Source organism: Tachyglossus aculeatus, chromosome 21 (genome assembly GCF_015852505.1).
Source record: "Tachyglossus aculeatus isolate mTacAcu1 chromosome 21, mTacAcu1.pri, whole genome shotgun sequence".
Classification (NCBI taxonomy): Eukaryota; Metazoa; Chordata; class Mammalia; order Monotremata; family Tachyglossidae; genus Tachyglossus; species Tachyglossus aculeatus.
The window spans coordinates 52,219,059-52,507,416 of record NC_052086.1 but is presented as its reverse complement, the minus strand read 5'-3'; the positions used below and the strand labels follow the sequence as shown (position 1 = coordinate 52,507,416).

Genomic DNA, 288,358 nt, shown 5'->3' with positions numbered 1-288,358 from the left:
GTTCTGATATTTTCAGCTGACCAGTCTGGACTCAGAACTGTGGAACCTGGGCCTGGTAACAGTCCAACCAAGCCTGAAGAGGACCTCTCAAGTTCATTTCTGAGGCCTGGGGCTGTGTGAGCAGGGTGCATTTAGGCATACACGGTAATCTCTGAGGACCGCCCGGGTGGTCCCAGCCCGCAGGGGCGAATGGCCAGGGATGCCGCAGAGGGAGGACTTGATGCCACTGTGCATTCCCGCACCCGACAGGTGAAATCAGGACAGTGGAAATGGGACTGGTGGCATATAGTAAGCCGGTGATTGCTAAGCCCCCAGCTGGGATCTGGGATACTTTGGAGATGGGCTTTAGAGCAGCGGTTTGGCTCATATGACCAAGATCGAAGCTCAAGTTGAGATGCCGATTCAGTTCTCTCACTTCCCACTGGCTTTCTGCACTAGCAGACGTCCAATCATGGCTCCAACTCTGCACCGTTGCCTCCCCGCATCCAGGGTGCCCAAGCTATGTGGACTCAGGGCAGTGTGCCTAGTGGAAAGAGTATGGGCCTGGGAGGAAAAGGACATGGGATCTAATCCTGGCTCTGCCACATTGTCTGCTGAGTGACCTCGGGCAAATAACTTCACTTCTCTGGGCCTCAGTTACCTCATCTGTAAAATGGGGATAAGAGTGAGAGCCCCATGTGGGACCGGAATTATGTCCAACCTGGTTAAGTTGTATTTACCCCAGCATTTAGAAAAGTGCTTGGCACATAGTAAGTGCTTAACAAGTACTGTAACTATTATTATTATTATATGAACAGTTCATTTACCCTTGAGTTGTATGCCGATGTCAATGCCACACTTGCCTCTGACCAGTGGAGATCTGATACGGGACTGAATGGGAAGAATGGGGCTGGGCTTCCCTGCCTCAGTTTACCACAAACTGGGAAATGCAACAAGGTGAGAAAACTACAAGTGTGAAAAGGGAACCTGTGGATACTGAAAAAGTCTTTAGCCAGCTGAGGCTGGCAACCTATCTTCCTTTTACAATGGAAAATCTGGTCATTTTAAAAATTCCTCACATCTGGTAATTACACTGTGACCAAACAACCACATGGAGCTGGAACTTGTATTTTAAATATCCTTATGGTTCATGGGGCCCTGGTGAAGGCATTTGATTTGTCCATGCAAAGAGTGATAAATAAATTCTACCTACTATTATATCCATTTTTGTCTCATTTCTTGAAAAGTACAAAAGGTTTCAGGACATGCTTACTACTGGATGTTGCCTTTCTTTTCCATGGAAACGTCTTATACCAGGGCAACGAGTTCTGTTTCCACATAGATTGTTCTCTTATAATCTCCCTGAAATGTGGATGTCTATATCTTCCCAGGCTGAATCTATAAATGTAGACAATAAGGCAGTTAAGAACAGACCTCAGAAACTCTGCTTCCCCAAGCCTGACTTGATTATCTCAAAACACAATTACCTGATAAATCAATGGCTGGGAATACTGATGTTCTCCAAAAAGGAATCTACTTCTGATAGAGGTTTACAGGTTTTTGTCTTCCAAGGGATTTTAGCTAGTGAGGTGGTCAATGGTCATTTCAAGGTCCAGCCAATTTCAAAAATAACACAAAATGAAAAATCAGCAAAATGGACTTCCTCTATAGCCAATGACAAATAGTTGATGAAAACCCAAAAAGGAAGGAAAGGTTAGGGAAAACATACTGAATGGAATTACCGCTAGAAAAATTGTTAAAAAAATATACTTATATTTAAATGTACAATTCATGAAGACATCATCTCAACATTTCTTCTTCACTTCATATTCCACAGTGGGCTTAAAGATTTCCTGTAAATTGCTCCAAAAGCCCTTGGAATAAATATTCCTAGATATATGGGGTGGCTTCTCCAGTCGGGGTCCTGAAGTCTGGCATGGATGACACTTGGTTCTGCTTGATTTATACCACTCATTGGAGGTTTGGTTGGTGACTGCCAAGTGTAAGGAGAAACAGAAATATCCCCCAAGCAAGAGGCAAAGTACAATTACAAAACCAAGCATGAAGACAATCCTTGGGAAAGTCAGGAACAGGTGCTGCAGAAGAATAGAAAATTGTGATGTGGTTATTCTAGGCGAACTGTGAAATATTATTCATACTATAAGTCAGTCAATCATAGTTCTTCAACTGAGTCTCATCTCTGCAACTCATCACTACCTGACATAGGGGAAGTCACTTAATTTTAATGTGTCTCTGATTATCTGTGAAAGCAAGCAAATAAAACACAGCCATTTCTAACTTTAAGGGGTGACCGATAGAGAAACAGAGGTTCTGTTGGACTCACTAGTCACCCTATGCAAGATGCACCCAAGAGTGCCCTGGGACTTTTGGGGGCAGAAGCATTGCCACACTTCTTAGGTGAGATGGTCTCCAGCACAAACCTTTGGGATGTCTACCTGCATGCTTCCTTCTAGGGAAGTTCATTCAGGGACAAAAGATGCCAAGAACCATGATGCCTTGGGATGGCCCTGGAAGGGGGTTTAATATAGCTTCAGGGGGCTAGGCCAAACTGAAGTCCTCCTCAGTGAGTGGGAGTAGGGAATGTTGACCCATCTTGGTTCCCGGGTTGAGGAACCTAAAAGGGGTTGGAGATATTTCTCGGATGGTTTCCAGAGGCTGAGTCCCAGCAATTCTGAGAATGTGTGCGTGTGTGTATGTGTGACTACAGTACACAAAGCCCATGAGGTGTACCTTGTTGAAAATCAACAGAGGCCTAGGAATGGAAGCCATGGAGCATTCCAAGATGAAATCTTCCGTGAAAATTTACCCAAGCCTCAGGCCTGAAAGAAGAACATGACCCTCTAGACTGTGAGCTTGCTGTGGGCAGGAATGTGTCTGTTTGCTGTTATATTGTAGTCTCCCAAGTGCTTAATAAGGTGCTTTGCACACAGTAGGTGTTCATTAAATATGACTGAAATGAAATGAAACATACAGATCTGAGCTGTCAGGAGAAGCCATCTCCACTAAGCTGGGCCCCAGCTGTGTGAACCCAATCTAACAATTGGTCTCTGTTCATCCAGGAATGGTTCTGATGATTAAGGCCTTCACTTTCCACTGGGAAATTTCATCCATTTGGAAGGAAACCACCTCCGTCCAATGTAGGCGGTCTCTGATTTGACTGAGCCTGTTTTCTGTGCTATAGGAGACCATTTTCAATACAGGCATCAATCGCCCTCTTTTTAAAAATTGGTACCGACTGGACAGAGAGGGTGTTTGTTCTCTGGAAAAAAGCCTCTGTTTCACCAGGGGAGGATGGTTGGTTCGGAGCTTTCTACCTGGTTAAAGGCAGCTACAGCTCTGACTGGAGTCAGCTGACCCTGGGGTGGTATTGTGTTTACATCTGAATTTGCTGAAGCATTGACCTGAATGTTTGACACTGTTGATAAGTATGGATGAGTTTTTTGTTGTTGTTTTGTTTTTTCCCTGATAATTTATCACTCAATAGAAGGGCATGTCTGAGGTCAAGGTGAAGTATTAATCTGTTTAGCCCATAAAGATGGGCTATTCTGTGCATAATAAAAGTAAATCTAATGTAAGACAGGCAGATAGATATACCTCAAATACAAGACAGAGAGTGATGGAAATAAACCAGTTCAAGATGTAAGGGGAATATTAAAGCATTTCTCGTTATTAGAACTGAGTGATAATAATAATAATGCTAGTAACTCAGCCCAGACTGAGCCCCCTCCTTCCTCTCCCTCTCTTCCCCATCCCTATCCCCCCTGCCTTACCTCCTTCCCCTCCCCACAGCACCTGTATATATGTATATATGTTTGTACATATTTATTACTCTATTTATTTATTTATTTTATTTGTACTTATTTATTCTATTTATTTTATTTTGTTAATATGGTTTGTTTTGTTCTCTGTCTCCCCCTTCTAGACTGTGAGCCCGCTGTTGAGTAGGGACCGTCTCTATATGTTGCCAACTTGTACTTCCCAAGCGCTTAGTACAGTGCTCTGCACACAGTAAGCGTTCAATAAATATGATTGAATGAATGAATGGTATTTGTTAAGCGCTTAACTATGTGCCAGGCACTGTACTAAGCACTGGGGTTGATACAAGCAAATCGGGTTGGTCACAGTCCCTGTTCCATGTGGGGCTCACAGTCTCAATCCCCATTTTAAAGATGAGGTAACTGAGGCCCAGAGAAGTGAAGCGACTTGCCCAAGGTCACACAGCAGACAAGTGGCCAAGTCGGGATTAGAACCCATGACCTTCTGGCTCCCAGGCCCAGGCTCTAGCCACTAATGCCATGCTGCTTCTCAAACACACGTTTAGAAATACACATGCGATTCACAAAAATACAGAATACAACCTTCTAGAGAAACAAAACAAAACTTGGTTAAATTTACTTGGATGCTTTTAAAGGAAAAAATAAAAGGCTCCTTTTAGAGTTGTGAAGCCCCAGGTAAGTAAGAAGTCCACATATTTACCTGAATAAGAAAAACAACATCAACTGCCTTCTCCTGTCCCTCATCATCAATGTAACTTCCCAGAGTCATGTTTGATAAGAACACCAAATGGACTAGAAATGCCGTTGTTAGAATTGCAATATCTGCAGCCAGGGCAGTCAGCGTGAAGAGGTAGAGCAGGAAGTATTTTGCATTGAAGGCTCCGATGCAATTGTTCACCCACACACAGTGGTGATCAAAACGATGCACGCATCTGTCACAAATGCCTAGTTAAAAAGAGGAGGAAAGGGCAACAGATTATTTTGCCTTGAATTGCTCTCCTGGCCTCGGTGTACTTGCTCTAAATTCATTCATTCATTCAATCGTATTTATTGAGCGCTTACTGTGCACAGAGTACTGTACTAGGCGCTTAATGTATTCATGTTAAAAATGATGAAGTTGTGTTGAGCATAAGGCAGGACATGAAATGTTGTGCTATGGCTTGCAGAGATGTAAGTCCTATTTGCTTTCTACCAAAATAATCTGTTTTGTCACAAGGCAAGAATAATAGTAATAACAACGATAATAATAATAATGATAATATGTATTAAGTGCTTACTACATGCCAAACACTGTACTAAGTGCTGAGGTAGATACAAGACACACTTGTTGGATAATCAAGTAAGGATAAGAACTCATAGAATGTAAAGAGAAATGTACTACAGAAAAGGATATCAGAAAATGATTTTAAGTGATAAATGTGCTTTATATCTCAAACCATTCACTCAGTGGGTAAAGAAACTCAATGATTAAAATGAAATATATTTTAGGATAGACGCTGTCCTCTCAAACAAGAGATCAGACACCAGCAATTCTTAATGAAAATTGGCCAAGTGCACCTGGTAGAAGAAGTGTGGCATAGTGGAAAGAGCACAGACTTGGGAGTCAGAGGTCATGGGTTCTAATCCCAGCTCCGCCACTGACTAGCTGTGTGACTTTGGACAAGTCAGTTGACTTCTCTGTGCCTCAGTTACCTCATCTGTAAAATGGGGATTAAGACTGTGAGCCCCACGTGGGACAACCTGATTACCTTGTATCATCTCCAGTGCTTAGAACAGTGCTTGGCACATAGTAAGCACTTAACAAATGCTATTATTATTATTATTTCTAACCCATCCGCAAAGCCTGACGTTGGGATTTCCTTGATTGGGCAATAAGCAAATGTTCTTACTGCAGTGTTTGGACCTAGCTGGTTTCTCCAAGTTGCAAGTTGGGCACCTTGTGTTTTTCTGAAACATCACTTCATCATATTCATATGCACGAAGAAACACTGCCTGATTTGATTTTGTAATTGTACCTGTAAATGAAGCAAAAGGAAATAACTGATTTTCTCAATCTTAAAGCAACAAGCAGGCACAAGGAGATAACCTTGAGGGTTAGCAAGAAGTTTTTGGGCCAACATTTTGAAGAATCAACATTCCCAAGTGAAAGATAAGTGGTTTCAAAGAATGATAAAGTATACAACATAGCACCCTGGTTACGAAGCAAATATAGTAAGTTACCTCCTAGATCACTGGAGTTCATTCATTCATTCACTAATTCATTCAATTGTATTTATTGAGTTCTTACTGTGTACAGAGCACTGCTCTAAAAACTTGGGAGAGTACAGTACAACAACAGACACATTGCCTGCCCACAACAAGCTTACAGTCTAGAGGGGGGGAGACAGACATTAGTATAAATAAATTGTAAATATGTACATAAATGTTGTGGGGCTGAGGGAAGAACAAATGGAGCAAATCAGGGTGACACAGGAGAGCTGGAGAAGAGGAAATGGGGGGCTAGTCAGGGGTGTTCTCTTGGAGGAGATGTGCTTCCAATAAGGCTTTGAAGTGGGGCCGGCGAGAGGAATTGTCAGTCAGATTTGAGGAGGGAGGGCATTCCAGGCCAGAGGCAGGATGTGGGTGAGGGGCCAGTGATGAGCTAGGCAAGATTGAGGCACATTGAGAAGGTTAGCACTAGAGGAGTGAAGTGTGCGGGCTGGTTGTAAGGAGAGTAGCAAGGTGAATTACTGGTTTATAGGCCTTGGGCAAGTTGCTTAACTTCTCGGGCCCCCAACTCCCTCATCTGTAAAAATGAGGATTCCATACCTGTTCTCCCTTCTACTTCAACTGGGAGCCCCATGTAGGACAGGGACTGTTTCTGACCAGATTATCTTGTATCTACCCCAGTGCTTACTTAGTACAGTGGTTGGCACACAATCAGCATTTCAACACCACCATTATTATTATATGCATTCCTTCACAACTCTTTGGGCATTGGTCTATAGGACTAGTGGTCTCTTTGAGTTGAAATTCCAACACCCAGCTTAATTTCTGGCTGGCTTAAGCCCAATCGTTCTCTTCAGTGTGATATTGTTGTCTGGCCTACTCTCCAAAGTCTTTGGAGAGGTACAATTTGATTCTATTACTCTCTCCCTATCACACATCCAAGAACAGGGATGTGGGTTAGGACTAGAAGCAGGAGGAGACTTGAGTCTCCACAAAACACTGCAACTGCAGTCTCTTCTTGTTCCTGGCTGCTCCACTTTTTCATCTTGCTGATCTGGAGGCCTGCAGAAGTTGCAGCAGGGTAGTTGGGGGAGAATGTTGATCACTTCATTATTGCCCGAGGCTCCCACAAATCTTTATGAAAGACTTCCATCTTATAACATGTACTCTCCCAAACACCTAGTAGAGTGAACTGCACAAGGTAAGGGTTCAATAAATTCGACTGACTGACTTTACATGCTGTATTATCTACAGTCTTCCCCTCTGTTGATTTTCAACAGGCTACAGCTCGTGTATCTGGGTGCTTTATATTCATACATACACTTTTCCATATAAATACAGTAGTCCCTCTGGATTGGTTACAGCAACCCTCAAGAATAGGGTGAAAGCTTGAATACCATCTACTCCTAAAGGTGGATGCCCTCAAATCACTAGAAAGTTTAGCGGGCAATTCCTGGTCACCCCCAGGAGAAGGGGCATGGGAGGAGGCTGTGGGTGGCACCAAATAGGTAGGGCAACTGAATAGGGGAAATCAACACAAAAAATGTGTGCATGCCAAGGGACTACTACACATTGCATATGTTGGCGATGTCAGGGTCAGGTCTGTATTGTACGTTTTCTTCTGTAGCTGCGGTACACCGATCTGAATGAATTTCAACTTACCAGGGTTGGTAACACAACTGAGGATGAAAAAAATCAGGTTCACGATGAACAACAGATATGGCAGGAGAAGATAACTCAATGAGAACTCCAACTCTTTGCAATATCCAAATATTTCCCAGGTGTACTCGCAGTAAACGGCCAATTGCAAAGCTAGATGCAGGATGAGGAAAGCGTAATTCCTATAAGGAAATGAGGCACAGCTTGTTTCTTTCAGCTTTCTTACTGCAAACCAAGAATTCTTTGGAGACATTTCAATGCCTGAGTATCTTTGAAGGAAAGGAAACAAAGATCTAAACTGCTGTTTTGGGATTAAAGGTTTTGGCTTTCTTTTGGCAAAGTTCTTTTCCCTTTAGAAAGCCAGCTTGAACCAAAATAGGAAACATCACACAGCTATTATTCCTCCCATTTTTGGAAGGGTCAGGGGGGTAACAGCTACCTCTGGTCTGGCCCAGCAGTCCAGTGCTGATGGGCTAAGTAGCAGTGGGGGAAAAGGAGGAGGAGGAGGAGGAGGAAGAGTCAGGGTAGAAGGAGAAGGAAGAGCCAGAGGAGGAGGAAGGTGAGATGGTGACACACATCTACTATATACAGAGCACTGAAGCAGATAATGGGAGAGTGATAATGAGCTAGTCACCCATCAGATGAGCCTCAGCCCTGGAGAAGATTTCAGGACTGGGAACCTCATGAACTGCAGTAAAAACCAGAGACACAGTTACAAGTGTTCTCTTACCTTTCTCTCCCTTCTCCCCCTTTCCTTTTTTTTCCTGCTCTTTTCCTCCTCCTCCTTTTTCTCTCTTTTCTCCTCTACCCCTTTTTCCTCTCATCCCTAGGAAGCAGTGTGGCCTAGTGGAAAAAGTACAGGCCTGAGGGTTAGAAGACCTGGGCTCTAATTCTGGCTGTTGCCACTTGTCTGTGATGTAAAGGGCCAGACCAGAGGCGGCTGTTACACCTCTGACCCTTCCAAAAATGGGAGGAATAATAGTTGTGTGATGTTTCCTATTTTGGTTCAAGCTGGGCTTCTAAAGGGAAAAGAACTTTGCTAAAAAAAATTAAACCCAAACTGGCAAGTCACTTAACTTCTCTTGGCCTTAGTTTTCTTCTCTTTAAAATCGGGATTCAATACCTGTTCTTCCTACCCCCGCCCCCATTAGAGCCCCACATGGGACAGGGACTGAGTCTAATCTTCTTACATTTTACTTAATCCAGAGCTTAGTTCAGTGCTTAGCAGATAGTGAGCACTTAAGTACCAAAATGATTATTATTTAATGCTTTACCCCAAGTTTATTCAGGCTCAAAATGAAAAGTCACTCAGTGATCAATCAGAATTGCTCCAGGTTTGGTGCCCCAAGACTGTCCAGTGATTCGCTGTCCCTGATCTGTGATTTGGGAGATTTTCATCCCCAAGAGGCATGAGAATACCATGAATATCACTGACAGGAAGTTTACCCAGGGGTTTGCTGCTGGTCTGTCTGCAACGCATTCAGCAGCTGATCGGGGAAGAAAGCCAATGGCTTCAACTTCCTCTCCAAACAATAATGTGTTCTGCCTGAGGTAGTGGTTTCACACACAGACAGACTTCACAAACACCACCTGCCCCACCACCACCACACACCTGCCTTTTTAGAAATTAGATATCAAAGAATTTACTATATACTCAAAAAGTATTCATGTTAGAATCTTCTTTAGCTGGAGAGTAGCAACAGTGATTTGGCAGAAAGGATTTTAAATGAAAATTCTAGTTTAACCACAGATTAATCCTAGTTTGATACTGGCTCATGATTTAACTTGAGTTATTCCCAAAGCTAGCAATATCCATTTATCTTTTCTCCTCAAAGAGGCTCCCCACCATGGATTTTCTTCTGCAGCACAAAGTCATGGCATAGGTCGGCTTTGGGATGGAGCAAGAAACAAAATGGAACCTCTCACCTCTGTTGCCCTATTTAACTTGACCTTCTGACTCCTCCCCTCCCCCCTTTTGTCCTAGTACTCTGGGACAACAGCTGATGTCACCAAATGAGTGGCTCTCTCTGAGAATGATTAACAGGGCACAAAAATCAACCTCTCCTGAGGTCAATGGCAGACAACAATTACCTTTCTGCCGATCTGTGCCCAGACCATCACAACAACCAGATCCTTTTCTGGCTCACTCCACCAGAAAAAGGAACCTTAGCATCAACTGCAAAGTTCTCTTTAGCGTTTTAAGATGGCATCACTAACCCCAAACTAAGAAACAAGCTCACAGGTTACTTTGAAAATACCACAACCAAAGAAGGATCTTGGAAAAACAACACAGCTCTTAACAGAAACTTTGCTGGAGCTAAGGAAAGTAATGACTAAGGAAAAAAAAAAGGAAATACAGAATGGGAAAAAGAACTGCACAGTGTGAAATACCGTGTATGGAGGAGATGATGAAGCACCTTTTGTGCTGCTCTCTGAAGCCATTCTGGAATTACACATGAAAATACCTGGAACCAAGAGAAAAAGGAAACTCAGATCTCTTATTCCCCCGAAAAACTTATCATGCAATTTTAGTATCCTTCACGCTAATCTCCTCAGCTACTTTATTTCCAGGAACCACCCTAGAGTTTGCAAAAGAATCAGGCTGAGTTGTGTCCAAAAATAGTAATCACCAAGTCCCATGTTCTCATTTTTATGCACATATCTGTAATTTATTTATTTATATTAATGTCTGTCTCCTCTCCTCTAGACTGTAAGCTTGTTGTGGGCAGGGAATGTATCTATTATTGTATTATACTCTCCCAAGTGCTCAGTACAGTGCTCTGCACAGAGTAAGCACTCACTAAATATGATTGAATGAATTTTTCAAATTAAGGAAGTTATATTTGTGCCATTTGACAGACTCCATCTACTTTTTCAATTTTTCCCCAAACTCCTCTGTGGTTTGATTCCTGCAGAAAAATCTCTTTTAGGCCTTGAGAGTGGGGGTTTTGTCATTATAATAACAACAATAATAATAATTATTATGGTACCCATTAAGCACATACTATGTGCCAAGCACTCTTCTAAGCCCTGGGCATTTAAATGCTCACTAAATGCTAAGTGCTGGAATAGATACAAGACGATTCAATATTTTTCTGCTGCACTCCAGATAGAAAAATGTTTCATTAATAATGGGTAAAGTGTTGAACAAACTTACATGCTCCTAGATTTGTTTTAGAACCAAAACCTAGAGGCTACGTATAGAACTCAGGCAATAAGTACTCTCTTCTATAATCCTAAACAAGAGTAGTTCTAGTGAGTTAAAGCCCAATGGTACAAAACAATGTCTGAAACCCAAGGTGAAATAGAACAAGCTCATAATTAATTTGGTGATCAGTATCATCAGTGGTGTTTACTGAGTGCTTTCTATGTGTAAAGTCAGACAGTCGGTCAGTCTTATTTATTGAGTGTTTACTGTGTGCAGAGCATGGAAGGGTAAAATAACAATATAACAGACACATTCCCTGTCCACAATGAGCTTACAGTCTAGGGGGGAAGCAGAGCACCATACTGAGTGCTTGGGAAAGTATAGAACAACAGAGTTGGTCGACACACTTCCTGCCCCCAATAAGCTTACAATTTAAATATAGGTGATAAAAACATGTGACTTCTACTTGGGGGGTCCTCACTAACTGGGGTTCCACTAATGCCTGGGAGGAGCCCAAGGACACTGCTAGAAGAGCCTCAGTCTCTGTTTTGTCAAGGGGCCAGGGCCAGGATCTTGCCACAACCCTCCCGTGATCATTCCTCCAGCAAACTCATTTCTGCTCCCTTTGCCCTTATCTGGTTTGACTGGTAAAAACGACCGGGTTATTCCACTGAAAGCTAGGCAAGTTACCTCCTCCCCACCAGACTGCCGAGGGAAACCAAGGGGTGGTCCTGCCACCTTGCCATCATGACATCCAGGACCCCCTCTCCCATCTGGCCTGGGCCCGGGGATTTTAGCAGGGGGACCTCGGAACCTCTACAGATTTACAATTTCCCTATGGGTCCCCTTTATCAACAGATTGTTGGACTCTTCCCCCTCTACATTTGTATCTTGAATTGTTTGTATCTACCCCAGCGCTTAGTACAGTGTCTGACACATGAGTGCTCAACAAATACACTATAAAGACTGTAAGCTTGTTGTGAGCAGAGAACGTTTCTGCCGACTCTCTTCTATTGTACTCTCTCAGGCTCTTACTGAAGGCCTATGCAGAGTAAGTGCTCAATAAATGTGACTGACTGACTCTGTACTCTTAAACTGTCTTTTACATTAAACCTCACTCTGCCCAATTTTTAGGCTGTGCTGGAATTAGAACCCAGATCCTTCTGACTCTAAGGCCCGTGCTCTGTCCACTAAGCCACAATGCTAAGGAGACACATGGCCCTAAGCGCAGCATGGAGATCTACAGCCTCTAATTTTTTAGTTTGCCATTTGCGGTTTTGCGATTGCTTCATGCTGAGAACATAGAACAGGAAATCAAAAAGATCCCTGAAGAACACATGAAACCACAAACAGCAAGACTTACCTATAGTTCATTGAAATCAACGAGCTTTTTTAAAAAAATGTTTCTCATCTTTTTGCTTCCCCTTCCACCGCCCCCGACCCCCCAAAAAAGTGATGCTTCGAAACCAGCTGAACCTAGTGAAGAACAGATGATAGTCTCATTTAATATTGTCGCATATTTGAAATGCTCACTGGCCTAAGAAATTGGTCTTGCTCCCTGCCTCTCAGGTGATGCCATCTCTATGGCAACCTTCTCCTTCAACAATGGTTAAGCCATCCATCAACGGTAGAACTGTTAAGGGTGGAGACAAAAAACTCAAAAAGAATGCATATATCAGAGTATTCAAGCAACATCAAGACTTATTCTACCTCTTTAATCACATTTAAGAAATGTCAGCCTGATCTATTTCCCTTCCTCCTCCAATGCCACTTTGGCTCAAGAATTCCCTGGGTTTCAGAGTGCTTTCTGCAGATGAGCAATTGCTTTCCACAAATTCAAAAGGCTCCCTAGAACAGCTAGTTCCCTTTAGGGTGCCTACAGGGCAGGATGCAGAGGGATATGACTGCCCTTGGCTTCCAGAGCAGCATGAAAAAGAGGACAAAGCGAGGGAGGGAACCCGTCACAAGACTAAGAGCAACTGTGGGATTTGAAAGGAAATATGTCCACACATGCCTTCAAGGGGACTTTCTGATAGGCTTATGAAAAAAGATGAAAAGAAATGAACATTATCACTAGGGCTGATTAATAATGGGGAGTGATGAGGGAGGGAAAAGGGGGACAAATGGGGGAAATTCAGAATACAGAGAATCTGTGGTTGAGTGGGCAAAATTATGAGTTCAGCTTGCAGAAGAACAACCAAACCCATCTCCAGAAAGCTTTCTGTGGGAGGTAATGTGGTTTAGTGGAAAGAATGTAGGCCTGGAAGTTGAGTTACCTGACTGCATCTCGTTTCAGCTCTGCCGCTGACCTGAGTTATTACCTTGATCAAGTCACTTAACATCTCAAGGCCTCATTTATAAAATGGGGAGAATTATTGATCCTCTTTACTTCACAGGAATACCAGGTGACAGAACGATACAACTGAAAGTCAAAAGTCCTTCAGAAAACAAAAGCACTATGCATGAGAAGCAGCGTTGCTCAGTGGAAAGAGCACGGGCTTGGGAGTCAGAGGTCATGGGTTCTAATCCCGCTTCCACCACTTGTCAGTTGTGTGACTTTGGGCAAATCACTTAACTTCTCTTGGCCTCAGTTACCTCATCTGGAAAATGGGGATTAAGACTGTGAGCCCCACGTGGGACAACCTAATTTCCTTGTATCTCCCCAAGAGCTTAGAACAGTGCATTGCACATAGTAAGCGCTTAACAAGTGCCATTATTATTATTATTATTATTATTATTATTATTATTCTAGGAATTGGAGGTATCATTGCTGAAGACCAGAATTAGAATGAACAAATTTAGAGTTATATCAGAATTACAAAAAAGCCATTCTGCTGTAAGGTGAGATAATATTTACATATAGCTAACTGCCTCTAGACGTAACCTTGTTGTGGGCAGGGACTGGGTTTACCAACTGTTGTATTGTACTTTCCCAAAGGCTTAGTCCAGTGCTCTGCACACCGTAAGTACTCAATAAATACCATTGATGATGATGATGATGATGCAACCCACTGAAAATGAACTAATTAAATTAAATTAGAAGGAAAGGTTTGTAAGAGGACATCAGTCAACCAATAATATTTATTGAGTGCTTATTCTGTGCAGAGCACTGTACAAAGTGCCTGGGAGCAGGCAACAGAGTTAGTAGACAAAATCCCTGCCCCCAAGGAGTTTGCAATCCAGCAGGGAGACAAAGAAACATTCACACTCCAAATTAAACCTTTTCTGCCGCATTTCCACCCTTACTGAATCCAGGTTAACTATTGCTTCCTTATAATACTGTCCGTAGGGGAATCCTTTCTTTCTTCAGTACCCAGCTATTGATCTCAGGATAGAAGTGACGCCTACCATTCTATTCACTAGAACAGAGATGGGATTGACTAGTTGGACCACATGGGTAAAATCTTTCACTGGCCACAGCTGCATAGGATTAGGAGCATTGTTTTTGAAAATGGTTTTCGGGACAAAATTCCTCTTTAGACCCATATTTGTCTGGGCACTCATAATATTCAGCATCAAGTTTACACTAGCAGGGTTTGCTCCAAGCAAACAAGACTTGTGGTTGATCATCACTAATCTAGAATGATCACAAGGATCCACCCGACGTGTATGACTGATTAACGGTATTTCAGGCTTTTCGATCCCTTCTCCTTCCCCTGGAGTAACCCTTTTGGCAGTCCCCAGGATCCTGGTAACAATAATAATAATAATGATAATCTGTGGTACTTGTTAAGCGCTTACTATGTGTCAAGCACTGTTGTAAACTCTGGAGTAGCCTCAAGATAATCAGGTTGGATACAGTCCCTTTCCCACATGGTGCTCACAATCTAAGAAGGCCTTAACACAATGAAACAAAGCCTCCCTAGGATTGGGGAATGTTTCAGCAGCTGTAAACAAGGACTAATGCCTGGGAGATGTGAACCTTCTGGCTTCCCCGGTTTAATTCTGTTTTAGCTATTATTTTAATGTTCGTTTGGAAATGTTGAATTTAATCTGCTGTTATTTGTTGTTCATAAGTTCATCTTATTGTTCTACATGCCTATCTTTTCTCCACGGAGAGAGATAGGGTCTGTGTCTAAATGATTTATCTTGTATTTACCCCAGGTCAGCACAGTGCTTAACATACAGTAAGTGCTCTATAAAGGCAAATATAAGGCTGAAACTGCTATCTGCTCCTACTTTTTCTCCTTACATGGAATAACAGTGCTAATGCCGAATAATAGTAATAATGATGGCACTTATTGACAGCATAGTTCTAAGCGCTGGGGTAGATACAAATTAATCAGGTTGGACACAGTCTCTGTCCCACATGGGGCTTACAGTCTAAGCAGGACTTATTGAAACAAAGCTTCTCTAAGATTTTTCATTCATTCATTCAATCAATCGTATTTATTGAGTGATTACTGTGTGCAGAGCACTGTAATAAGCGCCTTCCCAAGGACTATTTAGTGTAGTGGGAAGAGTATGAAACTAGTAGTCAGGAGGCGCTTGGAGAAGCAGCATGGCTCAGTGGAAGTGGCTTGGGAGTCAGAGGTCATGGGTTCTAATCCCGGCTTCGACACTTGTCAGCTGTGTGACTTTGGGCAAGTCACTTAACTTCTCTGTGCCTCAGTTACCTCATCTGTAAAATGGGGATTAAGATTGTGAGCCCCACTTGATCACCTTGTATTCCCCCAGAGCTGAGAACAGCGCTTTGCACATAGTAAGCGCTTAACAAATACCATCATCATCATTATTATTATTATTACAGTGCTCTGCACACAGTAAGTGCTCCATACATACGACTAAATGAATGAATTAATGAATGAACTCCGCCACTGGCCCGCTGTGTCGCTTTGGGCAAATTTCACTTCTTTATACCTCATCTTCCACACTTCTAAAATGGGGAGAATATTATCAGCCTCTGCTCACCTCACTGATGGTGTGAGGGGAAAATGAGATAACTGTTATGAAAGCTTTTTTGTGGGGGGAGAGAGAAATGCAATACAGATTCAAAGGACTATTATTACCACCTCCTACCTGGGGAATGTTAGAGGCTAAAAATCTCTGGAACAAAGTCTTACTGATCTTTGGGGATAAGCGCAAAAAAGAAAAAAAAATCAGCATTCCTGGGCAGCACCTGCCAAACAGGTAGGTTTGGAGACATATTCCAGGCCTCAAATCTCAAACTTGAACAATCCCCTTCCCCCAAAACTCTGAAGAGGATCTCAGTCATATGGATTTCAGTTATTCCTTGGTAATATGTCACATATCACACACATTGAAAAATTCCCTTTCATTGGGTTGAAAAACAGGTCACAAAAATTTGTGTCATTAAAAGACATTTTCATCCTGCATTTTTTTTCCGTTATATTCTGTTCAAGGAGACATTTGTTTTGCCCTGGGCGACTCTGCCTTTCTGCTATGGTTCAAACGGAGACTCATCAAAAATTACATAATGGATTTTACACGGGCAACAGTTTAGTTAGCAGGCCAGTGAAAGGCATTTTAGCATTGTGTTTTTTTTCGTTTTGCTTGTTTGTTAATAAAAATCTCTTTTTAAATGAAAATCTCTGTAAACAGGAAAAGATTATGCGTTTTCTTTGGTTTTCACCTCAAAAGAATAACACTAGGTGTGCAAAGCTCTATAAAGTGGATAGAGCATGGACGTAGGGGTCAGAAGTACCTGAGTTCTAATCCCCACTCCGCCACATGTCTGCTGTGTGACCTTGGGCAAGTCACTTCACTTCTCTGGGCCTCAGTGACCTCATCTATAAAGTTGGGATTAAAAGTGTGAGCCTCATATGGGACAGGGACTGTGTCCAAACAGCTTAATTTGTATCTCCCTCAGTGCTTAGCACAGTACTTGGCACTTAGGAAGTGATTAACAAGTACCATACTTATTATTAAAGTTGTAGGGTGAATAATTTTAAGATTCGGAACCTCAGATTTCTCCTCAGCATGTTCAATAAAGGCTCTAAGATTCTGAGAGGAAAAGCATTTCATGCTAAATATTTTAAATACGACATAAAATCATTCTTAGTAGAGATAAATGCTCTATTGCCATAGTATTGTTGCTCAATAACTCACAAATTCTACAATGATTGATTAAAGATAAGTCCCTTTTACACCATCTGGTTCTTAGGAGTGTGATGGATGACAGACTTTCACTTACTCCACAGCAACAATGAAATATTTTCAACTATAGTTTTTGTTAGGACTGGTCCACACTTCCACTGCTACTAGAGTAAGAATCAAAAGATTCAAGTTTCATTTCTAGTTTGCCCAGAGACTTTAAGACTTTGTGGCTATTTTTTAATCTACCATGCTGCTCTCTTCATTTTCTCCAAGATATTAGGGAGATGAATGAGACGTCTTTAAAATGTGAATAACTTTGAGAAAGATTCAACAAGCTCCCAGAAGTCATTATTTTCCTAATGACTCATGTTAAGAAGCAGTATGGCCTAATGGAAAGAGCGTGGCCCTGGGAATCAAGAGGACCTCGGTTAAGATCTACCATATGTCTGCTGTGTGACCTTGGGCAACTCACTTCACTTCTCTGGGCCTCAGTTGCAAAATGGGGATTAAAACTGTGAGCCCCGTGAGGGACAGGGACTGAGTCCAACTTGATTACTTTGTATCTACCCCAGCGCACTTCCCACATAGTAAGCGCTTAATTATTGGGGATGACTTCATGACACTTGGATTAAAAATCTAGGGGATCAGCCAGACTCACCCTTTGAATACCAGTTCAAAGAGAAGCAGCATGGCTCAGTGGAAAGAGCACGGTCTTTGGAGTCAGAGGTCATGGGTTCAAATCCCAACTCCGTCAACTGTCAGCTGTGTGACTTTGGGCAAGTCACTTAACTTCTCTGTGCCTCAGTTACCTCATCTGTAAAATGGGGATGAAGACTGTGAGCCCCCCGTGGGACAACCTGATCACCTTGTAACCTCCCCAGCGCTTAGAACAGTGTTTTGCATATAGTAAGCGCTTAACACGTACCATCATTATTATTAGTTCAAAAGTTTATTCCTCCAGGCAAATCATATTCTTGAAATTACCTTTGATCCAGCTGTTAGGACTGCGTCTGCCAAGTTATGAATCCTTTCTGAACGCGTACAGACCAAGATAATGCTACTCAGAATCAACACCAGGTAAATCAGGAAAAGCACCAAAAAATCCATCTTGGGTGCTACAAGAGAACAAACAGTGTGGATCAGTTTTCTTGGCTGAGGTATCCCAGGGTTCCTATAGGCTGTGATACCATCTACTCAAACCCTCTCTTCCACTATTCCATATTTCTCTAATCAATTAGAATTCAGGTTAAAAGGCTCATTCTCTATGGAGGCAGCTTTTTCTGATTGACACGGCTCTGATCATAGCACTAAACAGGTTGGAAGGAAGTGTACTGGTGTCTTTCTTCCATCCATCTTCGTGGTTGGAAACATATACTTGCAGTTCTCCTTGAACATGGGAGTTAAGTTCTAGTAAAACCTTGCATTGTAGTCTGATGCTATGCTCCTGACAAGACAAAGAAACTGTTTCTCCTGCTTCACTCCACAGAAACCAACTTCTCAAAGGTCACCGATGATCTCCTTCTTGCCAAATCCAACAGCCTCCACTCCATCCTAATCCTCCTCTACCTCTTTGCTGTCTTCGACACGGCTTCAACTATCATCTCTACGCTGATGACACCCAGATCTACATCTCTGCCCCTGCTCTCTCCCCCTCTCTCCAGGCTCGCATCTCCTCCTGCCTTCAGGACATCTCCATCTGGATGTCTGCTGCCACCTAAAACTCAACATGTCCAAAACTGAACTCCTTGTCTTCCCTCCCAAACCCTGCCCTCTCCCTGACTTTCCCATCTCTGTTGACGGCATTACCATCCTTCCCGTCTCACAAGCCCGCAACCTTGGTGTCATCCTCGACTCCGCTCTCTCATTCACCCTTCACATCCAAGCTGTCACCAATACCTGCCGGTCTCAGCTCCACAACATTGCCAAGATCTGCCCTTTCCTCTCCATCCATACCGCTACCCTGCTCGTTCAAGCTCTCATCCTATCCCATCTGGACTACTGCATCAGCCTTCTCTCTGATCTCCCATCCTCGTGTCTCTGCCCACTTCAATCCATACTTCATGCTGCTGCCCGGATTATCTTTGTACAGAAACGCTCTGGGCATGTCACTCCCCTCCTCAGAAATCTCCAGTGGCTGCCTGTCAACCTACAAATCAAGCAAAAACTCCTCACCCTGGGCTTCAAGGCTGTCCATCCCCTCGTCCCCTCCTACCTCACCTCCCTTCTCTCCTTCTCCAGCCCAGCCCGAACCCTCCGCTCCTCCGCCGCTAATCTCCTCACCGTACCTCGTTCTCGCCTGTCCCGCCATCGACCCCTGGCCCACGTCACCCCCCCGGGCCTGGAATGCCCTCCCTCTGCCCCTCCGCCAAGCACGCTCTCTTCCTCCCTTCAAGGCCCTACTGAGAGCTCACCTCCTCCAGGGGGCCTTCCCAGACTGAGCCCCTTCCTTCCTCTCCCCCTCGTCCCCTTCTCCATCCCCCACATCGTACCTCCTTCCCTTCCCCACAGCACCTGTATATATGTATATATGTTTGTACGTATTTATTACTCTATTTATTTATTTATTTATTTTACTTGTACATTTCTATCCTATTTATTTTATTTTGTTGGTATGTTTGGTTTTGTTCTCTGTCTCCCCCTTTTAGACTGTGAGCCCACTGTTGGGTAGGGACCGTCTCTAGATGTTGCCAATTTGTACTTCCCAAGCGCTTAGTACAGTGCTCTGCACACAGTAAGCGCTCAATGAATATGATTGATGATGATGATTTATTTTATTTTGTTAGTATGTTTGGTTTTGTTCTCTGTCTCCCCCTTTTAGACTGTGAGCCCACTGTTGGGTAGGGACTGTCTCTATATGTTGCCAATTTGTACTTCCCAAGCGCTTAGTACAGTGCTCTGCACATAGTAAGCGCTCAGTAAATACGATTGATGAGGAGGAGGGCGTGGCCACGGAGGTGGGCGTGGCCTATCAGAGGAGAGCGGGGCCTACCAGAGGGCGTGGCTTCCCAGAAGAGGGCGTGGCCTCTCAGAGGAGGGCGTGGCCGACCGGGGTCCCAAGGCAGAGGGCGCGGGCGGGTCCGTTGGCGGGCTGTGGGGGGCGCTCACCGAGGAGCGCGCGGGGTCCGCGCGGGAAGCAGGGCGACTGACCTGAGCAGATCTCCAGTCACGACCAATCGAGAGCCGAACAGCCGAGCACACGAGAGCCGAGCGGCCGAACAGCCGAGCGGCCGAACAGCCGAGCACACGGGAGCCGAGTGGCCGAACAGCCGAGCACGCGAAAGCCGAGCGGCCGAACAGCCGAGCAGCCGAACAGCCGAGCACACGAGAGCCGAGCGGCCGAACAGCCGAGCACACGAGAGCCGAGCGGCCGAACAGCCGAACGGCCGAAGAGCCGAACAGCCGAGCCGCGCCCCTTGTTCGGGTCCGCTTCGGGTGTGATGCCGCTTTCCCGGGCTGCGCAGTTTCCCTGTCCCGGCAACCGGTCGGGGCAACTAATTACAATAATAATAATAATTATTATTATTCTTACCTCTATCTTACCTCCTTCCCTTCCCCACAGCACCTGTATATATGTATATTTGTTTGTACGTATTTATTACTCTATTTATTGATTTATTTTACTTGTACATATCTATTCTATTTATTTTATTTTGTTAGTATGTTCGGTTTTGTTCTCTGTCTCCCCCTTTTAGACTGTGAGCCCACTGTTGGGTAGGGACTGTCAGGGCAACTAATTACAATAATAATAATTATTATTATTATTCTTACCTCTATCTTACCTCCTTCCCTTCCCCACAGCACCTGTATATGTGTATATATGTTTGTACATATTTATTACTCTATTTATTTATTGATTTATTTTACTTGTACATATCTATTCTATTTATTTTATTTTGTTAGTATGTTCGGTTTTGTTCTCTGTCTCCCCCTTTTAGACTGTGAGCCCACTGTTGAGTAGGGACTGTCGGGGCAACTAATTACAATAATAATAATAATAATTATTATTCTTACCTCTATCTTACCTCCTTCCCTTCCCCACAGCACCTGTATATGTGTATATATGTTTGTACATATTTATTACTCTATTTATTGATTGATTTATTTTACTTGTACATATCTATTCTATTTATTTTATTTTGTTAGTATGCTTGGTTTTGTTGTCTGTCTCCCCCTTTTAGACTGTGAGCCCGTTGTTGGGCAGGGACTGTCTCTATATGTTGCCAACTTGTACTTCCCAAGCGCTTAGTACAGTGCTCTGCACTCAGTAAGCGCTCAATAAATACGATTGATGATTGATGATAATAATTATAATATTTGCTAAGCGCTTACTATGTTGCCAGACACCGTACTAAGCGCCGGGGTGGACGCAAGCCCATGGGGTTGGACGAAGTCCCTGTCCCACGTGGGGCTCATGCTCTCCATCCCCATTTGACAGATGAGGCAGCGTGGCTCAGTGGAAAGAGTGCCGGCTTGGGAGTCGGAGGTCATGGGTTCGAATCCCACCTCCCCCCCACATATCTGCTGTGTGACCTTGGGCGAGTCACTTCACTTCTCTGTGTCTCAGTTCCCTCATCTGTAAAATGGGGATGAAGACTGTGAGCCCCACATGGGACAACCTCATCTCCTTGTGTTCCCCCCCAGCGCTTAGAACAGTGCTTTGCACATAGTGCTTAACAAATATCAACATTATTATTATTATTATTATTATTATGAGGGCACTGAGGCCCAGAGAAGTCAAGGGACTTGGCCAAGGTCACACAGCAGACAAGTGGCAGAGGCAGGATTAGAACTGTAAGCACTTAGTACAGTGCTCTGCACACTAAGTGCTCAATAAGTACGATTGAATGAAAGAACTAAAATGGGGATTAAGACTGTGAGCCCGTTGTTGGGTAGGGACCATCTCTATATGTTGCCAATGTGGACTTTCCAAGCGCCTAGTACAGTGCTCTGCACACAGTAAGCGTTCAATAAATACAATTGAATGAATGAATGAATAAATGAAGGTAATTAGGTTGTCCCACGTGGGGCTCACAGTCTTAATCCCCATTTTAGTTCGTTCATTCAATCGTATTTATTGAGCGCTTACTGCATGCAGAGCACTGTATTAGGTAGGTGCTTGGAAAGTCCACGTTGGCAACATATAGAGACGGTCCCTACCCAGAACGGGCTCACAGTCTAGAAGGGGGAGACAGACAACAAAACAAAACAAGTGGACAGGTGTCAATACCATCAAAATTGATAAATAGAATTATAGATCTATACGCACCATTAGTAAAATAGAATAATAAATATGTACAAATATACACAAGTGCTGCGGGGTAGGGAGGGGAGGAGGAGCAGCAGAGGAAAAGTGGGGGGCTCAGTCTGGAAAGGCCTCCTGGAGGAGGTGAGCTCTCAGTAGGGTTTTGAATGGGGGAAGAGAGCTAATTTGGCCGATGTGAGGGTGTAGTGTGTGGGCTGGGATGTAGAAGGGGAGAAGGGAGATGTGGTAGGAGGGGGCAAGGGGATGGAGAGCTTTGAAGCCAATAGCCTTATATCTACTCCAGCGTTTAGAACAGTGCTTGGCACATAAGTGCTTAACAAATACCATCATCATCATTAGAACTCATGACCTTTTGATGCCCAGGCCCAGGTTCTAGCCATTAGGCCATACTGCTTTCAGCAGGGGTTGCCAGGAAGGGAAGGGAAAGAGAGCATCACCAGCAGGGAGCCTGGCAGCCTATGGAGGTGAAGGGGTTAAGTTTCCTCAGCCAAGCGCTGAGCTTGGAGAAGATGGTTTATCAACTAACCAATCAATCAATCAATCAACCAATCTACCAACCCATAGTATTTACCAGGCACTTACTGAGGGAAGAGCATTGACCTAACCTGTTGAGGGAGTTCATTAAAGAGGCACTAATCCTGGCCTCAAGGATTTTACGAAGTAGCATAGGAGAAAGATGCTAAACTAAATGAGTTTCAAGACATTGATAAAGCTCACATGACTCTCAGTGGGAATGAACTTACTACTACTAATAATAATTTAATAATGATGGTATTTGTTAAGCGCTTACAATGTGCCAAGAACTGTTCTAAGTGCTGGGGGGGATACAAGGTTATCAGGTTGTCCCATGTGGGGCTCACAGTCTTAATCCCCATTTTACAGATGAGGTAACTGAGGCACAGAGAAGTTGTGACTTGCCCAAAGTCATACAGCTGACAAGTGGTGGAGCTGGGATTAGAACCAATGACTTTCTGACTCCCAAGCCCGTGCTCTTTCCACTGAGCCACACTGCTTCTCTGACAACAATAATAATAATAATAGTGGTAATAATAAATACTAGTATTTGTTAAGCTATTACTTTGTAACAAGCCACATTGTGGTCGATACAGTACAATCAGATTGGACACAGTCACTGCTCCGACATGGGGCTTAGAGTCTAAGGGACACAGAGAATAGGTATATAGTCCCAATTTTACAGAGGAGGAAGCTGAGGCCCAGTGAAGTTAAATGACTTGCCCAACGTCACACAACAGGCAAGTGGCAGAGCTGGATTCAAACCCAGGAACCCCAAAACTCCTCACAATTAGCTTCAAAGCACTCAATCACCTTGCCCCCTTCTACCTCATCTCGCTACTCTCCTACTACAACCCAGCCCACACACTTGGCTCCTCTATCGCTAACCTTCCACGGTGCCTCCATCTCATCTGTCTTGCCTCCGGCCACTCTCCCACATCATCATCATCATCAATCGTATTTATTGAGCGCTTACTATGTGCAGAGCACTGTACTAAGCGCTTGGGAAGTACAAATTGGCAACATAATCCTGCCCACATCCTGCCTCTCAGGCCTGGAGCACCCTCCCTCCTCAAATCCGACAGACAATTACTCTGCCCAGCTTCAAAGCTTTATTGAGGGCCCATCTCCTCCAAGAGGCCTTCCCTCAAAGCCCCCCTTTCCTCTTCTGCCCCCTTCTTGCTGACTTGATCCCTTTGCTCCTCCTCTCTCCCAGCTCCACAGCTCTTATGTACAAATACATAATTAATTTATATTAATGTCGGTTCCCTGCCCTCCTAGACTGTAAGTTTGTTGTGGACAGGGAATGTGTCTGTTTATTACTGTAATGGACTCTCTCAAGTGCTTAATACAGTGCTCTGCGCACAGTAAGCACTCAATAAATTTCAGAATGAAGAACTTCTGACTCCAGGTTGCATGTTCTTTCCATTACCCAAGCTGCTTCTCCTGGCCAAAGAAGTACAAGGGGAAGATTGCCAGGATAGTAGATACTAGTATTGCCAGGATACTAATGATAACAATAATAATTGTCCTATTTGCTAAGCGCTTACTATGTACCAGGCGCTGTACCAAGTGCTGGGGTGGATGCAAGCAAATCGGGTTGGACACAGTCCATGAGGGGTTCACAGTCTCAATCCTCAGTTTTACAGATGAGGGAACTGAGGTCCAGAGAAGTGAAGTGACTAGCCCAAGGTCACAGACAAATGGCAGAACCGGGATTAGAACCCATGACTTTGACTTTCTGAGGGTGGCAGGCAGCACTAGTCCTTTCTGTCAGGGCTTTGGGGCATACTACCCCCTTCCCTTCCCCGATCTTGCTCCCCCATCCATGTCACCATCAATAAGCAGCAGAGGCATCAGGGGTGGTCTGGCTGAGCCAGAGTCCTTCTCCTATTTAGTCCTCTTGCTCTCAGAAACAACTCTAACTTCTAATTATCTTATATCTGATTATCTTGTACCTACTCCAGTATTCAGCACAGTGCTGGGCCCTCAGTAAGCACTTCAGTACTACGTTCATTATTTTCCATAGTTTCCGGTTCTGGGAAACATTCACTATCAGTTTTAAATTGTCAGGTCCTTTCAACTGATCTGTGAGAAGTAACACAGCCAAGTGGAAGGTGCACGTGTTCTAATCCTGGCTCTGCCAATTGCTTGCTGTGTGACCTTGGGCAAGTCCACTTCACCTCTCTGTGCTTGGGGGGCTAAATACCCGTTCTCCCCGCTGTTTAAACTGTGGCCCCCAATTGGGCCAGGGACTGTGTCCAACCTGATAAACTCTGAATCTTCCTCAGTGCTTAAAACAGTGCTTGACACATAGTAAGCGCTCTGCATTGTAATTATAATGTATTGTATTATGTATTGTATTGTATTATGTATTGTATTGTAATTGTATTATTATGTATTATTATTATTAATAAAGATTGTAATAGCAATCTTTATTAACCTTCTGTCATGTTTTTTCTCTTCCAAACGTGTTTTACGATTCAAAAAATGTTTTCTATTTAAAAGATCAGCCTTCACACCAGCGAACCTGTCAAGTTCTTCTGCTTTTTCTCCATGCTCTGCTCTACACCCTGTATCTACTGTAAAGTAGACATAGAGGGTGTAATATCTGTGAGGGTGAAGAAGCTGATCACCTCAGTGGGGTTGGCACAGCCTCTTGAGCAGGGCAGGTAATTGGCAGCAAGTTTCCCATCCCTTGAGGCAGGAAAGTAGTTGAGAAGGAGCACGTGAGAAGCAGCATGACCTAACAGGTAGAACACCAGCCTGGGAGTCAGAAGGGCCTGGATTCTAATCCCAGATCCACCACCTTGGGCAAGTTGCTTCACTTTTCTGGGCTTCAGTTACCTCATCTGTACAATGGGGATTAAGACTGTGAGCCCCATGTGGGTCCTGATTAGCTAGATCTACCCCAACACTTACTACAGTGCCTGGCATGTAGTAAGTGCTTACCAATACCATTTGAAAAGGACCTGCTGTCTCCTGTTTTCCTCTGCTGGTAGGATGTACCCACCTCTCCACTGGCCTGGCCTTGGGGTCTAAGGGCTACTAGCCCACCTGACCAGGCTGTGTGGGCCTAGCCCAGCTCCCATAAGGATGAGCCATCCAGGACCGATGCTCCCCTTCCTCTCCTCTTCATTACGACTACCGTCACAGTCCTCGACAGCCTGCCAAACCACGCTGGGGAAGCAAAACGTCCCCAGCTTGCCCCTGGAGCCTGTGAAGCATCCTCAGAACCCCTGACAATTGTTTGCCTGGGCTGCAACAAGACCCCTTACTTGCCCCGGACCACCCGCCAGGCTGTATCACTAGCCCAAGAGTGAGAGAAGCCTCCAGTCTGGCCCCAGATCCCACAGCGGGAGGAACAATAATAATAATAACAATTGTAGTTTCTGTTAAGTGCTTACTATGTGCTGGGATGGATACAAGTAAATCGGGGTGGACACAGTCCCTGTCCCAAATGGGGCTCATAGTCTTAATTCCCATTTTACAGATGAGGTGACCGAGGTGCACAGAGAACCCAAAGCCACACAGAAGACAAATGGTAGAGCTGGGATTAGAACTCATGACCTTCCAACTGTCAGGTCCGAGCTCTCTCCAGTGGTTCTAGGGCTGGTTATGGATTCACAACCCACCAGTGAGGCAAAAACCGGAGCCACCATTTTGGCTTCACTCCTAGAATCCACCTGGGTCCAAGGTAAAGCCAAGGGGTTGAAGCCAATGGCTTCTCTCCAATGAAGCCTGTTCCATGGGTGGCAGAAGGAGGAGGAGTCCTCATCCCCAGGCACAGAGAGCGCCTGCTGATATTAACAAGAAGGAGGGGAAATGTTGGAATAGCTTCGGTTCAGGAGAGTAAGTGTTTCAGAGTGTCTGGAGAAGCCTGGAGAACTAAATGCCCAGGGCACAAGCAGCAGAATAGAGTGAAAAACATGATCACATGACTTATTTATAAGAATTTATAAGTTTCTTATCTGGTTTTATCTTCAGTGAGGACACATAACACCCCCAGGTATCTTGATCTAAAGCAATGTACTGCGTTGCGTTCAGTGAGCCATTTTGAAACCCTGAAATAGCCACCTCATCATTATCAATCATCAAAAGTATTTACTGAGAGCTGTGTGCAGGGCACTGTATTATGCGCTAGGGAAGTACAATGCAAAAGAGATGGTAGACATGTTCCCTCCCCACAAGGAGCTTACGATCTAGAGGCAGACATTGCTTTGGAGTTTTGGAAAAAGAGAAAGATAGCTGAATAAGCACTAAGAAGGATACTATTTCAAGTGTAGAGGGCTCAATATACATCCACCAGATTTCCTCTTCTTTCTTTTCTCTCTTTTTCCTCTTTCCTCCTCCCTCGTATTTGACTAGGTAGGTGTATGATTATGGTGTATGGACATTTCTGAATTTGGTGTCCTCTTCAAAGTGAACAGGAGGGGTATACAATAAAAATGAAAACAATGCCCTGGATAAATGAATGGATTTATCATTCCTCTGAGCTCACCGCCGGTTTCAGCATCAAGTCAGACCTTCCTAGTCTATTGGAAGGCCTATTGATAACCCTGAAGAGCATTTATATTAGTCCACCAGAGGTAGGCTGCTTCCAGCTCACTGCAGGGGAAAATTGTATGAAGGCTCAGCAGAACCGTGGATTTAACTGCAGCCAGTAAAGTGACTTGGTTACATAAATAATTCCACAGTTGCAGTTCTAATGGGTCAGTTGCATTGTCACCCAATTTATCTGGTGTAATACCTCCTCTCAGCTCTCTTGGGTACCTGTACTTATTACTTATTTATTTATATCAATTTCTGTCTCCTCCTCTAGACTGTAAACTTGTTATGGGAAGGAAATGGGTCTGCTAACTCTGTATACTCTCCCAAGCACTTAGTATGGTGTTCTGCATATAATAAGTGTTCAATAAATGCCATTGATTGGTTAGTACCATATCCTACAGATGGAAAGTCAGCTGGGATTCTAATTCTATATTACTCTGGCGAGGCGTTGCTCATTGGAGGCCAATGTAACACTTCCACAAAGACCAGGGCCTGGGAGATAGTGCTCAATGATTTCTATTTAACATGGGGTCAACGAGCAATTTTTTTAAAAAAAGTATTTATTATGGTATTTGTTAAGCGCTTACTGTGGGTCAAGCACTGTTCTTAACACTGGGTTAGATACAAAGTTAATCTGGTTGGACACAGTCCCTGTCCCACATGGGGTTCAGAATTTAAGTAGGAGGGAGAACAAGTATTGAAGGAGCAGTTTGGCCCATTGCCATCAGGAGTTTTTAATTGAGCCATGATTTTGTGGAAACAGCATGCATCTGGGAGCTGGGAGATCTGAGTTCTAGTGCTAACCCCGCCCCAGGACTGCTGTGTGACCTTGGGCAAGTCACTTAACCTCCTCCACTTGTCTGCTGTGTGATCTCAGGCAAGTCACTTCACTTCTCTGTGCCTCATCTGGAAAGTGGTGATTAAGACTAAGAGCCTGATGTGGGACAGGGATTGTGTCCACCCTTATTTGCTTGTATTCCCCCTCAGCATTTAGTACAGTACCTGGCACATAGTAAGCACTTAAATATCACAATTATTGTTATTATTATTACTCTGGAGACCAATAGAATTTTGTCCTTTAGAGGAAGAAGTAGTCACTAAGAAGCAGAGTCAGGACTTTTTGTTTTGGGTGGGTGGGATGAGTTGGGGAATGTTTGATCCTAGTAGGGAAGGTCTCAGGAAGTGTTGGGGGGGTGTCTCTGGGCATGAGGAGGGAATCTTAGGAAAGTTTTAAGGGCAGTGGGGAGGGGGGTTTCCTGGGGAAGGGCTCTCCCATGGGCTCTTTGTCCTTCCTTCCTTGTGCCCTCATTCTTTTCTGCTCCATTTCTCACCTTTCGGTGATTTCAGCCACTCTGCAACACTTCCTTTAATAGTTGACATTGATCCTGCCCATTTAATAGAAAACAAAATCTCAGCCTTGCTGCTTGTCTGCAGTGTGACCTTGGGTAAGTCACTTCACTTCCCTGTGCCTCAGTTACCTCACCTGTAAAATGGAGCTTAAATTCTCTTCCCTCTGGTTTAGACTGGGAGCCCCATGTGGGGCAGGGACTGTGTCCAGCCTGATTATCTTATATCTACCCTAGCACTTAGTACAATACTTGGCACATAGTAAGCACTTAGCAAATGCCATTAAAAACAATACATGGTGGTTGTTTTTGTTCCTTCAACATAATCAGTAATTTCAAATCTAAGGGACAAGATGGAGCCAAGGAAGGGATCCCAAAATAATAATAATAATGGTATTCGTTAAGTGCTTACTACATACCAGACACGGTACTAAGCATCGGGGTAGATACAAGCAAGTTGGGTTGGCAGTCCCTGTCCCATATGGGGCTCACATCCCCATTTTACAGACAAGGTAACTGAGGCACAGAGAAGTAAAGGGACTTGCAGAAGGTCACACAGCAGACAAGTGGCAAAGGCAGGATTAGAACCCATGACCTTCTTACTCACAGGTCCGTGCTCTTTCCCCTAAACCATGCCACTTCCCAAAGTAGCTGGGCAGCTAGTCCCTCTAGACTTTAAGCTCATTGTGGGCAGGGAACATGTCTACCAACTCTGCTATGTTGGAGTCTACCCAGTGCTTAGTATAGTGCTCTGTATACAGTAAGTGCTCAATAAAGAGAAGCAGCGTGGCTCAGTGGAAAGAGCCCGGGCTTTGGTGTCAGGGGTCAAGGGTTCAAATCCCGGCTCTGCCACCTGTCAGCTGTGTGACTTTGGGCAGGTCACTTCACTTCTCTGGGGCTCAGTTACCTCATCTGGAAAATGGGGATGAAGACTGTGAGCCCCCCCATGGGACAACCTGATCACCTTGTAACCTCCCCAGCGCTTAGAACAGTGCTTTGCACATAGTAAGTGCTTAATAAATGTCAGTTCCCTCATTTGGAAAATGGGGGTTAAGATCGTGAGCCCCACGTGGGACAGCCTGATCCCCTTGTATCTACCCCAGCAGATACCCTAGCATTTGTTAGTAAGCGCTTAACAAATGCTATTATTATTATTATCATTCTCTGGGCCTCAGTTCCCTCATCTGTAAAATGGGGGTTAAGGCCGTGAGCCCCATGTGGGACAACCTGATCACCTTGTATCTACCCCAGTGCTTAGAACAGTGCTTGGCACATAGTAAGCGCTTAACAAATGCTATTATTATTATTATTATTCTCTGGGCCTCAGTTCCTTCATCTGTAAAATGGGGGTTAAGACTGTGAGCCCCATGTGGGGCAACCTGATCACCTTGTATCTACCCCAGTGCTTAGAACAGTGCTTGGCACATAGTAAGCGCTTAACAAATGCTATTATTATTATTATTAATAAATGCCATTGATTTGATTGATTGTTCTGGGAGAATGTCAGGGTCTGTGTGGGGGAGGGAGAAATTTTCCAAATTAGTCTAGGTGAGGTCCCTGGCCATTCTAAGGTGGAAGGGGAAATCAAGGGAACTGGATTTTGGCACAGACATGGTCTAAGGAGGGAGTGGGATGGGTAAGAATGGTGTGCCCAAGGGAAGTTCAGGGATTTCCATAGCTCCTTGGGGAAGCTCTAAAGGTGGGGATTTGTCACAAAAAGGGAACAAAGCTGATCCCGGAGTAGGGTTTTTTCTTGGGGGAGAGTGGATGGAAAAGGAAAAAGCCTAGGCCTGAGAGTCAGAAGACCTGGATTCTAATCCCAGATCCACCACTTGCCTGCTGGGTGACCTTGTTGCAAGCCTTTTAACTTCTCTGTGCTTCAATTTCCCCATCTGTAAAATGAAAATTAAATACCTGTTTTCCTTCCTAAATAATGACGTCAATTAAAAAAAATCATTTTCATTATAATAGTGGTATTTGTTAAGTGTTCATTACAGGCCAACACTGGAAAGCAGCATGGCCTAGTCAATAGAGCACCGGCCGGGAAGACATAAGGTTACAGGTTCTATACCCGACTCTGCCACTTGTCTGCTGTGTGACCTTGGGCAAGTCACTTCACTTCTCTGTGTCTCAGTTCCCTCATCTGTAAAAAGGCAATGAAGACTGTGAGCCTTATGTGGGACAGAGACTGTTCCAACCTGATTAGCTGGTATCTATCCCAGTGCTTAGTACAGTGCCTGGCACATAGTAAGTGCTTAACAAGGGGGGCCATATAGATGTTCTTGGATTGAAGGAGCCCTGATTGGAGGGGCTCCCTAATCTTTCACCTCCCCATGCTGTTTCCTCCATACTGTGTCACCTAGGCATTCAAGTCCATAGAATTTAGAAACTCACCCCTCTCCCACCCTTTATTTGATGGCCTCTCCTCTCTGTCCATCTAAGCAATTTCCCCATTTTTCTGTTTTTAGTAACCAGCCTTCTGCAGATGAGCAGAGAATTTTTTCTCTTCATTGAACAACTTCGCATCTCATCCTGAGAAGCACCATGGTATAATGGCTAGAGCACGGGCCTGCGAGTCATAAAATAATGGGTTTTAGTCACACTTGTCTGCTGTGTGACCTTAGACAAGTCACTTTACTTCTCTGTGCCTCAGTCACCTTACCTCTAAAATAGGGATGGAGACCGTGAACCCCACATGGGACAGGGACTATGTCCAACCCAATTTGCTTGTATCTACCCTAGGGCTTAGAATAGTGCCTAGCACATAGTAAGCACTTTCATTCATTCATTCATTCAATCATATTTATTGAGTGCTTACTGTGTGCAGAGCACTGTACTAAGTGCTTGGGAAGTACAAGTTGGCAACAAATACCATAATTAATCTGGTAATACCATAAATACCATAATTAAATACAATAACTAAATACCATAATTAAATAGCATTAAATACCATAATTTGTACATATTTATTACTCTATTTATTTATTTATTTATTTATTTCGCTTGTACATAGCTAATCTATTTATTTTATTTTGTTAGTATGTTTGGTTTTGTTCTCTGTCTCCCCCTTTTAGACTGTGAGCCCACTGTCGGGTAGGGACTGTCTCTATATGTTCCCAATTTGTACTTCCCAAGCGCTTAGTACAGTGCTCTGCACATAGTAAGCGCTCAATAAATACGATTGATGATGATGATGATGATGATCTCAGTACAAATTTTGACACCTGCCTTCTAACTGGAAGGGAGAAATTAGTTCTAGAATTTTAAGCCTAAAAACAAACAAAAAAAAACATTTTAGTGTGGGAAGAAGATACGGTTTACATATAAAGCCTGTAACTCACAGTCTTTCTCCTCAGGGTCCTGTTCTCCTAAACGAACACTCCTGGATACATTGAAACTGGACCTGGAGTGTCAATTTCTTAGCCTCCGTGAGATCAGTTGACTGGATCAATCAACTCTTTCACGACCCACTCCAGCCATGGGGAAAGAGGTTTGGAGTTTATTTATTTATATTAATGCATGTCTCCACCTCTAGACTGCAAGCTTGATTTGAGCAGGGTAGGTGTCTGTTCATTGTTCTATGGTACTCTTCTAAGTACTCAGTATAGTGCTTTGCACACAGTGAGTGCTCAATAAATACGACTGAATGACTGCCTGAATGAATGGAGTTCCCTCTCATCATAAATGGGATATTCTGGGCCGGGGGCGGCGAAATGAGGCCACAGCCAAAGGTAAGTGAGATCCTGGAGCTGGGATGGGATGATAATAATAATATCTGTTACATGCTTACTATGAGCCAAGCACTGTGCCAAGCACTGGAGTAGATTCAAGATAATCAAGTTGGACACAGCTTCTGTCCTACATGGGGCTCACAATCTAAGTAGGAAAGAGAGTAAGTATTTAGTCCCCATTACAGATGAAGAAACTGAGGCCCAGATAAATTAAGTGATTAGTCGAAGTCGCACAGCGGGCAAATGGCAAAGCTGGTATTAGAATTCAGATCATCTGACTCCCAAGCCTGTGCTCTTTTCTCTAGGCCATGCTTCAGCATTTATTTTGTCAGTTGAAAGCGTTTAAAAATTCCTGCTCCTGAGGGGAGAGATAATCCTCAGGGAAGGAAGGTTAATGGCCCAGAGGGGCAAGGAGAAAGCGGAAGGATCCAGTTACTAACTGCTCAAGCTCTTCTGTCAGCCTCCCTTCCCCCACTAATCCATCAGACCACGGTTCTCTCTGCCTCCTCCTATTGGCCTTCCTTGATTAACTCCCAACACACTGAGTCCATCGATCATCTCTAGCATTTGTTGATTTACACCTAGGTTCAGCACTTCAGTATCTAGGTATAATCGATTGTACAGTCGATTTATTCTAATTACCTTATTTGTAAATATTTCTGTGTCTCCCCTCTTATGCTTTCATTGTATCCATTCATTCATTCCACTGTATTTTTTGAGTGCTGTGTGCAGAGAACTGTACTAAGCGCTTGGGAGAATACAATAAAAACAATAAACAGACATTTCCTGCCCACAGTGAGTCTTTCCCATGCGCACTGCAACCAGGAACACAGTCCCTGGTCCAAATAGGGCTCACAGTCTAAGAAGGAGAGAGAACAATCATTTAATCCTTATTTTCCTACTACTAGGACTTCCTCCATGAAGAATCAGCCAATTAATGATATTTTTTGAGGGGTTGCTTTGTGCAGAGCACAGAGCTCTGCATGAGGCACTTGGTAGATACAATTCCTGCCTCCAAGGAGCTTATGGTCTACAGCTTGAGGCTGAATCTGGGGTCTGGCCACTGGAACTCAGCTTGGCAGAGCCAAAAATCCAGTTGGTGTGCCTAGCTGGGCTTGAAGAGGTCCCAACCAAGTAGCCTCAAATTTTCAAGCACTTCCTTGGGGGGAGTATTCAGTATCCCAGTGTGCCAACTTATTTCCCAGGCAGCATTGTAACTGCTGATGAAAAAACAAATTATGATGTTTGTTACACACTTACTATGTGTCAAGCACTGTTCTAAGTGTTGGGGTAAAACAAGGGAATCAGGTGGTCCTATGTGGGGCTCACACTCAGTCCCCATTTTACAGATGAGGCACAGAGAAGGCACACAAATTAGCTCACTTCCCCCCTTCAAGCCCTACTGAAAGCTCACATCCTTCCGGAGGCCTTCCCAGACTAAGCCCCCCTTTTCCTCTGCTTCTCCTCCTCTCCACATCACCCCTACTCCCTCCCTCTGCTCTACTCCCCTCCCCACCCCACAGCACTTGTGTATTCTGTACATATTTATTAGTCTATTTATTTTATTGATGTGTACATAGCTCTAATTCTATTTATCTATTTTGTTGCTACTGATGCCCGTCTACTTGTTTTGTTTTCTGTCTCCCCCCTTCTAGACTGTGAGCTCGTTATTGGGTAGGGATTGTCTCTGTTGCCTAATTGTACTTTCCAAGTGCTTAGTACAGTGCTTTGCACACAGTAAGTGCTCAATAAATACAACTGAATAAACGAATGAAAGTTAAATGGGTTGCTCAAGGGTCACACACCAGACTAATGGCAGAGCTGGGATTAGAACGCACATCCTCTGACTCCCAAGTCATGCTGCTTCTTGATAAGCAAATTGGGTTGGACGCAATCCCTATCCCACGTGGGGTTCCCAATTTTGCTCCCCATTTTACAGATGAGGTAACTGAGGCTAAGAGAAGTGAAGTGACTTGCCTAAGGTCACACAGTGGACAAGTGGCAGAGCCGGGATTAGAACTCATGACCTTCTGACTCCCAAGCCCATGTTCTATCCACTACTTCATGCTGCACTGGTAGTCAGGTAGGTCAGTCAGATATTCTCTTCTTAGAGGAGATTATCTGGGAAACCAAATTAACTTTTGCTGTGAGAGCAATACCAGAAGTCTGGAAGACTGAATACCACATCATCTTCCCAGCAGGATATTGTTTGGGAAACCAAATTATATCAGGCATGAACTTTGTCCAACCTAATTAGCTTGTATCTACCCCAGGGCTTAGTATACTGCCTGGCACATGGTAAGTACTTAGTAAATACCATTAAAATTAATTTTAATAACAATAAGATGGCACTATCATCCTTCCCTTCTCACAAGCCTGCAACCTTGGTGTCATCCTCGACTCCGCTCTCTTGTTCACCCCACACGTCCAGTCCATCACCAAAACCTGCCGGTCTCACCTTCACAACATCGCCAAGATCCACCTACTCCTCTCCATCCAAACCGCTACCTTGCTGGTTCAATCTCTTATCCGATCCCGACTGGATTACTGCATCAGCCTCCTCTCTGATCTCCCATCCTCCTGTCTCTCCCCGCTTCAGTCTATACTTCACTCTGCTGCCCAAATTATCTTTGTACAGAAACGCTCTGGGCATGTCACTCCCCTCCTCAAAAATCTCCAGTGGCTGTCTGTCAACCTACGAATTAAGCAAAAGCTCCTCGTTCTCGGCTTCAAGGCTCTCCATCACCTCACCCCCTCCTACCTCACCTCCCTTCTCTCCTCTTACAGCCCAGCCCTCACCTTCCGCTCCTCTGCCACTAACTTCCTCACTGTACTTCGTTCTCGCCTGTCCTGCCATCTACCCCCAGACCACGTCCTGCCCCTGGCCTGGAATGCCCTCCCTTCACACATCTGCCAAGCTAGCTCTCTTCCTCCCTTCAAAGCCTTACTGAGAGCTCACCTCCTCCAGGAGGCCTTCCAAAACGGAGCCCCCTTTTTCCTCTCCTCCTCCCCATCCCCCCCAACCCTTCCTCCTTCCCCTCCCCACAGCACTTGTACAGATTAATTACTCTATTTATTTTACTTGTACATATTTACTATTCTATTTATTTTGTTAATGATGTGCATTAAGAGAAGCAGCGTGGCACAGTGGAAAGAGCAGGGGCTTTGGAGTCCGTGGTCAAGGGTTCAAATCCTGACCCTGCCAATTGTCAGCTGTGTGATTTTGGGCAAGTCACTTAACTTCTCTGTGCCTCAGTTACCTCATCTGAAAAATGGGAACTGTGAGCCCTCCGTGGGACAACCTGATCACTCTGTAGCCTCCCCAGTGCTTAGAACAGTGCTTTGCACATAATAAGTGCTTAATAAATGCCATTATTATTATTATTATATAGCTATAATTCCATTTGTTCTATTTTGACACCTGTCTACATGTTTTGTTTTGTTGTCTGTCTCCCCTTTCTAGACTGTGAGCCCGTTGTTGGGTAGGGCCATCTCTAGATGTTGCTGACTTGTACTTCCCAAGTGCTTAGTACAGTGCTCTGCACACGGTAAGTGTTCAATAAATACAATTGAATGAATGAAATAATTGTGGCATTTATTAAGTGCATACTATGTATGCCAGGTAATGTACTAAGCACTGTGGCTGATACTTTTTAATCAGATTGGACACAGTCCTTGTCCCACATGGGACTCACAGTCTAAGAGGGAGGGAGAACAGGTATTTAACCCCCATTTTACAGATTTGTAACTGAAGTGCAGAGAAGTTAAGGTCACACAGAAGGCAAGTAGCAGAATCAGGATTAGAACCCAAGTCTTGGGACTCTCAGCCCTTTGCTCTTTCCACTTGGCGAGGCTCTTCCCACTTTGCTCTCTTCAGTAATCTCTTGGTCAACATTTCTATTTTAATACTGATCTTCTTAATTTGTATTATCATTAAGCTATTTTGTTGCTTTTCGGCTCCTCTCTCATAAGGATAAGCAGTGGAAGGAAGAGGGGTTGAAAATAAAATTCAATTTTAGGTACTGGTTCCTAGGTATTGTGTCAGTCAGTCAAGTCAGTCAGTCAGTCACATTTATTGAGTGCTTACTGTGTGCAGTGCACTATACCATGCGCTTGGGAGAGTACAATACAATAATAAAACAGACATATTCCCCGCACACAATGAGTCACACAACTACCCTTAGACTGTGCCTTAGACTGTTTGGGTGCTTCCTGAATTCCTTATAACAACCAGAAGCTGTTCCAAATAGTGGTTTGTCAGTGGGCAGTAAATGCAGTTGGAAATTTACAAATTCTGATTTCTGCGGTTGCCCGTGGAGCCTGTTGTCTAATGGAACTGCTTTCTGTATACATCATTATCTTCAGTCTTGTCTTATACCATCAAGTCGTTTCCAACCCCTAGCGACACCACGGACACATCTCTCCCGGAATTCCCTGCTCTCCATTTGCAATCGTTCTGGTAGTGTATTCAAACAGTTTTCTTGGTAAAAATATGGAAGTGGTTTACCATTGCCGCCTTCCGCGCAACTTGAGTCTCCACCGTCGACTCTCTCCCATCTCTCCCATGCTGCTGCTGCCCAGCATGGGTGAGTTTTGACTTGTAGCAGATTGCCTTCCATTCACTAGCCACTGCCCAAACTAGGAATGGAATGGGTAGGCCTGTGCTTGACTTTCCCTTCCCATAGACTGGAAATTCTCCAGGTGCTACCCTGAGATTGGATTATCTCTGGTTCTCCTCCGGACTGTAAGCTTGTTGTGGGGAGGGAATGTGTCTACCAACTCTGTTGTATTGCAATCAGTCCATCGATCAGTGGCCTTTGAGTGCTTACTGTGTGCAGAGCACTGTACTAAGCCCTAGGGAGAGTACAATGGTAGACACATTCCCTGCCCACATGGAGTTTACATTCTAAAGTCAAGTTTACAGTCTAGAGTGTTGTAGGACTGTACATTCCCAAGCCCTTAGTATGGTGATCTGCACACAATAAATGTTCAATAAATGCGATTGATTGTGTTCTTAAAGATCTGAAAGGAATTAAGAGGAGTTTCCTCCCCTTGAAGCACTTCCAAACTAAAAGGAGGCAGCAAGAAGCCATGAGAATATGATGGTCCAATTACACAAGTGCAAAATCCATGAAAGAAATGAGAAGCAACGTGGCCTTGGAGTTAGAAGGACCAGGGTTCTCATCCCGGCTCAGCCACCTGTCTGCTGTGTGACCTTGGGCAAGTCACTTCACTTCTCTGGGCTTCAGTTACCTCATCTATAGAATGGGGATTAAGAATGTGAACCCCATATGTGGGACAGAGACTGTGTCCAACCTGATTGATTTGAATCTACCCCAGGGCTTAGGACGGTGCTTGGCACATAGTAAGCACTTAAAAAGTACGATAATTATTATAACTATTACCTCAGGCAAGTCATTTCACATCTCTGGGTCTCAGTTACCTCAATTGTAAAATGGGGATGACGATTGTGAGCCCCATGTGGGATGTGGACTGTGTCCAAGCTGATTAGTTTACATCTGCCCCAGCGCTTAGCATAGTTCCTGGCACATAGTAAGTGCTTAATAATAATGATGGTATTTATTCAGCACTTACTATGTGCAAAGCACTGTTCTAATAATACTAATAATAATGATTGCATTTATTAAGCGCTTACTATGTGCAAAGCACTGTTCTAATAATAATAATAATAATGATGTAATTTATTAAGTGCTTACTATGTGCAAAGCACTGTTCTAAGCGCTGGGGTGGTTACAAGGTGATCAGGCTGTCCCACGGGGGGCTCACAGTCTTCATCCCCATTTTCCACATGAGGTAACTGAGGCACAGAGAAGTTAAGTGACTTGCCCAAAGTCATAAAGCTGACAATTGGCGGAGCCAGAATTTGAACCCATGACCTCTGACTCCAAAGCCCATGCTCTTTCCACTGAGCCATGCTGCTTCTCTGACAACAGTAATAATAATAGTGGTAATAATAATAACAAATACAAACGAACAAACTAAATAGAGTGGTGTATAGATCTGCACTTCATTGCTAAGAGAACTGAAGTGGTTGATTTGCCCAGGGTGGACAAAGTAAGACTGCTTTCTGATAGTTTTCCCTCACTCCCTGAATAACCAAAGGGTAGGTTGTATATCTGGAGTTCCTGTCCCACAATAACACATTAACAGCAATATTTATATCTCTCTAGCTGTTCATTTGGCACTCTTGTAGCACAAGAACACAGCAGTAGCAACTCATATCTCTCTAGAATTTCTCTCAGGGGACTTCTCTGCTATGAACTCCATGATTACGGTTCAGATTTTACACACATGGAAGCTAGGGGAAAGAAAAAAAGACCTGGGAAAGGATATGAAGCTAAATTTATAGTTCAATATTGAATTCTTTCAGGCTTTATTGGTAGAGCCACTGTTCTCAGCAGCTTTGGGTTCAAAAATTCTCCCTATGGGGGTATAATAATGGTACTCTGGTGTTTCAGGTTGAGAGAAGAAAAGTAGAAACCTCCACTTTAAAAATAGTTGTTTTACACTAATAATTACCGTGACTTTTGTTAAAAGCTTATTATGTGCCAAGCACTGTGCTAAATATTAGCGGTAGATGCAGGATAATTAGATTAGGCACAGTTTCTGTCCCACATGGGGCTCACGCTGTAAGGGGAGAACAGGTTTCATCTTCATTTTTACAGATGAGGAAATTGGTACAGAGGTCAAGTTTATAAGCTCATTGTGGGCGGGGGACATGTCTACCAACTTTGTTGTATTGTCATAACAATAATAATAATGATAATGGTATTTGTTAAGTACTTACTCTATGCCAGGTACTGTACTAGGTGCTACGGTGTATGCAGGCAAATCAGGTTGGACAGAGTTACACATGGGGTTCACAGTCTTAATCCCTATTTTTAAGATGTGGTAACTGAGGCACAGAGGCACAGAGAAGTTAAGTGATTTGCCCAGAGTCACACAGCCGACAAGTGGCAGAGCTGAGATCAGAACCCAGGCCTTCCTTCTCCCAGGCCTGGGCTCTATCCATTAGGCCACGTGGCACTCTCAAGCTCCGAGTCCAGTGCTCTGCACACAGCAAGCGCTCAATAAATACTATCGATGGATTGATTGACTTGTCCAAGGTCACTCTGTAGATCAAAAAGTGTAAAAGCACGAACACGGTATCCGAAGACCACCTATCCAGAAATAACACAAAGAGGGTTAACAGTGGCCCTGGGGGCTGTGCCCCTCCCAAGCCTCTATGGGAGGAATTATCTCCATCTTTTGCCAAACTCTAAAATCGAGAACAGGGAGGCCGGGGAAGGAACCTGCACTTAGGTGAGAAGCAGTGTAGCTTAGTGGACAGAGCAAAGACTTGGGAGTCATAAGCTCGTTGTGGGCAGGGAATGTGTCTGTTTATTGTTATATTGTACTCACCCAAGCACATAGTACAGTGCTCTCTGCCCATGGTAAGCGCTCAATAAATACGACTGAATGAATGAATGAATGACCTGGGTTCGAATCCCTGCTCTGCTGCTTGTCTGCTCTTTGACCTTGGGCAAGTCTCTTCACATCTCTGGGCCTTGGTTATCTCATCTGTAAAGTGGAGATTAAGAACATGAGCCCCATGTGGGACAGGGACTGTGTCCAACATGATTAACTTGTAAGCACTAAACAAATACAATAATCATTATTATCACACACTTTACACTGGGTGTGTAGTCTATCACAATGATGTCACAAGAAACATTTCATGAAACTAATATTAGTATATCCTCCTAAACCTGGAGTATTTCTCTTCCATCGCTCCAGAGCCAGACAGGAACACTCCCGAAGTCCCTATTAATGGGGTGCTACTTCAGCCTGTGAGGTTTGAGGGCAAAAGCTGAGGTGGAGAGAAGCCGGGCTCCCAAAATAAAAATAGCAGACAGGAAAAACCCCTGGTGTCATATTGTTACCAGATAGGGGACCAGACCAAGCGCACACAAGACTGGTATAAAGCCAGGCAAGTGGTCACCTGAACACCGACTGTGACAGAGTTTCTGTTAAGAGCCAGCCCCACGGATTTCTAGTGCCTGCGGCCAACACCGTATTCATCTAAGCTCCCTTTAGACTGTCGGCTCGTTGTGGCAGGGAACATATCTGTTAATTGTTACACTGTACTCTCCCAAGTGCTTAGTACAACAGTAAGCGCTCAGTAATTATGACCAAACGGATGAATGGATGAAAGGGGTGTCCCAAGGGCAGAAGGCAGACCTGCTTGTGGCCCATCATCGGTCAGGCAGTGATCCTGCAGGCTTGCTGATAAAGAGGGGCCTATCGGGTTACTGTGCTGAGAGGCAGTCCGCCATAGAAACTCCGGCTGCTGCCACTGGGATGAAACTGAGCCACAAGGGCTGAAGCTGCTCCCACATTTACACCCGGCTCCCATCCGGCATTCCTTCCTCCTTCAGCTGGCGGCCAGGACCAGCCCACGACAGGTAAGCAGGGCCAGTTTGGGCCCGACCACATCCAAAGACTCAAGCCATAGCTCACAAAAGGAACCAGGTGGGCTTTTTGGCAAACAAGCCCGATAACCCAACATGGCCCTACTAGTGCCTCCTCTAGACTGTAAGCTTGTTGTGAGCAGGGAACGTGGCTGCTAGTTCTGTTGGACTGTGCTCTCCCAACGACTCAGTACTGTGCTCTGCATGTTGTAAGTGCTCAAAAAATATGATTGATTGATTATATTGTCCTATTGTACTCTCCCAAGCACTTAATAAAGTGTTCGGCACACATTAAGCGCTCAATAAATACAATTGATTCATTGATAGGGCAGGGAAGTGTCTACCAACATTTTTGTGTTAAAACTGTATTTGTTAAGTGCTTACAATGTGCCAGGCACTGTTCTAAGTGCTGGGGTAGATATAAGCTAATCAATTTAGACACAGTCCCTGTCCCACACGGGGCTCCCAGTCTAAATCCTCATTTTACAGATGAGGCAACTGAGGCACAGAAGTGAGGTGACTTGCCAAGGGTCACAGCAGATAAGTGGCAGAACCAGGACTGGAGCCCAGGTCTTCCTGACTCCCAAGCCTGTGCCCTATCCACTAGGCTACACTGCTTCTTGATATAACTCTGTTATATTGTATTCTCCCAAGCACTTAGTTCAAGTGCTCTATTTATTTTACTTGTACATATTTACTATTCTATTTATTTTGTTAATGATGTGCATCTAGCTTTATTTCTATTTATTCTGGTGACTAGACACCTGTCCACATGTTTTGTTTTGTTGTCTGTCTCCCCCTTCTAGACTGTGCGCCCGTTGTTGGGTAGGGACCGTCTTTATATGTTGCCAACTTGTACTTCCCAAGAGCTTAGTACAGTGCTCTGCACACAGTAAGCACTCAATAAATACGATTGAATGAGTGAAAGTGCTCTGTACACACAGTCATCAATCAATTGTATTTGAGTGTTTACTATGTGCAGAGCACTGTACTAAGGACTTGGGAGAGTACATTATAATAATATAACAGACACATTCCCTGCCCACAATGAGCTTATAGTCCAGAGTAAGCACTCAGTAAATACTATTGTTTGATAGGGTTTTAAGAGTGGTAAGGAGATGTGCCCTTCTCAAGATCACACCTGGAGTGTTTCCAGTACTCTACCAATCTCGGCTCTGGGAGGGAGAGTAAAGCAGAGGCATACCCATTCCATTCCTAGCTTGGGAAGTGGCTATTGAGTGGAAAGCCATCTGCTACAAGTTAAAACTTACCTGTGCTGGGCAGCAGCAGCATGGGAGAGTCGAGGGCGGAGACTCAAGTTGACTGCGTGGATGAAGGCAATGGTAAACCACTTCCGTAATTTGACCAAGAAAATTCTATGGATACACTACCAGAATGCTTGCAGATGGAAAGTGAGGTGTTCTGGGACAGATGTGTCCACGGAGTCGCTATGGGTTGGAGTTGACTGGACGGCATAAGACAAGACAAGAGAAGCAGCGTGGCTCAGTGGAAAGAGCCCGGGCTTGGGAGTCAGAGGTCATGGGTTTGAATGCCGGCTCCACCACGTGTCTATTTATTTATTTAGACTTTGAGCCCACTGTTGGGTAGGGACTGTCTCTATATGTTGCCAACTTGTACTTCCCAAGCGCTTAGTACAGTGCTCTGCACACAGTAAGCGCTCAATAAATATGATTGATTGATTGATTATTTTTTTATCTTTTAGACTGTGAGCCCACTGTTGGGTAGGGACTGTCTCTATATGTTGCCAATTTGTACTTCCCAAGCGCTTAGTACAGTGCTCTGCACACAGTAAGCGCTCAGTAAATACGATCGATGAAGACAAGGAGATGGGATCCTCCTTGGTCTGGTTCTCAGTCAGCTGGTGATTTCCATTCCTGTTCCCTAGGGTTGGGCAAGGAACCTGGGATGGTACAGGAAGCCGGTGTCCATTTGGAATTCTCAAATATTTTATCTGCTGGAAACTGGCCTGTGGTCCTCAGAGAAGCTACCAGAGGATGATCCAGACAGGGGAATCCAAGAGTCACTTTCTGGGGTGCTCGACAGGACTATAACAATGGAGGTCTGGGGTCCAGAACAGACTAATAATAATAGTGATATTTGTTAAGCACTCACTGTGTGCCAAGTACTGTACTAAATGCTGTGGCTGATGCAAGATGCGAGAAGCAGCATGGCCTAGTGGAAAGAACACAAGCCTGAGAGTCAGAGGACATGGGTTCTAATCCTGCTCCACCATCTGTCCGCTGTGTGACCTTGGGCAAGTCACTTAACTTCTCTGTGCCTCAGTTACCTCATCTATAAAATGGGGATTAAGACTGTGAGCCCCTGGTGGGGCAGGGACTGTTCCTGACCTGATTACCTTGTATCTACCCCAGCACTTAGAACAGTTCTTGGCACATAGTATGCCCTTAAAAAATACTACAATTATATTATTATTATTAAGATAATTAGATCAGGCACAGACCCTGTCCAACATGGGGCTCCAGTCTAAGAGAGGGAGAACAGGTACTGAATCCACATTTTACTGAAGAGAAACCTGGGACACTGAAGTTAAGTGACTTGCCCGAGGTCACACAGCAGGGGAATGGCAGAGTCACATTAGAAACTAGGTCCGCTGCCTCCCAAGCCTGCTCAATTTCTCGTGTAACGGGTATGACACCAAATCCCACTGCTGCGATTAGAGGTCTGGAATAGCTGTGCCGAGCTCTATCCACTCATTTGGGAAGGAGTCAGTGCTATAACCTCTTTAGAACTCTACCCCAAAAATAGGCAAAGACCAACTGTCAGTCCCTCTAGACTGTAAACTCACTATAGGCTGGAAGCGTGTCTACCAGCTCTGTTATACTGTATTCTCCCAAGTGCTTAGTACAGTGCTTTGCAGACAGAAAGTGCTCAATTTTTTAATGGTATTTATTAAGCACTTACTAAGTACCAGGCTCAGGTTTACTGCACAGAAGGCAGAGATGGTAAACCACTTCCATATTTTTACCAAGAAAACTCTATGGATACACTACCAGAACGATTGCAGATGGAGAGCGGGGCATTCTGGGAGATGTGTCCGTGGTGTCCCTATGGTTTGGAAATGACTCGACGGCATAAGACAAGTACCAGGCACTGTACTAAGTACTGGGGTAGATATAGAGAAGCAGCATGGCTCAGTGGAAAGAGCCGGGGCTTTGGAATCAGAGGTCATGGGTTCAAATTCTGGCTCCACCAATTGTCAGCTGTGTGACTTTGGGCAAGTCACTTAACTTCTCTGGGCCTCAGTTCCCTCCTCTGTAAAATGGGGATTAAGACTGTGAGCCCCCAGTGGGACAACCTGATCACCTTGTACCTCCCCAGTGCTTAGAACAGTGCTTGGCACATAGTAAGCACATTTATTATTATTATTATTATTATTATTATTATTATTATTATTATTATTAAGATTGGATGTAGTCCCTGTCCCACAGGGTCTCATATTCTTAATCCCAATTTAACAGATGAGGTAACTGAGGCCTTTAAGATTGAAGTTACTTGCCCAAGATCACACAGCAGACAAGTGGTAGAGCAGGGAATAGAAACCAAGTTCTTCTAACTCCTAGGTCTGTGCTCTATCATGCAGGCCACACTGTTTCTCTGTGCCTCATTAACTCTTCTGTAAAATGAGGTTTAAGACTATGAGCCCCATGTGGGACATGGACTGTGTCCAACTTAACTGGGGTTATCCGGGGCAGCTGCTCTAAAACTCCCTTCTCTTTTGAGTTGGAGCTTAAAGAAACCAGTCAAGGATAAAATGAAGATGTGAATTTAAAGGGTGCACAGCTTTTCCACTTGTGGGGTTCAAAATCTCTTGGGGTTTCTTGCCGGGTTTTTAGCAATCCCCAGGGCTCCACAGAGCACAGGCCAGCCAGCCGGGAGTGCTGCTGGAGGTGGCGGTGGGGCGGAAAGTGTAGCTTGCAGCATTTTTCTTCCCCTGCTGCTCAAGGCAAAATACACACCCAGGCCCTAGAGCTCTCCATCATCATCAATCGTATCATCAATCGTATTTATTGAGCGCTTACTATGTGCAGAGCACTGTTCATGGTTAGTTACCTTGGTTCCTCTGGCCATCACAAGTCAGTGCTCTAGACAAAACATTTCAGCACAAGAGAACTCACCAGCTGTTCAGAGAGGTCTGGGTGTTCATTTACTTAAGGATTTCTCAGTCTAAAACGTCAGCTGAACCCCCAGGCTGGAAAGGAGGGTATAACAGGGAGGAGAACGAGGTTGGGGTAATTGCAATACATCCGGAGGTCCTGAACCACATTTTCCAGAGTCAATCAGTTATTTTTTTTTACTTACTATGTGTCGGCACTGTACTAAATGCTAGGGTAGATACAGGCTAATCAGGTGGAGCCCAATTCATATGCATATAGGGCTCAGAGTCTTGATTCCCATTTTACAGATGAGGTAACTGAGGCACTGAGAAGTTAAGTGACTTGCCCAAGGTCACAGAGCAGACAAGTGGAGGAACGGGTTTAGAACCCAGGTCCTCTGACTCCCAGGCCTGTGTTCTTTCCACCGGGCCACACTGCTCCTAGATTTTAAATTTATTTTCACATAAATTCAGTAATTCAGTAATGACTTTGCCTTCACCCTCATAGTTAAGCAGGTGTTTCCTATGTAGAACTTGTGGGAATGGTTTTAAACACAGGACCAACATCCAGTTTTTCAGCTATTCTTGTGCCATGTGGAATATTTCATTACAAAAAATACTCCAATAAAGCCAGCAATCATATAAGCTTCAAACCAGTGAGTCAGAACCCATTTTAACTAGACCTTAGGCATACACACTATTAATTATTACATGCACCCAATAGAGAAACAGCCTGGACTGGTGGCTGGGGAGTCAGAGGATGCGAGTTCTAATTCCATCTCTGCCACATGTCTTCTGTGTGACTTTGGGCAAATCACTTCACTTCTCTGTGCCTCAGTTACCTCATCTGTAAAATGGGGATAAGAGGGTGAGCCCCATGTGGGACAGGGACTGTGTCCAACCTGATTACCTTCATCTACCCCAGTACTTAGAACAGTGCTTGGCACATAGTAAGCATTGAACAAATACCACAGTTATTATTATTATGCTGTTTGAGCACCCACTGATTGGCAGTGTTTCTGCTCATCAAGGCACGAAGCCTTAGTACACTGATTTCTTGGCTCTGTTTCTAATAAGGGCCACACTTTCCAGGGTTCATGCATGCCTGTAAACCAAAGCTTTGATTTGGGCACCCGTCCGTGGTGGATGGATCCCACATCTCAAGCTGGCTTTGTTTTTTATGGCTGCAACGTACCGTAAAGATTTGAGGTTTTCTCAGGCTTGAATTCTACCAGCTCGTACTTGGCACGCTTCCTCCTTTTTGCTTGGGTATCACTCATGCTTGGATGCCCTAATTTATTCAGAGATGAGCCCTGAGGACTTTCCAGCTTTTAATGATTTCTCTAGCTTGTCAGGTATCCAGATTTTCTTCTACATAGAATTTTCAAAGATTGCGGAGGGGGCTTCCATCAGATTATAATCTAAGGGCAGGATCCATGCACTATACTTTTACTGTGTAATAATAATAATAACTGTGGTATTTGTTAAGCACTTACCATGTTCCAGGAACTGTATTAAGCGCTGGGGTGGATACAAGCAATTCAGGTTGGACACAGTCCCTGTCCCACATGGGGCTCACAATCTTCCTTCCCATTTTACAGATGAGGTAACTGAGTCACCGAAAAGTAAAGTGACTTACCCAAGGTCACACAGCAGACAAGTGATGGAGTCAGAATTAGAACCCAGGTCCTCTGATTCCCAGGCCCATGGTCTGTCCACTAGGCCATGCTGCTACTTCCTCTTAGATTGCAAGCTGAATGTGGGCAGGGAACATATTGGTAATTATATCTGTAACTTAGAGTAATAACAATAATTTATTTATAATAAATGTCTATCTCCCTACATAGATTGTAAGCACAATGTGGGCAGGGAATGTGTCTGTTTATTGTTATATTGTCCTCTCCCAAGTGTTTAGTACAGTGCTCTGTGCACAGTTGGAGCTTAGTAAATACGATTGAATAAATGAATGCTATCTATGTTGTATTGTACTTTCCCAAACACTTAGTACAGTGCTCTGCATATAGTAAGTGCTCAATAAATACTACTGATTGAATCATTACCTATACTTTATTTTAGCCTCTTTCTCACCCTGTTAGAGTTTAAGCTTTCTGGGGGCAAGAATCATATCTCCTATCATCCTCTTGCAAGCACATAACTGCAGTGCTCTGCACATAGTAAGTGCTTAATAGACACTTTTGATTGTGGCTTAGCTGGAATTTCAGGAGGACTCTGAAGATGAGAACAGAAGGGGGAGGGAGTTTCAGGCAAAGTGAAAGAATTGCTAGGGTGGGGTAGCATCTCTGCCCCCCTTGTGAAGCGGCAGATCTGTGACATTATGTTGGGTATGTATCTACCGTGTCTGGTTTTCCCTGGATGTGAGCGTGTGCTAAATATAGACAACTTCCCCATATCTGTGCTGGTTTGTCTTAGATTTCTCTGACTGTCTTTAAATTTGCTAGCACAGCTGGAAATTCAAGCTTCCTGCCTCTCTGGCTGATTTCCCATTGATTCTACAAATCTCCTGGGTGTGCAAATTAATTGAGGCTTTCTTAACCACAGGGAAGATCAAATGTTATGAGAAGCAGCGTGGTCTAGTGGGAAGAGAACGGGCCTGGGAGGCAGAGGACCTGGGTTCTAATCCTGACTCTGCCACTTGCCTGCTGGGTGACTTTGAGTAAATCACTTTACTTCTCTGTGCCTCAGTATCCTCATCTGTAAAATGGAGAAGGAGCTTTTTCTAGTGGAAAGAGCACGGCCCTAGGAATCAGAGGAGCTGGATTCTAATCCCAGCTCCACCACTAGCCTGTTGGGTGACCTTGGACAAGTCAGTTCACTTCTCTGGACCTCAATTTCCTCAACAGAAAAATGGGGATTCAATATATGTTAACAATAATAATAATAAATGTTGGTATTTGTTAAGCTCTTAGTATGTGCCAAGCACTGTTCTAAGCACTGGGGTAGACACAAGGGAATCAGGTTGTCCCATGTAGGGGGTCACAGTCTTCATCCCCATTTTACAGATGAGGTAACTGAGGCCCACAGAAGTGAAGTGACTTGCCCAAGGTCACACAGCTGACAAGTGATGGAGCTGGGATTAGAAACACATGACCTCTAACTTCCAAGCCCGTGTTCTACCTCCTTCTTAGACTGAGAGCCCCTTGTGGCCCAGGAACTGTGTCTGGCCCAATTAACTAGTATCTATCCCAGTGCTTAGCACTGTGCTTGACACATAGTAAGTGCCTAACAATTTCATTAAAAAAAATAATGAGGATATGATATCTTTTTGGGATTCTGGGCTGAAGTACCTTGGGTTGTTTCTCATTCATCTCTGCATCAGAGAGAAATTCCTTATCAATTCTAAGGAATTAATCAACGAATTGAATGGTATTTATTGGACATTTATTGTGTGGGGAACACTTTACTAAACACTTGGGAGAGTGCAAGATAAAAGAAAAATTATAGATGATCCCTGTCCACAAGATGCTTACAGACTAGATGCAATTGACCAGCTTGCTCCTTTTTACCTTACTTAGCTCCTACTACAACCCAGCCTACACATATTTCACTCCTCTAATGTCAACATACTCGCCGTAACTTGATCTCGTCTAGCCCACCCTGGACTTCTCACCCAAATCCTCCCTCTGGCCTGGAACTCCCTCCCCCTTCACAACCAACAGATCACCACCACTCTCCCCACCTTCAAAGATTTTCTAAGGTCATATCTCCTCCCCCGACTAGCCCCTCAGTCAATCAATCAATCAATGGTATTTATTGTGCACTTACTACATGCAGAGCACTATTGAAAGCACTTGGGAGAGTACGCATTTCCCTACCCTATTTTGCCTTCCCCTCTGCATTGGTCCATTGGTCAGGGGAGCTGTTCTGCCAATCCTGCAGAGGAAGGTTAGGAGAAGTTCCCGGAGACACGGACCACTAATGCTGCAGGTCTTCTCCGCATGCCACTTCCCCCAAATGCTGCTGCCGCTGCTTTTGAGAGCTCCTCTCCTGCCTTGCTTCTCTCCACTTACTTCCTCATGATTCAAAATGAGTGCCTTTTACCCACCTTAGGCATTGCAGCTGTGGCTTTACATGGCAGTCATTGATTGATCCAAGCCCATTACCTGGTAGAGCAGGGAGAGAAGGCCACATCTCCTTCCATGCTCTGCCCCAACAGGTGGGCAACCACCTGTCCTCAAGTAGAGCCCACCTCCGCCAATCTCTTCCTTGTTGTTGTATGTGGGATCACAAACAGTCGCTAGTAAGGCAGCTTGTTGTGGGCTCACCGTAGAAATCTTTAAGAAAGGACGATGCAACTATCTTAATTTTCTATTTGGAGACAGGGCACTGGAGGAGGAGGCAGAACAAATTGTCAGTTAATCGATCAGCAGCATTTATTGAGCAGTTACTGAGTGCAGAGCACTGTTCTAAGGAGAGTTGAGGGACACAATCCTGCCCACAAAGAATTTACAATCTAGTGGGGGAGACGACAGTAAAACAAATTACAGCCTAGGAAAGTGACAGCATACGAGGAAAAGCAGCTATCCTTGTGGATTGATTACGGGCCTGGGAGTAAGAAGGACCAGGGTTCTAATCCTGGCTCCCAGCTCCACCACTTGTCTGCTGTGTGACCTGGGACAACCACTTAACTTCTCTGTGCCTTGGTTATCTCATCTATAAAATAGGCAATAAAGACGGTGAGCTCCATGTGGGTAAGGGACTGTGTCCAAACTGATAAACTTGTATCTATCTCAGCGGTTAGTATGGTGCCTGGCACATAGTAAGCACTTAACAAATACCAGGAAAAAAAGAGGCTATGCACACAACTGCTGTGGGGGTAAGGGTGGGGTGAGTATTAAAGTGTTTAGGGAGTATAGACCTAGTCCAGAGGGGTGGGAGAATAAGAAGGGGAGATGAGGGAACCTCCTTCCAGTAGGAGATTTCTACATTCTTTAACACTTGTCTTCCTTGAGCCACTGTAAGGAGGGTCAAAGGGGCCCAAAAAACTAGATTCTTGATTAGTAGGGTAAATTCATGGCATTTCACTGCATTTTTCTGAACAATGCCTTGCTCAGCCACCTCACAGAGGAAGGGAAAGCTTTCGTAATCTTCCTGCGAGTACTAATGGATATTGTCTTCCTGAGGACAAGAAGCAACAGTCAAACACAGAAGCTTTTAGAGTGCTTAAAGGATTTAAAAATCAGGAGAGGCAGGAAAAAAAAAATGCTCACTCACGCAGTCACTCACTCACTCACTCCGTCTCTCTCAATCCTCCCAAAGCTAAAGCTTCTCCCTGCTTCAGAGTTTCTCTGCCCAGTCTGGTTCTAAAGAGTGCCTAGGATTTAAAAGCCTGAGGGGAATTATAAGGGATTAAGAGACAAGTCTCAGAACCATCAAGAACGGGTGGTTCTGAAGTAGAGAAGCAGGACAGAAGGCTATTGGAAAGGAGAGCTGGGACTAGCTGAGCTGCCCATCTGCTCCAGGGGGCAGAGAGGGCAGAGAAAACGTGATACAGAAGGATGGAGCTTGGGAAGCAACTCGTGGAAGCGAGGGCATCTAGGTCCAGGTGGGACCCAGCAGCTGGAGGCCAGCCAGATTGGCACCTGCCCCCGGGCTCCAAGTGTGAGGAGAAGATATCGAGCGTGCCAACTTCCCGCTGCTCAGGGCGAATGCACCCTCGACCACTCGGCTGACATCCGTCTAATCTGCTTCACAAGCTGCCTCCCCAAATGGTTGTCTGTGTGCAAAATCACCACCCAATCTCTACCTTTCCTGGGTTCCTTTATTTCCCCTGAAATTCAGGTCATGGACACTCTATTTGTTTTCCTTGCCAGAAGGAACACTAACTGTGGATCATCTGCATCAGTATTGGTTGGGATTAGGGGCAACTGCTGGTGTATCCCTGTCCCAGGGAGCGGGCAATCCGGTATATCTCTACCCCCAGGACTAGGGCACACTTGTATGCCCCTGTTCCAAAGAGAGGGCACACTGGTACCACCCTATACCAAAGAAAAAGCTCCCTGCTACAGCCTTTCCCCAAGGACAGTATGGCATAGTGGATAGAGCCCGGGCCTGGGAGTCAGAAGTTCATGGGTTTGAATCCCAGCTCTGCCACTTGTCTGCTGTGTGATCTTGGGCAAGTCAGTTCACTTCTCTGAGCCTCAGTTACCCCATCTGTAAAATGGGGATTGAGATTGTGAGCCCCTCGTGGGACAAGGGACTGTGTCCAAATCAATTTGCTTGTATCCATCCCAGTGTTTAGTACAGTGCCTGGCAAATAGTGAGAAATTAACAAATACCAGAATTATTAAGATTATAGAAAACACTGTCCCCAGAGACAGGGCACACTGGGTACACCCTTGCCTCTAGGACAGGGCATGCTAGTACACCCCAGCCCCAAGGACAGGGCATACTGGTTCATCTCCACCCCTCAGACACAGGACACTAGTACACTCCTGCCCCAAGGACAGGGCAAACTGGAACACTCTTGCTCCCGGGAGAGGGCACACTGATACATCCTTGCTCCAAAGAGAGGGCACATTGGGTCACCCCTCCCCCAAGGAGAGGATTCGTTGGGACACCTGCTACTTTCAAAACTTTCCACCTCTTGCCCCACATCTGTCTGCTCCCACCTAATCTTTTGTCCCAGTTCACAGTTGCTGATCCATTCGAACTTGCTTCCTTATAGCCCCCTCCATTAGGCCTTCCCCCTCTTGCCTCTGAGGCTTGGCCCAAATATGGAACAGCTTCACAAATTTCTGTGTACCATCTCACATCCTTCTCCTCCTTTAATACTAGCTTCTTCCCTCCCTCCTCCTCCCCTCCTTTTTTCTTCCCTCCTCCTTGTGGCCTAGTAGAAAGAGTACAACAGTGGGAGTCAGGAGACCTGGGTTCTGACTCCAGCTCTGCTATTTGCCTATTGCGTGACCTTGGGCCAGTCATTTAACTTCTCTGGGTCTCAGTTTCCCCACCTGTAAAGTGGGGATTCAATACCTGTTCTCCCTTTTCCTTAAACTGTTAACTCAGCATATATGATCTACTGGAGTGCTTTCATTCATTCAATTGTATTTATTGAGTGCTTACTGTGTGCAGAGCACTGTACTAAGCGCTTGGGAAGTACAAGTTGGCAACATATAGAAACAGTCCCTACCCAACAGTGGGCTCACGGTCTAGAAGGGGAAGACAAAGAACAAAGCAAAACAAATTAACAAAATAAAATAGGTAGAATAAATATGTACAAGTAAAATAAATAAATAATTAGAGTAATAAATATGTACAAACGTATATACATATATATAGGTGCTGTGGGGAGGGGAAGGAGGTAAGGCGGAGGGGATGGGGAGGGGGAGGAGTAGGAGAGAAAGCCGGGGGCTCAGTCTGGGAAGGGCTCCTGGAGGAGGTGAGCTCTCAGTAGGGCCTTGAAGGGAGGAAGAGAGCTAGCTTGGAGGATGTTGGGAGGAAGGGCATTCCAGGCCAGGGGGATGATGTGGGCCGGGGTGGACGGCAGGACAGACAAGAACAAGACATGGTGAGGAGATTAGCGGCAGAGGAGCGGAGGGGGCAGGCTGGGCTGGAGAAGGGAGGTGAGGTAGGAGGGGGTGAGGTGATGGACAGCCTTGAAGCCGAGGGTGAGGAATTTCTGCCTGATGCGTAGGTTGATTGGTATCCACTGGAGATTTTTGAGGAGGGGAGTAACATGCCCAGAGCATTTCTGGACAGAGACAATCCGGGTAGCGGCGTGAAGTATGGATTGAAGTGGGGAGAGACAGGAGGATGGGAGATCAGAGAGGAGGCTGATACAGTAATCCAGACGGGATAGAATCTGAGCTTGAACGAGCAGGGTAGCAGTTTGGATGTAAGCGCATAGTACAGTGCTCTGCACATAGTAAGTGCTCAATAAATACGATTGATGATGGAGAGGAAAGGGCGGATCTTGGCAATGTTGTGGAGGTGAGACCGGCAGGTTTTGGTGATGGCTTGGATGTGAGGGGTGAACGAGAGAGCAGAGTCGAGGATGACACCAAGGTTGTGGGCTTGTGAGACGGGAAGGATGGTAGTGCCGTCAACAGTGATGGGAAAGTCAGGGAGAGGGCAGGGTTTGGGAGGGAAGACAAGGAGTGCTCGGCACCTTGTAAGCGCTTAAACAATACCACAAGTCACTTAACTTCTCTAAGCCGAAGCTACCTCTTCTGTAAAATGGGGACTAAGACTGTGATCCCCATGTAGGACAGGGACTGTGTCCAACCTGATTATACTATCTACCCCCCTTCTAGACTGTAAGCTTGTTGTGGGCAGGGAATATGTCTGTTTATTGTTGTACTTTCCCAAGCACTTAATACAGGGCTCTGCATACAGTAAGCCCTCAATTAATAAATAAATAATAATAATAATCATCATTATGGTGTTTGTTAAGTGCTTACTATGTTCAAGGCACTGTACTAAGCACTGAGGTGGATATAAGCAAATTGGGTTAGACACAGTCCCTGTCCCGGGTGGGGTTCACAGTCTCAATCCCCATTTTACAGATGAGGTAGGTAGGACACAGAGAAGTTAAGTAACTTGCCCAACACCACACAGCAGCTAGTGGTGGAGCCAGGATTAGAACCCATGGCCTTCTGACTCCCAGACCCATGTTCTATCCACTATGCCATGCTGCATTTCATAAATATGATCGAATGAATGAACTGAATGAATGAATCTTGCGTCTACCCCAGCACTTAGAACAGTGCTTGGCACATAGTAAGTGCTCAACATGTACCACAATTATAATAATAATTATAACATAATATATTATTATTATTATTATTCTTATCCCACCCCTCCCCTTTCTCTTCCTGCTCCCCGATTCTTGACCCCCAAAACAAGGGAAGAAACTGTAAGGATGGTCCTTTCAGGTTCCAGGTCTTGTTTTCTCTGATTCTCAGTGAAGCAGAGTTAGATGGCTTAATCTCCATTAATCGCCGAGAGACCCACTGAGGAGGACAAGGGGGTAGGCGGGAGGTGAAAGTGTGTCAAACACACACCTAAAGCTTGGCAGAAATTACAGAGGGACATAGAAGACTTGAGTGAATCATTTAATCAATAAATGGCATTTACTGAGTGCTTACTACGCGCAGAGTAATAATAATAATAATGATGGTATTTGTTAAGCGCTTACTATGTGCCAAGCACTGGGATAGATATAAGGTTATTGGGTTGTCCCTGAGGCACAGAGAAGTTTAAGGACTTTCCCAAAGTCACACAGCTGACAAGTGGCGGAGTCGGGATTAGAATCCACGACACCTGACTCCCAAGCCCGTGCTCTTTCAATCAATCAATCAATCGTATTTATTGAGCGCTTACTGTGTGCAGAGCACTGTACTAAGAACTTGGGAAGTACAAGTTGGCAACATATAGAGACAGTCCCTACCCAACAGTGGGCTCACAGTCTAGAAGGGGGAGACAGAGAACAAAACCAAACATATTAACAAAATAAAATAAATAGAATAGATATGTACAAGTAAAATAAATAAATAAATAAATAGAGTATATAGAGTTTATACAAACATATATACATATATACAGGTGCTGTGGGGAAGGGAAGGAGGTAAGATGGGGCAATGGAGCGGGGGAGGAGGGGGAGAGGAAGGAGGGGGCTCAGTCTGGGAAGGCCTCCTGGAGGAGATGAGCTCTCAGTAGGGCCTTGAAGGGAGGAAGAGAGCTAGCTTGGTGGATGGGCAGAGGGAGGGCATTCCAGGCCACAGGGATGACGTGGGCTGGGGGTCGATGGCGGGACAGGCGAGAATGAGGCACAGTGAGGAGATTAGCGGCAGAGGAGCAGAGGGTGCGGGCTGGGCTGTAGAAGGAGAGAAGGGAGGTGAGGTAGGAGGGGGCGAGCGGATGGACAGACTTGAAGCCGAGAGTGAGGAGTTTCTGCCTGATGCGCAGATTGATTGGTAGCCACTGGAGATTTTTGAGGAGAGAAGTAACATGCCCAGAGCATTTCTGGACAAAGACAATACGGGCAGCAGCATGAAGTATGGATTGAAGTAGGGAGAGACACGAGGATGGGAGATCAGAGAGAAGGCTGATGCAGTAGTCCAGACGGGATAGGATGAGAGCTTGAACGAGCAGGGTAGCAGTTTGGATGGAGAGGAAAGGGCGGATCTTGGCAATGTTGCGGAGCTGAGACCAGCACTAACCCACTAACCACTTTCCACTAACCCACACTGTGAATACTGCACTAAGCACTTGGGAGAGCACGGTACAACAGAATTTGCAGACCGGTTCTCTGCCCACAGCAAGTTTATGGTCTAGACATTGATATAAATAAGTAATTTAGTAGAAATGCTTTGAAGACGTGTACATCAGTGCTGTGGGGTTGGGGGTTGCGTGAATAGCAAATGTCCAAAGGCCACAGATCATCATCATCATCAATCGTATTTATTGAGCGCTTACTGTGTGCAGAGCACTGTACTAAGCGCTTGGGAAGTACAAATTGGCAACATATATAAAAATCCAAGTACATAGACAACGCAGATGGGAGAGTGAGCTGGGGAAAAGAAGGCTTAATCGGGAAAGGCCTTTTGGAGGAGATGTGATCTTAGTAATGCTTCAAAGGTGGAGAGAATCAATCAATCAATCATATTCATTGAGCGCTTACTGTGTGTAGAGCACTGTACTAAGCGCTTGATGGAGAGAATGGAAGTATAGTCCAAAGAATCAACCAACTATTTCTCCTCTCTGTGAACCTCTTTCTGGGTCAGACCAGTTACCAAAGCTGCATGTAGTATCCTATGTTTTGGCATGGCATGCTTGGTGCATAGAGGGGCAAAATTACACCTTTTGATTTACTTTCAAACATTTACTGATGATGCATAGCCTTTTGATGGCCTTTTTTGGCAGGTGCAATTCATTGTTGTGCCCTTTAAGCCCTTTGATACTCACCTCATCCCCAGTCTCACAGAACTTTTGTACAGATCCTTATATTCTGTTGCTTCCCCCTCTGCAATGTGTTCAATGTGGGTCTCTCCCACTAAATTGTAGCTCCTAAGGGCAGGGATTGTGCATACCCACTTTATTGTAAACTCTCTCGAGCACTTAATTCAGTGCTCTGCCCGGCATATGCGCTCAATAAATACAACTGATTGATTCTCAGAGACCCACTTTCCATGTCCCATGGAGCCCTTGGCAGAGTCCTCCTGACTGACACACACGCACACACGCACATATACACACAGGTTTTCCCTGCCTGTCTCCTAATCCATTTTAATTCCTCAGGTCCTAATTCCATTTATAGGACTTAGGCCTCAAGTTGAGCATTAAGTGTAGCTATTAGCAGCACAGCAGCGGGGCTCTGTGGCCTGAGACTTTATTTAGGGGAAAATGCCAGAACGGGCTACCTCTCAGGAAAACCCAGGATCAAAAAAGTGACATTTTGTTCCCAGTTTAAAGCAACGGAATGGGACTATAAGTAGGATGCTTGCTTCAGTGGATGAGAGAACTTGAGCTATTTAATAGATTCCTTAAATGTCTTTGGTCGAGCCTTTGACCTTACAGGGGTATTAACTGAACATTTCACCAACTCGGTAATGTTGAAACATCGACTTCCACCCCCAGGCCACTGGGTAGGTTTCTGTGGAAACAAACCTTCAGAAAGTGGACCCAGAGGGACGGGATGATGGTTGAACTGGAAGAAATATGAACACTGGATGAAGAAGTCCTTGAGAAATAGAAAAGACGGAGAGTCTCTCATCAAGAACCTGGATGACAAGAAGGCAGTGGTTCCAGAATTCTGTAAGTTTAGCCTCATTTTTCCTTTGCACAGAAATTAGTCACAGAAGAGATCTTTTAGGATCTACTAAGATGGCCCCAGTGAGAACCAGTGATGACTTTTCATCAAGGCATTTGCTTTTTGCAACCCACTGGGATGGTTTATTATTAACACTATCACCATATTTATAATAATAACAATAATATTTGTTAAGCACTTACTACGTGCCTACCTACATCTTACTATGTGAGAAGCAGTGTGGCTCAGTGGAAAGAGCCCGGGCTTTAGAGTCAGAGGTCGTGTGTTCAAATCCTGGCTCCGCCACTTGTCAGCTGTGTGACTATGGGCAAGTCACTTAACTTCTCTGGGCCTCAGTTACCTCATTTGTAAAATGGGTATTAAGACTGTGAGCCCCCCATGGGACTACCTGATCACCTTGTAACCTCCCCAGGGCTTAGAACAGTGCTTTGCATATAGTAAGTGCTTAATAAATGCCATTATTATTATTATTATTATTATTATTATTATTATTATTATTACATGCCAAGCACTGGGATGGAGATATAATCAGATCAGGCACAGTCCCTGTTCCTCAAAAGGATCACAGTCTAAAAGGGAGGGCTAGAGGGCCAGCATGTAAGATTCCTATTTTACAGATGAAGAAACTGAGGTACAGAAAAATCAAGTGGTGTGCCCAAAGTTTCAAAACAAGCAACATGGGCTAATGTTGATAAGCAGCATGGCTCAGTGGAAAGAGCCCGGGCTTTGGAGTCAGAGGTTATGGGTTCAAACCCCGGCTCCGCCAACTGTCAGCTGTGAGACTTTGGGCAAGTCACTTAACTTCTCTGTGCCTCAGTTACCTCATCTGTAAAATGGGGATTAAAACTGTGAGCCTCCCGTGGGATAACCTGATCACCTTGGCACCTCCCCAGTGCTTAGAAGTGCTTTGCACATAGTAAGTGCTTAACAAATACCACCATTATTGTTATTATTAATGAATTAAAGCATGGTCTTATGAGTCAGAAGGACCTGGTTTCTAATCCCAGCTCCACCACTTGTTTGTTGTGTTATCTTGGGCAAGTCACTTAACTTCTCTGTCCTCAGTTCCCTCATCTGTAAAATAGGGAGTAAGAATGTGAGCCCCATGTGGGACAACATGTTAATGTTGTACCTACCCCAGCACTTAGAACTGTGCTAGGCACAGAGTAAGCGCTTAACAAATACCATTATTATTATTATTATTATTATTATTATTATTATTATTAAGACTGTGAGCCTAATGTGAGACATGGACTGTGTCCAACCTGATTAACTTGTATCTACCCCAGTGTTTAGAACAATGTCTGGCAAATAGAAAGCACATATCAAAAACCATTAGGGAAAAAAAAATAAGCAAATAGCAGTGTTGGGATTAGAATCCAGGTCTCCTGACTCCTACTCTGTGCTCACTCTATTGTCTCACTGCCTCTTGTAGCTTCTTCAGATCAATGTTGCCTAGAAGCCAGGACAATTGTCATAGAAGATGCCCAGATCCCTTTCAGACCTTTGATACTATGAATTGAGCCACAGTGATTTCAGTTTTACCACGGAGAGCCATTACTGTTTCTAGAAAATGGAGAGTTGTTTTAGCTAATTCCATCTTTGATTTAACCTCATAATAAAGAAAAAAGTTTTTTTAAATCTCACTTTGGAATTACCCCTCTTAAATAGACACCCACGATTTTCCTGGTGTAAAGCTTTCGGGGCAAAACTATTTCTATGTAGCTATTTAAATTAAATCCTCACAAATCAATTCTTCCAAGTTGATTTCCACCCTTGCTTTCCAGGAGGGGAGAGCAGTTACACAGATTTCTATAATAACAAATGTGTGTTTTCTCTGTTGTTGCCTGACTCCATATTGCCCACACACGCCTCTCTCCCCAGCCTTCCCTCCTCCCAGCAGACCCTTACCGACACAGTTTCTTGCTGCCTGGTGTTTCTTAGCTTTTAGAGACTAATTTTTTTTAGATTACTGGAGTCCTTAGTACTATTGTGTCTTTCCAGAAAAAGAACATTTTTTTTTTCAAAGTGCCTTTTAAAAATGGATGAAAATGACCCTGCCAGCCAATGCTGACTTGGGAGAGTACCCGTTATTCCTATTGCTTCCATTCTTGAGTGTGGAAAAGGGACATAGAGAGGGCAGAAAATAATACTGGGGTCAGGGGGATAGTCAAAACCAAGATGCAGGTCTTCTGACCTCTGCTCCCCTCCTCTCAGCAGCAGAAACTGCCTCTGCCACATGTCGGTTGAGTGACCTTGGGCAAGTCACTTCACTTCTCTGGGCCTCAGTTACCTCATATGTAAAATGGGGATTGACACTGTGAGCCCCTCCTGGGACAGGGGCTGTGTCCAACACGATTTGCTTGTATCCACCCCAGTGCTTAGTACAGTTCTTGGCACATAGGAGTGCCTAAAAAATACCATTATTATTATTATTGCTATTATTATATGCCTTCTCTGCTCTTTAAAGCCCGGCCTTACATTCCAGGTGGAGAAAACACAACCAACATTCCTCAAGGCCAATCCCGATCCCAATCATCAGGAGACAACTGGGATCCAGAGAAGGTCCCTCCTAGCCCTCTGGCACACTGACTCACAACCTCCCTTCTCCCTCCTATATTCTGTGGCCAAGAGAGGCTGACAAAGGAAAAGAATTGCCAAGCCATGTTTGAAAGTCCTTGATCTAGTTGAATGCCACCCTCTCAGTGACAGGGTTTTTCTTTAGAGGAATGAAGCATTCAGGCAAAGTGATTGTCACCCTGACGGTTTTCAGATGAGGCTGCCCTTCTAGCCTTGGAGCCTTCACTTATACAATACCTCCAATCCCATCGCTGCAAGTTGGGAAGGCTCAGAGCTTGTAAACAATTTGTTGGCTTAAACCTGAGAGAGTGGAGATGAGAATTCAGGGCACACAAGGTGCAGCAACAATGAGAACACTTGAAATTTAGATGACATCTTTATTCCAGTCTTTCAACCCATTCTCTTTATGCTCTCTTCCTTTCCGCCTCTTTCCCCGAAACATTTAGAGGGAAGTCGAGGGTTAAGGAGTTCCCATCCTCATCTCACAGATCATTATGATTATTTATTTACTTATGGTATTTGTTAAGTGCTTGCTATGTGTCAAGCACTGCTCTAAGCGCTGAGGTAGTTACAAGTTAATCAGATCCCTATCCCACATGGGGCTCACAGACTAAGTAAGAGGGAGAACAGGGTTTGAAACCCCATTTTACAGTTGAGGAAACTGAGACCCAGAGAAGAGAAGTGACTTGCCCAAAGTCACACAGCAGACAAGCAGAGGAGCCAGGATTAGAACCCAGATGCTCTTACTCCCAGGACCTTGCTCTTTCCGCTAGGCCACACTGCTGCCAGATGAAAAAATTAAGCCCTTGGGAGGGAAAAAAAATTAATAATAATAATTGTGGTATTTGTTAAACGCTTCCTGTGTGCCAGGCACTGTACTAAGCAATGGGGTGGATACAAGTGAATCAGATGGTGCACAGTTCCTGTGCCACATGGGGCTCCCAGTCTCAATCCCATTTTACAGATGAGGGAACTGAGGCACAGAGAAATGAAGTGACTTACCTAAGGTCATACAGCAGACAAGTGGCGGAGCCGGGATTAGAATCCGCGACTTCTGACTCCCTGGACCAAGCTCTATCCAATTTGTTGTGCTGCACAATGTCACCAAGAGGATTGGACAACATCCCAAGGTCCCTTTCAGCATTTCAACTGATCTGATCCCTATTCATTTCAACCTCTACCTTTCTTCTATGGTTGGGAGAAGCTGGGCCGCTTGAAGATGAAAATGAAGATGAAGGTCTTCATTTCCAGCAGCTTTCCAAAGGGGTTGATTAATTTGTAATCAGGCCAAAATCAAAAGGTGCCAGAGATTGATAGAACAAATGTTAGGTTACAAAAATGGATGCCTTCTCCCGACCAGGTTTTCTACCTCTGTTTTCTATTACAGTGCAGAGGTAGAACAAGTCTATTTCTCCGGAGGGTGGAAAATCTTGAGGGAGGATCATGTAAAGGTTAGATAAGGGCCTGAGAATCAGAAGGTCATGGGTTCTAACCCCGGCTCCACCACATGTCTGCTGTGTGAACTTGGGCAAATCATTTCATTTCTCTGGGCCTCATCTGTAAAATGGGGATTGAGACTGTGAACCCCACGTGGGACAGGGACTGTGTCCAACCCAATTTGCTTGTATCCATCCTAGCATTTAGTACAGTGCCTGGTACAAAGTAAACTGTTAACAAATACTACAATTATTATTACAATTATAATGACTGTCCTCTTGAAAAAAAAAAATCTCCAGCCAATCTCTGAAAAAGGCAGCGGAGGTGATGCAGTCTTCCTCTGGGGCTTTTGGTGACGATCATATTTAAGCCCAGGGCAACTGGGAAGTCTAACTTGTGTAAGCTCATGAAGAGCAGGGAATGTGTCCGCCAGTTCTGTTGCACTGTACTCTTCCAAGGCTTAGTGAAGTGCTCTGCACATAGTAAGTGCTCAGTAAAAATCACTGATTGACTGCTTGATTCAACACACCATCATTTGCAGATGGGGAACTTTGATGCTCAAAGAGGCTTCAAGTTATGGCCTATGACTGACAGAACAAGTGGGTATTTACAAAGATAATTTCTAGGGAGAAAACCCACTTGAGACGTCTATCTAAAAGAGTAAGATCAATATCATGAGCCAGCCTAACATCAGATGGAGAATTTCCCTGGTTTTGCAGACACTCACTACCAGTTCTGCTTCAGAGCTTGTCCGGAGAACCTGATGGCAGTATACAGTGAGAGCTGGCAATTCAGACTTTTCCAGGTACAGAAAAGAGTAAGATCAATACTGTAGATGTACTTAGCAGTTTGCTGCCACCATGACTGATCTCATGGCTTTCCCCCAATCCCAACAGCCCTTCTGGGCATTGGCTGCCAATCAGTCTATGTGAATTGACAGATTTCCCGGACTCGTCAGAGTAATAATTACCATATTTGTTAAGTGCTTACTATGGGCCAAGTATTGTACTACATACTGGGGTAGATAAAAGTCACTCAGGTCATATGCAGTGTCTGTCCCACGTGGTGCTCACAGTCTAAGTAGGAGAAAGAATGGGTATTGTGCCTCCATTTTACAGACAGGGAAACTGAGGTGCAGAGAAGTTCAGTGACTTGCTCAAGGTCACAGAGCAGGCATGTGGTGAAGCCGGAATTAGAATTCCCATACTCTTTTCGCTGGGCCACCAAAGCATGCATGGTCACTGCAAATATACTCTATCTATATAGGAGAAGCAGCGTGGCTAAATGGAAAGAGCACGGGCTTTGGAGTCAGAGGTCATGGGTTCAAATTCTGGCTCCGCCAATTGTCAGCTGGGTGATTTTGGGCAAGTCACTTCACTTCTCTGGGCCTCAGTTCCCTCATCTGTAAAATGGGGATGAAGACTGTGAGCCCCCCGTGGGACAACCTGATCACCTTGTAACCTCCCCAGTGCTTAGAACAGTGCTTTGCACATAGTAAGCGCTTAATAAATGCCATTATATATATATATATATATATCTGAGGCCTAGTGGAACAAACACTAGAATGGGACTAAGAAAACCTGGGTCAAGTCCTGGCTCTTCCATTTCATTCATTCATTCAATAGCATTTATTGAGGGCTTACTGTGTGCAGAGCACTGTACTAAGCATTTGGAAAGTACAGTACAGCAGTAAAAAGAGACAATCCCTGCCCACAACAAGATCACAGGGCAAATCACTCAACTTTTCTTTGCCTCAGTTATCTCATCTGAAAATGAGGAAAAAACACCTACTTATCCCACATCTTACACTGTGGACCCCATGAGGGACAGGGCTTGTGTTCAATCTGAATCCCTTGTATCTAGTGTTTATCATGGTGCTTGGCACATAGTAAGTGCTTAATACATACAGCCATTATTTCTGCAATCTACTATTTTTCAGTCCTGCTCTGCTGAACTGTGTCAGAAAATGTTGAGAGCAAATTTCTATCATTAAATTGCAAGTGAGCTGGGTTAAATTAATGCTTTTAAGGGTCAAGTGGATTATAGAACATTTATTCAGCCTGCTGCTCTTAGGTTTGCCTTATGGATTCGTAGCTCTGGTGTTCTTGGAGACATTGCCAATATATTCCATGTTAGGTAGAACTCCAATTCTTATTGTCCTATTGTTTTAGGGCTACCAAATCTCATTTCTGTGGTATAGTAACAATAATCATAATAATCATAATTATGGTATTTGTTAAGTGCTTACTATGTGCCAGGGACTGTTCTAAGCACTGGGGTAAATATGTGATAATTGGGTTGGACACAGTCCCTGTCCCACATAGGGCTCACAGTCTTAATCCCCATTTTACAGATGAGGGAACTGAGGCACAGAAAATGTAGGTGACTTGCCCAAGATCACACAGCAGACAAGTGGCAGAGCCAGGATTAGAACCTTCCCAGGCACATGCTCTAACCACTAGGCCATGTGGCTTCTTACTCTCCCAAGTGCTTAGCACAGTATTCTGCACACAGTAAGCACTCAATAAAAATACCACTGATTGGCTGAGAGAAGTTAGTAAGATCACTTCTCCACTCATGGCTCAATTTCTGGTAATTATAACCTGAATTGCTGTGGCCTAGAGAACCATGGTGCAGGCCCCTTGACTCTATCCTAGCCTCCCATCTCCCTCTTTTTAAAATGGTATTTGTTGAGCGCTTACTATACTTGAGTGCTTATTGCTTGAGAAGTAGTGTGGCTCAGTGGAAAAAGCATGGGCTTTGGAGTCAGAGGTCAGGGGTTCAAAGCCCAGCTCTGCCAATTGTCAGCGGTGTGACTTTGGGCAAGTCACTTCACTTCTCTGGGCCTCAGTTACCTCATCTGTAAAATGGGGATTAAGACTGTGAGCCCCCCGTGGGACAACCTGATCACCTTGTATCCCCCCAGAGCTTAGAACAGTGCTTTGCACATAGTAAGCACTTAATAAATGCCATTATTATTATTATTATTATTAAAGAGCACGGGCTTTGGAGTCAGAGGTCATGGGTTCAAATCCCAGTTCAGCCAATTGTCAGCTGTGTGACTTTGGGCAAGTCACTTAACTTCTCTGTGCCTCAGTTACCTCATCTGTAAAATGGGGATTAAAACTGTGAGCCCCCCGTGGGACAACCTGATCACCTTGTAACCTCCCCAGTGCTTAGAGCAGTGCTTTGCACATAGTAAGCACTTAACAAATATCATCATTATTATTGTTATATATTGAACACTGGTCTAAGCACTGGGATAGATACAAATTAATTGGGTGGGACACAGTCGCTGTCCCACATGAGTCTCCGAGTCTAATTGGCATTGACAGAGGTGGGATTAGAACCCAGGTCCTCTGACTCTGAGGACAATGCTCTATCAACTAGCTGTGGGTTTTCCAGTCTGGGCCTGCTCAAAATGCCTCTGCAAGAACCGGGAGATGATGGAGCAGTGGAGAAGCAGCATGGTGTAGTGGATAGAGCAAGAACCTGGGAGTCAGGTCATGGGTTCTTATCCTGGCTCTGCCATTTGTCTGCTGTGTGACCTTGGGCAAGTCACTTAACTTCTCTGAGCCTCATTTACCTCATCTGTAAAATGGGGATTAAGATCGTGAGCCCCACGTGGGACAACCTGATCAGCTGGTATCCCCCCCAGCGCTTAGAACAATGCTTTGCACATAGTAAGCGCTTAACAAATGCCATCATCATCATCATCATTATTATTACTGTTATTATTATTATTACCTTGGGCAAGTCATTTCACTTCTCTGGGCCTCAGTTACCTCACCTGCAAAATGGGGAAAGAGACTGTGAGCCCCACATGGGCCACAGACTGTGTCCAACTCGATTTGTTTGTATCCACCCCCATGCTTAGTACGGTGCCTGGCACATTGTAAATGCTTAACAAGGGGCTTTGGGAAGAAAGTGGGGAGGCCAGTGCCTTTTGAAAGGAAAATCATAAACTCCAGGCTCACATCAAATCAGAGGCGATTTAGCCTGCAACATTTTTGCGCCTCATTCAGTCAGGTCGTATTTATTAAGAATTTACTGTGCACAGAACACTGTATTAAGCACTTGGGGAAGTACAATACCCCTCACTGGTCCTTAGCCCAACAAGAGCTAGCCGCGTGGTCAGGGTGAGCTCGTTGTGGCCAGGGAATGTTGTACCATACTCTCCCGAGCACTTAGAACAGTGCTCCACACACAGTAAGTGCTCAAACAATATGATCAAGGGCAGCCCGACTCACCCGTCTCTCCTGTGCTTTTCTTTGTCTAGTTTCTGCCATGCCGGCTACTAACCAGGGCTGGCCCGAGGCGTTCGGCTTCAGGATCGGCGGGAATGGGCCGTGCTACATCGTCGCCGTGGAGGATGGGAGCAGCGCTGGCCTGGCGGGGCTCCGGCCTGGAGACCAGATCCTGGAGATGGAGGGGCGGCCCGTGTCCGGCCTGAGCAGGGGTGGCCTGGTGCGGCTGGCCAGGCGCTGCCGGAACGTGCCCCCCAGCATCGGCGTGGTCTCCCGTGTCCAACAGCTGCAACTCCCACCTGCCCCGGACGGCGATTTTGGCTTCGCCCTGCGGCGGGGCAGCCCCCCGCAGGTGGAGCGGGTCAGTCCGGGATCGCCGGCTGCCCGGAGGGGACTGAAGCCGGGAGACTTGGTCTTGGAGGTGGGCGGGAGCCCGGTGAGGCGCTATGAGGCGGCTGCGGCCTCCATCCAGGCCCGCTGTGGGAAAGCGCTCTGGCTGGGCCTGTTGCGGTTCGGGCCGATCCACGAGAGGAGCGGTAGCGGCCCGGAGGGCGGGCAGGGGGTGGACGCCGTCCACCTCGAGAGGAGGCACAAGGCGCAAGAGTTCAACAAGAAGGTGAGGACTGGGGCAACTGACTGGGGTCTCGTGGAGGTCCTAAAATGGAACCAATACAAACATGCTTGATGTTCTCCTTACCTTCCTCCGCTCCGCCCAATGAAGTGTTGATCACACTGGGACAAGCTCCTGTTCTAGAGACAAACAGCCCTAATCAATCATCATCATCATCATCAATCGTATTTATTGAGCGCTTACTACGTGCAGAGCACTGTACTAAGCGCTTGGGAAGTACAAATTGGCAACATCTAGAGACAGTCCCTACCCAACAGTGGGCTCACAGTCTAAAAGGGGGAGACAGAGAACAAAACCAAACATACTAACAAAACAAAATCAATAGAATAGATATGTACAAGTAAAATAAATAAATAAATAAATAGAGTATGTACAAACATCTATACATATATATAGGTGCTGTGGGGAAGGGAAGGAGGTAAGATGGGGGGGATGGAGAAGGGGACGAAGGGGAGAGGAAGGAAGGGGCTCAGTCTGGGAAGGCCCGGTGGGATTTCTTGCAGGAAGCAGTGTGGTCTAGTGGATACAGCCCGGGCCTGGGAGTCAGAGGACTTGGGTTCTAATCCCGCTCGGCCACTTGTCTGCTGTGTGATCTTGGGCAAGTCAGTTCACTTCTCTGGGCCTGAGTTACCTCATCTGGAAAATGGGGATGAAGACTGTGAGCCCCATGTGGGACATGGACTGTGTCCAAATTGATTAGCTTATAACCAGCACTTAGTACAGTGCCTGTCACATAGTAGGCTGTGAGCCCGTTGTTGGGGAGGGATTGTCTCTGTTGCCGAATTGTACTTTCCAAGCGCTTGGAATGGTGCTCTGCTCACAGTAAGCGCTCAATAAATATGATTGAATGAATGAATGAATTGACAAATACCAAAGTAATAAAAAGTATAATAATAAGCAGTTACAGCAGGTATAGCTGTCAGTCAGTAAATTATGTTTATTGAGTGTTTACTGTGTACAGGGAACTGTACTAAGCACTTGAGACAGTACAATATAATAATATAATAGACACATTCCCACAAGCATACTGTCTGGAGGAGCACTGTACTAAGTACTGTAATAAGTACTTGGGAAAAAGCATGGCCTAGTGGAAAGAGCATGACCCTGGGAGTCAGAAGACCTGGTTTCTAATCCCAGTTCTCCATCACTTGTCTGCTATGTGACCTTGGGCAAATCACTTCACTTTGCTGTACCTCAGTTCCCTCATGGGCTAAATGGAGATTCAGTACCTGTTCTCTCACTTAGACTGTGAACTCCATGTGCAGTAGGGACTATGTCAAACAAGATTATCTTGTATCGGCCCCATAGCTTAGTACAGTGCTAAGCACACAGTAAATACTTAACAGCACCATAATCATTATTAATTATAATTATAGGAGCTGTGAATCTTTTGGGCTTGTGTGTTGATTCGAAAAAGCTGTTCTGAGGTGAGGCTGGCTGTCCCAATGGAGAAACTGACTAATGGAGGGCTTCCGGGGTGGGATTTCCCAGAATGGTCCAGGAAGGGGAGGGACATCCCTGAGAGGAAGGAGGGAGCCTTGAGCAGGGGTAGAGATTTGTGAGGTCATTCATTCATTCAGTCATATTTATTGAGCACTTACTGTGTACAGAGTACTGTACTAAACGCTTGGGAGAATACAAGAATGATTGTAACCTAGATTGTAAGCCTCTTGAGAGTAGGGATCATGTCTACTTACTTTAATCAATCAATCAATCAATCATATTTATTGAGCGCTTACTGTGTGTAGAGCACTGTACTAAGCGCTTGGGAAGTACAAGTTGGCAACATATAGAGACGGTCCCTACGCAACAACGGGCTCACAGTCTAGTGAGCTATTATTATTATTACTACAATAGTAATAATAATTGAAGAATTTGTTAATGCTTACTATGTGCCAAGAATTGTACTAAGTGCTGGGGTAGATACAAGATGATCACAGGACTGTGTTCCTTTCACTAGGCCATGATCCTTCCCTGCACATGTACGAAAAAAAAACTACCCCTCCCTTCCCATCCATCATCACAGGTAATTTCCGAACCAACTCTCGCTTCAGGGGAATCAGCTTCCCATACCTACCGGACATTCTATTTTGCTTCTTACATGCTCCACTATTCCCTCACAGCTATATTGTTTTTCTTTTTAGCGTCTGTCTCTCCCCTCGATTATAAGCTATTTAAGGACAGGGGTTGTGTTCTACTTATTCCAAATGCTTAGAACAGTGTTCTGCCCATGGTAGGTACTCAATAGACCCCAGCTCTCCACTTAATAATAATAATGATAATAATAATTGTATTTGTTAAGTGCTTACTATGTGCCGAGCACTGATCTAAGCACTGGGAGAGATATACGGTCATCAGGTTGTCCCATATGGGGTTCACAGTCTTCATCCCCATTTTGCAGCTGAGGGACCTGAGGCACAGAGAAGTGAAGTGACTTGCCCAAGGTCACACAGCAAACAAATGGCAGAGCTGAGATTAGAACCCACGTCCTCTGGCTTCCAAGCCCATGCTCTTACCACTAGGCCTTGCTGCTTGTCTGTGTGACCTTGGGAAAGTTTCTTCTCTTCTCTGTGCCTCAGTTACCTCATCTGTAAAATGGGGATTGAGACTGTGAGTGTCACATGGGACAAGGACTGTGTCCAACTCAATTTGCTTGTATTCACCCCAGAGCTTAATACAGTGCCTGGCACATAGTAAGTGCTTAACAAATACCATCATTATTATTATTCATTCATTCATTCATATTTATTGAGCGCTTACTGTGTGCAGAGCACTGTACTAAGCTTGGGAAGTAGAATTAGGCAACATATAGAGATGGTCCCTACCCAACAATGGCCTCACAGTCTAGAAGGGGGAGACAGATAACAAGACAAAACAAGTAGAGAGGTGTCAATACTGTCAGAATAAATAGAATAATAGCTATATACACATCATTAATAAAATAAATAGAGAAGTAAATATGTACAAATAAGATAGAGTATTATTACTATTGATGGATTGAACCTCCTCTGCCTAGTTTCCACCTTGAAATCCTAGTTCCCTTCAGCCTCTCTGTACCTTCCCAGAGGATCCTCACGCTTGATCTCAACATGGGCAATCGTATTTTCATGGACCACTTCCTTGCTGGAAACAATCGCCTCACTCTTGGGACCTCTGGCTCTTACATCTTGCCACCCACTTTCTCTCCCCACCTCATTCCTCATTCATGGCCTCCCCATCTTAATACACCCCTTTTTCCAACCTGGGATATCTCATTATAATGCACAGTCAGAAGAAATGGGCTAATATTAGTTTATGCAACTTGATGGGGATTATTATTATTAAATAATAATGTTAATGGCAGTATATGTTAAGCACTGGCTCTCTGCCAAGCACTGTGCCAAGATAACTGGGTTGGACACAGTCCCTGCCCGGCTCACACACAGTCTTAATCTCCATTTTTCAGACGAGGTTAACTGAGGCACAGAGAAATGAAGTGACTTCCCCAAGGTCACACAGCAGACAGGTGGCAGAGGTGGAATTAGAACCCAGGTCCTTCTGACTCCCAAGCCCGTGCTCTATCCACTAGGCCGTGCTGTAACTCGCACGTGGATGAAGCGTCTGCAGCACTGGATTCAGTCAGAGATTGTCGGGTAGCTGTTGATCCCCACTAATATTTGAAGCCTAAACACAATACCTGCTGAAAAGGAGGTCCTGGCTTTATGTTCATCATTCTCGAACAGCCTTTTCCTTTCTTTAACTTTCATCCCTGCTGGGCTTCTTACACAGTAGGACATTAGTTGGTAAGTGAGATTAGAGAGCGATGTGAGCTTGCTGGTGAACGGGGGCTGGAACCCAGCTCGGCTGCTCTCCGCCTCGTTGCCCAAAGCCCTCTGCCAGAGAGCCGAAGGGCTCGGCTGGGTTCTCCCTTCATGTCAGACAGCTCTCCCCGGAGGGTGCCTCAACTTCACCCCTCTTTCCCCATTCATGGGGACACAGGGAACGATGGAGGATTCAGTTTGCAAGGAATGAAGGAGACACTGGTCTCTCCTAATAAACCTTAGTTTCACGCCTTCCCCAGACTCCACTCATCGAGAAAGAGGGAATAGTTAAGAAACAGCGTGGCCTAGGGCTTGAGAGTCGTAAGGACCTGGGTTCTAATCCCCACTCTGCCACTTGTCTGCTGTGTGACCTTGGGCAAGTCACTTCACTTCTCTGTGCCTCAGTTACCTCATCTGTAAAATGGGGATTAAGGCTGTGAGCCCTATGTGGGACATGGACTGTGCCCAAATTGATTAGCTCATTCCTATCCCAGTGCTTAGTACGGTGCATGGCACATGGCCAGGATTAGAACCCAGATCCTTCAGACTCTCAGGCCCGTACTCTATCCATTAAGCCATGCTACTTCTCACCCCATTCACTCTCACCTTCTAAAAACACTTGCACCCCCTCTTCTTCCTTCCTTCCTTTACTACCATCTTCTGGGCAGGGACTATATTTACTGTTCTACTCTATTCTACTTGTACCCTCCTGAGTGTTTAGTAAAGTGCTCTGCACACAGTAAGTGCTCAATAAATATGATTGATTGATTGGTTGATCTTCATCGATTCCCTCTGAGGGCTTCTCCCTCTTTCCCTTCAAAAATGTCTACATCTCTCCTATCCTAAAAAATTATTCTCTGGATCCCACGGCCCTATCTAACAATTCCTACCAGCTCTCTCTTTTCATTCCTGGTCACTGTCTCCATTCCTTCTCCTCCAAGTCCCTCTTTGGGTCTCTCTGCAATCCCTTTTCCACCTCATTCCATTGAGACTACTCTCTCCTTCAGACCAAATCTAATGGGCTGTTCTCTGTCCTAACCACCCTGCAACTTCTTGGCTTCCTTTGACACTACAAATCAACCCCCCACCCTTGAAACATTACCTAACCTTGGTTTTTTCAGTATTTTTCTCTTCCTCTAGACTGTAAGCTCATTGTGGGTAGGGAATGTGTAGGGAATGTGTCTGTTATATTGTTGTGGTGTACTCTCCCAAGTGCTTAGTACAATGCTTTGCATCCAGTAAGCACTCAATACATACAATTGATTGGTTGATTCTGTTTTTTCTCTAACCTCTAACCCTTTTTTCCACCTTGTTCAAACTCAGCAGCTACTAGCTGGAACCAAGTTCCTCATCTCACTGGGGGAAATGAATCCAGGAGATCTCTTCCACAGAATTTACTATGTGGAGCCTTGGAAGGGTTACTATTTCCTCTCAGAAGAGATGATTAATAGTAGGATAAGGTAGGTGAGGGTACTAGGGGTGAGGATTTTTCAGGTCTTTAAGCAGGTATTTTGGGAAGCCGTGTGCCCTAGCACGGGAGTCAGAGGTCCTGAGTTCTAATCTAGCTCTACCACGCAGCTACTGCATGACCTTAGGCAGGTTGCTTAACTTTTCTGTGCCTCAGTTCCCTCATCTGCAAATTGGGGATTCAATACCTACTCTCTCTCCTAATTAGACTGTGAGCCCTGTGTGGGATTTGCTTATCTTGTATCTAACCCAGCGCTTGGTACGGTGCTTGGCACATAATAATAGCTCAACAAATACCACAGTAATATTAATAATAATTATGTTACATGACTTAGTTTGATGCAGCCATGGTGAAAGATGATAGAGACCATCATAAAGTTTTAGAGCAAGCCATAACCAGGGTAAGACCGATGCTTTCTCTGCTCTAATTTTTATAACCTTGAAGCATCTGACATTTAGTAGAAATTTCAATGCTGGTCATGTGGCCCCTCCTTTAAAATGATGGGCACTTTGTGATTTAGGATATAGGTTAAAAAAACCTCTCAGAAGCCTTCTAAGTGGGACAAGCACCTAGGGGGAACAACCATTTTTTTCTCCTTTTCTTATGTAACAGCTCTTTGAGCCAGCCATGGCCCATTTGCATTTGGGCTGCTGCTTTAAATGATTTTAAAGCTTTTCATTATTAGGGTGATGGGCAGCCAGGTTGGAGAGAGGGAGGACACTGTTTTTTTTTTCAATAGGTCTGTCGATATAAGGGGACTTGGGTTCTAATCCTGGCTCCATCACTTGTCTGCTGTGTGACCTCAGGCAAGTCCCTTAACTTCTCTGTGCCTCAGTTACCTCATCTGTAAAATGGAGATTAAGACTGTGAGCCCCACTTGGGACAACCTGATCACCTTGTAACCTCTGCAGCGCTTAGAACAGTGCTTTGCACATAGGAAGCACTTAATAAATGCCATTATTATTATTATTATTATTATTATTATTATTATTATTCCCTGTACCTCAGTTACCTCATTTGTAAAATGGGGATTAAGACTGCAAGCCCCGTGTGGGACAGGGACTGTGTTCAACCTTGTATCTATTTACCCCAGGGCTTAGAACAGTGCTTGGCTCATAGTAAGCGCTTAACAAATGCCATAAAAAAAATTGCCCGATCTGTGGAGTCCTTGATTGTGTTAGGTTAAGCATCTGGCTGGCCTATTCTAGACTGTGGATATATTTGAACACTGGAATGGTCACCCACACCCCCCAGGGGCCAGACCCCAATCAGAAGTCGAGGCAGAGTCAGGTGTCAGGGAAAGACGGGGTAAGAGAGCCATTATTTTGGAGGTTGTGGTTTAATAATAATAATAATACTAATGGCATTTATTAAGCGCTTACTATGTGCAAAGCACTGTTCTAAGCGCTGGGGAGGTTACAAGGTGATGAGGTCCCACGGGGGGCTCACAGTCTTAATCCCCATTTTACAGATGAGGGAACTGAGGCCCAGAGAAGTGAAGTGACTTGCCCAAAGTCACACAGCTGACAAGTGGCGGAGCCGGGATTTGAACCCATGACCTCTGACTCCAAAGTCCGGGCTCTTTCCACTGAGCCACCCTGCTTCCGTTTGTTATCCATCCACCATTTTTCTTTCCTCCTACCACCTTGTGAGGGGGAAATCCTTCCAATGCTTCCCTCACCATGGTAATAATAATAATGATGGCATTTATTGAGTGCTTATTATGTGCAAAGCACCGTTCTAAGCGCTCGGGAGGTTACAAGGTGATCAGGTTGTCCCACGGGGGGCTCACAGTCTTAATCCCCATTTCACAGATGAGGTAACTGAGGCACAGAGAAGTGAAGTGACTTGCCCAAAGTCATACAGCTGACAATTAGCGGAGCTGGGATTTGAACCCATGACTTCTGACTCCAAAGCTCATGCTCTTTCCACTGAACCACGCTGCTTCTCCCAGCCTCCATTAGGCCTCCATTAAACTCCAATAAACTCCAAGGCTGGATTCATTCATTCATTCATCATTCAATCAATCAAATTTATTGAATGCTTACTGTGTGCAAAGCACTGTACTAAGTGCTTGGGAGAGTAAAATACAAGAACAAAGAGGTACATTCCCTGTCCACAATAAGCTTATAGTCTAGAGGGGGTGGGGGATTCTGCACTAGTCTGTGCTCTTCATAAGCCCCTTGGCTTAACCAATCAATCGGTGCTATGAATTGAGAGCTCACTGTGGCAGACAACTGTACTGAGGGCATGGGAGAGTACACTAAATAATAATAATAATGGTATTTGTTAAACACTTACTATGTGCCAAGCACTATTCTAAGCAATAGAGTAGATACAAGGTTACCAGGCTGAACACTGTCTCCTTCCCACATGGGACTCACAGTCTAAATCCCCTTTTTACAGATGTGGTAACCGAGGCACAGAGAAGTTAAGTGATTCTCCCAAGGTCAACTAGCAGACAGGTGGCAGAGGTGGGATTAGAACTCACATCCTCGGACTCTTAAGGCCATGCTCTTTCCACTAGGCCATGCTGCTTCCCCAGTTAGCAGACATGATCCCTACTCACAGGCTGTTCACAGTCCAGCATGATAATATTAATAAAAATGAAGCAGAAGGGATGGGGGAGAGATGCTGGTACAGAAGAAGATGTCCTGGAGTGGGAGTGGTGAAGCGTGGGCCGATGCTCCCTGGAGGGCAGCTGGGACAGGCCTGGGCAATTGCTGAAAGATAGTCCCTGGCCTGGCCTGGCCCGAGCAGGCCTCTATCAGATGGGCATAAAGGACTGGGCCTCAGAACTTGATCCTAATAGATTGCTTTTGTGAGGGTGGTAAGGTTAAATTGTGTGAAGCATATAAGACATGAGAAGCAGTGTGGTCTAATGGATAGAGCCCAGGCCTGAGAGTCAGAAGGACTTGTGTTCCAAATCCAGCTCAGCCACTTGTCTGCTGCGTGACCTTAAGCAAGTCACTTCACTTCTCTGGGACTCAGTTATCTCCTCTGTAAAATCATCATCGTCATCAATCGTATTTATTGAGCGCTTACTGTGTGCAGAGCACTGTACTAAGCACTTGGGAAGTACAAGTTTGCAACATATAGAGACAGTCCCTACCCAACAGTGGGCTCACAGTGTAAAAGATGGGGATGAAGACTTTGAGTCCCATGTATGACAGGAACTGTGTTCAACCTGATTAGCTTGTATCCACCCCAGCGCATAGAACATTGCCTGACACATAACAGTCACTTAACAGACATCATCATTATTGTTATTATTTCATCATCATTATTATTATTATTAATAAACACCTATGAGACTCCTCTGATACCTGCCTTTGCAATCACTCTATGCCTCTGATGCAGGCCATTGATATTATCATCATTGTATTTATGAAGAACTTTCTATGGGCCAAGCAGTGGGCTAAAATTGGGTTACATCTGGAAGAATCCGATCAGATTCAGTTCCTGCCCCTCCTAGGGCTGACAGTCTAAGAGCTAGGGAGAGCAGGGCTGCAGGTCTCCCTGGTCAGAGGCTGAAGATGAAGAAGAAGCAGAGAAGCAGCGTGGCCTAATAGATAGAGCGTGGGCCTTGAAGTCAGAAGGACCTGGGTTCTAATCCTGACTCCACCACATGTCTGTTGTGTGACCTTGGGAAAGTCACTTCCTTCTCTGGGCCTCAGTTACCTCATCTGGAAAATGGAGTTTAAGACCGTGAGCCCCACGTGGGACCCGGACTACGTCCAACCTGATTTCTCTGTATCTACTCCATTGCTAAGAATAGTGCTTCCACATAGTAAGTGCTTAACCAATACCACAGGAAAAAAAAAGAATAAAGAAAATTCAGAGTTACATTTCTCAGGTCCACATGCATTCTCTGACCAAGCAAGCAACATTTTCTCCTGTGGGGAGTAAAGGCTGATATAGCAAGAGAACGGTAGTGACCACAAGGTTTGAAGGAGACCAGTCATTTAATGGTATTTATTGAGTACTTACTGTGAGTAGAGCACTGTACTAAACACTAAAAAGGGCACAATAGAGTCATTCATTCATTCACTCAATTGTATTTATTGAGTGCTTACTGTGTGCAGAGCACTGTACTAAGCACTTGGGAGAATGCAACAGTAAATAGACACAATCCCTGCCACAGTGAGTCAGTAGATACTCACCATCCCTTCTTTCAAGGAGCTTCCTGTCTAGTGGGCAAAAAGAGTGGGAAGCCGATAGCTTCCCGAATTCACCATCACGCAGGCCTTTTTGGGGGCGGCATCATTCACGTGCACCTCATTCTTGCCACGTGCAGGTGGATGAGATCCTGGGGCAGGAGCCAGCGGTGAAGGAGAAGGTGTTCACGGCCTTGAAGCAGTACGCAGCCGAACGGAAGGTGGATTGCCTAGCTTACGCCCTCTCTATGGCTCTCACCACTGAGTCCCACCAGCTGCTCATTGACAACATCAGGTACAGCCATGGTGGGCACTGCTCGGATGCGGTTTGACCCTGGGGACGTCCACAGTGGGCCAGGGTGGTCTCAAGGTGAGTGCTGCATGGCCTAGTGGCTAGAACACGGGCCTGAGAGCTAGAAGGTCCTCAGTTTTAATCCCACCTCTGCCACTTGTCTGCAGTGTGACTTTGGGCAAGTCACTTCACTTCTCTGGGCCTCAGTTCCCTTATCTGTAAAATGGGGATTAAGATTGTGATCTCCCTGTGGGACAACCTGATTACCTTGTAACCTCCCCAGCACTTAGAACAGTGCTTTGCACATAGTAAGCGCTTAATAAATGTCATTATTATTATTATCATTATTATCTGTAAAATAGGGATTGAGACTATTAGCCCTATGTGGGACAGGGATTGTGTCCAAGCCAATTACCTTGCATCTGCCCCAGCACTTAGTACAGTGCCTGGCACGTAGTAAGTGCTTAACCAATACCACAGTTACTATTATTATTATGTCCTGATGCCCCACTTCCTAAGGTCGGTTTGGCCCCAGACATGATGAGAATGCCTTCAGGAGCCCTGGCTGGGCCAGCCAATGTTTGGGAAGCAAGGTACAAGGCTACCTGTCCTGAGAAGGCTCTTGCCCAGTCCTCCAGGACAGTCCCCAAAAGTCCCAGGGAGTGAGGGCTTGCAGCCTCAAAATTAAGCAGGGTTGATAGGGACTGCTTCAGATTAGAGAGCGCCCCTTGGCCCACTCCTCCCTCCACCCAGACTCCCTCCCAACTCTGGATCTACACTCCCAAAACTCCCCTGAAGCCAAAGCAGCCTTTGAGAATGAAAGAATGGTGGACTTTGGCTTTTGAGTTTACCATGGGAGTTTGTTTCATGATCCAAAGGTGATTCCAAAGGTGTTGGGATTGGTTTGGAGTTCAAGGTTCATTCATTCATTCAATCGTATTTATTGAGCGCTTACTGTGTGCAGAGCACTAGACTAAGCACTTGGGAAGTACAAGTTGGCAACATATAGAGAAGGTCCCTACCCAACAACAGGCTCACAGTCTAGAAGGGGGAGACAGACAACAAAACGAAACATTTGGAGAGGTGTCAAGTCGTCAGAACAAATAGAAGTAAAGCTAAATGCACATCATTAACAAAATAAATATTATAGTGAATATGTACAAGCACTTACTGTGTGCAGAGCACTGTACTAAGCACTTGGGAGAGTAGAATATAACAATAAACAGACACATTCCCTGCCCAAAACGAACTTACCGTCTGGAGGGGGAGACAGACATTAATAGAAATACATAAATGACAGATATGGACAGAAGTGCTGTGGGGCTGGGAGGGTGGGAGGGATGAATAAAGGGAGCAAGTCAGGGTGATGCAGAAAGGAGAGGGAGAGCATCCTTTCCACCGTTGGGTAATGCAGGTTTGGGGACAGTGAGAGAGGAGGTGAACGGCTTTCAGCTCAGAGCTGCTCCTTCTGGCTCTGTTCCTGATGGCCGGCCAGAGCGCTAGAAACAGCAAGCCGAGAAGATGATGATTGGCTATTTTCCTCCCCGCAGTCACAAGCTGGTCTGTTTCTATCTCTATCCTTTGGATAGGGCCCTCCTGGGGATCCCCCAGCAGCCCGAACCATGGCCCCAAGGACTCTGGGAAAGTGGCTGGTTCCAAGGTCTCTGGGGGTTTGGGCAGCTGTTCTGCAGATCCAGGGGTCCGGGTTGCTCCGGGATCCCCCGTGGCACCCCTAGACCTCCGTAAATCTGGAACACCCATGGGGTTCCAGAATTGACTTGGGTCTCCCCAGACGACAAGCACCAGCGCTGACCAAGGCCGTCCAGACACCCCCGCCCATGGGTCCCTGAACGAAAGGCTAGAATCCCTCCAGGAGCCCCAGGCAGAGCTTGCTGTGAGCAGGGAACAGGTCTACCAACTCTGTTAAATTGTACTCACCCAAGTGCTTAGTACAGTGCTCTCTACACACAATATGCACTCGATAAATACCATTGATGGATTGATTTAATTATAATCATCATCATTGTCATTACCAAAAGCTGTTCTACCTTCACAACATCGCTAGAATCCATCCTTCCTCTCCATCTGAACTGCTGTCCTGTGAATCCAAGCACCTATCCCATCCTGCCCTGACTACTATATCAGACTCCTCTCTGACCTCCAGCCTCCTGTGTCTCCCCACTCCAATCCATACTTCACTCTGCTGCCCTCATCATTTTTCTAAAATAACACGCGGCCTATGTCTCCCACTCCTCAAGAACCTCCAGGGGTTGCCCATCCATCTTCACATCAAACAGAAACTCCTTTACAGCCCTGTCAGCTTGCCCCTCCTGCTTTATAATAATAATAATGGCATTTGTTAAGTGCTTACTATGAGCAAAGCACTGTTCTAAGTGCTGGCACTGTTCTAAGTGCTTTACCTCACTGACCTACTCCAATCCAGCCAGCACACTTCGCTCCTCTTAACCAACCTACCCATTATATCTCAATCTTGTCTATTCTGCCACCCACCTCTTGCCCATGTCCTCCCTCTGGCCTGGCTCTCTCTTCCCTTTCAACTCCCCTCTAGAATGTAAGCTCATTATGGGCAGGGAACAAGTCTACTGACTCTGTTGTACTGTCCTCTCTCAAGTAATAATAATAATAATAATCATGGTATTTGTTAAGTGCTTACTATGTGCCAAGCACTGTTCTAAGCACTGGGGTAATAATAATAATAATAATGGTATTTGTTAAGCGCTTACTATGTGCCAAGCACTGTTCTAAGTGCTGGGGTAGATACAAGGTAATCAGGTTGTCCCACATGGGGCCCACAGTCTTAATCCCCATAATAATAATAATAATGGTATTTGTTAAGCACTTACTATGTGCAAAGCACTGTTCTAAGCACTGGGAAGGTTACAAGTTGATCAGGTTGTCTCACAGGGGGCTCACAGTTTTAACCCCCATTTGACAGATGAGGTAACTGAGGCACAGAGAAGTGAAGTGACTTGCCCAAAGTCACACAGCTGATAAGTGGCAGAGCCGGGATTAGAACCCACAACCTCTGACTCCCAAGCTAGTGCTCTTTCCACTAAGCCACGCTGCTTCTTAGTACTTAGTACAGTGCACTGCATAAGCACTCAGTAAATGCAACTGATTGACCGCCCACCACTCATTCATTCATTCAAACATATTTATTGAGCACTTACTGTGTGCAGAGCACTGTACTAAGTGCTTGGGAAGTACAAGTCGGCAACATAGAGAGACGGTCCCTACCCAACAACGGACCATTCTCCCCACCTTCAAAGTCCTACTAAAATCACATCTCCTCCAGCAGGCTGTTCCCGAACTAGCCCCCATTTCCTCTACTCCTTCTCCCTTCCGCATTTCTTCTGCATTTGTATCTATTCACCTTAAGCACTTGATATTCACCCTAGCTCCTCAGCCCATATGTACATATCATTACACTCTCCATTTCCCCATCTGTCATTTAATGCCCGTCGCCCACATTAAATTATAAGCTCGCTGTGGGCAGGGAATGTGTCTATGACTCTGTTGTATTGTCCTCTCTCACTTAGTACAATGCTCTGCACACAGTGAGTGCTCAATAAATACCATTGAGGCACTGAATTAAGCATTCTATCCCTGTTCCACATGGGGCTTCCAATCGGGGCGGCACCTCTGAGCTCAGGTTTGGAGTGGTCTGGACCATCATTAATATTTCTTTAGCCTGTACTGAGAGAAGAGCTCTGTATTAAGTGCTTGGGAACGAGCAATAGAAGAGAGAAAAAATGGGATGCCTACCTTCTGAGAGAGTGAGGTCTAATAGAAGAGCAATTAAATGGAAATCACAACTATCCCATGGTTAAGGGTGAGTGAATATTAAATAAATTAACAAATACATAAGTGCCAAGGTGGTTGATGGGGAGAGGAGGGGGGATTAATCAGGGAATGTCTCTTGGAGGAGGTAGTCTTTTAGGTATCTGTTATGCACATGTGTGCCGAGCACTACACTGAGTTAAGCACCCGGGAGAGAACAATTTAATATAATTGGTAGACACCATCCAGACCCCGGTAAGTCACTTAAGGTTTAAGATTTTGGAGATAAGCAGAAATCCAGGAATTGCCTTTTGAGTTGAAACTTTTCAACAAAGCTTAACTTTCCATTGCTGATATTCCCCAGGCAAGATACTGCAGAGGCATCGATTTCAAGTACATCTGTGGGGTCAGCTTGAAATCTGGCCCTGCTAAATCCCCCAGGGATCCATCCATGCTGATCTCCAAGCTCTTATTCCCAGCACACACGAGGGTGTGTGCATGATGGAAGGTCACCTTTCAGCCATTTCACTTTCAGCATACCCCTGGGAAAAACTCCATTTTGAAAGAAAAAGCACCTACAGAACCTTCATCCTCTCAGGCTCCTTCTCGGTGATGCTGATTCTTCCAGTGGAAGGGCGGAAATGACACAGGGGGTGTGGAACTATAATTGTGGGCTCAGATTAATAGAACTGAGCTGTGTTTAATGGCAATTATGCCGCATATTAATTCCAAAGCCTTTGTCTCCATCATGCCCCCTAGTTCTAATTCAAGAACAAGGAGAGCTTGTTCACTACTCCACAAGCGGAGATGTTTGCCGGGTGGATATTATTTCCTGGGGTGGATGAGAAAGAATGAGAATTTCTATGCCAACTTCTGTCACATTTCTTCAAAAGCTTTTGAAATAATCTTTAGCCTACAGCTGTCACACTTCTGCAGCAGGGGGAAACTGAAGTGCAGTGAGGGAACATATCTGGCCTAAGGTTATCCGGTAAATCTGAATGGACTATCCTCAGTTAAAACACTTGTCTGCTGTATGAGCTTGAGTAAGTCATTTCTCTTCTCCATCTCAGTTATCTCATCTGAATCGAGACTGTGAGCCCCAAGTGAGACAGGGTCTGTTATGTCCATCCCAGTTTGCTTGTATCCACCCCAGTGCTTAGTACATTCCATCACCAAACCCTGTTGGTCTCAGCTTCACAACATCGCTAGGATTCACCCTTTCTTCTCCATCCAAACCGCTACCATGGTAGTACAATACTCATCCTATCTTGTCTAGATTACTGCATCAGCCTCCTTTCTGACCTCCCAACCTCCTGTCTCTCCCCACTCCAGTCCATACTTTACTCTGATGCCTGGATTATCTTTCTACAGAAACGCTCAGGGCATGTCATCCCCCATCCTCAAAAATCTCCAGTGGTCGCCCATCCACCTCCATATCAAACAAAAACTGCTCACTATTGGCTTTAAAGCTCTCCACCACCTTGCCCCCTCCTACCTCACCTACCTTCTCTCCTTCTACATCCCAGCCTGCGCACTCTGCTCCTCTGGTGCTAACCTTGTCACTGTACCTCCATCTCGCCTATCTCATCGCCGACCCCTGGCTCATGTCCACCTCTGGCCTGGATCACCCTCCCTCCTCAAATCCACTGGCCAGTCACTCTCTTCTCCTTCAAAGCCCTGCTGAAGGCGCGTTTCCTCCAAGAGGCCTTCCCATTCATTCATTCATTCAATCGTATTTATTAAGTGCTTACTGTGTGCAGAGCACTGTACTAAGTGCTTGGGAAGTACAAGTTGGCAACATATAGAGATGGTCCCTTCCCAACAACGGGCTCACAGTCTAGAAGAGGGAGACAGACAACAAAACAAAAATGTGGACAGGTGTCATCAGAATAAATAGAAATAAAACTAAATGCACGTCATTAACAAAATAAATAGACTAGTAAATGTGTACAAGTAAAATAAATAGAGTAATAAATCTGTACAAACATATATACAGGTGCTGTAGGGAGGGGAAGGAGGTAGGGCGGGGGGGATAGGGAGGACGAGAGGAAAAAGGGAGCTCAGTCTGGGAAGGCCTCTTGGAGGAGGTGAGCTCTCAGTAGGGCTTTGAAAGGAGGAAGGGAGCTAGCTTGGGGGATGTGTGGAGGGAGGGCATTCCAGGCCAGGGGGAGGACGTGGGCCGGGGGTCGATGGCGGGACAGGCAAAAACGAGGTACAGTGAGGAGGTTAGTGGCAGAGGAGCGGAGGGTGCAGGCTGGGCTGGAGAAGGAGAGAAGGGAGGTGAGGTAGGAGGGGGCGAGGTGATGGACAGCCTTGAAACCGAGAGTGAGGAATTTTTTCTTGATACGTAGGTTGACTGGCAGCCACTGGAGATTTTTGAGGAGGGGAATATCATGCCCAGAGCGTTTCTGCATGAAGATGATCTGGGCAGCAGCGTGAAGTATAGACTGAAGTGGGGAGAGACAGGAGTATGGGAGATCAGAGAGGAGGCTGATGCAGTAATCCAGTCGGGTTAGGATGAGAGACTGAACAAGCAAGGTAGTGGTTTTCCTCATTTCCCACTCCCTTCCGGGTCATCCTGACTCACTCCATTTGCTCTTCACCCCTCTCCCTACTCCAAAGCACTTAGTTATCTATCTGTCATTTTATTTATTTATATTGATGCCTATTTATTTGTATTGATGTCTTGATGCCTGTTTACTTGTACTGATGGCTGTCTCCCCCCCCTCTAGACTGTGAGCTCATTTTGGGCAGGGATTATCTTTATTGCTGTATTGTACTTTCCCAAGTGCTTAGTGCTGCACACGGTAAGTGCTCAACAAATATGATTGAATGAATGAATGCAGTGCCTGTTACATAATAAGCACTTACCAAATACCATAATTATCACTAAGCCTTCTTTTCCCCTCCTCTCTCTCCTTTCTGCTACATCAATGTACTTGATTTAAGCACATGATATTCACCCCACCCTCAGCCCCACAGCACGTATATGCATATCGGTAATTTATATTAATGTCTGTCTCCCCTTCTAAACCGTAAGCTACTTGTAGACAGGGAATGTGTCTATAAACTGCTCTGCACACAGTAAGCACTCAGTAAATGCCATTGATTAGACAAATGGCAATAACAGCATTTCTAAATTACACCCAGTTTCAGCTTTACAATAAATTGGCTTATTTAGCACTCAGTACAGTGTTTTGCAGACAGTAAGCCCTCAATAAAAACGATTGAATGTATGGTTTCAACAGCAACACTAGACTAAGCCTCCTTTATGACACTAGCTCTGGGGGTGTGCATTTGCTTGGAAGCAGGAGAGTGCAGCTATTTACAGGACTGCTAAAGAGTCACCCAAAAGGGGTGACAACAGCCATGATTTCTGATAAAGTAAAAATTGGCTCCTCTACTGTGGAACTTTCTCTGTCTCAACATCAAGCCATATACATAGTTATATTGCTCATCTATATTGATTAATTACACACTTCTAGGACAATTTTGCTAAAAATAAGGTGTCCAATCCCCCTACTGAGAACATTGTTCCTATGCTAAAATTGTTTCTGACAGCACCTTGACTTGACAAGAGCTTTTTGGAAACAAATTCCATCAACGAATGGAATGTACTGAGTGCTTACTGTTTACAGGTCACTGTACTAAGTGCTGGGGAGAGTACAATACAGTTGGTAGACACAATCCCTGCACTCAAGGAATTTACAGTCTAGCATCTCTGTGTCATGAATATGAAATCTGCTGTCATAAATCTGAAATCTGCTTGAGAGTGCAAGAGTTCTTATTCTCAGGGTTCCAACCACTGCAGGATAACAAGGAAGCAGCATTTATTCTATGCCACTCAGAAGGGAAAACTAAGAAAAATTGATCTTTCAAAGCCACATAAAAAGTCAGTAGGATAGTTCCAAGAGAAGAAAATAGATTTTGGACTTTGGTAATTTCACCTTTCACACAGTTCTTCCATGCTTCAGGTTGGTTGACTTTTACCCACAGAGTCACAGAAACAGTGTTCCTAGGGGAAATGGCTTTGTACAAGGCACAAATATTGGAGGAAGAGTTGCCCAGCAATGTAGCTTGTTCTGTTCTAATCATTTCCCAGGGAGCTTGTTTTCTGTTTTCTCAGTGCATTTTTCTTTGCCAAAAACTGTGCCCAGGACTTGTTAAATCCATGTTCCATTTGTTCAGTCTCAGAAGGGGTCGCTGAGTGCCTACACAGATTGGAAACATGATGTGTGTGTGTGTGTGTGTGTGTGTGTGTGTGTGTGTGTGTGTGTGTGTGTGTGTGTGTGTGTGTGTGTGTGTGTTTGTGTAGGGGATTGGGGGGGAGTACAGGCCCTTTGCCCCAGGGAGATGCACAGATCATAAAAGTGGGCTTCCTGGTTTTTAGACTAGTATGAATCTGACATGAAAGCTACCAGGAAAATTGCTGCACTGAAAGTCCCCTTTTTACTGGAGTGTCAGAGAGAGAGAGACTTCAAAGAGAACCAAAGCATCTTCAGGGGAAGAGCACTGGTTCCCTCTGTTCCATTGATGTGTACATTTTGGGGGAGAATTCATAGCTGCGGAGCCCCTCTCTAAAGAGCTTAGAGCTGACAACATATTTGATGGCTGGCAGCTCTTCTCTCTCTTTATCTCTCTCACTTTAAGGCAGGGGAACCTGAAGCAAGGAACAGAAACAGCAGTTTGTCCCTGCTGTAGCTATGCCTAGAACCAGTACTGGTACGAGGGTAAATCTTTGACTTTTTCCCAAGATCTATTCTGATACAGAGTCACAAAGCAGCCCTGAGGTGAGGGAGTGAATCTGGAAGGAAGCCTGCAGGTGGTGGGGTGTGGGAGGGTTTTTGGAGGTGTGTGACCTTTTAAATATATTTTAGTTCAGAAGTGGTGGGTCCATGTTGTTTCACAGCTTACCTTGCTACTACTCTCAGGGTTAAAGAAAAGTGGGGACAGTGTAGCTTGGTAGCAGAGAAAAGTAAAGGAAATAAATGAGAGGAGAAAAACAGGACCGAATAGTATCTGGAAAAGTCCAAGGTTTTATTTATGTGAGCTTTTGTATCGTTATATAGCTTGGAGCTATCAAAGGTAAATTCCCCTTTTTCCCAGATATGTCATTACCTCTGCTACCTCATTAATTTGCTTACTTATTTATTATTGATCTATTTGTCCACCAGTGTTTATTATTCAAATGTATTTCCTTTGCTCTCAAAGCTTCAGTATGGTATATTCATCAGTTGAAAGTTGCTTTTCTTGTCTTCCCCGATTAGTTTGCAAAGTCAAAAAGAGCATGGCTGAAGCATTATATTCCTTCTTTCTGTTCCCCAAAGACAATACGCTGCATATACCTGTACACACATCATTGCTCCATTGTTTGCATCATTTTTGCAACTCCAAAACAAGGGAGGGAGGAGCTTTTATGGAAATGAGTCTAGCAATAAAGGGAGCTAGCAATAAAGAAGAAAATATAGGAGAGGTGAAGGAAGAGGTAAGCGGACACTGAGTCTCTCACATTAATTGGGAATTAAATCCGTACCTGCTTCCCTGGCATAGTGGATAGAGCACAGGCCTGGGAGTCAGAAGGTCATGAGTTCTAATTCCATCTCCGCCACTTGTCTCCTGTGTGACCTTGGGCAAGTCTTGAATGAATGAATGAAATCCCCCCACCTGCTGCTCCTCTGACTGACTGCCTCCCCAGGCTGGGGATTTCTTTGTTTAAATTAGATGATATAAACATGATGTTTGATTTCCTCCTCCAAAAGTTGTAGGGGGGCAATTACAAGAATAAATTCAATAGCAGGTATTCACTAAATCTTGGTGGTGATAGTGATCAAACATATAAATGGAGTGTTTCATAGAGTGTTGATATCATCATTCGTATTTACTGAGTGCTTACTGTGTGCAGAGCACTGTACTAAGCGCTTGGGAAGTACAAGTTGGCAACATATAGACACAGTCCCTACCCAACAGTGGGCTCACAGTCTAAAAGTGGGCTCACAGTCTAGATCGCCCATCTTCCTGTCTCTCCTCACTTCAGTCTATACTTCATGCTGCTACCCGGATCATCTTTGTGCAGAAACGCTCTGGGCATGTTACTCCCCTCCTCAAAAATCTCCAGTGGCTACCAGTCAACCTACGCATCAAGCAAAAACTCCTCACCCTGGGCTTCAAGGCTGTCCATCACCTCGCCCCCTCCTACCTCACCTCCCTTCTCTCCGTCTACAGCCCAGCCTGCACCCTCCGCTCCTCTGCCACTAACCTCCTCACTGTACCTCGTTTTTGCCTGTCCTGCTGTCAACCCCCGGCCCACGTCCTCCCCCTGGCCTGGAATGCCCTCCCTCTACACATCCGCCAAGCTAGCTCTCTTCCTCCCTTCAAGCCCTACTGAGAGCTCACCTCCTCCGGGAAGCCTTCCCAGACTGAGCCCCCCTTTTCCTCTCCTCCTCCCCAACCCCCCCGTCCTACCTCCTTCCCCTCCCCACAGAACCTGTATATATGTTTGTACAGATTTATTACTCTGTTTATTTTACTTGTACATGTTTACTATTCTATTTATTTTCTTAAAGATGTGCATCTAGCTTTATTTCTATTTATTCTGATGACTTGACACCTGTCCACGTGTTTTATTTTGTTGTCTGTCTCCCCTTCCTAGACTGTGAGCCCGTTGTTGGGTAGGGGCTGTCTCTATATGTTGCTAACTTGTACTTCCCAAGTGCTAAGTACAGTGCTCTGCACACAGTAACTGCTCAATAAATACGATTGAATAAATGAATGAATACAATTGAGTGATTGAGGGCTTTTTGTGTGCAAAGCACTGTACTTACAGCTTGGTAGAGTTCAATGTGCACCCCCCCCCCCACCCCCCGGTCGATTATGTGGAATATCCCTCAATTTTGCGGTACCCCACCATCAATTTTCCCCCCTAAAAAGAAACACAAATTCTTCAGAGCTTTTTGCCCAGTGGAAGTGGGGAAAATTTTTTTAAAAAGTGGCTGCTCTGTGTGGGCAGAAATTTGTGTGTGTGTGTGTGTGTGTGTGTGTGTGTGTGTGTGTGTGTGTGTGTGTGTGTGTGTGCTGGGGTTGGGCGTGGAGGGGAGAGTGTCCAGAGCTTCCAAGTCTAGACAAATCTAAAAATCATTATCATCTAGACTCTAGACTGTAAGCTTGTTGTGGGCAGGGATTATGACTGTCATATTGTTATACCGTACTCTCCCAAGCACTTAGTACAGTGCACTGCGTACAGTAAACACTCAATAAATACAATTGACTGACTGACTAGATTTGTCTAGAGTGATGATCATCTAAACAATAATGTTGATTTATCCTGCATGCTACAGCTGCCCTTACAACAACTAATGGTATTTATTGAGCACCTACTATGTGCAGAATATACAGATGTAGTAGGTACCTTTGAAGTTCCATGTCACCAGGCAGAAAGCAGTTGAAGGGCGCTGCCTAGGTCGATTGATCCCTGCACTCTGTACCTCCCTAGGGGCAGACACTTTGGACGGCATAGTGTTGGATGGAATAAGGTCACAATGCCCCCTGGAAGTCTACCTGCAGTCCACCCATCCCTTCTTTCCCTAGACTTCTCCTCTCCTTCCCACCAAGGACCAGCAAATAAATCAATCAATCAATCATATTTTTTGAGAGCTTATTGGGTGCAGAGCACTGTACTAGGCACTTGGGAAAGTACACCAGAGTTAGTAGACACGTTCCCTGTCCCCAACGAGTTTACAGTCTAACACGTGAAGTTGCTGCTGCTTTGGGTAGGTAATCTGTAACCCACCTATGTAAAGCATAAGGTCAGGGATCATTTTTCTACAAAAACATTCAGTTCCTGTTCCCCTACTCCTCAATAAATAATGATGGTATTTGTTAAGGGCTTACTATGTGCCAAGCACTGTTCTAAGTGCTGGGGTAGACACAAGGTCAGCAGGTTGTCCCACGTGGGGCTCACAGTCTTAATCCCCATTTTCGAGATGAGGGAACTGAGGCCCAGAGAAGCAAAGTGACCTGCTCAAAGTCACGCAGCTGACAGGTGGCGGAGCCAGGATTAGAACCCATGACCTCTGGCTCCCAAGCCCAGGTTCTTTCCACTGAGCCACGCTGCTTCTCCTCTGCTTCTCCTCAAGAACCTCCAGTGGTTGCCCACCCACCTCTTCATCTAACAGAAACTCCTTACCATTGGCTTTAAAGCCCTCAATCACCTTGCCCCCTTATACCTCACTTCGCTACTCTCCTACTACCACCTGGCCCGCACACTTGGCTTCTCTCATGTCAACCTATTCACTGTACCTTGGTCTCCCCTATCTTGCCAGTGCCCTCTCGCCCATGTCCTGCCTCTGGCCTGGAAACCCCTCTCACCACCCATATCAGACAGACATTTTATTACTCTCCTCCCTCCTTTAAAGCCTTCCTGAAAGTCCATCTCCTCCAAGAGGCCTTCCCTAAGTCCTCATTTCCTCTTCTCCCACTCCCTTCTGTTGCCCTAACTTGCTCCCTTTATTCACCACCCCCTCCCCAGCCCCACGGCACTTAGGTACATATCATGTCAGCTGTGTGACTTTGGGCAAGTCACTTAGCTTCTCAGTGCCTCAGTTACCTCATCTGTAAAATGGGGATTGAGACTGTGAGCCCTACGCAGGACAACCTGATTATCCTGTATCTATCCCAGTGCTTAGAACAGTGCTTGGCACATAATAAGCACCTAACAAATACCATCATTATCATATCTGTAATTTACTTATTTATATTAATGTCTGTCTCCCCTTCTAGACTGTAAGTTTACTGTGGGCAGGGAATGTGTCTGGGTACTCTCCCAAGCACTTAGTACAGTGCCCTGCACAAAGTAAGCACTCATAAATATGATTGATTGAGGGGAACCACCAGTCAATCATCAATCAATAGTATTTATTGAGTGCTTAGTGTGTGCAGAGTACACACTATGTATGGTATTTTACTCTTCCTAAGCACTTGGGAAAGTGCAATTCCATAGAAACTAAGTGCTCAGTACAATGCTCTCTACACTGTATAATGATAATAATAATGATGATATCTGTTAAGTGCTTACTATGTGCCAAGCACTGTTCTAAGCACTGGGGGGATACAAGGTGATCAGGTTGTTCCACATGGGGCTCACAGTCTTAATCCCCATTGTACAGATGAGGTAACTGAGGCCCAGAGAAGTTAAGTGGTTTGCCCAAAGTCACACAGCTGACAAGTAGCGGAGCCAGCATTAGTATTAGACCAAGCCAGGGCTCTTTCCACTGAGCCACGCTGCTTCTCATGTATGTGTTCAATAAATACCATTGATTGATTGATTGATACTAAGGATAGACCTGATCCCTGCCCTCAAAGAGTTTACAAGCCAGCCTGCGGGCTTTGGCAAGTCACTGCCATAAATTGCAAAATTTTTGTAGGAGGTAATGGTCATTGTGCTAACTAACATTTCTGCCTTATTGCTTTCCTAATGCTCATTGTGCTTACTAACATTGCTGCCTTATTGCTTTCCTGACAGTGAAGGATGTGAGAGAGTGGAATGGAGACTTTACAGGAGGTTGAGGAATTTGATACCAATCTTGGCAGAGACAGATTAAGGTGACCTCTGTGAATTTGACAGATCTAGAGAGCAAATTTGGAAATAGAGTGCCAGTTGAACATTATTTTTAAAAAACCCAGAAAAATCCCCCAAAATGGATAATTGTGCCTTTATATCTTAAACACATGTTCAAAGCATCTATGGAAAAGTGATAAAGGTTTTGGATAATCAGAACAGAAGGGGGCTAGCTTTTGTGTGAAGTATCAGTCAATGGTATTTGAGCACTTTGAGCAGAGTACTGTAATAAGCATGGCTTAGTGGCAAAAGCACAGGCTTGGGAGTCAAGTGGCTCTGCCACTTGATGCTGTGTGACCTTGGGCCTCAGTTCCCTCATCTGTAAAATGACCTTGGGACTCAGTTCCCTCATCTGTAAAATGGGGATTAAAATTGTGAGCCCCATGTGAGACAGAGACTGTGTCCAACCTGGTTTGCTTATATCTACCCCAGCACTTAGAACAGTGCCTGGCACATAGTAAGTGCTTAACAAATACCATCATCATCATCATCATCATCATCACTAAGGGAAGCAGCATAGCCTAGTGGAAAAAGCAGAGCTCTGGGAGCCAGGGGACCAGGGTTCTAATCTTGGCTCAGCCACCTACTGCTGTGAGACTGGCTACCTACTGCTGTGTGACCTTGGGCAAGTCACTTAATTTCTCTGTGCCTTAGTTCCCTTATCTGAAAACTGGGAATTCAATTCCTGTTCTCCCTCCTACTTAGACTGTGAGCCTCACTGTGGGACCTGATTATCTTGTATCTACCACAGCACTTAGTATAGTGCTTGGCATAGTAACCACTTGAATACCCCAATTACTATTAGGAGCTTGAGAGAGTACCATACAATAGAGTTGGTAGACAACTGTCCATAATGAGCTTACAGTCTATTGGGCTCTATATGGCTCAGGCTTTGGGGTGTCTTCTTGGGTTGGAAGACATTTAAGAGAGATAATAAAGGTGGGGGTCAAATAAGGAAGTTCAGAGCTAGGGCAGGTAGGTCAGAGGGACAGAAGGTGGGGAGGAGCAGGATTTGATGGAATTTAAATTACCTTGTCTCTGTACCTCAGTTCATTCATTCATTCATTCATTCAATCGTATTTATTGAGCGCTTATTGTGTGCAGAGCACTGTACTAAGTGCTTGGGAAGTACAAGTTGGCAACATATAGAGACAGTCCCTACCCAACAGTGGGCTCACTCAGTTCTTTACTACCTCTTGCCTCAGAGACAGGCAGATTAATTTTTTAAAATGTTCCCAAACCATGGGAAGTTTTTTTTATCAATCATGATAAAAAATCGTGATATTTGAAAACTGACTGTGTGCAGAGTATATTGAGAGAATATAAGACAATAGAGTTGTTAGATATAATCTGCGTCCTCAAGGAGTTTACAATTTGGGCCTTTGTTTGCACTGGTTCTGGGCAGGGCCCTCGGACCAAAGGGCTGACAGACCAAGAGATCCTCCCCACTCTGGTAACCTAAGCCTCTAACTTGTCCTTCTAACCCCTACCCATCTGCTCCCACTCTGCTGTTCATTCCTCTTTTCTTATCTGCTGATGTCTTCTGTCAGGTTATCTGCATCCCTCCTCTTGGATGGTTTTCCTGTGGCCCCTTCTGAAGGCAGGGGGAAGGATTCGATGACCTTAAAAGTCCTCTCAGGCCTCAGGATTTTAAGATTCTAGAAGACCCTGTATATCGCAGGATTTGTCCTGTGAAATCTCCCTCTCCCAACTAGGATTATGAAGGTGAGCAGTGCCGATCGCTGGACTTCCGTCCAGCCCCCTTCTGTGAGCGGGCTTTGCTGATCCTGATTTAATCAACGGAGTTGTAGGATGTGCTGGTTTCCATAACAACCGGCCTCCATTCACAGAGGCAGGGAAAACTGGCAAAGAGCATCCCCTGTGGGGATGGAAATGGCTGCATTTCCTGGCCTGAGACCAGCACGGTCCCCCTCCTCACACTCCAGGTTGTACAGTTGCAGCGAAGCCCATGTTCCCAAGGCTTGCCTGGGGCCTGGCATCTCTGCCTCTAAGCACGTGAAACTTCTGAAAGAGGCTGCGCTCAATAAATGCTCCTCCTTGGCTGATTGATTGCTCCCTTCGGAATGCTTTGGGATTAATAGGGCATATGTCCATCTGTACTTCTCCTCTAGGGAGTTAGAGCTGCTGAAGGTGCTGCTGGGTTGCTTGCTTGCTGAGATATCTATATATTTGTAAATTACTTATTTATTCATATTAGTGCCTGTCTCTGCCTCTAGACTGGAGAAACGGCATGGCCTAGTGGATAGATCCCAGGCCGTGGAGTCTTGTACTCTCCCAAGCACTTAGTACAATGCTCGGCACAGTAGGCACTCAATAAATACAAGTGAATTGACTTGAATTAAATCGAGTCAGAGGGACCTGTGCTAATTCTAGCTCTGCCACTTGTCTGCTGTGTGAAGTAAGTCACTTCACTTGTCTAGACCTCATTGTAAAATGGGGATTGAGATTCTGAGCCCTACATGGGACAGGGACTGGGTCCAATCTGATTTGCTTGAATACACCCCAGCACTTAGTACCATAGTAAGCACTTAACAAATACCACAATTGTTATTATTATTGTAAACTCTCTATAGTCAGGGACTGTGTCTACTAATTCTGTTATATCATATTCTCCCAAATCCTTAGTACACTGGTCTGCACATAGTAAGTGCTCATTAAATTTGATTGATTTATGAAATATCTCCTTTATTAATAATAATTATTATGGCACTCATTAAGCGCTTACTATGTGCCAAACACTGTTCTAAGTGCTGGTGTAGATACAAATTAATCAGGTTGGATACAGTCCCTGTCCCACATGGGGCTTCCAGTCTTAATCTCATTTTACAGGTGAGGTAACTGAGGCCCAGAGAAGTTAAGTGACTTACCTAAGGCCACACAGCAGACAAGTGGCAGAGTTGGGACTAGAACCCATGACCTCCTGACCCCCAGGCCCATGCTCTATCCACTATGCCATAAACTGTAAGCTTGTTGTGGACAGGGATGTGTCTGTTATATTGTACTCTCCCAAGCTCTTAGTACAGTGCTCTGCACACAGTAAGGGCCCAATAAATATGATTGATTGATTGATTGTACTCAGCACTAGGAATCCCCAAAGGGGCTTGGCTTTCATTTTGGAATACCTTGGAAAGAGCATCAAGAGCTTAGTAGGTTTCAGCCATGGCACGGTAGGTAATGGGATTGAAAAAGGGAAGAGGACCCCTATTGGGCCAATATCCTAGCCCAGAGAGTTCACTGTCTTCCCTGGGTAAGTAGTTAATAATTATGGTACTTGTTTAGTGCTTATTCTGTGCCAAGCACTGTTCTAAGAGCTGGTGTAGATAAGAGTTAATCAGGTTGGTCACAGTCCCAGTCACATGGGGCTCACAATCTAAGTAGGAGGGAGTATGATTTAATCCCCATTTTACAGTTGAAGTAACTGAGAAACAGAAAACAGAGAAGTAAAGTGACTTGCCCAAGGTCACACAGCAGACAGACACATGGCAGAATCGGGGACCACGGACACCGTGGCTTCAGATTATGCCACTGGTCGAGTCATGGGTCTTGAGAAGAACACTTTACCTACAAGCCGTGACTTCTCTCAGCCTGGTAGGAATCTTTCTTTGGAATAAACACCCTTCCTTCCTCAATTTTATTCCATATTAAACCCGGTCTCTTGACCCAATTTCTCCTCCTGGGGACACTTACTCCTCTGGCATTTCTGCTTCCTGGTACTGTCACATTTTTTCTTTTGACTGACCTTCCCTTGGGAACTCCAAATGTCAAATCTGATAGACCACAGCTTTCCCCATTTCCCAAGCCTTTCAGAAAGCCCATCCCCTCCAGGAGGGCTTCCTCAATTAATTTCTAATCTTTCCTTCTGCCCCGCCTAAATTCTTATGAACTCTCAATGCTCATTGTGGGCAGGGAACGTATCTACCAACTCTGTTATATTGTAGTTTCCCAAGCGCTCAGTACATTGCTCTACACACACAATAAGCAATCAATAAATACGACTGATGGATTGACTGACTCCCAGAGCACTTTTGTTCCTATTTTATGTATCCTATTACTTCAGCAGTAACTCACACACACATCACCTAATTCTTCCTCTTCCTACCTGTAATTTATTCTAGTGTCAGTCTCCCCTACAGGGCAGGAATCATATCTATTAATTCTATTGCATTCTCCCATGTATTTAGTACAGTGTTTTGCACACAACAGATGTTCAATACTATTGATCCATTGAACCCCTTATTCTCTCTTGCTAAGCCCAAACTCAATCCCAGGGAAAATTCAACTGGGCTCTGTTTGGGACATATATCTGGAATTCATCCTTCTGGAATCTCCCATTACTAATGGACACAAGTCTCCATTCAAGTCTTTCTCTTATCCACAAGTCACAGACCATTCTTTTGCCCAGAACATAGAAGCCGTGTGGCTTAGTGGAAAGAGCAGGGGCCTGGGGGTCAAAGGACCCGGGCTCTAATCCCACTCTGCCACTTGTCTGCTGTGTTACCTCGGGCAAGTACTTTGTTTCTCTGGGCCTCAGTTACCTTAACTGTAAAATGAGGATTATGACTGTGAGCGCCACATGGGACATGGACTGTGTTCAACCTAATTAGCTTGTGTATATACCCCAGCCCTTGGAACAATGTCTAGCACATAGTAAGCACTTAGTAAGCACTTAACAGATACCATAAAAAATATGATAAATGACAAAAAATCTCCCCACTCCTTGGATAGACTTTCACTCTAGGTACATCACCCCCATTATTCCCTCTCCCAAGAGACACCTTCTCCATGCCCTTGCTTCTTAGTGCCCTTTTACCCTCTTTCAGAGAAGCAGAGTGGCTTAGTGGAAACAGCTCAGGCTTGGGAGTCAGAGGTCATGGGTTTGAATCCAGGCTCCGCCACTTGTCAGATGTGTGACTTTGGGCACGTCCTTAACTCCTCAGTGCCTCAGTTACCTCATCTGTTAAGCAGGGATTAAAAGTGTGAGCCCCACGTGGGACAACCTGATTACCTTGTATCTACTCCAGTGCTTAAAACAGTGCTTGCCACCTAGTAAGCGCTTAACAAATACCATAATTTTTATTATTATTATTGTTTTCCTGGGTCCTTCTGGAGATTATTAGCTTCCCTTCTCCTCTCCTCCCCACCCCTGCCCCCTAACACATTTCTGCCATCCTGGAAAAAAAGCCTCTCTCATGCCCTCCCCTCTCTCTCTCTGCAAGGAATTGACAAGAACAGACTATATTCAAAGGGACAGAAATCTACAGGTTTCCTAAGGAATTAGTTTTTCCAATATTTGATACAAAAGGTGGGAGGGACTAGGGAGAGGACTTGGATGGAAGACAGAGTAAGAAATGAAGGTCCAAATTTCAAAACCAAAGGAAAAGACTTCCAGCAGATGCTGGTGTCTTCCTAGCGGAATCAAGGAAGGAACAATAAAAGGTTGGGAAGGGCAAGGAATGGTAAGATAAATGTGGGTCATTGGGAATTTAGGAGGTTGAATAGAATTTCAGCTCCTAAATTATTTTTGAAACCTTATCATTATCATGGAATGTTTACTGTTGTTCTCCAGAGGAGGCGAAAGAACTGGAAAGCACAGCTTTGTTTTTTTAATGGCATTTGTTAAGTGCTTACTATGTGCCAGGCACTGTACAAAAACTGGTGTAGGCAGATACCAGCTAATCAGGCTGGACCCAGTCCACGTTCCACTCAGGGCTCACAGTCTTAATCCTCATTTTACAGATGAGGTAACTGAGTCACAGAGAGGTTAAATAACTTGCCCAGGGTCACACAGCAAAGTGGCAGAGGTGAGATTAAAACCCAGGTCCTTCTGACTCCTAGACCTGTGCTCTATCCAGTAGGCCAGGCTGTTTCTTGTGGCCTCTCGGTGAGGAGCCTCCGCTTAGGGCAGAAAAAGTCAAATCCAATGAAGGTGTTGAGCAGTTGTTGCATAGAGCTAATCACACAATTTATGGGGCCCAGGGAAGCAGCGTGGCTCAGTAGAAAGAGCCTGGGCTTGGGAGTCAGAGGTCGTGGGTTCTAATCCCAGCTTTGCCACTTATCGGCCGTGTGACCTTGGGCAAGCCACTTTTCTCTGGGCCTCAGTTACCTCATTTGTAAAATGGGGTTTAAGATTGTGAGCCCCACGTGGGACAACCTGATCACCTTGAATCTCCCCAGCGCTTAGAATAGTGCTTTGCACGTAGTAAGTGCTTAACAAATACCATCATTATTATCATTATTAAAAGTGACCCATGATGTCAGTTCATCACGCTCAGCCTGGTGCAATGTGATGATGTCACTGCACCATGTAGCTGCTTCACAGCAGCAGCTGTTGCTGCCAGTGGGGGTGGGAGAGGGGGAGGAAAAGTGGGGTGGCGGTGGGAGAGGGAGAAGAGAAGCTCATTGTGGGCAGCGAATGTGTCAATTTATTGTTATATTGTACTCTCCCAAGCACTTACTACAGTACTTTGCACACAGTAAATGCTCAACAAATATAATTAAATGAAGGATTAAATAAGGGAGAGAAAGGGAGGAGAAGACCCCCTCCAGGAAGGAGACTTAGTCCATGGCATTCTAGGGCTCTCTACTTACCAGCCCAGTCTTGGGGGAGGGGGCCTGGGATGCTGACAGGGGCTATGGGAGACTATCTAACTCCTACTCCCTTTCTCCCCACCCTCTGCAGCGGTGGGCTGGTCAGAAACCAGCAACCCCATGCCATCTGCCAAGACTGGTAGGTTGTGACTGCAGTGCTGAGTGTAATAGCGGCCTCACCCAACATGGGTAGCTGCGGGGGGGACACCCATTAGCCTGAGCCTTTGCTCGAGAGCTACACCTGGCTCCAAGAAGAGTTACAACTGACCTGAGGGCCAGAGGTTGTGTGTCCTTTGGGAGTAAGTAGGCTCAGTATGCAGCTAGGTGCTAATCCCTGTTGCCTCATGGGAAAGCTCTGCGATCTAATCCAGTGAAATGCATTTTTCAGTGAACATTGCTTTGGAGCCCAGGGTGGGAAGATGGGATAACCTGAGAGTTGTCAGCTTGCATTGGGAAGCAAGGTTGAGTTAATAATAAGAAGAATTAAGGTACTTGTTAAGCACTCACTATTTACCAAACACTGTTCTAAGCACTGGGGTCAGGTTGAGTTGCCGGCAATAGCTCATTCATTCATCTAATTCAATATTTATTATTATTTGTGGTATTTACTCTGGGCAGAGCACCGTACTAAGCCCTTTGGAGAATCCAAGAAGCTCAGAACTAGGATGGAATCAGGTGCAACCAGGACTTGATAGTAGTAACTGTGGTATTTGTTAAGTGTTTCCTACAAAGCACTGACTGGAGTAGTAGATACAAAAGGCCATCAAGTTGGACACGGTCCCTGTCCCACAAGGGGCTCACAATCTTAAGGGGAGGGAGAACAAGCATTGAATCCCCATTTTTCAGATGAAGAAAACGAGGCACAGAGAAGTTAGTGACTTGCCCAAAGTTGCCCAGCAGGCATAGGGCAGAGCGGGGATTAGAACACATTTCCTTTGACTGCCAGGCCTGTGTTTTTTTCACTGGGCCATGCTATTGGAAAGTTAGTTCTCTGGGTAGATTAGTTCTCTAGGTGCAATACTGGACCTTATTCATACTAGACTGGTGTTCTGTTTCCCAGTCTATTCTGTGCTAAATTGATGAAGGCACTGACAAAAATAATATTATACGATCCCGCAACAAGAATCGATCAAGCATACTTATTGAGCGCTTACTATGTGCAGAGCATCCATTCATTCAGTCGTATTTATTGAGAACTTACCGTGTGCAAAGCAAGGTACTAAGCACTTGAGAGAGTACAATATAACAATAAACAGACACATTCTCTCCCCACAGTGAGCTTCCAGTCTAGAGGACAGTACTAACCACAGGAACAGGATTACTTTCTGGCCTTCACCACTGGATAGGTCTGCAAATCTGCAGACTCAGTTTCCCTTCATTTAGTTTTTGTCATTAAAGACTCCCCAGCAAACTGCTTGCTACCCCAATTTCTCAGCTCCCAGAGGGCTGTGTGTTTTCTGCTAGCCCCCAGGGCCAGTACGACAGAAGCAGTTATCCAGCCCACGTTCCAAGCTGCCAAGCAGCAAGACGAGCGTTTCCGTGCCGGCCTTTATTGTTTGCCGAGCGATGCAGCAGCAGATAAATCCTCAGTTTAGCACCTCCCGAAAGCTGCTTCCCTATTGGCCCTTGCACTAGCTCTATTTATTAGGATACTGCTGTTGTCATCAGCCGAGTTCTTCTCCTTGAAGAGCCCTCTCCCTCCCCAGGATCAAACATATTTGCGGCCAGGTGTTTGTTTGAGACCCATCCCCCAAGCCCTGGGATCCAGCACCCACCCCGCTGTCCCTCTCTGAGACAGGCCCCCCCTCCCACCTTCAAGCTCTCCGGATGCTCTTTCTCTACAGAGCCAATGGACAGCATCCCATTGAGCCAGCATTAAGCTCTCGCAGCTTGTAATTTGCTGACATTTCCTCCTCGGTTAGGCTTGCCCAATGTCGGGGATAATGCACATGTCGGGCTGGCCTGGCATTGCCCCCCCTCCCCCGGCCCAGATGGCTGATGCCTGCAGCCAGAGTGTCCAGTTTTAGTTTTGTTCCAGAATGATGAAATCCAGCAGCGAGAGGGAATGATGAGCTGCCTTGGGTAAGTAACTGAGTCCCTGAGTTCCGGGGGAATTCAGGACCCCCCTCCCCTCTGCCCCCCAGTTATTTTTAACCACCTCATTTGGGGAGGTAATTAATGCAGCCCTGCACTGACAAGCTTGTTCAGTGAGAGTTAATTAATGTGTGAACCCCCTCCCTGCCATTGAGCTTTGTGGCAGGGGAAGGTGGTTGGGGAGAGGCAAAGTGGTTAGGAAAGAAGACAAGGAAAGAAAAAACTTTTCTTCCTCCACTTTTACAGGGGAAAATCATTTGGAAAGTGCCAAGAGAGCTTACATGGCCACAGAATCCCCACATCTTTTCCCAATGGGGAGAATCTCTTGCACCGTTTGAAACAGGGAGTGACAATGATATGATGTGAGGTTTTGCTTGAGGTGGGTTTCGCATGACTTTCCCAGGGATTGATTTCATGCCTTTGTTACCGGAGAGCCATGAAGGAGCTGGACTGGCCTGAGGGAAGCCACAGTCTGTTTCTGTCCTGCACCTGTGAGGAGAAATGTCCCTGATTGGGACAGCCCCTGGGATCGAGGGAGTCATTTAAAAGAGCATCGTTGAGGGAAGCGGATCACCCTCTGGGAACAGGAGCGCTCTGTATCCTGTTCCCTCGTTGTGCCAATCTCATTTTCCGTTTCCTATTTCAGATTCTACTCTACTCCCCCTGATTTGTGCCTGTGCATGTGTCTTTGTGTGTGTGTGTGTGTGTGTGTGTGTGTTTTTCCCGAAAAGATAAGTGCAAGGGCCTGGCCTGTGAGACTTTACTTGGATTCTATATCACTGGTTGGAAGTCTGTGTCCAGCTGAAAAGAGTTCTGCTGCTTTTCTAGGAAGTGGGAGTCAGCTTCTTAAACAGTCTGGGCTTGTCAGAGTAAAGACAAAACTCGTCGAGGCCGGCACTCGGTTTGGGGAATGCCGGCCAGGGCCATGGACTAGGCCAAACCAGCTTTCGGATGGTGGTCTGTTTCCATCTCTGGAAAGGGTTAAATCTTCCCCTCCTTAGGGACCCGCCTGTTGTTGAAGAAATCCCCCCCCCCGAGTTCCTTTCAATGATGGCTTAAACACAATCTGTTTTTCTCAGCTTGTAGACCGCCAGGAAAACTGCTTTGGATGTGACAATAGGAAAAATTCCTAATGCCATCTGGAATGCCGGATGGAAAATTTCACTTAAGCAACTGGGAGGTCGGTCCTGATGGTTGTGCTTTTTTGTGAGTGTGGGCCTGGGGAGAAGTGCTTCGATGGGATATGGCAAACATTGGGATGATGTGAAGGAAGATTGCTCCGGTTTCAATGGTCATTTTAGTGCTATTTGGTAATTGAATTCCAGTGAGACAATTGACTGCTCCTTGCAGTCCACTTATACCTCAGTTGTACTCTCCCAAGTGCTTAGTATAGTTTTCTGCACATAGTAAGCACTTAATAAATACCATCGATTGATTGGTACCTCTGATAGGATGATGCAGCTTTAATCCAGCAGCAAGGGACAAAATCCACTTGCCTATAATGCTGTGCTCCCTTTAAAAAGGAATCTCAGACATATATACAGTATATCTGTTTTTGTTTTTTGTTTCTGGGAAGAAATAGCGCTTTGGAAGATGTTGTAATTTTAAGCAAGAAGAAAAACATTCTAGTGATGAAAAGCCCTTTATATTGGGGAAGGTCAAAATGGGTCTGGATGAAAATGGACCAGAGACCAATTTTGCTGTCAGTGGCCAGTAGGACTATTTCTGGGTTTACATGACATTGGAGCAACATTGAGTCGTCCCTGACAGCGATCCCCCTTGGTTTGTTCTCCTCGATCAAAAGGTAGCCAACCAGATTAGACTGTATCTACTCCAGGGCTCAGTACAGTGCCTGGTACATAGTAAGCACATAACGAATAAGATTTAAGAAAAAAAATTTTTCCGGATGATAGAGAGCCTTCCTGGAAGGGAAAGGTGTGGGAAGTTCTCACTTTGTGCGTTCCCAGGAACCACCATGATGGTCACTTCAGGAGTCATGATTCATTCATTCAATCATATTTATTGAGCGCTTACTGTGTGCAGAACACTATACTAAGTGCTTGGAAAAGTACAGTACAACAATAAACAGTGACATTCCCTGCCCACAACAAGTTCACAGTCTAGAGTGGGGGAGACAGATATCAATACAAATAAATGAAATTACAGAAAAATATGGAACGCATGATGAATGGTATCTCTGACTGATCTGTCCACTCTGGTACCCAGCCTGGACATTCTCAACGAACTGCTGGAGTTTGCTAACACAGAAATAATCTCTTGAAAGTTGTGCTTGAGGAGCAAATCCTGGCAACAGAAACTGTAAAACTTGCGTTCAAATCCTGCCCTAACCCGCACTCCCCCATTAGTGACTCGATTTTGTGCCTCAATTTCTCCAGCCATAAAATGGGGGTGAGAAGCTTTTTTTTTTAAATGGTACTTATTAAGTGTTTACTACATGCCAGGCACCCTCTACTAAATAGGGTGGGGATGGGCACTCTCCAGCCAGGGAAGACTTCCTGGAGGAGATGCGATTTCAGAAGGGCTTTGAATATGGGGAGAGTAGAGGTCTAATAGATAGGATGCAGGGAGTGTCAGGCAAGAAGAAAGGCATAAGCGAGGTGTTAATGGTGAGAGAGACAAGGCTGAAGATTCCTTGACTTCCCTATCCTCCCTGACTCCCTTTTTTAGGGTATCTTTAGAGGCAGCTTTTGGCAGGAGACAATAAATTACTGCCTGGAGGACTTGCTGAAGACCTTTTAGGAGCAGCATAACCTACAGGAAAGAGCACAGTCCTGGGAGTCAGATGACCTGGGTTTTAATCCCAGCTCTGTCACTTACCCACTGCAGAACCTTGGGCAAGTTACTTAACTTCTCTGGGCCTCAGTTTCCTCATCAGATGGGGGATTCAAAACCCATTCTCCTTCCTACGTCGGCTGTGATCTCCATGTGAGACATGGACTGTGTCCAATCTGATTATCTTGTATATACTGGTGACTACAGTGATTGGCATATAGTAGGTGCTTACATACTTAACAAATACCACTATTATTATTATCGCAATTATCATAATCATCATCACCAGGATCATCATTGTCATCATTTTACCTTGGGACTGTTGGAAGGGGTAAAGACTGGAGAAATCTTCTTCCAGCATCTTTAAGACCAGGAATTGCTTTTTGTCTGCGATGGGAGTGGAAGAAAAGGAAAAGAGGGCTTAGTCCGGGAAGAGCACTGTACTAAGCACTTGGAAGAGTACAGTCTAACAATGTAACAGACACATTCCCTGCCCACAAGGAGTGTACAGTCTAGAGGGTGAGACAGACATTATTATAAATAAATAAAATTACAGATATGTGTATAAGAGCTGTGGGCCTGGGAGCAGGGATGAATAAAGGGAGCAAGTTCTAGTCCTGTCCGGATGGATCAAACCATTCGCACCACCCCATCCCTTCATCTAGAAACTGGTCTCACCAGCTGAGTGTTACCATCAGCCACACTGAACCTTCTGAAGTTTTCCCACTTCTGTGACATGAGAAAGAGAGAGTGTGACATGCATTTATTTTTAACCCAACTGGGGGAGGAACCCAGTATCACATTATAAATATTTGCCAGTTCGGAAAGATTTTGTAGCCAACATTGGAGGCAGTGTTGCATCGGGGGCTGACTTGTTTCCCAGCTGTCAGCACCCCTTCCTTCACTGCTCCAGTTTCTGCTCTCTCTCCTACCTCTCCAGGGAGGCAGGGAACAGTGGGAAGATTCGATCAACCAATGGTATTTGAGTGCTTCCTGTGTGCAGAGCACTGTGCTAAGCACTTTAAAGAGTCCAATACCACTGAATTAGAGGACCTGTTCCTGTCCACAAGGATTTGGCCCAAAAGGAATTTTCTCTGTTGACCATTATGGGACCTGAAGCTCCCAGGACAGGGATTGTGGGCCAGACAGTTCTGACATGAGCCGTTACTGTGTAGAGTACTGTACTAAGCACTTGGGAGAGACAACGTAACAGAGTTGGTAGACAAGTTCCCTGCCCAGAAGGAGCTTACAGTCACACAGATATCATTTGAGGGAAACAGCATTCAAGTTTCCCTCAAGCAGCGTGGCTCAGCGGAAAGAGCATGGGCTTTGGAGTCAGAGGTCATGGGTTCAAATCCTGGCTCCACCAACTGTCAGCTGTGTGACTTTGGGTAAGTCACTCAACTTCTCTGTGCCTCAGTTACCTCATCTGTAAAATAGGGATTAAGACTGTGATCCCCCCGTGGGACAACCTGATCACCTTGTAACCTCCCCAGCGCTTAGAACAGTGCTTTGCACATAGTAAGCGCTTCATAAATGTCATTAAAAAAAGTGCTATTAGAAGTGTGGCTTAGTGCACAGAGCACAGGCCTGGGAGCCAGAGGACCTGGATTTTAAACCCAGCTCTGCCACTTCATTCATTCATTCATTCAATTGTATTTATTGAGCACTTACTGTGTGCAGAGCACTGTACTAAACGTTTGGGAAGTACAAGTTGACAGCATATAGAGACGGTTCCTACCCAATAGCGGGCTCACAGTCTAGAAAGGGGAGACAGACAACAAAACAAAACATATTAACAAAATAAAATAAATACAATAAATATGTACAAATAAAATAAATAAATAGAGTAATAAATACGTACAAACATATATACATATATACAGGTGCTGTGGGGAAGGGAAGGAGGTAAGGTGGGGGGTGTAGAGGGGGAGAGGAAGGAGGGGGCTCAGTCTGGGAAGGCCTCCTGGAGGAGGTGAGCTCTCAGTAGGGCTTTGACGGGAGGAAGAGAGCTAGCTTGGCGGATGTGCGGAGGGAGGGCATTCCAGACCAGGGGAATGACGGGGGCCGGGGGTCGACAGAGGGAGAGAAAAGAACGAGGCACAGTGAGGAGATTAGCTGCAGAGGAGCTGCGGGTGCGGGCTGGGCTGTATATGGAGAGAAGGGAGGTGAGGTAGGAGGGGGCGAGGTGATGGACAGCCTTGAAGCCGAGGGTGAGGAGTTTTTGCCTGATGCGTAGGTTGATTGGCAGCCACTGGAGATTTTTGAGGAGGGGAGTAACATGCCCAGAGCATTTCTGCACAAAGACGATCCGGGCAGTGGCGTGAAGTATGGATTGAAGTGGGGAGAGACAGGAGGATGGGAGATCAGAGAGGAGACTGATGCAGTAATCCAGTCGGGATAGGATGAACAATTGAATGAGCAGGGTAGCGGTTTGGATGGAGAGGAAAGGGCAGACATTGGTGATATTGCGGAGGTGAGACTGGCAGGTTTTGGTGACGGATTGGATGTGAGGGGTGAACGAGAGAGTGGAGTCGAGGATGACACCAAGGTTGCGGGCTCGTGAGACGGGAGGGTTAGAAGTGCCGTCAACAGTGATGGGAAAGTCAGGGCGAGGGTAGGGTTTGGGAGGGAAGAAAAGGAGTTCAGTCTTGGACATGTTGAGTTTTAGATGACGGGCAGACATCCAGATGGAGATGTCCTGAAGGCAGGAGGAGATGCGAGCCTGGAGGGAGGGAGAGAGAGCAGGGGCAGAGATGCAGATTTGGGTGTCATCAGCGTAGAGATGATAGTTGAAGCCATGGGAGTGAATGGGTTCACCAAGGGAGTGAGTGTATTGTCTGCTGTGTGACCTTGGGTAAGTCACTTGACTTCTCAGGGCCTCAGTTGTCTTTTTTGTAAATTGGAGATTAAAGACTGTGAGCTCCAAATGGCACATGATCTGTGTCCAACCTGATTAGCTTCTATCTACCCCAGCACTTAATACAGCGCCTGGCACATAGTAAGCGCTTAACAACTACAATAACAATAATAATAATAATAACAGAAACCCAGGGGCTGGAAATAGAATCTTGTTTCCCTTCCTGTGCCACCATCAGGACTGTTTCCTGTCTCCCACTATTTAGGTCATTTTTATTCAATTGTAGTTATTGAGCACTTACTTATGCAGAGCACTGTACTAAGCACTTGGGAAAGTTCAATACAACAATAAACAGTGACATTCTCTCCCCATATTTGTTTGAAGGAATGTTAATCCTTAAGACCAAAATGACCACTACAGGTTAGAGCCCAACTTTGAAATTCCATACAACCGATCTGCCATTCAACCGTTTGGGTTTATTATTTTTCTTTGCCCTGGGGTTCGTTCCTTTAATCACTGACAGACTCGAGATTAGAGTTAGGATTGTCCTTCATAATAAACCACCAGTTCTCCATTTTCCCCAGCCCTGCTAGTGACTAGCTATGAATTCTTCATGTTGTTATCTCTCATGACCCTCTTGGCTGAAAAACAACAGTAGCACATAAAAAGCCATATTCTTCTCTGAGGAGTGAAGCCCTGATTAATGAAATAGACTCCTCTAATGCCAGCTTGTTCACTATGCCTTAATCTCATCTCTCTCACCGCAAACCACTTTCCCATGTCCTCCCTCTGGCCAGGAACTCCATATACATCAGAACACCACTCCCCCCACCTTCAAAACCTTATTAAAATCACATCTGCTCCATGAGGCCTTCCCCAACTAAACCCCTATCTCCCTACCTCCCTCTCCCTTCTGCAGCATATATGCATTCGATTCTTTATCCTTAAAACACTTGATACTCACCACACCCTCATCCCCACAGAACTTATGAACGTATCTGTAATTTATTTATATTAATATCCATCTTTCCCTCTAGACTGTAATCTCCTCATGGGCAAGGAACGTGTCTACCACCTCTGTTGCATTTACTGCATCAGCCTCCTTTTCTGGTGTCTATACTTTACTCTGCTGCCTGGATTATCTTTGTACAGAAATGGTCTGGGCATGTCACTCCCCTCCTCAAAAATCTCCAGTGGTTGCCTATCAACCTTCGAATCAAGCAAAAACTCCTCTCTCTCGGCTTCAAAGCTCTCCATCCCCTCGCCTTCTCCTACCGCACCTCCCTTCTCTCCTTCTACAGCCCAGACTGCACACTCTGCTCCTCTGCCGTTAACCTCCTCACTGGGCCTCGTTCTTTCCTGTCCTATTATCGACCCCTGGCCCACATCCTACCCCTGTCTTGGAATGCCCTCCCTCCACACATCCACCAAACTAGCTCTTTTCCTCCCTTCAAAGCCCTACCGAGAGCTCACCTCCTCCAGGAGGCCTTCCCACACTGAGCCCCCCTTTTTCCTCTCCTCCTCCTCCTCCCATCCCCCCCGCCCTGCCCCCTTCCCCTCCCCACAACACTTGAGTATATTTGTACATATTTATTACTCTATTTTATTAATGATGTGTATATAGCTATAATTCTATTTATTCTGTTGGTATTGGCACCTGTCTACTTGTTTTGGGTTTTTTTTGTCTGTCTCCCTCTTCCAGACTGTGAGCCCGTTGTTGGGTAGGGACCGTCTCTATATGTTGCCGATTTGTACTTCACAAGCTCTTAGTACAGTGCTCTGCACACAGTAAGCGCTCAATAAATATGATTGAATGAATGAATGAATGCTCTTCTGAGTGCTTAACACAGTGCTCTAGACACAATAAATGCTCAATAAATACGATTGATGGATTGACTGATTGAAATACCCAGAATTTGCATAATTCCTTTTGAAGTTTAAGTCTAGAGTGGTCAGAACCCTCTGTGGCAGTTCAATTCAATTAAATGAAAATGACCTAAATAGAGGGAGACAGGACACAGCCCTGATGACGGCACAGGAAGGGAAACAAGTTTCTATTTCCAGACCTTGGGTTTCTCTTTTATTATTATTATTATGGTAGTTAAGCACTTACCATGTGCCAGGCACTGTATTAGGTCTCATTTAGAGCATGGGCTTTGGAGTCAGAGGTCATGGGTTCAAATCCAGGTCATGGGTTCAAATCCCTGGCTCCACCAATTGTCAGCTGTGTGACTTTGGGCAAGTCACTTAACTTCTCTGTGCCTCAGTTACCTCATCTGCAAAATGGGGATTAAGACTGTGAGCCCCCGCCATGGGACAAACTGATCACCTTGTAACCTTCCCAGCACTTAGAACAGTGCTTTGCACATAGCGCTTAATAAATGCCATCGTTATTATTATTATTATTTATTACACCTCGTTTATCTTGAGTCCTGTCTTGGCACTGGAAAGGAAGGGATGGTTAGCATTCTCCCCATTTTACAGCCAAAGAGATGAAGGCAGAGAGATAAGGAGACTTTCCCCAAACGCCAGGGTGACTCAACTGTAGCCAAGAAACGGGAAAGAACCCAGGCTTTTGGACTTTCAGTTCCATGATTTCTCCTCTGACCTTCTTCTCTAATTTATTTTAATGTCTGTCTCCCCCTCTGGGCTGTAAGCTCTTTGAGGGCACGGATAATGTCAACCAGCTCTAATAATGCTAATGATGGTATTTGTTAAGCACTTACTCTGTGCCAGGCACTGTTCTAAGTGCTGGGGTGGATATAAGCAAATTAGGCGGGACACAGTCCCTGTCCCATGTGGGGCTCACAGTCTCAACCGCATTTTATAGATGAGGTAAATACCCCTCATCCCCCTCTCCATCCCCCCATCTTACCTCCTTCCCTTCCCCACAGCACCTGTATATATGTATCTATGTTTGTACATATTTATTACTCTATTTATTTATTTACTTTACTTGTACATATCTATTCCATTTATTTTATTAGTATGTTTGGTTTTGTTCTCTGTCTCCCGCTTTTAGACTGTGAGCCCACTGTTGGGTAGGGACTGTCTCTATATGTTGCCAACTTGTACTTCCCAAGCGCTTAGTACAGTGCTCTGCACATAGTAAGCGCTCAATAAATACGATTGATGATGATGATGAGGTAAGGAGGCACAGAGAAGTGAAGTGATTTGCCCAAGGCAATCAGACAGCAGACAAGTGGAGGAGCCGGGATTAGAATCTATGAACTTCTGATTCCTGTGCCTCTGCTCTATCTACTATGCCACACTTTTTCAGTTAGTTCAGTGCTCTGCACCCAGTAAGCACTCAATAAATACCACCAATCGATAGACCACGCTCTCTCCATTCTTCATGGGTTCTGGGAATGGAAGGGACAAGAGGTAGAGCAGCAAATTAATCCTGTTCCTGTGACGGGACCCAGAGGAGAGGGTTGCAGAGAGGTTTGCAGCTCCAAAGCTCCAGGCTTCTATTCTGGTCAGGAAACATGGCCAGAGAAGGATTTTTTTTTAATAGGTTATTTGTTAGGTGCTTACTATATGTCAAGCACTGTTCTAAGCACAGGGATAGAAACAAGTTTATGAGGTTGAACGGAGTCCCTGTCCCACATGGGGCTCACAGTCTAAGTTGAAGGAATGAGGATTTGATTCCCATTTTACAGACAAGGTAGCTGAGGCCCAGAGAAGTTAAGTGACTTGACCAAAGTCGCACAGCAAGCAATTTGCAGAACTGGGTTTAGAACCCGGGTCTTCTGACTCCCAAGCCCGTACTCTTTTCACTAGACCATAATGCTTCTAGGATTGGTGAGTGTCTTCTCTCCAGCATTCAAGAAGAGCAAAAGCAATTATTAAAGTTTTAGAAATCAGGCCCTCGGGGGGAAAGTCAAAAGGAGCTGGCCTTGGTTCAGGTGAGATGGCTTGGGAGGGGAAGAGGCAGGGATGGAAAGGATTAAAGAGCCCGCTGTTGGGTAGGGGCCATCTCTATATGTTGCCAACTTGTACTTCCCAAGCACTTAGTACAGTGCTCTGCACACAGGAAGCGCTCAATAAATATGATTGAATGAATGAATTAGTTAAAGAACTACCTTCTGGTTTTGGAAAGGAAATTGTAAGGTGAATGCTTGTTAGCTTTTGTACATCTCTACAGAGGTTGCATTGTACTCCCCTAAGTGCTTAGTACAGTATTCTGCACACAGTCAGAGCTCAATAAATACAACTGATTGATTGATTGACCAGGCAAGATGAAATGAGCTGCAACTACCATCCATGAGAGCGATAAGCATAGCACAAGAAAGAATCCTGTACCAGGGCTACTCAGGGCCAAAAAACTGGGGTGGGTTCAGGAAAATCCTCCTTAAGGATTTTTCCCAAAGAAGCGAGGTGTGGCATGGACTAATGGAAAAAGCAAGGGCCTGGGGGTTGGAGCACCTGGGTTCTACTCCTGTCTCTGCCACTTACCTGCTGCATTATCTTGGGCAAGTCACTTCACTTCTCCTTGCCACAGTTCCCTCATCTACAAAATGGGGATTCAATTGATGGTATTTATTGAGTGCTTACTGTGTTCAGAGCACTGTACTAAGTACTTGGAAGAGTAGAGGGTTAGTAGATACGTTCCCTACCCAAAATTCATTCATTCATTCCTTCATCTTCTGTGCAAACCACTATACTAAGTCCTTGGGAGAGTACAATATAACAATAAAGACACATTCCCTGCCCATAATGAGCTCACAGTATATTGGATTCAATACCTGTTCTCCCTCCTTACTTAGACTGTGAGCCCCATGTGGGACCTAATTACCTTTTATCTACACTAGCACTTTGTACAGTGCTTGGTACAAATAAGCACTTCATAAATACCCCAATTATCATTATTATTGAAGGGTCCTCTCTGGCCTATCCCAGCATAGCGCACTGTGGGTCTGTGCGTTTTGGGTCCGGGGGCTGGGGTAGCATTTCTGGCAGCCAGATGCTTTGCCTTTGGGAGTGCCACTCCCCCAAGTCACCTTAGCGGGGCAGGAAAGGTGGCCTGAGTCCAGCTGGGGGACCCTGAATCCAGAAACTCTAGATGAATCCTGTTCATGGGCAGTGCGGAAACAGCCTCCCGTCCAGAAATATGGGGAGGGAGTGGGATGCTGTTTGCCTTTAAGACTTCTGGTGGATGATAATGGCATGTAATTTGAAGAGGAACACTTTAGAAGTCAACTAATTAGCAGTTGCAGATGCCTCCCTCCTGAGAGGGAGGGAAGGGAGAGCAGAGAAGGAGGGGAGAGGAGAGGGGAGAGGAGGGGAGGAGAGCTGCCCTGCTTCTCTGGCAGTGGTGCTTCCGAGAGGCAGAGGATCAGGCCGCTGCCGCCTTGCCTGGCGAGTCTCTTGTGAGAGAGGAGGGGGTGCAGACCGAGGGGAGGGGGTGGGCAGGCCCAGCGGCTCAGAGGTGGCTCTCCGGCAAGAGCGAGCCGGCTGGCAGATGGCAGAAGAATCGGCAGTGCGCCAGAAGGAGATGCAGGGAAGGTGAAACTGAGGCGGCCAAAGCTAGGGAGCCAGGAAAGGAAGGAGGCTCCATCCTTGGTTCCTCCAGCCCACCCAGTCCGGCGGGCACCTGTCAGTCAGCAGCGGGCACCAGTCAGTGGTGAGCAGGGGGTGTTGGATTGCAGCATGCCCAAGGGCCAGGAAAGGGACTACTAACTCAACCTCATCCCTGGGGACGCATCATCTGCGGGAAGGGCCGGAGCCATCCTCGGGCTTCTTCCATCCGTTCACGCCTCCAGATGGGAAAGGATCGAAGTTTTTCCCGGCACTTTCGGTAGGTTCTCCTCTCCCTGGGTCATTTTCCTGACCCACGGGCAACTGTGACTGTGGGATGGTGCTGGGTGAAGCGGTTGGGTGGACAGTGGCTTTGGTGGCAGGTTGAGGGGAGATTCTGGGGGTCTCGCTCTCCTCTTTCCATGCACCCTGTAGCCCGGCTCCTCCGGACAGGATCAGTTCCTAACTCCAAACTCCTTCCTTGCTGCCCGAGCAAGAGGATGGGCCCAGCGCTTTGTACAGTGCCTGGCACATAGTAAGTGCTCAACAAATACCATAATTAATTAATTACCAGAGTGGGCTTCCCCCAGCCTGCAGCGTGGTTTAGGGGATAGAGCACGGGCCTTGGAGTCATAGGACATGGGTTCTAATCCCGCTCTGCCGCATGTCAGCTGTGTGACCTTGGGCAAGTCACTTCACTTCTCTGTGCCTCAGTTCCCTCATCTGAAAAATGGGGATTAAGACCGGGAGCCCCACGTGGGATGGGGACTGTGTCCAACCTGATTATCATGTATCTACTCCAGTGCCTGGAACAGTGCTTGGTGCATAGTAAGTGCTTAACAAATACCACGATTATTATGACTATTTTCTGGCAAAGACCCTCTGCTCTTTTTGCTTAGACCAGGGAGCTGAGGTGCACTGAATCTCTCTCAGGGCTGGAAAACCAGATTCCTGCATGCAGCAACAGTTTTGGCTGCTGTTGCTGCTTCTGTTGCGGTACTGCATTTCCAGATTGTGCCAGCCCCCTGTAGAAAGCACATTCTTCAAGGCGGAAAATGGTTCCACAAGCCCCCCACGTTCCCGCAGAAGCCATATTTAACCGGAAATGGACAGTAAGGATCTGGGAGAAATCTCAAGGGAGAAGCAATCTGGGAGCCAAAATATAGGAACGGTTCTTTCCTCTTCCCTCCCTGCTGGCGCAAACCTCCAAAGCCTGATCTTGGCTGCTTTTGTTCCGGGCTACCTTTTTCTGGGTTGAAGGGCTGACCTAGCTCAACGGGGAGGGAACAGGCCTTGACATTGGTACCAGCCCAAGATGGGGACCCTGGGTTCTTCCCAAGAGATCCATCACTCAAACAGTGACGGGGGCATATATATGTATGTATGTGTGTGTGTGTGTGTGTGTGTGTGTGTGTGTACGTGCATGTGTGTGTGAGAGAGAGAGAGAGAGAGACGAGGTAGTAATAATAATAATAATGGTATGTTAAGCACTTACTGTGTGCAAAGCACTGTTCTAAGCACTGGGGAGGTTAGTAGCATTATTTGTTAAGTCACTCAAACAGTGATGGGGGTATATATATGTGTGTGTGTGTGTGTGTGTGTGCGTGTATGTGTGTGTGTGTGTGAGAGAGAGAGAGAGAGAGACGAGGTAGTAGTAATAATAATAATAATGGTATGTTAAGCACTTACTGTGTGCAAAACACTGTTCTAAGCACTGGGGAGGTTAGTAGTATTATTTGTTAAGTATTTATTGCATATAGAGCACTAGTGCTTGGAGAGAATTCCCATGGGAATTAGACATGGTCCCTAACCACCCCCCCCCCCCAACCTTTTTAATGGTATTTCTCAAGCACTTTCTATGTGGCAGGCACTGTACTAAGCACTGAGGTAGATTCAAGTTAATCAGGTTGGACACAGTCCTTGTCCTGCATGGGACTCGCGGTCTCAATCCCCATTTTACAGATGAGGGAACTAAGGCACAGAGAAGTGAAGTGACTTGTTCAAGGTCATACAGCAGACAAGTGGAGAAAGCGGAATTAGAACCCAGGCCCGTGTTCTTATCCATTAGGCCATGCTGCTTCTCAGTAGGCTCCTTGGTGGGCTCACAACCAAATGTGTGAGTGTGTATGTGTATGTGTGTGTCTTCGTGTTGTGACCTGAGGTTTTTTTTTATTTGTTAAGCACAAGCACTGTTCTAAGCACTTTTGGAGAGTTAAGAGCTTTGAGATCTCTACAGCGGTTCTCTAAGAAAGGACGCAGAGTGGTCTCTGAACCATCTTTTGTCTCTGAACTGGGTCTGCAAAAATTGCAGGGGCCTAATAGCCTAATTTCTCAAGTCAGGGAAGTTTTAAACCCTATCAATTCTAAGTGATCCCCTAAGGAGCTGGGACCAGTTCTATCTGTACAGGTGAATTACTCAATTGTGTCTTTTGGGATAGCGTTGTGGCTGAATTCCACTTTTCTGTTCCCTTATGGTTCTGAGTGAGGGAAAGAATGGGGAGGCAGGCAGCTCCAGGATAGGAAGGCAGCTGAGGGGGAGTGGGGTGGCTGGAGGAGGAGCTGCAGGGGCCAGGAGAGGCTCTGGGAAGTGGGGACCCCCGCCTCAATTTGAGGGGGGAATGGAGGTTGGGTGGAAATGAAGGATTCAGAATGAGGACTTATAGACTGCTGCAGTGGGGTGGGAGTGCCAGGGGAACACAGAGATGTCCGACCCTGGAATCCTAGGCAGCTTCTCTTACTTCTTGCACCTCCAGGAGAACCAGGGGACTCTGAGAGGGGACTTGGCAGGGAGTGGGGGGGGAAGGAAGTGTGTGTGTGTGTGTGTGTGTGTGTGTGTGTGTGTGTGTGTGTGTGTGTGAGGTTTTACCCCAAACCCCTAGTGGGGCCTAGAGGTCAGAGGACCTTGGCTCAAACCCTGGCCCTGCCACTGTCTGCTGTGTGACCTTGGGCAAGTCCCTTAACTTCTCTGGGCCTCAGTTTCCTCATCTGTAAAATGGGGGTACAATACCTGTTCTCTCTCCCCCTTAGACTGTGAGCCCCACGTGGGACAGGGACTGTGTCTGACCCACTTATCTCTCTTCCACCCCAGTGTTTAGCCCAGTGCTTGGCATACAGTAAGTGCTTCACAGATACCACTGTTACTATTATTATTATTCTGTAACAGTAACACCATCGTGGCCTATTAACAGAGCCTCAGATTGGGGATGGGTGTCAAGCAGGAAAATAAGGGTCTCTGCCATGAGCACCTCTGTGGTTTCACCACCTACCAAGGCGAGCACCATTTTGAGCAGGGTCTCAAAGATGGGGGGGGCACTGCACTTCCAGGGGCAGAGGCTGAGGGTTCCCCCGCTGCTGTTTGAAAATGGGGATCAGGAAAGAAGGGGAGGAACTGACTTGCCTTTAGGGAAATGGCTTTGGAAGAGTTGTTGGGGCTGAGATGCTGTTTAGGAAAAAATATACCCCAGCTGGCCCCCACCCACTATGAGGAGCTTTCTCTTGGAGCAAATCCTTCATTGTCTCCAAAAAAGTAATGATTGTGGCATTTGTTAAGCACTTACTATGTGCCACACACTGTGCTAAGCACTGGGGCAGACCAATCAATCACTCCATCATATTTATTGAGGGCTTACTATGTGCAAGGCACTGTGTTAAGTGCTTGGAAGAATAACACAATGGATTTGGTAGACAAGTTAATCAGGTCCTGTCCCACATAGGGCTCACAGTCGAAGGGGTAGAACATGAATTTAATTCTCATTTTACAGGTGAGTTAACTGAGGCATGGAGACCTGCCCAACATCACATGCAAGGCAAGTGGCAGAGTTGGGATTGGAACCCAGGTCTCCTGACTCTCAGGCCTATGCTCTTTCCACTAGGCAACACTGCTGCTCAACACTCTGAAGGCTCCAGATGGGGTTTCCTCTCCTAAAACCTCAACAGTCAGAAATCCTCAATGAAGAACCTAATAAGCCCATTATGGATTGGGAACATGACTGCTAATTCTGTTGTATTGTACTCTCCCAACCGCTTAGCACAGTGCTCTGCACATAGTAAGTGTTCAATAAAAACCATTGATTGATTGACTGATCTGGGTCGTCCCCTGGCCTTCAAGCCCAGGACTCTGACACATGCAAAATGGAACCGTTTAACTTTGGCCTTGGATCTTTCCAGGCCTAACGGAAAGAGCATGGACCCAAGAGTCAGAGAACCTGGGTTCTCCACTTCGCAGCTGTGTGACCTTAGGCAAGTTGCTAAACTTCTCTTTACCTCAGTTTCCTCATCTGTTAAAGGGGGATTCAATTCCCTGTCTCCCAAGCCTTTGGATCATGAGCCCCATGTGGGGACAGGGACTGGGTCTGATCTGATTATCTTGGTTCATAGTAAGCATTTAACAGAAGGCTCCTTCCTGACCAAAGGAGGGAGGTTGAACCCCAGAACCTCCCCCCCAGCCCCTCGTCATCTCTGCAGCTTGTGGAGGGATGGAGGGAGGAAGGAAGAGAAGGAGAGGAAGAGAAAGGCAGAGAGATAGGCTCTGTTATTCAAAGCCAGGGTGGCTCACAGTGAACAAAGGGCTTCGCTCAAAAATAGTCTCTGTCAAGGCCCCACATGATCCTCTGTCTGTTGGAAAGACCATGGGGACGGGGTGGTGCAATGACCGGAGCTGACTGATGCAGCTATGTCAGTCAATAAATGGTATTTATTTCAATCAGTCAATCAGTCGTATTTATTGAGTATTTACTATGTGCAGAACATTGTCCTAAGAGCTTAAGAGCAATAGCAATATAACGCAGTTGGTAGACACATTCCCTGTCTACAACAAGCTTACAGTCTAGCGGGGGAGACAAATATAAATATATAATGATGATGACATTTATTAAGTGCTTACAATGTGCAAAGCACTGTTCTAAGTGCTGGGGAGGTTACAAGGTGATCAAGTTGTCCCATGGGGGGCTCACAGTCTTAATCCCCATTTTATAGATGAGGTAACTGAGGCCCAGAGAAGTTAATTGACTTGCCCAAAGTCACACAGCTGACAATTGGCGGAGCTGGGATTTGAACCCATGACCTCTGACTCCAAAGCCCAGGTTCTTTCCACTGGGCCACACTGCTTCTCTATTTATAATATAAATAAATTACGGATATTTGGATGTGGACGTAAGTGCTATGGGGCCGAGGAAGGGGAGAATAAAGGGAAAAAATCCAAATGCAAGGGAGACAGAGAGGGAAAAGAGGAAATGAGGGCTTAGTGGGGGAAGGCCTCTTGGAGGAGATGGGCCTTCAGTAAGGCTTTGAAAGTGGGGAGGGTGATTGTCTGTCAGATATGAAGAGGGAGGGAGTTCCAGGCCAGTGGCGGACGTGGGCGAGAGGTTGGTGGCGAGATAGATGAGATGAGGTACAGTGAGTAGGTCGTCATTAGAGGAGTGAAATGCGTGGTCTGGGTTGTAGTAGGAGAGAAGCAAGGTGAGGTAGAACGGGGCTAGGCGATTAAGCGCTTGCTATGTACAGAGCACTCTCCTAAGTGCTTGGAAGAGTATAATACAACAGAATTAGCAGATACGTTCCCTGCCCATAACAAGTTTACTAGGCTGTAAGCTCCCTCTAGACTGTAAGCTCATTGTGGGCAGGGAATGTGTCTGTTTATTGTTATATTGTCCTCTCCCAATTGCCTAGTACAGTGCTTTGCACATAGTAAGCGCTCAATAAATGCAATTGACTGACTAACTGACTCTAGAGATGAGTCAGTCATCAGTCTACATGCTTACAATCACCCAACTCCCCCAGATCCCAGCGGAGGCAAAGCTCAATCAGGCTCCCTGCTCTAGGCCCACCCTCAGAGTGAGGTGACTTTAGACTGTAAGCTTGTTCTGGGCAGGGACTATGTCTGTTACATTGTTATACTTTACTCTCCCAAGTGTTGAGTACAGTACTTTGCACACTGTAAGTGCTCAATAAATGTTTGACTGACTGCCCCCTGAATTGTCTGTTCAAGAAACGGTGAATCTCTGCAGTCTAGAATCTCTTCTAGACTGTGAGCCCGTTGTTGGGTAGGGACTGCCTCTATATGTTGCCAACTTGTACTTCCCAAGCGCTTAGTACAGTGCTCTGCACACAGTAAGCGCTCAATAAATACGATTGAATGAATGAATGAATGACATAGACCAGGTCAACATTATCTCTTAACTCCACCCTTGGACTTAATAATAATAATAATTGTGGTATTTGTTAAGCATTTATTATGTGCCAGGCACTGTGCTAAGCACTGGGGTGGATACAAGCAAATTGGGTTGGAGATTGTCCCTCTCCCACATGGGGCTCACAGTCTAGGAGGAAGTAAAAATTATGGTATTTGTTAAATGCTTACTATGTGGTAGGCATTGCACTAAGTGCTGGGGTAGACACAAGCAAATCAGGTTGGACACAGTTCCTGTCCCGCATAGGGCTCACAGTCTTAATCCCCATTTTACAGATGAGGTAACTGAAGCCCAGAGAAATGAGATGAAGCCCAAGGTCACACAGCAGACAAGTGGCAGAGTCAGGATTAGAATCCATGACCCACTGACGCCCAGACTCATGCTCTATCCACTACACCATACTGCTTTTTATTACTTCCCTTTGGTTCTGGGGTGTCTTAAAACTCTTAGCATCATAGTGACGAGAGCTGCCTCCTCCCCATCGGAAGGCATTTGATACTTGGGATTCCTTCTCATTCCGTATTTCCTGAAACATCCCCCGACTGTAATTCATTTTAATGTCTGTCTCCCTGGCTAGGTTGTAAGTCAATTAATCAATGGTATTTATTGAATGCTTACTATGCACAAAACACTGTTCTAAGCACTTGGGAGAATACAGAACAGCAGAATTAGTGGACATGTTCCCTGCCCATAATGAGGTTTCAGTCTAGAGGGAGAGATAGACATTAACATAAATACATTATTTATAGTATATTACTTAAATATGTTTACATAAATGTTGTGGGTTTGGGGGTGAGGGAGGAAATCAAATGTCCAAAGGTCACAGATAAAAATGCATAGGCGACACAAGTTTCTTGATTGCAGGAATCATGTCTACTGACTCTACTGAATTCTCTCAGAGCCCTGCATCCAGCAAGGGTTAATGATATGATACCTGTATTTGTTAAGCACTTAGTATATGCCAGACACTGTTCTAAGAGCTGGGATAGATACAAGATAATTGGGTTGGACACAGTCCATAGGACTCACAGTCTTAATCCCCATTTTACAGAAGAGGGAACTGAGCCCCAGAGAAGCTGATTGAGTTGCCCGAGGTCACACAGCAGACATGTGGAAGAGTGGGATTAGAACCCATGACCTTCTGACTCCCAGGCTGGTTCTCTATCTACTAGGCCATGCTGCTACAAATGAATATCAATAAATACCATCAATTGATTAATCGTTTGATTGGGAAAGAACCAGGGCAACTGAAAGCTCAATCGATTAAACTGATTGGGAAAGAGTCAAGGTAGCTGGAAACTCACAGGAATTTCAGGAGACTCATGGGTTTCTAGTCTGGGTTATTTCCCAAATTGTGACGATTAGTTACTGTGCCAACTTGTCGTTTACCTGGAGGTTTTGATGGATCAGCTCCCAGCGGGGGCCTGGTATCCTAAGCAACCAGTCTGGAGGTTCCTCGATCACCCAATTTCCAGGATACCCGAGAGTTGCTCCCTACTCTGATCAATGGATGGGAAAATTTGTCTCTGGAAAGCTCCCCGAAGTCGTTCTGGGGCCAGACGGGGGCGGATCACAGGGTGAGTGAATCTCAGGGAGGGGAGAAGGACCACAGAGAGAGGCGGCTGGGATATTTCTCCAAATGGACCTCTTGGGGAGCAACTGTGGGACTTAGACGTTTCTCTGAGGTACAGAGTTTGAAAGGCTTACGTTCTGGTGCCGATCATCCTAAAGGATCTGGGCCAGGCCGGGGCCAATGTGAGCCTGTCTCTATTTCCCTTTCTGATCACTAGGAAGGGCTTCCTCACTTCCTTCCAGGTTGGCTCCCCTGGGATGAGAGTGGCAGCCTGGACTAGTGGATAGAGCATGGGGCCTCTGAGTCAGAAGGACCTTCTTCTAGTCCTGGCTCCACCACATGTCTGCCGTGTGACCTTGGGCAAGTCACTTAGCTTCTCTGTGTCTCAGTTACCTGATCTGTAAAATGGGGATTACAACCGTGAGCCTCACGTGGGACACAGACTGTGTCCAACCTAATTACCTTCTATCTACCCCTGGCACATAGTAAGCGCTTAACAAATACCATAAAAAACTAAAAAGTCCATCTGGCAGCTAGATAGGGAGAGAAGAGAAGATGTTCCTATGGAGAATGGAAGAGCTCCAGATTGTCTCTGGGATCCCCCCAGAGCTAGCGCCACTCAGCCCCGGCCCCCAGCAATTATTCCAAAGTCCCCCAGTCCCCCAGGACCACAGCCACTTTGGAACTTCTGGCCTATGGGAGTAGCACCTCTGCCACCAGCCTACCCTAAGGGATGGGAAACGGCTGCCTCATAGGGGTGGGATTTACCAGGAGTGAGGAGTGGATGGAAGGAGTTGACCCATTCCACCACTTATCTGCTGTGAGATCCTGGCAAATCATTTCACTTCTCTGTGCCTCAGTTCCCTCATCAGTAAAATGGGGATTGAGACTACATGGAACAGAGATTGAGTCCAACCTGATTTGCTTGTATCCACCCCAGCGCTTAGTACAATGCCTGGCAGATAGAAAGCACTTGGAAAATACCACAATTATTACATAATAGCATATTATTAATTATACGTAATATTAATAATTAAAAAAAAAATGGACGGGGCCATCTTCCAAGCTTGGAAGGCCCTGGGCAGTCATCCAAAGGGGTAGATTTTCATCCAAAAGGGTAGACTTTAGCTAGGATCTCTCAGGTTTCAATTAGCAAAAACAACTCCATCTCGGCACCTTTCCCAAGCATTGAGCATCGAGAATCCAGCCCCAAACTCTAACTCAGAACTTTCCCAACTCACCCCCACCCCTACTTAATGATCAGTCTCCTCTTCACCCAAAGGATAAAATGGACGGTCTTTCGGTCAGTGGTATTGATTGAGCACTTACTGTGCACAGAGTGCTGTGCTAAGCATTTGGGAGAGTACAATACAACAGAGTTGGCAGACATGTTCTCTGCCCACAAGGAGCTCCTAGTCTAGAAAAATATAAAAATCGTCATAATCTAGATGACGAGAATGATAATGATTTAAAAACCTGTCTTCTTCGGTCAGCCACTTTTCATTACCTTTTGAGCTTCCTATTGGCTGTAAAGCAGATGAAGATGCCTCTCCTAAGCTATTAGGATCACTAGCTGCTCTGTTGGCTTCTGGGTAGATGAAGAAACCTTTCCTGAGTCAATTAGAATCACCCACAAAGCAGCAGAAGGGGAGTCGAATGGTGAAGGGAGGGGTGGGTCTTCAATTGTTTGGTCGGTCTCTGGACCCCTCCCCACAACACTCCCCTCCCTGTCCTCGTGTCTGACAGACCTCACTCCCCACCTTTAAAGCCCTGCCAAAATCACATTCCCTCCAGGACACCTCCCCTGGTGAATCTCACAACAGAGGCTTTACAGCCTCACCCACTGCTCCACATGGCAAGGCAACTGTGAAAGTTGGCCACAAACTCACTTGAATGCTAGCCATGCAGAGGTAGCGAACAGGGTCTTAGGCCCCAGATTCTGACTGGACCCCCCCCACCAAACTTCCAAACTTCTCTCTCTCTCTCTCTCTTTCTCTCTCTCTCTCTCTCTCTCTCTCTCTCTCTCTCTCACACACACACACACACACACACACAATCACTCTTCCCCTACTTCTCACATATGAGAGACCCATGAAGCAGCATGGCCTAAGGGATAGAGCACAGGCCTGGGAATCGGAAGGACCCGGGTTCTGGTCCCATCTCTGCCACTCATTGACTGTGTGACCTTGTACAAATCTCTTACCTTCTCTCATTGCCTCAGTTACCTCAACTGTAAAACGGGGATTAATACTGTGAGCTTCTTGAGGGATGTGGGCTATGTCCAACCTCTTAAACTTGTAGCTACCCCAGTGCTTAGTACAGTGCCTGGTACATAATAAGCACTTAACAAATATCTTAAAAAAAAACAAACCCCTTGTACCCATAGACAGAGCCTTAGGCAAGGATACGCACAGCACATATACACACACCCCCACAGGGACCCAAACCCATATGAACTGACATGAGCACACACTCATCGCCACAGAGTCATGACAGGTGTGCAGGACCAGAGGATGAAAGTGGTGGAGCAAGAAGACTAGGAGAGGAGAAAACAAAAGGGAAAATGAGATGTGCAATGCCTACCCTTCAAGGACAAAGAATAGGCATTTCTTCTCATATTTTCTGATGGTAGAAGTCATATTAAAACAGTTCAAATATTCAGAAATGTATGGCATATGGAATGGTGACTTAAAATTATTATTATTACTACTCCAAAATTTGTTACGCATTTTGAAGGTATCACTGATTTAATATATTTACATATTTCAGATTTGTAATATAAATATATTATGTACATACATAAAATACATTATATCAGGGGTGGCTGAGCTGCAGTTGGTCACCCATATGTGGTGGGCTGGCAGTTTATTGTTTAATACTAGATCGGCCTCCTCACTGACCTCCCTGCCTCCGGCCTCTCCCTTCTCCAGTCCATTCTTCACTCTGCTGCCCCGAATAACTTTCTCAAACATCATTCTACATAAATCTCTCCACTCCTCAAACACCTCTAATGGCTGCCTATCCATCTGCGCATTAAGCAAAAACATTGGCTCTAAGGAATTCGATCAGCTCTCCCCCTCCTACCTATTTTTGCTCCTCTCTCACTACAACCCAGCCCACATATTTTGCTTTTCCAAAATCAATCTACTTAATCTTGCCTTGACTTTGTCCCTCTAGCCACCAACTCCCAGCTCACAAGCTTCCTCCTGTCTGGAACTCCCTCCCTGTCCTCGTGTCTGACAGACCTCACTCCCCACCTTTAAAGCCCTGCCAAAATCACATTCCCTCCAGGACACCTCCCCTGGTGAATCTCACATCTTTCCACCGCATTCCCCTCTTACTGCATCACCCATCCACTTTAATCCGTGAATTCGCAGCACTCGGCTACTCGCTCCACGCCTACCCCACAGCAATTATTTTAGTGCCTGTCTCCACCCAGACTCCACCCAACATACCCTCCCCACAGTCTCAGCCATGCATGGCCTGTGGAACCCCCGCCCCATCATGGGAAAGCTTACCTTCATTACTGATCCTTTCCTGGTCCAGTCACTGCTCCTCAACATCACTGAAATCTGGCTCTCCCCAGTTGACCCAGTCTCTCCCCTGCCGCTCTCTCTAGAGAGGACCTCATCTTCTCCCAGTCCCCCAGACTCAATGGGAAAGGGAGAGGAGTCGGCTTCCTTCTTGCTCCCCAATGCAGCTTTCATATGATCCTACCTCCCTCACCCCTTTTTCCCTTCCTTTGAAGCCCATATCACCTGCCTTTACCAACCACTCCAATTACTAGTCACATCTCTACTGCCCCTCAGGCCCCAGCTCCAACTTTCTGAATCATTTTGATCCTTTTCTCACATTCCTTCTCTCATTCTCCATCTCTACATTGATCCTTGGGGACTTCAGTATTTATGTGGATGTCCTCTATGATCCTTGCATATCCACATCCTCTCACTTCTTTAATCCAATGACCTCCTTCCTGCTCCACCCCATCTCACACGCTCACCAACTTGGTCACACACCTCACATGATTTATTATCTCCAGTAACTGTTCAGTCTCTACCCTCACCAATTCTGAAATCCCTCTGACTATAACTTCCTTATCTGCTCTTTATCCCATACACCCACCTCCGACAAATCTGAGACCTCAGTTCTTTTGATGCCCCCCCCCTGCAGTATTCTACACCATCCACCTGTCTACATGTTTTGTCACCTGTCTACATGTTTTGTCACCTGTCTACATGCTTTGTCACCTGTTTACATGTTTTGTTTTGTTGTCTGTCTTCCCCCTCTAGACTGTGAGCCCGTTGTTGGGTAGGGACCGTCTGTATATGTTGCCGACTTGTACTTCCCAAGCGCTTAGTACAGTGCTCTGCACACAATAAGCGCTCAATAAATACGATTGAATGAATGAATGAACCGCTGGACTGTAAGCTCTTTGAGGGTGGGGATGGTGTCTACCAACCCTGCTGTACTCTTCCAAGCACTTACTACAGTGTGCCATGCAGAATAGTTGCTCAATAATTACCACCGAATGGCTGATGAACGGATGGCCTTGGCACGGCAGCAGGCAGCCATGTGTTCGTGTTCCAGCGCTTTTGTGGGCAGCATCTGGACACAGCCCCAGCTCTGACTCCTGCTCATCGTGCCCACCTCCCCCATCTCCCCCCGAGTACATCTGCTCTCTGCAACTCAAGTCCCTGGCTCCCCTGCCCTCCCCCAGATTTGCATTGGCATAGCTTAAATTTGCAACCCAGTAAAACTGAGCAGTCATTTCAAGCCAGTGCCAATGATACCCTGGGCCCCAGTGGGGAGCTCAGACTCCAGGGCTTGATTCCCTCACTACTTCTCTCCCCAAACTGCTCCTGGCACCCCAACGTGGAAGTAGGGGGGCTGGATGTGAGAGCCACTAATGCTCACTCTGCCCTGGGCTCACATTTCTCTAGTCCTGCTCCCTGTTTCCAAAGGAGCAGTGACTCACTGTCCTAGCAAAATCCCTCCGCTTTTTACCACTCTCTCCCCTCCTGCTACGCATATGCTGCTTTTGCAAGCCCCTCTCCAAATGTCACCAGAATACTTGGGAGAAGTCGGTTGTCCCTCGCCAGTCTGTGGGCCGTGGACAAGATACTAGGACTGTGGTTCCCAATGAAATGAAAACAGTTGATCTCTCCTGTGGCAGCTGGACAATGAAATGGGAACAGTTGATACTGCAAATTATACTTGAGTGCACTCTTAAAGAAATAGCTCTGAAATTCTCTTCAGTCAGCAGGAATTCTGATGACGTTGCTTACACCAGGGTAGAGCTTCCTGACAGGGCTTTGGAGGTGACATAATAATGAATAACACTTCGAGTTTATATAGTTCTTTGTTTTTTTCCAAAGCACTTTCACACGAGTTATCTTCTTTTACCCTTACGCTATCCCTGTGGACATGGAAGAGACAGGGATTATAATCCCCATTTTACAGATAAAACAACTGAACAGAATGGCTAATGGTTTGCCTACACAACAGGCTGGTTTCCTGGTTCCTGTGCTCTTTCCAGGAAGTCACACTGCCTTCCTTGCCATGAGGGATCCTTCCTGGTTCTCCTTATATTTGGCACCCCCTAAAGAAGGAGCTGCTCTGCCACTAGCCTGCTGTGTGTCCTTGGCCAGGCCACTTAACTTCTCTGTGCCTCAGTTTCATCATCTGTAAAATGAGGCTCCCCACCACCTCTTAGACTGTGAGCCCTATGTAGGACAGGGATGGTCTAACATGATTATGTTGTATCTACTCCAGAACTTAGTACAGTACTTGGCACATAGTGAACACTTACCAAAAACTATTATTATTATTACTATCATTATTATTGAGCTCCATTCTTCAGTCAATCAATCATATTTATTGACTTCTTACTATACACAGAGCACTGTACTAAGTGTTTGGGAAAGTACGATACAGTAGAGTTGGTAAACGTGATCCCTGCCCAGAAGGAGATGACGGTCTTAACTGTTTTTTTTATGGTATTTGCTAAGCACTTAATAATAATAATAATTATTATTGTTATTATTATGACACTTGTTAAGCACTTACTCTATGCTAAGCACTGTTCTAAGCGCTGGGGTAGATACAAGCTAACCAGGTTGAACATAGACCCTGTCCCACATTGGGCTCACACTCTTCATCCCCGTTTTTTTACAGATGAGGTAACTGAGGCCCAGAGAACTGAAATGACTTGCCCAAGGTCACAGAGCAGGCAAGAAGTGGAGTGGGATTAGAACCCATGACCTTCTGACTTAGGCCCGTGCTCTATCCACTACAACATACAATTTATCTTAATGCCTGTCACCCCTCTAGATTGTAAGCTCCTTATGGGCAGGGAATGTGTCTACCAACTCTGATGTAGTACTCTCCGAAGCACTTAGTACAGTACTCTGCACACAGTAAGCACTTAATTAATACCACTGATTGATTAGACTCATCCTCGGTACTCTTGTAAATATGCTTATTCAGTTGGGCAATGAGTTATTTTGATTACTCCAGTAAATATTTTTTATGTTTCTCTCCACAATTAGAGTGCAAGCCCCTTGTGGAGAGAGAATATGTTACCCCTTTATTCAGAACTTCCCAAGCGCTTAATACAGTGCACTGCACCAAACGGGGACTCAATAAATACTACCAAACCTAATTCTAGGTGCTAACAAATAAAAATCAAAAAGCAGATGAAGGAAGAAGAGAAAGAAAAAAAGAAGCAATAGGACAATCAACAAATTGGATAATTAGCTCCTGAACAATCTAAATATATAACCAAAGAATTGTACTGATCTAGCCTATCTTGTAATCGACTCAAAACACAACTGAATTTCAAGCAATTCCATACTAGCTAGCTTTCTGGAAACAGAACTAAAACGAAGTTTGATTGCAGACAATTAGTTTACTAGCTAGCATCTTTAAATTAAAGAAAAAAAGTCCATGAATATTTATTAAATAATTCCTGAAAGTTGGTGGTAGGATTTGAGAGTAGGCATCGGTACTTGAAGGACAGAGAAGCTGAGCTGTCAAAAGCCTAACAAGTTTAAACTAGCTAAATTTTTTCAATCTTTGACATGCTAATCCATGTACTTCAAGAGAAGTCCTCCATTTCTACAGTGAGAATGAGAATGAGAAGCAGTGTGGCTCAGTGGTAAGAGCATGGGCTTGGGAGACAGAGGTCATGAGTTCTAATCCTGCTCTGCCACGTGTCTGCTGTGTGACCTTGGGCAAGTCACTTAACGTCTCTGAGCCTCCGTTAACTCATCTGTAAAATGGGGATTAAGACTCTGAGCCCCACGTGGGACAACCTGATCACCTTGTATCCCCCCACCCGGGTGCTTTGCACATAGTAAGCACTTAACAAATGCCATCATTATTACACAGTGAATTACAGAAAAACCCCAAACAAAAAAACTACCACCTCATGAAAAGTCCAGGGGTTTTCAGAATCTAGGGGACTGGATATCATTCACAAGAAGAAATAACATTTCAATGAAAATAGAAGGATTAAAAAACTTCCAGAATGCATATTTACCTTTGGGAACTAAATCAACGCATCACCTCCATGAAAAGAAATCTCTTCCTCAGATACAGTAGCTAAATCATACTCTGCTCTGTTAACTATGTGAGCGTCTTCACTGCTAGCCCAATTGAAGGTATCTGTACCCATAATAATTATTATTATCATTCCCCTACATCCTCCAGGAAACTGAGGGCAGAGAGGTTCCATGATAGAACTGTTCTGGGGTCCTGGACCCTCACCCAATTTCTCCAGACCCTGGTAAACTCATTGTGGGCAAGGAAAGTGACTACCAACTCTGTTGTATTGTTCTCTCCCAAGAGAACAATTACTGCACACAGTAAGCACTCAATAAATATGATTGATTGATTGATAATTGCCATTTGGTAGATTCTCTTTCAGTGGCTATAGATTGTGAATGCAAATGAGCCTCGCAGGAAGGTTCTTGGTACCTGACTTGGAATCCCTGGTTCTGCCCCACTCCGAGCGACACTGACAAATCTTGTTATTTCTCTGGTCTCATTTTCTCTGCCTTTAAACAGGTAACAATTGATTGCTCCCTCCCCACTCCTCTCCTATCCTAGGAATGCTGGGAAGGTAACTATGGTTGGGAAAGCACTTGGAGCCCTTAGAAGAAGAGGCACCCTGGAGATAAAAAATGTGATCCCTATTAAAGTGGGAGTGGGGGTTAGGACAGTGCAAGAATAAGTACTAAGGAAATAAGGAATAAGAAAACCCAGATTGGACACTTACTTCTCAATTATCTACTCTCCTCTGCAAAGGCCTGATTTTTTCCTGTGCCGTGGGAAGACAATGGAGAAAAATGCTAAGAGCAATTGCTTTGACGCTCTCTTTTGTATGACCATCACCACCATCAGTATTATTCTGTGCAGGGCAGATTAGGCTCTTGGGAACATAAATGGAAGTAACCTCATTACAATAATGGTGGTATTTATTAAGCGTGTACTTTTTTCCAAGCATTGGGGTAGATATGAGATAATTAGATCACAGAGAATTAGAGAAGCAGCATCCCAGATTAAGCCCCCCTTTTCCTCAACTTCCCTTCCCCACCCTTGCCCCCTTTGCTTTACCCCCTCCCTGCCCCACAGCACTTGTGTACATATGTACACCTCTATAATTCTATTTATTTTATATTAATGCCTGTTTTACTTGTTCTGATATTTATATATAGATCTCTAATTCTATTTATTTATATTGATGCTATTGATGCCTGTTTACTTGTTTTGATGTCTGCCTCCCCCCTTCTAGACTGTCAGCCCATTGTGGGCAGGGATTGTCTCTCTTTGTTGCTGAATTGTTTTTTCCAAGCACTTGGTACAGTGCTCTGCACATAGTAAGCGCTTAATAAACACGAATGAATGAATGAATAAATGGCCTGGTGCATAGAGCACAGGCCTAGGAGTCAGAAGGATCTGGGTTCTAATCCTGCCTCTACCACTTGTCTGTTGTATGATCTTGGGCAAGTCACTTAATTTATCTGTGCCCGTTACCTCATCTGTAAAATGGGGATAAAGACTATGAGCTCCATATGGACAGGGGCTGTGTCTAACCTAATTAGCTTGTATCTAGCCTGGTGCTTAGTGGAGAGCCTGGCATATAGTAAGCACTTAAATACTATTTTTTTTTAAAAAAAAAGAAATGGGGTTTTGCAAAACAGATTTTTGTTCCAAATGATCTTTCAGGCAGCCTGGAACCTTAAGCTTCAAGATCCCCTCAGAGGTGTAGGACAGCAAGTGTGGAATGTTTGTGGGATAATTTCTTGATCCTTTAAGTTCACGTTGGTTTTAGGAGAAAGATTTTCCCTCATGGAAAAAAAAAAACTGCTAAGTGAATCAGAGCTACAGGAAAAATACAAACAGAACCATTCCCCTAGTGTTGGAAGATTTGAGGGAGAAGCTGGGCCTGAGATCTGCTCCAACACCTTTGTTAATGAAATTTTCCCACTGATGAGATTCACAGGAGGGTCTAAATTTGGGAGCTGAGGCCATACCACCGAGATGAGAAAAAAAAACTAGTCCGACAGATCCTAAAATGGTGCTAAGCAAGTGAGGGAAGTACAGAAAGAAAAAGAAACTCGATTCCGTTTAGAAGAAGAGCCACTTGTTCCTACCAGGAGAAGGGAAATCATTACGGAACAGATATTCAGTGGGAGGTAGACGCCTGGAAACCGCAATGCTGAGGGAGACCCAGAGGTGAATGTGGGCAGACAAGGCAGGAATGTGATATGGTAGCAAAACAGGCTGACGCTTTGGGGGACTGCTTGCGGGGGACTGCTTGCGTAGCAGAGTTCTGATCTGCAGCTTGAAGCGGGGAGTCACTGGGGAGGTGACTTTGCTCCTGTTCTGAGCTCCTCCTCACTCCCGGGAAGGTAAAGACCAACTGGAGGGGGTTCAGGAAAGAACAGCCGGCATGATTATGTGGCTGGAAGGAATTGATTTATGAGGAAGATCATTCACTCATTCAATCGTATTTATTGAGTGCTTACTGTGTGCAGAGCACTATACTAAGCACTTGTCGTCAAAAGCCCCATATTACCCACTGTGCATGCACGGCTCGGCTCGGCAAAGGCTGAGGGGGAATCTGAATCCCACTTGCAATTGACTGAGGAGGCATGTGCAGAAAAAGCAGGGTCGATCTGCCGACCCATGGCGAGGTGGCACTTCAGAGAACGGCAGATAAAATTAAGTCAAGGAAAATTGAGGCCAAATAGCGACAACCCGAGGGAAAAGAACTATCAGACGGAGATTAATCATCTAGACCAAAACCTCCTTCAAAGCCTCTTTCCAGAAGATAGTCAGATGGGTCCCAGTGAGGAGCTGAGAAGGAGTCCTGTTAGAACTGTCCTCTGTTATTTTGGCCTGCTTAAAACCTGTAAATATTTTCCATCTGTGCTCCTGAGGGCTCGAGGACTATTAATTTATAGTATTTGATGAAGTCTTATTATGTGTCAGGTGCTGCACTAAGTGGTGGACTAAATATAAGATTATCAGGTTGGACACAGTCTTTGTCCCAAATGGGGCTCACAGTCTTACTCCCCATCTTACAAATGGGGTAACTGAAGCACAGAGAAGTGAAGTGACTTGCTCAAGGTCACACAGTGGCTCTGATTTGCTTTGAGAACTTGACCAATTATCTGGGCACGTTCAGTGGTTAATTCTACGAAGAGTTCAACCTTCCTCCCCTTCTCCTTACTCATCCTCCTCTTGCCTCGACCTCTCATAAAATAACAACTGTGGCATTTGTTAAGAGCCTACTAGGCATCTAGCACTGAACTAAGCATCAGGTCTCACATTGGGCTCACAGTCGGTGACAGAGCTTCAGAAACCAGAGAAATTGTTTTGAATGGTAATTTGCAACTCGTTAGGACCGATTAAGACTCCATGTTGTTCTTCCCTGGGAACGCAGAGATGCGCGTCTTAATTTGTTTTCTATTCCCTCCTCCCCCTCCCCCCCACCCCCAATTGACAGTTGAATTATGAGCCTGAAACTGGAAAAACTGTGTCAGTGTGACCTGGGATTCATTAATGTTGCAGTCTCATTGAGTAACTAAGTGCTCCACCTACACTAATTCCCGAATAATGAAAAGGATGGAAGATTACTTGAGGTAGACCATTTTGTATTCTGAAGCAACCTCTGTCCTAATTACCCTGCAGCTGTGGAAAATAGAGCTCTGAAAAGAGAAATGGCCCTGCAAGAAACTGCAGGATCCCTGAAGGCATGAGCTCTGTGGTGGCCAAGCAGGATTTGCTTACAGAAATATGGTGCTCCCGTCTTCCTCTTCCTCGAGTCCTACTAGAGCTAAGCTGGGGTCTCCCTTTGAGGAGATTTGGCAAAAATACAGCCACCATATTATTTACAACTCTCCTTCTCCTCTGACAGCACCTGGGCAAGAGGATCGTCTGGGGGATTCAACAAGGATTCTAAGTATTCTCAAGCCTTACGACTTCTCATCTCCCCCAGTAATAACCATAATGATAATTGTAGTGTTTGCTGAGCTCCTATTAAGTGCCAAGCACCGGGGTAGACACTAGATAAGTGGATCGGACAGATGGGGCTCATGGACTGAGATGGAAAGAAAATAGGTATCGTACTCGCATTTTACAGATGAGGAAACTGAGTCCCAGAGATACGAAGTGGCTTTGCCCAAAGTCAGATGGCAGGCAAGTGGCAGAGCTGGGATTAGAACCCAGGTCCTTAAATGGGCTCTTCCTGCTCCAGGCATGGGAGGTGCACAGGGTGCGCCCTTGTAATGAACAGACTCAATCTCTCCTCATCCACCAAAATCCTTCTTCAAAATTCATCTCAGAGTCCAACTCTTAGAAAAATACTTCCCCTGGTAGATCCAAAAAGCTCATGTGACTCTCTCATCCTCCTTGCAAAGATAGATTTTTGTGTGTTTGTGTATTTTGTGTATTTGCATATTTTGTCAGAATCTATCAGCCTTAATTCTCTGACTTGGCTTGCCTCATCTAAATTGTAAATTTAGCAGTGGGGTCTCAATCCTAAAGTGGCTGAATTCTCCACTTTTGCCAGGCCTCAGACCTTTCTATGTTCCCAAAAGACTAGGGGACATGCACATTTCCTGTCTCTGATTATGATTGTTTTAAATGTTAATTTGCTAATATGGGAAATTCACAATCATCCAGTTCAGTGAAACATTCAATCACTATTCAGCGCACAATTTGGCTGTTTTTATCCATAAGCAGAAAACATGAAAACAGATATATGTTGCCAACTTATACTTCCCAAGTGCTTAGTACAGTGCTCTGCACACAGTAAGCGCTCAATAAATACGATTGAATGAATGAATGAATGAATGGATGAAAAAACAGTTCAATCCAGTCACACATCTTCTCAATGTTCACAATTAAGAGTCAGCATGGTCTCGTGGATCGAGCACAAGCCTGGAAGTCAGAAGGAGCTGGGTTCTAATCCTGATTCCGCTACTTGTCTTTGTGTGACCTTGGGCAAGTCACTTCACTTCTCTGGGCCTCAGTTACCTCATCTGTAAAAGGGGAACTAAGACTGTGAGCCCCATGTACGACATGGATGGTGTCCAACCTGCTTAGTTGTTATCTGTCTGCACCAGTGTTAAGTACAGTGCCTGGCACATAGTAAACAATTTTAACAAATACCATATTTAAAAAATTCATGTTCTGCAGCACTCAGATATTTGAACATAGTTCTCTTTCAGCTTAGACAATGAAAGAAATATGAAATGTGACCCAAAGAGTGTCCTTTGCTGGTTGGCCTCCTGCTTATCCAAGCTGGATGACGAAGAGTTCTGCTCAAATCTCTGGGAGGCAGGATATATTTTGAACATATTGAAGTCTGCTTTCTCTCTGTGATTTACTTAGAATTTAGATTAAAATGAATCTTCAATGTACAAAAATGTTAATATTATCATTCCCATTCTACAGCATGGCAAAGTGAGGTTTCAATCCATCAGTGATATTTATTGAGTGCTTAATGTGCATAGAGCTGTACTAAGCCCTTGAGAGAATACAATATAACAGAGTTGGTAAACATGCTTCACTTCCTTTTTTTTTACAGTATTTGTTAAGCGCTAATTATGAATGAGGCACTATACTAAATTCTGGGGTAGATACAAGCTAGTCAGGTTGGATATCCTCATGTCCCACATTGTACTCACAATCTGAATCCCCATTTTGCAGATAAGGTAACTGAGGCACAGAGAAGAGAAGTTTCTTGCTTAAGGTCCCACAGCAGACAAGTGGTGGAACCGGAATTGTCTAGAATTACACACTGAGAGGGCAGATTTGAACCTAGGATGGTGAGCTTGCTGTGGGCAGGGAATGTATCTGTTTGTTGTCTGTTTGTTGTCTGTTTGTTGTTACAGTCTTTTAGACTGTGAGCCCACTGTTGGGTAGGGACTATATGTTGCCAACTTGTACTTCCCAAGCACTTAGTACAGTGCTCTGCACACAGTAAGCGCTCAATAAATACGATTGATGATGATGTTACATTCTACTCTCCCAAGCACTCAGTACAGTGTTCTGCACACAGTAAGCACTCAATACATATGATTGAATGAATGAAAGACTAGGACTTTGGCCCACTGGGATAGGCTGTCCATGGATGGATTCACTAATCAAACTCTGAGAACCTTTGGCAGATAGACTCATCAGTGACTGTTGGGAAGCCCGCACCCTCTGCTCCTCTGCCGCTAAACTCCTCACCATGCCTCATTCCCGCCTGTCCCGCCGTCGACCCCCAGCCCACGTCATCCACTGGGGCCTGGAATGCCCTCTCTCGGCACATCCGCCAAGCTAGCTCTCTTCCTCCCTTCAAGGCCCTACTGAGAGCTCACCTCCTCCAGGAGGCCTTCCCAGACTGAGCCCCCTCCTTCCTCTCCCCCTCGCTGCCCCCTCCATCCCCCTGTCTTACCTCCTTCCCTTCCCCACAGCACCTGTATATATGTATATGTTTGTACATATATATTACTCTATTTATTTTACTTGTACATATCTATTCTATTTATTTTATTTTGTTAATATGTTTGGTTTTGTTCTCTGTCTCCCCCTTCTAGACTGTGAGCCCACTGTTGGGTAGGGACTGTCTCTGTATGTTGCCAACTTGTACTTCCCAAGCGCTTAGTACAGTGCTCTGCACACAGTAAGCACTCAATAAATATGATTGATTGATTGATTGATTGCTGATGCTTGACCAGGCTACCATGTCGGTCTGAAGCTCTAGTGCCTTTAAGTGGGTTCATAAACACAGTTCTCTCCCTCATCATCCAGGAACAGGGAGCTCGAGAGCAAGATGGGGGGAAATCTTGGAAGCTATCTCCCCCCTGGCTCCCCAGGCAAGATGGGTTTACCTTGGCATAATGAAGAAGGGGATTGGCCGGGGGCGGGGGGGGGGATTATCATCAACATCATTTTCAGTGGTATTTGTTGAGCACTTACTGTGTTCAGAGCACTGTAGTAAGAGCTTGGGAGAGTACAATAAAATGGAGTTGGTAGGCATGTTCCCTGCTTGCAAAGAGTTTACAGTCTGTCTCTCTCCCTACGGTACTGCACCCTCCCCCTCCAGTCACTACTCGATTACCTGAATACCCATACCCAATTATCGAGATTTCTGGTCTGAACTATCCAGAAAACTGGAAACCTGGCCTGAGAGTGAGATTACCTAGCCAAGGACATGGAGCAAGACAGAGGCTGAAAGGCCTGGATTGTGCCTGCTTATTGTTGTATTGTTCTCTCCCAAGTGCTTAGTTCAGTTCTCTGCACACAGTAAGCACTCAATAAATCCGATTGAATGAATGAATGAATGATTAATTAATGACCTATGTCAGAGAGAGGAGTGGAGATGCGCCGGGGTAGAGGAGGAAGTTGAAGGTTTTATGGAAGACGTAATGATGATTTGATTATTCTGTCTGTTACGCTAAGCCGCTCTTTTGCCTCAGATGCTCTTCCCTTCTCCCACGGGTGGGTCATGTATCGGTGCAGCTGACTCTGCCCTGATTCCTCCTCCTCACCAGAAGCCCCTGCATTCCAGTGCGTTAGTGAAAAATTGACGCATCTCCATGGAACTGCGGAGGGTTGGATCCCAGGGAAAGGTCAAGGCAAATTTCAGTGAGCGTGTGTGTGTGTGTGTGTGCTTTTTTATAGTCCTTGTGTGTTCTTGTATTTCAGCCTTGGAAATTGGCACATCCCCATCTCCATTGTGGACAGAGAATAAAACCCCTGGATAGATGGACGAGTGACTGACAGGGGGCGGGGGGGGCGGGGGGGGGGAGGAGGGTAGGTGGGTAAGGGATGTCCTAGCTGGAAGTCCTGGCTGGAGGCATCCCCAGAGCTTGCTTCCCTTGGGGCCAACTGACTTTTTAAACTAAATCCCTGGAGTAAAGTGGCAATACTGTCAGTTCACTGCAGTCCCAGCATCGCAATCACAATCTCTCACTCTTCCTCTCTCTGCTCAGCTCCTCCACATTCTCACTGAGCTGCTCTGGGCACTGGAGCAGTGTGCCGGAGAATGGCTTCCGGAGAGAGCAGTTTTCCAGATTCTGCGTTTGATTCATCCACCCATTTCATTTAAGATTTGCCCCCTTGTGTCAGTCAGGGGGTGGGGGGGCGGGGAGGGTACCAAGATAGCCGTGCCCAGACTCCTTGTCCGGATGAGGGAATGATGGGGAAAGGGAGGAGGAGTGGTGGGCAGATGGGGTATTTGGAGGGGGTGGGGGGCGGAGTACCTCAGATCACTTCCATGGCGAGGGTCTCAGAGTTCAGTCACGTCTCCACGGACAGTCAGTGAGTGCCTTGGGAAGATTTGGGGTTCTCACTAGTAAAATCATTTTCTCCCTATTCTATCATTAATCTCATCATTATTATTGACAGCACAGACCTTGCCATGGGCTTACAGGACATGTGTCCTCTGAAATCAGTCCATCAATAGAATCAAGTAGATAGAGCATGGTCCTGGGAGTCAGAAGGACCTGGGTTCGAATATTAGCTCCATCACTAGTCTGCTGGGTGACCCTGGACAAGTCACTTCAATTCTCTGCATCTGTTATCTTACCTGTAAAATGGGGATTAAGATGTGAGCCCCACGTGGGACATGGACTGTTTCCATCCTGATTAGCCTGTATCCACCCCAGTGCTTAGTACAGTGCCAGGCACATAGTAAGTGCTTAACAAATACCATAAAAAAACACCTGAATATACATTGGTACATAAGTATAAGGATGGTTGTTGGATTGACACAATTTTGGGGTGGCAAATTAATGTGGGATGCTTTCCTAAAGGAGATAAATAAATAATGATGGCATTTGTTAAGTGCTTACTTTGTGCAAAGCACTGTTCTAAGTGCTGGGGAGGATACAAGGTGATCTGGTTGTCCCACGTGGGCTCACAGTCTTACTCCCCAGTTTACAGATGAGGTAACTGTGGCGCAGAGAATAATAATAATAATAATAATAATAATAATAATAATAATAATAATAATAATGTTGGTATTTGTTAAGCGCTTACTATGTGCAAAGCACTGTTCTAAGCGCTGGGGTAGATACAAGGTAATCAGGTTGTCCCACAAGGGGCTCACAGTCTTCATCCCCATTTTACAGAGGAGGGAACTGAGGCCCAGAGAAGTGAAATGACCTGCCCAAAGTCACACAGCTGAAAATTGATGGAGCCGGGATTTGAACCCATGACCTCTGACTCCCAAGCCCGTGCACTTTCCACTGAGCCACGCTGCTTCTCTGAGATGGGGAGAGTTATGGACTGGTGGATTTTCTTGTTGGGAAAGACATTCCAGGCTGGGGGAATAGTGAGAGCAATAGATGGAGGTGTGAGATCATTCAAAAGGGAGCTAAGAGAGCAATGAAGGGTGCCAATTTGCAAGATGAGGGTGAAGAGAACTTGGCACACAGTAGGCGCTTCACGAATACCCCATTCATCATCATTAGAGCCAGTATGTAAATTGGGATGGATTGGTGGGGCACACTAAAGCCATAAGGAAATGTAGGGAGGAGACGACAATAGCAAAAAACAACAACAACAAAAAACCAAACATCTGGAGGAGATTTGGACTAGAGAAACCCAAGGAAATGGGATTCGTTAAAAGGAATCAATACTGCCGGAATGATACTTTCTGGCTTCAGAGTTACACTGGGATCAGGGTGGTGACGGAATGTAGTAGGTGAGCAGAGGGGGAGGCAGGAGGGGTGGCCGTGACTTCTGCCTTCGATGCAGCAACTCCCACACTTCCCCACGCGTGTGCAGCCCTGCTTGGCTAAGCTCGGTATCGGAGCCCTTTCAGTTGCCAACAGTGGCGTGCGAGTGGGGTGAGGCGTTCCATAATAGGATCACGTGACGCGGACAGATGCCGAGCAGCCCACGTTGTGACGAGCGTAATTCATTCACTCTGGGAGTGTGTGCGGCTCTCCAGGCGCGTGTAAGATACCGAGCCACCTCCCCGAAGGCGCCGGTAGGGAGGCCAGACTCCGCCGCCCGCTTTCTCCTCACCACCCTCATGTTTGCCAGGATCTTCATCCCCAAGAAGCACCGGCAGCGCTTCGATGAAGTGGTGTCTCAGAGCCTGATCAGCAAGATCTGCCGGAGCAAGAGCGAGCAGCATGCCAACAGGCTGAGACGCAGCCGCAGCGAGGACCACCACGAGCGGCTGCTAGTGTCCACCCGGGCCAGCTCCATACCCCGGAGCCAGGAGGACGTGGGCAAGGGCCTGAGGAAGACCACGTCTCTGATCGCCGGCAGCGTGAGCTCGGGAGCTGCCCGCAGGTGAGGCTGGTCTTCTGTCTTATGGGGAGACTGACAGGGCCAGCTGGCCCTAGGGGAATATGGGGCTCTTGAGGGGGTGTTTAGCGGTGAGGACGAGGCAGCTCCGTCAACTGTAAGAGAGTAAGGGGGCCTGAAGATGAGGGAGGGCTTGTGGCATATGCAGAGCTCTGGAGGGTGGGAGGCACCGGTTGTGTGTGTGTCCGCGCATGTGATTTTGGACCAAACGGTTGGAGGCAGGGGGATGGACTAGAACGCTTCCTGAAGTTTCCTCCACCTCAAGGATTCCGGATTCTGGGAAGTGGGTGGGAGTGTGGGTACCTGAATCCACGGAGGACAGAATAGTAAGACAAACAAGTCTTTGCCCAATCTCCCTTTTCAAATCCTGGGACCCACTGCCCCCATCCCCAGAGGGTGTGCATGGGTGGAGGTAGAGCTCGGGGAAGGCCTGCTCCGCCCTCGGACACTGGGGTCCACGGAGCTCCAGGAGTGAATTGCAGCCTTCTCAGGGCTGGGGCCGGAGACTGCTCTAGTCAGTAGCTGAGTCCCACATCCCAGGCGCTGGGCCAGGGCCGAGCCAGGCTCGCTGGTATCCGTCATGCCTGAGCTGACCAGAAACCCAGAGTGGTTCTACTAAAGCAGCTCTAGACTGGAATCCCTAACCCCCAGCCCAGAATCCCTTGGCTAGACTAGAACCAAACAGCCTCCTGTGATGAGACAAGCCAGGTACTCTCCCCTTGGACCAGAGGTGTGAAACCGGGAGATCCTGGGAGGTCGTGTGCTCAAGACTTGGTCTGAATGGCTGTGGTCCGAGCAGGGGGTCTCTGTGTGGGTTCGAATTGGTGGTTGTTTAATATTTACCGCAAGGGTAAGGTGAATCCTCTATATGTTGCCGACTTGTACTTCCCAAGCACTTAGTACAGTGCTCTGCACACAGTAAGCACTCAATAAATACGATTGAATCAATAAATGAATCCGTGCGGTGTCTCTAACCTCTGCATATTAGCATGTGTAGGATTATCCGTGTGTATATGTGTGTATGTTTTGTGGTGGAGGAGGCGGATGGGAAAGGAAGAAAGCCAGGCTGTTTTTTTCACAGAAGCAGAGCGGGACTGAATTCCTACCTTCTGTTTCTGGGGGAGGGGAGAAAGCACTTAGTTGGTGGCTAGTAAACATCCACAGCCTCAGGAAAAAAAATCAACCCTAAGACCGGAGAAACAGCAGGAGGGAAGACTTGCCCTTGCTCCCAACAAGCAGATGCAAGGGAATCCCCCAAGCTTGCTATATGAGACCAATATTATCTGGTAATCTTATCCGCCTCCACCTCACTTTAAAGGTTGTGCCTACAAGTCACCGTTCTGGGTCCTTTTAAAAGCCACGAAGGGGGGTTACCTGGGCCTTAATTACTTTAGCATTTTAAAAGGAGTCCCAGCTCTCAATCAATCCATCAACAGTGCTGAGTGCCTACTCTGCAGAGCACTGTTCTAAGTTCTTGGGTGAACAATCAAACAGTGGCATTCATTGAGTGCTTACTGTGCACAGGGCACTGTACTAGCACTTGGAACAGTACAATATAACAGAGTTGGTAGACATGTTCCCTGCCCGCAAGGAGTTTACAGTTTAGAGGATAATAGAATTAACAGACATGATTTCTACCCTCAAGGAATCACCTTCGCCGAGGGGGATGAGTGTGACACCTTCATCCCTAGTGTCAGTCCAGCACACCCTGCCTTTCAGTGGCCCAGAGCCCCAAACCAATGTCAGAGGGGAGTGGGAGGGTGGGTTGAATGTCCAGTCCAGCCAAAAGCTCTCCTTAAGCAGAGGTGTAAGCTCGTATGGGCAGGGAACATTTCTGCTGTATTGTACTCTTCCAAGCACTTAGTGCAGTGGTCTGCACATATTAAGTGCTCAATAAACTGCATTGATTGATTGATAGCCAGGACCTTGAAGGTCAAGATCTTGTGGTATCAATTTTGAGGCAAGGGAGGGAGGCTGCACCTTTGCACTAGTCCCCTGCCATCCCAGCATCGTCCATGCTTCTTTCCCTGGACTATCCTCACTCTCTTGGGGAGGCCTGCAGCACTCATCCTCCAGTGAATATGTTCACCTCAAGCTCCCAGCAAGCCCCCCAAGGGATGGGGAAGGGCAAGGCGGGGAGGGGGGTGCGTATGTTTGTGTGTGTGTGTGTGTGTGTGTGTGTGTGTGTGTGTGTGTGTGTGTGAAAGAGAGAGAGAGAATAGAACTACTCCCTCAGGGAATGAGAAGAGAGAGCTGTCTGAGGTGGTGGTGAAATTTGGAGCTCTTCCTGGGGAGGGAGAGGATGAAGTGAGAATGGATGAGAAGAAGGGCCCTGGTAGCTCCCACTGGGGTGGTGCTTGCTGTGCCCTGTTCCCCACATTCTTCTCCTAGCCAGTATAGCTGGGAATGTCCCTTATGGCTGGTTGGGGGGCGGGGGGGGGGGGGGGGGGGGGGGGTTGCATCCAATAAATCCCAAGGATTGATTGAACTGGCGGGCTTAGCTCAGAGCTCGCCCCCATCTCCATGCCCACCCCATCCTCTCTTTTTTCTTCCTCCAGAACGGTTAGAGTCTACAAAGGCAACAAGAGCTTTGGCTTCACCCTCCGAGGGCATGCCCCCGTGTGGATTGAGTCCGTCCTGCCTGGTAAGGAGACCTGAGGGTGGAGGGCTCTGTTTGGTTGGACTGGGGTCACAATTCCCTCGGGCCAGACTTCAATCTGCCCCTGTCACATCCCAAACCGAAGGACCTTGCCTTCCTTCTGCCTCCTATGGTTAAACAGGGATCACCATATTTCTTCCACTAGGAACACAAGTGTGTGGCCACAAGCTGTGTGGCCTAATCAATCAATCAATCAATCAATCGTATTTATTGAGCACTTACTGTGGTAAGTACTTGGGAATAAGCGCTTGGGAAGTACAAGTTGGGAACATATAGAGACAGTCCCTACCCAACAGTGGAGGCCTAATGGATAGAGCATAGATCTGGGAATCAGAAAGGCCTGAATTCCAAGTCCAGCTACAGTACTAGTCTGCTGTGTGACCTTGGGCAAATCATTTCTCTGTGCCTCAGTTTCCTCATCTGAAAAGTGGGGATTAAGAATGTGAGCCCCATCTAGGAAATGGACTGCGTCCAACCCAATTAACTTGTATCTACCCCAGTGCTTGGAACAGAGCCTAGCACCTAGTAAGTGCTGAACAAAAACTATTAAAAAAGGGAGGGGGCGGTTAATTCTTTTATCTCCAAGAAAGCTACTCTACACAAAACTGGAAGTCAGCTGTTGTATTGGGACTCCAGAGAAGTTGGGTGGCCTTCTGGAAAGAGCACAGGCCTGGAAGTTGAGGACTTGGGTTTTAATTCCAGTTACGCCACTTGCCTGCTGTGTGTCTTTGGGCAAGTCAATTAACTTCTCTGGGCCTCAGCTTCCTCATCTGTAAAATGGGGATTAAATCCCTGCTCTCCCTCCTCCTTAGACTAGGAACACCATGTGGGACAGAGACTCTGTCAGATGGATTATTTTGTATCTACCCCAATGTTTGTTAAGTGCTTATCAAAACCACAAGTATTAACAAGTAGGCCCAGTCCAAGAGGAAACTGAAATTGGATGGCATCCCAAAAGATCATGCCTCAGTCTGCTGTCTTTGCCCAGACTGAAAGAGAGACCAATCAATTTCCCTTTCTAATAGGGGTTAAGGCCATTCATCACAGTTTTTGCAGGCCTCTATGTTCTACTGACTTCCACAAAGCCCACCATCTGCTTCCCTTCCCCCACCATTCTCCAGGAGTAGAGTAACGAGCAACTTTTAAATGTGATTTCCCATACTAAGTGCTTGGAAAAGTACCTCAGAAGCAAAAGATACATTCCCTGCCCACCTGGAGCTTACACTTAAATGGAGCCATCCAATCCTGGATGCTCTCCCCAGCAGAAGACAATGGACATCATGTCCATCAACCATAGTGAATTCTGCCAAGTGCTTAGTACAGTGTTCTGCCCAAAGTAATAAATACTTGCCCAAGGTCACAGAGCAGACCAATGGCAGAGCTGGGATTAGAACCCAGGTCCTTTTGACTCCCAGACCATGCTCTATCCACTAGGCCATAATAATAATTTTGGTATTTGTTAAGTGCTTACTATGTGCCAAGTACTGTTCTAAGCACTGGGGGAGATACAAGGTAATCAGGTTGTCCCACATCAGGTTGTCCCACGTGAGGCTCACAGTCTTAATCCCCATTTTCCAGATGAGGTAACTGAGGCACAGAGAAGTTAAGTGACTTGCCCAAAGCCACACAGCTGATAAGTGGCGGAACCGGGATTAGAACCCATGACCTCTGACTCCCAAGCCTGCGCTCTTTCCATTGAGCCACACTGCTTCTAGTCTGGACAGCTGGCTGAACCATCTTTCTAGGGCCAGTTGCCCGGAGTTTGGGTCTAAAAGGGCAACCGTCCTGAGTACCAAGGATGCCACTAAAGTTGGGAGGGAAACGGGCACCTTCCGAACCAACGGGTAAGGGGGCTTGTTTGCCACTGAAATCTTGGTAACATCATAATGACTCTTCCAGTTCTCGGGCCATGGGAATCAGGTCAGGTCCGGGGCCAGCCAGAGGACCAGAAATACTCTTCCAATTTCATGAAAGGGAAATGACTTTCTTCTGGGAGTTGGTTGTGGTCCTTGTGCCCGTGCCTGCCTCTGGCAGAAAGGGCCAGATCCCACCTACCCGTCATTCCCTGTACCACTCACGGCTCCCATCCGGTGTTCCACAAGACCTCCATCAGCCATTATTCAACCTGGGCACTGGAAGGACTGCCTAACAGCTGCACTCTCACCCTGCTGGGTCCCAGGCTTTTCCCAGAATTTCTTGCTCTGGCAGCATGAGGCAATGTCCTCACTGAACATCCCAGGATCCTACCCCAGGGATGTCCCATAAGGGTTTTGGCATTCTTGCTACGCTGCGGGGAGTCTTACTTTCATCTGCTTATCCTTGACCTAAATTTCTCTCTCCTCCTGCTGATGTGCTGCTTCCAGAAGGAGGCTTTGGGGACAGGCCTTGGGCTGTGAAATTGGGTTGTGCCATGCCGGGATTAGCGTGCTAAATCCCCATCTTGAAAATGAGGCTCAGGGGAGAGGGAGATTTAGGGTGCGGGTGATTCAGGTTGGAGAAGGCGTTAGCAGGATTGCTTCCACTGACTAGGAAGGGACTCTATGATCCTGGGGGCTGCAGAAGGGATGATGGAGGCGAGGGTCCCTGCAGCAGGTGGGGCTCAGGAGGGAGCTGCACCTTGCTCAGAGCCAAAAAAGGTGGTGGCAGATGTGTCCTAGAGACCAGAGAGATGCGGCAGAGACACCCACACTTCCTCCCCAGGACACCGCTGAAGCATGTGCCTTTTTCTCTTGCTCTCAGGCAGCCCGGCTGAAAATGCTTCCCTCAAGTCAGGGGACCGCATCCTGTTCCTCAATGGGCTGGACATGAGGTGAGAGGGAGACTGACCAGCCGGCGATCACCCAAGGGAAAGGGGCAGGCGGTGATGGTGGGGGAGAATGGCAGGTGGGGGGGAGTGAAGCAAGGTGAGAGAGAGAAGGCAGAGCACGTTGTACCACAGAGAGGACAGGGAGGGCTGTGTGCGTAGGGACAGAGATGAGAGAGGAGGAGGGGGAGGAGAGCGGCATCCTCAATTCTGTCACAACCCTCGTTCTCATCACATGCTTTGGCTGGTTGGCCGTTAGGGAGTTAGGAAATCATTGTCCAATGCATGAGTCTGTTTAGGCCCAGCCTGCCATGTTGCCAAAATGACTTGTACCCCTTCACATGTGCGTCACAACAGGTAAATGTGAATTTTCCTCAACGCGAGGTCTCGCAAGAACACAACTCTCACGTTAAAGGAGGAGTGGGTGTAGGTTGCCAAGGTGGGGGTGTTAAAAGGGGGAGAAGGTGGGACATGCCCAGGGATGAAGTACAAGGGCGAATAGGGCAGGGGGAAGACGAGTTCAGTGGCAGAGTTTGGTTGGCATCAACAGATGTGGCCGGGTTACGGAAACCAGGTCAAGCCCCCTTGGTTAGGGAAAATTGGGGCAATGGCTCTGGGCACTGCACCCTAGAGAGTCACCCACCTCTTGGAGAGGGCATCTCCAGACACCTGCCACCTGTGGGGCTATGGCATCAAAGGGCATGAATGCTCACGCCCCCGTGCCCAGATGGTTTGTGCTCCTCTGCTCCTGCCAACACTACTGATAGCAGGTCTGCTCTCTGAAGAGGTGTCGTGGGGTGCTCTCTGCTGGGGGACTGCCACCAAACAGAAGGGAAGGGGAATTGGGTAACACAGGGAATCTGGAGGTTCAGGCTCTGGGTCAGGAAGGGGATGGTGGTAAAGGCAGCCGACCGCTGGCCCATCAGCCGCTTCCACCCCACCCGCATCATATTTCCTTGATTGACAGGGTGTCCCTTTATGTCCCACCCCCTGCCCAGGGAAGCCCTGCCTCTTGGGGATAGCTATGATCTTGGTTACCACAGTGTCACGTCACCACCCAACTGAGCACTGGAGATAGCTGGCTGAATGATGCTCGGTGGGGAGGAAGATGGGGACTCGTTCCAACCAAACCACTTGGAACTGGGCCAGTGGCAGGGCTATTGGGGGAAGCGGAGAGAGGGAGGTTGTGGCTCTCCCTTAGCTTGGACCTCCAGAACTCCAGGAAAACGAGGTGATCCTGAATTCTCTTGGGGGCCTGGATCTCTGTTCCACAGACCCAGGGAAACCCAGAGAATCCTGAAACAAGCCAGGCCCACCCCCAACTGCCACCCCAAAGTGCCCAGGACTACTGCAGCTTCCGCAAGGCCCCTAGATTTGGGGTGAGACCCCCCAGGGACCCAAGCACTGATCTTCCAGGGGAGCCCCAAGCCAGCATTTTAGAGAGGCTCAAAATTCCGCTCTCTGTCTGCCGCTCCATTAATGATGGCTACAGAGAGCATTCGTGCCACCATGGCAACCCAGAGGATGCAGGTGGCAGGGGAAATGCACGCCAACCAGTCAGATCTGAGCACTGGCTCTCTGAGCTCAGTGACAAATACTGCCCAGGAGACCTTGGCTACAGTTCCGTCTCAAGATGGAAATATATGGTAGCAAGTTGCTCCTGCTGTGGTAAGATCAAAGCTGTTTGGTCTGGAGGCAGAGTAATCAGCTCCTGGTTGAGAGACCTGGAGAAAGCATCCCACCTTGTCTCATGAACTGTTTGCTTCCTTGGGAATCTTTTGGGCCTCCGGGGGGCACGGCAGGTTCCTTTCTCTGCACATAATAGCACATGTGCATGAGCCGAGCATATGGGGTGAATCAACCCTGGTGATTGTGTATCAGTCAATCCATGGCACTTACTGAGCTCTTACTATGTGCTGAGCACTCTAGTAAGCACTTGGGAGAGTACCATGGGTTAAGTAGACCTAACAGAGACAAATGTAAGAATGAGACCAGTATTGTCAAGTGCTTAGTACAGTGCTCTGCACATAGTACTAAGTGTTTGGAAAGTACAATTCAGCAATAAAGAGAGTCAATCCCTGCCCATGCCAGGCTTACAGTCTAGATGTGGGGGAGACAGATATCAAAACAAGTAAACTGATTTTACAATTTTAGATATGTACATATATACACCAGTGTTATGGGTGGGGAGAGGAGGTAGAGCAAAGGTAGCAAGTAGGGGCAATGGAGAGGGGAGGGGAGCTGAGGAAAAGGGGGGCTTAGTGTGGGAATGCCTCTTGGAGGAGTTGAGCCTTCAGTAGAAGTTTCAAGGGGGGAAGTGGGGTTGTTTGGCAGATTTGAGTAGGGAGGGTGATGCAGACCAGAGGTAGGACGTGGGCCAGGGGTCGATGGCAGGACAGGCGAGAATGAGGCACAGTGAGAAGGTTAGCACCAGAGGAATGGAGTGTGCAGGCTGGGATGTAGAAGGAGAGAAGGGAGGAGAGATAAAATGGGGCAAGGTGATGGAGAGCTTTGAAGCCAATAGTGAGAAGTTTTTGCTTGATACAGAAATTGATAGACAACCACTGGAGATTTTTGAAGAGTGAGGTGACATGCCCAGAATGTTTCTGTTAAGATAGTCTGGGTAGTAGAGTGAAGTATAGACTAAGGCAGGGAGAGACAGGAGGATGGGAGATCAGAAAAGAGGCTGATGCAGTAATCCAGTCGGGATAGGATGAGAGACTGAACCAGCAAGGTAGCAGTTGGATGGAGAGGAAAGGGCAGATCTTGGCAATATTGTGGAGATGAGACTGGCAGATTTTGGTGACGGATTAGATGTGTGGGGTGAAAGAGAGAGCGGAGTCAAGGATGACACCAAGGTTGTGGGCTTGTGAGATGGGAAGGATGGTAGTGCTGTCCACAGTGATAGGAAAGTCAGGGGGAGGACAGGGTTTGGGAGGGAAGATAAGGAGCTCTGTCTTGGACAAGTTGAGCTTTAGGTGGCAGGAGGACATCCAAGTAGAGATGTCCTGAAGGCAGGACGAGATGCGAGCCTGGAGGGAGGGAGAGAGAACAGGGGAGGAGATAAAGATTTTGGTGTCATCCGCATATAGTTGAAGCCGTGGGAGGGAATGAGTTCACCAAGGGAGTGAGTGTAGATGGAGAATAGAAGGGGACCAAGAACTCACCCTTGAGGGACACCTACAGTTAGGGGATGGAAGGGGGAGGAGAAGCCCATGAAGGAGACAGAGAATGAACAGCCAGAAAGACAAGAGGAGAAAGAGGAGAGGACGGAGTCAGTCAAGCCAAGGTTGGAGGAGAAGGGGATGGTCCACAGCATCAAAGGCAGCTGAGAGGTTGAGGAGGATTAGGAAGGAGTAGGAACCGTTGGATTTAGCAAGAAGCAGGTCATTGGTGACCTTTGAGGGGGCAGTTTCAGTGTAGTGGAGGGGGCGGAAGCCAGATTGGAGGAGAGAATTGGAGGAGAGGAATTCGAAGCAGCGAATGTAGATTACTCACTCCAGGAGTTTGGAAAGGAAGGGTAGGTGGGAGATGGGGTGATAACTGGAGGGGGCTATGGGGTTAAGGGAGGTTTTTTTTTTAGTCTTTATAGTGCCTTTCTCTCTCATCTCTTCTCCCTCTCTCAGGATGAATTCAGTGTTAGATCAGGGACTGAGAAGCCTAAAGGGACACCTCAGATCCCCCCAGTTGAATCTTGGTGACAAGATTAAACAGGAGGCATTGTGACCTAGCAGAAAAAGCCCAGACCTGGAAGTCAAAGGACTGGGTTCTAATCCTGGCTCCACCATTTGTCTCCCGGGTGACCTTGGGCAAGCCATTTCCCTTCTCTGGGCCTCATTTTCCTCATCTGTAAAATGTGAATTAAGACTGAGAGTCCCTATGTGGGACAGGGACTGTGACCAGCCTATCTTGTAACTATCCCAACACTTAGTACAAGTGCCTGGTACATGGAAAGCACTCAACAAATACCATAAAAAAAAAACCCTAAGGAAGTTCTGCTGTTTCCCTCCTAGGGCACATAGATGGGGAATCCTCAATCAAACACTGGCATTTTGGGGGTGCCTCCGAGCCCTGGGGGAGCCAAGGGGCCAAATTCCAAAGTGACCCTGATTGGCTGGGTTGGCCCCCAGTGTCCCAGGATCTTTTCTCTCTTGCCTCCGCAGGAACTGTTCCCATGACAAGGTGGTGTCCATGCTGCAGGGCAGTGGGGCGATGCCCACACTGGTGGTAGAAGAAGGGGTGGTTCCTTTCCCTACTGGTAAGTTCCCTGGCTCTCATTCTCCAAGGAATTATCATGATGCTCTGTACTGAGCCTTGTGGAAAACTACGCCGGAGCTGTTGGCTTAAAAATAGCGATTTTCTGTATCATTTGGCATATAGCTTGCATCAATCAATCATCATTCTATAGTATTTATTGAGCGCTTACTATGTGCAGAGCCACTGTACTGAGCACCTGGGAAAGTAGTGTACTATGTACTAAGTACAGTGTATGAGAAGCAGCGTGGCTCAGTGGAAAGAGCGTGGGCTTGGGAGTCAGGTCATGGGTTAGAAGCCCAGCTCCGCCACTTGTCAGCTGTGTGACCTTGGGCAAGTCACTTAACTTCTCTGTGCCTCAGTTACCTCATCTGGAAAATAGGGATTAATACTGTGAGCCCCACATGGGACAGACTGATCACCTTGTATCCCCCCAGTGCTCAGAACAGTGCTTATCACATAGTAAGTGCTTAACAAATACCATTACTATTATTATTATTACTACTATTACAATACAGAAGAGATAGCAGACATTCCCTGCCCACAGCGAGTTTACATCAGTGATGTTTATTGAGCACTTACTCTATGCAGAGAGCTGTAATAAGTGCTTCAAAGAACACCAGAGAGATAGCAGACCTAATCCCTACCCTTGAGGAGTTTATAATTTCGCAGCATTAGTTTCTTGGCAAGCACTAAAGAAAGATTCCTCACTTTCACTTCCTATCCCTTAAGGTCTTCCTGGTCCTTATTACCCTCAATATTCCTTACCCCTTCACCTTTGGCTACGTTCTTTCCAAAAAAATCCATCCCTCACAGCTCCAAGTTGGGCTGGCCCAGCCTGAAAGAAATCCTGGCTCCGTCACTTGTCACCTGTGTGACCTTGGGCAAGTCACTTAACTTCTCTGGGCCTCAGTTGCCTCATCTATAAAATGGGGATGAGGACTGTGAGCCCCACATAGGACAACCTGATTACCTTGTATCTACTCCAGTGCTTAAAACAGTGCTTGGCACGTAGTAAGCGCTTAACAAACACCAACATTATTATTATTATTATTATTACTGGTTGGGCTCTGCCTGAGTCTCAACCTCCAAGACAGCACTGGATCTTGTTTGATCCATGAAGGGGTCATGGAATCATAGATCTTAGTGACTGCCCAAAATGCCATTTTTCCAGGTTCTCCCTCCTGCTCTCCCCGGCCCCAAACTGAGCATTTGGAGTGGCCCATCCCATCACCACATGGGACCCCCCACAGGCTAAGAGCAATCAATCAGTGGTATTTATTGAGCGATTACTGCGCGCAGAGCCCTGTACGAGTGCTTGGGAGAGGACAGAGTTGGTAGACACTTTCCCTGCCCATTCTGCTGAAATGCCCTCTGCTTCCGCTGACATTTCACCTCCTGGATCCCAGAATGTTTTGGGTCAGCATGGCCCCGGGAGGTGCCGACTCCTAGGTTTACCCATCCATCACGGTTTCCTCTCTCCCCTCCCTGACCCTGGCAGATTCGGACTCCACAGACTCACCGAACCCCTCGTCGGCCCTGACCTCCCTTCAGTGGGTGGCGGAGATTTTGCCCTCCAGCATCAAGATTCAGGGCAGGACTTTCAATCAACAGCTGGAGCATCTGCTGACACCCCCGGAGCGCTACACCATCTGCAAGGCCCTGGAATGCTTCTTCCAACACAGGTAAGCGCCGGCGGGGAGGGGGAAGCCTGGAGCCAGAAGAGTCAATCAATAGTATTGACGTAGTGGTTAGAGCACAGGCCTGGGAGCCAGAAGGTCATGGGTTCTAATCCCGGCTCTGCCACTTGTCTGCTGTGTGATTTTGGGCAAGTCGCTTCGCCTCTCTGGGCCTGTTTACCTCATCTGTAAAATGAGGAGTGAGACTGTGAGCCCCACGTGGGACAGGTACTGTGTCCAACCCTTTTCCTAGTATCCACCCCAGCACTTAGTACAGTGCCTGTAAGTGCTTAACAAATCAATCAATTTTTATGGCATTTATTAAGCGCTTACTATGTGCAAAGCTCTGTTCTAAGTGCTGGGGAGGTTACAAGGTGATCAGGTTGTCCCATGGGGGCCTCACAGTCTTCATCCCCATTTTACAGATGAGGGAACTGAGGCACAGAGAAGTTAAGTGACTTGCCCAAAGTCACACAGCTGACAATTGGCGGAGCCGGAATTTGAACCCATGACATCTGACTCCCAAGCCTGTGCTCTTTCCACTGATTCACGTAATCAATTATATTATTGAGCGCTTACTGTGTGCAGAGCACTGTACCAAGCACTTGGGAAAGTAACAGTACAGCAGTAGAGACAATCCTACCACAGTTACTATTATTATTATTTATTGAGTGCTTACTGTGTGCAGGACATTGCATTAAGTACAGTATGACAGAGTTGGCAGAGAGGCACATCCTCAGCCATGAGCCCAAGGCACCTCCTTTTCCTTCCACGCCCCCTGGGTCATCCCTTTGGAGGAAAGGGAACAGCGTGGTCTACTGAACAGAGCATGTGACTGGGAGTTAAACGCTCTGGGCACATTACTCCCCTCCTCAAAAATCTCCAGTGGCTGCCTGTCAACCTACGCATCAGGCAAAAACTCCTCACTCTCGGCTTCAAGGCTGTCCATCCATCCCCTCGCCCCCTCCTACCTCTCCTCCCTTCTTTCCTTCTCCAGCCCAGCCCGCACCCTCCGCTCCTCTGTCGCTAACCTCCTCACTGTACCTCATTCTAGCCTGTCCCGCCATTGAACCCCAGCCCATGTCCTTCCCCTGGCCTGGAATGCCCTCCCTCTGCCCATCCGCCAAGCTAGCTCTCTTCCTCCCTTCAAAGCCCTACTGAGAGCTCACCTCCTCCAGGAGGCCTTCCCAGACCGAGCCCCCTTTGTCCTCTCCTCCGCCCCACCCCGTGGCCCTACCTCCTTCCCCTCCCCACAGCACTTGTATATATATTTGTACAGATTTATTACTCTATTTATTTTACTTGTACATATTTACTATTCTATTTATTTTGTTAATGATGTGCGTCTAGCTTTAATTCTATTTGTTCTGACGACTTTGACACCTGTCTACATGTTTTGTTTTGTTGTCCATCTCCCCCTTCTAGACTGTGAGCCCATTGTCCAGGAGAGACCATCTGTAGATGTTGCCGATTTGTACTTCCCAAGGGCTTAGTACAGTGCTCTGCACACAGTAAGCACTCAATAAATATGATTAAATGAATGAATGAGTTAGAAGGACCTGGGTTCTAATCCCAGCTCTGCCACTTGTCTGCTGTGTAATCTTGAGCAAGTCATTTTAACTTCTCTGGGCCTCAGTCCCCTCATTTGTAAAATGGGGATTAAGACTGTGAGTCCCGTGTGGGACAGGGACTGTGTCCAACCTGATTAGCTTGTATCTACCCCAGGCTAAGTACGGTGCCTGGCACATTGTGAGCACTTAACAAATTCCATGAAAGAAAAAGAAAGAAAGAAAAAGAAGGAAATAAGAAGAAAGAAATAAAAAGAAAGAAAGAAAAAGAAAGAAAGAAAAAGAAAGAAAGAAAGAAAGGCCTAGAAGTGGTCTGACTGCAGATCAAAGGGTCCAGAGACTACTTTTCCCAGGGGCTGGGAAAATGTAGCCCAGGCTCAGAGACCATCCCTTTCCTCCTCCTTCCTGAGGGATCAGCGGGGTGGGGCTGGGAACCAGACCACACCTTCTCTCAAAGGTTACAGGTCAGCTCCACCAATGCCTCCCCTGTGCTTGGCTTAGTGGATAAACTAACCTGACTCTGCCACATATCTGATATGTGACTTTGGCAAGTCACTCCACTTCTCTGTGCTTCAGTTACCTCTTCTGTATAATGGGGATAAGAGTGTGAGTGGGGGACTTTGTTCCACATGGGGATCACACTCTTATCAACATTTTACAGATGAGGTGACTGAGGTACGGAGAAGACATAATCCTTGTCCAACCTGATTAACTGGGCACAAATTAAGCACTTAACAAGTGCCATGATTATTATTATAATGACCCCACTCCTCCTGCTGTTTCACCCATGAGCAGATGGTGAATTTAGGGGAGTGGGGATGGAGAAGTTACATGACTTGCCCAAGGTCACACTGCAGTCAAGTGGTGGAGCCAGAATTAGAACTCATGACCTTCTGATTCCCAGGCTCGTGCTCTATTCACTACACCATGCTGCTTCCCATGAGCAGCTTCTATTGAGTGCTCACTGTTCATTCATTCATTCAATTCATTCAGTTGTATTTATTGAGCACTTACGGTGTGAAAAGCACTGTACTGAGCGCTTGGGAGAGTAAAACAACAAACACATTCCCTGCCCACAACGAGCTCACAGTCTGTGTGCAGAGCAGTGTACCAAGCGCTTGGGGGAGTGCAATATAACGGATACATTCCCTGCCCACAACGAGCTTATGGTCTAGAGGAGAATGACCGCACACTCTCTTCCTCTCCCCCCAGGAACATCGACACCCTCATTGTGGACGTCTACCCCGTGCTGGACACCCCCGCCAAGCAAGTCATTTGGCAGTTCATCTACCAACTGCTGACGTATGAGGAACAGGAGCACTGCCAGCAGAAGATTGCGCGGTTTCTCGGCTACAAGTCCGTGGCAGGTGAGTGACGCATCCACCCGGGCAACAGGGGCCAGACCCACCGACACACAAGCTGTCTCACAACCTGGCTGAGGCTCAGGCCTCTTGGACTGATATCGGGCAAACTCACACACTGGCACATTGTTGGCAGGTTTGTTCCTACCCACATGCCCTCACGCTGGGTCTCTCTCTCTCACACACACACACACACACACACACACACACACACCCACCCCTACACACACCATTCACGGCCAAATGACGTCACTGTGGGTTATGCCATGGTGTCTGTTGACACCCAGGTACCGCTGGACTGGGAAGGAAGGACCAGAGTTTCACTCCAATCCATGCCCTGTGGGGTAGCAGGGACTGATATGGCTTGAGCCAAGACCCCCTCCCCGGTCAATCGATCAATGAAACTTATTGAGTGCTTACTGTGTACAGGGCACTGTACTAAGCGCTTGGGAGAGTACAACACAACAACAGACACATTCCCTGGCCCCAACAAGCCCAAGGGAGGCCCCAGCTGTTTTCCTTGGTCTAATTACCTTAGATCAGCGGCATTTTAACGGCAACAGTCTCTGAGGTAAAACCTACCCTTCTGCCCTATTCTCTCTGCCTCTTCCTCCTCCTGGCTTTGGCAGGAGTAATGGTGCTCAGAGCTCCCTCCCTTCCCTTCCCCTCACTGAATGTGACTTTGGTAACTAGAGAGAAGGTCCGACATCAACTGATTCAAGTCTCATAATGCATCTCCACTTGGGGGAAGGAAAACTGCAAGATGGAGGACAGCTGTGTAGGGCAGAAAACTTTTCAGGGGTAATGATGAACGGTGATCATAAAGTGGCAAATTCATGGATCAGTAAAAGAGAAAAGTAGTGGTGGAGAAGGGAAAAGTGAGGGCTGGTCTGCGGCTCAACTAGAATCGTTTGGATGGATGCCCCCAGAAAGCCACCACCATCCAGTTTCTGCAAGCATCCTGCTGCCCCTCAGGAAACAGAACACTGGGCAGGATGGGCAATTGGTCCAAATGGTAAAGGCCTATCTTATGTTCTTATATTCAAAGTAAACCGGTAATTAAATCAAGCAAGCATTCTAGTATGCCGGTATTCCTAACATTCCTACCAAACATAAGGATCATGCCATAATTCTATTAAATACTACTTTTTTTCTCCTGGGCTAAAAGGTTGTGGAAATTCTGGAAAGAATTCAAAAAAAGAGCCATGGGGCTAATTAAAAAGATGGAAAATGGCACCTCTGGGGAAAGATTGAAGGAATCGGGAATTCCTGAGGCCCCACCTTACCTCAGAGACTGTTAAGCAGCTTGCTTTGACTCAAGAAGACGGTGGGAGAAATGGCCATGTTTAGAGAAAGTGTTAATTCTCAGTTCAAAGAGAGATAGAAGGGCTTCCAACAGCATGATTGAGGGTCGGCCTTGATTTCCGCTCCCGTTGTCTCTGTGAGGGAGTTTTGTTCTACTAGACACTACCTCGAAGACATTCACATCTGGTTCCTAAGCCTTGTAAGTGTCCCCGTGGCGTTGCTGTAGCAACGTGAAAACCTACTGCACTTTAGAGGGGATTATGGGCTTTATAATCAGACAACAAAAAGGCAGAAGGTAATTTTAGATGGAAAGGTTTTCATCATCGGGGTATATGTTAATTACATTGAAATTCTATTTTTAAACCTTTTACAATCCACTACAAAGCCCAAGGAAGAAATAATCCCCACATTGAAGAATTAAATAATTTTTCCCTATCGAATTCACAGATTGTTCAGTTCAGCCTCCTGCCCCCAAAGACTCAAGTACATACTCTTGGGAGGACTATCTCCAATCAATCAATGGTATTTATTGAGCGCTTTTTGTGTGCAGAGCACTGTGCTTCACAACATCTCTAGAACCCACCCTTTCCTCTTCATTCAAACTGCTACCATGCTGATCCAAGAGCTTATCCTATCCTGCCTAGAATACTGCATCTGTCTTCTCGCTGACCTCCCTTCCTCTTGTCTTTCCCCATTCCAGGTCATACTTTGCTCTGCTTTCTGGATCATTTTTCTATAAAAACAACCCAAAAAACAAAAAAACCCAGCTCATATCTCTCCACTCAAAAACCACCAGTGGTTGCCCATTCATCTCTGTCTTACCATAGGCTTTAAGGTATTCCATCAGCTCTCCTCATCCTATCTTACCTCACTGATCTTACCACAACCCGACCTGTACACTTTGCTCTCCAATGCTAACCTATTCTCTGAACCTCATTCTTGTCTATCCCACTACTAACCCCTTGCCCAAGTCCTCCCTCTGATTTAGAACTCTTTTCCCCTTCATATCTGTCACTCTCTCTCTACCCTCAAAGTCCTCTTAAAATCACATCTCCTTCAAGAGGCCTTCCCTGACCTCTTATTTCCCCTATGCCACCTATGCACTTAGTTCTGTATCCCTTAAGCACTTGATATTCACTCCATTCTCAGCCCCACAGCCCTTGTCTACATACCGTTACCCTCTGCCTTTTCCCCTAATTGATTTTATTCCCTGTCTCAGCTTCCAGGCTTTAAGCTCCCTGAGGGCAGAGATCGAGATTACCAACTCTGAAGTGTACTTTCCCAAGTGCCCAGTAAAGTGCTTTGCACACAAAAAGTGCTTAATAAATATCGGGACTGATATTAAGGCCCTTGAGAGAGTACAGTACAATAGAGTTGGTGGATAGGATTCATGCCCACAAGGAGCTTTTATGACCCTATCGAATGTGAAGCACTGGATAAAGTGTTTGAAGAATACAACAGAACCAGGACACAAATTCCCTGCCCTTAAGGAGTTCACAATTTAAGAAGAGAGACTGACTAAAATGATTTACAATTAGTGCGAGCAGGCAGAAGAAACACGAAGCAGTTCAGCTCTATCAGGGTGAGATCACAAGACAAATACATGCAAATCCAAATAATTATAAATGCAGAGGCTAGGAATAAAATTCATTAGTACTCAGGAGATCTGTTGAGTTGATGGGATTAGGAAATTGTGAATTAGGGAGAAGGCTTCCTGAAAGGGATGGGATTTAAAAAGGGTTTTGAAGATGGGGAAAGCTGTTGTTGGTGGATTTGGGTGGTGGTGGGGAGGGAACTTCTAGTTTGGAGAGGGAGTGGGGAAGGTGCAAGCAAGGGAAAAGGTGCAAGAGAATTGACAGCAGGGTACAGAAGGTGAACTGGGGATGAACAAACTGTACAAACGTTGAAAAGATAGTAATCCATGTCCTCAGCTTGCCTGTCATGTATGTTTTAGATAAACAGCATGGAGGTTTGGAAAATAGGTAAAAAGATCCTGAATGGAGAAAAATTCAAGAACTATTACTGACCCTGCCTTGTGTAGATTCTTACTTTTAAATTTCAAACAGATATATAGTGCTCTCTTAAGCACTATTCCCTTGAGAACCCCCAGGCTCAGCAAACCTCCCAGCTGATGCAGGACTGGGGAACGCGGGGTCGGTCTCCCCCAGTATTACAAAAACACATCCTCTCCAGGTAGAGAAGCCAGTGTAACCTAATGAGAAGAGCTTAGCGCTAGGACTCAGAGGAGCTGGGTTTTAGTCCTACCTCTGTCACTGGCGGCTCTGTGACTTTGGGAAAGTCACTTAGCCTCAGTTTCCTCATTTGTAAAGTAGAGACAATAATAGCTCTCTCCTTACCTCATAAAGATAAGATCAACTAACTACAGCATGGGCCACGGGCTACATTCGTTCATTCATTCGATCATATTTATTGAGTGCTTACTGTGTGCAGAGTACTGTACTAAGCATTTGGGAAGTACAAGTTGGCAACATATAGAGACGGTCCCTACCCAACAGCGGGCTCACAGTCTAGAGCCTGGACCTAAGAGTCAGAAGGACATGAGTTCTAACTCCAGGTCTGCCACTTGTCTGCTGTGTGACCTTGGGCAAGTCATTTCACTTCTCTGGACCTCTCAGTTCCTTCAGCTGCAAAATGGGGATTAAGATTGTGAACCCCATGTGGGACATGTACCGTGTCCAATCTGATTAGCTTGTATCTACCCCAGTGCTTAGTTTGGTGCCTGACACATGGTTTGCGCTTAACAAATAACATTAAAAAAACCCAAAACTGAAATGAAAGGGCTTTGGAAAAGAAAAGCCCACAATAAATTTAAGGTTTCCTCCTTTCCATCTGGAGGTAAACTGATGCCCAGAGATGGAAAGCTATTAGAGCACAAATCCTCGGTGGAGCAGTTGGAACGTGAAGAAGTTTGCATGCTGGGCAGATCCTCAACTCAAGCACACTGGGTGGAGGGGAGGACTAGTGGCTGGCAGGTAGTCTGCCTTCATCAGGCTACAACTGATGAATCCAGACGCTTAAGTCTGTGCGTATGAGCCCGGCCAATGGCAGGGGTCGATGCAAGGGGCTTATTGGGACTGGCTGATGCTCATCAATTAATTATTAATATTTATTGAGGGCTTACTATGTGCAAAGCACTGTACTAAGCCCTTGGGTGAGTACAACAACAACACAACAGAATTAGTGGACACATTTCTTGCCAATAATGAGTTAACAATCCAGAGTCACCAGGGGGACTTTGGGCAGGCTAAGGTTAGAGAGGCTGGGCCTGAGACCAGACAGTCTCAGGACAACTCGGGAGAGAACAGGTATCATTCCAGAGCCCAACCCCAAAGCCCAGGACAGTCAGAATCCCACGTGGGGTTTCTGGGATGTTGACCATTTCTAGTAATAATGATGATGATGAGTGGTATTTGTTAAGTGCTTACTGTGTGCCAAGCACTGAGCTAAGCCCTGGGGTAGATGCAAGATTATCAGGTCAGACAAAGTCCCCATCCCACAGGAGCTACCAGTCTAGGTAGTGGAGAGAACAGGTATTGAATCTCTATTTTGCAGATGAGGAAACAGGCACAGAGAAGCTGAGTGTCTGGCCCAAGTTCTCACAGCAGGCAAATGGCTGAGCCTGGATTAGAACCCAGATCCTCTGACTCCCAGGCTCCTAGGCCACACTGCTTCCACCCTGGGAGAATGACTGAGGAAAGGAGCTGAGGGTAGGAGGGAGAAGAGGGGACAACTTTCAAAAAGCCAGCATGCCTTTTCAGCCAATCAGAATCACGAATATAGAGCACTGTACTAAGCACTAGGTAGAGTACAATAGAATTAATAGACAGGATCCCTGCCCTCAAGGAGCTTACAACCCAATGGGGGAGTCAGAACACAAAATAAATAATAGATAGAAGTAATAAGAGGATGAAGACATGTACATAAGGACTAAGGAATTGGGAGAACTTAAGTGCTTAGGTGGCATAGAAGAGTGAAATGGTAGTTAGTGGGGAAAAACGTGGAGAGGCCAGCAATCAAACAGGGAAGGCCTCCTGGAGGAGATATAATTCCACTGACTCTTTCATCACACATATGCTTAGATATGCCCTGCACACTAGTGGCTTCCAGTAAATCACAAGCACACGTGTACACACACACACACACACAAATACACATGTATGTGATTGGCACCTGCTTCCTTCCTGCCCTGTCTTGCATTCAGGAATCCATGAGGTAAACCTCTCTCCCCTCTCACAGCATGGTGCAATCCCCTCTACCCCCGCTTATCTTCCCAACCCGAGTACCAGGGGGGTCTTCCCTGGCTCTTTGCTCCCGGAGAGCTGCGGGGGGCCTGGCCTGTGCCCAGCGCTACGGGGAGGTCTGGGGAGATGCCTGACCTCTGACCTTCCTTGCAGCTGCCCCAGAGCCCGAGCCAGAGGAGCGGCCTCGGAGTTCGGTGAGGGGGGGTGCTGGGTGCCGGGTGAGTGTGAGGACCCGGGCAGCGGAGGAGAGCATCCTGGGAGGTAAGGAGCGGGGCTCAGGGAAACGGGACCTCCCCTGGAGGAGGCGTCCAAGTCTTGGGACCCCATGATAGCAGGGCATATTAGGGGATCTTTTCTTCCAAATCATCTTCTCCCCTGCAGGGACCACCCCATTCCCAACCCTGGACCAATGGGGCCCATTCTCACCACCTCACCTCTTCTCCCCCATGGAAAGGGGATGCGCCGGGGCCTTGTCCCAGCTGGGGCTCGAGCCCTCGGAGCCCAGAGTCAGAGAGGGCACCACCCCGACTAGCCACGGTGGGAGACCATGGATGTGGGGGCTGCTGGCGGCTCGGGACGGACCCTACCCCCACTCCTCCTGTTCTTCTCAGCAGGTCTCAGCGAGACAGGGGAGCTACCGATCCAGCTGACCCCCGGGGAGCGCCAGGCAGGCGATGGCACATCGCTTCCCGAAACCCCCAATCCTAAAATGGTTTGGACCCTTTTCTTATTCTTGGCCTCTTTCTCTGAGGTCCTTTCCTCTCTCCCTCTGCCTTCTTTTCCTCTCTTCTTTGTTCTCTTTTTATTCTCATTCATTCCCTTGAAGAACAAAAGAATCCAGGTGGCGAGGGTCAGGCAAGGAGTTCATCCAGTCCAGTTCTCTGATGATGATGGTATTTGTTAAGCGTTTATGATGTGCCAGGTACTGTACTAAGTGCTGGGGTAGATACAAGCTAATCAGACCCCTCATGGGGTTCACAGTCTTAACCGTGGGCAGCATGGGTTCTAATAATAATAATAATTGTGGTATTTGTTAAGCGCTTACTGTGCGCCGGACATTGTACCAAGCTCTAGGGTGGATACAAGCAAATTGGGTTGGACATGGTGCCTGTTCCACCTGGGGCTCACAGTCTTAGAGAAGCAGTGTGGCTCAGTGGAAATAGCATAGGCTTTGGAGTCAGAGGTGATGGGTTCAAATCCCAGCTCTGCCACTTGTCAGCTGTGTGACTTTGGGCAAATCACTTAACTTCTCTGTGCCTCAGTTCCCTCATCTGTAAAATGAGGATTAAGACTGTGAGCCCCACATAGGACAACCTGATCACCTTGTAACCTCCCCAGCGCTTAGAACAGAGCTTTGCACATAGTAAGCGCTTAATAAATGCCATTATTATTATTTAATGCCCATTTTACCAATGAGGAAACTGAGGCAAGAGAAGAATTGACTTGCCCAAGGTCACACAGCAGACAACTGGCAGGGTCGGTATTAGACCACAGGCAGGTCCCTTCTGACTCCCAGGCATCACTGGCCGATGGCTCAGCGCGGCTCCCGGCAGCAGCCCACTCTCTTCCGGGGGTGGGCCACTCCGACTCCAACAGGGAGCCCAAGGAGTGGGATTCTGTTTGATCCTAAACACAGAAGGAGGGTAATTAACAGGACACAGTGCCTGGAGTGCCATAGCCGAGAACCTCCCGCATTGGCACGGACTCATTAGCTCCTTGTCAAAGCAAATTACCACGGGTTTGCACCGCTGAGCCGACCTGGGCCCGGGGAAGCCAGACGGCGAAGGCCCTGTTCGAGCCAGGATGAGGCTATGGAGAGAAATCCCTGGGGTGAGGGCTGAGGCAGGGGAAGGGCTAGTAAAAGTCAGGGGTGGGAGGAGAGCGAGAGCTGTGACTCTCCAGGCGTTGGTGGTGAGGGGAGGGGATGTGGCCAGGGCAGAAGCCATGGCTCTGGGAATCTCTCTTGGGCACCGGCCTCGATTCCAGTGGCAGGGCCATCCCGAGAGACAGCAGGTGGATGTGACCCGGCTGGCTCAGAGCCCTGGCAGGCCTGGGGCTGTCGGGCCTGTGGTTCCCATGGCTTACAGGGGCACGATGTCGTCTTGTCTGTCAGATGTCAGCTGTCTATGCCGAACTGGAAACCCGGCTGATCAGCAGCTTTGCTGGAAAGAAGGCGAGCTCAACCAAGCCCAGAGCCTCCCCACCTGCATCTGACCAACCAGGTGCTACAGGTAGAGTCCTCCCCTTCCTTCCTCCCTCCCTCCACCTTCCCTCTCTTTGGCATGACTACCCATCATCCACGGGCAAACAGTGCACCAGTATCCAGGGAGAGCAGCCTGGCTGGGGCCGCCCACAAGTTGGTTCTTTTCACTCAAGGAAGGGATCAGCCCCACTCTCAAGAGGGCAAGAACTGAGGGAGAGACCATCCTGTACCACCCCCTCCCCTCTGCCCGATCTGCTGGAACTGGCTTCAGAAGAACCCTTGGTTGAATCCTAGTTTTGTGTGACCAAGTTTCCACAGCTATGCTTGTTCCAGGGCATTTTGGGAAGCAGCTGGGACAACTTGGAACTGGGGAGTTAGGACTCCAGAATCCCCTCTCTTCTGATTGGGGAGGGGAGGAGTCGGGAGGAGAGAGGAGGCAGGCAGAAGGAAAATGGAAATCTTTGTCCTTCAGTCATCCGTTTCCCCTCAGGAGCTCAAAGGGTCATTTTCTTCATCTCCGATAATAATGTTAATAATTGTGGTATTTGTTAAGGGCTTACTATGTACCAGGCACTGTACTAAGTGCTGGGGTGGATATAAGCAAATCAGGTTGGACACAGTCCATGTCCCACGTAGGGCTCACAGCCTCAATCCCCATTTCATTACAGATGAGGTAAGTGAGGCACAGAGAAGTGAAGTGATTTGCCCAGGGTCACCCAGCAGGCAAGTGGCAGAGCCGGGATTAGAACTCATGATCTTCTGATGCCCAGGCCCGGGCTCTATCTGCTGCTCCATCCTTGGGAGGAAGCAGGATACTTGCAGAAATAGGGAGCTGGGAAGAGGGGGGGAAAACAGAAAGCTTGAGGGAGTTTCCCCACTTCCCACAGTGAATCAGGGAAGAAGAGCTGGGAGCACAAGCGAGAATTTCCAACTTCCCATATTGGATTCTACATCCTCCAAACTCCTTCTGAGGAATTTCCACTGCCCCCTGGATCCCCCCTTGATCATGGGAGCAGACTGGTCAGGCACTCAATCAATGGTATTTGAGCACTTTCTGTGCACCAAGCACTGGACTAAGCACTTGGGAGAGCTCAGTATAGTCAACAGACACAGTCCCTGCTCTGGAGGAGCCGATGCTCATCTAGTCCGGGAAACAGAAGGAATTACAAGTAGGGGGAAGCAACCAAGTAAAGAAGGATTTGTCCCTAGATGCTGTGGGGGTAGGGTGGGTGCCCCGGTGCTCAGGAATGACCTGGTACTATCAATCAATACATGGTATTTTTTTATGGTATTTGTTAAACACTTACAATGTGCCAAGCATTGTCCTGAGCGCTGGGGTAGATCCAAGCTAATCAGGTTGGACACAGTCCCGTCCCACAAGGGTCTCCCAGTCCTAATCCCCATTTTACAGATGAGGTAACAGGCACAGAGAAGTGACTTGTCCAAATTCACAGGGGCAGAGCTGGGATTAGAACCCAGGTCCTTTTGATTCCCAAGCCCTTGTTCTACATCCACTAGCTGAGTGTCTGGAAGAGTCCAGTTCAAGAGTTGATAGACCAGTTGCTTGCCCACCAGGAGCTTTTAGTATAAGGGATGGGCGGTTTCTGACGTTATGCCTTGCCACGCTCCCTCTGCAGGGTCCCGGAAGTCAGGGATGAGCATCTCGTGGCAGAGCGAGCCTGCCCCGTCTCAGTCCTGCTACTTCCACCCGCCCGCCGGGAGCCTTCCGTCCCCGTCCAGCACCGAGTCCAACCCGTACGTCAGCCTGGACAGCAGCCCCACGCCCTCCCCCCCCCAACACCGACTATGCCGGCAGCTCCCCGGCCCGTCGCAAGAAGCTCTTCACCTTCTCCCGGCCTCCTCGCAGCCGTGACACGGACCGCTTCCTGGATGCCCTGAGCGAACAACTGGGCCACCGCGTCACGATCGTGGATGACTTCCTCACCCCCGAGAATGACTACGAGGAGGTGAGGGTAGGGATGTGGGCAACTGTTCCCCATTTCTATCATCCACTCTGGCACAGACTGGCTGGAGGGAAGGCAGTCAGTCATATTTATTGAGTACTTACTGTGTGCACAGCACTGTACTAAGCCTTTGGGAAAGTCCAGTATAACAATAAACATAATAATAATAATAATAATGGCATTTATTAAGCGCTTACTATGTGCAAAGCACTGTTCTAAGCACTGGGGAGGTTACAAGGTGATCAGGTTGTCCCACGGGGGGCTCACAGTCATAATCCTCATTTTACAGATGAGGTAACTGAGGCACAGAGAAGTTAAGTGACTTGCCCAAAGTCACACAGCTAACAATTGGCGGAGCTGGGATTTGAACCCATGACCTCTGACACCTGTATATATGTATATATGTTTGTACATATTTATTACTCTATTTATTTATTTATTTATTTATTTTACTTGTACATATCTATCCTATTTATTTTATTTTGTTAGTATGTTTGGTTTTGTTCTCTGTCTCCCCCTTTTAGACTGTGAGCCCACTGTTGGGTAGGGACTGTCTCTATATGTTGCCAATTTGGACTTCCCAAGCGCTTAGTACAGTGCTCTGCACATAGTAAGCGCTCAATAAATACGATTGATGATGATGACTCCAAAGCCCGTGCTCTTTTCCACTGAGCCATGCTGCTTCTCAGTGGACACATTCCCTTCCCACAGTGAGCTTGCAGTCTTGTGGGGGAGACAAACATTAATGGAAATAAATTACAGATATGTACATAAGCGCTGTGGGGCTGGGAGGGAGGCTGATAAAGGGAGCAAGTTGGGGTGACGCAGAAGGGAGTGGGAGAAGAGGAAAGGAGGGATTAATCAGGGAAGACCCCTTGAGGGAGATGTGCCTTCAGGAAGACTTTGAAGAGGGGGAGAGTGATTGTCCATCAGATATGAGGAATGAAGGTGTTTCAGGCCAGAGGTAGGACATGGGTGAGAGGTCAACGGTGAGATAGGCGAGTTTGAGGTACAGTGAGTAGGTTGACATTAGAGGGGTGAAGAGTGCGAGTTGGTTTGTAGTGGGAGAGTAGTGACGTCAGGTAGAAGGGGGCAGGAGCCGGCACCTTCTGGAAGAAGAGACCACGTGACGTCAGTGACGTCAAGAACTCTGCAGCCTAGGACAAGCTCGCTGGCTAGCTGATCCCAAGGTTTGGCTCGGGGAGGATAAGGCAGGCTAGCACGGCAATAATTACTGAGGTATTTGTTCAGCGCTTACTATATGCTAAGCATATAAGCACTGGGGTAGATACAAGATAGTCTGCTCCCATGTGGGGATCAAGGTCCAAGTAAGATGGAGAACAGGTTATGAATCTCTATTATGTAGGTGAGGGAACTGAAGCAGAGAAGTGAAGTGACTTGCCCAAGTCACATCGTGGGAAAGTGGCGGAGCTGGGATTAGAACCCAGATCCTCTCTCAGGCCCATGCTCTTTCTACAGGGCCACGCTGCTTCTTGAGGTGTGCCGTGTGGGTGCCAACTTTGTCGAAACACTGACCAGCGCACCCACCCAGCCCCCTCAGCTGGGGTGGAGGGGCTGGCAGAGATCTGCCCTGGGCCACTGTGACGGTGGTTTCCACTGGGACCCAGGGAATTCTGTGCTGTGTCTGGCAGCCTCCCTCCTACCCAGAGCAGCCAGAAGCTTTCCCTGGCACGGCTGGACAGTCACAGAGTCCTGCAGCCTCAAAGCCGCCCGTGGGGAGCACTTCCCTGGTGCACACGCCGAGACTGCCCGCGTGACTCGCACCGCCATCCTGAGATGGAAAGCCTCCACCCTCACCCATGAGGGCGGGAATCAGTCGGGGATTCGCTATCCGGCTCTGTCCTCTTGGATGGCAAAGCTTTAATAATAAGAATAATGGTATTTGGTAAGTGCTTACTATGTGCCAGGCACTGTAGTGGATAGAAGCCAATTGAGTTGGACACAGTCCCTGTCCCAGGTGGGGATCAGTCTCAATCCCCGTTTGACGGATGAGGTAAATGAGGCACAGAGGAAGGGAAGTGACTTGCCCAAGGTCACACAGCAGGCAAGCGGACAGTGTTTTCCGAATCCTAGCCTCTCCCTCCGAAAGCCGGCCCCAGTGAGGCCTGGGTTCCCAGAACAGCAGACTCAGCGGCTGTCCCTGAGAGGCAGTTTGGCCTAGTGGAAAGGGAAAGAGTCAGGAGACCCAGATTTTAATTCCACCTCTGCCAATGACCTACTGTGTGACATTTGGGCAATTAACAACAACAATAACAACAACGATGGCATTTGTTAAGCGCTTACTATGTGCAGAGCACTGTTCTAAGTGCTGGGGGGGATACAAAGTGATCAGGTTGTCCCATGTGGGGTTCACAGTCTTAATCCCCATTTTACAGATGAGGTAACTGAGGCTCAGAGAAGTTAAGTGACTGGCCCAAGGTCACACAGCAGACATGTGGCGGAGTCGGGATTTGAACCCATGACCTCTGACTCCAAAGCCCGTGCTCTTTCCACTGAGCCACGCTGCTTCTCGATGATTACTGTGTGCAGAGCACTGTTATGAGCACTTGGGAGAGTACAACAGAGTTGGCAGACATGTTCCCTGTCCATAAGGAATTGAAGCGCTTAGTACAGTGCTCTGCACACAGTAAGTGCTCAATAAATATGATTGAATGAATCCAGAGGGAGCCTTCAGCCTAGAGTACTTAACCTCTCTGCACACAGTAAGTGCTCAATAAATATGATTGAATGAATCCAGAGGGAGCTTTCAGCCTAGAGTACTTAACCTCTCAGGGACTCAGTTTCCTCATCTATAAAATGGGAAGATATCTGCTCTTTCACCTCTTCCATTCTGAGCCCCTTGTGTCACAGGGGCTGTGTCAAATCCGAATACCTTAAGTCTACACTGTTCTTTGGCACAAAGACAGTGCTTCAGTTAATACTAGAGTTATCATTATTATTTCCCTCTTCACATTAGAAAAGAGATTAAAATCATTTTACTATAACTAAAAATAGCTTAGGTCCCATAGAATCATAAACAGCAATTGAGAAGCAGCATGGCCTAATGGTTAGAGCATGGGCCTGGGAATCAGAGGACCTGGGTTCTAATCCCAGCTCTGCTACTTGTCTGCTGCATGACCTTGGGCAAGCCACTTTATTTCTCTGTGCCTCAGTTATCTCATCTGTAAAATGGGGATTAAGACTGAGAGTCCCACGTGGGGCACGGACCGTATCCAACCTGATTAACTTGTATCTACCCAGCACTTAGTACAGTGCCTGGCACACAGTAAAAGTGTTTCATATTAACTTGAATGTAACCAGCACTTAGTACAGTGCCTGGCACAGAGCAAGTGTTTAACAAATACTATTAACAACAGCTTCAACAACCCGGTTCTGCCATTTGTCTGCTCTGTGATCTTGGGCAAGTCACTTAACTCAGTTACCTCATCTGTAAAATGGGGATTAAGACTATGACTCCCACGTGGGGCATGGACCGTGTCCAACCTGATTAACTTGTATCTACCCAGCGCTTAGTACAGTGCCTGGCACTCAGTAAAAGTGTTTAATACTTGTATGTACCCAGCGCTTTGTACAGTGCCTGGCACAGAGCAAGTGTTTAACAAATACTATTAACAACAGCTAACAACCCGGTTCTGCCATTTGTCTGCTCTGTGATCTTGGGCAAGTCACTTAACTCAGTCACCTCATCTGTAAAATGGGGATTAAAACCATGAGCCCCATATGGGACACGGACTGTGTCCACCTTGATAAGTTTGTATCTACCCAGCACTTAGTACAGTGCCTGGCACACAGCAAAAGTGTTTAATATTAACTTGTATGTACCCAGCGCTTAGTACAGTGCCTGGCACAGAGCAAGTGTTTAACAAATACTATTAACAACAGCTTCAACAACCCGGTTCTGCCATTTGTCTGCTCTGTGATCTTGGGCAAGTCACTTAACTCACTCACCTCATCTGTAAAATGGGGATTAAAACTATGAGCCCCATATGGGACACGGACTGTGTCCAACTTGATAAATTTGTATCTACCCAGTGCTTAGTACAGTGCTGGGGCATGGACTGTGTCCAACTTGATCAGTTTGTATCTACCCAGTGCTTAGTACCGTGCCTGGCACATAGTGAGAGCTTAACAAATACCATAAAAACAAAAACAAAACGAAACTCCTCTATGCCTCAGTTACCTCACCTGTAAAAGAAATGGGGATTAAGACTGTGAGCCCCGTATGGGACATGGACCGTGTCCAACCTGATCATCTTGTATCTATCCCAGCACTTAGTACAGTGCGTGATACATAGTAAGTGCTTAACGAAAACTATTAAATGAAAAATTAGAACTGAACGCTCTTATGGCAGATAACAAGGTTACATCAGAACTATTTTTCCAAAATACTTACCCTTCCAGACGTCTACGCCCTCACAGGTGAGGCAGCGTGGCTCAGTGGAAAGAGCATGGGCTTTGGAGTCAGAGGTCGTGGGTTCAAATCCCGGCTCCGCCAATTGTCAGCTGGGTGACTTTGGGCAAGTCACTGAACTTCTCTGTGCCTCAGTTCCCTCATCTGTAAAATGGGGATTAAGACTGCGAGCCCCCAGTGGGACAACCTGATCACCTTGTGACCTCCCCAGCGCTTAGAACAGTGCTTTGCACATAGTAAGCGCTTAATAAATGCCATTAAAAAAAATAGGTGGTTTCCTTCGGCTTGCCCAAAGGAGCCTCCAATCCTGCGGTAAAAGTCCTGTACTTCTGATGCCCAGGGCCTTTTATGCGCAGCTCTGCCCCTAGGCTCCGCCCACTTTCGGAGAAGCCCCCTTTTTGCATTCCCTATCATGCTAATTGTCCTTCTTCCTTTATCCAGGCAGCCTTTGTCTTTCTATCATCATCAATCGTATTTATTGAGCGCTTACTATGTGCAGAGCACTGTACTAAGCGCTTAAAAAATAATGGCATTTATTAAGCGCTTACTAGGTGCAAAGCACTGTTCTAAGCGCTGGGGAGGTTACAGGGTGATCAGGTTGTCCCACAGGGGGTTCACAGTCTTAATCCCCATTTTCCAGATGAGGTAACTGAGGCACAGAGAAGTGAAGTGACTTGCCCAGAGTCACACAGCTGACAATTGGTGGAGCTGGGATTTGAACCCCTGACCTCTGACTCCAAAGCCCGGGCTCTTTCCATTGAGCCACGCTGCTTCTCTTTCTAATAGCCTGGACCTAGAGTTGTAGGGGCTCGCATAGATTTACAGCTCACCTGTTCAAAGGGCTAGGCATCATCATCATCATCATCATAATGATGGTATTTGTTAAGCGCTTACTATGTGCAAAGCACTGTTCTAAGCGCTGGGGAGGTTACAAGGTGATTAGGTTGTCCCACGGTGGGGGCTCGCAGTCTTCATCCCCATTTTACAGATGAGGCAGCTGAGGCACAGAGAAGTGAAGTGACTTGCCCAAAGTCACACAGCTGACAGCTGGTGACGCCGGGATTTGAACCCATGACCTCTGACTCCAAAGCCCGGGCTCTTTCCACTGAGCCACGCTGCTTCTCCTGAGCCACACTGCTTCTCCTGAGCCACGCTGCTTCTCCTAGTATACATAATAATAATACTAATCAATCAATCAATCGTATTTATTTAGTGCTTACTATGTGCAGAGCACTGTACTAAGCGCTTGGGAAGTACAAATTGGCAACACATAGAGACAGTCCCTACCCAACAGTGGGCTCACAGTCTAAAAGGGGGAGACAGAAAACAGAACCAAACATACCAACAAAATAAAATAAATAGGATAGAAATGTACAAGTAAAATAAATGAATAAATAAATAAATAAATAAATAGAGTAATAAATATGTACTAGTAATAACTATACTAGTAATACTAGTAATACTAGTAATAACAATAATTGTTAAGCAGTTACTGTGTACCGAGTGCTGGGCTAGACACACCAGGTAATCAAAGCAGACACAATCTCAGTCGCACGCTGAGTTCCCAGTCTAATGGGGGGAGAGAAAACAGATATTTTAACCCCATTTTACAGAGGAGGAAACTGAGGCTTGCCCAATATCATACGGCAGTTAAGTCGTGGAGCTGGAATCCTGACTCCCAGTTCCAGAGTCTTTCCACTAGCCCCAGGGGCTTGTCCAGGTCCTAAAGGCATTTAGTGTCTGAAGGTCTTCCGTCCTCCAACCTCGACCCACCTACCCACTGCAAATTCATCCCCTCCGGGGTCCCGGGGTCCATGCGCACTGGGCATCTCTTCCCCTTGCAGCCCTGGCACCTGGGCATCTAAAAGTGGGTAGGTTTTGCGGACATAAGGAATCCAATCTGTAACTCTCTGGGAAAAAGTGCTACTGCCCTGAGGGGAGAGTCTGTCAAATAATGATTGATTATTGGAGATGTAGTGTGGCCTAGTGGAAAGAGATAGAGCCTGGGAGTAAAAGGATTTGAATTATAATCCCAGCTTCCCTTTGTGCCTGCTGTTGGACCTGGAGAAAGTCACTTCACCTCTCTGTGCCTCAGTTTCCTCAACTGTAAAATGGGGATTAAATACCTGTTCTCCCTCCTTCTTAGATTGTGAGCTCCATGTAGGATAGGGACTGTGTCTGACCTGATTAACTCACCCAAGCGCTTAGAACAGTGCTTGACTCATAGTAAGCATTTAACAAATGGTGCCATCTTCATTATCATTATTATTATTATAGTGATATTTGTTAAACACCTTCTATGTGCCAAGCACTGAACTAAGTGCTGGACTAGATATAATACACTCAGTTTGAACACATTACCTGTCCCACAGGGGGCTCACACAATAAGTAGAAGGGAGATCAGTGGTATTCATGGAATGCTTATTCTGCATAGAGTATTGTACTAAGTGCTTGGGACAGTACAATAGAGTTAGTAGATGTGTCAAGGCTCTGACGGTTTGGAAGAAAAACCCCTGATTATGCATCTATCCAAGTGCTTAGAACAGTGCATGGCTCATAGTAAGAGTTTAACAAATTCCATAATAAATAAATAAATAATGTGACTTAGCCTGGAAGCATAAGGGTATAGACATAAAGGCCGTCGGTTCGGGGGGAGTTGAGTATCCAAGTGTTTAGCTGATGCAGAAATGCTGATTTGGAATTTGATGGGGAAATAGGGTGGGAGATGATAGACTTTTCAGGGAAGGGCTCTTGAGGAGGTGTATTCAACCGGTTGATCAGTGGTGTTTATTGAGCACTTATGCAGAGCATTGTACTTAGCCTTGGGAGACTACAATTCAAAAGAGAAGCAGAGTGGGCTAGTGGCTAAAGCACTGGCCTAGGAGTCAGAGGATCTGGGTTCAAATCCTATCTCCGCCACATGTCTGCTGTGTGACCTTGGGCATGTCACTTCACTTCTCCATGTCTTAGTTACCTCATCTGTAAAATGGGGATAAAGACTGTGAGCCCCATGTAGGCATGGACTGTGTCTGACCTGATTAGTTTGTGTCTACATCAGCGCTTAATACAGTGCATCGTGCATAGTAAGTGCTTAACAAATACCATTAAAAAAAGAGTTGGTAGACACATTCCCTACCCACAATGAGCTTACAGTCTAGAGGCGAAGACAGACATGTAATATCGGAAGGGCCTTGAAGGTGGGGAGAGTAATGGTTTTCTGGACATGAAGCGGTTGGCCAGTTCCAGGCAGAAGGGAAGGTATGAGCACATACAAGTCCTCCTCTCTGCCTCTGTTTCCTGTCTCTCCTTCTGGCAGATGAGTTTCCATGACGACCAGGGCAGCTTCGTCACCAATGACATGAGCAGCGTCAGCGAATATGTCAGCAGCAGCGATGACGGCAGCTCCCTGACCTACTCATCCATCTCGGACCACATCCCCCCACCCCCCCTCAGCCCGCCCCCGCCCCCACCCCCGCTCCAGTTCCACGATCCCAAGCCAGCAGCCCGGAACCCAGACGCCCCACGGAATGCCCCCTCGCCTCTCCCCAAGCCTCTCGGGGCTCACCCTCACCCGATCCCACCTCCCCCACCTCCCCCTCCACCCCCGCCAGTCCCCTGCGCACCCCCCCTCCTGCACCGGGGCCTGGTGCATCGCCGAAACGAGTCCAACCACATGAGCGTCAAACGGTTGCGATGGGAGCAAGTGGAGAACTCCGAAGGAACCATCTGGGGCCAGGTAGGGGCCTTGGTGCCTCGAATGAGTGGTGGTTACAGAGTTCTGTGGCGGAAGGGCAGAGGAAGAGCAGGTACGGGGTTCCCATGGGTTTCAGTTGACCGGCTCACATTGGAGAGGGGGCTGCCCACCAAGTGGTGGACTTTGCCGGCTGGGTCAGCCTGGCAGGTCACTACAGAGCCAGGGGCGCTCTGGGGAAAAGCAGCACGGTCTAGTGGATAGAGCATGAGCACGGGAGTCAGAAGGACCTGGTTTCTAATCCCAGCTCTACCGTGTGCCTGCCGTGTGACTTCTCTGGGCCTCGGCTATTTTATCTGTGAAATGGGGATTAATGTCGTGGATTTGTTCCCCGCAGATGGAAAACCTTTGCCACCCTGACTCTGGCACGTCCATCCATTGGACTGGGGGTGCCAGAGACCCGGAGCGAGGGGATGGAGGTTAGGGGTTGGCTCCCAGCAGGTCCCGGACACAGCAGGGGAAGGAGGAAACTGACGGGTTATCACTGCGGTGAGGTGAGGCAGCAGTGAGAGGGTCTGCCACCCCCCATGCTCACCAAGACACTCTTTCACAGCTCGGAGAAGATTCGGACTATGACAAGCTGAGCGATATGGTCAAATACCTCGACTTGGAACTCCACTTTGGGACACAGAAACCTGCTAGTAAGTGATTCGTTCACTCTCCATTGGCCTGCTCAAACCAAGGCCTTCAGGTGTTAGAGTGTAAGGACAGGGTGCCCTCTGATGGAGAGCGTATGCTACCTGTCTTCCCCGCCTGTCTCTAATTGTCTGGATAATAATAATAATAATGATAATAATGTTGATATTTGTTAGGCCCTTACTATCTGCCAAGCACTGTTCTAAGCGCTGGGGAGGCTACATGGTAATCAGGGTTGTCCCAAGTGGGGCTCACAGTCTTAATCCCCATTTTACAGATGAGGGAACTGAGGCACAGAGAAGTGAAGTGACTTGCCCGAAGTCACACAGCTGACAAGTGGCGGAGCTGGGATTTGAAACCCACGACCTCTGACTCCAAAGCCCGGACTCTTTCCACTGAGCCACGCTGCTTCTCGGATTCTCATCTTCCTCTGAGCTCCGGAAAGAAGAGGAATGGGGAGAATGTGACTTTGCAGTAGTAATAGTATAATACTATAATATATATTCTAAATACATACTATTACAGCTACGGAGCCGTATTCTCCCCTTTCCTCTTCCCTATAATAATAATAATGGTATTTGTTAAGCGCTTACTATGTGCCAAGCACTGTTCTAAGCACTGGGATAAATACAAGGTAATCAGGTTGTCTCATGTGGGGCTCACAGTCTCAATCCTCATTTTACAGATGAGGTAACTGAGGCATACAGGAGTTAAGGGACTTGCCCAAAGTCACACAGCTGACAAGTGGCGAAGTCAGGATTAGAACCCATGACCTCTGACTCCCAAGCCCATTCTTTTTCCACTGAGCCATGCTGCTTCTCTATAATTAGAGTAGTAGAGTATATATATATATATATATACCTGTCCCCCTAGGGGCTCACAGTCTACGAATAAAGGTATTGGCGGCAGACAGCTAAAGAAAGGCCTACAGAAATATGAGAAATAAGGATGATGATAAATGCAAAAGGAGCAAAGAGTTTTCAGGCTGCTCACAGTTCAGAACAAAAGTCACAAAAATCTTATTCTTTGTCATTTCTGGAGGTCTCTCAGGTGATGCAATTAAGCTAAAAGAATTCATTCATTCTCTCTTTGAAGAGGTCAGTCTCTTTTTCCTTTTTAATTGATTCTCCTCCATCCCCTACCTCTCCCTGAATGTGTTCTGTGCTGTTGGAAGAACTTGGCTGGTCACTAACTGCTTCTAAACAGACTTGGGGGTTGTTCTGTGAGTTCTTTGAGAAAAGATTAGAAATACCCAGTGGGTATTTCATGGTGTTCTTTCATTACATTCATATTTGGGTTCATTTTTCAATTCTTCCTCTTCTGTTTCCCCCACAAACACCAGCCGGTGTTGGACAAGACTGTTGCCCATCCCTACAAGTGTTGACTTTGTGTTTCCCAGATTTGTGGCAACTTTATTTCCCAGTAGACGGGTGGCTCGGGACCAACCTCGGGTTGGTGACACGGGGTGCAGGGATTCCTCAGATTGACTTGAAGGCATAGGAAAGGCATTCTCGGACAGAAAGGAGAATTCTGGTTCACCCCAAGACTCTAGGGTCTAAATAACAGTTAATAGAAGCAGACGACACATGTCCCCACCTGACATGATGATGATGATGATGATGACGATGTGTTTGTTAAGCGTTTACTGTGTGTCAAGCAATGTGTTAAACCCTGGGGTAGAAACAAGCTAATCAGGTTGAACACCGTCCATGTCTCACCCGGAATTCACAGTGTTAATCCCCATTTTATGGATGAAGTATCTGAGGCCCAGAGAAATGAAGTGACCTGTCCAAGGTCACACAGCTGACAAGCTGGGGAGCTGGGATTAGAACCCATATCCTTCTGACTTGCAGGCCCATGCTCTATCCACTAGACCGTGCTGCTTTACGGGTCACCTAACCTTGACACCTAACCCTGACCCAAAATGTCACTTGACATCTTGGGCCACTTAACCCTCCTCCCTGTCTCAACCTGCAGCCAAATGACATCTCTTCCCAAAGGTCTGTGCGGGCAGTGCCTTCAGTAGCGAAATGAACTCCGATGCCCCGTCCACAGCCCATCTCCATCATCCCATGGCTCACCTCTGTCAGAAAGCCAAAATCTACGCTACAACCCAAAGAACCAAATCCTCAGGACCTGGCTTCTCCCAGCTGACTGTTGATACATATTCAGCCACTCTGTAGAGCCTTCCAAGATGGAATTTACCTCTCCTTTGGAGAAAATTACCAGAGAGAAGTAGTGTGACCTAGTGGTGACAGCACAGACCTGAAAGTCAGAAGGACCTCGGTTCTAACCCTGACTCCTCTGCTTGTCTGTTGTGTGACTCTGGGCAAGTCGTTTAACTTCTCTGTACCTCAGTTACCTCATCTGTACAATGGGGATTAAGACTGTAAGCCCCATGTGGGTCATGGACTGTGGCAAATCTGACTAGCTTGTGTCTAAACCAGTGCTTAGTGAAGTGCCTAGTGTGCTTAAGAAATACCATAAAAAAGACACTGATCATGGATTTCATGTGGAGAATCTGAATTGGATTTCTCTGCGTGCCTCCCTCCTCATTTCAAGCAGAAACAGTTACTATGTCCGGGACCTTGCTGGCGGAAAGGGACGGGGGGCCTCCTCAAGATTAGACTTGATTACCACCTTGATCATACAGGGTTTGACTCTGGGTCCAGGCTAATTCCAGGCCCAAAGGAGTTTCCCTGAGGTGAAACCTCAGCTTGTGACAGCCTCCAGGTTTTAGGATGGGAAAGGGGGTCAGGGAAGAGCCTCTGTCAGCCAGGGTTGGTGGTTTTGGGGGCACGTTAAACCTGCTGGGGAGCTATGGGGGAGGCAGAAAGGGGGTCTGTATGTGAATCTCATCTATCATTTGGCTTTTTTCAGTCCATCGACTAATGGTATTGATTGAGCATTTTTCTCTCTAACCTCCTGGGTGTCTTTGAATCCAAGGATTTGAGGATTCCGGGGACTTCTGCTCCAAGTGACCCCCACCCTCATCTCCCTCTTCTGCTCGCTCCCTGCATCCCCCTGGCTGGAGATGAAAGGACTGGGCCTTACCCATTATTAAATCTTCCAGTTTCTTTTCCAGAGCCAGCTCCCTTACCCGCTGAACATTTTAAAAAGAAAGACGTGGTGGAGATCTTGTCCCACAAAAAAGCCTATAACACGTGTAAGTGCTGGTGATGTGAATGGCAACCCAGGGAGGGTGAGGGGGCAGCTTCCTGTGGGCCAACCATCCCGTTTATCTAGTGGCCATTTTTGGTGGGAAGAGCATGGGGCTAGGAGCTCAGAGTTCGGATCTGAACGGGAAAGGCCGGCGCTGATGAGATGCGCCAACACGGATAATTCACATGTATATATACATTCAGATATGCTGCAAATGACTGGGCTGTCTTCTGAGCTGAAATGCACACCTGACAGCCTATTGGTATTTTGTAGCACCATCAGCAGAGGTTGACGGAAGCTGGTGGGTCTTAACTTGGTACTACCCTCTGGCAAATTGGGCTCGTGTGTTACAATAATAACATGTGAGGGGGAGGTGGGCTGGCTGGAAGGGGACAGTGGGGCTTCGGGATCCAATTCTGAAGTATAGAAGAGAACTGTTTTGGTGGCAAAGAGGCCCTAACCAGTCATGGGTGGTGGGGTGATGTGTTCAGGGTTTGGAGGGTGGGAGAGATAGGAGAAGTGGAATTCACTTCAATTCTATCATATTTATTGAGCATTACTATGTGCAGAGCACTGTACTAAGAGCTTGGGAGAGTACGGTATAACAATAAACTGACACATTCCTTACCCACAACAAGACGGGACTGACACCCAAGACTCAGTCAGTCGGTCAATCTTATTTATTGAGTGCTTACTGGGTGCAGAGCACTGCACTGAGCACTTGAGAGAGTACGCTATAACAATGTAACAGACACATTCCCTGCCCACAATGAGCTTATAATCTAGAAGGAAAGACAGACAATAATATAAATAAAGAAATGACAGATATGTACATAAATGCTCTGGGGCTGGGAGGGTGGGTGAATAAAGGGAGCAAGTCAGGGTGACGCAGAAGGAACTGGGAGAAGAAGAAATGAGAGCATAGTCAGGGAAGGTCTCTTGGAGAAGACGGACCTTCGATAAGGCTTTGAAGAGGGAGGAGAGTCATTGTCCGTCAAATAAAAGGAGGGAGGGCATTCCAGGCCAGAGGAAGGACGTGGGCGAGGGTCGGCGGCGGTATAGATGAGATCGAGGTACAGTGAGAACTACATGGAGAAGGAAGGAGCCATGCTCTGCTGGAGTAGAGGGTGGGAGATGATGCGGGTGCAGGGGGAACAAAGCATTGTTCTCCAGGGTGAGGTGACAGGGAGGGGTCCCAAGCTCGCTGCCTTCCTTAGTGAGCTGGAGACGATGATTGTGAGGAAAAGAGCTGTTTCTTTGGGCAGTGGGGCCAGGGCTGTTGGCTTTGGGGGAGGAAAATGGGATTAGAGGCCGGGCAGAAGGAGGGCAGGGGTGGAACTTGAGTAGGAGCTGAGGCACAGCTGAGACAGATACCCATGACAGTCAGTCAGTCAGTCGTCAGTCAGTCAGTCAGTCAGTCAGTCGTATTTATTGAGCCCTTACTGGGTGCAGAGCACTGTACTGAGCCCTTGGGAGAGTAAACTATAACGGTATAACAGACATATTCCCTGCACATAACAAATTTACAGTCTAGAGGGGGAGACAGACATTAATAGAAATAAATGAATTACTGGTATGGCCATAAGTGCTGTGGGCCTGGGAGAAAAGAATGAATAAAGGGAGCGATGCGTAATAATTTTGGTATTTGTCAAGTGCTCACTATGTGCCAGGCACTGTATTAAGCACTGGGGCTCAGAATACAAGCAAATTGTGTTGGACATAGTCCCTATCCCACATGTGGCTCACAGTCTTAATCCACATTTCACAGATGAGGGAACTAAGGCCCAGAAAAATGAAGTGACTTGTCCAAGGTCAACTAGCAGAAAAATGGCAGAACCAGAATTAGCGCCCTGGTCCTTCTGACACCCAGGCCCCAGCTCCCAGACCGGGGGCAGGGGGGACCAACAGGGGTCCAAGTGGGAATCCTGGAGCAGGTGCTGGGAGTGGGTGTCAAGCCCCTGGGATCACCGGATGTCACTGTTCATAATGACAATTGCCGTATTTTTCCTTAACGAGCCCCTGGCTTCCAATTTAGAAGCCGGGACCTAGGCAGACCCCAGAGCGTCTTCCCAGCAGGGTCTTCCGGGGCTGTTGAGGACCGGGCAGGAAGCTGGGCTGGGCTGGGCTGGGCTGGGCTCGTGGGACATTTGTCACCTGGGTCCTGGGCCCGTCCCCGGCCCTCCCTGCCGCTCAGCAACGGACGGCCCCTTCCTCCATCCCCTTAGCCATCCTGATCGCCCACCTGAAGCTCTCGCACCTGGAGCTACGACAGATCCTCATGACCATGGAGAGCCAGCGCCTGGAGCCCTCGCACATCAAACAGCTGCTGCTCTATGCGCCCGACGCGGAGGAGGTCAAGCAGTTCCAGAGCTACAAGGATGCCCCCAGCAGGCTGAGCGAGCCCGACCAGTTCATGCTGCAGGTAGCCAGGTCTGCCCCAGAGCTGGGCATTCGGTTCTGGGCACCCTTGGCAGGAGAAGTCACTCCGGGAGAACCTCGTTAGCCCATTAAGACCGTCAACCCCATGTGGGATGTGGAATCTGTTCATCCTGACTAACTTGTGTAAGCTCCCTGGAGACTGAAAACTCGCTGTGGGCAGGGCATTTGTCTGTTATATTGTTGTGTTGTACTCTCCCAAATGCTTAGTAGTCGGCCAATTGTATTTATTGAGCACTTATTGGGTGCAGAGTCCTGTACTAAGTACTTCAGAGAATACAGTTTAACAATATAACAGACACAGTCTCTGCCCACAACGAGCTAACAGTCTAGGACGGTGCTCTGCACACAGTGAGTGCTCAATAAATATGATCGATTGATTGATTGATCAATCCCAGCACTTAGTACAGTGCCTTGCACATAGTAAGCTCTGAACAAATATCACAAAAAAAGAAGAGAGCTAAAGGTCTCCCCAGGGAAGGATTTTTCCTGCTCTTCCTTAGACCTTTCAAACATCCAACCTCTTTCCTAGCTGGGAAATTCATCATCATCATTGTCATCATCATCAGTATTCACTGAACGCTTACTATGTACAGTGCACTGTACTTAGTGCATGGGTGAGTACAATACATTAAGTTGTTCCATGTATCAAACCTAAATTGATTTCCTCTCATGCAGGCCTCAGTGGACATGGAGAGAGCTAGTCTCTTCTTCTTCTTCATCATCAAAATAAGAATTGTGGCATTAGTTAAGTGCTTACTATGTGCCAAGCATGGGGGCAGATACAAAATAATCAGATGAGACACAGTCCCTGTCCCACATGGGGCCCAAAAGGGGAGAGAGAACAAGTATCGAATCCCCCTTTTACAGATGAGGAAACTGAGGCTCAGAAAGATTAAGTGACTTGCCTAGTGTCACGGGATAGGCAAGTGGCAGAGACAGGATTAGAACCCAGGTCCTCTGATTCTCAGTCCTGTGCCCTTTTCACTAGCCCGTGTTGCTCTCAGTCTTTATCCCTGCCTGTGGGAGGAGGGGTTGTAATGCTAAATCACAAGGGGCCGAGAGGATGGGCAGCCCTCCCCGTCACTCCAGAGAAGCAGGGCTGATGGACTAGCACCTGCTCCTTCTGCTCCTAACTGTCTCCGGGGGGGGCTCCTCGGAGAGCAGGGAGTGGGGGGTGAGTTGGAAGGAAGGTGGGGAGGTGGGGTGGAGGGAAGGTGGCTTGTTGATGGGTCAGGGAAGCAGCCTTGGATGCCAAGTTGGATACACTGAGAGTGAATGAGCTGCCTGCCGGGCCCGACTGGAGCGGTCACCCCCACCACAATTCTCCCCCTGGTCCTCTTCTGCTTCCAGATGCTCTCCGTCCCAGAATATCAAACGCGGCTCCGCAGCCTCCACTTCAAGACCACCCTGCAGGAGAAGACGGATGAGATCAAGGGCAGCTACGAGTGTGTGCACAAAGCCTCCTTAGAGCTGAAGAACAGCAAGAAACTTGCCAAGATCTTAGAGGTCAGAAAAACAGGCTTGACACCTGGGGCCTTCCACCTCAACCCATAATCTCTCTCAACTAATCTCTGGCAGGATCTGTTTCTATTTTTGAATGGCATTTACCAAGCACTTACCAAGTGCTCAGCATCAGGGTAGAGACAAGGTTATCAGATCGGATACGGCCGCTGTTCCACACAGGCCTCGTGACTGATCTTATCCCCATTTTTACAGATGAGGACACTGAAGCTCAGAGAGGCTAAGTGGCTTGGCCGAGGTCACACAGCAGGCCAGTGGTGGATCTGGAACTGGAACCCAGATCCCCTGACTCCCAGGACTGTGCTTTTTCAACTAGGCTTTGCAGCCTCTTTGTCCTGTCCTCTCTCATACCTCTCTTTCCCCACCTCCCTTTTTAAATTTCTCCTCCATCCCCAATGTCTTGTTCTGTCTCTTCTCCCTCCAACTCCTCTCTTTTCTCCTCTCCCCCTTTGCCTCTCCCTTCCTGGCCCTTTTCCCTCCACCTCTCCTCTCCACTGGTTCTTTCTCCGTCCCTTCACCGGTTCACGGAAGAAGCCTTTTCCATCACTCTGAACCATTCACAATAACTCTTAACATCCCAGTCCTGTGTGGCTAAGAACCTGCTTTTTTCCCAGTGTCAGACAAAATAATCAAGCCTCCATCCCTTTGCTCCTCCCCACTCCATATTAGAGTTTCTCAAAGTATGGCCTTGAGGGACCACTTTCCCCTCCCATGGTGGCCGGCAGCGGGAATCTCCCTCCACTCTTGACCCCAACCAAGCCCGTGATTTCTTCAGGGGGATTCTGGTCCAGTGTTGCTTTTAGACACAGGCTGCTTCCTTGGGCACCTGTTCTAAAACGGCAGATGAGGAAAAACAGTGGGGAACTGGGAGGATAGAGAAGCCTCCCACCCACATCCCATCCCAATTCCCCACTGGAAATCTGAGCCCTGTTACCCTGCCCAGAGTCCTCTGAGGTTACAGGGTTCCTGGAAAGGACCGGTACCTCCTGGGCTGTTCTTTTTGGACCAGGGTCCAATCGCTGCTTAGAAACAAGAACACTGGGCTTCACTGCCAAACAGCACCACCCACCTTCAGATCCATCCCCCTTCCACCCCACCTCTGAGCTGCTCTGTCATTCCAGGCTCCCAGCACTGGGACTGATGACCACTGGTGTCCACTGGGACTGCATTGCAAACCCAAGCCCCCAGAATTAAAGAGTGAGTCAGTCAGTCAGCGGTTAGTCAATTATATTTATTGAGCGCTTACTGTGTGCAGAGCACTGTACTAAGTGCTTGGACGAGTACAATTTAACAATATAACTGACATATTGGCTGTCCACAATGAGCTTACAGTCTAGAGGACTGGGAAGGCCTCCCTTGTTCTGGGCAGTCCTCCCTCCTCTCCCACCCTCGATTCCCTACTGCCTTCCCAAATGTCAGGGCCAACCCGGCACTGAGCAGACAAGCCAGCTTTCTTGTGGGTAGGCAGACCGGGGGGTCCTTGTGTGGACTGATCAGGTTTGAGCCCCCCCTCCTCACCTCTCTTTCTCACACATTGCAGTTTGTGCTGGCGATGGGCAACTATCTCAACAACGGGCAGCCCAAGACCAGCAAAACCACGGGTTTCAAGATCAACTTCCTGACCGAGGTAAGGAGGGGTGCATGGCCTGCCAGTGCCCCACACTTCCAGCTGGGAGCTCCAGGGTGGCATTGGCCCTGAGGGTCACTCGGGCCCTTCCCCCGGTGCCCATTGTTAGCATGGCAGACCCCAGCACTGGTGCCGGAAACTCTGGAGGTGGGGAGCTGGGACGGACCGGGAGGCCGGATGGAGTAGCCACAGAGGTAACTCTCCACAGTGGTACCCTGAGGAGGCCATCAAGGATGCAGGAGCATCCCAAGAGAGTTCTGAAGCTCTGAGATTAGGGCCTTGAGCCTGGAAATCTAATCCCCTTGTTGCCCAGAGAATGCAGAAGCAAGGGAATGGCTCATTTAGGAAATAAATCCCCTGAGCTCTGCAGAAACTCAGGCCCCTCTTTGCCATGGCCATGGGCATCCTGCTCCCCAGAACTGATTATTCACCCTTATCATCCTGAGGTGCCTTGGGGTGGGACCTACTGATTCCTTTTACCCTTTTCCAGCTGAACTCGACAAAGACTGTAGATGGAAAATCTACCTTTCTGCATATTCTTGCCAAATCGCTGAGCCAACACTTTCCTGAACTCCTGGGGTTTGCCAAGGACCTCCCCACCGTGCCCCTTGCTGCCAAAGGTAACTGGCCCCCAACATTTGCCTTTCTCTTCTGGCACTTTGACCCCTGACCCTGGGGATCTTTCCCCCCTCCTCCATGACATGCAGCAAGCACCGGGCATGATGCGTAACCTAGTGGAGAGAGCACGGGCCTGGGATTCAGAACCACCTGGATTTTAAATCTGACTGTCACTTGTCTGTTGTGTGACCTTTGGCAAGTCACTTCACTAATCTGTGCTTCAGTTCCCTTATCTGTAAAATGGGGAGTACGACTGTGAGCCCCATGTGGGACAGGGACTATGTCCAACCTGATTAGCTTATATCTACCCCAGTGCTTAGAACAGTGCTTGACGCCTAATAAGAGCTTAAAAAATACCATCATCATTTTCAGCATGGGGCAAGATATGGTCATCAGGAGTCACTCTTGGATCTAGATTCTACACAGCTAGGGCCATGCTCTTGTTTGCCCAATCTGAGGATCAGAATGGAGTGAAAGATATTGACCAAGATGGGTGGGAGGAAGGGAAGGAGTGTGGCCTAGTGAATAGAGCAATGGCCTCAGTGTCAGAAGATCATGGGTTCTAATCCCTGCTCTATCACTTGTCTGCTGTGTGACCTTGGGCAAATGGCTTCACTTCTCTGTGCCTCAGTTACCTCATCTGTAAAATAGGAATTGAGATTTTGAAACCCACATGGGACAGGGACTGTGTCCAACCAGATTTGCTTGTATCCATCCCAGCGATTAGTACGGTGCCTGGCACGTGGTAAGCACTTATCAAATATAATAGTAATAGTAATGATAATAATAATATGGACTGTGTCCAACCTGATTAGATTGTATCTACACCAGTCCCTGGTACATAGTAAGCCAATACCATTAAAAAATACCATTGAAAAATTAAAAGGAAGGAAAGGAGGAAGAAGAGATGGGCAATTTGGACTAGGACAACTGGGGTTGGGGGAAACAATGATAATCATAATCCAAGTTCAGGCCTACCTCATGATTCGGTAAGGTTATGTTCCTTGAAAATGTGCCCGTATTCTGAAGTGCATTTTCCCATAATCTCTTGGAAACTGGGGGAGGGAGGCGGGACATGGGTTCCCACGGATCCTGGTGGTGGTGGCAGCAGCAGCCGTCTCACGTAGTCTCACAGGGAAGACTCTAATCTTGATAGGTTAGATAGGAGGGGAAAGATCCTGGGACAACTTTAAAGAGTCCCTTCCATGATGGTCTGGATGCCAGCTCCTGCCCTCTTCCCCCACCTTCTGCCATTCTTCCCCCTCTCCCCCCCTTAACCCGCCTTGGGCTAGCTACACCCTTCACATCAGCTTTGCTCAGCCAGTGGCCCCTCTCTGTTCCTCCTCAGTGAATCAGAGAACATTAACAGCTGACCTGAACGATCTTCACCTCACCATCAGTGACATCCAGGGCGCCTGTCAGAACATGCCCGCCACCAATGATGACAGGTTTGCCATAGTCATGAACGTATCCTTCTGGACATGGGAAATCCTCCAGACTGGACCGCCCATCTCAGCTCCACTGCCCCATCATAGGAGGAAGGACGGGGAGGAATAAAGAATCAGTGAGGCATAGTGGTTAGAGCACATGCCTGGGGGTCAGAAGGACCTGGGTTCTAATCCCTGCTCCATTGCTTGTCTGCTGGTGACCTTGGGCAAGTCACTCAGCTTTTCTGCTCCTTAGTTCCCTCAACTGTAATATGGGGATTACTACTGGGAGCCCCATGAGGGTCATGGATTGTATCCAACATGGGTAGCTTATATCTACCCCAGTGCTTAGTATGGATCACAGTAAGTGCTTAAGAAATGTCATTTAAAAAATGTGCCAAACACTATACTAAGCACTGGGGTAGGTACAGTATAATCATGTCAGAGACTGCCCCTGTATCAGATGGAGCTCACTGTCTAAGTTGGAGAAGAACAGGTATTGAATCCCCATTTTACAGATGAGGTAACAGGCCCAAAGAAGTTAAGTGACTTGCTCAAGGTCACACAACAAGAAAGCTATGGAATTAAGATTCAATCCCAGGTCCTCTGGTGCCCAAGCCCACGTTTCTTCCACTGAACTGCTTCTCATAGGATTTCCATGAAGAGATGGTTCACGGTTCATAGCTCAGAGAGGAAGAGGGGATGATGAGGCTGGGGGGGCAGGAGCAGGGACTGCCAAAGATAGCAGCCCTCTGGGGATCACAGTTATTCCCAGTGTCCAGCCCCATGGGAGAAGGACCCATTCTGACCTTCATCGGCCACCAGTGAAAGGTAAGTTCTGCGGAATCACCCCTTTCCCCCGGAGGGGGACCCTGCGCGTCTCTCTGGTTCCTTCGGATGGGGGCCTTGTGCTTCTGCCGGAGTTTTCCTTGAGTCTCTCACACCCAGTCCTTTCTGGAGATGGCTCAACCAGCTCTGCAGGCCCTGGACACCCTCCAGCACGAGGCAATGGAGGAATTCAGCAAGGTGCTGTCCTTCTTTGGGGAAGACGCCAAAGCCACCACTTCGGAAGCCTTCTTCGGTATCTTCGCGGAGTTCATGAGCAAGTTTGAGGTAGGTTCTGCCCTGCCGGCCTGCTGCTTACTGCTCTTTGGTTGGATGAGATGTCTAACTTCCTCTGGAAGTAGAAATAGAATTTGAAGGGAGAAATAACTATTTACAAGCAAGATCACATTCAGTAGTGCCAACAAATTGATCAGTCAGTCGATGGTATTTATTGAACACGTCTGCTAATTCTGTTATATTGTACTCAGCGCTTAGAACAGTGCTTTGCACATAGTAAGCGCTTAATAAATGCCATTATTATTATTACTCTCCCAAGTGCTTAGTATAAGGTTCTGCACATAAGCACTTAATAAATACCATTGATTGATTGACTGAGTGCTTACTGTGTACAGAGATTCCCGTACTTGCACTTGGGAAGGGACAGTAGAGTAAATACACATGATCCCTGCCTTCCAGGAGCTTCCAACCTAATGGGTAGTAACTCTCAGGACAAAAACCAAGTAATGGTACTCAATTATAAGGTGGAGAAAGACTGGGTAGAAACACACCAGGGCAGAAAAAGATCTGGGAATCCTGGTAGACCAAAAGCTATATGAGTCAGAAATGAAATGGCATTATTAAAAAGCCCAAATTAATCCTGTGATATGTCAATATTATTATTATTATTATGGTATTTGTTAATCATTTACCATATTCCAGGCACTGTCCTAAGCGCTGGGGTGGATACAAGCAAATTGGGTTGGACCCAGTTCCTGTCCCACGTGGGGCTCACATTCTCAATCCCCATTTTACAGATGAGGTAACTGAGGCACAGAGAAGTGAAGTGACTTGCCCAAGGTCACACAGCAGACAAGTGTCGAATTGGGATTAGAACTCAAGACCTTCTGACTCCCAAGCCCATACTCTATTATACCAAAGGGGGCCACTGGAGGGTTGGGAAGTAGTCGTTGGGCTACACTAAATATTGGTCGTGCCCTGATGTTCGGTCTTGGCCTCTGCGTTTTACAAGAGGTCTGTCGGAAAGAGTTCAGAGAAGAGTAAGGGAAAGGACTAAGGGGATTGGAAGTAGGCCCCATCACTAAAAAGTCAAAGGATTGGATGGTGAAGTCTGAGAATGAGGAGGGTGAAGGGAGGTTTATAATGGCCTTCAGGTACTGGAGGATCTCACATATTGGCCAATCCCCATCTCCACAGGGCCAGAGGAAATGGGCAGCAATTTTTTTTCATAGCATTTATTAAGCACTTACTATGTGCAAAGCACTGTTCTAAGCACTGGGGAGGTTACAAGGTGATCAGGGTGTCCCACGGGGGGCTCACAGTCTTAATCCCTATTTTTACAGATGAGGGAACTGAGGCTCAGAGAAGTTAAGTGACTTACCCAAAGTCACACAGCTGACAAGTGGGGGAGCTGGGATTTGAACCCACGACCTCTGACTCCAAAGCCCGGGCTCTTTCCACCGAGCCACGCTGCTTCTCCAATTCCCATGTGAGAGAGTTCAGTGAGCCGTAAAGGAATGTTGGGGTTATTGGGAATTGGAACTGGCTACCCTGGAAGTCCCCAGAGTCTAGATTGACCCCGGGGGTTTGGGTGGAGACTCAGGGAGAGCAAGGCTGCACCGGATGTCCACTCGAGGCCTGGACGGAAAGCAGTGGGGAAGTGGGGGAGGGTTGTCATTGGAAGTTACAGGGCCTGGAGCTTTCCCCTGCTGACCCTTGTGCCTCCCCTTGTGCCTCCTGCGAGGGGCTTCTGGGGACCCCCGCCTGGGCTGAGAAGGCGCCTGGGTCTCCCAGCCAACCGCGAAGAGCAGAACGCCACGTCACGAGCAAGGTGGCTTGTGGTTCTGCCATAGGGGCAGGATCAGGGAGCAGGAGGGGAGGGATCCCTGCCACCTGACTGCCCTACCATCATCATCATCATCATCATCAATCGTATTTATTGAGCGCTTACTGTGTGCAGAGCACTGTACTAAGCGCTTGGGAAGTCCAAGTTGGCAACATATAGAGACAGTCCCTACCCAACAGTGGGCTCGCAGTCTAAAAGGGGGAGACAGAGAACAAAACCAAACATACTAACAAAGAAAAATAAATAGAATAGATATGTACAAGTAAAATAAATAGATAAATAAATAAGTAACAAATATGTACAAACGTATATATGTATATACAGGTGCGGTGGGGAAGGGAAGGAGGTAAGATGGGGGGAGGGAGAGGGGGACGAGGGGGAGAGGAAGGAAGGGGCTCAGTCTGGGAAGGCCTCGTGGAGGAGGTGAGCTCTCAGTAGGACATTGAAGGGAGGAAGAGAGCTAGCTTGGCTAGGAGCCACCTAGCCTCCCGGGGCTCCAGCCATCCTGCCGCCTTACTACCCTGCCACCCGGTTCTCTGCCATCCCTCCTTCCCGCTATCCCACTACTCTGCCACCCTGTCGTACCTTCCAGTACTGACACGGACAGCTGAACCCCCAGGGCTGTTGAGAACTTCCACTGGCCCTGCCTCGCCTGAGTCAGTCAGTCAGAGCACTTCGGGATAGTACAATAGAACAATAAACCAGAGACATTCCCTGCCCGCAACCAGCTTAAAATCTAGAGGGGCAATCACACCCTAAGAGTTCTGTAATAATAATAATTACTGGGTGTTTGTTGAGCACTTACTATCAATCAGTGGTATTTATTGAGCACTTACTGTGAGCAGAGCACTGTACTACGTGCTTGGGAGAGTACAGAGTTGGTAGACATGTTCCCAGCCCACAAGGAGCTTACAGTCTAGAGCTTACTATGTGCCGAGCTCTGTGCTAAGCACTTGAGTTATACAATACAATCAGACCAGACACAGTCTCTGTCCTACATGGGGCTCACAGTCTAAGTGGAAGGGACAAAAGGTACTGAATCCCCATTTTTACAGATGAGGAAACTGAGGCACAGAGAATTTAAGTGACTTGGCTAAGGACGTACAGCAGGCAAGGGGTGGACCTGGGATCATTCATTCATTCATTCAGTCGTATTTACTGAGCACTTACTGTGTGCACAGCACTGTACTAAGCGCTTGGGAAGTACAAGTTGGGATCAGAACCCAGGGCTCTTTGTTCCCAGGCCTGGAATCTTTCCAAGCACTAGGCCAGGCCCATCACCACAGCCCGGGTGCCAGGCTTTGCTTCTCTCCTCACAGCGGGCATTCAGCGATGTGCAGGTCTGCGAGAGCCAGCGCAGCCCCAGGATGGCCTCTCCGCTGGCATGGTGATTGGCGATTGACGTGGCGGACACAAGGGACGCAGTCGACGCCTCAAACGTGGCCGGCCAAGTGCAAAATGGGCCCTACCGCTCTGGAGTTTTCTCGCTGCCGCTGTCATCCATTCACCGCTCAGAAAGCAGTCCTCAGGAGAAGGGGTTTGGTTCTCGGGTTTGGGGAAACAGCTGGAGTGGGAGGGCCCAGGGCTCAAAGGACGAGAGCAGCAGCAACCACAAACCCCACAGCCCCAGCGGGCCCAAGATGACAAAACCGAGACGCATCAGCTTCAGTTCGACGGTAGCACCCTCGGCCTTAGCGTTTCAGGCCCAGGTGTTCATGGCTGTCGAGGCTCCTGAGCAATCCCCCCCACCCCGCTGCCTTCCTTGCCCATTTTGGAATTTGTCTGCCAGATGATGCTTTAGTTTCTCGGGGTCATCCTGGACTTTGTGGACAGACCGGGGAGCCGGCACGGAGCTCCGTCCTGGGGCTCGGGGCCTGTAACTGAGGGGGTCCCAGCTGTGGATCCCCCCCGACCCTGTTGGCTCATAGCCTGGAACAGATAAAAATAATAACAATAATAATAATAACTATGGTATTTGTTAAGTGCTTACTATATGCCAAGCACTGCACTAAGCACTGGAGTAGATACAAGATAATCAGGTCCCACATGGGGCTCACAGACTAAGTAGGAGGGAAAATAGGTATTGAATCCCCATTTTGCAAATGAGGCTCAGAGAAATGAAATGACTTGCCCAAGGTCACACAGCAGGTAAGTGACAGAGTGGGGATTAGAACCCAGGTCTTCTGACACCCAGGCCCGTGTTTTATCCACTAGGCCATACGGACCAACAGATGAGAGAGTTAGTCCGGCTGACCTGGACTTAACCAGAGAAGAAGGTCCACGGAAGCTGAAGTGGTAAATCACAGCTCATGTTCTGGTCCCCTGCGGGCCGAGACATGCAGCCTCTGCTTGGAGAGGAGTGGGGGTGTCTCTGGCCCTCCACTGGGAATGGGGTCAAGACACATCCAAGTTTGAAAACAGATTAAGCCTTCTCCACAGGCGTGGAGGTTGCCCAAAGCCGCCAAGCCAGAGGGGTTTTTGTTAGGGTGTTTGTTGAGCGCTTACTACGTGCCAGATGCTGTTCTAAGCACTGGGGTAGATACAGGGTAATCAGATTGGACACAGTCCATGTCCCACATGAAGCTCACAGTAATCCCCATTTTACAGATGAGGTAACTGAAGCCCAGAGAAGTGAAGTGACTTGCCCAACATCACACAGCAGACAAGTGGTGGAGCCGGGACTAGAACCCAGGTCCTTCTGACTTCCTGGTTGTGCTCTATCCACTAGGCCAAGTCTATGGTCCCGGCTCCAGGGTGGCTCCTCTTTCTTCCCCAAGCCCTGACCGCACAGCTGCAGGATCCATATCTGTCAATGAAGGGCCCCCAGAGGGGAGACAGTTCAGCAGATTGATGGACTGGTTTCCAGGTTCCCACACCTTCCCTGCTGGATGCTGCCCTCCTCCCACCCTCCTGACCGCTCTTCAGAGAGGATTGGCCGTGCTCTGACATCCATCGTTCACTCAGCTAGATCCCAGAGCACTGGTTGATCAATCAATCAATCAATCAACGGTATCTATTGAGCACTTACTGTGTGCAGAGCATTGTACTAAGCCTTTGGGAGAATATGACAGAGTTTGGTAGGAGCTATACTTGGGGATCTTCCTCCTAAAAACAGTACTGATGGTGGTATTTTTCAGTGCTCGCTCTATGCCAAGCATTGTGCTAAGTGCTGGGGTTGATACCAGATCATCAGGCCAGGCAGAGTCCCTGTCTCACCCAGGGCTCACAGTCTGAATAAGAGGGTGAACGGGTCCTGAGTTCCCATTTTATAGTTGAGGAAACTGAGGCTCAAAGAAGTATAGTGACTTTTCCGAGGTCACCCCAACAGGCACGTGCCAGAGGTGGGATTAGAATCCACATCTTCTGCTTTGTACTTTACCAAGTATGGCTCTGCACACAATAAGCACTCAATAAATACAGTTGAATAAATGAAAGAATGAATGACTCCCAGGGCGGCCCAGCTTCTGCCACCGCCACCTCGCCAACCATCACTTACCCACCAGGTCAGGATCAGTGGTCATTTTAAGTGATACTACAGGGCTAGGAGCCTGGTTTATGGCCACTGCTCCTCAACCTGGTGATGGGCTGTCTGGCTGGAGACGGAACATTCTCGCCTCCAGAGGAGAATGTGGCTAATAGTTGCTGAAGTAGGATAAATAAGTGAGCACCCCTTAAAATGAAATTCACCCCGTGTGAATAGGTCCCAGCTTGTCACTGAGAGTGCAGAGATGCAAGTCAATTCATCGTATTGATCCTGAAAGTATCCTGAAAGAAGACATAGTTCACTTCCCTGCATAGACTGTAAGCTCCTTGTGGGCAGGGATCGCACCTGCCGGCTCTCTTGGATTGCACTCTCCCAAGAGCTCAGTACAGTGCTCTGCACGTAGTAAGTGCTCAGTAAATACCACTGATTGGTCGAATGATTGATTAATTCCAGGTAAGCATGAGAGATCTTTGGGATTCTGCACATCCCCTGAGGCACTAGGAGTCGCTCGAGTGATTTTCCTGGGAGAGAGTCGTTATTTCCTACTTCTTGGCAAGGCCGGGCCTCAGGGCTGTGGGATCACTGGCTGGTGCTTCCCTTACACAGAAGACCTCATGAGTATCTGATGTCTCTTCGTTTCAAGGAATTTGGTTTTTAACCTTCCAGATTTGGAAAGCGATGTAAATTTCTTTGTTCTCGATTCGGTAACCGTCCCTGCCAGTAGTTCCTAGCATTGTACTAAGTGGTTTCCAGGTCTGTTTTCCCTTGGTCTTTCTCCGTCTTCTTGAGTTGATTTAGTAGGAAAACACATAGTTCCTACAGTATTATCTATTCACATTTTTTAAACGCGTCTATCTCGGATCTGAAAATGACTGAGGTTATTTTGAAACTATCACGGATGGAAGATACTGTACATAGACTTGGCTACTTGTGGTAACTTTACAGAAGAGCTAGAGCTGCAATTTGTTTGGATTTTTTTTTCCAGAGGGTATTTTTATTTGAAAACTTTAAAAGGATCCTTAGCTGCCGCACCAGGGCCCAGGTCTTTAATAACAGTCCGTTCTGTGTCCTCCCCTCTTGGCTCCCCGAAACTTACGTCATATCTCCCAAATAAAGTTGTTGGCTTCTGTCTCCATTCTGAAAATCAGAGTGAAACTTGGCTCTTTGATGCTCCTGGGGCGGGGGGATTTGAATCACAATGAGGGGCTGAGAGCAGATGGATGCCAGATCCTCTGCAATCCAGCTGCTGCCTCAGTCAGTCAGTCAATCAATCATATTTATTGAGCACTTACTATGTGCAGAGCATTGCACAAAGTGCTTGGGAGAGTACAATAGAATAATAAACAGACATATTGCCTGCCTATAACGAGGTGACAGTCTAGAGGGGGAGACTGACAGTAATAGAAATAAAGTACAGATATGTACTTCAGTGCTGAGGGGCTGGGTTGGGAGATGAATAAAGGGAGCAAATCAGAGTGACGCAGAAGTGAGTGGAAGAGGAGGAAAGGAGTTCTTAGTCAGGGAAGACCTCTTGGAGGAGATATGCCCTCCGTAAGGCTTTGAAGGTGGGGAGAGTAATTGTTGGGTATGAGGAGGGCATTCCAGTCCAGAGGCAGGACATGGGCAAGAGGTCAGTGGTGAGATAGACTAGATAGCTTCAGCAGCTGTGTCTCTCCAATCTCTGCTGTTATTTCCTTAAGGAACAAGGGGCAAGTGTCTTGAGGGTTCTGCCTCTACCCTCCAAAGGTCAGATAAGTTTACTTATTAAACTTATCTGAAGAGAAGTCAGTGGCGGCAGTGGAGCAGAACTGAGTCTCTCGCTATTTTAATGTCAGGGCAGAGGGAAGAGAAACTCAAGCAGATCTCCACAGCAATTGGGGTTGGGCTGGTAATAAATAGGGGTGGGGTAAGCAAGGGAGCAGAGTAGGATTGGCACAATGATGGAGAAATGAAAGGTCTGGAGAGGCCCAATGACGATGTGAAGGAGAGGCTACCCTCCAGAGGGTGCCAGGGACCTTTCAGGAAGACTAACTTGGTCTGCTAGCTGCCTTCCCTGGAAGCAGAAGTACTCCTCCTCTGGTTTGGGAGGAGGAGGAAGAGGATGAGGGGGAGGAAGAGAGGGAGAAAGAGGTTGGGGGAGGAAGAGGCAGAGGAGGAGGAAGAGGTGGGAGAGGAGGAAGAAGGGGAGGAGGGAAAAGTGGAAGAGGAGGGAAAGGAGTGGAAGGAAGAGGAGGAGGAGGAAGAGGTTGGGGGAGGACTGAAGCTGGAGGGAGGGGAGGAAGAAGGGGAGAAAAAGGAGGATGAGAGGAAGGGAGACATGGAAGAGGAGCCTGGGAGAGGGGAGGATTGAAGAAAGGAGGACTAGACTGAATGACTTCACACTGAATGAAATCAGCCCTAACTGATTTCTGTCTTCATTAGTCAAGGATTATAGGCTCTGTCTCTTTCCCGCACACCCACCCGCCGAGTGATATTTTAAAAAGCATGTTAAGGATCTCTACTACCTCCTGCCTGTCCACCCCAGCTACCCCTTTCAGAGCCTCCTGTGGCCTGGGAAAATAGAGTTCATTGAAATGAAAGGGAAATTAGTTTCAGGCTCTCCCATTTGAAACACCAAAAGGAGCTCTCTGCCAGCCCCTTCACTCGGATCGGACTTCCTTCTCAGAACAGCCAGGCAAATCTTCTCATGCCAGGCCACAGTAGTAGTAATGGAAGGAGGAATAGTAGTAGGAGGAGTATAGGACTAGTAGTAATAGTAATAGTAGCAGTACTAGTAGTAATAGTGGAAATAGTATTTGTGGTATTTGTTAAGTGTTCCCTTTGTACCAAGAACCATACTAAATACTGCGGTGGAGAAATAATCTAATCAGACACAATCCCTTTTCCACATGGGTCTCACAGTCTTAGGGAGAGGGAGAATGGGTATTTCATCCGATTTTACAGTTGAGAATACTGAAGCTTGACCAAGATCACACAACAGACAAATGACAAAGCTGGTACTAGAACCCAAGTAGTGAATAGTAACAGCAGTGAATGCCCACTGGTTGCAAAGCACTCAGGAAATGGAAAAGAACCACAGTCCACATTCCTCGTCGACAAAGAAAGCAGAGGCAACTGGAGGGAAGGAATTTAAGGCACCACTCCAAGGGCACAAAGTGGCTGAGTCTAGCGTGCACCAGGTCTTCCAGCTCTCACCCAGAACACCTCAGGTTGTAAAGAAGGACAAGAATCTGGGCCGGCTTCAGTAAGTAAGGTAAGCGGTTGACTGAGGGCTGCTCACGACAGGGGCCGATGCGTGCTTCCTGACTTGCTAAAGGTGGCTGCCTCTTGGGTTATTCCAGATGGTTCCCGATACACAGTCCCCATCAAATGACCACCACGTAGAAGGAACATCCCCACAGCCTCTCCTTCTGTCATGGTGTGTGACAGCCATCGTTGTTTTATTTTCAGTGCACTCCCCATCATCCCTTACTCTGTTTCCTCAAACAAAAGTCCCTGAACCTGGGCTCTTTGAGAAGCAGCCTGTGGCTGAGGGGGACTTGGCACTGTGCCTGGTGAAACCGGGCAGCCAGAGCGATTTCCTCCTTGGGATGAGCCCAGGGCCACGGACTGGTTCATGGAGCAGTGTGACCCAGCTTTCTGGCATCACCATCACTGTGATCTGCGAGGTGCCTGCCCTGCTGTCCCCACAACGGTGATCCCTGATTCTGGAGCTCGGTAGGCAGTTGGTTCAAGCTGGGCCTTGGGGTTTGAGAAGCAGGCTGACCATGGGGACTGCTCCCCTCATTGGACCACTGCTACTTCTGATAGGTGTGTACCCGTCACATTCACACTTTGTGACTCTGCCTACCCGTGGTCTCAGATCTTCCTTCTGAAGGAAGGGGCTCGATGGCTTCAAGTTTTGAGACTCATTGGTTCCCATGAACTCCTTAGGGATGTTCCATCTTTCACAGCCCGTACCTCCACTCCTGGAGATGAATAGTTCAGGGGTCTTCCTTCACAGGGAGGGGTCCATGTCCCCAGAAGCAACGATCCAGTGGGCCGGTGACATTCCTCCCAGCCCTGTGAGGGCTTCTCAAGGAGCTTTTCTGGGTGCTCGTGTCCAGTTCGTGTCCGTGTCATCATCATCAATCGTATTTATTGAGCGCGTACTGTGTGCAGAGCACTGTACTAAGCGCTTGGGAAGTACAAATTGGCAACATATAGAGACAGTCCCTACCCAACAGTGGGCTCACAGTCTAAAAGGGGGAGACAAAACCAAACATACTAACAAAATAAAATAAATAGAATAGATATGTACAAGTAAAATAAATAAATAAATAAATAGAGTAATAAATATGTGTCCTGGGCTCTATCTTTTTATGGTATTTGTTAAGCGCTTATTATGTGCCAGGCACTGTACTAAGTGCTGGGGTAGATTCATTCATTCATTCAATCGTATTTATTGAGTGCTTACCGTGGGCAAAGATACACAGTACAAAATAATCAGATTGGACACAGTCCCTGTCCCACATGGGGCTCACAGTCTTAATCCCCACTTTTTACAGGTGAGGTAACTGAGGCACAGAGAAGTTAAGTCACTTTCCCAAGGTCACACAGCAGACAAGTGATGTAGCCGGGATTATCTTCAGTCCTTTCTCCCCTTTCCTGGAGAGAACAGAATAAGGACACATACACGCAGCTACTTATACCTCCGACCCTCCATGAGTGCCCACCCTGCTCCCCATTTGACAGATGAGGTGATTGATGCCCAGAAGTGAAGTGATTTGCCCAAGGTCTCCCAGCAGACAAGTGGCAGAGCAGGATTAGAATCCAGGTCCTTCTGACTCCCGGGCCCGTGCTCTAGCCATTAGGCATGCTGAACTGGGGAAATAGTTTCATTGCCACTGGGCCAAGGAAACCACTGGTGGAGAATTCCTGGAGCTTATCAGCATTTGGATGGTTGGGGGGTGGGGGGATGTTAAGAAGATTTGAACAGCACATAGCTTTAATTCTATTTGTTCTGATGATTTTGACACCTGTCTCCTTGCTTTGTTTTGTTGCCTGTCTCTCCCTTCTAGACTGTGAGCCCGTTGGTGAGTAGGGACCATCTCTATATGTTGCCGACTTGTACTTCCCAAGCGCTTAGAACTGTGCTCTGCACACAGTAAGCGCTCAATAAATATGATTGAATGAATGAACGAATGAACAACAAGTGTCTGACCCTCAGGAGCCCTCTGGCTCCTATCAGCCAACTAGAAGCTAGTTCGAGGCCTTAGAGGCTAAGAGGCAGGGCCAGGCCTTCAAAGGACACATCCACCTCAAATGGGCTCTGCTCATTGGCTCTGCCGTCCTCTGTACTGCCCTTCAGAAATAGTAATAACATAGCAATAATAATAATTGTGGTATTTGTTAAGCACTTACTACGTGCCAGGCACCGTACTAAGTGCTGGGGTAAATACGAGGTAATTGAGGTGGCTCTCTTGACCTCTCCCCTACAACTCCTCCAATCCCCAACTGTCCCCGAGGGCTCCAGAGCATTTACTTGTCCAAGTTGATTTCTGGTGGACAGTTCAGCCTCTGCCCTTGGCTCCGCCAGCACAGAGAGAGGCCGCGCCTGATTCCAAATGGGGAAGATGACTTTGAAATCCAATAAATACAAGGATTAACTTTAAATCAGTCCTTCTCCCACCTCCTTTTTCTCCTCCCCTCCCCCTTGCCTGTTCCTCTTCAGTCCTTTCCTCCCACTGGTCTTGTCTTATACTGTCGAGTCGTCTCTGTCCCATAGCGACGCCATGGACACATCTCCCCCAGAACGCCCCACCTCCATCTGCAATCTTTCTGGCAGTGGATCCTAGAGTTTCCTTGGTAAAAATATGGAAGTGTTTTACCGTTGCCTCCTTCTGCGCTGTAAACCTGAGTCTCCACACTAGACTCTCTCCCATGCCGCTGCTGCCCAGCACAGGGGAGTGTTGACTTGTAGCAGATTGCCTTCCACTCGCTAGCCACTGCCCAAGCTAGGAATGGAAGGGGTATACCTCTGCTCGACTCTCCCTCCCATAGCCGAGTCTGGTAGAGTACTGGAAACTCTCCAGGTGCGACCCTGAGAGGGGCTGCCACTGCTACCTTGTTGAAAACCAGTGGGCTCTAGAAGAGGCACATAATCAGTCAGCCACTTCAGGAAAGAAGCCTCCGTCTATTACTTCTAGAACCAAACGAGCCATTTCAGAGCTGTGTTTGAAGGCTCCGAGTGTGATGACTCTCCCACTTGGGCCTCCCACCCTCAGTTACATCCACAAGAAGCTTCTCCATAGAGAAGCAGCGTGGTCTAGTGGATAGAGCCTGGGCCCAGGAGTCAGAAGACCTGGGTTCTAATCCCAACTCCTCCACTTGCCTGCTCTGTGACCTTGGGCAAGCCACTTGGCTCCTCTGTGCCTCAGTTTCTTCATCTGTAATATGTAGATTAAGAACATGTTCTCCCCCCCTCTTAGACTGTGAGCCCCATGTGGAACAAGAACTGCATCCTATCTGATTATCTTTTGTCAATCAATCAGTGGTATTTACTGAATGCTTACTATGTGCAGAGCACTGTACTAAAGCACTTGGGGGAGTACAATACAACAGAATTATTAGACACATTCCCTGTCCATAATGAGCTTCCCCTAGCATTTTTCATTCATTTATTGAGCACTTACTGTGTGCAGAGCACTGTACTAAGTGCTTGGAAGAGTACGATAAAACAATAGACACATTCCCTGCCTGCAAAGAGCTTACAGTCTAGAGGACTTTCCTTCCCTAAGTCCCAGACAGCCAGCTGTTAGCTCTCGGCCTGGCACCCCTTTCTTCTTTTTTGAAATGGTATTTGTTAAGCTCTTACTATGAACCAGGCACTGTACTAAGTGCTGGAATAGATACAAACTAATCCGGTTGAACACAGCCCATGTCCCACATGGGACTCACCAACTTCATCCCCATTCTTCCGATGAGGTAACGGAGGCACAGAGAAGTTAAGTGACTTGCCCTAGGTCACACAGCAGACAAGTGGCAGAGCCAGGATTAGAACCCAAGTCCTTCTGACTCTCAAGTCCATGCTCTGTCCACTAGGCCATGGCTGCTTCTCCAAAACAATTAAAAAAGAACCAACCCCTGCTGTGCTCCGGCTGGTAGAAGCTTCTGGGTCAGTAGTGGGAAAAGACCCAGAGTTTCCAGGGAGTGTGGGCCCACATGGGCCCTGGGTGGTAGTAATAATAATACTAATAATGGCATTTGTTAAGCACTTACTATGTGCAAAGCACTGTTCTAAGCACTGGGAGGGTACAAGGTGATCCAGTTGTCCCACGTGGGGCTCGCAGTCATCATCTCCATTTTACAGATGAGGTAACTGAGGCTCCAAGAAGTTAAGTGACTTTCCCAAGGTCACACAGCAGACATTTGGCGGAGCCGGGATTCGAACCCACGACCTCTGACTCGAAAGCCCGTGCTCTTTCCACTGAGCCACGCTGCTTCTAGTAGTCCTTGGTAGTAGTCCTTGGGATCAAATATTGATTCTGTCCGAATCTGCATCCTTGGAGAAACAGCATCCAGGAGCATGAGTGATTTTAACAGAGAACCCTTGGCATACATGCATGTTCTGCCCATTACAGAACACAATCAGTCTTCTATTCAATCAACAATCTGTCAATCAAGATGATTCATTGAGCACCTACTCTGTGCAGAGCACTGTACTAAGGGTTTGGAAAAGTACAACAGAGCAGGTACGTACCATCCCTATTCTGGCCTCCTCCTCCTGGGCAGGGATCCTGTCTACCAGCTCTATTGTGAGCCCGTTGTTGGGTAGGGACCATCTCTATATGTTGCCAACTTGTACTTCCCAAGCGCTTAGTACAGTGCTCTGCACACAGTAAGCGCTCAATAAATACGATTGAATGAATGAATGTCTACCGCCTCCACCACTTGCCCGTTGTGTGATAGGCAAGTCATTTAACTTCTCTGCCTCAGTTTCCTCATCTGTAAAATGGGGATCATCATCATCATCATCATCATCAATCGTATTTATTGAGCGCTTACTATGTGCAGAGCACTGTACTAAGCGCTTGGGAAGTACAAATTGGCAACATATAGAGACAGTCTCTACCCAACAGTGGGCTCACAGTCTAAAAGGGGGAGACAGACAACAAAACCAAACATACTAACAAAATAAAATAAGTAGAATAGATATGTACAAGTAAAATAAATAAATAAATAAATAGAGTAATAAATATGTACAAACATATATACATATATACAGGTGCTGTGGGGAAGGGAAGGAGGTAAGATGGGGGAATGGAGAGGGGAACGAGGGGGAGAGGAAGGAAGGGGCTCAGTCTGGGAAGGCCTCCTGGAGGAGGTGAGCTCTCAGTATTAAAGCCTTTTCCCTCCTACTTAGACTGTGAGCCCTCTGTGGAACAGGGACTGTGCCCAACATGATTACCATGTACCTACACCAGGGTTTAAAACAGTATGGATACACTGCCAGAACAATTGCAGATGGAGAGTGGGGCGTTCTGGGAGAGATATGTCCATGGAGTCGCTATGGGTCAGGGGCGACTCGACAGCATAAGACGAGACAAGACCAGCATTTAACAAAAACCATTATCGCAACACACTTTTCCAAGTGCTTAGTACAGTCCTCTGCACACAGTAAACACTCGATCCTCGGTTGACAGATTGGCATTCTCGTGAGCCCTGCCCAGACACCAGTGTCTAGGAGGGAAAAGCCCCATCCTACAGGCAGCAGACCCGAGCTTGAGAGGCAGCAGAGCTCGTTGTTGGGTAGGGACCGTCTCTATATGTTGCCGACTTGTACTTCCCAAGTGCTTAGTATAGTGCTCTGCACACAGTAAGCGCTCAATAAATACGATTGAATGAATGAATGAACGAACCCGAGCTTGAATTGATCTCCCAGGAATGGGGATGCTCTGCACCGAGTCACCCCGGCCTGGCAGTGCACTTGGAGAGACGGCAAGTGGGGAGGATGGGAGGACAGAATAGTGCCTCCTTGAAACCTCAGCCCTGCAGTGGGCATTGCTGGGCCCTGCCCCCTCGGGCTTACCAGAGTCAAATCGATCGATCGATTGATCGACTATGGTCCGTGGCTGAGTAAGGGCTGGGAGGGTCCAACTGTTTAGAGGAAGCAAGCCGTACCGGGGGTCCTCTGACCTCAACCCCAAGAGACACCCTGGTGCTCGGGGCCTGGTTGGCGAAAGATGCAGGGCGTCAACCTCAGCCGGAGAGAGGGCCCCGGCAGCTGGACGCAGCACCTTGCGAGGACAAAGGCGGCATTGGTGAATTGTCCGGGACCTTCTGGTACCGAGACCGAAGGGCTGGGAGGGGGCGGGAGTGAGACCGGTGACCTCATGGGGCTTTTCCACTGCTAATGTCCCATCCTCCTCGCTCCTCCGACTCTGTTTCACATGCCCACGTCCTAACTAACACCCTTCTCCCCCCTCCCCCCTCCCACTCTCTCTAAGTGCCCACTTCCTGTCCTCTCCCGGCCTGGCACGGGCGGGCGGGGGAGGGACCAAGAGGGAGCCTCTGCCTCCCAGCTCTGAGTAGCACCAGCCCCCTGACCCAGCTCCAAGGACCCCCTCCCCATCGACCCCAGGCCCAGGAGTGGAGCCGGGACTCAGGGTGAGCCCTCCGTGAGCCCCTAGTGCGGGGGAGCGATAAGGAGGACGGGAGGCAAACCAATCGGACTTTAATGTGATTTCCTGATCCCAGGGCGCTGTTGGCGGACTATCTGACTGCTCCAAGGGGATTAGGAATCTCCAATCCCAGCCAGTCTCTGTTGGAGTTTGGAGTTTGCCCCACGGCCTCACAAGCGAATGTGAACGGCAGAAGGTGAGATCTATTCGCCCCCAGACGTCGTTTAGCTTGGCACTGAGGTGGAAGCGACTCTCTCATGCTGCAAGGCCGCCCTTCGCTGGTCCGTGGGGGTACCGGGCTGGGGGCTGGCGCAGGGCTGGATTTTACGGTCCCGGAGGGGAGGATGGTGAACTCAGGCTAATCAGGTAAGACACCTTGGGGCTCTGACAGGTGGATCCCACTCTATGCTGTGGTGGGAGCTGAGGGAAACTGAGGCCGATTTGCTAAATGCAGACCATCTCCTCGCCTCCTTCTTACCCCATCGGTCTTGCTCTGCCAAGCAGAGATTGCCGTTTGCTCTCTGATTTCACTGGGAGTTGAATGAGCAAGGCAGGGCTGCGTATAATCGGCCCAGGTTTCCCTCAGGAGTTGGAAGACCGAGGACACAGTTTCCGGCCTCGGTCTCCCGCTCTTTCTATCCCTCCCAGGGGCCAGGACGGCTCTGCTGAGGCCTGTTAGAAGGCGTGCCTCCCCTCCTTCCCTCTGGAAACAGAAGGAAAGGGGTGTCCCGTCTCCTTTGGCCAATCACTTCACCTCTAGGCCCGAGGTTTTGGGACTCAATCTCTGACTTGTTGATTTCCCCTCTGGAAATGCCAGAGCCTTCCAGGAGAGTGGTGCCCCACGCTGGCCTAGGCACCCTGTGGGCAGGGCTAGGGCCAGCGTCGGTGGGTGAGCATGGCTAGTCCTAGCACCGGGCCAGATGTTTTTCATGTCCTGCAGTCCACCCTGGCCCAAGCCCAGGCCAGACCGCAGGAAAGAAGCTTTGCACTCCAGGCTCCATGAGGGTGGCCGGCTGGTTTAGGGGCAGCTGAAGTTAGGCCTCTGGAGAGTGTGGAGAGGCCAGCAGGCTAAGTGCTCTCCATCTGCCAGGCTGGACAAGCAAAGGCTGGGTCTCAGCAACAGGGACTCCATGGAGCCAGAAACAGGGTGCGCCAATCCAGAAGTTATCTTGTACTCGTTTCTTGGTCACTCCAACCGCACTTCCTGCTGCCTGAACAGTTGTCCCAGCAGCCTTGGTGGGCCTAGAAGTCTTAGGGCATCTGCCATGTATGCCCCAACCTCCAGCCCAGGCCACTGCCAGCTCGTTCTGGCTCACTTCCAGTTTCAGCATTCATTCATTCATTCAGTTGTATTTACTGAGCGCTTACTGTGTGCAGAGCACTGTACTAAGCGCTTGGAAAGTACAATTTGGCAACAGATAGAGACAATCCCTACCCAACAACTGGCTCACAGTATAGCTTCAGAGGACCTGGGTTCTATACCTGGCACTTAAAAAAAATGGTATTTGCTAAACACTTACTACGTGCCAGACATTGAAATAAGCAGCGGGGTACCTAATCAGGCTGGACACAGTCCCTGTCCCACCTGGGGTTCACAGTCTTGATCCCTAATTTACAACCGGGTTGGAGGCCAGGGGCCATCTCTGGTGACCCCTAGTCCTCAGTCCTTCAGAGACTTCCAGGTTTTCCTGATAATAATAATAATAATAAAAGTACTTTTAAGCACATACTATGTGCCAAGCACTGTTCTAAGTACTGGGGTTGATACAAGTTGATCAGATGGGACACAGTCCCTGTCTTACATGGGGCTCACAGTCTCAACCCCCATTTTACAGACGAGGGAACTGAGGCCTAGGGAAGTGAAGTGACTTGCCCCAGGTCACACAGCAGACATGTGGGGGACTAGGGCTAAAACCCAGGTCCTTCTGATTCCCGGGCCTGTGCTGTAACCACCAAGCCGCACTGCTTCTGAGCTCTGGCAAGGGCCACCTGTCTCACTCCCACTTCTGAAGGATCAGGATGAAGACGTGCTTCTTCCTGATTCCACGCCAGCCTTTCCCGGGGGAAAGGAAATGTGGAGAGTTCTCTGAGCCTCCAGCCTGGGATGGGAAATGCTGCTGCACAATCCGTTGCTCGACCCAGCAGAGAGAGAACTCCCGGTCCTTCTCTGTTCAGTGGGTTAAAATAATAATAATAATAATAATAATGGCATTTATTAAGTGCTTACTATGTGCAAAGCACTGTTCAGGTTATAAGGTGATCAGGTTGTCCCACAGGGGGCTCACAGTCTTAATCCCCATTTTACAGATGAGGTAACTGAGGCCCAGAGAAATTAGGTGACTTGCCCAAAGTCACACAGCTGACAGTTGGCGGAGCAGGGGTTTGAACCCATGACCTCTGACTCCAAAGCCCGGGCTCCTGCTACTGAGCCATGCTGCTTCTCTGTAAATGGTGGAAGAGGCAGATTGGTCTCCAACCAGAGAAGAGGAGACCCAGGACAGAAATTGATGGCAGTAAGTTTACTGATGCTCATCTCATAAATTGACAGGGGGCCCCAGGGGAATTAAAGATGGACCGGGCTGTGAGTCTTTTTTGGTTTGTTTGTTTATTTTTTATGGTATTTGTTAAGCACTTATTATGTTCCAGGCACTATACAAAGCACTGGGGTAGGTATAAGTTAATCAGATTGGACACAGTCCCTGACCCACATGGGGCTCAAAAATTTGACCCCCATTTAATAGATGAGGCAACTGAAGCATAGAGAAGTGAAGTGACTTGCCCATGGTCCCACAGCAGACAGGTGGCAGAGCCAGGAGTTCCAATCCCAGCTTGACTAGCTGCTGTTCGAAGTGCTTGACATCTCTGAGCCCTGGTGCATTTATCTCTGGGGCACAAGAAACTCAGCCCTAGGCTTTTCTGTTGGAGACTGGAAAGGAAGGGAATAAGTAAATTCACATCCTTAACCCATAGCTCCTTCATCCTCATGACACACCAGTGAAGGAGCGGGGGTTAGTCTCCAGATTTTACAGATGGGAAAAGCAAGATCTAGAGAGGCCGGGAGTCTTGGCCAAAGTTCCACAGGGAGGAAAGAGGGCAGATGGGCCTGGAGACCCTGTTGTCCTGACTTCTGAGAGCTCCAGCTCTGAGACTGCTGACTTTGCAGCTCTGTGCTCCTGCTAAATAAGGACAGTTCACACTTTGCCCTGTTCTCCCCCTCCAAGGGCTTTTGAGGCTGGAACACTGAGCTGGTCCATCTCTGGGACCGGGAGGGGACAAAATTTGTTTCCACTGATTTTCTGACTACAGCAGCCCAGTCAGTTGGCTGCCAGCTGGGCCAATTTAACCATGTGGGCCGCCGAGACCCAACAACTGAGTGGCTCATTTGCCCTTTGCAGAGACTGGTGGGAGAAGGCAAGGAGGCAGCTAAGCAGTGGACTCGCTCTGCCCCGACCGAGGCAAAAAGGTATTATTGTTCTGCCTCTGAATGGGCCAGGTTTACCCCTCCTGCCCCCAGCCCCTGACTGGGGCATCGACAAACTGGAGTTCTCCAACACTCTGCCTCTGGGGGACTTGGTCAGACTCCACTCAGGACCTAGAATTTTGTTCAGAGAGCCCAGCAAACTGTGTCCAACGAGCTGTTCTCTGCCTGCAGTGTCCAGGGAACGGTGGCCAATGGGAGATTCAGGGAGTTCCTGAGTCTTTTCACCTGCAGATGGATCTCTGGAGACCCCACCCCTCTCCCTTCTTCCCTGCCCGCTCTCTTTAGATGCTGAGGTGTAGCCCTACAACTTTCCCTCCTTCCTTTCTTCCCTTGAAACCAGGGTGCCCTCTTCCTTCCTCGCCTCTCCTCCCATCCCTTCTAGGCCAGAAAGCTTTTTCTCTCCCCTCAGCCTTTGGCTCAGCCACCCTGGACAGTAGGAGCTGCCCCTGTCACAGCCTTGAAAGAGCCTAAAAGATAGGTCACCTGGGCCTCAGTCAATAATATTTCAATCAATCTCAAGTACTTATTGAGCACTTACTGATTAACTAATTGATTGCACTAAGCACCCGGGAGAGTACCCTAGAGTAAGTAGGTGTGATCCCCGTCTTCAAGGAGTTTACAATCCAGTGGGCCTCCCTGTAACAGCCTCCAGGACACTGTCCTGTCCCTCTCTAAGCATTTAAGGTTCCCACCAACAGGATGGGCCCCGAAGCTGGGACATGGCCTGCCATTTATTGTGTCAGGAAGAGGTGCCACCACTGATACCCAAGGCAGGGTGGAAAGTAAGTCTCCCCCATCACCAGGAGACCTGGCCTCACCTACCAAAGTAGTTAATTGCATCTGGCTCATCTGTCCGTTGTCTGGAGTCAAAACTCAGAGGCGCATTCACCTTGTTCTTTTCCCGCAAAAGTTTCCTGGCCCTGGGTCTTCCTTGCACTCCTACCCAGGCTCTGTTGTCAATCAGTAGATCATTCAAGCATAGTGAACGTTCAGTGGTTACACAGCATCTTACTAAGTGCTTGTTAGACATGATCTCTGCCCTCAAGGAGCTTACAATCTAGCGGGGAAGACAGACACTAAAATAAATTACAGGCAGAGGCAAGTAAAAAATTATGGAAGATGTGGACAGGGACACAACCTGTAAAAGGGGAGGATAGGGGCTCTGGCTGGGAATTCCCATCCACCCATCCATTCATTTATTCATTTGTTTGTTCATTCATTCATTCAATCATTCAATAGCATTTATTGATCACGTCCTTCGTGTAGAAACTAGACTACTTCTAAGCTTACAGTCTACAATCTACACCCTCAAGTGAGGCCCTCCAGCCTTGGATCCAAGGATCAGAGTGAGGATGAAACTTTGGGACAGTCTGGCCCTGGATTCCAGTTGTCCTGGAGTTGACCCTCTTGTCCTGGGGCATTGAAATTCCCTGACAATCGGCTCCAGAGCTGGAGCAAATCTAGGTGGGCACTGCCCTGAACAAGGCAGGGCTCTGCTTAGGCAGGGTCAGGCCTAGGCAGTGGCAGAGACAGCTGCATCTCAGGAAAGATGTCTGGAGCAGGGAGAAGAGGAGCACTTCTAGATGGGGAGGGTTCCAACACTGTCATCACCACCGGCGTTCCCCGGGGCAACTGCTTGGGGAAGACCCTAGTTTAGGTGCTGCGTTTGTTTTATAAATAAATGCAGATGGGTTATGGCGGGTAGGCACGCGGGGAAAGAATGAGAAGCACCCAGAAGCATTTCAGAGGCACAGATGGGGTTTCTGCCCTGATTCTGGTGAGCGTTCACCATCCTCTAGCCTGTGAGCTCGTTGTAGGCAGGGATTGTCTGTCTTCACTGCTAAATGGTACTTTCCAAGCTCTTAATATAGTGCTCTGCACACGGTAAGCGCTCAATAAATACGATCGAATGAATGTTCTCCCTCTCTAGACTGTCAGCTCATTGTGGGCAGTGAATGTGTTTACCAACTCTATTATACTGTAGTCTCCCAAGCGTTTAGTATAATGCTCTGCACATAGTACATACAACTGCCTGATTGATTAGTGAGCGTTTCAGTCGTTTTTTTTAAATGGCATTTATTAAGTGCTTACTATGTGCAAAGCACTGTTCTAAGTGCTGAATAATAATAATGATGGCATTCGTTAAGCGCTTACTAAGTGCAAAGCACTGTTCTAAGTGCTGGGGGATACAAGGTGATCAGATTGTCCCACGTGGGGCTCACAGTCTTAATCCCCATTTTACAGATGAGAGAACTGAGGCACAGAGCAGCATGGCTCGGTGGAAAGAGCTCGGGCTTTGGAGTCAGAGGTCATGGGTTCAAATCCCGGCTCTGCCAATTGTCAGCTGTGTGACTTTGGGCAAGTCACTTAACTTCTCTGGGCCTCAGTTACCTCATCCGTAAAATGGGGATGAAGACTGTGAGCCCCACATGGGACATCCTGATCACCTTGTAACCTCCCCAGCACTTAGAACAGCATTCTGCACATAGTAAGCGCTTAATTAATGCCATCAAAAAAAAAAAGTGGCTTGGCCAAGGTAACACAGCTGACAAGTGACGGAGCCGGGATTCAAACCCATGACCTCTGACTCTCAATCCCGGGCTCTTTCTACTGAGCCACACTCCATCATCCCATCCTGCTCTCTCAATTCCCTGCAGCTCATGGATGTGCAATAACTTATCCTCCGGTCTCGGGACTTCCTCCCTCTTCACAGGTAGATGTAACTCCAAGGACGACCCCCTCCTAGTCACTGAAAGACCCCAAGGGCCATGGAGAGCACAGCAAGCAGCCCCCCACTCTCCAGCTTCGACAACCTGGAGGCCTTTCCGGAACAGAGCCTGGAGACCGTGGACATTGTGGTGCTGGTACTCTACTTCGTCTTCGTCCTGGCTGTTGGACTATGGGTAAGCTTGGAAAGTGACTCCTCCCTCCCCTTCTCCTCTTCCCTCAAAATCTTTCACTCTCTTTGGTCCGTTCTCCCCCCACATCCCCTCTCCTGCCCCCCTTGAACTTTTCCCTCTGGGAGATCAAGAGCCTTGAGAAACATCTTGAAGGAGAAGGTCAGTGAGATGAGGGAAGTCATTCCAGGCCTATCAGATAATAATACTAATAATTGTGGTATTTATGAAGTGCTTACTATGTCATCCTCATCATCATCATCATCAATCATATTTATTGAGCGCTTACTGTGTGCAGAGCACTGTACTAAGTGCTTGGGAAGTACAAGTTGGCAACATATAGAGACAGTCCCTACCCAACAGTGGGCTCACAGTCTAAAAGGGGGAGACAGAGAACAAAGCCAAACATCCTAACAAATGAAATAAATAGAATAGATATGTGCAAGTAAAATAAATAAATAGAGTAATAAATATGTACAAACATATATACATATATACAGGTGCTGTGGGTAAGGGAAGGAGGTAAGATGGGGGGGATGGAGAGGGGGACGAGGGGGAGAGGAAGGAAGGGGCTTAGTCTGGGAAGGCCTCCTGGAGGAGGTGAGCTCTCAGTAGGGCCTTGAAGGGAGGAAGAGAGCTAGCTTGGCGGATGGGCAGAGGGAGGGCATTCCAGGCCCGGGGGATGACGTGGGCCGGGGGTCGATGGCGGGATAGGCGAGAACGAGGTACGGTGAGGCCAGGCGCTGTACTAAGATGGGTGGGTGGGAACATAAGCCATGATGGAAACAGAGCAGGGGTAGACAGAGTTCCTGTAGGGAGGTGCCTAGCTGGGTGAAGCAGCAGACCAGGGTTGGGAGAGGCAGGGGAGGGATGTTGGGAAGACTGAATCACCCCCTGGTCATGAGAGCCTCCTCCGCCCCCTCCGCTGGCCCAGGACGTGGGTCACAACCGGCCTCTCCGGATCCTTGTTCCCGGTTGCCTCGGGGTGTCTTCTGGTGGGGGTCTGCTTCAGAGGCATTGCTCTGCTGGACTTTGTCCCACAAAAGTATTTTCCTGGGGCCTGATGGAGTGCTGGGGTGCTGGGTGCATCTGTGAGACCATCCCTTTTCTTAATAATTAGATGCTTGCTTTGTGCTGAGCGCTGGGTGGGGAAGATAATAACACTAATAATAATAATGACATGTATTAAGTGCTTACTATGTGCAAAGCACTGTTCTAAGCACTGGGGAGGTTACAAGGTGATCAGGTTGTCCCACGTGGGTCTCACAGTCTTAATCCCCATAATACAGATGAGGTAACTGAGGCATAGAGAAGTTAGGTCACTTGCCCGAAGTCACACAGCTGACAAGTGGAGGAGCCAGGATTTGAACCCATGACCTCTGACTCCAAAGCCACTGAGCCACACTGCTTGGTAGATAATAATAATAACAATTATCATTGTTATCATTATCTTTCCACTGAGTGGCTCTTTCTACTGAGCCACACTGCTTGGTAGATAATAATAATAACAATTATCATTGCTATCATTATCTTTCCACTGAGTGGCTCTTTCCACTAAGCCACACTGCTTGGTAGATAATAATAATAACAATTATCATTGTCATCATTATCATTATTATTATTATGGTATTTAAGTGCTTACTATCTGTCAGTTACTGTACTAAGCGCTGGGGTAGATACAAGTTGATCAGGTTGAACACAGTCCCTGCCCCATGTGGGGCTCACAATCTTAATCCCCATTTTACAGATGAGATAACTGAGGCCCAGAGAGGTTGCAACTTGTTCAAGATCACACAGCAGGCTAGTGACAGAACTGGGGCTAGGACCCAGGTCTTCTGACTCTCAGTCCCAGGCTCTTTCCAGTAGGCCACACTTTTTAAAATTTTTTAATGGTACTTGCTAAGTGCTTATTATATGCTAGGCACTGTACTAAGCACTGGAGAAGGTACAGTATACACAGATGGGTCACAGTGTCTGTCCCTTATGGGGCTCACAGTCTAAGTAGGAGGACGAACAGGCATTGAACCCCCATTTCCCCACTTTTCTTTCCTCCTCCACTTCTATTTCTCCTAAAACTTCTCTTCCTGCCTCTGTCCTTAGTGCTCTAGCACTTGGAACAAACAGTAGTATGGTCTCTAAAACTCCTTATAATAATAATTATAATTATGCCACTTGTTAAGCTCTTACTATGTCGTCAAGCACTGTTCTAAGTGCTGGGTTAGATATAAATTAATCAGGTTGGATGTAGTCTCTGTCCTATTTGGAGTTCACAGTCTGTCGTCTAATTCATAATCGGGTTGATACCCTCTGTTTGCACCTGTTCAGTTCTTTGGCCTTGCACAGGACTTCTTTTCCTCTTCACACATGCTCCGTTATTTGAGGAGGCCCAGGGACGAACCACGGGCCTTTATAGAGCCAAGATGAGTGCTCACCTCTGTCAGTACTGATAAAGATGGGCAATTGCTTCAGCAGAGGATGTCCTAAGGTCCATCCGGCTGGCCCATAATGCCATGGCACCCTGGCCCTTATGAAGGAGTAGAGCCCAGCCCAGGACAGAATACTAACCTCACCCCTGTTCCCCGGTGGGCCCCAACCCAGAAATTTGGACAAGACCCCTGAGAATCTTGATGTGGGCTAGCGCTGTAGCCCAGCCTGGCAGGGGGGCCTGGGTCCCCTCACCTTCCACTAGGCAGCATGGCTTAATGGCTAGAGCACAGGCCTGGGAGACAGAAGGACCTGGGTTCTAATCCTGATTCTGCCACGTGTCAGCTGAGTGACCTTGGGTGAGTCACTTTACTTCTCTGTGCCTCAGTTCCCTCATCTGCAAAAGAGGGATTAAGACTGGGAGTCCACAGTGGGACAGAGACTGTGTCCAACCTAGACTTGTATTTACCCGTGCATTTAGGACAGTGCTTGGAGAACAATGCTTGGCACATAGTAAGTGTTTAACAAGTACCATAATTATTATCAATTATTATTCCAGTGAGGGCCGGTGCTGAAAAAGGTGGGGTCTGCATCCCCTCACAACCCCTCAGTGAGGGTTGGCTTCTGGGCAGCAGGGGCCTTGGATCTCCCATCAATACCAGCTCGGCCTTTGGGTGACCTCTCCCCCGGTGCTGGAGGGCAGGTGTCTATTGATCTAAACCCTCTGACTCCCAAGTCCTGCAGGTCTGCAGAGCCCGGGGCCTTTGGGTGCTTTGTGGAGTGGCCTCATTCATTCATTCAATCAATTGTATTTATTGAGGACTTACTGTGCACAAAGCACCGCACTAAGCGCTTGGGAGAGTACAATATAACAACAAAGGGACACATTCCTGTCCACAGCGAGCTCACAGTCTAGAGGGACAAGCAGCTTCTACGGTGCTTTAGCCCTAGCCCGTCTCCTGGGGTTCCGCCTTTGGATGCAGCTTCTTCCTGTGTCTGCCATGCGACCCTAGGGTGCTGGCCTAATTCTGTAGGAGTGGTATTTATTGAGCGCTTACTGTGGGAAGAGTACTGTACTAAGCACCGAGAAAAACAATACAAGTGAGAATTAGACACAGATCCTGTCTCTTGAAGAGCTCACAGTCTTGGTGTGGCATTTCTCTGGGCACTTTATTTGGTGTCCTGAGCCTAGCCTGGTGGGGCAGGTTGTCTGTCTCGGGGTAGGATCTTGTTTAGGACACCCGCAAATGCTTTGGAACTGGGGGAAAACTAACCCGGATTTCAAGAGCTGGTTTTCTGCGATTTCCCAAACCCCAGCAGGCCGAGGTGACCTGCTGTAGAGTGATGTTTCTATGGGCCCGGCCCCTTCACCCCACTAGCTGGTGGGGAAAGGGGAAAACCATCTCCCCCTTTCACAGGAAAGGAGACAACGGCACTCTCCCACCCATGTCCAGCTCTGTGTGAGGCCCAGCTTCTCCGAGGAGAAGACTAATGAGTAACTTCAAGACATCAAAGGAGGTGCCGGCCAGGATATGAACAGGATAGTCAAGATTAGATCGGCTGGGAGAGCTTGGAGCCAGGGGAATAGAACAAATGACTTTTCAAAGTTCCTTCAGCCTCAAAGCACCTTGCGGCTTCCAGGGTCAGGGTCTGAATGGGAATCGGGCCTTCAGATGGTTCTGAGCTGGGCATGAAGAGCCAAACCGCGGGCCTCACTGTCTCTGCCATAGGCAGACTCACCAGGGCCGAGTGCCCGCTTCCTCTGGCCTGGCCCGGTCCGGCCCGGCCCGGCCCAGAGAGCCAAGGCCACTATAGGTCTCCGGATGCTCTTAATACGGCAGGTCCAAATCCAGCTAGGGAAGAATGAAACTTACTGCTGCCTCCAGAGAGAGAGGAAGGGGCTGCTGACCATTCATTTATTCATTCAATCGTATTTATTGAGCGCTTCCTGTGCAGAGCACTGTACTAAGCACTTGGGAAGTATAAGTTGGCAACATATAGAGGTGGTCCCTACCCAACCCTGTCACAGAGACTGACAACAAAACAAAACATGTAGATGGGTGTCAAGTCGCCAGAACAAATAGAATTAAAGCTAAATGCACATCATTAACAAAATAAATAGAACAATAAATATGTACAAGTAAAATAAATAGAGCGATAAATCTGTACAGACATATATACAGGTGTTGTGGGGAGGGGAAGGAGGTAGGGCAGGGGGGATGGGGATGAGGAGATGGTGACCAGGACCCAGGCCCTCGGCTGCCCATCCACTGCCAAGCCGTGCCGGACTTTAGGTTCCAGTCAGCTCTCAGGTGGGGTCTGCCCACCAGGGGTGTATGCTTTCTCTTTCCTCTTTCCAGTCCATGTGCAGGACCAAGAGAAATACTGTGCAGGGCTACTTCCTGGCTGGTGGGGACATGGCCTGGTGGCCGGTGAGTACATCATCCCGGCAGCTGCCCCTGTCCTTGTCCCTCTCCCATCAGACATCCCTCCCCACCGCGGACCCAGGCACTACGGACCCAGGCACCAGGGACTGCCCGCGGGGCTCCTCTGCTCTCCTGATGGGAGGGGGCAGAAAGTGGAGTCCTGCCCCTGCCTCCCCACAACCCAGAAACACAACTTCACTGCAGTTCCCCCAAAAACCAGGCCTTCCCCAAACTAGGCAGAGGGGGATGGATCAGAGGGAGGGCAGAGATTTCTGGGTTTGAAGCCAGGAATCTGGCAGCCAACATTATGGGCTGCTTTGGGGTTCAGGTACTTCCTGTTTTTATTTATTTATTTTTTTTATTTGTGTGTGTGTGTGTGTGTGTGTGTGTGTGTGAGAGAGAGAGAGAGAGAGAGAGAGAGAGAGAGAGAGAGAGAGAGAGAGAGAGAGAGAGAGAGAGAGAGAAAGAAATTGCCCTCCCTAAAGTGGGAGGAGGGTTCGGGAATCTTTCAGTCTCTGGGGAGGTTTCCTTAGGGGTGACACCTGGCAGCCTGTGACACTTACCCCTTGTCTTCTCCCCCGACCCTCATCCCCTCCCTGGGAGCTTCCCCAAGGTGTTAATGGTCTGTGCTCTGGAGCATGCCTGTGTGGTAACCAGATGCTCTGTACCCTTTGCCCAGAAGAATCCCCTGCCCAGTCTTAACCTAAGGTATTTATTAAGTGCTTACTATGTGCCAAGCACTGAACTAAGCTCTGGGATAGATACAAGATAATCAGCTTGGACACAGTCCATGTCCAGCATGGGACTCACAGTCTACGTCCCGCATGGGACTCACAGTCTAATTTTACAGATTAGGAAATTTAGGCCCAGAGAAGTTAAATGACTTGCCCAAGGTCACACGGCAGACAACTAGATTAGAAGCAGGTCCTTCCGACTCCCAGGGCTATGCTTTATCCATTAGGCCATGTTGCTTCTCAGTCAGTGATACTTATTGAGTGCCTCCTGGGGGTGGAGCACTCTACTAAGCACTGGGGATAGGACACAGAAGACTGTCCAGGGCCAGGACCAGGGCCGCGGTGGGTGGGTTGGAAATCTGGATCCCGAGATAGGCCCAAACTGATCCAGGAGGCTGAGACGACATTTGCGGCAACTCTCAGCCGAAAGCTGCCATTTCCCAGGCCCTTGGGCAGCCGATCCCTTGTCTCTGCAGGTAGGGGCTTCCCTTTTTGCCAGCAACGTGGGCAGCGGGCATTTCATTGGCCTGGCCGGCTCCGGTGCCGCCGTGGGAATTTCACCGACAGCATTCGAGTTTAATGTAAGTCTTGCCCTCCAGGCGTGGCCCGTTTTAACATATGTCTCGCCCTCCAAATGCGGGCTTCCCGGGGGCTGGGGGCAGGAGGGTGGGATGGCAAGAGTGCAGTGAGTGGCGACCTGCACCCCTGGCACCTGGTCTGAGAGTGGGCCTGCTCCTGCTGGTCCTGAAGCAAAGATTGGTGCCAGGCTTCCCCTTGGTTTCCAGCAGGGGAAATCCCCTCAGACTCCCAGAAGCGGTACCCTGACCCTCTCTCTGGGCAGATTATTATTGTCCAGCCCTAATAATTGTTAATAATAATTGTTATTATGGAGGAACCCAGCCAGGTGGGTGAGGAGAAGAGCAGGAGCGGCTGATATTGCTCTGCATTTTGACTTTAAATGAAAATAAATCATCTGGTAAAAGAGGTTCAAACTGTCATCTCTTCATCACTATCATCAACTATCATCACTGTTTATTGTCGTATTGTACTGTCCCAAGCGCTTAGTACAGTGCCCTGTGCATAGTAAGTGCTTAATAAATACAATTGAATGAAAGGAATGAATCTTTTGTGTTAACAGTTTAAGTTTTTTTGTGTTTTTTTTTTTTTAAAGTGGCGTACTGCCCAGGGATGGGCAGGAGCTGACTACGATCTCCTCCTCCACAGGGGATTTTTTCGGTCTTGATGTTGGCCTGGCTCTTCCTTCCCATTTACGTGGCAGGTGGGGTAAGTCGGGCAGGCCCAGGGGCTGCCCCTGTCTGGGACTTCCTTGTGAGGGCGTAGCCTTTCTTGGAAAATGCGGAACCTCACGGGCTCTCCAGGACTCTTCCTGTCCAACTTGGGGGCTGCAGCCCAGGCTGGCTGCTTAGGCAGGTTCCCTGAGAAGGGCACTGACCCTCTCTGTGCTCCAGGTTCTCCAGAGCCAAAATAGCTGCAAGTCACTGATGACTACTTTCTGAAAGTGCCATCGGACAACAAGTTGTAAAGCCCTGTGGTGGCCAGAGTCCATTCCTGCAGGAAGGAAGGAACCTAGTGGGAGTGAAGACTTCCTCTCCACACCCATGAGAGGAAAGAGCCCTTATCAGGTCCTGCCAGGTGTCCCTAAAGTCCCACCAGATCCAGGGTTTCCAGGCAGCCACTGGCATTTTGACCACTCAGCTTCTCCTGCCTCTCCTGCTGGGAGTCCCACCTGGATGACTGAAATCAAATTTATAAAGCTCCTTCTGCTCTCGGAGAAAGCAGATTCCTAACCCCCCAGGTAAAGAAGTAATGGGGCTTAAAGGAGAAAGAGGCAGGAGATCTGGTGAGCCCCATTCCCATTTACGCCTCTGGTCAGTTTTTACAGAAGAGCAGGCCTTTGGCCATGAAACGAACAGCCCATGCCTCAGGTGTCAAAAAATAATAATAATAACAATGATGGTATTTGTTAAGTGCTTACTATGTGCAAAGCACTGTTCTAAGCGCTGGGGAGGTTGCAAGGTCTAAGCGCAGGTCTAAGTCAAATGACAGGATAATGAGCATCCATTGTTATCAAGTTCCCACGGTTTGGGGAATGCTGGGATTATGAACGCTGAGGATTAAAATACGGAGGCCATGAGGAGATGATGAAGATTCCTAGTAGTGATTTTGTACTGTGTGGATGGGGGTACTAGAAAGAAGTGAGGAAGAGAAAGGGAATAAAAACATTAACCCTTCCCATCATACTCCTCCTTCCCCTCAGACTCACCTGACTTCCCTCTGGTGACGAAATGTTCAAGAGGCCCTAAGAAACCCAAAGGAGCTGAATTGTTTCTGTGACTCAAGGACAGGGAAGGCTGGAGAACAGATCTGTGGTTAACCTGTACCTGTGACTCTCTACAAATGCAACGACGTTCGCCTCCTTGTCCCTTTCTTGCAGGTGACCACCATGCCAGAGTACTTAAAGAAGAGATTTGGAGGTAGAAGGATACCGATCTTCCTAGCTATTCTCTATTTGTTCATCTACATATTCACAAAGATCTCGGTAAGAAGGAGGGCGCTTTCACACCAAACAATCCATTCCCTGTTTCTTATCGAGGTCCTAGATCAGCTCAGAGCTCAAAGAACTTGTCTGGCAACTTCAGGGGGGTGTTAGGAGCCCTGTGAGGGGGTCAAATTCCAAGCTGTTTCCATCTTGGGCCTGCTGCTGACCTACTCTGTTATAAATGCAGGGGATAGATACCCTTAGCAAAGACAAATGGAGGAAAGAAGTAAAAAAGTCCCTGTCGGGAAGTCCCCAGTTGGCTGCAGGGAGGCTAGTAACAACCCAGGAAGTTACTGACACCTTCATGAGGAATAATTGAGCAATTTACAGGGCCTTGATTGGCACCTGCTGAGCAGCTGGGGATAATTGGAGGGTTTGTGGGCCAAGTGCCACAGTGCCCAGGAAACAATCAGCCATCCGAGAGGTAACAAATGTAGTTCAGCAGATCAAGCTCTACTACTCTAAACTGATATATGGTTTAGGGAAAGTTGCCTGTCCTTTGTTTTCCCATTTGAAAAGCAAAGAAGGGGGTCTATTTTGTGATTCTTTTCCCCCTGCCTAGGACATGCTTTTGGAAGTAGCCACATCTTCCTGGCCCCCTTACCCGATAGGCCTTCCCTCCCCCTAGCCTCTCCCTTTCCCTTATTACTTATTGAACACCCACTAAGTGTACGGTAATAATAATACTTAGGGTGCGAACCCCATGTGGGACAGAAACTGTGTCCAACCTGATTGTCTCGTATCTACCCCAGAGCTTAGTATAGTGCTTGGCATATTATAAGTATTTAGTAAAATGTTACTATAATCACTGTAAGTGCCAGGATAGATACAAGATAATCAGGTTTTACAAGGACCATATGGAGCTCAGTCTTGAAAGGGGAGGGCAAACAGGTATTTAACCTTTATTTCCTAGAAACTGAAGCCCAGAGAAGTTAAGTGACTTGCCCAAAGTCCCACACGGGCAAGTGGCAGAGCTGAAGTCAGACCCCTGGTTCTCTGACTGCCAACACCATGGTCTTTCCACTAGGCCACACTACTTGCCCCTTCTTCTGACCCCCATTTTAGAACATTTCTTCACATGCTGAGGGGCTCCCTCTCCTGATCCATCAACTCCCAGCTTGGGACCCGCCCCCCACAACTGCCCCAGAGCTGGCAACCCCAAGAGCATGCCAACTCATACCCCTTCGCCCACCCTCACTTCCAACATGGCACACTTTGATGCCTGGCCTGATTCTGGGGGATGGGGCAGGCCTGGTGGGTGTGCAGAGCAGTCAGTCAATCAATCAATCAATCAATCATATTTATTGAGTGCTTACTGTGTGCAGAGCACTGTACTAAGCACTTGGGAAGTACAAGTTGGCAACATATAGAGACGGTCCTTACCCAACAGTGGACTCACAGTCTCCAGACTGTGCCCCCTGCCCGGGCCCCGGTCCGGCCTGACGGACCGCCAGACAGTAATCGTCCTCTGGTTTGAAACAGGCCCTTGGCCTGGGCCCGAAGCTTTGCTACTTTCGATCCTCAGCCTCCACTCCTGTTTGCCAGGTGGATATGTACGCCGGCGCCTTGTTCATTCAGCAGTCGTTACACTTGGACCTCTACCTGGCCGTGGGAGGCCTGCTGCTGGTCACTGCCATCTACACCGTGGCAGGTATGTCAGGACTTCAGAAGAAGAGCTCTAGAGCTGAGCTGCCCGCCTCTTTCCAATCAATCCATGAATAAGTGATATTTATCGAGCGCTTACTGTGATCTTATTGAGCGCTCGGGAGAGTACAATATACCAATAACCAGATACGTTCCTGACCCACAAGCTTACAGTCTACCGGGAAAGTCCCGGTCCTCTCCATGTTGAGGGGACACAGCCAGGCTGTTTGGGGGCACCTGGCCCCCAGCCATCCTCACCCTTGGCATCAACTGCCTACTTTCCCTGCAGGTGGTCTGGCTGCCGTCATCTACACAGATGCTCTGCAGACCGCAATCATGCTCATCGGAGCTGTGATCCTGAGCAGTTACAGTACGTAATTCCCTTTCCCTTCCCTTCCCCTAGGCTTCGGGTAGAAGTGACTTTTGCCCCAGTGACTCTCCTCTCTCCCCGGTCCCAGGTCTCCAGAGCATTTAGGGGTATTGGCTCATCCTGTAAGGGAGCCTCTGGAAGGACTGCTTTGGTTGGTGTCTGTGCCGGAGTCCAAGCTTAGCAATAATAATAATAATGATAACTGTAGCCCTTTTTAAGAACTTACCATGTGCCAAGAGCTGGGGTAGATACAATACTGTCATATCAAACACAGTCTCTGTCCCACAGTCAAAGGAGAGAGAAAACCCACACTGCATCCCCATTGTTCAAATGAAGAAACTGGGGCTCAGAGAGGTTATAATAATAATAATAATGATAGCACTTATTAAGCGCTTACTATGTGCAAAACACTATTTTAAGCACTGGAGAGGTTACAAGGTGATCAGGTTGTCTCACGTGGGGCTCACAGTCTTAATCTCCACTTTCCAGATGAGGTAACTGAGGCACAAAGAAGTTAAGTGACTTGCCCAAAGTCACACAGCCGACAGTTGGTGGAGCCAGGATTTGAACGTGGAGCCAGGATTGAACCCATGACCTCTGACTCCAAAGCCCATGCTCTTTCCACTGAGCCATGCTGCTTCTCTATGTGACTTGTTTAAGGTCACGCGGCAGACAAATGCCGGAGCCGGAATGAGAACCCAGGTCATCTGACTCCCAGTCCTGTGCTCTCTCCACTAGGCCATGCTGCTTCTCTGGCCCACCTCAGCACTCATCAGTCCCGAAGCAGCGAGCTGAGCTCTGACAGGATCACTGTCTCCTTTCCCTCTCAGGCTTTGCGGCAGTTGGGGGGATGGAAGGGCTGAAGGACAAATACTTTTCTGCCGTGCCCAGCAACCGCAGTGCAAACAACAGCTGTGGCTTGCCCAGAGACGACGCCTTCCATCTTTTCCGGGATCCTGTGAATTCCGATCTCCCCTGGCCTGGAATTCTGCTTGGAATATCAATCCCCTCTCTATGGTATTGGTGTACGGATCAGGTAACTTCCGCTGGGAGAGCCTCCCTGATAACGCCTTCACTGCTGCTCCCTGAGCCACCCTTGGGGAGGGGGCTCAGATAGGTGGTCCTAAGGCACCAAGGGGGAGCCCGTGTAAGGGTCAAAAGGTAAACCCTGCAGGTGGGGACCTATTCCTGGCCTGTCCTCGGGTACCCTTCCCTCTTCCCATTTGCTGCTTTTTCTTCCCGCTACAAAAAAGGCCACCATCATAGAATTGGCAGTGGGGTGGAGATTGCTCATGATTTGTTAGAATAATGATCTGGACAGCAGAATGAGGCAAGGACTAGAGAGGGGAGAGACTGGAGGCAGGGAGATCGAAATCGAGAAGGGGTATGAAAAGTGATTGGACTGACACAGCATAGTTTGGAGGGAGAGGATGGATTCTGGCATTGTGAAGACGGCCCCAGGAGAGTTTGGTGACTGACTGAATATGCAGGTAAAAAGGAGAGAGAAGAGTCAAGGGTAATGCCGAGGCTGTGGGATTGGGAGACGGGGAGGCCGGTGATGCTGTCTACCCCTCTCTCCTGGGTCCTCCTTCTTAATCAACCTAGGACTCCCAGGTGGACACGCTCATGTTGGTACTTCTGGTATGTGGAGCCTTCTCCCTCCCAAGCACTAGGATTAGGGGCACCTTCAGTTTACCTCATGGGTGTGGCGAAAGGAGTCGATTCCACACTTCCCATCCCCTCAACGTGGCTCAGTTCCTAGGCTGCCTCCCCCAACCTCTTCTGTGGTTCCCAGGTCATTGTTCAGCGTTCCCTAGCAGCCCAGAACATGTCCCACGCCAAAGGGGGCTCCCTGCTGGCAGCGTACCTCAAGGTGCTGCCCCTTTTCCTCATGGTGATGCCTGGCATGATCAGCCGTGTCCTGTTCCCAGGTAAGGGGGTCAAGGGGGAGTTAGTCCCCCCGTTGCGCCCCACCCACTACCTTCTCTGCAGTCCTCTCTGCTCTGCCCTGGTCACTTCAGTGCTTAGAACAATGCTTTGCACATAGTAAGTGCTTAATAAATGTCACAAAAAAAAACTTGAACCAGACCCCCAGAGGCCTGAGAGGTGAGATAGTGTGGTCCATTAGGGAGCGCCCTTCCTGGACCTTGAGAGGGCTCCTCTACCCCAGCTCTGCCACTGACTCTGTCGCCTTCATTAATGGGAACAGCTACCCGACTCTTGCCCCTTCCCAGTTTTTCCCAGAGGGTGGAACCTGGCAGAGGGATTGTCCCACCCAAGCTGGGAATAGAGACAAGGCAGTCAGCCTCACAGGACACATCAGGGAGTAAAGGCGAGCTACAAGTCGGGCAGACTCCTCCTTCCCTTTTACCTCCTCAATCGATCCTCATTTCCCATAGCCCCTTCTTTGCCCTAGGATCCCACCAGCTCACCGCTCCATGCTTCCCCACTCCCCCCTTCCCCACTACTCCCCTTCTCCGTCCCCCTTCCCCGGCTGAAGGGCCCACCTGGTTCATCTTGGCCTGTGGTCACCTTCTCTCTCCATTTGTGTTTCTTCCTCACAGACCTGGTTGCGTGTGCAGATCCCAAAACCTGCCAGAAAATCTGCGGCAATCCCTCAGGCTGCTCTGACATAGCTTATCCCAAACTCGTCCTGGAACTCCTGCCACTAGGTACATCCTCCCCAGCTGAGGTGGGCCCGGGGGTGGGGGCAGCAGGACCGAGCAGCCTGACGACCCACCACCCTCTACTTACCCCAGAGAGGGTCCCCGTGGCCCCCAGGAGGCCTGTGGTTCAGTCTGGCAGCTCAGCCCAGGGAGGCTGCCCGGGTCCTCTCTGCCCTCCCCAGCCTCCATCTAGGGCAGGGCCAGCAGCCCTGGGGGGAATCAGATCCCTCCAGTCTGGCCTGTTGGACTCCCCCAAACCCACAGGTGCTGTAGGGGCAGCTGAGCAAGGAAGGTCGTAGTGAGGCAGTGGCTTCTGCTTCCAGGATTGTGGATGGACGTCTAGTCCGAACTGCCCACTCTGGTCTGAGGAGTATCAGGGGGTTGAGGGAGAATGGCAGCTATTGCTCAAAGGGGTTTCACTCCCAGGAGGCAAATGGGCAGCTGCTCCAGTTTGCCAAGGAGACCCTCTCCTTTCCTTTGCCCCCCAGGACTGCGGGGCCTCATGATGTCCGTGATGGTCGCCGCCCTCATGTCCTCTCTCACGTCCATCTTCAACAGCTCCAGCACCATCTTCACCATGGACCTGTGGCGCCACTTCAGGCCCCGGGCTTCCGAGTGGGAACTCATGATTGTGGGCAGGTGAGGGCCAGAGTTGGCTTCGTGGCAGTTGGCAGGGCCCCTTGGTACCGGGCCGGGCCCCTTGATGGTGGGCAAGACTCTTCGGCGGTGGGCCAGGCCCCTTTGCGGGGAGCAGGACCGTTAGGCGACGGGATGGGTCCTGGGCTAACGGGAGACTGGAGGGATTCAGGCCCCAAACAGCTGTTTTTGTAGACTGGTTTATAGCCCAGTGGGGCTGTGACAGAGGACAGGAAAGAAATGGTGGGCATGGCAGACTGGGGTGGGGGTGGGAAGGTAGAAAGGGCATAAAGGGCGGTGAGGGCTGGGCTGGGCTTGGCTCAGCTCAGGCCAGGCGGGAAGAGGAGAGGCTGTTGAGGAGCTGTGGGCTGGGTCTGTTTCTTGGTCAGGGTGTTTGTGTTGCTGCTGGTGGTGGTGTCCATCCTCTGGATCCCCCTGGTGCAGGCCAGCCAGGGGGGCCAGCTCTTCATTTACATCCAGTCCGTCAGCTCCTACCTGCAGCCGCCCGTTGCTGTGATCTTCATCCTGGGCTGTTTCTGGACCCGGACCAATGAAAAGGTAATTGCAAGCCAGCACCTCCCCCAGGCCCGCCCGGCTAGCAGATCTGGCCCCGGGCTTTTCCCAGGAAGAGGTAGCTCCACACCTCCTTGTTGTCATCCTCCTCCTAATAATAATAATAATAACTGCGGTATTTGTTCAGTGCTTACCATGTGCCAGGTACCATACTAAGCACTGGGGTGGATACAAGCAAATCAGGTTGGACACAGTCCCTGTCCCGCGTGAGACTCAATGTTAATCCCCATTTTACAGAAGAGGTAACTGAAGCATAGAGTAGTTAAGTGACTTGCTCAAGGCCACACCCTCCTCCTCAAGAAGCAGAATGTGATAGAAGAACAGGAATGGGGATCTGGGGCTGCTCTCCCTGAGAGCAGGACCTCATTTCTGGATGCGGCATTTTAACGGGGAAAACCCAGCTCCCCAGTCCTGCCTCTGCCCCGCATCCCTGTCTAGCCCCCGAGCACTGGACTCTCCTGACTTGGTCAGACCCAGGTTCTGGCCCACCTGCCTTGCCCTAATCATTCCCCACACCACCAGTGTTTACTGCTTTGACTTTGAAGTGATTCCCATGCCTGGGAAGAGCAAGAGATACTGTTCCCACGGGCTACGGCATTGCACGGCTTTGGGCCAGGTGGTACTGTTTTGGACACCGATGGAATCTCGTGGCCGCCTGTTTCACTGGGTTTTGCCTGCAGTACCAGAGCCAAGACTTTTAAAGTCCCTGGGTAGTCCAGGCGGCCTAGCTGGCTGTGGGCTCCAGTTCCTGATTCTCATGGGATGGCTCAGATGGAGGCTTCCCGTCCCACCTCGATGGTGTAGTGGGTCCATTACTCCCTTCCAGGCAAAACACGCTGCCCTTGTCTTTAACAAGCACAGATCTGCTTGCCCCTGGCCCCATGGCGAGCCACACATGGGTCTCTGATAGGATTCTCATTCTCTTCTTCCAAAGCATTGGGTCCCTTTGGCAAGCAGAGTGAAGTTCCTTGAAGTGACTAAGCCGGGCTTGCGGGGGTGGGTCCCAACGGGCATGCTGCTAGGTTGAGGCTAGGGCCAAGGTTCTCCTTGAGGTGAAGGACGTGACCAGGCAGAGCCCAGCCGGGGCTTGTCGCTGGGCGTGACTGACTAGTCTCGGCAGTTGGGGTAGCAGGGAGGGCCAGCTTGTACTTCCCAAGTGCTTAGTACAGTGCTCTGCACACAGTAAGTGCTCAATAAATACGACTGAATGAATGAATGAATGGAGACACCGGGGAGAGAGCCTAGGAGTCAGAAGGACGTGGATTCTAATCCCGGCTCTGCCACTGGTTTGCTGTGTGACAAGTCACTCAGGTAACCCTTATCTGTCAAATGGGCATTAAGACTGTGAGCCCTATATCGGACAGGGACTCTGTCTAGCCTGATTAGCTTCCATCTCCCCCTGCGCTTAGAATAGTGTCTGGCACCTAGTGAGTGCTTAACAAATCCTGCAATGATTATTAGTATTGTCATTGGAAGACAAAAAGAGAAAGGAGGGAAGGCCTGAGGTAGAGCAAGGAGAAGCGAGTAGGGGCTGGAAGGATCTCTGTGCATTTGAGCATCAAATAACACACAAACTGGGGCAACCCGGTTGCGTTTATCTGAAGCACACAGCAGGGCACCTTTGAAGAGAGGAGGTAATGTGACCAAGTGGTTCTGTGCCCAGGCCCAGACACGGATTTGGCTGACCAGAGCTGGGTTGCCCATGTTCCTCTCCAGTTCCAACAAACATCCTGGTGCTTTGCAGGGGGCCTTTTGGGGGCTGCTGGTTGGCCTGCTGCTGGGCCTGGTCAGGATGGTGCTGGACTTCATCTATGTGCAACCTCCGTGCGACCAACCAGATGACCGGCCCGGGGTGGTGAAACACGTCCACTACCTCTACTTCTCCACCATCCTGACGGCGGTCACCATGGTCACGGTGGTGATCGTGAGCTGGTTTACAGAACCACCCTCCAGAGAAATGGTACGTTCTCCAGCTTCCCCGAGAGCCGCCCATCAGTGAGGTGACGGTGACCAGCACTTCTCCCCCTCCTAACCCCTACCCTGCCCTTTCCCATCTCTTGGCACAATCCAGATGCCTCTTTCCCTTTCAATTCTTTCTCCTAAGGATTGCACCTGTTTTCATGTACTTACGTGGACTTGTGTGGGCCCCATCGCCCCTACTAAACTGTATGCTCCTTGTGGGCAGGGATGCGTCTATTCTCTAAACAGAAAGTCCAAGTACGCAGTGCAACACAACCTTGTTTGACTGTCAAATGAGGGCCCATAGTTACCCGGGGGTTTGACGCCAGCCTCCCACATTCATTGAGATCACAGCGAGGTTTCTGTCTGAATGAATGAGACATATAACAATGGCAGTTCAGCTGAGATTGTTCTGTGGAGTTATGGCTCTCAAGGAGAGAGGAGGAGGATGGTGGGGTGGAGCAGATGTGAAAGACGGGGAGGAGGGTAGGACTAAGCCCACCTTTTTCTCATCTTCCACTCTGTCGCCCTGACTTGCTCCCTTCTCTCTTCCCCCCGCCCCAACCCCACAACACATGTCCATAGCTGTCATTTTATTTATTTGTGTTGATGTCTTTCTCCCTCCCTTTAACCTGTAAGCTCTTGGTGGGCAGGGAAGTGTCTGTTTATTGTTGTATTGTACTCTCCCAAGTGCTTAGTCTAGAAGAGGGGAGACACATCAAAACAAGTAAACAGGCATCAATATAAATAGAATTATAGATATGTACTTATATACACAAATGCTGTGGGGCAGGGAGAGGAGGGTGGAGTAAAGGGAGCTAGTCAGGGCGATATGGCGGGAGGGTGAGCTGAGGAAAAGGGGGTTTTAGTCAGGGAAGACCTCTTGAAGATGAGCCTTCAGTAGGGCTTTGAAGTGGGGAAGTGTGATTGTTTGGCAGATTTGAGGAGGGAGGGCACTCCAGGCCAGAGGGAGGACATGGGCCAGGAGCTGGGAATGGGACAGGTGAGAATGAGGCACAGTGAGAAGGTTAGCACCAGAGGAGTGGAGTGTGTGGGAATGAATGAACAAATGGCCACAGTTGCCCTCCTCACAAGCCTTTTCTTTGACCAGGTCAGCCGCCTCACCTGGTTTACCTACCAGGATCCCCTGATGAAAGAGGTTCAGCCCACCTCGTCCCTGAACTCTGACCCCAGAAGTGGCTCTTCTGAACCCTGCAATACCGGACCCCATCTTGAGATGAACATTCAGGAAAATGCATCCAACCCCAAAAACGGTGAGTTAACTTTCTGTCACTTGAGCTTTGTGACCAGCAGAACTGGAGTCAGACTGTACTTGACATTTGCCCTCGGACAGAGCAACTAGGGTCTGGGATCTAGTACCCGCGTTTCTATTTCTACTAGAGGAGCAGCATGGCTCAGTGGAAAGAGCACGGGCTTTGGAGTCCGAGGTTATGGGTTCAAATCCCAGCCCTGACAATTGCCAGCTGTGTGACTTTGGGCAAGTCACTTCACTTCTCTGGGCCTCAGTTCCCTCATCTGTAAAATGGGGATGAAGACTGTAAGCCCCCCGTGGGACAACCTGATCACCTTGCAAACTCCCCAGCGCTTAGAATAGTGCTTTGCACACAGTAAGTGCTTAATAAATGCTGTCATTATTATTATTATTATTATTATTATTACTTCCAGCCCTGTCCCAAGCTAGTGTCTCCCAGCAGGAAGCTGAGCATGTGACTACCTCTGTTTAACCGCCCCCTCCCCGCACCACCCAACCACCCACATACATGCAAACACTCTCAAATTTCCTCATTTGTATTTGGGATAATACTCATCCCCTTCTTAGTTTTCAGGAATGCTGAGGAGGAGGAACAGATGGGATTTCTAGGAGTGACATCAACACTGCTCAGTGGGGAGGTCTGACATCTGTTTCTGATTACCCATCCTTGAGTCTTAGGTTTCTCAGCTCCTTAGATTCAGTCACTTGTTTAGCACCTTGCTGAAGAGAGAGGCTGAGGCTTGCTATTGTTCACTCCCATTCCACTTACTTTTGACTGTTTGTTCTAGGTGATGGTACTAAAAAGCCATCAAAACTGAAGCAGACCCTCTTCTGGCTCTGTGGGATGGACAGCACGTCTGAGGGAGGCCCTGTGAGCCAGCTCGAACCAGCCGTCGTTTTGGCGGAGAACCCCCTTATAAAGAGCATTCTGGATATCAACTTAATTCTCTGCATCAGCATCGCAGTATTTTTATGGGGCTTCTTTGCCTAAGGAAACAGCCACGTCTCCTAATTTTGTATTTTGTGGAAAACTAAAATTACCAGGTGTCACTTTCTGGGCATTAACCACCCCCCAAAACAAAAACGATGTTTTTCCTTTTGTTGAGGGGGTTAGCTGGAAAGGTATTAAGAAAGAAAGCAGAGTCAGACTTTTCATTTCATCCCATGTCTGCGAAGTGGTGGCTTTGGCACAGGAAACTAGCGTTCGGAAGACACTGATCCGAGTTTCACCAGCCTCACGGAAAGAAACGACACAGGGCCACCAGGATGGAAAACATCATCAAAAACTCAGTCTCAGGGGCGTGAAACGACCTCCACGCATTAGAAAAGAACACTAAATATACTGACGTGGTTGGATCTCATCTCCCTCTCCCACTGTAGGGAAGGTCTTGAACATTGAGTTCTGGCTGCAAGAAGGGCAGTGCCAGTTGAAGTGTTTAATGAGTTACCACGGAAAAGTTCCTTGGAAATCATTAGCTTTAAAAATAAACCTTATGAGTCAAAGGATGGACCAACCAGAAAATGTATCTAATGAAGGTCATGTTTCAGTTGGTTTCCCAGGAAATATGCTAACTGGCTAATCAAGGGCTGGGAATTTTGCTCCTATTAACTGGAAATTTATGGAAGCCTTAAGCACTGGCCTTCTGTTGGTTGGAGAAAGACAGCCTTCACTGCGGAGGAAGCAGCTCTCGGGTGTCTGTCAGCCCCATGTGGTACAGAGACTGTGCCTGGACCAGTTAGCTTAGTACACTGCCTGGCACATAGTAAATACTTTAGAACCACAATTATTAGTAGTCTCATGTTTTCCCTATTCTTGTGAATACATCCAAAACAGGTCCTGCCGGCACAAGGATTTCCCATGCCAGCCCCCTTCCACAGTGGTGCATGGATGGCAAGATGAATGAAACCAACATGGAAAAAGACCATATTTGGGGGGGATTGCCCAAGGCAGGTCATAGCAGTGGAGCTCAGAGCAAATCAGGGAGCAGCTTTCAGCCTGGCTAGGGAAGGGAGGGAGGCCTTCCCACCCAAGGATCAGGAGGGACCTCTTTCTGAAAGAGTTGCCATTATTTTGTAACTTGCAGAGGCCCTAAGGCTGGAATATTCCTGAAACTCCAAACCCCCAAACCCCTTCTTCATAATGCCCCCCTAGATCCACTGCCATCCACCTCCCCCTTTATATTAGAGGGGGACATTCGGGCACACCCACCCACACCCCTCCCTTTCAAGACAATCTCTGCCGCTGGGGCACTAACTGCTGAATTACATTCTTGCATGTCCTTCCTTAGGATCTAAATTATTCAGAGCCCGTTTAGACATGCCATCTACTTGCAACCTTCCCCTTAGAGAGTGGTCAGCTTACATCTTGACTGCCTCGTGTATCTGTACATCTGGAAAAACAGGCTTCATCTTCCCTCTTATTTTGAGACTGTGCAGATCTACTTTTTAGGGCAAAAACTACTCTGCATCAAAAGATATTCACGTCAGTTTAATAGTATGTCATTGAGCACTTCTGAAATGCAGGTTCTGTTATTAGAAACTGTCAACTTAAAGGACGGGTTGATCGGCTATGGCCTCTACGTACATATTGCTCCTTAACAGTTGCATATTTGATTTTGCTTTTACAGAATGGTAGATTAAAAGGCAAAAAGCTGGGAAGTGCACTTAGTGGAAACCCTACAGCACTGGGGGTAACTGGTCGGTCGGGTTACTGATGGATCGTGCAAAGTCTGGCAACTGATTGGTGTCCCATGGGTATCGCTCTTCCCCACAGTCCTCTGCTTTAAACTAGCCACCCGGACCTCCCTTATTTGGCCTCAGTTCTATGTTGCTGCTCAAGTGCTTTGCTGGCAGCAGTACCTGATATTTTGCTAACTGCTTCACTGATGGGTTATGGTAGAGATTCACGTTGTGTTCAGAATTGGGTATTTTGAATGGCTAAATGATAGCATGCTGGGGAGAACAAGATTCCTCAAAGGGATATTTAATACCATTTGGTAGATGGTATCCACTCATTTGGGGTACATCAGCTACGGTGCAAGCTTGTCACCCACTTGCCTCAGAGCCACAGCAGTTCCTGGACGTTCTGCTTCACTGTAGAGGTTGATAAGGGCCAACTTGAGAAAGGGGCACCACATATGTGCACAGAGCTTTCATTCCATTTGTTCTGACGACTTTGACACCTGCCTCCATGTTTTGTTTCATTGTCTGTCTCCCCCTACTAGACTGTGAGCCCATTGTTGGGCAGGGACTGGCTCTAGATGTTGCCGACCTGTACTTCCCAAGCGCTTACAGGGTTCTGCACACAGTAAGTGCTCAATAAATACGACTGAATGAATGAATGAAACGTCTGGTCAGGATCTCAGCACTCTGAGCAAGAGGTGCCACGTGGACGGGCCCCACCGCTCCATCCAAGTGAGAGGATTTGGACACTGCCACCAACCCCATTCCTCTTTTTGTTGGGGGTTTAGGATCTGGCTGCAAGGTGTATTTTGGGGGTGACACTGGAGGTGGGGAAGAGGCCACTATCTGTTCAGGAAAAACCCTGCCTCATTGGATCCAGCCAACAGAGAGGAAAGAAAAGATTCAGAGAACAGGGCCTCACTAGAATTTATCCCATGGTCTAATCTGGTGGCTGTCCATTTTTCTGGGAAAACTATTTCCAAGACTGATCTGATCTATACACTCAGTATCTATGTGAATGTACAAGCATTTGGGGGTGCTTACATACACACAGACACACACCCACACACACACCCACACCCCCCGCCCCCCAACAGGAATGAACAGGGGATGAATCCTCAAAATGTCACATAAGGTTCCAGATTTGATTGCTTTGAATTACAGATCAAAAAAAAGCAAATAAATCCAGTCTTGCCTTGAAACACTTATGAGTATCGCATAAACCAGAGAATACAATTAATACAAATTAACTACGAAATCAAGATTATATTCAGTACTTAGAGTAGCAATAAAATGGTTAAAAAAAAGAACAGTACATTTCCTTCTAAAGTCTGGCAGTCCAACAAGGCACTAGAATACATCCACAGTTTGAATGGGTGACAGATCCAGCAGTCACTACGAGCACTTGTGGCTTTTTTTTCTCTTAATCTTTGAGTGAGTGGGTCATGCTGAAACTGAAAGAGTTCAAAGCAACTCAATGAGGGAATGTTTCTTTCTCTGCATCATTTCTAACTAGGGTCTAAAGTATAGGAATAATAAAGCCTAAGTGGCAGTAAGGGAATCTGGCATAATTCATGCGGTTTATTAAATAGTTAACTAATGCATTGCTTCCTATTCATTTGGAATTTCTGCTGTGGACACTTGTATCGACAGCAGTAATTAAGCTTCCTATGGAAATTTCTGCAGTGATAGAACTCTTTGCACCCCAAGTTCCTTGAGTATTTTAGAGAGGAAAAAAAAAAGCACAGATCAAGCCACAGATCATTAAGCTTCAAGTGATACCCGCAAGTTTCTTTGCTAGCCATGCAGAATGGAACATTCCACCTAGCTGGCCTATTTCTTCCACAAAAAGCTTTTCACTGTTTGGTCTTGATGCAAGAGTCTGTTTCCCCTCTGTCTCGATGGGAGGCAGGAGTTAGACGCGCCGGAGTGTGGCTTCCTTCACAGAGCGGTACTTTCTGTATCATTGTCAATGTCCAGCACAAGGTGGCTGTGCAGTTCCTTGCTCGCTGACTCCAGGGGAAGTTCGGGAAAGAGGCTGTGAAGCTGTTCTGGAACATTAGAATTGGAGTCTGGATAGAAACAGGAAGACACAAGTTTACAAAACGACAGAGTGAGTAGGTCTGAGAAGCCCCTGCCCGAGTTCCCATGACTTCAGGGCTCCTGTAGCCAGTGGGGAGATCAGAAGCGGGTGAGATCACCATCGGCCCAGGGTTGTGCTGAGGCTAGCTGGGTGTACTCGTTCAGAAATGTGTATGCCTAGCCATTAGAATGGGGCCATCCTTAACAAAGGAGCTAAGAATAAAGCAGAGAGGAATTCAAAATTGTGTGTGTTTGGTTGGGGGCGGTGGGGGAGGGATGGGAAGCTCCTAGGTCCTCACCCTCTCCTTAACTTCTTCACTTTCAATTCAGACGTGAGATCTCAAGAGAAATATATTTGTGATGCTTGTGACAGGATTCATCCCACCGCTTTATCCATGTAATAGTAACAATGATAATGGTATTTGTTAAGTGCTTACTATGTGCCAAGAACATACTAAGAGCTGGGGTAGATACAAATAAATCAAGCTTCCTGCAATGAAGATCCGCCAAGTGTCTACCTCTAGGCATAACAAAGCCAAATAGAAGGTCTGCCTTGTCTGAGAGGAGCTTCTCAAGAAGACCTGATGCGACACCAAGGTTTCGTTTTATGGTCATTAAATGCTAGGTTTTAGCAACAACACACTCTCTTAATGTCAAACTCCAGGGGGTTGTTCTATGGAGCAAAATGAGAACTCTTCACTCTCCATAGTGGAGAAATGGTCTAGATCCCAAATCATGACTCCGAGAATGAGTATGGCCTACCCAGTGAAACAGCACATAATCCTACCAAGTACAGTCAAGACAATCCCTATGAGTCTTTGGAAACTCTCTCAAAGTGTGTTTCCTGTGCTCCTGGGCCATTTTGTAAATGTGGCAGTGTCTGGAGTCATTAGCTTTCCTTTTGTGAGAAAGTGCTCTTTAAAGGCTGCTGTTAGCTTTATTTTAGGAAAGGTTGTTTACAGAGTAAGAGTGATGGGGACATCTAAAGAATTGTCAGATATTGAATTATCATTTGGCAGACAGAAAGATTTTCTTCTACGGATGACTATGGATCAGAGACTTCCAACTTGTTAGGTTTGAATGGCCTCACCACACCTGGGAGTGGAGACAAAGGCCACCCCTTTATTTCTTGCTTTTTCCCCCGATGGCATTAAAGGGGAAGAGGTGAAGGGTGAAACAGAGAGGGGTCCCTTGACAGTTTCCCCCTCTGTAGCCATCCAACGCCCCCCAATCTTCCAGTGTTGGTGACTGGAGCAAAGACCTGTTATAAAATTGGGCCAGGAGCAGGTATACCCCTTTCGCCTTCCCTCCTGGCTGAAGGGAGAGAGGTGCACCCCAAAATGGTGTGGGTATCAGCAACTGAGGTTCCCCCAAAGGGGCTGATGGCCGGGGGGTGGGGGGGGGGAGAGATTCACAAGCCATGATGAGTGACCAGTGAGCCACCCACGAATGACAGCTGGACAATGCGCAGGTTAACTCCGACATTCATTAAAGGAGAGAAAACGAAGGGCATTCTTTGAAAAACTATGTTTTCTCCTCTAAAAATTCCACTGTCTCAATATACCATTTGAAGTTTTGCTAAGAAGCACCTTCCACCATAGTTACATGGTTTAACCTTTGTTGGACCCTTGAAGATTTAGGATCCTAACTGGGAACCAGTTAGTAGCCTGGCACTGCATTAAATTGGGAAGTCTCTCATGTTAATGTAAAAAAAAGCCACCCCTTCCTTCTTGCAATGCCGCTTCTAAGAAAGTGATAAGGCATCAGACCTTGGGTGGAGTCTATCTACCCTTATAGAACACATTAGGGGACTGAAAAAAGCCCAAAACAAACAAAACACCTAATCCTCTCTTCCACAAAGAACCACACAACAAGAAACGGTGCTTCTACTGCAGGGATAGAGCTTGGTTATGCATACAGAAGAGCAGCTCTTGGGAGGATGATTAACTGCTGGGAAAAAGGCTTCAAGGAAGACTAAGAGCTCCATTTTGGGAGAGTAAAAATAAAAAACCCCCAAAAAACGGATTGGCACCCTCTGACTGAAGGCTGGCCCACATGATGTCTGCAGGTCTCCATCTCTAGGATCCTACTGAGTAGTTACACTCAACAAAAAAATGACTAACTACTTAACTTGGATGGTAAACCAGTAGACTTTGCAACTCAAATCACTGGGCATATGATTACATATGGTGTGAACTTCAACCCTATAAGGTGTCAAGGACCTCGGGGAGTTTTTAGCTTCTTTAAAGAAATCATTTATTAAATGGTGTCCTGAAGCCATGCAAGAAATTGCTCTTTAAGGGCAGGAAGCGTGTCTATCCATTCTACTGTACTCTTCCAAGCGCTTAGTACAGTGCTCTGCACACAGTAAGCACTTATATACCACCGACTGATTCACCTATGGGGGATAAGCCACTATGTTTCATTGGGATACTTACGATGAGTGAATGCTTCTGACCTCGCTACCGTATTCAGATTGGCAGATTAAGTAAAACTGCAGTTTATTTTAACAGTCAGTATGGGGAAATCTGACTGTAATCCAAGTTGCAATCAGAGGACAACATAACTAATGAGACTCTCAAATCTTGATTTATAGGACCAGTGAGATAAAACATGCCTTATATGCCAGTCTGTTTTACGACAATACCACGCAAAGCCGTGGGTATGTGAAAGAGAACTGAATTTGTCGAGGGAAATGCTTAGGATAGCCTCTTTCAGGTTGCCTGATTACTAATTCCTCATTTATGTTTTAGGAGAAAGAGTAATCGGACATGAGATAAGAGACTAATGAAATGGGGCAACAAGTGGCCAACTGTGAACGACTTAACGTATTTGTGAACGACACACACGATTACATTTAGTATCCATATTCATTTAGAACAAGCATAAAATAAACCCGGTTTTCCTTAGTACATGCGAAATTAGTGAGGATGCAGGCAAGCAGAGTTAGGATAATAGGTTAGAAACAGGCATTAGTGCACAAATATGATTATGAGTTAGCAAAAAAATGTTTTGGCCAATCACATGCCTTTCCTTACCATTACATTTTCCAATTTCAGTTCTGACTGAATAAGGCAGGTCATACATCTAAATTATTTAATGAAATTTTTCAATTAGAATATTCTTTTCTAAAACTACTTTAAACAGTAAACTGTACTTTCACTCCAAAAGCCAAGTCAAGGGTTTGGCTTACTACATGTTCTAGGAGTGGCTACGTTTAGATGTGATTTCACATTTACACCATATTGCTGTGATTTTATGGAGGAGGTTAAAATTCAGTTGCTTTAAAATGACCCCTTCTGCTTGGCAATATAGACAGATCTTGGAACCTACTTCCTCTACTCAAAAAGCCCCAAACAGAATGGTCACTAGTATATTAAGTTCGCCAAAGTTCCCTTTACCAGGGATTGGCAATTTGGGGGATATTTGATGGTTTTAATAGTACTTTCGGAGAAATCTATCAGCAGTTTATTTTTGGTCTAAGTATTAAATTACAGGAAAAGACAGTCAAAACTGGCTACTCTGAACAATAACATCTTGTCATGTGACTATCCCTACCTAACCACAAACCACCTGGACTAAATAAACTCCCTCCTCTTACTGGGATTTTAGCAGCTGATTCTGCAATGCAACGAGAGTTAAAAAAACATGGTTTGTCCATTATTCAGGAGGTCCGATTTTGAGAAATCAGTTGCATGGATTTGATTCTAACAGTGTCACATTCCATTAAGAGTCATCAATGGACACTGGAAGGAAAGTCCATCTTTCCCAAACAAGTATTTGCCGGATCACTACTCAGTTAACTAAATGTCGCAGGTTTTCAGCTAACAAAGCAGTTCCTGAGGTAATATACCTTGCACAGCATTAGAATGAAATATAGGCCCTCTGAATCTTTAATCGGCTTCCTGAAGGCACCTTAAACACTTTCTCCAGATTTAGATTTTGGCAAACTGGGCAGATGGAGGGCTGGGTCTTGCCCCTTAGGAGTCCGGCGGGTGGACTGAACTCTGGGGCCCTGAATCCAGTGACCTGACGCGGCAGCAGTCACCCATGTCCTGCTCCCGCCTCTGTTCAATAGTAGCCTGGCAACCCCGAGGGGTGTGCCAGCTGGGTCGTGGCCATGCCCTGACTTGGGGCTCCCCTGTGAACCTCTGGCTAACCACTGTTTGGGGGTCTGTGGTGTATTCCAAGGCAGAGAGGTTGTGGGACCCCACCCCCACCCCGCAATGTGGCTGCCAAATTTTGCTCTAGATGGATCAGTGCCCAGATGGTTTCTAAATGAATTATTTATACAACAAAGGCCAAGTCTACCACAAGACTTACACATCTCACTTTAGAACTTCTCTGCTCCTCAGTTCCCTCATCTGGATCATGGGGATTAAATCCTACTCCCTCCTATTTAGACTGTGATCCTTATGTGGGATAGGGACTGTGTCCAGACTGATTAACATGTACCTTCCCCAGCACTTAGAACAGTGCTTGGTACATAGTAAGCACTTAGCAACTACCATTATTATTATCATTTTGTGACACACTTGCCAAGAAAACAATGGTCATCTCACATGACACTGCATCGCACCCAGCTTGGTCACGGAGAATAACTAATAGGGCAAAAGGTACTGCCCACAGTACCTTTTTGTACAACATTCAGATAGGGAATCATTGATTTATCGGCCTCTTGACTGTCATAACACGAGAAAGGCCACGACTGGTCAGATTACTGGTCCACCTAAGCCAGAATTCTGTCTCCGACAGTTGCGACGGGATACCTGGGGAAGCTGAGGCACCGTGAAAAAGGCACGGGACTGGAAGCCAGGAGACGTGGGTTTTAATCTAGGCTTTGCAAATGTGCCTGCTGGGTGACCTGGGAAAAACTCACTTAACTTCTTTGTGCCTCAGATCCCTCATGTGTAAAATGAGCATTAAGTACCAGTCGTCCTTCCCTTTAGGCTGTGTGAGCCTCATCTGGGGCAGGGACTGTGCTTAGAACAGTGCTTGGCCCACGGTAAGCGCTTAAATACCATCACTATTATTTGATTATCTTGTACCTACCCCAGGTACTTATTAATTAACTTAAATATCTCAATTATCATTATTGCAGGGTAAGGGTTGTCCTAATTGACTTCCGGATCTTCCTGTAGCAGAAGTAATTTTCACACTACAAATGAAAACCTTGTGCTAGTGAACTACTAGTTTAAGCACAAGTGTGTAGCTAGAGGTGGGTCCTGCCACTTATAGACATTGCTAGTTCTAAAAGAAAGCAGGTGCAGGCGGGCACTGGGAAGATTGGTCTGAGGTCTTTTCAAAAGGGTTTTTTTTTTTTTTTCTCAGCAACTCATGCGTCACATTACTAGGTTCCATGCAGTTAAAAAACACACTCAACATAACCTCTCCCTGCCCCGTCTCCCCACAAAATAACTCTTAGGTAAAAAGCACAAGATCCAGAACAGTATAATTCCCCGTGCTGACTGCATCCCGTTTGGCAGCAGTTAGCGAAGGGCCAGTCAAAATCTTGAAAAGCAGGTTTAATTAGAAACCATTTAAAAGGGGGGAATGGGAGACACATAACCAACATGGGGATTGGTCCACAAAAGGCATATTGACCAATTAAGGAATTATCCCTACCTACTTATATCATCACTGATGTTGAGCAAATACCAAAATAAGACATGGATCCTGATGTCCACTTGTTACAGCGGGATGGCATGTAAGAAACATGGTACGGTGCCAGATATTTGGCCAATGAGCACGGAGTCAAAAGCACATGGACAGAGCTTCAGGTAAAAAAAAAAAAAAAAAAAAAAAAAAAAAAGCTAAGCAAGGAGCATTTACGGCTATAATGCGGATTTTTTCTGACCGTTACAAACCTTATTCCTGGTAACCTTCCCAACCTGTGAAGGCATTAGGATGTACATCTATTAGAGAATAGAATCGATTGGGCATTCCAAAACAAAGCTGCAGGGTCATCAATGAGGATGTCAACCATTAACAATGAAAACAAGCATATTATGTTTAAAAGCATTAGACTTCTTGACAGGCCATTACTGATAAGACAAAGACATTATGGCAAGGTAGTCTATGAACATTATTGGTGAAGTATTTGTATATTATCTAAGAAAACCTGTGCCTCAGGTTAGTAGTGTTTAAAATTAATTGGTCAGTTTTGAATAGAATAAAGCTACGAGGGTCTTTTTGGAAGGACCAAGTAAGACTGCATTTCAAATGCTCGCTCTACATGACTCCAGCTTTCTGTCTTGAGACAAGCCCTTTATTTGTCAAAGGGGTTTCAACATGCAAGTCTAAGGTGGCTTTTTGCCACCTTCAAAGAGCATATGTACACCTAGAACGGATCCTGCAGGCGCTTTCTTCCCACTAATACACACCCGACATAGATATAAAAAAAAGTTTGCAAGAAGTATGGGGCCTACTTTCCTTCTGGCATTGGCAGATGCTTCAAAACCACTATGGGCCCATACTGACAACATATTTTACACGGGCATGAGCTTGAGGAGGACACAAAAGCAGTATAATTGGCTGAATATCAAAATGTACTTACATTTTCATAACAGCAAACCTCTCTGCCTTTTGGGTACACTCAAGCATGAGGCACCCTTTATTCACCCCCTCCCTCAGCTCCACGGCACTTACATACTTACCCATAACATTTATATTAATGCCTGACTCCCCTGCTAGATTGTAAGCTCCCTGTGGGCAGGGAACATGTCTACCAAGTCGGTTTTACTGTAGTCTCCCAAATGCTCAGTACAGAGCTCTGCACATAGTAGGTGCTCAAAACATACAATCAATTGATTGGACCACTTCAAAATGCGTTTCCACTTAAAATGATAAGAACACATTTATCTTTTGACTTTACCTCTAAAGTTTTTAGATGCCAACATGGTCAGCGTGATGACAGGATTTTACTTCCAAGGTAGAAGAATCTACATTTAATATGCCAAAGAGACAGCCCGAAGATTCCCCTCTTTCAGTTAAAATATTTCACTCTTGCAATGCAATCAAGCATGTTAATCGGGAGAAATCAAGGCACGAATAGCTGAATTTCAGGATTCTGCCGTATGCTACCTTCCACATGTGCTCAAAGCCAGTCTCCCATGCAGATAAGTATAAGACATTCTTGACCCACAAAACTGAGCAAATTCAAGCCTAACTTATGGGAGCCACTCTCAAACAGAGGTCGCCAGGAGGACAGGACCTGACGCTGGTTTTCAACTTACCGGTGACGATTTTGGAAGATGTCTGAGTTGGGTTTGCGAGACCGCCATCTCCGGCTGAGTGGGATCCAGGGGGATGAGGAGGAGGGGGGACGCTCGGTCGGTTCCGGGGCTTTGGGACCGGTTTGGGTCTTGGCAATGTACCGGTATGAGGAGGAGAGTGTTGGGGATGAGAAGTCTCTGGGTTACTGGCCACCTGGGGCTGAGGTGGTGCTTGAAAGCTGGGATTGTGTTTTCCCAGAGGCGGGGTACCGGGAGGAGTTGGAGTCTGTGGAGGGGTACAAGAAGGTTGCTCAGGGCTGTGCTTGCTGGTGGGAGCTACCGGGTGAGAAGGGGCCTGACTACTTAGCTTGGTCTGCAATGGAGGAGTAGCCTGAGTGGGAGGCTGTGGGGGAGGGTGGTTAGGTGCTTGGATGGGAGACAGGCTGCTGGAGTATCTCCTGGGAGCGGAAATCTGGGAAGCAGCAGGAGTCTGGCCTGATCCTTGAGTAGCCTGTTGACTAGGAGGAGAAGGACTTCTCGTGGCTGGCTTGGGAGAGATAGTGGGGGGCTGATGAGATGCGGCAGAAGAACCGTGGTTTCCAGGCTGCCCGGGGGGTGGGTTGGCCGGCTTTGGAGGGGCGGGAGCAGGCTTTTTAACAGCTGTACGGGAAGAAGAGATTCCCGGTAAGAATTTGCTACCCTTCAATTTAACAATTCCCCGCTCAAGTCAGTGAGTCGGACATTTTCGGTCAAACGCTGGCCTTTGAAAATTTCTCCTATAAATTTCCTGGAAAAAGAAACTTTTGTCCTCAACTCAGCTTCCCCATCTCTTCATTTTCTAGTTTGCATTTCCTGAACCTCAAAGACCACCACCAAAACTCAGAGAAAGCGAGTCAGAGCCCTCCACCCGCAAGCCCTCCCGAACAGAACAGCTACCGTATTGCGCCATAACGTCCTGTAGCGAGTCTGAAGTTGGCGTTTTCACGGGAGAAAATGTAAAATCATGGTTAGACAATTTTTTCGGCCCAACTGTATTTCAAGCCAACAAGGGACTCAAGACGGCACGGAAATGTAAAGTGGCAAAGCTGCACAGGAGGGGCATCATTTCCACCTTTTCTTGGGACAAGGACAAGTGATGAACTAAACACCATCCTTTAGATTGAAAGCTTGTTACGGGCAGGGAATGAGTCCGTTAATTCCGTTGGATCGTATTCTTCCAAATGCTTAGTACAGTGCTCTGCACAAGGTAAACACTCAAATACCACTGATTGGTCTTCCATAAATATTCTTTCATCCTGAATTTCCCTTGCATAAACCATCTGCAAAGATCACGATGAACTGCGGCCCCCACTGTTCTGTCCCTGAACGCACTGAGACAAATGAATTCCGCTATGGGAGACGCCGATTCTTATTTTTCTGGTTGAGCTTTTAAGACAAACACTATAACCTTTGGGAATTCCAGAAGAGAGGGCAACCTCCCTCCTTTACCACCACCCTCTGCAGACAACCACTCTCTGGGCAGTGATGGCTTTTGCTGATGCCACGAAGCCCCTTCTGACTGGGTGCGTCCCTTTTCCATGCATTCACATGGTGCCTCTGGGGGACAGGAGTGGTGTTCAGAGTCTCCTATATAATGGCAAGTACCCAAGGAAAACCCCATTTTTTTTTTTTTGCTGGGAAAGCAAGGATGATCTAAGGGCTCTGGGACCACAACCCGGAGGATGTCCCCACCTACTGAGTCTGTGGTAGGCCAACTCCCCAGGCTTTCCATACCTTTCTTCCCTTCCCTAACACCCGTTTTCATTTTTTTTCTCCTTTCTCCCAGTCCCTTCCATTCCTTCCCACGGGCTAGTCCGCCTGAGCGCCGTTTTCCATCCGAGTGGGAAAGCACTCTTTAAGACTGAGCAAAAGTACAAATGGAAGTGTGCTTCCTACCTCGTCGCACACTGTGAGGGCTGGGGCCGGCAGAATTCAGGGCCGTTCCAACGGAGAGCTGGTTGGGGCCACTGGTTGGCTGGGGTGGATTCTGCCCCGTGGTAACTTGGCCACCGTTCCTCAAAGGTGGTGGTGTAGTTGCAGCCGCAGCCTCCTTAGGCTTAGGAGGGCTAAAAGAAACAAACAGGTTGGGACGCTCCGGCAGGACAGAGCCGACGTACGCTCCCACGCCCCGCCCCATCCACTGAAGACTTTCCTAAAATCAAGTCGAGGCCAACTGCACACTCAGAACGCTCTTGTACCCATCTAATCATGGAGTTCAGACTGCTGCCGGAACTTCAGAGCAACCTCTTCGCAGGCTTATGGAATCAGACTAGCCATTACACTAACGTTAACAAAATACAGCAAAAAAAAGCTGGAATGCATACTTACCTGAATGATCATTATGGTATAAAAGTCAATTAGGGCATCACTGTAACAGTCACGAACACGTTAACACATCTTCGAACAAATTACATTTTAAACAAAATTGAAGCTGGGGGCTTTATACCCAAAACAAACTTCCAGCAATAAAACCAGTATTTCCAAAAGGTACCATTTCCCAAATTCACAAAACCACTAATTCAGTGTATGAATATGAAACTTAAGAACAGATTAGATATTGCAGGGACTATGCCAAGAGAAGGGCAGGGAAAGGTACTAAATCCACTTCAACAGCTAGTCTTATGGCCAGTTTCTTGATTTTTCATCCTGCTTAATTTGAAATTTAGGAAATTCGGCTTACGTATTTAGCCACTTAAACAATGAAGTACATGATAATGTGCTCTTATATTCTGGCATAGGAATCAGCCCAAATGGACTGGTTTTCTTCATAAAGAGACATAAAATTGAATATTTAGGCAGCTACTTCAGTTATATTTTAGGGAGTCCCAAAAGCCTAGTGCTCTATTTTGCCTATGGAACCGGAAATTCTGAATTACCTAATGTACTGTATTAAGCATTCATAAGTCCTCTATCCATGAATTATCAGTATCTCTCAAAACTATTCTAGTGGTCTCATTTATCTTGAGCTACTGATAAGACTGTTAGATATAAAAACTGAATGATAGAAGCACTTACCAATCGTATTTACTAAGCACTTATGTGCAGTGCACAGTATTAAGAGCTTGGGAGAGTACAAGGCAACAGAATCAGCAGGCACGTTTCCTGCCTGTAATGAGTTTACAGTCTAGAGGGCAGGAGGACTAAAACCAGGTTAGGATGATAATATTTGCTAAAGGACAAGTTGGGTAGGATTCAAACTCACTAATAGCTGAAAAGCTGATTCATCCCAAGGTAAAACCAGCTCTGTACTCATTCCCTTGGCAAAATCCATCCTCCAGGAACAAAAGTGAATCTAGTCCAGCAGCCATGCCAAATACTATGCTCAAATGGAGAGACATATACCCTACTTTTGTATCTACCTAGAAAAATGTCATAGAATTTCATAAAGTGACAGAAAAGAACAATTCCCCCGCACACCTGACCCCCAAAAGAATGCTAACAATTCATACTGAAGTCCAATTCAGTCTTGGGGACATAAAAATGGAATGGATGAGTGTTTCAAAATGAAGTGGCTCACACTAAACTGTGCTAAAAAAGTTTGGTTTTCACGATCATTCATTCATTCACTCAGTCGTATTTGAGCGCTTACTGAGTGCAGCACTGTACTAAGCGCTTGATCGAATATGCCTGGCTCTCTCGCTGAAGTGAAAATCCGTGCTAACGACAGGCAAACATCAACTTGGACGGTTTATACAAACAGGAAAAGGAGACTTCCAGAACTGCACAGACTTAATGGCTCACTGCTCTCAGGAACAAACGGATATCGGACTGAATGCGGCAAATCGTTTTGGCGTCATTTCCACCAGAACTCTGCACTCTTGGATTTTCATTCAATTCATTCAATCGTATTTACTGAGCGCTTACTGTGCGCAGAGCACTGTACTAAGCGCTTGGGAAGTACGAGTTGGCAACCTATAGAGAGGCAGTCTAGAAGGTTTCACTCTTCACCACAGGGAGGCTACGGGATCTATCACCTGGGCAACTTTACAAATCCCGGAGAAGAATGAACGAGGCGGTGCGGGAGGGAGGCCGGGGCAGCAATACAGTGTTAAATACCAGTCTATTCCTGAGTCTGTCTTGTGAGCCACTGCCAGCGGGGAAGCCAGTCAGTCTTCTTACCTGACATCATCACTCCCTTGACTTTGCAAATGCTCTGTTGCGCCAGCAGAAGGGGTAAAAGCAACACCTACAGGGCCGGTTTCGGAGCCAGAGCTCTGGGAGGGCGGCTCTGCCCCGGGCTGAACCAGCGTGCCCACCTCCGTGGGGGGAAGTGGTGGCTGGAAAGCAGGGGATGTGTGCTTTCTATTTATAGTGCCACATCTCCGGTTTGCCTGGAAGTCCATAACCTTCACACCAAAGCTACAGAAAGAAGAGAGAGTAAACACACCATGCAAGCTACCGAGGCCGAGGTCTGCACTCTGTTAAAAACCCACAGAGGACGCTTAGTAAGTACGGCGCTCCAGCGCTTAGGACAGCGCTCTGCACCCACTAAGCGCTCAGTAAATGCCACTGATTGACAACGACCTATGTTGTCCGGCATGCATTGAAGCAACAAGGAAAGCACCCCCCAGCCACAAAATGCTATTTAGGTTAAAGAACAACATGCAACAGAACTTGGTTTAACCACGAGGGTAAACCAAAGCCAGTAGACTGACTAGTCACCATTCCCATTTTCAACACACAAGTGGATGACAAACAGCCAGGCCTCATTTTGCCCTGAAGTCATTTTTATCGCCTTAATGCGATCTGTTCCTGCAATAGTCTGACACACACCTATGATCACTGGCCCAAGAGTGCAAGGTTTAGATCTTGAGATTTCGAAACACTAATTTTGGTGCTACCACAATGCACTTGCAAGCACATTGCTGATTATGGAGAAATGGCTTTAAACGTATGATAAACACTAAAAACACATGTGCATGCTTATTTTTTAAGCATAAAAAATGAAAGGAAGAGCATCTTCTTTAACTATGGGTAAACGGATCACCTTTCTGCAACTGTATTTAGCACAAATAAGGGCTAATTTGTTTTAAAACAAAACCGCTTTTAGCAACCTAGAGATGATTACAATCCACATGAGGAAAGTCTATCAAGTTTAAACTGCTTCCTCCTCTCCTGACGACTCGGCATTGCCAGTATTTACGGCAACGAGCTGATCTCTGAGAGACAGAGAGAGCATGAGCACTATTAAGCATCCCAGGGGTGTCACTAGGGTATACACCACTTCATTTTGTCTAACCATAGTTAAAAATATACACATATATCTATATCTCAAGATTTAGATATATATATATATAAGGTATCTTCCCTTAACATTTTGTTACAGAAAACAACACATCACTTGAAGACACACAATATGAATGATAACTGACCAAATGAGCTATGTGCTACAGGTTAAAAATTACTGCATGGAATCAACTAGAGCAGAGTTGATTTAAATTGTTAGGGTGTGTCCATCATGGTATGTCATGTACCATTGTCAAATCAGAAGTCCGTCATGAAGGCACCAGAAAGCAAAACTTCCTTCAGTCCACGGCTTTTAACAGAAACCTTAAATAGTTTCAAATACATTAAAGTACATATCAAATGTCTCTTAAAAATGTGTATCTTTTATTGTATTTTTAAAAGTGGTTGTTTGCCAAACCCCGTTTACAACCTAGGAATCTGATGTCTAATATGTGACTCTGCTAGCTTTTCACCATGCACGGAGTGTAACTTCAAGGAAATGCCAGTACTTTACCTTGGAACCTTCCTCAAGCTGCAATATGAGGGGAGATAAATCACTAAGGAAACCATGAAAATACACCCTGGTCTAGGACCAAAAAGAAATCGGGGCAGGGTCTAACGGAATCCAGACAGTGGGCTGAAAACAAAAATGTATTATCCAATGCCTTGATTTTTCTACTGCCTTTCTGCTCTCATCTTACTGTCTGGGTTTATAAGGCAACAAGCACTGAGTGTACTTGTTGGAGGCCAACAGTGACACAGACCTGAGAGCAGGAGCAGGAGTTGGGACTAGCTAAGAGAGGGAAGAAGGTGCATAAAAGAATGTGGTTGGGCAAAGGAAATTCTTGAGACGCACACAGAACTTTTGTGGATCTAACGAGTTTCAAAACTATATGCAAGGCTGAAATGTGGAGCTGGCCTAAAATACCTTCATAAAAATTTTCCCCTGAATCCTTTTATTTATTTTTAAAGAGACCAGGATTTTATCAATGTTCACCAAAGGAGTCTATCCCTAGCTTAAAAAAAAAAAAAAAAGCTCCAAACATACCTCTCCTTCTTGAGCAAGTCTCCCTCCATTATAGCCATACTTGCAGGTCTCTTCCGCTCAAGAGTCCCTGAGTCATAGTCATTTCCAGTGTGGGCCAAATGATTAGAATTACTGGGAGGAAGCACAAATGCTCCTGAAACGTTAAAATCCACCTCTGTAAGAAGACAAATCAAGTAATGTGTTAATGGTTTCTAGCCACAGGAGCGCATCTTCACTTACTGCAACTACAGTTTCCTGGAATTCCAATAATAGAAGTGGCTTTGAAAAAGCCAACTCTCCTGTCTCCTGAGGAAATATACTGGGCTGGGGTTTGGATATCTTTCTCTGCTGAAAACGGTTACCTTCAGGAAAGAACCAAGATGCGTGTTGAATTATTGGTTCAATAACTGCTACCACGTGGACTGAGGTTGCTGCAGCCATTTCAGCAAGAGTTCTGAAAAGGAAGTTCATGGCATTAGGTGTTTTGGCTAAAGAGCTTCTTGAAATAAAGACCCCTGAGCAGTTTTGGTTTACTGCTGCATTTGAAGTTTTTAAACCCACCAGACGGCATCTGAAGGAACGTCCTTCCCATTCACCCAAGTGGGGGAGAGGTGTTGGGGAATCTGTGACAGCAGTCATCCTCCTCCTCCAACATGTCTTCCCTGATTAATTCCTCCAAATCCTAAGTCACGCAGTCATACTAAGCTATCTCTGGCACTTCCTTACGCACCCTCAGGGAATACACACTCACAAACACGCATACATGTTTATTCACTTATCTACTTTGATGACTCTTTATTGATATTTTCAGTCTGTCTTCCCTATTGGACTGAAAGCTCCTTGTGGGCAGGGAATGTGTCACTCGCTTGTTTAGTACTTCCCTAGTACAGAGCCTCCAGGGGGGCTCAAATGCTATTAATCCTCCAACCCTTGAGTTGACTGTCCCAGATTTCTCATCCTCCTCATACCACCTCAGACCACGCAGGAATCTCATAGCCCAAATATTTAGGTAAAGCTCTGTGTGCTGTACTAAAGGAAGAGGAATGCAATTTGTTTGCTGGTGGGTTAACTGCTGTTCTCTTTAATGTGGCGGGACCTCCCACTTCTAGTCTGTGAGCCCGCTGTTGGGTAGGGACCGTCTCTATATGTTGCCAACTTGTACTTCCCGAGTGCTTAGTACAGTGCTCTGCACACAGTAAGTGCTCAACAAATATGAATGAATGAATGACTATCAACAGTCCAAGGCTTACTGTGAACCTGTAAACATAGTTTTCAGTTCTTCATTTTTGGTCTCTCAGCTGTTTCCTCCCCTTTCTGACTGAGAAGAGTAGGGAGGGGAATGGCAGTCCTATTCCACTAGAAGCACTGGACTATGTATTGGCCATTTCAAAAGCAGTGGAGGGCCGAGGAGCTTCCCAAGGCCAAATATCACCCCCTCCCTCCCCGATCCGAGAATACAAGCCGATTATCAGTTCTACTTATACCCTTCCTTTCCCAGCACTACCAGGGCTATTTTTTACCTCAATGCAGCAGTATGACAGAGGTTAAGAGCGGGAATTGAGAAATTTATGGGAGTGGGGTGGGGCTGGGCTGCTGTTAGGATCAGTCAGGACAGCCCTTTGGTCAACTTTCCAGTTTCTCCAATGATTAAACTGGCTGCTCATCAACTGAATGATACTGACTGCCCACAAACTGAAGAACTAAAGCTGAGATACGTTACCCTAGATGTCTTCTCCTTTTGCAGCATGGGGCAATATAAGGGTCCAAGCTGCGGCAAACCCGGACACTATTGTCCCTTGCTATAAATAGGTTTGCACAGCCATTACAATGCTCCCTTGCTATAAATAGGATGGTGTAAAAAATGGATGGTTTATATATTGTCCTCGCTTGCTCTCAAATAAGGAAGGGAATCAACACGAATAAAATTCCAATGAGAGATATACGGTGAAAAGGGCTTCATTGTTCACCTGCAGGAAATCAAAATTCAGGTTTGCTAGGAAGGCTACTCTAGTTAATCTTCCTCTCCAGCAGAACCAGAGGCGTAGGTAAAATGGGACTTATAACTATATTTCCAATTTCCAAACTCAAGTTTCAGCAACGCCCCCATCAATGACCTTAAATGCACCCGTTTCCCAAACCATGTCTATTTTAAAGATCATCATGTTTTGAAATGGAAAAATTTGTTTTCTCGATGTCACTGAACTTTACTCTTTTTCCGAGAAAGTTTCATAAAATTGAGCACAGGCATCTGTGGAATTCTACTTGTCTTTCAACTGATTCTTCTCTCCCCTGAATCTAGACAACTTTGAGATAACCTTTACCATACTTTGAACTCGAGATAAAGAATCCTTCCTAACCATTTTTTTTTGCAGGGAAAAAGATAAAACTGATTTTGTGGGGGGTGTTGGGGAAGGTAACACACTACTTACCCTTCATTCTTGGCCCATAACAAATTTGGGCCTAATACTATAGCAATGTTGCTGGGTGTCATTTTATTAACATCACTGGTTTGTGCAAGCTTCGCTAAGAATTTGATTAAATACCTGTCAAATGAAAAGGGGACCAATGGTCACAGTCTTGCATTAACCACCACTTTCTGTTCACAGGGTTACTCTTGTACATTGCTATCGTATTAGGGATCATTATTCCTCTAGAACATCCTTCCTAATTTAGAATAAGAAAAAAATGACAGCACTTGATACTTTGAGGGAATACATTTCTACCAAGTGGAGAAAAATCTACAGACATTGATCTCAAAATTTAGTGTCAGCACCTGAATTATTTTATTAGTCTATTTTTCCATTAATACTCCCCAATAAAGCTTCCCAGCTGCTACGCAGTTCCGAGGAGACCTCAAATGTTGGTTGGCTTAGGATACAAAAACCAACCTTAAAATGGAAAATAAACTTGTATGGAAGAGATGCCAAAGATTCGAGATGTCATATAAAATTATTACACTATAGTCACAAGATAGTATAGGCACTCATTTCCAAATTTTGGTGCAAGGTGCACACTTAAAATTTTTAAAACATTGAGAATTAATCTCTTCATGTAAATACATTCAGTAGAACTTCAGAACACCGACCTAACACCTTGCAACATTTTTAGAGTTCAAAATTTAGGATTATATAAATAACTCCTGGATTATATAAATATAAATTCATATTTATACAAATAAATGATTTTATGAGTTTTTGTTTTGTGGTTCCTGAAAGATAGAGCACTTACTGCCTATATATCAGCATATTATTGGCTCAACTGGCGAATAGCAAGGAGTAATAAAAATACCGCTGCATACCTAAAATTGGTGAAGTTTTGCTTTGGCAATTTTTGACAGGTTCTCCACAAATCCTGAAGTTTCTTGTCCTGGTCCTGCACACTAATGAAACAAATTATTTTTAAAACAATTAGAATGATACAAACTAGGTCAAAACTAGTATTCACGTCTATCTTTACGAAAGTCAATCATATGAATTCCCACCTTTACCCAGATAGCTATTTTTAAAACCACAGTTTTATTTTTGTGTGTAGGTCACCGCTCCATTTCCAATGATCTTTGGAGAAGAAATTAGTTTCTACACTATTTTTCTCTGAAATTTAATTTAATCCCAATTTTATTGCATTTAATGCTCTATTTAAAACTCTAGAGAACAGAAGGATTCATTCATTCATTCAATCACATTTATTGAGCCCTTACTATGTGCAGAGCACTGTACTAAGTGCTTGGAAAGTACAAGTTGGCAACATATAGAGACAGTCCCTACCCAACAATGGGCTCAGTCTAGAAGGGGGAGACAGACAACAAAACAAAACATGTAGACAGGTGTCAAGTCATCAGAATAAATAGAAGTAAAGCTAGATGCACGCCATTAACAAAATAAATAGAATAGTAAATATGTACAAGTAAAATAGAGTAATAAAACTGTACAAACATATATACAGGTGCTGTGGGGAGGGGAAGGAGGTAGGGTGGGGGGATGGGGAGGGGGAGAGGAAGGAGGGGGCTCAGTCTGGGAAGGCCTCCTGGAGGAGGTGAGCTATTAGTAGGAGAGCTCAGGATAGACATCAGGACCACAATTTCAGCCAGCATAGCAAGTGAACATTTAGCAAACACCAAGAATTGCATGATTGTATAATGGAGGGGGGAAAGACACAATTTTAATTTTAGCTTATCTGCTAATCACACTAATCTAGGAGGGATGAACTAAACTAGAAGAAATGAGTTATTTCATCTAATTACCAAGATTTGATTTTCTACAATTTTACCTTGCAACCTGGGTCCATTCCTCATACAGACTGAAGGTCATTAAAGGTTCAGGCAATTCCCGCAGATATGACTTCAAGGCACCTGAAATGACATCATGTGACTTTAACAGGCAACTGTGTATTAGAAGCATGCAATTAATTCAAATTACTTGAACATGTTTTCTTTGAACCTCTGTCAGAGTTTGAGGAAAAAGTCAAAATCCAAAATAGACCACTTCACAAAGGGAGACCCACCCCCTGGTCCCTGCAGGACATCATAACTGTGAAGTCAGAAGAACCTGCTGACAGACTCCATCACGTGTCTGCTAAGTGACCCTGGGCAAGTCACTTTAACTTCTCCGTGGCTCAGTTTCCTTGTCTGTAAAATGAGGATTAATACTGAGCCCCAAGTGGGACATGGACTGTGTCCAATCTGATTAGCTTCTATCCCCACACTTAATGGGGAGAGAGGAAGAGGGGAAGTGAGGGAGAGGAAGGGGGGGGGGGGGGGGAGAGAGAGAGAGAGAGAGAGAGAGAGAGAGAGAGAGAGAGAGAGAGAGAGAGAGAGAGAGAGAGAGAGAGAAGAGCAAGGTCTGCTTTGGTACATAGTAAAAGTAGTCAGAATGTGTACACTACAGGCAAGCTTTTCCTTGAACGTGACCTTCCAGGCTCTACTTCAGTTTTATGTCTACCTTGGATCTAAAATGGAAACTGCATCCACCTTTTCTTAGGCATTTTTAATTGACTGAAATGTGGAATCACGTTAGTTCTCTGATGTTCTGTATTTCCCAAAGTGAGTTTAATCAAAACTTTTTTCTGTACGGGTTCCCATTCCTCTTATTTGGGGAGGTAAAGTAGGGTGTTCAATAAATGCCAAAAGTCACAGGAGAGCCAACACCTTGATTATGAAGAGATAAATGTAAGGAAGTGCTGTCTTGCCTCTAAGCTTCCTGCTTAGCTAACATTACAGGTAGTCCTTGGCAAATGCTTCATGTTACTATGAAAGGCACTTAGAGTTACTGTCATGATTAAGGCTAGTTTGGCAAATCTGAAGTAGGGTTTACATTTACAATTATTTTGCTTACTGTCTAGTGGGCAGGGAAGCAGGAGAGGCTGAGGGTAGAATTTCCCACAGGCAGAGTCATGGAGGGGGCGGGGAACCCATCCATATCACTTACAATGAATGAAGTCAGCTGCCCTACTGTGGAACTCCGTGACTCAATGTGAACACATTCATTTGCTCTATGAGTCACCTATAACTGGCTGAAGACAAAATTCTGGATAATGTTGAGAAAAATAGAGTATCTGGCTTTAATAATGATGGCAATTGTTCAGTGCTTACTATGTGTGAAGCACTGTTCTAAGTGCTGGAGCACTGAACCAATCTCCCACTGACATCTCTATTTCTAGGAGAAAAGTGTTTCCAACTTATGCTTCCGGAACTAACTACATTGTAATTTTGAGGAATTTCTTCTCCCCTCATGCTGGTTTCCCAGACAATTCCAGATTATCTGAAGACAACAACCATATTTATTGAGCGCTTACAGTGTGCAGAGCACTATATTAAGCGCTTGTGAGAGTACAACAGTTTCGGCACTTTCCCCGGTCCCTGCCCCAAAATTCCGGCTTTTTATATTTTACCTGCAACAGCATGAGGATCTGAATAAAATTCATCCAGTTGGGAAGTTGAACAGTCCAAGGCAGCCTTCAGTTTTTTCAGCTTGGAGGCTCCGGCTCCAATACGGAACAAGCCCTAAATGAGACACCAATTAAAGATCATTCTGTATGAATAATGAATTTTCAACTCTGTAGCAATTTCCAGTACTGGGGCCCCATTGCAAAAACAACTGTCTTCCTCTTTTCAGAATGATTTTCAGTACTTCAGGCATTGTTAATGATGTCACTGAGAAAATAAACAGCCGATGAGGGGTCTTTTAAAAATAGAGGCATTACTGGATTTTTAAAAAGGAGGCTACAAAACCAGACATCCTCAAGGAGAAGTCTCTATGTGCTTTCATCATCATCATTAATGTAAGAGATTTCCTTCAGCCCCCCACTTCCCCAAAGTGAGAGCTCACAATTACACTATGCTCCAGAGAATCTCTAGCTTTACCTAAGCTAACAGAGGCAAGTGCCAAGGTTTATACATGAATCCTTTAGAAGGATTGAATATATGCAAAAGAGTTAGTTGGTACATTGCCCTCTCTTACCCCCTTTAAAGCCACCTAAAGGCTACAGTCCTCTTAACAAATGACTCCTATGGGCTGTCAGGACAGGAAGGCGAGTGAGAATGGAAGTGGGAGCCCCCAGATGTGTGCCCCCCGCCATCCCCCTCTGCCCAAATCCCTTGGGCCTCTTGGCTTCATTCTGGGATACTGAAGGGATCCCAACCTCTCATTCTGGCTGTCTTTCTACTTTAAATCCTCCATGATCACCTGCTTCCCTGGTGGGTACTGTTCCTCAAACAAAAGCAAGAGGGATGACTCTGGTCGAGAAGAAAAGGGACTCTCCAATGTCACCCTTGCGGAGGGGCCCTAATCTAGGTGTTCCAGAATGTCAAGCACACTCTCGGCACAAAACTGGTGGTTTAGAAGAGCAACAGTGACCAGTGGACATCAGTATCCATCCACCACAGGATAATGTCCCGCCATGGTTACCTCCACATTATTCCCACAGGCCCCCCCCATAATACGCATGCCTGACATTTCTTCCCCTCCCCAGATCAAACTCCCTACACAGGAAATGCCCTACTCTCCAGGGGCTCCATTTGAGTCCATCATACCTAGGACTCTTGTTACTGTAACCTTCACCCCAGACCTCCCACCCCAGCCCAAAAGATCTTGAAGCAGCCCCTCCTTTAAAACATTAGCAAATTCTTCCCCCGAAAGTAGCAATGCCTCCACATCCCTCTCACACAGGATCCTTAGCTCCTAACGGTGAGAGTAGCAGGGCCTGAGGCCTTCTCCCCCCTTACACACAAACACACACACTGTTTTTCTGAAATTTGAGGTGCAGGTCTCAGAGCACGAGGTTAAATCAACCATTTCTTTATGTCTTTCAGCATGCACAGTGCATTTTGGGAGTTGACAGGAAGACTAAAAACAATTGGAATTTTTTTTTTTTTTTACTATCTGTCATGTCCCACTTCGATCGCTTTACTAGGAAAAATAGATCCTACCAACAAAGACAAGTATATGTTATGTAACATTACTGATGTCACCTACCTCCTCTCTCATGCCAGTTTCTAAAAGCAGCATTACACAGGCTTCGATGGGGAGTGCAATTTCACGAGAACTGCGCTTCAGATGCTCTTCCAATGGTGTCCCAAAGGCTGGTTTTTCTGCCCATTTGTCTACAGCAGCAAACCACTTAGTGAGACAACCAACAATTTGCATAGTAACCAAATCTACCACCCACGGCCCCAGAATGAAATTTCAGAAAGTTAAGCTGTCAAAAATTTGGGTGGAGGATAATTAAGGCCATCTTATCACAATAGAGCAGGGACAATTAAAAGGGTAAGACAAGGGTTTAGGTATTAATCTGGAAATATTCAGAATTTTTTTTAAATGGTATTTGTTAAGTGCTTTACTATCTGCCAGACACCGTACTAAGCGCTGGGATAGATATGAGATAATCAGGTTGGACACAGTCCATGTACCACATGGGGCTCATAACCTCAATGCCTATTTTACAGATGAGGTAACTGAGGCCCAGAGAAGTGAAGTGACTTGCCCAAGGTCACTTGGCAGATAAGTGGTGGAGCCGGAATTAGAACCCGGGTCCTCTGACTTCCAAGCCGGTACTCTATCAACTAGGCCATGCTGCTTTTCTAATTCATAATATACATATTTTCATCTACACTCAGCATTTAATTATATTTTGAGGAACCTGTGCAATAGCAATCTTTTGATTTAACAATATTGCTGATATTTTCACAGATCAAGTGTTTATTTTAGCTTTGCAAATTTAGCACTTGCCCACAGATTCATAACCTAAAATAATTGGGCTGATCATATGACCTGTTCTGTGATTGTTAAAACTAAAGATTGTAATCAAATCATTAATTCTGAAATCATTTAGGCTACTGATTCTCCCAAGTGTATCATCCTCTAGATTGCAAGCTCACTGAGGGTGGCGATCTTGTCTACCAATTTACTGTACGCTCCCAAGTGCTTAGTACAATGCTCTGCATACAGTAAGCCCTAAAATAACACTGACTGCTCAGTCTTTAGAGTACCAGTGTAAACATGACATATGGAAAAATGTGGTAGATGGGTTCCAAACACTTTAAGGTCTCTACACCAATTCTGCCCCTCATTTATATTTGGCTTTAAATGACCAAAAAAAAAAAGATGAACTGAAAAATATGGTGACAGATGGAGGACATTCTACATACATAAAATGGTATTAGAAATACTGTTTATCTTGGAGTGAAAAATAATGTTAAGTTCTGCCTCACCCTAAATATCCTGAGCCCATCCCACTAACAGGGGACTATTACTGTTGGCCAAAACAGAACTTATATTGACTATGGCTTGAAGATGCTCTAATATATTTTGGCATAATGAAGAGTCAGCTCCCTTTCAAACAGGATCACGAGGGCGATATGTGAACAGAGAAAGGAATGTCATCTCAGTAATGATATGGATGTGATTAGTTTAGCCAGCTGCTAACATATCTGCTATGTGCCAGAGATGTTGTCCATTTTTTGATGCCACATCTTTTGGGAGGTGGATAACACTGACAGAAGACAGGCTAAACCAGTGGGGACCATTAAACCAACACCCGGACTTTCCATTTCAGTTAGGCAAGACATGGTTATAAGACAGAAATATTAACTTGGAAAACCAAGCCTGCACCACTGTCTTAAGTGAAGCAAATTCAGACCAACAGTTTATCTTAACCTCTTTCATGGTTAAGAGGAGTCAGCATTCTGCCTGGGGGGCAGAGAGGATAGGAAGGAGCTTTGGATTTATCACTCAAAAGCAGCTCTCCAGGTCAGAATTGCACTTCCTTTCTGCTTTGGCACACATCTTTATCACCTCTAGGATCTGAAGCAAGAATTCAGCTTTAGGACACATACTGGGAGTTGGGATTTGTGTGGAGACACGCAGGTATTCCAGAAGAAGTGCGAATTGATTTGGAGAGCACTTTTAAATGTCCCAGAATACCAGAATGGAATCCACGGTCCTGAAACTGGACACTGTGACACAAATATCTAATATTGGGAAGGATAATTCAATGATGGGGCAGAGGGGTCTAGATACCTTATGTAGAAGCTGGGGTATTCTAGAATCATTCAAAAACGGGTGAGCTTTTCTCTTCACTTGTGGGTTCCAGGGAAAATACTACATTAGTAGGTTAATATTGACTTGGAAGAAAAGAGAATGCAGCAGCAAGAGATGAAAGTATGTTGAGGAATGTAACTGCATTAAAACTGGAGGGAGCTTCAAAAAAGGGACCGCATGCAAGAGTCAAGGTAAAGAAAAATATTGCAGAGGTGGCGAAGGCAAGGAGAAGATATCAGCCAGAGCACAAGTTACATTACCTTGATGACCTTGAATTTCAGGGAGGGCCTTTTCTAAGACTGCTAATGCCTTTCTATGGTAATCTGCTTGGGCTTCTAATAACTGAGAACAGAACCCACATTTTAAAACAAAAGAAATGTTAGCTTCTGATGACACACATAAAATAAAATGGCTTAGCATACGAAACCATTTTTGTTTGAAAGAGACAAAATGTTATGAGGATTACCAAAATTCAGGTAACTTTTACACAAGTCGTCATGAGAAAACACTACTTACCATAACAAAGTATCTGGCATACTCTCCCTCTTTGGCTACAAAGTTATACATGTCTGCGGCAAGTTGATCCTGGTGATAAGGAAGAAAGATCATTTTCAAAAGTTTTTTTTTTAAAAAAAGCCACACACACGTGGGAGAAAATTAGACCTAAATGAAGAGACATGATTTTGATCTCTTATTTTAATTCTGCTTTGTCACAGAACAGTTGACAAGCCATTTCAGCCCCTGAGATCTGCTTCCCTCTTCAAAATAAGGAAGCCCATCCAATTTTGCCCATTAAGCAACCTCCACTAGAAACATAAGTGGCAAATGTAGCTACCAGTAATTACCTGTGATGGAATCCTAGGCTTCACCCTGTGCAATCAGGTTCTACAGAGTCTAAAAACTTCTATCAGTAAATATTTACTTAGCATCCACCAAGTGGGTAACAAAAATCCCCAAAGCATAACCTGAGTAAGGGGATGTCCTAATCAAAAAAACACAATGTCTGTCCTCAGTACAGGGCTGTTAACAAGGGTTACTGCCTGGGGAAACAGCACTCCACGATCGGTTTGAAACCCTCCTGGGGCTACACAATTTGGAAATTAGACCAGCTGCATTAAAATGGAAGCAGAAGGGGAAGGGAGGAAATAGCACACTGTAACACGGTCCACCACGGAAAAATGTGACATTTCAGCCAAATGGGCTATTCTTAGATGCTGGTGGGTAATGATGAAACGGATCTGATTTTTCAAGTAAAGAATCTTAAAATTTCCACATTAATTCATCAAGATGGTAGTCCTTTCAGCGTCAAAAATTCTGAACCTTTAAACAGCTTCATATTAAACAAAAAATAGACTGATCTTGCAGTTACAGATACCCAAGAACAAGCCTCTCCAGAGAAATTCTCTCAAGAGAAGTCCCCATACCTTGCATTGTTCTACTTTGTTAGCAGCTTCATCCATTTCTTCTTTCAGAGAGTCTATTTTTGATGGAAGGCCCTGAAAGTTAGTTCCTGAAGACTTGTGAGCTTGATTCCATCTGTAAAATCAAAAACATAAATCCATCAGCCTTGGCAAGAATAAAGAAGTCCACAGTTATGGTCAGCCAAAGCTCACCATTTTATTCCTCCAACAGACTCTGGAGATATATTGACCTTCCAATGTTTTCAACCCTCCCTTCTGAGCAATTTATTAGACACTTCACATCCCCTGAGCTGCGGGGAGGAAAGGAAATAGAGCAACTCAAAACTTGCATCTTTCAAAAGTCCATTTCATTGAATGGTCCAATAAATCACATTCCATCACCCCTTAGGCCACCAATAGACCACCACTACGCCCATCTTCAAAGACCTAAGACCACATCTCCTCCAAAGAGACCTTTGCCAACTACGCCCTGACTTTCCTGCCTAAACCCTCCCTTCTGCAACACCTATCCACTTGGGTCTGCTCCCCTTCAGCACCTTGATAGTCACCGCCCGCCTCCGGCTTCACAGCACTTTTGTACATATCCGTGACCTATGTATATATTTTGTAATTTCTTTATACAGCCATACTATATTTATATTAATGTCTGTCTCCCTCTCTAGACGGTAAGCTCAATGTGGGCAGGGAACATCTCTACCAACTCTGTAGTACTCTCCCAAGCACGTAGTACAGTGCTCTGGACCCAGTAAGCACTCAGTAAGTACCACTGATGGATGTACATACCCATCTGTAACTTACTGTAATGTCCGTCTTTCCCTCTGCTCTGGTTTGTAAGCTCCTTGTAGGCAGAGATTGTCTATACCTATTCTTTTCTACTGAACTCATCTTAGTGCTCAGTACAGTGCTTTTCATACAGTAAGCTCTCAATAAGTATCATTTATTGATTGTTTAACTAGGGATCTTCAAGTTTCCTTGGCCTACATAATCACAGTGCACTGCACCTTTCCCCAGGTGTCTAGGCATTTCATTCCAGCAGACACTTAAACTTTAGTGACCCTTCTTCCATTGTCTCTGTTGGCTGGATCGTTTCGGGGGCAAACTGGGCCACTTTAACGATGAGAGCATTTATTAAGCCCCTATCATGTACGAAATGTGCTAAGCACTGAGGAAGATATAGCATGGTCAGATTAAACGTGGGGCTGTCCCACACAGGGCTCACAATCTAAGAGGGAAGCAGAACTAACATTTTCAACCCCCACATTCTACAGGTAAGGAAATGGAGGCACAGAGAGGCTAAGTGAAGTGCTTGAGGTACTACTGCTGTAATAAGAAATTTTCTGTTTTCACCGTTTTCATCTCACCTGGCTCTGACAGAATCCCAGTCTAATACCAATTTAGAAAGCTGCTTCCTCTGCTTCTGAATGTTGGGAATTTCCACCTGGAAAGAGAGAACAAATTCAGCTGTCTAACTTTTGTTTCTATCCTGAAAGGTCATAAAAATTCATTTGCAAATCCAATTAAAAGAAGCATCTTTACAAAAAATTGTATCATTATGAAAAGTTCTTTCCAAGTGCAGCGACATCAGGGAGCACTCCTTTTCTCTAAAAATTTTATTTGCATCCAGACCGAGCTATATTATTTCCTTTTAAACCGAGCGATTACCTCTGCTAGTGTATTCAGTGGATCCATTATGTCCTTTTCAACCAAGACCTCGTGTAGCGAGAGCTCAATGGCCAGTTTATTCTCAGTATCACCACATGTCTCCAACATTTTCCTTAAAAAACGAACAAAAAAACCCATAAAACAAAACCCAAATGATCAGTAAAGAAAGTAAATACTATTAATGCAGAATGAAAATATGCTAGTTACTTCCTTTGGAGGCTTCGAATTTCCATATTCCCAGAATATTAACTTTCAAATGGGACACACAGAGATCAGTGACAATTTAAGTGTACTCATTTATTTAAATATTTTGTAGAAGTTAAAAGGTATAAAATCTCAACCACATTCGGGTTACCATGGATTGAGATGAATAAAACAGGAGGGTCAGGTAAGGGCAGCACTAAGCTTTGCAGAAGAGCTTATTTCAAGAGGCAGACTTTTCCTAAACTGATAGTTTCCAGAAACAAGGATTTCAACGTTTTGCTGACCAAATAAACCAACTGCATAAGCTCATGAAACTGTCCAAGTCACACAAAACCCTATTCATGGAGTAGTTCTACATGATTTATGCATCAAAGCAAACTTCCAAGAGGAGGAGAAATATTCAAAGCTCTGTGACCATCTTCAGATCACTTTCAGTTTAAACACAGAGCTTTCCTTCACATATAAAAATGGCACTACTGGTGATGAGATTCCATCCGATATTAAATGCCTGCAGTGGTTGGAGCACTATTCAAGGTCTTGGGGACACTGATAAAGAGAAAAGAGCCATGTTCCGTGTTCTCAAGGAGCTGACAAAACAATGGAGGAAACTGGAGACAAATTGGCAAATAAACTATATCTAAGAGTTCATAGACAGGTGAATACATAAACAAACAACAGATAAATACATAAGTGCTAAAAATAGCTAATAGGATGGCCTGAGTGGGCACGGAGGAAACATCATCAAAGGCATTTAGCTCCTTGTGGGCGGGAATGTGTGTTTGTTGTAGCCTTCAACTCTCCCAAGCGCTTAGTACAGTGCTTTGCAAGCAGTGAGCGCTCAATAAATATAATGGAAAGAAAGAGGAGGTAGCTTTTTATGGACAGTTTTGAAGGCGTATAAGACATGGGATACCAAATTCTAGTTACCACAAAAAGAGATTAGAAAATAAAAAAATAAAGGCTCAGTTTTACCACTACATGAAACCATAGTTCAATCACACCTGGAATACTGTGTTTTATGAGCGACATGAGGACAACCAAGATGATCAGCTGGATGGAGAAACTTCTGAATGAGAGAGGGCTGAAAAGTTTAGGTCAGATATACAGAAGTGCCAAGGTGATTGAGGCGGCGGCATAACCAGAAAGGTGGGGGACTAGACAGGGAATGCCTCTTACAGGTAGTGATTTTTTGAAGGGTTTTGAAGGAGGGGAGAGATGTGTTTTGGCAGAGCTGGGGGTAGGGGGAAGAGGGGAAGTTCAGGGAGGGTTCAAGGCATGAGCAACAGATGAAGGAGGATGGGTTTGTGGGGGAGGTACAGCAACACTGTTAGCTAGGAAGAGTGAAGAACCTAAGTGGAAGGAACAAATAGATAAAGGGAAAGGATCAACGCTACAATATTTCCTCAAGGAATCATACTGTTGAAGAATAAAGTTTCTCACTGCAAATTTCTTTAAGAATGCCATCAGTTCCCGGTGCTCTACATTTTTTAATGGCCATGTCTGTGTTGGTTTCTTCCTCCAAAGCTTGAACTCAGGCTTTGCCTTTTTTTAATGGTATTTGTTAAACGCTCACTATGCGCCAGACACTTTATTAAGCACTGAGGTAGACAAAAGATAATCGGGTTGGACACGGTCCATGTCCCTCATGGAGCTCACAGCTTTCACCTCCATTTTACAGATAAAGGAACTGCGGCATAAGCGGCGGGGCCGGGACTAGAATGTGGGTCCTCTGAGTCCTCGGCCTGTGTTTTATCCACTGGGCCATGCTGCTTCCCATTTTGACTTCCCGTTTTGATCTGTTCTTTAGGTAACTGAGGTACAGAGAAACGCTGCAAAGGCTAATTGCCACAGTTGACTTCAAAGTCTAATCTGGGACCAAACCACAGCCTGCACACGCACAGACGGCTCTCTGCTGGGCTGTCACGTTTCCTGTCTGCGGTGCCGACCACGGGTTTCTCTTATTCGCTTTCATGTGGAGGTTAAGAGACCACAGATAGTTCAATTCCACAGATAATCCAGAAATCATCTCATTTTGTCCAATAGCCTTAAACCTTCTCCTCAACCACAACTTTTACAAAAACTACTAACGAGTAGTAAAATGAACTGCCCATGTTCATCCTCTGATGGAGGTGTTAACAGGCAGGAAATTGCCAAAAGACAGGAAGCAGAAAGGAAAGAGAGAGGCAAAGAGCCCAAATAATCTACAAATTTAAAAAACAAAAACAACCAAAACAAAAACCCAAACCAGAATTTTACTATGTATTCGACTGTTTTAATAAACTTCCAAAACAATTCATGCCTGTTGACATGCACCAATCTTTGTAAATGACACCATATTCCGAAGAAAAATTGACTGCTTACCCCAAGAGAGAATCTTCAAGCTGACCGGATGCTTCTTGCATATTTTGAGCAAGTGCTGTCTGAGGGAGTTTTTTCTGTAATTTAGAAAGTACCCATTAAGTAATACTGAAAGAAGGAAATACCTGATTGTTTCGGTTTGTTTGCTTCTAACTTTTCCCAGTTCCATATTCTCTACTTAAAGCCACAAAATTTCATATGTATAACACATACCTCCTGAAATTTTAAGAACCATTTCATGACTCCCTGCTGACATTTATATAATAGGCACCCTTTCAATGGGCAAGAAATTTAGCTGCAATTTTCTGAATAAAATAATTGTGAACAATACTGGGTTCCACAAATTTCCCTCATCACATATTACTGAAAATAAGTTTCAATATGACTATTTTTTTCTTTTGTTTAAATGGTGTTTAAGCACTTACTCCTTCCCAGACTGAGCCCCTTTTTTCCTATCCTCCTCCCTATCCCCTCCGCCCTACCTCCTTCCCCTCCCCACAGCACTTGTATATATATATGTTGCTACAGATTTATTACTCTATTTTACTTGTACATATTTACTATTCTATTCATTTTGTTAATGATGTGCATATAGCTTTAATTCTATTTGTTCTGACGACTTTAACACCTGTCTTCATGTTTGGTTTTCCTGTCTGTCTCCCGCTTCTAGACTGTGAGCCCGTTGCTGGGTATGGACCATCTCTATATGTTGCCGACTTGTACTTCCCAAGCGCTTAGTATAGTGCTCTGCACACAGTAAGTGCTCAATAAATACGACTGAATGAATGAATGAACTTACTATGTGCCAGGCACTGTATTAAGCACTGAGGCAGATACCAGATAATCAGGTTGGACACTGTCCATGTCCCAGTCTTAATCCCCATTTTACAGAAGCGGTAACTGAGGCACATGGGTGTGAAGTGACTTGCTCAAAGTCACGTAAAAGATGGGTGGCAGAGCCAGGATTAGAGCCCGGATCCTTCTGAGTCCCAGGCCGGGCTCTATCCACTAGGCCACGCTGCTTCTGAAAGTTCAAAATATGCCCAGCCCAGATGCCTCTGGAATCTTCCGCAGGGCCTGATGCATAGCAGCTTCCCCTGGAAGTTCAATTTGCACCCAGGCTGGCCTCAGAAACATACCCTGGGTTCTTTGGGTTGAGCCGGAGATTTCTAGTTCAGAAATGGATCCAAAGTTTCAGTTACATGGATTCTTCCCTCTAAGAATCTCAAACCATTTTGCAAACATGAAATTGGCCTTCCTAGCCCTGTGAGGGGTGGTCTGTCATCCTTATTTTTCAGTTTGGTAGTCTTAAAAACAGACTTCCATGTAGCTGCTTCCCATAATCATCATCATCAATCGTATTTATTGAGCGCATACTATGTGCAGAGCACTGTACTAAGTGCTTGGGAAGTACAAATTGGCAACATATAGAGACAGTCCCTACCCAACACTGGGCTCACAGTCTAAAATGGGGAGACAGAGAACAAAACCAAACATACTAACAAAATAAAATAAATAGAATAGATATGTACAAGTAAAATAAATAAATAAATAGAGTAATAAATATGTACAAACATATATACATATATACAGGTGCTGTGGGGAAGGGAAGGAGGTAAGATGGGGGGATGGCGAGGGGGACGAGGGGGAGAGGAAGGAAGGGGCTCAGTCTGGGAAGGCCTCCTGGAGGATTCCACTACCTCCAGTGCAATGTACACAAGGCAATAATAATCCATCACCCTCAAAAAAATTATTGACAAAAGGAGCATAGTTTAATAATGATGTGTTCTAATATCTTAGTAAAACCATCCATTTGCAACCAGTCTCATAGAAGAGCAATAATTCCGATACTTGTTAAGCACTCGCTAAGTGCTAAGACAAGCACTAGAAAAACAGCGTGGTCTAGTGGAAAAAGCACAGGCTTGGGAGTCAAAATACCTGGGTTCTAATGCCACATGACCCTGGGCAAGTCACTTAACTTCTCTGTGACTCAGTCACCTGATCAGTAAAATAGGGACCGAGACTGACTGACTTTATTCTAGATGAATTCCTGCAGAATGAATGCCAGTTTCACTTAGTCATTATGTGAAAAAAATGAAACCAACTCACCCTAACAGGTCTATCGAACAATGAATGCCCTTTGCAAAATGTCAAGTTACAGGCAGAATTTTAACTTCGGGAGAGGTAGTTTGGAAAATGCAAATAATTTAATTTTCTAGAAAATACAGATTGCTAAATTTGCTTTAAAGCGGCAATGTTATTCAATTTAGCATGGAATATCTGACAAAGGAAGGAGCAGGAGTCAGGAAAGCACACTCTATAGCTTTGGTTTAATTTTTGCTGCACCATCTTTGATGGGTGACATAAAAATCATTATTATTTGTTTACAATGGGCCAAGCACTGTATTAAACACTGGGGTAAACAATATGAACAGATGGGACACAGTCCCCGTTCCACATGGGGCTCACAGTCTAAAAAGGGAGGGAGAAGAGATACTGAATCCCCATTTTAGAGATGAGGAAGCTGAGGCACATAATAGTTAAGTGACTTGCCCAAGACTATGCAGTAGACAAGTGGAGGAGCCGGGATTAGACCCCAGGTCCTCTGATTTCCAGGCCTAGCTATGTGTCCGAGTTCTCCAACTACTTGCGAAGGGATAAGGATCTTTACTCTCCCCTTTCTGCCAAGACCTTATGAAGATGAACAAGGACAGGTGGAATTTGTGTTAGGTGATTTTTTTTTCCCTCAGCAGTCCTCTTTCCAATCCTTTCCCTCTTCCTATTTATCCTTAGTTCTGCCATAAATCATCTTCTGGATCCAAGTTCCTTGAGGGCAGGGATTGGGTCTCCTTATACTTTTGTACTCTAAATGTGCCGGTCCAGTGCTCTGCACAAGTAAGCACTCAAATACTGCTTTGCACATAGTAAGCACTTAATAAATGCCATTATTATTATTATTATTATTTTTACTCATCACTAGATTGATCCCGCCTATCGCGCTCTCCCCATACCTCCCTCTAGGATAGTTCCTGTTGGCCCATTTCTAATAGTCTACCTGTCTTCCCCTCCTGCTTATCTGCACTTCCTTCATGCCCCTTCCCTTGTTGGCGTGCTTTTCTACTACTACTACTACTACTAATAATAATAATAATAATAATAGTATTTGTTAAGTGCATGCCAGGCACTGTACTAAGCCCTGGGGTGGAGACAAGCAAATCAGGTTGGACACAGTCCCTGTCCCACGTGGGGCTCCCAGTCTCAATCCCCATTTTACAGATGAGGTAACAGGCCCAGAGAAGTGAAGCAACTTGGCCAAGGTCACACAGCAGACAAGTGGCAGAGCCGGAATTAGAAACCATGACCTTCTGATTCCCAGGCCTGTGCTCCATCTGCTATGCCACCATTCTCTTCTCTTGAGCTCTCTACCACCTTCTTTGGTATCTCTTGCTCCTGTCTCGCTCCACCCTTAAAGGAAAAAGGACTCAGGTGTGTAGGGATGGGATGGTTGCTGCAGTATTTTGGGGACTTCCAGGCTAAAACACCCTCACAGATCTTACTTAAATTGGGTTAAGCTTATAACGAGAGTAATGATAATTTTGGAATTTGTTAAGCTCTAATAACCATGTCCAACCTGATTAACTTGTACCCATCCCAGTGCTTAACACACAGTAAGGGCTTAATAAGTACAATAATAACAATCAATAGCACCAATATGTACCAATATGTACAATGGTTAAGTGAACTGCTCAAGACCCCACAGCAAGCAATTTGCAGAGCTGGAATGAGAACCTAGGTTTTTTTATTCCCAGGCCCACACTCTTTCCACTAGCCACATTGCTTCTGATACTCGGCTTCCATTTGCCAGGAATTTTCTCCAAATAAATCTCTTGGAGTTTTTTTTAATTCCGAGCCTTCCAACAGCTCCACAACCCGGGACTTATTCGGGAAAGGCTGCCAGCGCCCAGAGACCAAAACTTTAGCTTCCTCCACCCCAGCCAGCACTAGAAGGAGTTGAGGGAGATTCTCCACAGCCAAGTCTTAGCTGAGTTCCCACGGATTTTTCCACCCTTTCCCAAATATGGAGGTGGGCACCCAGGACACAAGACACATGGGAATTTTATTATAATTACTATTATTATTCTTTGTTTTAAATGCTTCATATGTGACAAGGACAGTTCTAAGCGCTGGGGTAGTTGCAAGTTAATCAAGTCAGACACGGCCCCTGTCCCACGGGGGCTCACCATCTAAGTAGGGGGGAGAACGGGCAGTGAACCCCCAATTTACAGATGAGGAAACCATGGAACAGAGAAGTGAAGTGATTTGACCATGGTTGCACAGCAGGCAACTGTCAGATCCAGGATTAGAACCCAGGCCCATGCTCATTCCACTAGGCCACACTGCTCCTCAATTTCATGGGAACGAGAATGTAATGGAGGTGGGGGGCAGGGGGAGGTGGTGCAGTGCTGTCACCACAGAGGACTGCAACTGCCATCTGATTATCGGATCCTAAAGGATTTTGTTGGCTGGAAATCTCAACCCATGTCATAATCTTACCAGCTTAATTCTAGGGCTCAATCTACTTACATAGCAGCACCTGATTGGATGAAGGGGAGAGGGAAAGAGAGGTGGGGGCACCAGAAAAGAGAGAGCCTGTCTGGCATGAAGGGGAGAGGGAAAGAGAGATGGGGGCACAAGGAAAGAGAGCGCCTGTCTGGCAGAAAGGCACATGAAATGTAAAAAAAAGGACCAGATACTTACATGTCTCTTCTCTGAATCGGTTCCCTGCTGACCCTGGAAACATCCCATTAGGCGCTTATAGGAATTGTGGCACACTGATCGGACCGTGTCGAGCCGCCTCTCGATCTGACAAGCCATGGGGAGAGAGACAAATCATCATCTATTCATCTACTGGCAAGTAATAATAATGATGGCATTTATTAAGTGCTTACTATGTGCAAAGCACTAGAACCTCTTTCCACTTGCCAGTTATATCTTCCTATCGCTAACACCCCGCTAAATGTTAAACTCTAAATTCTAAACTGTGAGCTAGTTGTTGGGTAGGGACTGTCTCTATGTGTTGCCGATTTGTACTTCCCAAGAGCTTTGTACAGTGTTCTGCATACAGTAAGTGCTCAATAAATACGACTGAATGAATGAATGAACTCCTTTAAGACAAGAATTGTGTCTGCAATTCTATTGGCCTTTCCCAAGCATTTAGCCCAGTGCTCTGCACAGGGTAGGCACTTTTTTTTTTAAAAAAAAGGTTTTTGTTAAGCACTTAAGTGCTGGGGTCAATACAAGTTAATCAGGTTGGACAGAGTCCCTGCCCCACATAGGGCTCTCAGTCTTAATCTCCATTTTCCAGATGAGGTAACTGAGGCACAGATAAATGAAGAGACTTATCCAAGGTCACAGAGAAGACAAGCGGTGGTGCTGGAGTTAGAACCCAGGACCTTCTGACTTCCAAGCCCGTGGTCTACCCACTAGACCACACTGCTTCTCATAAAAGCTACTGACTGATGGCTCCAAAGAAGAAACTCATGGCAGAATCTGGTGGGAAACACTTCAGTTCGACTTTAAATGGAAAATGTCCCTTAGTCATTTAGATTTTAGGTAGTGGTGGAGAACTGGGCCGGAAGAGCTGTCTGGTAAAGAGACGGACCCTTGGTCGAGGGAGACTGGAGAGTCTGAGCCACTGCTGGGTGAAGGCTGAAAAATGGAGAGACGGCCAGAAGGCAGGCAGGACAGCAGTGGATCAGATCTTAGAAACAAAATATAAAACATCTGTGGTCTCGATGAACCTTGAAGTATGGAAAAATCACGTCATAGCACCCAGGCCTTGACCGGTGCCATACTCAGCTGCACAAATGTTTCTTTTCACCCTGGAGTGCTTTGCATCAACTTGTAGGTCACATTTTAAACTGCTGCAAGTTGTGGAAAGAATGCTCCCTAGTGCTTCAACAGCACTCTCCCCAAATCATGTGATGGCAATATGTTACAGGAAAATTTTCTGTACTCTTCTTTTAATCCAGAAACTTGATAATCCATTTAAAGGATCATTTTGGGGGTCCAGGCCACAACCATTAGCACAATAGTAAGTGTGGTATTTGTTAAGTGCTTACTACTGTGCCAAGCATCATACTAGGCTCTGGGATAGTCCCTGTCCCACCTGGGCTCACCATCTAAGCAGGAGGGGAAAAGGTGCTGGGGAATCTCCATTTCCATATGAGGAAACCGAGTCACAGAATTCCAAAAAAGTTTTAATTATTTGGGCATAGACCTGGAAAGGATCTTACCGGATTATTAATGCTTCCATTTCACTTTCCAAGTTAGGTTGAACCTGATGGTGTGGGCAGGGTATAACAGTTACTTGGAAGAGCCACTTAGGAGCAGATCTCTCAAGTACCAGGGTTGTGATAGAGCTGCTTATTGCAATGGGAACCTCATTCACAGATGCAAAGGAAAGCAGCTAATATGCATTTTGACGATTTGTAAATCCTGGGAGGAGGCTCTTGGGGATGCTCTCTAGTTTGAAAAAAAGTACCTAAAGTCTAATTTCAACTGTATAAAATAATGAATCAATATGTAAACTGTATGCCTCATCTATGAATCCCTTTTCATTGATCATCATCTTCAAGTGGTATTTATTAAGCATTACCACGTGCAGAGCCCCATACTAAGAACTTGGGAGAGTACAACAGTCGGCAGACATGTTCCCTGCCCACAAAGAGCTCACAAAGGACCCCAAAATTTCCAAAGCCCAAATGAGTAGCTCTAGTGAGCAGACCCGTCTATATTTATGACTTTAGTAATCATCACTACAGCTCCATCGGCTTTTACCCCAACTCTCATGACAAATAGTTTTATAAATAGACACTAACCCAAGTGTTGGCTTCCTCACATTTGCAGAATGCATTCCTCTGGCGGGTTATGAAAGTAGAATCCTCTAGGGTAAGATTTCAGAACGGTGCAGGATATAACACGATTCACAACATGAAGGTAGACACATCCTTAAAATGGATGGGCTGAGCTCCAAAACAAGAGGATGCCTGGATAGCCCACTTGGCTGAAATTTGCCACTGAGGACTTTTGAAGCTGGTGACCAGAACTAAATCATATTATTAAGGCCTCCACCAGTTTTCTATGTCTCCAATTTATTTCTGGTGTATAACCTTCCACAGAAAAGTGAAGTGACTTGCCCAAGGTCACAAAGCAGATAAGGGGGAGTCAGGATTAGAAACCAGGTCCCCCGTCTCTCAGGCCTGCGGTCTACATACTAGACCACACTTTTCCTTATACCTGAAGTTAGTTAGATCTCCCATTAGGCATCTCTAGGCTAAACAACCCCAGTTCCTTTAACGTTTCCTCAGCAGGTCTATTTCCCCATCTTTAATTACTTTGTCCCCTTTCCTCTAGTGCTTTCCCACTTTATCATTTTTTAAGGTGCGGTGACCAAAACCACAATACTAGACCCAAGCACTGATCTGGACAACTAGTTATGCTAGAAAACAGTTTACACAACTTATTATGGCCTGAACATTAGAGAATCTTTGTGTGGGAGCGAGACTGTCTGGATACAGTACGCCCAAGTAGGGTTTTTTTTTTTTTTTGGTATTTGTTAAGCACTTACTGTGTACTATACTAGGTGCTGGGGTAGACACAAGCTACTTAGGTTGGACACAGTCCACATCTCGTATCGGGCTCACAGTACTAATCCCTATTTTACAGATGAGGTAACTGAGGCCCAGAGAAGTTAAGTGACTTGTCCAAGGTCACACAGCAGATAAGTGGTAGAGTCAGGATTAGAACCCAGGTCCTTCTGACTCCCAAGCTTGTGCTCCACCCACTGGGAAACGCTGCTTCTCCTTGGAAGAAATGGCATGTGCATTTGTTTGCTCGCACATGTAGTATTGGACACTTTATACTACAGTGAGAGTTTTCCTTAACGTGGAATTCTGCGAGAACGGGATGCAATGTGGCTGGACTAGGAGATGAAGCAGAATCTCGGTCCCGTGGAAGTCGCATAAACTGGAGTATTCAAATGTATTGAATTCATTTCCCAGCACTTTAGCAGTTCCTGCTGCAACCCAGTTCCTCGAGGCTGTGGATGATAGCAGGACTCCCAAACTCCTGCTGTACAAGGGGCCGATTTGAAATGTCTGCCAAGGGGGCAGGAAGAAAAAAAAAATCACCAAAGTAACCTTGAAGAGCAACTTCAAAGGATGCAGCACAGCTGTGGAATGCTGGGGAACAGCAGCCCCTGACAGCCCAGCCTGACAAGTTGCAACTTGCAAATGGATTTTTCCCCGAAGTTGTTAGGCTGCCATAAGGAGACCCACACCCCCTAGACTGTAAGCTCTTTGTGGGCAAGGAACATATCTCCCAACTATGTATGCAGTGTGAGTTGGTAGACACGTCCCTGCCCATAAGGAGCTTACAGTCTAGATGGGAGGCAGACATAAAAGGAAATTTGAGATATGCATGTAAGGTGCTGTGGGGCTGAGGGTGGGTGTATATCAAGTGCTTAAAGGGGACAGATTCATGTGATCAGATGAGGCAGAAGGGAGAGGGAGTAAGGAGGTGAGGACCTAGTTGGAAAAGGCCTATTGGAGGAGATATGATTTTAGTTAAGGCTTTGAAAGTGGGAAGAATGTGGTCTGTCCTATAAGAAGCAGGAAGGAGTTCTAGGCCAGAAGGAGGATGTGGGCAGGGGGTTGGTGGCGAGACAGACAAGACGGGTGCTGCAAGAAGTGACTAGTTTCATATCTCAGAAGGCATTCTTCACATGGGTTTCGGCAGACAGGATTGATTTCATTAGCTAGGAGAGCAAGAGCATTGGGGTAATAACTGAACAACCTTTCCTGCAAAGTTGTTCTCTCTCCCCACAGAGATCTTCCTTCACTAGATCCCCTCCACTGATCCCAGGCCAAACCCAATTTGCCCTCCTTCCCCAACCTCTCCTATCTTGGTGGAGAAATCCACGCCCTTAAATAGACTGTAAGCCCACTGTGGGCAGGGATTGTCTCTACTGCTGAATTGTACTTTCCAAGCGCTTAGTACGGTGCTCTGCACACAGTAAGTGCTCAATAAATATGACTGAATGAATGAATGAATGAACGAACTCTACCCACTCTGTCAAACTCCACTTCCTCACCCTGCTGCCCCTCCACCGATCTCGCACACCAACACCCAGCCAGGGGTTGTCTCAAGGGTACGCTTCCTCTGCTCCTGTGTTCGTGCCACGGGGAGCTGTTGGAAGAAATCTGGGCACTGGGCCAATTTTGAACACTTTGAAGTTATCTTTCCTTGCTATAATTCACTTCCACCGGCAGCACTGCTTCCCCTCCCTCACTGACTCAATCGATAGTATTTACTGGGTGTTGACTTTGTGCAGAGCTCTGTACTGAGTGCTTGGGAGAGTCCAATACAATTAGTGGACATGATCCCTGCCCTTCTGGTGTTTACAGTCTAGTGGACTCCCATGTCCACTGCCCTCACCAATTATTCCAGAACTTTACTTCCCTTCTGAAATGCCCAGGAGGCTCTCTCGCCTTGATGAGCTTCCCAATAATAATAGTACTTGTTAAGCGCTTCTGCGCCGAGCACCATTCTAAATGCTGGGGTATATGCAAGTTAATCAGGTAGGACACAGTCCCTGTCCCACATGCGGCTCACACTCTAAATCACCATTTTACAGATGAGGTAACCGAGACCTAGAGAAGTGAAGTGACTTGCCCAAGGTCACACAACAAATACGTGGCAGAGCCGGGATTAGAACCCAAGTCCGTCTGACTTCTAGGCCCGTGCCCTATCCATTACGCCACACCACTTCTCTACTTGGATGACAAACCTGAAACCACCAAGGGTCACTCCAAATCTCCACCTTACCTTTGTAAAGTCCTCTCCTTCCCGATCTCTTATCCTTCTCAGCCATCTCTCAAGAGACTTCCCACTTTTGCAAAATCTACCCTCTCCAACTTTGCCTTTGACCCCATTGCTTCTCATCTTCTAAAATTGCTTCTGCCCAGTATTCTTGCTCCCTTGCTGCCGTCTCCCACTGCTTACTCCCTAATGCCTCCTTCCCCTCTGCCTTCAAACATGCCCTCTTCACCCCTCTCCTAAAATAATCTCTTCTGGATTCCATGCTTGATTCGGCTACTGCCGTATCTCCCTCCTCCCGGCCCCGTCCAAATTCTTTGAACGAGTTGTATGCACTGCCTGCCCACACTTGCTCTCCTGCAACTCCTTTCTTGACCCTCTACAATCCCGTTTCTGCTTCCACCACTCCACCTAGACTGCTCTCTCCCAGGTCGCCAACCATCTCCTTCTTGGACAATCAAATGAAGTCCATTTTCTCCGAATGCCCCTCGAACTCTTACCTGCCTCTGACATTGCAGACCACTCCATTCTCCTAGAAGCACTGCCTAAGCTTGGTTTTGCTGACACAGTTACCTCCTGGTTCTCCTCTCTGGCTGATCTTTCTCAGTCACTTTTGCCAGCTCTTCTTCTGCCTCCCACCCTCCAACTATGAGTGACACTCCACACTTCCTTTAGAGAACCGTGGCCTAGATGATTGAGTACGAGCCTGGGGGTCAGAAGGACCCAGGTTCTAATCCTGCCTCTGACATTTGTCTACTTTGTGACCTTGGGCAAGTCTTAACTTCTTTGGGTCTCAGTTTCTTTCTCGGTAAAATGGGGATTTAATCCCATGTGGGACAGGGGCTTTTTGTGCCCGGATTATCCTGCATCTACTCATCATCACCATTAATCGTATTTATTGAGCGCTTACTGTGGGCAGAGCGCTGTACTAAGCGCTTGGGAAGTACAAGTTGGCAACATATAGAGACAGTCCCTACCCAACAGTGGGCTCACAGTCTAAAAGGGGGAGACAGAGAACAAAGCCAAACATATTAACAAAATAAAATAAATAGAATAGACAGTTCTTAGTCCAGTCCTTGGCACAGAGTAGGCACTTAACCAATACTACAGTTATTACTGCTCTTAGTTTCTGTAGCTCTGGCACAAGTTCTCTCCAAGTGCTTTGGCTAGAGCATTGTCCGGGAATTAGGGAACGCTTGTCCGACTCTGCTCGTCTTTTTGGACACATTGGCTGGTGTCAGAAGAAATGAGTTTTGTGCACGTGTGCAGCCCCAGACAAGAGTAGTACCTCTGTGCTGTTTCCTTAAGGCAACTTTCTTCAAGCACACATGCCCCGTGTTCCAGGGGAACTGGCTATTGGCAAAAATCGGAAAATACCCTAGCTGCTAGTGGAAAGCTGAAGTCACAATGCAAAGACACCCTAAGTATTACTTTCACAAGCTGCTTCCCGCATTTCAACACGGTATTAAATTTGGAAGTCAAAAACTAAACTTGGAATGCTTGAAATAGTTACTCCCAAGTTTCAGAAACACTGTCGGGAGAGGGTGTTTCTATACAGATGTTCTGCCTGCTTAAACATTGTGCAACCATCTCTTTGGGTTATAAAAAGTGGGTCAATCTGTCACACTGTTGCAATGGCAGCTGCAATGATCTGCTAACTTTTCCCTTAAAGAAAACCAGAATGACACCACCAACTGAATAAATGTCCATTTTAAGAAAAACTGATTTGCTTGATCGGTGAAAGGATTATAATCTAGACTGCGAGCCCGTTGTTGGGTTGGGACAGTCTCTATATGGTACCAACTTGTACTTCCCAAATGCTTGGTACAGTGCTCTGCACACAGTAAGTGCTCAATAAATACGGCTGAATGAATAATCGTCCAAGCAGTTGCTTTGTTCACAGTGTCTGTGGACAGGATAGGGAAAGTTGCACAGCTCTGGGACATTTCGTGAGATCACTGGCTGTCTTGTTCAGCTTCTCTTTAGCTCAATGCCCAGCCAATTGAGGGAAGGAGGGCGACTCACATCCTGAAAGCAGTAACTCCTTGGAGGCAGCGGTCATGTCTGCCTGCTCTATTGCATTCCATCTCTCAAGTGCTTAGTACAGTGTTCTGCACACAGTTAGTGCTCATCAAACATCACTGACTGAAGCTCATTATGGGTGGGGAACATGTCTACCAACTCTGTTATTTTGTATTCTCCCAAGCGCTTAGTACAGCGCTTTGTGCACAGTAAGTACGTGATAACTATGACTGATGGACTACACTGGTGCTCCGTAGGGAGTTGACACTATTTCCTTAGCAATATTTTGCATGCTAAAATAATTACTGGATGTGTATGTTTATATTATACACATTTTAAAATTCACCCTTTCTTAGACAAAGAGATTATTTGGTCAGTCACGGAATACACTGGACTCAGCCCCTTACTCGAAATGGAGACAAATAAATCTGAGGGGAAGCCAGTCAAGAGTTCTTGGTGTCACACTTAGAAGGCTAATTCATTAGTGTCTTCAGGCAGATCACAACAAAAGCAGAGAAGGCTACCACTCCAAACCTGTATAATAATGGGCAGGAACACAACCATTCCAGCTGTTACTGGTATGTGGCTGTGTTTTATTTTACACACACAGCACATCTACAGCTCTCCTTTAAATTTCAAGAACCACCATTGTTGGTGACTTCTCACCCATGTGAGAGCTGTACTGGTTGTGTTGCCCACAGTCCATGCCACACACTGCTGTAAAAGTGGGCCTTTGCCGCTTGCAATGTCTGTTACCATCTAATCTGCTTATAGATATCCTGATCTTCCAGAAGGCTTTGCTTGGGAAGGGTCACCCCTCTGCAGACTTGATACTTCCAGGCTGGAATATTGATTGTTGAAGGTATTCCCAAAAGTCCACTTCTCAGTCATCCTGTTTGAGCCGGGATCACAAGAAGCTGCGTGGCCAGGTGGGTAGAGCACAGGTTTGGGAGTCAGAAGGACCTGGGTCTAATCTCAGCTCCGCCACCTGTCAACTGGGTCACCTTGGGCAAGTCACTTCACTTCTCTGGGTCTCAGTTCCTCACCTGTACAATGGGGATTAAGACTGGGAGCTCCAGGTGGGGCAGGGACTTTGTCCAACCTGATTAGCTTGTACCTACCCAGTCCTTACTTACAGCGCCTGGCACACAGTAAGCACTTAACAAATACTATTTACATAAAAGGCCTGAAATCCCCTACCATCAGGTTTCTGTGGTCCACAGGGAACTGCTTAACTGGACTGGCCTCCAACTCCCCCAACACCCAGCACTGGTAGGAGCAAGGCGGCCAGAAGTCGGGACCACTAGAATGGAGCTGCCCTTCATCAATAATAATAATAATAATGATAATGATGGCATTTGTTAAGCGCTTACTACGTGCAAAGCACTGTTCTAAGCGCTGGGGGGATACAAGGTGATCAGGTTGTCCCAAGTGGGGCTCTCAGTCTTAACCCCCGTTTTACAGATGAGGGAACTGAGGCTCAGAGAAGTTAAGTGACTTGCCCAAGGTCACAGCAGACATGTGGCAGAGCCGGGATTCGAACCCATGACCTCTGACTCCAAAGCCCGTGCTCTTTCCACTGAGCCACGTTGCTTCTATCAATGCTTCTATCTATCAATGCACCTGGGACTGCAAATAAGCTGTCGGACGACCGAGATGGCTCCTTCCTCTCTCATCACTCATCTCTAGGGAGAAGTCACACCCCTTCTTGGTTAGGTGGCCAGCAATATAACTTCCTAACATCTGGCACACTGGGGAGGTTGTGATTTAGGCCTAAGGCGGCCCTGCTTGGAGCCTGATGACTATTCCCCCCCCCAGCAGAGAGGCACTGCTGTTGTTATTTTTGCTTAATCAACCCCTTATTTCTCTCCCTGAGGCCTTGGTCAGTCCCCATGTCTGAGGTTGGGAGCCCCAGTGGGTCAGGGACACGTCCACATCATTGTCCTCAAACCTTCCCCTAGCATTTAGTACAGGGCTTGGGCACACTATAAACACTTATGTGTCAGACATAATATCTGTGTCATTAAAACTTCTGATCTGCTCTTCCTTTTTGTGTACGCCCCATCATGGCTTGCTGAAGCGAGAAATGCACTGCTGCCAGCTAAAAGATCAATCTAAACACCTTGTTAGGTGTCTGGTAGGATCTCCATAAAGCAAATGGAGATACTCATAGTCTCTTTTGGGAACTACCATTTACCTGAACAAAAGCTTGGGAGAAAAAAAAAAGAAAGCTCTGATAGCAATAATAAGTATGGTATTTGTTAAGCACTTACTATGTGCCAAGCACACTTTTCTAAGCGCTGGGGTAGATACGAGGTAATCAGGTTGTCCCATGTGGGGCTCACAGTCTTAATCCCCATTTAACAGATGAAACTGAGGCACAGAGAAATTAAGTGGCTTGCCCAAGGTCACACAGCAGACAAGTAGCGGAGCCGGGATTAGAACCCATGTCCTCTGACTCCCAAGCCCAGGCTCTTTCCACTAAGCCACGCTGCTTCTCAGGCTGCTTCTTTGGGAAAGTCACAAAGTTGGGTACGTGTTCCTCTAAAAGCCAGCCTAACTTGTGCTTTCAATTATTTGGGCTTATTTTGGTTTCAATTAGTCTGGAGAGGAGGATGTGTCTTTCTGAGAAGGAATCTGTTGCCGTGCCAATGAAGAGAAAATTGGCTTTTGCTATCAAAGCCACAGAAAACTGAAACCAGAAGAAATTGAGCATGTTCAACTTTATGCCGAAGTTTAGTGTTTAGATACTATGGCCTTTTTAGCTAAAGTGTGGTCACGACCACAAATTTCAGTCACTTCCCAAGCAGGTCAAAAAAGACTACAGAGTCATAGAAGGGCAGCAAAGGAAATATTCTCCTTTGTAAAAAAAAGAAAAGATGCATTGGGGAGAAAACAATGTAACAATAATTCTGGAACTTTATTAGACTATTTGAGCTTTCTTAGCCATGGGGTAACATTAAGGGAGGAGACCCTGCAAAAGAGGGATGCATTTCACCAACGGGGTGGGTGGTGGGAGTCATTTCCGAGTTGCGTGGTCAGGACAAAAAAACTGTTTTCTGTATAAAACAAATAATCACTGTAATGATTACAAAATGTTCAGAAAAGTAAAGGTGTCTATCCAAGGCCACCTGCAATGGGTGCCAATGGATGTGCACATTCCGGGGAACGAGAAAAAGAAAGAGGAAATCTTAATTCATGGGTGGATATACGTTGATTGGCCTAAATGATGTGTGGTGAGGCAATTCATGACTTTGGTCCAAGAAGCAGTTGTTCAGATAGGATGGAGCAGAGAAACGGCAATGCTGGGAATCTGAATGTCAATGGTGTAGTAGCTTCTATCTCTCTCTCCCTCATTAAAGGTAAGTTTCTGTGTGGGCAGGGAACATGACATGCTTGAAAGGGAATGCATCTGTATACTGTTATATTATACTCTCTCAAGTGCTTAGTACAGCGCTCTGCATATAGTAAGTACTCAATAAATACAATTGACTGACTTCTCTTGTACTTTCCAAGCACACTACGTTCAGTAGGTGCTTAATAAATATGATTACTACCACTACCTCAACAAAGGAGAGGGAGGACAAGTAGGTAGGAATATTCGAGAGCAAGTTGAGAGACAGACCTCCAATCAATCAATGACACTGAGTGCTTACTGTGTGCAGGGAACTGTACTAAGCACTTGGGAGAGTACAATGTAACAGAGTTAGTAGACACATTCCCTGTGAGAGAAGACAAGCACAGCCATTTTGTACACGGTTTACCAAAGTGGTTAAGGGGAGAACTCAGACAACAAGACAACTATTCAGATACCTCTCAGAAAACCAATCCACCAGGGTGCTTGCTCCCTACCTCCCCCATAAATATGTCAAAGACAAAGTCATCTGGCAAAGGGAGAGGAGCCAGTGCAGCCCTGAAAATATATTCTATTCTTCAAGAGGTTTAGGAACTTGAACTTCTCCAGAACACAGGTTCTCCTCTTCTCTCTCATCTCTCACTCCACCCTAACCTTAGTTGTAGGAAACACAGGGTAGTGATGTAATTAGCGCCTACTTTTAATTATAAACACTAAATGAGAGGAATTTTCCCCAGACCACTGAGTGACAATTAGGGAGTCCATCACCCTTCTTGGAGGAAAAAGTCCTCATTGACAACCAGCCAGGTGCCAGCAGGGTGCCAAAATAGAAAGTCGCTGGTTTGTAGGGCAGCTTTGGGAGGGCCTGATTCCAGCAGGGCTGTTGGGGAAAATCCACGCTGATAGCCGTAATTTGTCTATATTAATACCCGTCTTCTCCTCCAGACTGTAAACTCGTTGTGGGCAGGGAATGTGTCTTGCTTATTGTTATACTGTACTCTACCAAATGCTCAGCACAGTGTTGTGCACACAGTAAGCGCTCAATAAATATGACAGATTGACTGACTGACTGATTTTGCAAGTGCTCAAGGGAACCTAAAAGCAGCATGGGACAAGATCACATCGAACCTTTCTTGGGCTGGAAAACTGGATCCCGGCCCAACCAAGACCACTTATCCCTAGCGGTACTGGCTGCTAGAACCAGGTGGAATAAAGAAGTGATTAGCTGTCAAACTCAAAGTTCATTAGCCCAAATTGAAAGCGGCCAGGAATTCACTTCCTAGGGGTCTGGAGGTAATGTACTCAAATTATTTTTCGATTCTGAAGCATCACATTTTACAAGGCTGATTTAAACGCAGGATTGACTGAGTTTGGGAGACATTCATGAATAAGAAAGGGTCTTTGGAAAAGAAAGTGTACACCCTTATAATGGAACACTATTCTATGACTTTATAAACTCCAATCACACCTCTCAGATTGATGAGCTGTGATCATTTCCATGATTAGGAAATCCGCACACAAAATCTTCATCATCTTGATTGACTCGGTGGCCCTTCTCTAAATAAATAATACCAAAACTAGTACTACTACTACTAATAGTAGTAGTATTTGTCAAACATTCCCTGTGTGCCTAAGCACTAGGGTACACACAAGATAATCAAGTCCCAAAAGGAGCACACAGTCTAAATTTATATGGTTATGGTAAAATGCAGTGACCACAACTTTCCAGGTGTGAGACGACATCCTGGTTTTATATAGTGACTAAACTAAGCCTGTGTTTTCCTTCCTATCCCCTTCCTGAAACACCCAGAATTTGGTTGGCCCTTTTCCCTGTCACTGCACACGGCACCAATGATTAAAAGATCAACAGTGACTCTGATCTCTTTCCTTAGCTGTGACTGATCGCTGTCAGTCCATTATCATGAAGTTGTAATTTGAATTTTTTTCCCCTTGGGATCGTTTTCATATGTTGGCTGGCACTGACACTTCTCTGCATTTTTTGGCCCATGTTGAGCAAATCACTTAACTTCTCTGTGCCTCAGTTACCTCATCTGCAAAATGGGGATTAAGACCGTGAGCCCCATCTTGGACAGGGACTGTATCCAACCTGATTAGTCTGTACCTACCTGGAAGTGTAGTAAAGTGCCTGGCACGGAGTAAGCACTTTAACAAATACCATTAAAATAAAAAAAAAGTTAAACACAAGTGGAACTGGAACTTACCTCGGGATAATCCTACGTATACTTTCCCATTAAGAAATATGGCCATTTACCCCGATTACTTGTTTCCTATCTTTTCTAGCCTTGACAGGATATTCCCTCCAATATTTGGGTTTAGGAGAAAAACAAAAACAAATGACACAAAACCCTTGGTCTGGAAACTTGTCAAAGGCTTTTTGGAAATCTATATATATTACAGCCCCAACTTGCTATGATCCACGTACTTGATCCCCTTCAAAGAACATGGGTGGATTAATGAGACAAATTCCCTATATAGGAAGGGACCCCCTTCAAGCTTTCCTGTCAATTTTGAACACATAATATCTATTTTTATAAAGTGTTTTGGGGTAAACTTTTACAGAGAATGCAGCCAAAATGAAAAAAAAAAAATCACACGGACAGTCCAGCTTAGATAAGAGATTTCTCCAAGGGAAACAAAAACTATTAGTCAAATCTTCCATCTGGGCGCAGCCAAATTTATACTGTGCCTGGGAAAGCCTTGCTGGCACAAAAATTTCTGGCAGGGAACTGGAGTTTCTGGCTTCGTTTCACAAAAATGTGCTGTCTAACTCATGAGACGAGAGACGTTTAAAAAGATTTGTTCTTAGGGGGTTTAGCAGAATTGAATGTTTAACGCACCTTGTCAGGGGGCATTGAGGTTTTCATAGCATAAATGCGTTTTCTTCAAATCACTGCTCTCTCCCTTGAGTTAACTCTACATAGCAAGGCTGTTTTCAGATTGCTAAACGATTCACATTCTCAGATAATCCAGTTTTTAGAAGGATGAAACTATCACAACCCACTGGAGTTACAGACTCCTCCAATCAGTACTGCTTCATTTCATTCAGTTTTACATCTATAGAAATTTGTGATATAAGTACCCCCACATAGTCTACAAAAAAAACCCCAAATCCCCCACTAATCTATAATCTCAAGAAACCTTCCAGAGGAAATGGAAAGAAGTGGCTTTGAGGGATTTTTTAAATATATGGAAATGCTTTGTACAGATCCTTTTGAAAGTGTACAAGTACGGTAGACTCCTGGAGACGAATGGAAAAGAACTAAAGAACTTGTTTTAAAAATACTTTACTATCTGTAGCTCTGAAATTTGGGGAAAAAAAATGTGGGTGGGGGAGGGAGGGAGGAGAGAGGGGGCACGAGATCAATCCCAAAATAGATCTCTTGGTAAAACATAATATTTCTAAGACATAGAATTAACCCACAACTAAACAGGCTCTTTTTTAGTCCTCAGAGCATACATGCCCGTTGGTTGGCGGAAAGGAGGTCGTGTCCACGATAAATACAAGCGGGGACAATGCAAAGGTTGGGAGCCAAATAAAATTTCGGCAGGCCTATTCACTTGGCGGATACTGCTACGTGTAAGGCTAATGAACAAAACTGGAAAACAAACTAAAAAGTACTTGTTAAACAGACTAGCTGAAATTTCTGATTTAGGAAGGCTTCTTACATCTTTTATTTCTACAGTTTATCACACGATCCAGGAGCAAAGACATTAACCTTGCCATCCCCACAGTCTTCTAGGTACGGCAGAGAGCTGAAGCCCGGAGCACCCTTCCTCCCGCCTTCACTGACCCCTGGAACCTAAAAGGAGTCAAGGGAGGAGTCAAGAGGGTGGCTTTTCTCCCAGTCCCCTGCTCAACTCAACCGTGGAAACTATGGGGCTCCCACTGTCCACGCTGGGCAGCCCTACCCCTGAAGCCCACACTGGTCCGACCACCACCTGCTCCTTACCTCAGGAAGCAGTAGCCCTGATGGTGGACAAGCCCAACCAGCCCACCACAAAGCGGGGAATCAGGAGGTGGTGCATTGGCCAGGGAAGGGGAGCAACAACTATGGAGGCTAGACACCATGGCTGAGAGCAGGGAAGGGGTGCAGTAGCCTCAGATGGCTGGTGTCTGTGGGCGGCTGGTGCCCCATCTGAGGGTAAGAGCAGCCTCTGGCCCAATCCAGCCCGGTAACCCCATGACAACACGCTAAATGGTTGGTGGTGCTGGAAGAAGAGGGTGAAGTAGCGATGACGACACAGCCGGCAAAGTTCACTCATAGGTTACAGGGTGACTATTCCTACTGTACGCAAACCACTGTACTAGGCAGGCACTTGGAAGGGCTTTGGTGATGACCAAGTCTCCAGTCAAAAAAAGACAGAAGAGGCAGAGTCCCGTAAACCGAGAATTTGAACAAAGTATTGGATTACAAGAAAGAGACTTTGTCTCAAAATCCTCTTTTCCTCCTCTTCTCCTGCCTCCATTTATTTTCATCTCTTCTATTATCCTCCCCCACCCACTCTGTAAAAGCTGCACCGCCTAAATGCTTTACTCCAAGTCTGCGCCTGCACTCAAAATGCCAAGTTCTTTCATTCATTCAATCGTATTTATTGAGCGCTTACTGTGTGCAGAGCACTGTACTAAGTGCTTGGGAAGTACAAGTTGGCAACATATAGAGACGGTCCCTACCCAACAATGGGCTCACAGTCTAGAAGTCTAGTTGACAGCCCCTGAGTGATTCCCATTCTTCAGGTGTCTTTTTATTACATCCGACCCAAACACTTTCATACCCTGCATGAAACTACAACACCTCTCGGACTCGGGTTCAGAAGTTCACCCATTTGCACTTTTTTGGGTTTCATACTTAGGAAGTGAAGCAAGATATTCCAGTCTCATGAGAACAATTAGGAACTATGTTAAATACTGTTACCTGTAGAAGATCATCATTGAGGACTTCGGTTTTCTCCGCTCTGTGGAAAAAAAAAAAGAAAAGAGTTCAGAATTGGAACTAAGCAGATATTAGTAACACTTTTGGTTGCTGTACATTTGCAGAGGAGAGGTGCAAGGAAGTGGGGGGCAGGCAGAGTGGAGAAGGCACCGGGGGGAAAAAAGAGATGAAAATGGGGGGAGTAAATGTGGTGTAAACTTGCTTTTGGGGGCAGTGATACAGTTAGGTGTTAGGGCAGCATCATTCCGTCCTCCTAGGTGCCCAGGCAGAGGGACAGGTGGCTGTGGGGGGCTGGGAGAAAGGGCTCACTTAGGGACGATGACATGCAAGTCAGGATGGGTGGAGGGTGCAGCAGGGTATAGAAACAGCAGTAGGAAAGCCAGAAGCTGCAACCCAGGTCAAGCCCCAGAACCTCCAACAGACACCGGCACAGCGGCCAGACTGACTGGCCGGGGCCACCTCAGCTCCATGTCATGCTGGGCTACCTGGTGCCTGTTCCATGGCATTACCGGGCTAAGTTTTTTCCTTTTAGAGCCTAGAGGACCTATTTTTTTTTTTTACTACAAAATGTAGATCATGCTGAACAAGCTTATTTTATTATCGCCTAAGTGTAAGTTGAGCTAACACTTAATTTTTCTAACAACAACAACAACAAAGTGGGACCCACACTTTACTAGCAGAGACTGTGGCCCTGCTGGGATCGGGACTAAAGCCAATGAATTCAATTCTGCAAGAGAAGCTTCAATTACTGCCCTTCTCTCCATCTCCTAACCCTATTCCTTCTCCCACTGGTATTCCGTGGGAGGGGCAGTGCAGGTCATGGAAAGGCAACAGTATTTAAAGGAAGTATCTATGTAATGTTTGGGGACATTCATTCCTCTCCAACCTCTTCTTCCCCAGGGCGAAAATTACTTCCCAGTCAGTCACCCCTCTCACTTCTGGGCATCTACCTCTGAAATTCCCATCCGGTGACATTCTCTTGGGACAACCCCTCCAGGGCAGAGGGGCCCGTGAGCACGGCTCAGCAAGTGGTGACTAAGGTCAGTTGGCAAACAAAAATACCCACGGTCTCAGATACTCTTTGCCTTTGCTTGCGCTTGGCTAAATTTGGTATTTTTAGTTTAATGTCTTATCTCAAAATCTCTAAACCTCCAGCCACTGTGAAGGCTAAATTAAATACTGAGCTATACCCCTTGAGGAACTTTTCACTTTATCAGGAGTAAATTTACTGAGCCTTGCCAATCTCTCTCAGTCTCAATATCTCTCTCTCACTCTCTCTCTCTCTCTCTCTCTCTCTCTCTCTCTCACACACACACACACACACACACACACACACACGTACGTTATCCAGCTCTCATTCATACATTGCCGCTCCATGAAGAGTGATTCCTAACTTGAGTCTAGGCACTCATACGCAGCTGGTGATTAACTACCCACCTGCAGAACCCCAATCCTGGGAGTCATCCATCCCTCCCACCCTCAGGATAACTGCTACCTAACACATCTTCCTTTTGTCCATTATCTACCATACCAGCTTCTACCACGCCCTGCTAGTCAATCTCATCTTCCACTCGTTTCAACAGGTCTCAGCTAATAAATATTATAAACAACAAAAGCCACACACACCTTTAAGGACAAGGAAATCTTATTTCAATGGCTCCTATAACAGAGGGAATTATATATCCTTCCCTGTGTTCAGTATATATATATGTATACATATATATATACTGAACACAGGGAAGGATATATAATATGTGTATATATACACACACACATATATGTGTATATATACACAAATAAACACACACACATATATTTAGATAGATGGCTGTCTTTATTGCTTGAAGCCACCACTGATGGTGCTTTTGGTGCGAGTGGCTAAATAAATAGATGCAGAAATGACAATCTCAACCACATAATGCATACACACAGACTGTCCTCTGTTGTGGTGGCATATTTGCACCACGTAGTGTGGCTCTCCTTTTCGCCTATTTCACAATCCTCAAAGTTTCCATTCCAAAAGAGCTGCTCCTTTCTCTCTCTCTCTCTCTCTCTCTTTTCGGGGGGTACTGGTTAAGCGCTTCCTATGTGCCAGACATTGTACTAAGGACTGGGGTACAGACAAGACTATCAGGTAGGCCACAGTCCCTGTCTCACATAGGGATCACAATCAATCCCCGTTTTTACCGGCAAGGTAACTGGCACAGAGAAGTTAAGTGACTTGTCCAAGATCACACAGCTGAAAAAATGGTGGTCAGAATTAGAACCCAGGTCCTTCTGATTCCCAGGCTCATACTCGTTCCACTAGACTGCACTGCTTCTTGGTTGTAGGGCTTTTAGATGAGATTCCCCATTGTTTTAGCACATAATTAAAAAGTACAGTCTCACAAATTACTTGCATTCTCTTTGAGCCTGGGGTCCCATTTCAGCTCACCCAAGAGCAGCTGTTTGGGTAACCTACAGTCATCTGTTCTCCTCATATACCCCACCTAGTGAAGTTGTCCTGAGGTGAGCAGAACTTCAAAGCTACATTCCCAATACTTGCTGCTTGTGACCAGGTCGTATTTATTGCATTGGTGACAGCTTACTTTGTATAAGGCACTGAACTAAGAACTGGGTCATGGTTCAAGGATGATCATTTACGTATGGTCCCTAGCTCCAAGTAGTTCACGATCTAAAGAAGCAGCTGGATAGATAGGGATGATGGGGAGGGAACGGGCAGATGCATAAGGCAAGGAAAAAAAAAACACTTTATACAGCAACAACCATTGCCAACAGCAGCAGCAGCAAAAAGCCTAAAGAGATAACTTTCGGGCTTCTCACAGCTCTGGCACATCCCACCAGTGTTAGATGTTATAGGTATGTTGCCGCTGTCCCCTCTGCTGTCCCTGTGGGTATGGGGTGGGACTTCTCCTGAGCGATGGATGGTAGGAAGGACAGAGCAATTCACTGGACCCTGGTGATGGGGGGGATCTGGGGCAGTATGGCTCCAACTCCAGCTTCTGCCTGCTTGGTCACTGGTTGGTCAGTTGGACTCTCAAGTGAAGGGATACTGATAGTCGGGTTCATTCATTCATTCATTCAATCACATTTATTGAGCGCTTACTGTGTGCAAAGCACTGTACTAAGCGCTTGGAAAGTACAATTCGGCAATAGAGACAATCCCTACCCAACAATGGGCTCACAGTCTAGAAGGGGGGAGACAGACAACAAAACAAAACAAGTAGACAGGCATCAATAGCATCAAAATAGATAAATAAAATTGTAGATATATACACATTAATAAAAGAAATACAAATGTATACAAGTGCTGTGGGGCAGGGAAGGGGGTAGAGCAGAGGGAGGGAGTAGGGGCGATGGGGAGGGGAGGAGGAGCAGAGGAAAAGGGGTTCAACGTGTAATATATGGAGTTGGGTCCCAGTCTCCCACCCTACACAAGGTTAGAAAGCACTTTCGTTCTGTTTACCTTCAGTTTGCTCTGAAGTCTGGTGCCACATTATCACCACGCTCACTGACAATATATGATAACCTCCGAGGTTTGATTAAATACGGGGGTACCTAACTGAAGAGAATGGAGCCTAAAAACCCAACATTATTAAGTACCACGTTACCACACCCTTCAGCTCATTTGCCAGCCAAGGGAGAAAGATCGCTTTAAAGGTAATCAATTGTACGAATAACACAGAACAGCAAGATCACAGCTACCTGTTATTAGATCATGAATATGAAATTTTTAAATTTTTAAAGTAGAACCAGGGTCAGGACTCATTCATTCATTCAATCATATTTATTGAGCGCTTACTGTGTGCACAGCACTTTACTAAGCGTTTAGGAAGTACAAGTTGGCAACATATAGAGACGGTCCCTACCCAACAGTGGGATCACAGTCTAGAAGGGGAAACTATAAGTGGATTCTAGGCAACATCCTATCCCCCAAATCAGCTGGTCTGAGGACCCCATGACCAAATCATCAAACACTTCCTCTGAAGAGGTGATGGGGAGGAGAGGATTTAAGGAGTGGATTTATTGTTCCGCTTCTAATAATTACTTCCACTCCTTAAACCTTCCCTCACGCTTCCCCATCTGGTTCCCGTTCCCAGTCGGAGCCCACCAGCGATGCCCCAAACCAATGGGGTGTTCCCGGTGCCCATGCCACTTTGGGAGGCCCCAGGAATGGCTTTGCTGCAACATAGTGTAAAACCAAATACACACCTTGCACATTCAAATGTACGGAAAGTAGTTTCTAGGTGGCATGTGGCTTTCTTGAATTAAAATGGCCCGAATTACATGCTTGCATTTCAGAAAAGTACCTTCAATCTGAAACTCTACTTCTGAAGGCTCATCTGACATTCAACAGAAGCATTACCACGTGGAAAAAATATTGGGTAACACACTTGGGTTAGCAATTCAACTGGCCAGTCTTCTGAGAGCATACTGAATTTTAAGTATTACAGGGTATTTGGTTTCAATCTCATGACTAGTTATGTGCCTGGGACTTTCAATGATTCAGAAAATGCTTGGTAGGAGGGGGTGGTTGGAGAGAGCTGAGGTTGTATATCTTGAGAACTAAGTATTAGACAGCTATTGGAAAGGGAATCCCATGAGCAAAATACCTCTTTCTAAAAATCACTGAGAAGCAAACAGATTTTCTCAGAAAAATATCACTAAGATGGAATTCTCTATATTGTGGACCACAGATACAAAACTTTGCCTAGTTACAAATGGTGTTTTTCAAGTTCCCCTCATACTTTTAACATTTCTGAGAGGAGAGGGATTGATGACAATTAATGGACAAGCAGTGCTCATGAGGAGAAAAAAAAAAACAGAGGATGCAATAATGAAATTTTAACTTGAAAAGTTGCCTTCAGATGGACTGTACAGAGGCTACATCAATTAGTAGTTTTTTTAACGTAAACTATATGTGACTCATGCAGATGAACAAGGCTCTTAGGAAAACCTTAGTAGAGACCAAAGTCTTTCAGTGCTATAAATGTGCTTGCAGGTCTATGTAAAAATGCCACGTAATAGTAAAAACTACTGGTCACATATGGTAGGCTTTAGCCTTACTTAAATAATTTACAAGACTATCAAGCAGTAAGCAATAACCCACCAGACATAAGGAGACTCTCTCTCTCTCTCTCACACACAAAACACCCCTGAGAACTGTGGGTCTGTCTCTGCTTCCAGAACTAGGTTCCTCCATCCAGGAAACCTGACTTTATGCACATAAGATTAGCAAGTTTGAAATAATACTTGTCACTGAAATTGCTAATCTGCACTAAGAGCAATAGAACGTCACTATGGGAACCACACACTGCCAAGGTAATTTGAACACAGCTCGCTGTGTCCAAACATCTGTGAAAGCCATTCCATGACAATTTTGGGTGTTCTCTTCTTTGGTCCCTTAACTCTGCCAAGTCACTCTTGGTTTTATTTCTCTCTTGGGCACTTTTTTCAAAATGCTCCAACTTTTTTTTCAATTCAGTATTGGCTCACTGCAAGTCCTCAATTCCTCCAATCCCCTGGAAACTCCAGACCACAGCTAACACTTCTCCCCTTTCCCTCCCTCAGGAACACAACCTCAAGAATTTTCTCAAAGAATTACTTTTACTAAATTTGCACTCCAACATATGCATATCTACCTAGCTATTAGAGTTAAGTAACATGAGGATTTCAACTGAAATGGCAAAAAAAACCTAATAGCACAAGGGAAAATCCTTGTCAATATAGCTGAAGATGCTGAAGTTTAAATGATCTGTACCACCTTTCACTGAAATAACTTTTTCAGGTATCCTGTGGAGCAGGATCACTTCAGACCAAAAACCACCTAGTCAATAATAAATTTAAACTTTCCAAGATATTTTTCTTACTAACCAAAAGAAAGCTGAAGTCAATACATTGATTGCCAGTCAGAACCGTTACTATTCCTAATATAGAGCTACCATTGGATAGTGTAACCGTTTAAAATAAAAAGCCAAAAGTAAAGCAAATCATCAGTGGTACTTATTGAGCACTTACCATGTGCAGAACACTGTACTATGCACTTGGGAGAGTACACCAGAGTCGGTAAGCACATTCCCTGCCCACAAGGAGCTTAAAGCAAAAGCATCATGCCATTTTCATGTCTCCGGCTTTATAACCACTCCCTGTAAAATTTCAGGAAATTTCACCTGATTATTTCTCCCCAGTTACAGGTTAGTAATTTGGCAGGTATGTATTGTCTGCTCTATATTTTTGAAAATGACATTATGAGATTACCCAAGTACTCAATTTCTCTGGAACACCATTTGGATCCCAGGAAACTGGAGCCTGCCTTTTGAGATGGTTGGAGTCAGGTGAGGCCCCTTGAAAAATCTAGATTCTAGAAGCCAGAGAAAGTACAGAGAGTGACTCAAACACTCAGGGGGGATGGAGCTACTTGTTAGAAAAAAGACTGAAAAGACTAGTCTGAAAAGATGAAGATGAAGAGGGAATATAATGGAAAAATCAGTATCTTGAAAGATATGATCATGGGGAGAACTGCACTTTTCTTCACCAAATCCCACAATATGATGCAAAGTTCTTCTAGGCTGTAAAGGGCTGAGAAGTAGCATGGCTCAGTGGAAAGAGCATGGGCTTTGGAGTCACTGTTCATGGGTTCAAATCCTGACTCTGCAGTTGTCAGCTGTGTGACTTTGGACAAGTCACAACTTCTCTGTGCCTCAGTTACCTCATCTGTAAAATGGGGGATTGACTGTGAGCCCTCCTTGGGACAACCTGATCACTTTGTAGCCTCCCCAGTGCTTAGAACAGTGCTTTGTACATAGTAAGTGCTTAACAAATGCCATTATTATTATTATTATTATTAGGGTGCACTGATGCAAAACCCTGCACTACAGGAAAAAAACTGGCACAGTAGCACTTAACCCACGTTCAACACCGTGCAGATGGACACAGCTCTTCTGTCCAGCAGTACCCTACGCTGTATCCAGACAAACACTGTTCGAAGAAAGTTCCCTAATTCTGACAAAATGCAAAATGAAAACACACATCATGCAGAACTGAGCGTACCAGGATGAAGGGGCCCCTCAACCTGGAAGACGGTACATTTGAAGTAAAGGACAACCCTGATCACACTGCCCCACCTAAATCCATAGAAACTGCTACACCAGGATTGTGGATACAAAAAAAATATCAACACCCTCATCAGCCCCATCTCAAGTGAGGATTTGGAAAAGAAAAAACAAAAAAATACATGGATGAAAAGTCCATAAGAGCCCTGCTGTTATCCCAGTGGATAGCACGCTGTTCTGGGAATCTGGAGATGTGGATTCTAATCCCAGTTCTGCCTGTAGCTAGCTACTAGGGGAGAACACTGCATATGTTCTTCGCAATGTGCTTTGCCTGAGCCCCCCTACCAGCTCATTGCACCCCATGCTCCAGAGAAGACAGAACTGGTGAGGCTTGAGAAGGGTCATTCAAGTCATGCCCAGTAATATTTAAGGAAGCTTAATAGTAGGAAAAATAATGGGTGCTGGTATACACCTACACATGAGGAAAGATGTCAAGGAGGTCAACCTACACATTTTTCCCAGCGGGGAGTTGAGGTGGGGGGGGAGGGAGAGAGGGAGGGGAGGGAGGGAGGGAGGGAGAAAAGACAGGGTTGTTGGACTCAGCCACGAAGAGCCTGAAATTCTGCTCTGCTAGCCACAGATAGATCTTTATTTTTTTTTTTTGTCTTTATCTTGTCCTAGTATTTTGTTTCAGCTCTCCTTCCCCCTTTTTATTTTCAGGTTGTAAGCCCCCGCCATGGGACAGGGACCGCTGTCTAATTCCCACCCATGTATTCCTTCCAGCACTTTGCATAGGTCTTGGCACACGCTTAATACTTCCTCCCCCTAACTCCTAAAATAGCATTACATGAATTCAGAAAAACGCTCTGTGAAGCCCAAATAACCTTAATGGTGCAGGCACCCATGAGTGGTTTTACAGAAGAGAAAGAACGGAGCCACATGAGCCTAGGATCATGTGGTCTCTAATTGCTTCCATTTGATCGACTCTTTCAAGCTGCTACAATGACTTCCTGTGCCTGATCTAAAACGCCAAACTTCTTGACATCTAGAAGTCACCCTGGGAGAGCAAGAAACCTCAAATCTGCATGTAGGCTGGAGCTTAGTTTTGCATTACCAAGTAGAACTCCACCGACACAGCCTAGAGTTTCGAGCCACATCTATTTTAGCCAAAGGAAGGGTGGGCCAAACATCATTTGTCCCTTGTCTTTTCAGGGAATAAACATGGGGCGATGCCTCAGAATCAGAGAAATAAGACCAAAAAAAATCACTATACTTTAAGCTTTTTGAGTAGCTATGAAAGCTTGGAGTGCAGAGAAGTGCCAAGAAGGCTGTTACAGCTTATGCCTCTCGGGGATCTACTTCTGAGCAATTGTCTTTCAATCAATTAACAATTTACTGAGTTTTAGAAAATGTGCAGAGCACTGTACTAAGCTCTTCAGAGAGGGAAAAAAAGAGTTAATAGAATGATCCCTGGCCTTGAGGAGCTAACAATCTAGTGGTGTGGGGAGACAAACACCAAAATAATTTAAGAAGCAAGAGACAATAAAGATATGTACACAGGGGCAACAGGGGGCTTCCCTCCCCTGGCAGGCACCTGGTGGTAAGGTGAGGGTTCAAACATGGCCCTGTACCAGCTGTTTCCTTCAAGACTTCTCATCCCAGGAAGCATGATATATTTATATTCATATTCTCTCTCTCTCTCTCTCTCTCTCTCTCTCTCTCTCTCTCTCTCTCAAATGGTGTCCTGATTGTCTATCCCCATTATTGTCACCTTTTGGCAGAGTAGGTCACTGAAAGCTATGAAGCAAGTCATGATTTCCAGAGTGGTTACAACTATCTAGGATTCTTAGAAACATTATACCCCTTAAACATAAAGCTTCTCTGTTGGAGCTCCTTGTCCCATTCAAGAGGGATCTTTTGTTCCTATTAATAGAAGGCAACTTAGAAATCCATTCTTCAAGTTCCAATAAAGAATATCTTGAAGTTGGCCCTAACTGGAGTGCAAAGAGCTGCTCTGAGCCACAGGTTATTTTCATGGCCCTATTACGGTACTGCATCATCACCATCAGCAATGGTAAAGGAGCACTTAACTGTGTGCAGAGCATCGTATTAAGCATTTGGGATAGTACAATACAACAGAGTTGACAGATCTGCTCCCTGCCCACAACTAACTTAGAGTCTAGAGAAGACTGGCATTAATGTAAATACTTTATAATTTGAAGGTATGTACTCCATGCAGGGGGACCCATGAAGACCACTTTTCTCGTGTGCCCCAATATGTGAACTATGGTTCTGGTTGATACCGATGGGACCCCTGCATTCCCTGTCCACTACATCTATGTCTTTGGGTTATTCTTCAAGATGGGCCAGAGATGTCCTGATTTCTTGTATAACCAATAGAAGTGAAAAGCAGGGTGGTCTAGTAGACAGAGCACGGGTTTGGGAGTCAGAGGACCCAGATTCTAATCCAGGCTCCGCTACTTGTCTGCTGGGTGACCTTGGGTAAGTCATTTCACTTCTGTTTCTCAGTTACCTCATCTGTAAAACGGGGATGAAGACTGTGAGACCTCAGGTGGGACCTGGAGTGTGTCCAACCTGATCAGCTTGTATCTTTCCCAGCGCTTAGTACAGTGTCTGCCACAGAGTACGTGTCTAACAAATACCACCATAAAATGTGCTTGTCATAAAATACCTTTATTGGTGCTTTTGACTTACTAGAAGACACCTTTTTATAGTGTTTTTCCTGGTAAATTTAGCCTTGATGACATTTCTGAAAGACTACGTGGGAGTATTGGTTTGAATTCACTAGGAGCCTCACTAAACAATGATTAGGACTTCTTGGTCTCAGATGAAAGCTTTTAAGATTTTCTTATTTCCAAACAATTTAAAAAGCCAGCAGCTGGATATTAAGGCCACTGAATAGAAGCTCAGAATTTAATCCTTGGAAAAGAAGCCCAGTAAATTACAAAGCAATATTTAAATCCAGTGACAGAAAGGGAGGAGGTTAAAAGTACACCTAATTCTCCTACAACATGAGGGTTGCATTCTTGCAGAGCCTTGCATTAAGAAAAACTCACAGTTCAGTATTCATGGTGTCAGACGTAGGCAAACCAGTTTCTTCCTACACCAGTCCACGCTGTATCCAAAACAGGCTCATGTCACAGGAATGCTCCCTAATTCCCTAACAACGTTCTAGCCAAATCGCATAGTGAAAACATACGTTATGGCAGACCTTAGTGTACTCTATTCTGCTTACCTAACTACATACTGCTGGTGATATTACACTGGGAGATTCAACAGAACTAAACAGTTTACATTCACTTAGGGTCTTAGTATACCTCTCAAAAAAAGATTGAGGGAGAGGAAGGAGATTAAGAAGAAAAAGAACCTAGAAAAGGCTGGACATACTTTCCAGCTAAATCTAGAATATATAGGAGCTATATAATATCCCTCTTCCCCGATCAGACAGCAGTAGTAGGAAGGTATGCCACATTTACATCGGAGTTTTATTTCCAAGAACAACAAAGTTTATGACCTTTTCTCATGCTGATGTACTGCTTTGCCTCTTCCATCACTACTCTTTAAGACTACATTATAGGCGTGGAACCAGCTCATAAAGTAATCACTGTCCCTTCTCTTAGTAATCATGGCTCCAATTAAATCATGTGTCATACCAAAGGAACATGTATGCTCTCAAAAGCTGTATTCCAAATAAGCAGAAATTCACACAGAGCTTCCTCAAAGGTCATTTGCAGATGCCTGAAGAAGACATTTCCTCCAAATTCTTTTCTGAAAAGACTAAGCAAGTGCACCCTGAGCCAAAATACTGATGCCCCCCTTTTTTTTCCTGAGGTGCACATTTCTAAGTAAATGATCGGTCAATCTTAATTTCGCAGGCTGTTAATTTTCATTATCAAACTTAATTGCAATAAGGCCGGTTCACCTCAATAATTATTCGGGATGAAACAAACACCACCGACTGCGCTGTGCGCATAAAGCCATGTTTTTTCAAAACTATGACTAACTGGAAAAACATCCCCTCTTCCCCCCTCAGCCCCCCCTCCATTTCCCAATGTACAGGGAGGCCCAAAACACATTCCAGATTTGTGACTGGATCTGCAGTCTCAACTTCCGAAAGTCAGAATCTTCTGGCAAGTATCATGGAAACAGAAACTATTTAAACTGAGTGAGCTACCAGATACAACTAACAACAGAGATATTACTAAGGAGAAGAGAGACAATGCTAAATGAGAGGTCATTAAAGCATAGCAATTAAGAGCAGATGCCCACTGACCTAAAGAAAACTCTCCCAAACGGCACGTTTTCTCTACAGCAAAAGAAAGTTATCCAACAATGAAGCTGTTCCTCAGGCTGCATATGAGATGCACTAGTAACACTTCCCTGATAAAGCAGCATAAAAGATAGAGACCTCCAGAGGAAGACAGCATTTTGTGAACTGATGGCAAGACATAAAGCACAGAGTACAACACTTGGAAAAAATGATTAAAGGGCAAAGCAAAAGGCATGTTTTATTTACTTTGATAAATGTAACGATTTCAGAAGAGTAGTTGCTTGTCATTTATTGTTAATGTCAACAGAATGTCAACTAGACACATTTGATTTAAACAAGCCCTCAATGTGGACAATGAACTGCCAAATCTTTGGCCAGAACTCTATTGTTTAAAAACAACAAAAAAACCCTCCCACCTGACATTCCACCACTTTGCAAGTTACACGGATGTTAACCCATTTGACTGTAACTACTGCTATTCACGTAAGCCACTGTATAAGTCAAATCTCACTAACCTACTTCATGTCTCATGTTATGTTTCTTATTTGTTGAAGTTTAGTTGAGAAATTTTAACCAAAAGGCTGAAAAGAGCAGGTGCTCAAATAGTCTGGTGGAAAGAGCAAGGGCCCTCAGAGTCAGAGGGCCTAAATTCTAATCCCAGCTCTGCCACTTGACTGCTGGGTGATCTCAGGCAAGTCACTTTACTTCTCTGTGCCTGTTTCCTCAGGGAATGTGTCTATGTTGTTTTATTGCATTCTCCTACGCACCTAGTACAGTGCTCTGCACACAGTAAGCGCTCAATAAATATGATTAATTTGTAAAATACCTGTTCTCCCTCCTACTTAGATTGTGAGCCCCTTGTAGGACAGGGGCTATGTCCAACTTGATTATCTTATATCTATCTCAGTGCTTGACACCGATTAAGTGCTTAACAAATACCACAATTATTACTGTTATTGTCACCCCAGGAGGGATCTACACTGCTTTGATGGGAATTTTAAGAGTGCATACTTGTTAAGCTCCTCTCCTTCCCATGGAAGAGAGGTGCAGCAATTTGTGAAGACAGGAGAAAAAAAAATATAAATCAGTGCGATCTGAAGGCTAAACAGAAAGGAACTGATGATCCTTAGTGTGATCTAAATGGAATCCAAAAATTTTGTAAGGGAACAACCTTCTGTTCGGGTTTCAAAGCAAACATTTGGGACTCATACTTATGGAATCATCTGTGTTGGTATTTATATTATTTATTTTTGGCTACCTAGTGCTTACTGTTTGCCTACAACTATTGTAAGAGCTTGGGAGAGTACAATAAAACAGAGTTAGTAGATAGGTTTCTTAACCACAATCATATGTAATGCTCACGGGAGTGAAAGGTTTTATTTTTTTTAATGGCATTGGTTTAGGGAAAATGAGGGCATGAAGGTTTGAGTTTCTACATTCTAAACCAATTTATGAGGGAAAATAAAATTTTAGAATAGCAAAATTATAGTGAGTCAGTTTCCTGGTGCTTCCTTCACAAACAGAGGCTACACAGTTGTGTGCTTAAAATAACTGTAAAGAACACAGTAATAGAGAATAAGGCAAACACATTCACGTAAGGGCTCAGTAGAAAGAGCACGGGATTAGAATTTAAGAGACCCAGATTTTAATCCCACCTCTGCCACGGATCCTCTGTGTGACAGTGGGCAAGTCATTTCATCTCTCTGGCCTCATTTTTCTTAACTGCACAATGGTCTTAAGACACCCTCTCTCCTTTCCTCTTACACTGGGAGCCTTTGGGTTAGCAAAGCACAATAGGGGCCCAGTATATACCTGATGGGGTTCAATATACCTCTTTACCACTGCTGCTCTTGATGCAAATTGATGTCATCCATGAAGTCTGCATCCCGAAAGATTATAGACAACCCTATGTGTGATGGATAATCTAGGGGACTATAAAGCTAGAAACCAAAATAAAATTATTCTACTTTACTTCACGCAATTAATTTTCTAGACTTTGGGAGGGATTAAAAAAAGGCAAAATCTAGCAACTCTGCATCAGTGTCGCATAGGGAATTGCAGCCTAATGGAAATAACTGGCCCTCCTTAACATTTACTTCTTTCTCTGATCAATAAGTGCACGGAGAGCATTTAGACACAGACTTCTCAATACTGCAGGTATACAATTTGTACATAAAGCAGTTTTCCATGAGCAATTTAAATGCAAGAATATTGCTTACGTGGGTTATATAAAGCCTATGCCATGATCTAATAAACATCTAGGATGCTAAGGTACTTTTTAAAATTTGTGTTCAATAAGATCTTGTGGTTGGGGTAGAGAATTCTGTACTTCACTTGCAGAATGATACTACGTTCCGTGAGAAGCACCGTGGCCCAGTGGAAAGAGCATATGCCTGGGAATCAGATGATCTGGATTTTATCTTCCACTCCGCCACTTGGCAAAGTAAGACCATGGGCAAGTCAGTTAAACTTCTCTGGATCTCAATTTCCATATCTGTAAGATGGGGATTCAGTGTCTGTTCTCCTACTCAGACTGAGAGTCCCATGTGGAACAGGGACTGTATACAACCTGCATATACTGCATCTACCCCAGTGCTTAAAACAGTGCCACTCTCATGGTAAGTGTTTAACAAATATTATAATTATTATTATCATCCTCTTAAACTAGTAATACATATAGGGGAACAGAAGGGGAAAGCAATGGTAAATGTGAGCAGGAATAATGCAAACTGAAGGCTAAATAAGTGGAAGTTTTGCAGGCCATTATTTCCAAGACAGGTTGACATCTTTAGGAGTTCTGTAGATCACTCAATCAATCAGTGGTATTTACTGAACACTTACTGTGTACAGAGCACTGTACTAAGTGCTTGGGAGAGTACAATATAGTTGGTAGAGACGTTCCCAGACTCCCACACCACAGTGAGCTTTCAGTCTGAAGGGGGAGACAGACATTAATATAATTTGTACATAAATATTTAAGTGCTGTGGGGCTGAGCATGGGGTGACTAAAGTGTCAAAAGGAAACGGATCCAAGCACATAGACGACGTAGAAGGGAGATGGGGGAAAAGGGCACACAGTAAGCGCTCAATAAATACGACTGAATGAATGAATGAATGAATGGGGGAGCCCTCTCGGAGTTGTAACCTTAATAAGGCTTTGAAGGTGGCAAGAGGTGGATTGGTGAATATGAAGTGGTGGATATGAAAGGGGTGAGGGAGGATGCGGAAAAGGGGTTGGCAGTGAGATAGACGTGATGGAGGAACAGTGAGCAAGTTGGCCCTAGAGGAGCCAATCTGGAGATAGGAGTTCATATTATGCATTCTCCCAGTGGTCATATAATTGCATACAAAGGCATTTAGTGGCCCTTTCTCTCAACCCCTGTTGTGCCTGGCCATCTCTGATGTGTCCTCCTAATACATGGAAATGGAAGCAACTACTGTAACAAAAGGAGGGTGAGAGGGAAATGAGTGAAAGAAATAGCCTGTCCAGGCCAAACAGCCGTACGGGAAAAGCCTGCCATGCGTTCTGCAAATACGCATGTACCCCTTCCAATTTGCCTACTGTGCAATAAGTGCTGGGATACATACCAGGTTATGAAATCAGGCATAGGCCCTGTCCCAAACAGGGTTCATAATATCATCCAAGGTATTTATTGAGCGCTCACTGCGTGCAGAACACCATACTAAGCACTTGGGAGAGAGTACAATATAAGCTGAATAGAAATTTAATTCCAGCCTCATTAGCAAGAATTAAACACTATAGTGCCTATCGAATTCCATTTTTGCCAGCCAGAAGCTGTGAAGAGACCAGTCCCACTGTTTTCACCTGTACTGCAATATTGATCAAGTAATCACAGTAGTCATCTTAGCTCCATTTCTTAGATGAGGAGAATGAGGTCCAGAAAAATTAAGGGACTGGCCCAAGGTCACAGAGGTGGCCGTGAAGGAGCAGGGATTTGAACCCAGGTTTCCTGACCTGTAGCCCCGTGCTCTTTCTTCTAACCCATGCTGCCTCCTGAATGTAATCCTCAGGAAAACCAGAGAGGAGCCACGCAACTCCATCACTAGCAAGCAACAGTATTTACTGAGTGCTTCCGGTGTGCAGAGCATTGCACTAAGCATGCAGAGCACTGCACTAAGCACTTGATTACTAAACATTATCCCTGCCCTCAAGGAGCTTAAAATCTAGCTGGGGAGACAGGAACTAAAGATAAACTACTAGTAGGAGGAAGCAAAAGAGTGTAAAGATAGTGCGGAAATACAAGGGTTGGGGATGAAGAAGCCAATCAATCAACCAATGGTATTTACTAAGCACTGTACTAAGCACTCGGGAGAGTACACTATAACCGAGTTGAGAGACCTATTCCCTGCCCACAATGAGTTTACAGTGCTCTGCACACAGTAAGCGCTCAATAAATACGATTGATGATGATATATGTATATATGTTTGTACATATTTGTTACTCTATTATTTATTTTACTTGTACATATCTATTCTATTTATTTTATTTTGTTAGTATGTTTGGTTTGGTTCTCTGTCTCCCCCTTCTAGACTGTAAGCCCGCTGTTGGGTAGGGACTGTCTCTATGTGTTGCCAATTTGGACTTCCCAAGCGCTTAGTACAGTGCTCTGCACATAGTAAGCGCTCAATAAATACGATTGATGATGATGACGAGTTCACAGTACAGAGTGACAGAGAAGTGAGAAGCAGTGTGGCCTAAAGGAAAGAGAACAGGCCTAGGAATCAGAGGACTTGGGTTCTAATCCCAGCCCCGGCACTTGTCTGCTGTGTGACCTAGGGTGAGTCATCACTTCTCTGTGCCTGAGTTCCCTCAACTGTAAAATGGGGGTTAAGACTGTGAGCCCTAAGTGGGGCAGGGATTGTGTCCAACACGATTATCTCTAATCTGGCCCAGGGCTTAATACAGTACCTGGCACACGGTAAGAACTGAACAAATACCATAAAAAAGTGCTGAAGTGGCAGTGGGGGTTGGGGTTGGGAGTGAGGGGTCCTTTGCACATAGCGCTTAATAAATGCCATTATTATTATTATTATTATTATTATTATTATCTGGGCTACACATTTCCCTTCTCTCACAAGGGTATTGTGAAGATGGGTGAAAATGCTAGTGAAGCACTTGGAGCACCCTCCGGAAGCAGAAGACACACATTTTTAGTTCCCAAATCACACACTGAACAAGTAGCATCGCCTGTTGTTAGAGAACAGGCCTAGGAGTCAGCAGGACCTGGGCTCTAACCAAGGCTCCTCCTCATCTGCTGTTTGCCCTCAGGCAGGTCACAACTTCTCTGGGCCTCAGCTACCTATCTGTAAAATGGGGATTATGACTGCGAGCCCCATGTGGGACAGGGACTGTGTCCAACCTGACTGCTTTATATAAGCAGCGTGGCTCAGTGGAAGGAGCACAGGCTTTGGAGTCAGAGGCCATGAGTTCAAACCCCAGCTCCGCCAACTGTCAGCTGTGTGACTTTGGGCAGGTCACTTAACTTCTCTGGGCCTCAGTTACCTCATCTGTAAAATGGAGATTAAGGCTGTGAGCCCCCCGTGGGACAACCTGATTACCTTGTAACCTCCCCAGTGCTAAGAACAGTGCTTTGCACATAGTAAGCGCTTAATAAATGCCATTATTATTATTATTATCCCAGCACTTAAAATAGTGCCTGACACATAGTATGTAATTAGCAAATACCATTAAATAAAACAAAAAAAAACCACTGGAAGGTGTGATCTCAGAAATTTAACCTTTGCATATTCTCATTAAACCACAGAATGCTATTTCTGTTTCCACACAGCGTCGACTTGTTGCTTAACTGCAACAATACTGCGCTACTACATCTTTA

At 46.3% G+C, this 288,358-nt stretch overlaps 4 protein-coding genes and 1 non-coding gene across 9 annotated transcripts; 2 read left to right on the top strand and 3 right to left on the bottom strand.

The window, feature by feature from the left end:
* Positions 1 to 935: 935 nt before the first annotated feature.
* ZDHHC4 (zinc finger DHHC-type palmitoyltransferase 4) lies at positions 936 to 19,893 on the bottom strand. Of its 2 annotated transcripts, XR_005455378.1 has the most exons (8): positions 19,838 to 19,893; positions 17,833 to 17,963; positions 10,035 to 10,108; positions 7,647 to 7,825; positions 5,666 to 5,791; positions 4,477 to 4,721; positions 1,467 to 2,075; positions 936 to 1,377 (listed from the first exon to the last, which is right to left on the bottom strand). XR_005455378.1 is itself a non-coding variant. In XM_038763336.1 (7 exons), the coding sequence occupies exons 2-7, from the start codon at positions 17,953 to 17,955 to the stop codon at positions 1,785 to 1,787; spliced, it is 1,038 nt and encodes a 345-aa protein (XP_038619264.1). In that variant the 5' UTR covers positions 17,956 to 17,963; positions 19,838 to 19,893; the 3' UTR covers positions 936 to 1,784. The 2 variants fall into 2 exon arrangements, 1 of the variants encoding a protein (XP_038619264.1); XM_038763336.1 differs by having other exon boundaries at positions 936 to 2,075.
* Positions 19,894 to 108,465: 88,572 nt separating this feature from the next.
* Positions 108,466 to 182,676, top strand: LOC119942830 (Grid2 interacting protein). The gene is given in 22 exon segments (XM_038763807.1): positions 108,466 to 108,828; positions 133,863 to 134,117; positions 136,691 to 136,776; positions 139,531 to 139,600; positions 143,758 to 143,852; positions 145,350 to 145,533; positions 148,308 to 148,462; positions 154,177 to 154,284; positions 154,635 to 154,735; positions 156,137 to 156,254; positions 157,864 to 158,035; positions 158,037 to 158,193; positions 165,939 to 166,358; positions 166,927 to 167,014; positions 170,095 to 170,175; positions 172,397 to 172,593; positions 173,961 to 174,116; positions 175,672 to 175,758; positions 176,249 to 176,378; positions 177,725 to 177,843; positions 178,752 to 178,916; positions 182,031 to 182,676. Coding segments are annotated over 22 exon segments (3,051 nt in total). The 5' UTR covers positions 108,466 to 108,793; the 3' UTR covers positions 182,103 to 182,676.
* A 7,473-nt stretch (positions 182,677 to 190,149) lies between these two features.
* LOC119943175 lies at positions 190,150 to 190,287 on the bottom strand. Its single transcript, XR_005455645.1, has one exon. It is a non-coding gene; the product is annotated as a small nucleolar RNA SNORA7 (small nucleolar RNA).
* Positions 190,288 to 193,811: 3,524 nt separating this feature from the next.
* Positions 193,812 to 220,610, top strand: SLC5A11 (solute carrier family 5 member 11). The gene is made up of 16 exons (XM_038763307.1): positions 193,812 to 194,053; positions 200,052 to 200,241; positions 205,020 to 205,091; positions 206,296 to 206,400; positions 207,044 to 207,103; positions 208,275 to 208,379; positions 209,925 to 210,030; positions 210,313 to 210,393; positions 211,224 to 211,429; positions 212,189 to 212,324; positions 212,958 to 213,065; positions 213,548 to 213,698; positions 214,085 to 214,253; positions 216,013 to 216,228; positions 217,339 to 217,501; positions 218,289 to 220,610. The coding sequence occupies exons 2-16, from the start codon at positions 200,107 to 200,109 to the stop codon at positions 218,489 to 218,491; spliced, it is 2,016 nt and encodes a 671-aa protein (XP_038619235.1). The 5' UTR covers positions 193,812 to 194,053; positions 200,052 to 200,106; the 3' UTR covers positions 218,492 to 220,610.
* An 818-nt stretch (positions 220,611 to 221,428) lies between these two features.
* On the bottom strand, positions 221,429 to 271,175 carry ARHGAP17 (Rho GTPase activating protein 17). 4 transcript variants are annotated; one of them, XM_038763718.1, is made up of 20 exons: positions 271,139 to 271,175; positions 255,707 to 255,811; positions 250,952 to 251,025; positions 248,387 to 248,498; positions 248,086 to 248,162; positions 246,728 to 246,839; positions 245,820 to 245,888; positions 245,564 to 245,645; positions 243,240 to 243,367; positions 241,657 to 241,768; positions 240,037 to 240,118; positions 239,069 to 239,149; positions 238,200 to 238,313; positions 236,133 to 236,224; positions 235,792 to 235,945; positions 233,637 to 233,876; positions 231,414 to 231,583; positions 229,500 to 230,138; positions 225,303 to 225,351; positions 222,166 to 222,254 (listed from the first exon to the last, which is right to left on the bottom strand). In XM_038763718.1, the coding sequence occupies exons 2-19, from the start codon at positions 255,752 to 255,754 to the stop codon at positions 225,344 to 225,346; spliced, it is 2,394 nt and encodes a 797-aa protein (XP_038619646.1). In that variant the 5' UTR covers positions 255,755 to 255,811; positions 271,139 to 271,175; the 3' UTR covers positions 222,166 to 222,254; positions 225,303 to 225,343. The 4 variants fall into 4 exon arrangements, with proteins under 4 accessions (XP_038619644.1, XP_038619647.1, XP_038619646.1 ...); XM_038763717.1 differs by lacking the exon at positions 225,303 to 225,351 and adding an exon at positions 228,132 to 228,155 and having other exon boundaries at positions 222,168 to 222,254; XM_038763716.1 differs by lacking the exon at positions 225,303 to 225,351 and having other exon boundaries at positions 221,429 to 222,254.
* Between the last annotated feature and the right edge of the window lie 17,183 nt (positions 271,176 to 288,358).

What these genes read in the sequence shown, in the direction of transcription:
- ZDHHC4 (XM_038763336.1), bottom strand. Translation starts at nt 17,955, where the DNA reads ATGGATTTTTTGGTGCTTTTCCTGATTTACCTGGTGTTGATTCTGAGT. An exon ending in CAGTTGTGTTACCAACCCTG is followed by an intron (nt 5,792 to 7,646) that starts GTAAGTTGAAAT and finishes CTTCATTTACAG; the next exon opens with GTACAATTACAAAATCAAAT. An exon ending in ATGTTGTTTTTCTTATTCAG is followed by an intron (nt 2,076 to 4,476) that starts GTAAATATGTGG and finishes ATTCTTCTGCAG; the next exon opens with CACCTGTTCCTGACTTTCCC.
- SLC5A11 (XM_038763307.1), top strand. Translation starts at nt 200,107, where the DNA reads ATGGAGAGCACAGCAAGCAGCCCCCCACTCTCCAGCTTCGACAACCTG. An exon ending in TGTGATCCTGAGCAGTTACA is followed by an intron (nt 210,394 to 211,223) that starts GTACGTAATTCC and finishes TTTCCCTCTCAG; the next exon opens with GCTTTGCGGCAGTTGGGGGG. An exon ending in AACCACCCTCCAGAGAAATG is followed by an intron (nt 216,229 to 217,338) that starts GTACGTTCTCCA and finishes TTCTTTGACCAG; the next exon opens with GTCAGCCGCCTCACCTGGTT.
- ARHGAP17 (XM_038763716.1), bottom strand. Translation starts at nt 255,754, where the DNA reads ATGGGATGTTTCCAGGGTCAGCAGGGAACCGATTCAGAGAAGAGACAT. An exon ending in CACTGAATACACTAGCAGAG is followed by an intron (nt 248,163 to 248,386) that starts GTAATCGCTCGG and finishes CTCTCTTTCCAG; the next exon opens with GTGGAAATTCCCAACATTCA. An exon ending in ATGCCAGATACTTTGTTATG is followed by an intron (nt 245,646 to 245,819) that starts GTAAGTAGTGTT and finishes TTCTGTTCTCAG; the next exon opens with TTATTAGAAGCCCAAGCAGA.